The sequence below is a fragment of the Pungitius pungitius genome, chromosome 20, assembly GCF_949316345.1.
Source record: "Pungitius pungitius chromosome 20, fPunPun2.1, whole genome shotgun sequence".
In the NCBI taxonomy this organism is placed as follows: Eukaryota; Metazoa; Chordata; class Actinopteri; order Perciformes; family Gasterosteidae; genus Pungitius; species Pungitius pungitius.
The window spans coordinates 4,996,015-5,239,807 of record NC_084919.1 but is presented as its reverse complement, the minus strand read 5'-3'; the positions used below and the strand labels follow the sequence as shown (position 1 = coordinate 5,239,807).

Genomic DNA, 243,793 nt, shown 5'->3' with positions numbered 1-243,793 from the left:
GTATAACCAGATTATAAAGCACTTTACCATAAATTTACATACATTTTTTGATATTCTCTGTCTTTTTTTAAAGCTCAAGTGGATGTTCAATAAGGAAGACAATCTTCAAATTCCTTTTCATTCATAATTTAAATTGTTGAAGACAATCTTCAAATTCCTTTTCATTCAAAATTTAAATTGTTGAATTCTAATGAAGCTTCTCATTCAATTTATTATTATATACTTTTTTTTTTTTTACATATCAAACTATTTGCTTTTGTGAGTTGGTCAACTTTTAAAAAACCCTTGTGATCCATCACATATTTTTGACATGTTTATTTTTTGTTGTCATTTTCAACAAACTACCTGACATTTTTTCAACAGTATACAACAAACTTTGGTATTTATTTAATTCTATAACTTGGCTTGTGTCGACATATTATACTATGATGATTGTTGTTGGTGTTTATTTTGACATTACATATTTTTCAATACTATGCTTTGACTTTTTAAAAACCATTTGTCATATTAAACTGTGGGTTGTTTCCAAGGTTTTTTTTACATACCCTATTATGAATGTTTATTTCTTCTTTTACAGAAAGCGTTTGCAAAAGAGAAGTAAGGCATGAAGAGCCTGGTAAACTGTTTAAAATGACATGTTATGTTTATTGTCAGGATCCTTCATGGCCGAACAGATGGACGCAACGAGGAAACAACCTCGAAAATATTACTGATGTTTGATTACAAGTCAGTCCACATTACAAAACACATAAGTGGATAATAAACATTCTAACGCACATTTCACATGACCCTTACCCTACGGGACACGGATATGAGCTCAAGTCAAACAGTGTACTGATGGAGTCAGGTGAGATCCTCTCCAAGGCACATTTTTGGAGTTCCTTCCCATGTCAATTCATGACCACATCGGGGTGCTACGGTCAGGTCATGTGGTGAGGAGGGCTTCTGGTAAAACGCAATCCAACAACTGTCCTGCGTCAGCTCCACACACCTGTATCTATGTTCATATCGAAGATGAATGATTTCATTACCTTTTTTTTTTTTTTTTTAAACACAGACTACAACATCCACACAAACATGATTTCAGGTTTAAAGTACAACGGGGGGACAGAGGTATTTACTGACTCGTCACTGAGGTTCCTCGTTACATTCCAAATGAAACGGAGGATTCCCCTGATGAAGACAAAACAGCGAAAGCTGCTATCAAACTCTTCTAACTTCTACAGTAAAGATAGGAAAATAAAGGCACATGTACAGCGGCAAATCCCTCTTTCTTCTTTTGAGTCCGTTTTTTCTTTGTGTGTTGAGTTGTGGCTGGGGGGGGTCATCGCTCTACTGGTCGGCTGCTGTGACCAGTTCAAACCACTGCCTGAGGGCGTCGCTCAGGGTCTCCGGCAAGGCATTGACGTCTCGCAGGATGACGTAGAAGGGGAAGGGGAACTCCTCCATGTAGGAGCGGATCTCGGGCAGCTCTCCAGGCCCTTTGAATATGGGCACCTTGATGTCCAGGATGGAGTCCTGCAGCGCAGCACCAAGCTTAAGGTTACACTCTGTCCATTTCAAAAATAACATTTGAAAAAAAAAAAAAAAGAGGTCAAATTGTTCTTCACTTACCCGAGAGTTTGGGTTGTCGAGCGCCACAAACATGATGAACACGTTGGCGCTGCGTGCGGCGCGCACGGCCGCCATCACCCGCTCCTTCCCTTCCAGGAACAAACCCCGGCCGTCGGATACGATGACGAGCAGCTGGGCGGTCTCTGTGGAGGGGGGGGGGGGGGGGGGGGGCACAGGGTTAGGGTTGGGTCTGGTTTTGCTTTTATCGAGTGCCGTTTCCATTGTTCAACGGAAACACCTGTACGTCATCGGGAACAATGAGGGTGGGAATCCAAGTTCTGTTTTAAAACCTGTCAAACTACTCGTTTAACTGCTGAAGTTAACCGCAAGTTCTTTGTTACAATGAATATTTCAGTAACCACGTGACATTTACACATCAAACAGAGCAACATCTGCATTTATCTGAATTTGTGTTTGATCCACCGGATTAAATTAAGTCCAATGTTTTGGTTCTGGTTTTTGGCCGATGAGAAAAGGAAGCTCTTTGACCCCTAAATGTTCTTCTTCCCCAGCTGGTTGCCAACTCTGTTGTCTTTAAAAGGGCTGGACAGGCAGCGCTTTGACCAGGTTGAGAGGTGAAAGAAACCAAAACAATTGGGAGGTCAGAAAAAGCCTCACTATATATTTTTATGTTAAACGTGGTCATTTCATCCACAAAAACACAACCGCTAACATAAAAAAGCTTTAAAACTGGACAAAAGATGGTTATTTGGAATCTCTCAAAGGCCTACATTTCTTTCTCATTTATACGTTTGAATCCCTTATTGAATCTCAGATTCCATCTAAAGTCATCTTCTCGTCTTGAATGGTGTGGTGTTTCTAGAAGTATGCGCCTTGTGTCTGGAGCAGCTGATCCAGAAATAATCAGGAGCTATTTGTCACAGCAGTGCAGACTCAGACAGCAGAGTTATCTTGTGCTGGCTGAGCTGCTCCAGCTCCATGGAAACGAGATGTTTTAGTCTAAAAGTACTACAAACTCCCTCAGTCCACCAGGTACTTGAGAGGGAACTTGTATTCTGTATGTCCACGCCACGTTTATGATCTCCAATACTTTTATAAATGCTGAATGCTTTGGTGTTTGAACTAAACCAACAACGTGACACGTCATGGTGCAGATGTCGTGTTGTACACGCACACAAACTAAAAAAAGAAACCTTATGAAACTTCTCTCTCAGCATTCATTATGCGCATGTAACACTGTCTCGTGAGGAATAACTGTTGGATGTTCAAATATGCAGGTGGACGCCTTACCGGAGTTTAGAGATCCTGGAATCTGCTGTCGTGCTGCTAGAAACATTTTGGTTGATGTGTCTAAAAACTGCAGAGGGGAGGCAGGAGGAGACACACGATCAGTGGCGTCATGTGTTGAAGGCGAGCGTCACAGCAAAAACAGCATCACATTCTGCATCCAAATGTTTCAAACTTCACGCTATATGTCTTAATGTTATTTTTATCTGGAGCTTTGACTGGACTGGATTCACTGCTTACAGCGTCATGCCACTCAAATTAAAAAGATGTGCTTCATGTGATCAGTTTGTATGTGAAGTACAGTGTGTTGTTGGTATGTTGAAGCTGATGTATAGACAAACTGCTTTGGTATTATCTGACAGACATCACACTGTTCTAAAGAACTCCTATTTGTAACTGGCAGGTGTCATCAAAGAAAGTTGACCTTACATCACAGTAGAGGACTTTCTAACTTTCCATTACACGAGAATTGGAGACATTATTATAATAATTATTATTAAAATTATTTTGTCCCTTACTCGCCTCAGTGCTTTGGTACTACTTTCATTAGTCACTGGAGCAGCAGTACAAAGGAGGCACCCACCTGCGCTACTCGGGTCTTCTTCTGCTGGAACTGACAGAGCCTCAGAATTCGAGCCCCAGAGTCGTCGTTGAACTGCTGCTGGAAGGGATGGAGCAGCTGCACCTGCTCGCCAAAACTGATGCCACCAGCAGCCGTTAGAAGGTTACGTCACATTCGATACGCACACTATAACAGCACCACATCATGTTGTATCCGCACAATTATATATATATATATATATATATGCATCCCACTATACAAGCAGAACCTTACCTGCACACAGACACCTGTCCCACCTCCAGCAGAGTGAGAGCGTTGACGATCACAGAGAGGGATTCAAATGCAAGCTGCCACACAAACACAAACACGTTGAGTTCAGTAATATTTACAGGCAAAGCTTGTTTGGTTTGAATCCAGCGGTTGCCTCTCTGACGGTGCACGAGTCATCAGCAGCACTGCGGGGGCTCGCTCACCTGCTTGGAGTGGTTGTCCACCATGCTGGAGGAGTCGTCCACGGCCAGACAGATCTGGTACTCTCTCTTGCTGGGCTTGGTCCTCCTCAGCCAGATCTTGTCCTTGCGGAACTGACTGGCGATGTAAGGGATGACCTTCCTCATGTTCAGACGCTTCCCTGTGCGGTAATCCCCCCTTTTGGTGCGGCGGAACATCGTTTAGTTAATGCATTTTCCAGCGCGCGCACCTTTTGGAACGCGGCACTGGGAGGTGGCAAACAGCGCGCTTCAACACACGAAGGAGGGCTTCTCACTTGAGTTTGGCGGCCTGCGTGGGCTCCAGGATGAGGCGGAGCTGCTCACACAGCTGCTGGGACAGAGCCGAGGTCAGGTTCTGGTACTGGTGCCACATGGAAGCCGCTGCGCTCTCCTGAGCACGGACGAGAAGAATTTGGGGACGAGTTACAACCCAAACGTCATGCGATCACAGCTCCGCAGTTCGTGGACAGGTTTCATTGTGAAAGCACTCATTTGACATATTTTAAGGCCGTCAATCTTTTATCGTCACGGTGACGCCTCAAGTTCAATGTTCGCCACGGCGGACAATCTCGTTTCAAAAAGCCATTTCACGCATCAACCGCTTTTCAATAAGGGCAAAAAACCGCCTGCAGCGAGCAGGACAAGTTCAATCCAACTGCTGTTCCCCTTCAGTCTTTTCCGATTTCCAAATGCGCCTAAAGAAACGTGAGAGTGACGAGATGCCCCCCCGGATCAATGCTTGATGAGACAAGTAAAATTAAAAAGATATATATTGCTTTGTACTATTTTACAAGCAGCAAAAAAGACATTTTGAAAAAAGCTCCTGGGTCAGCCTCACCTCCTCCTGAGTTCCTGGAGCCAGTTTGTGCCAGGCCTCCAGCTGCAGCTCCATCTGCCTCCTGATCTCTTCTGGGTCGCTCTCTTCCTTCTGTAGACGCACACAACCACACACATGCAGTGTAAGCATTTTCTGATTTGATTATTTTACTTTTACCCATCCGTGGGGTCACCAGCAGCGAATGTTTTTGTAAAAAAAGAATGAAAAAGTAGTTTTGTACCTGCATGGTGTCCATCAGCAGCTCTGGAATCGTGTGAATTGTGGATTCGGTGCGTCGCTCTGCCAGCTCTTCTTCTACGGCCTTCTGCCGGTCCCTCAACCTCTCCTCTTTGTCCTCTTCTCCCTGCTTCTGTACCTCCATCTCCCCACTGTCCATACCTGCACAAGAGGAAGAGGCGGTGGGCCTCGATGTCAGAGGATGTTTTACCCCAGACCAACTGTGTATTCTGAGTGAGATACATTTTTCTTTTAAACAAAACAAAAACAACCTTCTAAAAAGTAAGTCCTATAAAATCTATAAATCCTATCCTATAAAAAAATCAACAGGGCAAAACAGGAAGTGAAGCGTCACCTTTCTGGGAGGCCTTGGTGGAGTCCAGCTGCTCAGGCTTGAGCTCCTGGACCTCAGCTGCCTGAAGGTCCTCCTGCTGCTTCTCTGTTTCCATGGCAACATCCTCATCATTCTGATCCTCCTGGTCCTGGTGAGGTCCCGCTGCTTTCTGCTGGTCAGCACTGGCCACATCTGTATACAAGAGAGATCGGCAAACATGACGTCCATTTGTCCACTTTAAAAGCTTGACCCCGATGGCTACCAAGAACGTTGATCGCCCACCGTATGTCTGAGCGTCGTAGGCCGACTCTCCCTGCTCGATGTGCTCGTACAGGTCAGACTCCTGCTGCGCATCGCTCTGCTTGCGGTCCTCAGCGCGCTCCGTGCTTCTCTCCATCGTGCGCAGGCGCTTGTTGACGCGTTCGTTGTAGTCGCCCGTCGACCGCTCGTTGTCGGCCTGACCCGGTTTCCTCTTGAAGCTCTGGAACGGCACGGGGAATAAACGGTGAGGTCAGCGCGCTGAGCGGGTGGAATGGGAAAGGAAGGGACAGCGGACCAGGCGGGCGCAGCCCGTCGTACCTGAGTCTTGCTCTTCGCCTGCGCCTGAGCGGCCATCCTGGCGGTGAGATTTGTCTGGTGGCCCTCCGATTGGCTGGCGTCAGCGGCTCCGCTCCCGTGCTCCTAACAAACCAGAAGAAATGCCAGATGACCTCTGCAGGGAGGGCTCATGGGCCTATGGGGGATCATGTCTGTGTGACATGAGCCCCCATAGGCTGCTGTGTGAGCAGCCAAAATATTTCACAGAGAATATTTAAATATATTGATAGCCATGAATTTGATTCAGATTTTTCTTTTTTATATCTCTATAAAACATTACTGCCGAGACATTTTAGGTTATTTATTTGACCTTGCTAAATAATTGGAATATTAAATTTTATCAAGCAGAATATTGTCATTAATTAAATTAAATATGTTGGTAGATGATCTATCCTCTGTGTTTGTTTTTTAAAGTTAACGCGTGAATTGATCAGATTAATGTGGCCGAGATTAACGCAACAAAAGATTTTTAACGCAGTTAACGCAACTTTGTTTTACTTCACTTTTGTGGTCATGGTGCAGGATGCCGTCACACCTCTCTGTACCAAAAGGAGAAACCGCGTAGGTCGTCTTTTATGATTCTCCAGGTGAAATCCACACAAATCCTAACTTTTACCTCTTTAGCTTGGTCTCTCTCTGAAGCCTCCCCTGCCAGCTCCACGGCTGTGTCACTCTGAACGTTCTGCTCTCCAGTCTGGCCGTCCGTGTTGTGCTCCTTCCTCTCCGCTGACTTGGGCTGCTCCTCATCAACGACTGCTCCTTCCTCCTCCTCCTCCTCCTGTAAGAATTAGACATTCAAACAGTGACAAACGGATTCATGGGTGTGTTCATCAAAAGGGTGCAGCGGTTGTTCTGGACGCACACACAAACCTTTGGTTTGGGTCCTTTGTCATTTGGAATAGTCAGATCTTCGTCCTTTCCTGCCTCCTGTCCTCTCTCCTCTTCCTCTTTCTCGGCACACTGCTCCTCTCCCTCTGCTTTCTCTCCCCCTTCCTCTTTCTCCTCCCCCTCCTCCTTCGCTTCCTCTTCAGTCTTGGGCTCCTGGTCTGTGTCTTCTCCCTGCTGGTCTGTCTGGTCCTCCTCCATCTTCTCTTCCCCCTCCTCCGCCTCTTCGTCTCCATCTTTCTGTCCGTCCCCCTTCTCATCCTGGGCCATGGCTTTCTCGTCCATGTCAAATGGATCCTCCTCTGAAGGGGGGGGGGGGGGGGGGTACATTAACATAACAATTCAAAGATCTGAATTAACAACCAAAAATACTGTCTCAAGCTTTCATTTTGATAGGGAACCTATTCAGTTTAGGGAGTCCATGTAGTAACACGAATGTGCCGGGTTTATGTACCTACAATGGAGTGTTCCCTAGCATTAAATAGCAGGGGTGGGTGGGGGTGCCTGGTTTCTGTCTGTTTGCGTTTTTGGACTAATTTAAGACCATACGGGGGTAGAAAACATAATGAAATGATCCATTTAACTGTTCATGCCTTTGAAGTCTGCAATTCAAAGGCATGAAGTAAAATGATGTTCAGTAATCACATAATCAAGAACATGTGTGTGGAGGCCAGTTCCAGAATCCCCATCCACTTGTAAACTAATTAAAGTCATGTTCAGACATAAATGCTCATTTGATCACTGAAACCCTCTGAGATTGCAGTCCTCGCTACTGCGTACGCTCTGGGAAACTGTTCTTGGTAGCACCAGGAAAGAACTTCTGTTGCTTGGTACAATCTATGTTCATTGACCACGACAGAGCAGGGGTGGTGTTTCTGTTTGGAGGCCTTGTAGGGCGATTTTACCGTCGCCCTCGCCCTCATCTCCAGCCTCGTCCTCCTGGTCCAGGTTCAGATCCTCAGGTAGATCCAGGGCCTCCGGCTCCGGCCTTTTGTCCTGTTGACCGTGGTAGGGGTCCACTTCATTCTCATCGAACTCCCGCTGAGCATGGATCAGAACATCAAACAAAACATCAACGCCGTGAAAATAAGAGGTGTGCTAAGCAGTTTTAAGGTTGGGGGATTTGTGAATGTCTTTACCTTTCAATAAAAACATTACCTCATCTCCTTGTTCATTGATTTTCTCTTTCTCCTCCGTGTCCATCTGTTCGTCTTTGTCCTGCCGTTTCTGGTCTTTGTTGGGGTCTGCCGCATCCAAGTTGTCGTCTTTCGCAACCAGCTCCGATTCCCCCTAACAACCCAGTGTTGACGGGAAATTAGGGCATATTGACAAAAGAAAAAAATCCATCTAGCCTAAATAAAGATTCACTTCAAAACAGCAAATGGAAATATCTGAAAGGCAGGTTTTTCATCTTTAAACTGCTGCACATGTTTCCTTCCCAAGCCTTTTGGTGATTACGTGTTCAGTACCTCGTCCATGCCCTGGCCGGACTCTTCTTCCTTGTCACTTCCTTCATCCCCGTCATCATCATCCTCATCATCATCCCCCCACATTCTCTCATCCAGAGTGTCCGTCTGTCCTTCACCCAAGTCACCCATCTTCTTATCCAGCTCCTCGTCCTCCTCTTTAGCCGAATCATCATCCTCTTCCCCTGCACACGGTTCAAAGAAAAATACACTCAGCTGGGATTCTTAACTTGCACATTATTTTGTAAGTTTTCACAATCTTGAATGTCCAAACACAGCCAGCGGTATCAACCGAGAGACACAACTGGAAGTGGAACAAACCCAAGAATGAGTGGGCCCCGCGAGGTGAATGGACAGTTACCTGCTTCATTCTCATCCTGGTCCTGCATTTTGCCATCAAAGTCCTCTGACATCTCGATAGCATTGTCCTCCGCCTTGATCTTTCCCTTATCCTCCTCTTCTTCCTTTTCCTGACCTTCTTGTAGAGTGTCCTCCACCTGAAAGATTGATATGATTCTTATTCCTTCAACTTAAGTTCTCAATAATAACTTGAGGAACTATATTTATTGTGGCTAGTCCCTACATGGCTTAGGTAGACATGCCATACATTGTTCTTTTAAATCCCAATGTCATGTCAGTTGTATTTGCATAATATACATAATACATAATTTTTATTTAAAACCACAACCAGTGCTTAAAACAAAGTCTCACAGCCTTCAGCAGCTTCCTTCATCACCTGCATTACAAACTCAGCTAACAAAGAGCAGAAGATGTTGTGGAAATCCTAAAACAAGCAAGCGAGTAGATCTCGAGTTGATCGGAATCAGTGAAATTACCTGATCTTCATTCTCAATCTTGTCACTGACGTCTTTGTTGCCCTCGCCCTCTCCTATGCCTCCGCCCTCATAGTCGTGAAACTCGGTGGCACCTTCTCCGTCTCCACCGGCCATCAGATCCTGAGGCAGGCAGAAACCCTGCGGAGGGGGCCACAACAAACATTAATCTACTGCTTTTAACCCTTAAGGAATAATGCCTCTACGGAACGGAAAGCTATTGGTGATGCATTTTGTCGGATTTAAATTGTTCTTCTTCTTTAGTTTTGCTAAGATTTGTCTTTTTAAATTCCATGAAAAAAAAGTAATCTATAGCAACCTCATAATCCGAAACTCATTAAAGGTTAAGATACTGCATTCAAAAGAGGCCTGGAGAGCGCTGTCCTCACACCTTGGGAGGGAGAAGGACATCATCTTTCTTGCAGATTACATAACCACCACTTTGTAGCAGAGAGTTCATGTTCCACATTGTATCCGTTCAATTGTCTAATAATTGGGATGTTTGTGGATTCACTGCACCAGGAGAAACGTCACCACTCTTACGGTATGTACCTATTTATTTATGTGTGAAATACTCTCCGAGATGAGAATGCGCGGCGTTTGTCATGTCCGTACCTTCTGGGCGAGCTCAGTGAAGATGCTGGCCAGCACAGACAGCAGTTTGCCGGTGCTCCTGTGCGCTCCCAGGGACACGGCCACGTAGTAACGCACCATGTCAGCGTAAATCCCCAGCAGAGGCTCCAGATGCACCAGCATCCTGCACGCTCTGTTCACCTCCTGAGCACACACACACACACACACGCACGCACACGCACACGCACACGCACACGCACACGCACACGCACACACACGCGCACACACGCGCGCGCGTTAATGGTAAAATACAACTAAGCTAAAATGCTGAGAGGATTTAAAGGAGTTTAATTGCCAAATGTCATCAGTTAAATGATATTGCTACACTTGGACTAATTGATTTACATCTAGATTAAAATCCTTTGGCTGTTATTAATTAAACTAATGGGACCAGTGGTCATTCAACATTTTGAAGTGATGTGAAAATGTACCCTTATTCTATACATATTTAGTCAAATTTGTTCTTATAAATTATAGGTAATTTATCTAATATAGTTAATTGAAATAAAGAAATTACTCAACAAAATATAATTTGTGGTTTTGGAACTGCACAGATTATATTTCAAAATAAGGGCACACTGTTATTCAAGGAGGAATACATTTTCAAACAACATAATACGAACTGGATGTCACAATAAGAATCAATTTAAATACAGGGATCTCTGAGTCGAACAACAGTTGCAATGCGGCTGGAAAAGAAAGTATTCTAATATTCTAAATGTCCCGTGAGCAGCTTCTCCTGGTACCTGGAGCTGAGGCGGCGGACAAGAGTCTCTGTGCATCTTCAGGCGGCTCAGTAGCTTCTCCAGCCCGCCACTAACATCTCCCACACACAGAGCCTCCACCTCGGCTGCCAGATCATCCTCCAGGAGCCGACTCAGATGGCCCGGCTTCAGCAGGTCCTCCATGGGCTCTTCTTCCTGCCCCTCCGCCTTCTCCGATCCCTCTGAAACATCACATGGCGTCAGAAACACGTTGCCATTCTCCACCTCTTTGGACTGTGTAGTCTATAGTAATGACAATATTCTGCCAACCTCATTCCAAGCTATTGTTATAAAATTGCAGATAAATTTGTTCAAGCCCAAAATAAATGATATAATAATTGAATTAATAATATCAGGCATCGGTCCAAGAAACACACTGCATTAAAGCTGTTCCTTCATAATGTTGTACAAGAAAAAGTTTGTGCAGCTAAACTGGAAGATGTAATGTGGGGAACCCTCACAGATGAATGTAGCAGCTCATGATGAATGTGTGCCGACTGCGTCGTTCTCACCTGTCTCACCACGCTGCTCTGTTTGTCTTTGTTGTTCTCTCTCCCTCCTCTTCACCAGCGTCTGGACAGCACACAGCACCGTGTTGATGTTTGTCTCCAGCTCAGCAGAGAATTCGCCGCAGAAGGCGGGCTGCTGATCTGTTAGGAGAGGTAGACGGGCAGAGTGAGCCGTGGAATCATTGAACTAAGAGCTATGTCTTCTGTCTGGGCAGGATGTTATTATTACTTGAAGGCGTATTAGTAGTAGGACCGTTGCATTCACCTGAGTGCTGCGTTCCAATGGAGAGCAGCTGGGTCTTCCAGGTTGTGAACTCGGTGATGCTAGCCTCCACCTGTCCTCTGACATACTGCAGGCTCTGGGCGATCGCCGGCCGGCTGCCCGGGCCGCCGACGCACAGGGCCGGGGTGAACAGCTGCTCCATGCTGGGCATCTGAGCCGCTACCTCTGCCAGCTGGTCGAAGGCCGAACAGCATGTGACAAAATGGTTCCTGTGTGAAAAAGTAACAATGTAGTTACTCCTACGCCAGATTTCATACATGAACCCCTCGAGTGATTGAGTTGTACCATGTGTGGAGGGCCGCCTCTGAGCTCTGCTGCGCCACATTGTCCAGCTCCGCCTTCAGGCCCAAAGTCTGCTTCAACGTCACATTCATGCTCTGGTTTAGGTGGCACCAAGTGGTGTCTCCCCTCCGGATCAGGCAGCCGGGGGGTTGGCGCGGGGCTGCCAGCGGGGACGGACACCTCAAGGTGTGCTGCCGGCCGCTGCTGGTCTCCTCCTTCTGCTGGAGGTCCTCCGGGCAGCACTGCAGCAGCCAGGCCAGCTGCTGCAGGAGGGTGGCACACTGGGCAGCCAGCACCTGGCCTTTGGTGACCCAACCTTGGAGAGAGGCCTGAGGCGGGAGGGCGCAGCCTGCGTCCTCACCGTGGCTTTGGAGGTGGGCCTGGATGCCCTGGACGCTGTTAGTTAGCCGTCTGAAGGTGGCAAGATAACAGGTCAGGGTACAGCATTGAGCAGAAGATGATACAATATAAAACTACCAGAAGCATTTATATTTTATTCTATGCTAAAGGTGTCATTTCCTCCAGAGATCAGGATTAAGACCATGAAGGAGACAGCTCTTTTTTATTGTAAAAATGGAAATCCTACAACCACATCCTTGTTAAATAGTTTCTGATAAACGATCGAGGTGAATCCTCGATGACCAACAAATGTTGGTCACGGAGTCCCACAAGGTTCTGTGCTTGGAACGATTTTATTTACCCTGTATATGCTTCCAATGTTATCAGAAAACACTGCATTAACTACCATAGTTATGCAGACAATACTCAATTGTATCTGTCGGTTGAGCCAGATGAGACCGACTAGCTAGCTATTAGACTTCTAGAATGTCTTGGAGACATCAAAACTGGGATGACTAGCAACTTTCTGAAAAACATAGCTGTGTGCTCGCAGCAGTCTGACCTGAGATGGACCCACTGCCCAGTGAGCTTGGCCAGTCGTTGCCTCTGTTTGAGGAGGAGCTTGAAAAGGTGAGAGGAGAAACCTCTACAGCGCTCAATGTTCCCCAGACCCAGCTCCTACAGCAAACACACACACACACACACAGTTCAAACTACAGGGCGACATGCTAAGACGTATAAACGTAGAGTGAGGAACTGCAGCAGAGGTTGAAAATCTTTCTAGTTGTTAACACAAGAGATAAACAATCTATACGCAAGGTGTCAACTTTTAGACAGAGAGCTGTAGGAGTAGTAAATGCAAAACTGTGTCACGTTGTGGACTATCAGACAAATGGGCATCTGTGTCTGACCTTGGCAGCTTGCTGGAGAGCCGTCAGTAGGGTTGTTCTTCTGGCCCACGAGCGGTAAAAGTACTTCTGACATCCGTCCCATGCCGTCAACAGCTCCGTGAACAACCTGCAGCAAAAGAAGACGGTGTCATCGACTTTTGTTTGCCAACTTTAACTTAAACCAAAAATAACATGACCTCCAAAGCTATATGAACAGCTTGTATTTACATGCTCTCGGCCTGCTCCTGGTTCCTCACAGCAGAGAGAGCGGTGCTCATCTCTAGCGGCTGCATACAGAGGGTTTGCTCTGGGTCAACTGTCCTGTTCCACGTTAGGCCTTTACGGTACGACAGACCTAAATGGGACCATGACACAAGGTTTGACTTAATAGTTCCCTCAATCCTTTATCACTAGGAGACGCTATTGATGATCTGTGAGAAACACTCACCTATTTCTCGGAGCATCTTGAACAGATCTGAGAGGGCTCTCTGCTTCTGCTGCAGGATGTGCTTGACCTCTGCTTTTTGCTTCTCCTTCTCTGCTGACATGTCAATGGTGAGGTTCTGCAGGTCACGTAGGTTGCTGATGACCTCGCCTGGTAAAGAAAGAGGAGAGACGAATACTGCATTAACACTGAAGCCAATGTAGTAGTGCAACAAATAAAGCAATGTGTGATGTAATGACAAATTCCTGATGAGCTAGGCCCAGGGTTTTAAGTAACTCAAACTTGCATCCTCTCTTATGGCCATTCGGAGCGACTCCTCTTGTTGTAAAATGCAGTCAGATGGTGGAGAAATCTATGAAAAAATACCCCTACTTCTTGCTTGAGTTATTACCTCAGTGACATTGTATACAGTCTCAATCTCAACCTTCTAGTCTTTTTGAGCACGGCATGATTTTCTTAAAAATAGCTTTGGCTACGCTGTTATTAGAAAGGTTGTAACCAGAGCTGTAAATGGCTTCTCTGCCAAGACATTATTCCTCCATAGTCAACATATGGTCACCAAGAGGGTGACATAACGTACCGCGACTAGAGTCCAAAAAACCCCACTTTACATACCATAGGGGGAGGTGACGATGACTTCTTGTATGCAATCTTGAGTATCTACAGAGACCCCGCCCTCGTATTGTATGTATTATTTACAACAGGGATTTTTACCAGTGAAGCAGTCCAGATCTTCAGCCAGCTCCGGCACTGGGTGTTTCTTCAGCAGCTGGACGCAAAGTTTCTTCATCTTCCTGGTCAGAACAGGCAGACGTCCCAGTAGAGATGAAGCATCAACTCCTTCTTTTGGTGCCTCCTGCTGAAATTCCCAGTTCAGCTTAGCGGATTCACTCATTGTTCATGAACGTAGAAAACATGGCTTGATAAAATGTGATCATAGCTAACAAAAAGGCAACACACTAATGGATGTAAACACTGGTACCTGCAGATCTCTGCCCTTCCCAGGCAGGCTACTCTTCAGCTCCTTATGAACCCTACGGATGGGCGTGTCCTCTGGGTTGGTGTCCACGCAGTCCAAACTGGCGCTGCTTCCCTGTTCCACCAGAGAAGGGACACTCGGACTATTCAGAGCCCCCTCGAACTTCTTGACAAACTTGAAGAGAGTCCTGAGAGAAAAGAACACAGGCAGAACAATGTCAGTGGCAGGGAGAGCATCTGTCCTTCCAAAGCAGGTTCTAGAAAACAAGCCACATCCCCCAAATTGTTTGTGGTCATCATTTACCGATGCGTCTTGTCCACCGACTGTTTGATGGACCAGAAACTGACATCGTTCCACTTGGAGATCTTGACAAAGTCCTGAGGGAAAAAGGATGTGCATGCACTGTGTTACTCAGATATGTGTGGACAAGGTTTCAGAGTATTGGTATGTGAACATAAAAAGGACATCAATATAAACCTTGAGCTCCTTCTCGATGGGCTGCCTGAGCTGCACGATCCTGGTCTGGATGCAGTCAGAAAACTGACTGTAGTATTTGTGAAGATTCCACAACAGGCTGGACAATGATTCTATGTAAGAAGGACAGAGTTATCAGGTCATCCATCGACAACAGTGCAGCTACAGCCAAAAAGCTACAAATACTAGATGTGAGCCTGTTTTGACCTGTACAGGATACACGGGTCATACACCTTCACCCTTTCACAGGCAGAATGGAGAAGGACCACTCTCATTCAGACTTGTTGGGTTAAGATACACATGTATGGAGAGGGGAAGGCTGACCTCCTTGTTGTGGCTGGTTGGGGATCAGCAGGAGGTGGCAGTGGAAGCTCAGCAGCATGCTTAGGCGAGTGTGGAACTCTCCCAGGGTGGAGCCCTCCATGAAGGCCTGGAGGGTGGAGGTCACTGAGGAGAGGGAGAGGCGCTCCACCTCCTCATCTGGAGAGAACATTAACAGGAAGACAAAAAAGCCTGAGCAGTCATAGCATTTCATATATTTTTTCCACTTAGAGATGTGTAAGGATTGATAAGCAAGTTAAAGATGGGCTTCTTTTTGGCTTAAAATACATATAATTAAAGATGTATCACACCTATAAATATACTTTAAAAGGAAAAAGTTTTCAATGTCAGTTGATTGATTAAAATGACAGTTGTTTTCACAAATAAATAAACATCTGTATCAGCATCGTTGTGAACCAACACCCACTCAGAGCCATTGTGTACGTACCCGTGTTAGCATCAGCCCTGTGTTGCTCCACATATCTCTCCACTAGCTGGTAGATGGAGAACCAGTGTTTGGTGGATTTCTCAGTGTGCCGCTTCACCGCATTGTCCAGACTGCTTGACCAGCAACTACCACACAAGAGACAGAAGAGGACACATTGACATATTTGTCATGGGCTTGTATAACAGCTGCAAAAAAACCCACAGTATAAGTACAAAACTGCAGTTCCACGTTTAATCTCTGTGGTATCTAAAAACATGAAATCACAACAGAGGGTGGTGGCTGGATTCAAGGTGCATGTGTCTTACTTGAGCTCCTGTTTGCGCCACTGGATAATGAGTTGGGTAACGGGTTCCAGCTCTTTCCGCAGAGAGACCGACCGGCTGGCGTTATTCTCCCAGTCCTGAGAGGACCAGCAAAGAACAGATGAGCAAAAACACTAGACTTTAGACACTCACTATCAAAATACTACATGGCACATAAAGAAATCTTGCTGAGAGTGCTCACCTGTGCTTTACAGAGAAGGATCTCTAGCCCATTGAGGAACTTGGCCAGTGGACTGGCGAGGGTGAAAGCCATGATCCTCTCCACAACCGCAGTCAGCTGGAAAACCAATGTCTCATAAGAGTCCGCTTCTACAGCAGGACATTACCTAGGTGGTCCACAGACCACACGGGTCACTTGGAATGATATGCATCTGTCGTAACACCTTTATGGCTAGAATTGGAGAGTGATGTCAATGCAATGGCTAAAATGAATGAGACTCTACTATGAACACGATTTGTTGTGGGGCGTGAGGCACAAGATTATATAATTATAGTATTAGACACCAATCAAAAGTCAGTTGAATGAAGGCATGTCTGAAGTTCCCTTCTGACTCCATCAAAGTGACTACAATCAGTCCTTGTTAAACCCTGTGTCAAAAATGTTGGTGTGATATTTGATCCTACTCTCCATTTTGACAGGAGGATAATGTCATAGATTTGATCCTGGGAAAAACCAAAACATCACCATAAAGAAACCTTGCTTCCTGTTATATTTGGTTTAAGACAATAAATCCCAATATTCTAATGTACCGCAGGCTTTGATGTAGTTATCTGACCTGCATGAGAGCTGGGTGCTCTGGCCAGTCATCTAGTCTTTGCTTCACTGCCACACTCAGCTGCTCCAGGACAGGAAGACAAAGGCGGGCCTCGCTCATGTTGGGCTGCTGGTAGAAGTCATACGATCCTTCTGAGGCGACAGACAGACCATCGGGACCGCCCGACCCCTGCACAGTGTTCTGCAGCAGGGCGGAGAGCAGCAGTTCACTGCCTGTGAGCTGCTGATCCAGTTCGGCATCTGGGGGGCAAGCGCAGAAGTCAAGACACACTTTAATTCAGTTGACAAAAGTACGTTTCTACTTTAAACCCGTAAAACTGACAGAAGACACTAACCAATGAGATGATAGAAGCGCGACATCACAGGGGAAACAATCTGATAAGAAGAGACCAGGGCTCTGATGTGTTCTCTGCTGTGATTGGCTGGTATCGTGCTCTGGTACCACAGTGACTGGGCGTATCCCAGGCAGAGGCGCTGATGGACCTGGACCATTGTGTTCATAGCAGCCGGAGACAGGAAGCTGCCCTCGATGGACTCCTCCTGAAGCCTGACTTCCTCCTCTGTAAGACCAGAGTCTGCTGTTCCCTCTAGACTCGACTGGGTCACGATGTCTGCAAAGTCCTAATGAAGAACGAACAGAGATCACCAAAGAGTCCAACATTGACCGTTGTATCCTCTACTTGCCATGTCTAAATTTAGTCAAAAGTAAAGACTTCTTGCTCTGTCCCAAACCTCTTAAAACTCACAAGAGCAATCGTAATTTATAGTGATGATATTTGATCATAATAGCTATAAAAGGTTTTCAGACGCAGTTCTAAACTGTGAAAGGAAAAAAAAACAGCATGATACTGATTACTGAAACATGAGAAATACAACTATAACCCAAAAATCAGTTGAACTAATTTCAAAAGCAAGACTTTATATGGAAACAGTAGATCGCAACGCCTCTCAACATCTATTGATAGAAATTCATTCATCCTAAAAATCATACAGGCAGTTTCTGAGATTTGCCATTTAACAATCAATTTAGGGACTACAAATGGGCCAGTGTGTTGAAGCTTCAGCAAGATCTGACCAGAGGTGAGGATACCTGGTTAAACTGAGGGAACTGGCGTCTGAAGTCCCTCTCCTCCTGCTCTTCCTCAGTCAGTCCCGAGCCGTGCAGTCGACTGCGGTTGCGGTACAGACTGGCCTCCATCTGCTCTCGCTCTCTCTTCAACCTCTCTTGTTCATCCCACTCGTTCACTAGAGCCTGAGGAGTCAGCAACAGTAACCATTTGGATTTGGAAAGCTGGACAAAAATCCTTCAAACGCTAAACCAGTTATCAATCTCTCTGACCTGACAGATGTGTCGGAAGAGGCTGCGTGACTCTGGGCTGAACTCCCCCGTGGACAGGGTGTGACACTGCAGATACAGCAGAGAGTTCAAGTGCAGCGTGGAGGATTGGGGCACCACATGCTCGGGGTCCTGATGCTGTGGCAGGAGCTTTGCCAGGCAGCGCAGAATGTCCAGGCAGGCTCTGGAGCAAAGGAAGTCTGCCCGGGCCAGGTAGGACGGCAGGCTGGGGGACAGCGAGGGGAAGGCCAGCAGACAGGACACCAACTTGGGCAGACCAGGCACAGGCGTGAGCGAGGCGGCCACCTGGGAGGCCACCAGCCGCATCCCGTGCCTGAGCTGGAGGATGCCGGTGCGCACCGGCCCGACCACATCGGGGTACATGGGGTAGTCTTCCAGCAGCCTCTGGCAGAAGCGCTTGTGAGAGTTCTGCCACACAGCCTCCTCCTTCAGCAGGCCCTGAACGGCTGACCGGGACTTGGACTTGGAGGAGCCCTGCAAAGCCTTCAGCAGGTGCGACAACAGGGTTTCCACAGCAGTTGCTTGGCCAATGCTGCACAGGTAGTGCTGCAGCTCCTGGAAGAGGCGCCCATACTGGGGTTCATGTGGGCGAGAGGCCTGCTTCCTGGAGAGCTCAGCTATCTGATCCTTCACCTGCTGCATACGGATCCACAGGTACCTGCACCAACAAGTCAGAAACATATAACAAGCAGGTCTGGAAACCGTGGGTGACTGTAACCATTCCTCCTCCCCATATTGGCTCTAAGGCAATATATTCCTTATACAGAAGGACAAGTGTGCATTGTGCTCAACATCTCAGCTAACTCAGCTAAATTCATGAAATGCGGGATGTGAGGATCCCAGGACAGAGGATGTCGTATGCGTAGACATTGTAAAGCACTCTGAGGCACATTCATGGCGATGCAAAATAAAATAAAATTGAATTGAAAAATGAAATCAATGGGAAATCTGACCTCTCGGGTCACATCGAGACTTGGATTAATTGTTGAGTTTTTTGTTGTATCATCACATCAAATTTTGCTGCTTCTCACCTGATTCTAGGATGTTGGAAGCCATCAGTGGTGCTGCTCTCCCCCAGCTCTGCTCCGGTCAGCAACTGAGATGACAGGCTGCGTCCTCTCCACTCCTCCTGCAGCAAAGCCAGCTGTGACAGACAAAAGGGACATGCCCGTCTCATCATCAGGCAAAAGTATTTTAAACCACCTTCCAATGACCACCAACAAGGTATCCCAAAAAATCCCATTGAAATAATTAATAAAATATTTAACGCTGCAGTTCAGTTTCTGAAGACACAATTGGAAGTTGCTTTTTACCTTCAACAGTTAGTTTCTTATAATTCCATGACAGAACAGTACAATGAAATTTTTGTTTAAAATGAATATATATATATATTCATTTGACAAAATGAGTTGAAAAAGACTAGAAGTAACTGACCTCTTGTTGTAAGTAGTTGAGTTTGTAGGCCCTCTTCACAGCTGGATCAAAGATAGTTTGAGGAGTCCACACTTTGATCTGCAGCAGGCCCATGTTGACCCAGAACACTCCAGACCGGGCCAGTTGGTTCGAGCCTTGGACTTTGCTTTGGACGTACTGCTGCAGACAGGTGATGCAGGCCTCAACCAGGCCGTTAGGGAGCAGGTTAGACGGCATGAAGTCTCTGAAGATCGTCTGGATCTCCTGCGCAGCTATCAGAGGGTCAGGGTCCTCCACCAGGCTCTCGCAGCTCTCCATGTAGCCCTCCTGCAGACTGGGAGGCAGCAGGTCAGCCATGCTCTGAAGCTGGCGACGCAGGACCGCGCCTTGGAGCCTAAAGTCTGTGCCCCTAAGGGAGGTATGACGGTGATTAGTAAGCCCCAAAAATGATAGATGCTCGTAGAAGGGAAAATGCATTTTTCCATGTTTTCAATTTACTTGAACTCAGCCAGTGCAGGGAGAGCCATATTATCCCACAACACAGCAGACACATCCTGCAGCTGCTGGATCCTCTCCTTCCACTCCCCCAGGGTGACGTGGGAGAGGGAAAGGAGGGCCGCCCCTGATGGTTCCCATCGACCTCTGGTCTCACTGCTGCAGAGCACTCCCAGCATGCAACACGACCACACTGCTTTACTGAGCAAGGCCGGCCCCTAAAAACAACATGGACGTGTATTGAATCGGCAAAAAAAAAAAATCGGTCGTAAATACAGTGACATTAACAAGAGACGTTAAAGGTCGGTACCACGCTGTCTGCTCCGCGGGGCAGCTTAGCAGATAGCTGGGTCTTGGGACTTAGTGGGTCCCATTTCAGCCAGAGGTCGGGATCTGAGGTCACACTGCTGGTCCACAGGGCGGACAGAGCCTCAGATAGCAGCTCACACCACACAAACTGCAGCTCCTCAGCCGGCTGAAAAAGAGTGATAGTCAATAATGAGCAATACTCTTCATGTTTGAAGCATTTTATGTGATAATACAGTAGGAGAGCAGACAAAAACAAATATGATAGCCTGGGAGGCATCCAAGGCCCCTGGGCCACTCCTCAACAATCTGTTTGAATGCATTTTTTGGCTTATATACAGCGGGTGAAATAAGTAGTGAACACGTCACCATTTTCTGTGCCATTTCACATTATTACACATAACTTTATTTCTGAACTGCTCTGTTTTGGTTTCTTTGTATCTATGTATTGCTTGGATACCAACATCTGGTGAAAATGTCATGTCAATAGCTCCTTTGGAAATATATTTACTGAGAAAAATTGTGTCGTGTTCAACACTTATTTCATTCGCTGTATATGGGTCAAACTGGCACTGTATGTTTTGATCACCTATTTAATACAATAGGGGCAGTAAATAGGGCTGGACCCAAATATGACTGTCCTAAATTGGAGTTGGATTTTTGGGCTATACAGGATTCAGTATTGTAGCGTGTGCTTCTAGTCTGTGTTAGTGCACATGAACTGCGATTGTGCCCCACTGGCTCGGATATATTATATAACTGAAACCATAGTTCACTGACCCTGTCACTGCTGAGCAGGAACCACAGCGGTTGGAGCTGACTGACGTTCATCGGAGTGGACTGGAGGCAGTAGCGCAAGTGTCTGGAGAGTTCTCGGCGCAAGCTGTCCTCAGCCTCCGGGTCGCTGCAAGTCAACGGGAAGGATTCACTACGGAGCCCATCACATGTCTCAACATCAGTCCGCACATGCACTAATGCTATGTCAAGGAAGAGGTAGAGCTTTACCCTGGAGAGAGGGCCAGGTGCAGCAGGTCGGTGCTGAGTCGCAGCTGGTTGAGTACAGCCAGTTCCTCCATCAGGGGCCACAGCTGCGCCCTGCGGCTGAGCTGCTGCAGCTCCTCTCTGGACAGCTGGACTCCTTCCTCTGGCTCCTCGCCCTCAGGCAGGGAGCACATCTCCAGCAGCCCTCTGGAGGTCATCTGTTGCTGCTGCTGCTCCACGCTCAACACCAACCTCTCCAACACTCCTGACAGTGTGAAATTTAAATGGAGACCGTTTAATTTCACGCTGTTTTTGTTTTTTTGAGTTTCTATGGAAGACCAAACGTCCCCTTCCCCGTTAAGTGTCCCATGCCATGCACACTGCAATGTCTATTTCGCCCCACAATATAAGCATGATGGACAAGGCTAATTATTAAATGATACATATTGTTCAAATCTGAACATTAGATGTGAAGATGTGAAATCGTTTATCCTAATGGGAGTATGTGCCGATTGAATTACAGATTACTGATTGAAGTCCACCCTTGCCCTCATGCAGAAACCACTAGTACAGAGGAAATATAAAGAATGGTACACAGTTGGACAGATGTGCCAAACAACGAACTGACGGGCACCCTCACTCGGCCCCACAGCCACTAGAGCGATGCAGCCACAGCTCACCGGACTTCTGTGGATCCAGTTGGTTGTTGGCCAGCAGAACGAGGCCCCAGGCCTCCAGGAGACTCTCTTTGATGTCTAGCCCGAGCCCGGCGCCCTGGAGCCGAACCAGCTCCTGCTTCCACGGACCTGTGGTGCCATCCAGCCTTAGATCGCTGACATCCAGGGCTTTGCTCAGGAGCCGGAGGCGAGACGCACACTCAGCCACTGACTCCAGCTGGAGAAGACGATGGAAATGGTTCAGTTTGTGAGGTAACGCAGAAGCAGAGATTACACTTAACAAGCTTTAAAAGATTTATTTTGGGGTTTTCAGAACTATATTAAACAAGACAGAATTAGATAGCAAAGAAGGTAAACATTAAACCACTGATGATGAATAGATATCTGCTGATGAAGGACCTCCTGACCTTGAACGGCAGAGCTTTCCCAAGGGTTTTCTGGATCCCCTTCAGAGCGGTGGCCACAGACACCGGGGTGGACAGAACTGTTTGGATGGCTGTTGAGACCGCCTGCAGCTCCTGGTGACCTCTGGAGCACAGCACATTCACAAGTGTAAGTCAGTCAAATAAATGAACCACAGACATTCTGCATAAAAATTAAAAAAACATGCCGTAGTGCAATTGTAGCATATTAGTAATATATCAAATACAAATGTATGCCAGATAAACAGCCCTATTGCAATCTCTGTACTTTTAGAGCAAAGCTAAATAAATAAAAGCAATTAAACATAGAGCTACATCATTGTGGAGTTATAATAAGTAGTGTAGAAAGTGCTCACTCAAATGTGGTGTCAGTATCTCCCAGCAGCAGCTGGGGCAGGTGGAGGATGAGGTGCTTCTGCACCCACTGCCAGTGCAGAGACAGCACAGAGATGCCCTGCGAGTCGGCCGGCAGGGTGCTGCAGACATCCCAGAAACGATCAAGCCACTGCAGCAGCTGCAGGATCTAAACATGTGTCGACAGGTAGAGCACCGTGAGCGAGGTCAACCAAAGGCATTTTAATTCCATCATTTTTATGATACATTTAATAGTGATTCACCTGTGCAACTTATTTAATTACCCAGCAAAGAGTCATGTAGACATGCTTTTAATTACTGTTGCAGTAGAAGTAAAGGAGGTAGAACAGGTAGCAATTGAAGAAGCATGAGAAGAGTTTTAGTGGTGATAGTTGCAATAGCAGTGGCGCTAATATTAATGGGAGCAGTGATGATGTAATGGAAAGCCTTCAAATAAACAAGCAAACCACGTTCTATAAGGTAGTGGCGGACCGTCCACAGCCCCGCAGCAGGTTCAGAAACCAGGGGCCAAGCAATCGATAGCGATAAAAGGAGCAGTTGCAGTAGCAGAAGATATAGGTGTACACACAACAAGGTGTTTACTGGACAAAGTGAAAATGGACATTTTGGGTTCTGACCTCAAACATAATGTGGTCAGAGATGTAGGGCTGTCCGCTTTGGACGGCCTGCAGAGTGAACAAATCCCACAAGTCAAAGAAGGCCCGCAGGTGCATCAGCACTGGGTGGGGCAGGTGACCAATATCCACAGTCCCTGTGTGAAGAGGAAGACGCAGATTGCACAAACTGAGTTAGGAACTACAAGTAGGTCTCAGGTGTTGAGAACTTTGCTACGCATGAGTTACACTTCTATCAGTTCATATAACCCAAAGTGTGCTAAATGCTGAGCATACCTTTGCTGAAGGCCGTGGCTATTCTCAGGGCACAGTCCTGAGCGGACAGGTTGATAGCACAGGTGCAGATGACAGACCGCTCCTCTCGGTCCATCATCAGAACAATCCTAACACACACATGCACGCACGCACAAAGGTTAGGCTTATTTTATACATTGACACACAGGACCTAACTCACACTTGTATAGCATGTATACATGCATATTTATCTAGTTTAGCAATCTTTAAAGATATTTTCCATCAGCAATGTATGAGCAGAGGGCCTCAGGCAAAATTCAAGCAGGATTAAGTTAACAGGAAACCTGCAGCGTACCGGTTTGCAACGGCGTTCAGTGCCTCCAGGAACTCCATGTATCTTTCCTCGTCCTCAAAGTTGCACTTGTTAGCCAAGATATCCAGGTACTGTTTGTTCCATCGCATGTCGACCAGAATCCTGTATTCATCTGGTAAAGTAACAGAATTCTTTTTGCTTTCACGTTCAGGCCATTAACTCCATAATGTAATATAAATCATAATACTAGAGCTCAGAGCTAATTCACACAACCCCATTGCCTCCTCACCTTGATGAGAATTCTAAATAGGGTGCTTTTCTTTTTTTAAACAGAAGAACAGACCAAAGGTTTACCTTTGCTGTGAGGTTGCAGCAACTCTGTTAGTGATTTGCCCTTGGCAGCAAGTTTGCTACCAAACACAGCCTTCAGAGCCCTGTTTCCTGCCTCCACCTGGACCAGCGCCGGATCTGAAAGAGTCAAGAACCACATAGTGTCAGGATCCACGGTACTGGATTGTTCTGGACAAATGCGTTCACTTTAATTTTAGCAAGTAAGTGGAATCTCAAACTTAAAATATCTTAAATAAGAGCTAAAAAAGGGTTCTTCCTGTTGGGCTGAGGTTGTACCCGGAGCCACTTGCTTCTGAGGAAACTGCTTTTGTACATAATAAGTTAGGTTAGACGTTTTATACCCTATGGAAACAAGCCAACAAAACCTACATGTTCTAGTTAGCATAACCTTGGAGGTATATTAAATTCATGGAAATCTATCATTAGAAGTGAATACCTTATCTTTGAAGAGAAGTCTGAGATGTTGTGTTTGTGTGTGCGGAGACACCAACCTGGAGCGTTTTTGTAGCTCTTCCCCAGGTGTGAGAGCCAGCTGCTGCGGAGGATCCAGTCTCCGTGAGAGGCCCTCTCAGTGAGCAGCCTGACTGCAGTGGGGATCAGCCTCAGCATGTCTCCTTCCGCCAGATCCACTACTCCTCCAGAGAACATCAGACCTTCGTGGACTCCGCTGCTCTGCAGCGCTCTCTGCAGGTCGCTGAGGCTTAGAGGTCTATTGCTGTGGAAGACGGAACAAGAACGCATCAGACGTGCGGTTACACTTCATCTGGCATTACAAGAAAAGTTATCCCCGGTACTACAACTCCTTTTAGGGGATGAATGTTCCGCTTTTTCATGTGAACTGATAATTCATCAACATCCCTGAGTACCTTTCAATTAAGCTCTTTTAAGACATTTTGCTTCAACTGGAACTTTTGGTGCTTTTAACTGCTTTTAACACATCTTTATTTTATTACCTCCCTCTACATTGTTTGGGTCCTTCCAGCACACATTCACATAGGTAGGTCCTTACCGCTTGCCCTGCAGGCTGAGGGTGTTCAGACAAAAGGAGAGGACCTGTCCGTCTCTGAGGACAGCGGAGAAGCAAGAGTCCTCCGTGGAGAGAAGGGCTGACGGGAACCCGTCGGGCCAAACGCCGGCACACAGCAGCCCGCTTCCCCAGTCCTCCGTGTCCAGGATGGCCAAGTGCTGCTCTATCACCTGTTGGGCTTGCTGGATGGGAAATAGAACACTGTTTATTCATCCCCAGAGGAGCATGATTCTGCTCACTGGATGTCTTTAAGCTAGAGGAAATGGAGAAAAGCCTTTGGATTTATAATTCAACGATCAAGCGCAAGTTGTTTATTAGGGTTCAAGGGGCTGAGTATTGCAAATATTACAATTGGGGAAGCATTGATACCTTTTGGCTAGCAGTGGTGCGTTGACAGAGTGAGTAGGCCTCTCCGCAGGCTTGCTGCAGGGCGCCGGGTAAATCCACACCTCGCTGCAGCTGGCAGGACAGCAGGGTTGCGGCATGGAGCAGGGAGGCCACTGATGAGGCCGGGGAATCTAAATGATACAGGATAGTCGTTATTTTGGTTCTGCAGGTTGACTGTGAACACACGCATTCGTTAGCATTATTCAGCGCTCACCCCAAATGGCCGATTTAATGCTTTTGTGTATTTCGATCAGAAGATCACACACACAGTCCCCGGTCACCCCTGCAGTGTGAAGCAGGGTCTTCAGGTCCAGGGTGTCCCAGCAGGACCCCTCATGTTCCCCTGGGATGTACACCTCCACCCCTCTGTTCCTCATGGCCCGGGAGAGCTCCCCATGTGCTGGGTCCATGGTCAGGAACAACCTGCCACACACACACACACACACACACACAACGCTGAGCATGCACTTCTTCGATGACTTCAGCAAGACGGGAACAGGCTCAAGTATTGCTACCTGAAGTTGGGATGAGGGGTGATTTTGGGGGTCTTCCCGTCTATGACGCCGCGTTCGTTGATGGTGAGGGATCCACCGGGCTCCAGCAGAGCATTGAGGCGATCCAGGACGGACGCGCTAAGAGAACAATATTCAAACAATCCAATTTGCTAAATAATTTGACCTACAAATAAAAATTCAATCTCAAACTTGGGAAAAGTGATTCCTCAAATTTCCAATTCTATAGCGGTTCTGTTTCCACTCACCTGCAGAAGTTGACGTTGTCCATGAGCAGCCAGTCCCCGGCCTGCAGGGCCTGGACCAGCATACCATCCAGCCACTCGAAGCCTCCGTTTGTCCAGCCGTCCTCCAGCTGCGCCAGACGCTCCTTCAGCAGGGTGAAGTCCATCTGCAGCTTGGACATGTCTGGAAGACAAAAAAAAACAAGGGAGTTATACCACTGGAAACCAATTGTTATACTCACAAGAAAACCAAGCTAATATTGGGACTCTACTTGGCCATTACCGGTGAAGACTTTGAGCTTGGTGTTGAGTTTCTGCAGGAGAAGGATGATGACCTCCAGCTTGTTTAGGGCCTCCGAGTTGATGGTCCCCCCGGTTCTCTGCAGTCCGTTCTCCTTCAGCCAGTGGCAGAACAGACCCCATGTCTGCAGCAGGAACTCTGTGTCTTGGATGCCGACATCCAGCGACATCAGGCCCCGCCTTATTACCATGGTGACAATGTAGTCCACACTCTCCAGCACTTGCTGCCACGGCCGCATGATGTCAACCTGAAGTAAGAAAAGGGTGGCGAGCCGTGTGTTTAGGTTGCTTCAAGAAAGTCAAAGAGCTCAAGCGAGGTGGACAAACAAGTTCCCGATTACCTGTTCAAAGCCTCCCAGCAGCTCTGTGGTGTCCATGGCGCTGTTCATGGCCATGACCCGGAGGCGGTGTCCCGTCAGCAGAGCCAATAGTCTCGCCAGGCTGGTTTTCCCGCTGGCCGTGGGGCCGACCAGTATGGTCATCCAGCCCATCTCCACACACTTCATCAGGGACTCCAGGGGCCGCAGCGCCTGGTGTGTGATGGACAGCGGAGGGTCGAGGGCCACGGGAGCCCCGCCGCTGCGCGGCAGGACGGAGAACCCCACCTATAGGGGTGAATCAAGAGGAAATAAATCCTTTGTGTGTACAGTTTAAAACATTTGCGTGTGAAAAATCCTTTTTGTTGTTTCGACAAACCTGCAGGTTGAGGGGAGTGATGTGGAACTGTCTGGAGCCGCTGGAAGGCTCTGAGTCCTCGCCGAACACCTTCCGAAACACGGACAGAACCTGCGTGCAGGGGGGAGGATCTTCACAAACTGAACCGTGCCAAACAACTGTCCCATACTTCAGTACCTACATCACTGATGGTGTCCACTGAGTGCAGAAAGGTGAGGGAATTTAATATGCAAAAAATAAAGTCACTTAATGGCATGTAGGCCACAGCATTAGCTTATTATTTTGAGCTGTTAATTCTAAAGAGTCTATTTGACTCCAAGTGGACCATAATTTACAAAACGAAGATCATAATGTATTGAAGAAAGCCTTGAAACTACAAATTGAGAGCATGAACGGATGTTTACTGAGGGAATATAGATTTTGGATTAGAAATAATATTTAAGGAATTTCCTCATTAGCCTTACTACAGGACACCACATGTTGCTGATTGGCCTCTATCCTTCAATATGATTACCACCCAAGCTCTTAAAATCTTACAGAATCCTTGACGTGGGGGACCTGTCGTTTTATTTTGAAGTGGTTTACCGCAAACAGATTGAGTGGTTAGAATAATCCAACACAAAAAGCCTCTATAACCAAAAACTTGGCTCTCTTGTCCACTTTCACAAGCATCTACAATGCCATGATCGTGCCAGCTCTCCCTACAAAGAAACCAGTTCAAAAAGAAAACCCCTCAGTAAATATATTTATCTTGTGGTCATATATAATCTTTAGTATGTTCTCAATGTTACGCAAAGCCAAAATGCCTTATGTGAAATAATTTAGACAATAAAAATGAGACAAATTTAAGGAAAAAACATAATCTGTTAAGAATAGGGATTCTTGAAAAAACTCAAAACTTTAATCCAGTGACACACTGATACAATCTTCTCGTGATCTCTCGAGTACCATCAAGGAATATTGTACCTGAGCCTTGTCAGCCTCCGCTCTCATCCTGTCTGCAAACACCAAGGCTACATGCTGGCCCGGGTTGAAGAATCCCGGGGACTGGTCAGCTTGCATCAGCTGACACCAGCGGAACATGTCCCGCAGGTTGAACTCCCAGGGACTTCCCTTATGACCCCACCGCCGCTCCACACACACCTCCTGGACAAGCTGTTGGAGACACATACAAACACAAAAATAAGCTTTTAAGGGTCCCAATAATGTGAAACTGTCTGATGTTAGACTCCAGGTTTGTATCTCGTATCTCAGTTTGCACAGCAGTAAGAGTAAATTAAGAAAAGCTCACCTTGTTACTGAACTCAACCATTTTAGCAATGATTTCCTTGTCAATGCTGGCGAAAATAGCATCTCCTATGAATTCCATGTCTTTACTCGTGAGTTGGTCCACGAACACCTGAGAACACGGGGGAGGGGAGAGGGGAGAGGGGAGGAGGAGGGGGGCAGATTCCTGAAAATGATTGCTTTGCTCACTGATGAGATTCTGGCTTATTGTCTTTAGTTTTGGAGTCTGGATGGGCCATGGCACATGAGACAAACCATTGAATCACAGTCTGTAGTCTCCATTGAGGTTTTAATCTTGTGAAAATATAGTATAAGAAATACTAATTAATCCTTGTTTAAAAATATATTTTATAGAATAACATGATTGACAATATCATTTGAATTTCCACATCTGACCGCTGCGTAGCATTTTTATTCATTTAAATTAATAACTGTTAAACGTTTGTACAATCTTACCTGAGTGAATCTGTTGAGGAAGGACTTGGGGAGTCCTTTACGACCCCCACCTTGAGTGAAGGGGTTCTGGCAGCCGAAGATCTTGGTCTTTTCCTGCTGAACCTGGAAGCTCATCCCCAGCTCAGGAATGTAGATCTCTGCCCGGTGATCAAAGCAGGCGTTCAGACCCTCCAACACTGACTGAGAGGCCAGGTTAAGCTGTAAAAGGATGGGTGGGGGGGGGGTTTAAGCCAGCATTTCATTTCAGGTTATATCAATATCAGGTGATTGCAATTTGTCTGCCCCCGGCTCCAAGCCACAATAATGGTGTACAAAATAATAAAACTGCATGAACTGCAGCCCTTACCTCATCCAGGACCACCCAGTGGCCCGCCTTCAAAGCGGCCAGAAGGGGGCCGTCACGCCACGCAAACTCTCCTCCCTTTCCTCCCTCCACAGGGAGATCAGTTCCAAACAAGTCAGTGACATCCTGCCAGAGAACACACCTCATCAGGGCCAGCTCATCCAGGAGCAGAATGGGGGGAGGGAGGTAGCAGCGACCTTTTGAGGCATTATTCATGATAAATGTTTTACCGTTTGCTCAGACAGGTTGATTCTGACCAGATGGTTCCCAGAAGCTTTTGCCAGGGCAGCCACCAGACTGGTTTTCCCCACGCCGGGTGAGCCCTCCAGCAGCACGGGCCTCTGCAGCTTCAGCGCCCGCAGGAGCCTCTGTGCGTTCACCGCGGTGGTTCCCGCTGAGATGGCGTAGTCCGGCAGGTTACGGCTCTCAGTCTGAGACCCTGGGGGAACAACGGGAAGAGAAACTCATCCGTGTGTAATCATTACTAGTTTAACTCCTTTATTATTTTAATAAAAAAGTGTGCAAATCAGGCTAAAGGTGCAATAACTTTAGGGGGACGGCAATGCCAACGTTGCTCAATAGGATTTGAACATATCAACATCCAATGAGTATCTTGTCAGAATTGCACAACATTTTGGAAGAACAATCCAAAGCTGTGCAGGGATATTTGAACAAAGTAATCCTGAGTTAATAGAATACATCTGGACCATGGGTCAAATTAAGGTAATTGAAAGCACTGAAATACAAGTCTGTAACTCTTTCAGGTCGCAAAGAATAATTTTTGAAAAGTATAGACTGATGTGGACGAGATGTACACAGACTTACCTAAAGCAATGTAGAAGGGATCAATGCCGAAGAAGTCTTCGCCCCACTGGGGTTCCCGCGGCAGGCCGCTGTCATACACCCTCAGGGCGTCCAGCATCTCCTGATCCAGTTTCGTCATTTTGCTCAGCCGCTCTTGCAGGTAGCCCAAGCAAAGCCGGCGTGCAAGCAAAGCGTTGTCGGCACAGGATGCCGTGGTCCCTGCAGGACAACGGAGTCTTTGTTCACGGCTCTTAAACCAGATTATTTAGAGGAAAGATTGGAGGGCAGAACACAAAAAAAAAGAAAGAAAACAAGCCGCCAGCTCACCAGAGCCAATGCCATCGATGTAGACCAGACAAGCGGCGTGGATGAAGGCGGTGACAGTGTCCAGTCTGAGGTCCCACTCGGCCTCCTCGTCGTCCTCCGGGGCCCCCATGGTCATGAAGCCATCCTCGTCCCGTTCACACACAACGTTAAGGAAGTAGACCCAGGACAGGATGTCCCTGACGCTCAGGATGCAGCGGCGGCCGAAGTCCTGCCTGGTCAGCCACTCGATGAAGTCCAGCATCAGCTCTGCGAGGTCGCCACCTGTGTTTGAGACCAAAAGGGATCGTGTGAGCTACAGCCGAACCCTCTCACCCCAGAGTCAACTGTAAATTAAAAAAATTGAACATGCCATTTTCTTGCACCGTTATCTTATCTGTGTTATGCACCAACCGCCATGTTAAATAAAATAAAAAAATCCTGATTCTTGATACAGTTTCTTGGTTGGAATTTAGTTTTTTACGGTTATTTGGGGGGGTTTTCACATTAGATCATTTTCATTAGTGCAATGTTGCCTCTGATTTGTTAACAACATAACTTCTACATATTCCAATTAACATTCAATGCCTATTGCAAGGAACTGGATATAATTACTGTTCAGTCTTTACATTATTGATACATGAATTCATTCAGACGCCGCAAAATCCATCATCACGTTGTCACAATTATGTAATAACGTTCATCTATAAGTTTGTAGACATTTAAAGTTGTAATCAGGGCATGCAATGGAATGACGGGAACTAATTCTCCAAGCTAGCTCACCATCGAGTGAGAGGCCCGAGCGCAGGTTGTGTTGGATGATCTGAACCAGGTCGCTGCGGCTGTTGGTCTGCGGACACCAGATCTCTGTGAACCGGTTCCTCAGTGCGGGGGAGAGCTGTCGGAAAGTGGTCGAAGGAAAAGAGTCAGGCTTCACACAGTTCCGGTTGGTTAACTAAAAGCTCACGCATGTTAATAAGCATTTCATTCCATTATGTGCATTTCTGCAGCTGTGGTTTCTTTGATTTCTTTTTTTGTGCATCTACCTCCTTCTTGCCAAAGTCCCCTCCAGGATTCATGGTGGCAAGCAGACGGAAACCCATGGCGGCTCCGATCAGCTCCACGTCGTTGTTGTCGCCGCTGCCCTTCTCCGCCAACACGAGGGACTTCTCTGTCTCCAAAACGCTGAAAGGGAAACACAAGCCTCCGTCTGTTAATCACTTGTGTGTGTGTGGCTGGTGTTGTTGGGTTGTATTTGTGCACACATGTGTTGTGTGAATGTATGCCTGTCTACCTGTTGAGTCTCTCAAGCACTGAGTCGTCTGCCAAGGAGATCTCATCCATGAGAAATACTCCTCCCTCCTTCATTGCTAGCACCAAGGGGCCGTCATGCCACTGAAAAAGCCTGCCGTCTTCACCATCCGTCTACACACACACACACACACACAGTCAATTTGATAGATTTGTTTGTTAGACCGTAAGTTTCAGGAAAGTCATGTATGATCTTGCTTAATTAAAGCCATCCACATTAGCATTTCCACCCACTGCTGACGGGTCCGTACCTGATGTGTGTGCCTGACGGGTCGCAGGCCCCCCAGAAAGTCAGACGTCTCCATGTGGAGGTGACAGTTGACCGCAAAAAACTTCTGCCCAGCCAAAGCAGCAAACAGCTGGCAGATTGTAGTTTTACCACATCTGGTGAAGGAACATTGAATAAAACATTAGCACGATTGAAATACCAGCACCTTCAGCTGGTGGCGCTAGAGCGGAAAGTATATAAACTTAAAATGTTGAATCCATGTACGTTTCACTGTTAATTTTACTCTAATCCTCCCAAAGGCAGATCGTATTGGGCCTATTTGAATCTTACCCTGTGTCTCCCACGAGCAGGACGGACTCTCCGAATCGAAGCGCCCGTCCTACTAGCACAGCCAGTCTTCTCATGCTGTGCGTCCACACAACGTGGCGAAACTCCTCGGGCACTCCGGCGATGCTGTCGACGAAGGGACCTGCCAATCAGAGCGACGGGCCAATATGACTCTGTGTTCATCGGACAAGCTCGATGGCCAAGTAGATTTCCCAGTTGTGTACGGTGGTTCTACAGTCAAAAGTCTTCCCCCGAAATATACTTTTGGGACAGAACCCCTTACGACAGCAGCAGAACAAATAGAGAAAACTCAGACAATTGGTGATCTGACTCAGTAACAAAAAAACTAGTTTTCCAACATTAGCAACAGCAAACTACATTAAATAGATACTGATCAGTAGTCTGTATAAGCCCATACACAAAGCCCCAGAGAAGAGTTCTATGTTGCACTTACTGAACTGGCTGGTGACCTGTTTTTGAGAGAACAAAGTTTCAGGGTTCACCGTCCTCTTGAAGTGCTTCTCCAGGATGGACAGGATGATGGCCTCTTCTTCTGGCTTCCTCACGCGTCCTGCCAGCAGCATGTACCCTGATGAAAACAACAACTTTATCTAAGGTTTTCCCGATAGAACACGGGTGTCAGTTGGCAGCTTTGGACACACGTCGGTCAAGCCTTACCATCATCAGCCAAATGCTGCAGCCAGTCCTGAGAGGCGTCCGTCTGCTCCTCCAGCCTGTAGCGGTCGGCCCAGCGGAACAGATCCCTGAGAGTAATGAAGCCGTGTTTCCCCGCGAACACTGAAGATCCCCTGCGTAAGAACTGGAGGGGGGGAAACACCATTTTATACAGGAAGTTAGGACCGCAAGGTACAGAAACTAGTATATAATAGAAATCGAGAGGGCGGCGTTACCTGAAGGTCTTGCATGACCTTGACCAGCTTGGTGCAGTAGGATGGAGGCAGGCTGCACCTCTGGTGGAGAATGGTCTCCAGCTCCCCACTGGGCAGCTCATCAAAGTGCAGCTCCACGAAGCGGTTCCTGAAGGCCCTGGAGAGCACCTGGACATCAAACAGTAAATGATTACTCAATAAAAGTTGAGTTTATTAGATATAATGCAAATCCAAACAACATTGCCATAACCTTTCATGGAAGCTCATCAATTTCATATGTAGCTTTCCCACCAAAGATGGATTTAAGTCCCCCCCAAAAAAGAGACTTTGAAAGCTTGCCCATCCGTGATGAAAAGAACAAACACCAATTTCATGCATTGTTTATTTGTCTTGTTGTCCAATGTTATGCAGCACCCGCCATGTCAAATTCCTAGTATCAAGAATCAAGAGGACATTAGAGACATGTCCCATTAATCTTCTGGCGACCAGAAATATGTCTTTCTATTAATCTTGCCTGTCGTTATCAAGCTCTTTCGATCTCAACCTGTGTGTTCGACCAAAGGGAACCCTCAAAGTCATCCTGTGACCATGCCATCGGACAAATCCCTCTCAGTTGGAACCCATGTATACCTTTCTGCCGCCATACAGCCCAGGTGGGTTCTGGGTAGCAAACAGCAGGAATCTGGGATGAGCCTTGATGACTTCCTGTGTCTCGGCCACAAAGAGCTCCCTGTTGTCGTCGAGCAGCCTGTTGAGAGCTTCCAGGACGTCAGTGGGGGCGAGGTTCAGCTCATCCAGGATGATCCAGTAGCCTTTCCTCATGGCGTCTATCAGAACACCTGGAGCAGACACACAAGCAGTTGACATAAGTCTGTGCAGATTGCCGAGGAAGACCAATGTAGGGTCAAATTAAAATGGCATTTGTGGTCCAGATATTCCTAGAAAAAGTAACTCTGTCCTCAATGACAGCTTTGATGCGTTGCAGTGTATCGATGTGCTTTATTCACATGTGATAGATAATGCTTCCACATATAATAGGATAAATTCATTATGATACCACATTGGGTTTTGTTGACAAAGCAAATGTTATGAACATTGCAAACTCATTCTTTTGTTAAATTTTTCTATAAATATCCGATTTCTGTATGAGTGCATTTCCTTCTTAAATCAAAACATTCTCGTTGTAGAGCCTCAGATTCTGCAGAACGCCGGAATAACTAGGAAGCGTGTAAGCACACATGTTCGTACCCTCTTTGAACACCAGCTTGCCCTTGTCGTCTGAGGAGTAGCAGCCTATGTACTCCTGGATGTCGGTGTGCTCGTGGTTGTTGATTCTCACGCACTGGTTCCCTGTGGCTGCAGCCAGCCAGCGGATCAGGCTGGTCTTCCCCACCGATGTCTCTCCCTGGATCAGCACCGGGTGAGTCCTGCGAAAAGAACATAACAAGAGAGGAAGTGATACATCCCGCACACTCCCGCTCTGCATCTGCCAAGCGGCTTGTTCCTCCCTCACTGAGAGAAAAGCACTCGGCGAGATCGCGACTCTTTGCTGTCCTGGCTCCCAGATGGTGGAATGAGCTCTCTGATGACATCAGGACCGCAGAGAGCCTCTACATCTTCCGCCCAAAACTCAAGACACACCTTTTTAGACTCTACCTTGACTAAAACACTAACTGTAGCACTAACAAATTGTAGAGCTGAAATTGTACTTATAATGGCACTTTTCTATAACATGTTTTGAAACTGCTTATTTGATGAAAATTGTACTTTCTTGTTACTTGTTCTTTTGAGTTTGTATCTCTATGTGGAAATGCACTTATTGTAAGTCACTTTGGATAAAAGTGTCAGCTAAATGACATATAATGTAATGTACATTACATTACTGGAAGCTGCACTATCAACATTGCTATCTTAAGACCTCATATTGAACAAAATTAAGTAATACAGCTTTGACCAAAATAGTTATTATGACAACGACAACCAACTTTTGGTAAAAATGTTAATACTGCATTATAAAATGGACTGAAATCAGAAACTTATATACTATCCTTTAGGATTTCATGTCACCTTATATGAAAAAGTATGTACTCTCAACAGACAGAGAACATTTGTTTTGCATGATTTGGGCCCATCACCTTGATTAAAAGCAAAACCTAGTACTACACCATGAAATGATATCTTGTACAAAGCCGGCTGCATAAAGTAATGGTTCTCTCTGACATCAAACCCACGTAAATTTTGAATGTCACTGCATCAAAAAAAGCATTGTCATCATCTGAAAGACTGAAAAAAAATTTAAAACAGCAGTGACCAGGACGATCACTGTCCACAGGGGGAATTGAGGCCGACCACATGTTTTGATGCATCCTTTCCTAGTAGACAGGATTAGCTCGGACAAAATAAAGATCTGGATATCTTTAGATCAACGATTAGAGGGAATTCGTGTGCAACGGTGTTCCTACCCTGCAGACACCACTCTGGCGAGGTCGCGCAGGTTGAGTTTGACTGAGGCAGTGAGGATGTAACTGGGGTCCAGAGCTGGCTCCATCTCGCCCTGGGACACCCAGTATCCCTCCACGTCCACGCAGGGCCGGCCTGATGGTGCCGGGATGGGCTGCAGGAAACAAGACAAAATGTATTTATGGAGCACAAATATCCTTGTTTACATAAAAGGTGACATTTAAAAACAACCGTTTAGTGGTACTGACTTGCAGCCAATCCGTTAATTCTATTTTTTAAGATTGAAGGTCAACAGTAATAGAGCTTTAATACAATATTGAAAAATAAAATAAATAATATACAGCTCCTAGAACTTACATGTTTGAGACACTTGGTGTTCCCCATCAGGATGTGCTTACACACCAGCTTCTGCACCACAGGGTGGGAACTTCTGTCCAGCTGAGTTAGGAAGCTCAGGCAGAAACCCTGCCAACATGAATCCAGGAGATTGTCAACTTGGAATGCATGCAGGAATTGAAATGACCGTAACTTGCTTTAGCGCCAACATATACCAACAATACAATAATCTACCGCCATGTCTCACTCGCAGTAAATAAGGGAATGTTCATCTAGCCTCCTACCTCGTAGAGAGAGCGCTGCACACTGTGGCAGGGGTTCGTTGCCACAAACTTCAGTGCCCTACACAGAGTGCGCAGGCTGTAGTGGGGCCTGTGGCCCGTCCCGTCCACCAGATGTGAATTGGCCTCCTTTCGTACAGACAGGTAAAAACTGCACAAAAAACACAACTGAGGAGTTAATTGGCAAAAAACTATTGGGGCCACGGTGGCCTTCAGCAGCGCCTTTAACAGCGTGATTCTACCTGCTGTGACATTACGTAAAGGCTAACCTTATGATGCCACCGATGACACTCCTCTGTGGATTTAAGCACTTTAGGTAGTCTGAAACCAGAATCCGCAGGTCTCCCTCGTTCTCCAGCTCCTCCACGTACAGCTCAGTAAACCTGAGAGAAAAACACACACACACACAATCAAATCACAGAAAGAGAAATAGCCGATTTGGCCAACTAGGCCTGGATAACCCTGCTTAGTCTGCCTGCCCCGGACCGGATTTTTCCAAACTAAAAGAAATAATTCTTCGGTTTAGCTCGCTCACCTGTTCCTGAGGCCCAGAGGCAGGTTTCTCTTCCCCACATCAGTCGCTGGGTTCATGCAGGCAAAGAGCCGGAAGTCTGGGTGGCGGACCAAAGGCTCTGTGATAACAAAAAGAAAGTACTATATATTTGCAATAGAAAAATACAATGTATATTAAATATATTGTTAAATATAATATGAATCTATTTGTGTGATAATTTGCATATCCCATCAAGTCAAAAAATAACAATTAAGAAATCTTGCGATAAATAAATATTTATAATGGTTATGATAATAATAATACATTTTATTTGCAGTGCCCTTTGCATCGGCAGATTTACATCGGCTACAGTTTAAAGGAAGAAAAAAGAAGTAGGCTGTTCTGTATAAAGATAAAAATAATTTGGCAGACATATACGAGGGGGGACTATACGTTTTGCTAAGAAGAAATGTCTGTGGTGCACTTAGGGTGTCAGGGAGGACATTTTAGAGACCATTGTGTAAATGAGAGATTTGGATATGGCTTTGATGAAAAGATTTGATACTGCACTCCGACACGACGGCAGTCCTCACCAGTGTCTCCGCGGTCCAGCAGCACCAGAGACCCGGCGCTGCCCTCCAGCAGCCCACTCAAACACTCCAGGGTCTCGGCTGCTGCCAGGTTGATCTCATCCAGCAGGATCCAGTTGCCCTTCTTCACTGCCAGAGCTAATGTTCCCTACGGAGGAAGACAAAGAGGTCAAAGCTTTGGGTGAGAGCGTTACGGCTACAATGGAGCCTCAATGTCTGCAGTCCCCTGTTGGCTAAAGTCAGAACCCTAACCCTGATAACGATTACTATTATGTGCTTAGAATACCTTTTGGTGCCGTTCCGGGCCACAGTGCTGGTACTCCTGTTTGCTTCTCCGACAATGGGAGCCCACCGACTGTCAACTACTCTGACGCTGACTATGGCTAAGTACCTAACATAAAGCCCACTTAAAAAAAGCCTGAATAAAGACCATGTAACACCCTTACTACCCCTTTAAGGTTTTTACCTCCACAAAGGCGAAGATCATGGCCGCCTCACAGGCTCGGATCTGCTGCTGCGTCTGGTTCAGCTTGGTAGCCAAGGCCTCCCACTGCTCCTGCAGGTAGGCAGCTGCAAAAACACCCAGGGAGCATTTGTCTTTTAACGTGCTACAGAAAGTCAGTGTACGCACTGTAAGAAATGTGTATTCTTTCCACGACGCTACCATTTGATTTCTCCTGCAGCTCCTTGGTGAGAGCAGACTTGCAGACGTGGTCCATGAGTTTGAGCAGATCCTGCCAGCGCTTCTCCCTGAAGCAGGTCTGCACATGACCCAGGAAGGTCAGGTTTTGCTTCCTCGAGTAGGTCTGGGAGAACAGGTCCTCGAAGGCCTCCCGCAGAGGGAGCAATATCTGCTTGTGGTCTACGGGCTTGTACCTGCATTGGACAGAAATATAACATAACATTGTCGCAACCCAGGAGTTTTGCTCCGACCCAAAACTCCTGCCATCCACCAGCAACGACCAAATATCTACTAGTCTTTGAGGAGGAGGCTCCCACTGAGTTGTTAGATGGAGACTCATCCATCCATCGATTTACCAGGAACACCACACATTAATCAGGATTTGAGATTCCACCTTTATGTAGATCTGTAATAACTTGGCTCGAGAGTTCATTTGTATCTGTAGTCCTTGAGTAGATAATTATAAATGTGTGTCTTTATATTATGAATACAATTACATTGATGTACGATAATATAGAGACTGATCGGGGGGGTCTGCGTTGCACCTCTTTCACTAACTGTTTGGTTCTCACTAACTTTACTCATTTCTCTTCAACTGTTTGTTTAAGCAGGATGCCTTTTTGTTAGACGCTGTGTAGAATCGATGTGCCACTCACCCGCCAAGCAAGTCGGCGGTGTCACTCTGCTGGTTCATGTTCACAACCCGCAACCTGTGTCCTGCATTGAACACACGGAAGGTTTGAGTCATTTATGGGCTGCTGCTTTACAAATACAAAAGACGTTTATTCATCCCCCAAGGACATACGGACCTGTGACTCGGGCCAGGTGTTGTACAGTGGAAGTCTTGCCAGTTCCGGTCTCTCCCACCAGCAGAACGGGCTCTGCTTTGGCCACACACACAGCCAGCTGCTCCAGCAGCACAGCGGAGGGACGTGTGGCAGCAAAGGTCTGGTTGTCCCTGTTCACAGCAATAAAATGACACATTGAATGGTTACACATTCAGAGGTGTGCTTTGTATGTAGATTTTTGTATCACAATCTAGCACCCATGAAATCTCAACTACTAAAAGGTAGACGTGACAGACGGATATCAAAGAGTTTGCTTTGTTTTAGTAGAAATAATCGGGTAGTGGTAAATGCTTCTATCCTGGCACAAGTAGAGTATTCACAGTATTCACAAAAGAATAGCTGAAAACTGATTAAACACATAAAGTGTTGAAAATATTAAACAGTAAGTGGCAAAATAATTCACCCCATTGCATTTTCTTCTGCAGTAAAACCTGCATTTAAAAAGAGATTTACAAATAGTCCTTGTTCAGCCATTCTAGGAAGTAAAACGCAGTGTTTGCATTTGTATTCGCTGCTTTTATGAAGTAAGATCTGGTGCTGCCAATGACAAGTCCGTAATTAGTTGGATAAAGTCCAAGTATAAGTGTTACATGTTCTAATAGGGCACTAACAAATCCATTATTACAAAATGGAAGGAATAAGGTACCACAATAAAAACTGTCCAGACAGGACCAATACCCACGGTTGAGGCAGGAAGGGCATCCAACGGAAAGGCAACATAGACACCAAAGAAAAAAAACGATATATCTGGAAAGCTTGACAGCAGACATTGATTGGTCCACAGGACGGCTTTTAAGCCGTACCCTCTACAACAAAACATGCCATTGCAGTGTGCACCCTCTATAGGTTCCATTTACTACAACAGAAAACCAACGGGTACACATTTGCAATGTTTGCGTTTACATGTGTGAAATGTTCCCATCGCTTTAGGGGGAAATCTGTGTGAATATTTGGGCACGTCCGGGTGGCCGAGCTATTAGAATGATGTATTTACCATAATCGATTCAATGTTTATTCAATTTGCCAGCAGGGGCCCGTTTGGTTCCATCGGAGGGCGAAGGCTGGCAGTGACCAGCTGATGCGCTGAAATAAAAAGGTCAAAGGGGGTGTCGGGCAGGGTGTCCCACTTACAAACTCAGCTGCACTGCTTCAGTCTGCTTTCGACCCAGAGTCACTCGGCCCACTGTGGCTTCCAGCTCGGTCACAGAGATGCCGGGTTGATACATCTGGCAGAAGTGCAGGGCCTGGAATTACAATGTTGATTGTTTAAAAAAAAAATAAACGGGATAGGTTTGGAAAACGCCTCTCCGTCCAAAAAAACGTTTTTTTGCCAAAGTGGGCCGGTCACCTTCTCTTTGGAAATGTTGAGCTTGCTTCCGATGACCTCGGCCATCCGCAGTCGACTTTCAGGACGAGACAGCATGGCTGTGAAGCAGTCCAGAGCCTGGCGGAAAGACACAGACCGAAAAGGCATACGTCAGCAAACACGACACATCCTAAATCCCTCTGAATCAAATACAAGTACGTGCTGTTTTCTAACAACTGTTTCATTCAGCTCTTTATTTGCCCACTTGGTCAAGAGGTCGAACCCACTAACCTCTTGGAAGACATGTTGTGCCGTGGCCGATGAGGCACCGTCGAAGTTGACGCTGATTCGCTCACACCATTTCAAAAGGTCCCTGTGGAATTACAGAACAAAATAGGCCACATTTCAAGCCTCACCCGGTAATAAACCCGACAACATCGGCCTACTTCAATTGCATCGTGGGGCCCGAGCTATGCAGTTAATTACATTGATCCATGAAAACCATCTGCTATTGAAGCACAGAGCATGGAAACTGCAGACACATTTCCCGGGGGACCAGGGCAGATCTGTAACGTCTCAAATTCCCTCAAGGCAGCGCCACATCAAACTGGGGTTCCACCATCATCTGCGCGACAGAAACGTGTGCCCTATAGTCAGTTCCCTCAATGAGAAACCCCCCAAAAAGGCATGGGTTTTAATTACTTTATTTTAATATCTAGGGGAAGTGAATTATGTCGCCAGCAAGGGCAGCGTGGCTACTTAAAAACCCAGGGTTTTGCTCAGGCTGTGGCAGACGTTTTCAAAAACCGCTCCCAGCTGAAAAGGCCTCGGTTTGACCCATAGAATCTGTGATCCCCGTTGTACAGAGGACAGTCGGGTCGATGATCCATCAAGCACAGCAGCAGCAGCAGCTAGTGGAAAGCTCATTAAAGAGTTCGGCGAACGGGGCCTCACCTCAGCGACAGGGCTCTCCCCTCCAGCGGTGTGCCTTTGTCCTCAGACTTGTGCTGCTGGCCGTCGTCAGACGATTGGAGGCCACCCGTTTCCAAGTCAGAGTGTCTTTCCCCAGTCAGCTGGCAGTAGATATCCAGCAGACGGTCCGACACCACCGTCAGCCTCTGATACCTGCTTATGAGCACCTACACAGGGGGGTGAGGTTAGGTCGCCTCCTCGTTGCCCAATCACAAATTTAAATTCCCGTGACGTATAAAAGAAGAGCGACACACAGCCGGAACGATCTCAAAATCACGGCAGGACTTGACAGGTGGAAATATTCCTTCTATTTCATGGTGGTGGTTATTAAGGTGATCAACCTAATTGCCCTTCACTGTTTGTTTTGTTAAAGGCCCGTTGTTGCCTCGAGTCCTTCAGTCTCTGCCTCCTTCCCTCTATCATGCCGTTCGGTCCGCGTCAAATCCCTCTCACCGTAATGTTGTTGTTCAAAGCACTGTGCCGAAGAAAAACTGCCCCTCTGGGACAACCCCAGTGCTTGCATGCGCCTCACCTTCTTCAGCTCCTCCCGCGTCATGTTGCCCATTTGCAGCTTGGTCCAGTACTTGTCCAGCAGCGCTGCATGAGCGTTCTGAGGTTTGTGCCAACTGCCGCCACTGTAGTACATCCTTCAAGACACAAGCAGATCACGATCATTACACCCGCTTCACGCGGAGATCAAGCACTTGGATCAGTAGTGGAGGTGTCAAAGTCGGCTCAGCCAAACTCGCTCCCTCCCTCTCATCCCTTGGCTACTTCACTGTTTGCGTGTACAGCCGCGGGCCTTGGTTCTTAAAGGCACTTATTGGGCCGCATACAGGATGTCGCACGCATGTTGGATTACTGCAAATGGTTTCAGATTGGTTGTGAGCGGCTGCACGTTTGTCAGATAAAAATCATTCGCCTCATCCCCTCTCAACAACAGATAGTCTACCTGTGCTGCTACAATGGTTAGGAGGCTTCCTAAGCATTACTGAGGAACACAAAGAGGAAGAGTGACCCTGCAAAGCACCAAAACCGATGTGAACGGGAACAGCAGCGTTAATCATAGGCACCTGAGAAATCACTACACTATGTTTAAGTATAAACGGAATCCGTTGTTGCACGGCATAAATTGTTTGAAGGATACTGAGACGTTAACAATGCGGAAAGATCAGAGAGGCTGTAGGATATGCCAGAGATAGTCCAAAAAGTGAAAAATAACACAAGATTACCAGATAAAAACCATATCTTTACAAGCTGCTGTTATTTCTTACCTCCTTGTCGCAAAGAACTGAAATCCTGGAGCAACATCGATGCAATCCTCCCTCCCCGGAATCATCAGCTTTTTATTCTCCATCAAAGGCAGGAGCACCGATATCTAAAACAAGAAGATTTCCGTCCAGTTTGATGTTGATATGATATGAGCACAACCTATTAGCCTAACAAAAATGTGTGTGTTAAGAATCTCCTCAGAGGATGAACAGGTTTTAACTCACCACGTCCAGAGGTGCGTGGTCGATGTCTTCCAGGAGGATCCACTGGCCTTTGGATACGGCCTGCGTCAATGTGCCCGGTTGCCACACAAACTTCCCTGGGATATCAGTACAACGGTACATCCCCAGCAGCATCTGCAAACCAAACCAAGCACATTCACTAGAGGTTTCCTGCGCTCCATCCAATTTCCCTTGGATGTTAAAGCGGCACGCCAGAGATTTAGTCGGACATACTTAAAAAGAAGAAGAGAAAAAAGGATGTATGGGCCAACATTTCAAAAACACTGGATGCTACAATTCCCATAATGCCACTCCATAGTAGGGTTGGGTATTGTTTGACATGACCAGTGTTTCCCCTAACATCATATGTGGGTGTGCGGGGGGGAGTTCAGCCTTATTTCACATTCCTGCTCACCTTGCTGTCAGTTTGATCTCCCAGCTGGACCTTCAGGATCTCTGTAGCTTTTGTATGCCCTGTGACAGCCGCCATGAACTCAACCAGGGCGGTTTTGCCACATCCAATAGGACCCTCAAGCAGCACTGGCTTCTGGGAAGCCACAGCCAATGCCAGTCTCCGAAGATTACGGCAGGTTGATTCCACCAGCACCAGATCTTTTGGGTTCCTCTGCACAATAAAATCAACATGAGGACCAAAAATCTCCCCAATAGTCCGCTTTATTTGATGAGTGATGAGTAGATACCTGTTCAGTCTGTCTAGGAACTATCCTGGGTAGCACAACCCCACAGACTGCCACAACATTCTGGGACAGGTCCTCTGATACCACCTGGCCCCGGGTGAACTTATTAGCCTTTTCCTGACGCCACATCACAGAACCCTGATTGGTTAGCACCAGAGCTTTTTCCACCTCCAGCTGCTGAGTTTCTTCTAAAGCTCTGATGAAAGATTTAGAACAAAGTGACAATACTGACACAATGCCTCTGTTCTTTAATCCAATTAAATGTTGTGTTTAGTACTTTTAATTAAGTATTATTTTGCTTTTTCTAAGTAATCAGAAAAACTCTTCCACTGCTGAAAAAGTTTCATAATACTCTGCAGGACATATGCCAAGCGATAATAACAAGAAAAGTGAAGAAAAAAACATACTTCATTTTCATGTGCAGGATCTCATCGTTTGACAGCACCTTTCTCAGAAAGATGGTTTTCTGATTATCAGTCATGTGAGAGACCAGCGCTAAACAATGGGCAGTGTACCTGTTGGAGACAATGGGAATAACATGTTTAGACTTAAACCTGCATTCTTTCCAATTGCCATCAGGGAAAGCTCTTCTGGTCGCTTAAAAAATCTGATTGTATGGAAATCTCAAGGGCTCTACTTCTCACTTGATTAGTTCCCTTAGTAAACCTTGCAAATATGAGTTCATAGGCTCTTCCACTGGACACATTTTCATTTAGTAAATTAGCTTTCCAGGTCCATTTGAAATAGAACTAAAAATAGGATATATTCCAGGTCATTCTGTGACAAGTCGCTACCATGGCGATGGCCGTTCTGCTGATGTTTTTTGTCTAACAACTTCCACAGTAGATATATGGTTTAAATTATTGTAAGATTTTAGTCGTGTGAAATGTTTTTACGGTTTTAAGTTGCACTCCACCCTCTCGTGCATCTTCCAATTCCAAAGAACTAAAATGTCGGCAAAAACCAGCTGCTTGTTTACAAGTGCAACCATTTAAAATAAGCACATCTTTGACATTCAAAATAAATAAATGCAGAGCTCTAAATTTGCTATCGGAATTAGCAAATATATTTGGGGTAACAGACATTTATATGTGGCAATAATGATATCATTGCAGTCATTTTGCCTAACTGTGTTCAGACCCATTTTTTACAATTTTTAAGGGCACAGGAAATTTTTGGTTGTAAACGTAATTTAAAAGCTAGCAAACACATTGAGTCAAAATTTTCAAGTTATGAATCGGTATTAAACATTGTGATTTATTTAGCTGCCTATTCAAAAGTTAAAAGTTTATAAACACTTGATAGCGGTAGATAATGACCCTTGCCATGCTCAATTGTGTCTAAGTGGATTCAATTAATTACACAGATCTAGTACAAAATATATACCACTTCTTTTGACCCAAAATGCATTTTTTTTTTCAAGCTGGATTTTAACCTATGAAGCCTGTCAGGGTTGATTCATTGTTACATTGCCCTGCCCAGGTGATTCTCTAAAGGTCGAAAGAGACGGTGGGTACATACCCTCGAACCATGACATCGCTGGTGAGCAGCTGGGATACGCAGGGACTCCAATCCCAGAGCATTCGAAACTTGGCACAGTCACTGTGGAGGAATCGCAAGGTGGCCCCCATCAGGTCACGCAGCTTCATCCTCCTGGGGCCGTACTGAACGGCCGACGACTCTTCACTGGTGAAGAAGAGCCGCTGAAACACTGGGGGGGCATCGTTGAAATACCTTGCAGCAAACCTTGTTGGGGGAAGGATGAGAATTGGTCACGGTGGATACAGCCCGCAGAAATCCTAAATAAAGTTTGTGTGGAGTGCCAAGCTTCCACTTACGTCTGCGCATCTGGACTGATGCCGAGGAGTTTGCTGAGGGCCACACACAGGCGCTCGTGGAGGTCATGGTTGATCTTGCCACCAGCTTTGACCCTCTCTGCGTTGCGCTCCAACAGGTCCAAAACCAGCGGCCGCAGGTGCCGAGCAATCAGCAAAGTATAATCCTTCTCCAACAGCAGCTGGGCCACACACTCCAGAATACACTGCCTGTCCTGCTGGCTCCATATCTGAGGAGTAATCACACGAGATAGGTCCCAATAGGAATATTGATTGTGACACAAAACACACACACACACACACACACATAGAGAATTTATAATATTTCTTGAAATGTTGACATGCTAGGTATTAAAAAGGCAGCAGAATACACTCCAAGTAGGTCGCGTGGAGTGTCTGCGGGCACGTTTTGTGTTAGGGTGGGTAAAAAACACTTAATGCATTATGTTATTCCCAACAAGCCAGGAATGAAAATGTCTTACCTGCTTTGACAGATATTGGGTCAGTTCGTTGTGACTTTTGGCAACATGTCTGGATATGGTGCCCAGTGATGACAGGCTCAATTCTAAATTTTCCATCGTATCATTTGTCGCCTATAGAGAGGCTATCTAGAGCGAAAACAAGCTCGCGCGCTATATGAACAGCTATTATGCTTCCTTGATATTAAACCAAACTACTAGGTTCATCACGCGTTCGTCTGTCTAAGGTTGTATCAAAACACACATGCATGTTCCCGTCGCTAGTGTTAAAATCCTGTCCACATGTGAGCACTGCGCAATTCCTTCCGGGTCGCATCGGGGTTGGATTTCCCCCGCTGAGTCGCGTAGTGATGACGTACCGGACAGCGACGCGAGCACAGTGCAACTCCGCGAGCGGAACAACTTTCCCTCGAGCGAGCTGTCGTATCTGCTGCTTTTTTAATCATTTCGCGTATGTCAGCTGGCTTTGGGGAACCGTCAGCCCCAGAGAGGACATTGAGACGCAAGACACCTGGTCTCCTTTAGGGTTTCAATCCTGTTTTAGCAAAAGGGAGCAGCGAGAACACTCCCACGGTAGTGACAGACCGCGGGAAATGTCGGTACTTCCTGTGCAATGAAGTCTTGGCGCGACATTACAGTGGTAAACAACGGGAGGAAACATAACAATACGCCAACGAGTAAGTCAACCTATTCGTCTTTAGCTAACTGTACTATGCTTTGTATTAGTATCTGGCCAGCTTTATATGTATCACATAAGCATCCTAAATGTACCCTAGGAGCACTTTCTCATGTTGTACCTTGCAGTTTTCCCCTGGCCCATTGGCAGCAAAATAACTGAAGAAATCAAAGGGGTCTAACAGACCAAAGTCTGGTTATTCATATATAAAACACCAATGTAACAAAATGCTCCCCCAATATGTGTTTTTATCCTCGTATTCAGTTGTCGATTCCAGGAGAACTACAAACTCGTGTTGCGTTGCAGAGTTTCGAGCAGGACGATAGTTACGCCGTAGCGATGTTCATCTTAGCTTCTGCCCGGGGTTCAGAGGCTCATGTATCGGATTGAGGCCCGGGGGCATTGAGTTCAAATGGGAAGCAATATACAAAAGCAAGATAAAACTCCGCAGCAACCTCCCCATTGGTTTCTCTTTGGCTTGTTCTGTTGTGATGAGGCTTTGGTCGTCTTGGATCGTGGTAACGTTGGAAGTGAACAAAAGAGGTGTCCGGCGTTAGCTTACACAGTGACCGGTCTTTGTTTGCCTCCTGCAGAGTAGTGTACTGAAGAGTATGTGTAGCTCATCGCACATGCTGTGGGTAAATCAGTTGGCAGATTGCTTCGCGATAGACATACCAGCTAAATCAAGGCACTAGTTGATGTATTAGAAGCCAAATACAATCGCCATGAAGTAGTCCTGGTTGTTGGTTTGATACAGTTAGCTAATGCAGCTAGAAGTAATAAAGAGATTACTAACGGGGTATAACACAAAGTACAATTCAATATTGTGTGTGTGTCAGTTAGTGTAGCTTGTTATATTTCCCAGCCCTAGATTTCTGAATGGTGATTTCGTTTTACACTTCGTGACAGTGGTCCAAGTTCTATCCTAATATTATGCAATCAGTAGAATTTTTGACTTGTCCTGCTAAAATGTTCCAAGTCCATAGATTATACAGATTACATCATCTCGGTCATTTTCAAAGCTCCTCCAGAGCTGCACTGCAAGCAAACTGACAATAATAAGTAACATTTGTGGAGTGCCCTTTTTATTGCTATATTAATGCCAGAATCAATTCTGTATTCGTTAAATGTATTCTTGTCTTCTATACTTTATTTGTTCACTGCTAGTAACTATTTTAATGAAAGTTAGTATAATGACGGTTTTCCTTTTTGCATTGCCATCAGGAACTCCTATAGGATCTGAGCCACAGCGATATGGACGAAATCGACACCAACGATACCCCTCGTCGTAAGTTTAACAAAACATTCACATTTGGTTTTATTTAGTGGTGTTCTGGATTATATTTTGATTTAAAATAAGGATATTGTAAAGGGGAAAGGGAAGATGCTTCTACCAGCAGCTCCAGACATGGTTTCACTCAAAGTCATGCAATATTTCTATATATGAAATTGAAATAATAAACATTTTCAAGGTGCTTTCCCAAAATATACTATGTACATTTTACTTTAAATCAATCAAGGTTTTCAATATATGTAATGGAAAAGTTTTCTTTTCAAAGTAAATGCAAGTAAGTAAGTATTTTGTTTTTAATCCAGCTGTATTTTATGGTCTTCTAATTGTAAATGTATTTCTCTATTGAGCAGCTTTCAAAACAGGGAATAGAAGTTTTTGCATTGGGAAATTAACGTTGGAATTCCGTACATTGATACCCTTAATTTGGGGTCAAGTCTTTCATGGAGGTGAAAGGGTTGATTGTAGCCATACATAAGTGATGACGTGCATTAATAAAACATGTTACATTCCAGTCTTTTCACCTGAAGACAATGAGGATTCTGTGGATATCTATGACGGCCTGGATAGCCCTTTCACCAGCAATGGAGGTAAAAGTCCTACCTGAAAGTTTCACTTTGCTCTCCTATAGCACAAATACCATTGTAACACCGGGCAGAAATTCCAGCTCAGATTCATCCGTCCAATTAAGCGGATTTATAATTTCAGTTCATTATATTTGTGGTTTTTTTGTGCATCACAGAGCGATCATCCCCAAAGGCGTCACAGCTGAAGGAATCAATGGACCTCTATGAAGAAATTGTCACAGAAGAACAGCAGAGCAGAGAGACGTCATACGTTGAGGTGATTTGCCGTGTACTCCATGCTTGCATTCTCTCTGTTGACCTGTTACAGTGTCATGATTCTTCAATACTGAAGGGGAAACTTGAGACACCAAGTTGTATGAATTCAGTTGTGTTGCAAAGTCTCAGAATTGTTTCATTTACAAGTGATGTGTGAGGACAAAAAGCAGCAACAATGGTTTTCTCTCTAGCCAACAGTCTGGTGTGAGTTGTCAAGTACGGTGTGAAACTTTTGTTAATTATTTAATTATTACTGTTACTTTTGTTAATCATACAAAACAAATGTATGTTAAAGTAGGCCCATTAATGCTTTGATGGAGGCTTAGCAGAAGTCTTCCTGCCGGCCAACTATCCCACAATCCTTTCCTTTTTGTTTGTGTGCAGTTGAAGTCCAGATTCCAGGCAGCTCAAAACCAAATAATTGAGTTGCGCAGGAGAGTGGAGCAGATGCAGCTGCAGGTTTGTTTTATTTTCTTTATCCTTCAGTCGCTTATAGAAAAGTTTTGCATCACTGTCGAAATGTGTTTTCATATTAACTTTCAAAGCAAATGATAATATATTATTAAAAAAAATATATTTTTGGACTCATTTCATCAGTTATCTGCTAATCGGCTGATTTCCCATGTATTTTTTTGGAGAATAATAAACCTCAGCCACTGAGATCTTGGTTGTCAAATATGTGGACCACCACAATCCTCCAAAAAAGTATTCTCAGGTCAAAACATAGTTCTAAAATAATCTGATGTGACCTATGAAATACATGTCGTGCCGCCACACTCTTTTATCTTTTATTCGTTTTGTGCCAGTCCATCTCGTCCTTTTGATCGAAGAGCTCCCCGATTTTTGCGTCTCCCCAATTCACTGCCACTCGTAGTTGCTGTAAGCCTATGGGGCAAAGGTCAAATCAGATGCTATCATAATAGCCATTTTAATTGGTACTGTTGAATTGTAATCTTCTAAAGTAAGAAAAGGGTTATAGAGAGCTTCAACAGCATTAACATGTTTTGTTGTTTTTCTCCCTCTCCTTTGAAACAGAACACAGGGTTGAACAGCGAGAATATTCTTCTCAAAAGAAACATTTCTGCACTTTTACAAACCGCAAGACAGGAGGTGGCACGAAAAGATGCTGAGATTCAGAGGTTGAACCAACAGTAAGCGTCCATAATAAGATTCTTTTGGCAGATAAATAAGTACAAAACTAGATTTCTTTATGAGCTATGCCCACTGATAAGTGATTAATCCACATGACAACTTTGTCTTTCTTAGGTCTGTCAAACGCTACCATCACCACCAATCCTCCAGTCAACACTCCACGTTTAGGCCGCCTCCTCCGCTCCTCTCCCGTCTTTCTCCACCCTCCTGTCCTCCACCATCCTCCTTTCCTCTGCCACCGCTGCCTCCTCCAGCTCCATCCGCTCCTCTGCCACCGCCGCCACCGCCTCCTCCTGCTCCATCCTGTCCTCTTCCACCTCTACCATCTTCACCTCCCAAGGACGCTCATCCTCCAAGCAATCCTCTTCAATCGCCAAGAAAAAAAGGAGATTCGCCCGGCGCCTCCAGCAGGAAATCCAGTAGCAGTTCATCGACCCGACACAGTGAATCAGACAGACGCAAGTCTAAGCACAGAGAGGAAAAATGTCAAAAACCATCTGAGTCGACGGACAGGAGATATAGGAGTGGTTCAGATCCCACCAAGGACAAGTACAGGTCTCACAAAGACACAGGACGACATCATGACTCCAGGTTGTCTAAAAGCAGGAACCGATCGGAGCATTCTAAAAGCCCTCCACCAGAGAGTGCAGTTCTCTCTGATGACAAGAAAGGGAAGAGAAGTCGAGAACACAGGACAGACTCTGAACATAGTGCAGCTCGCGGCTCTGAAGAGGGCCACAGCCGACTGCATAGGAAAATCAAGCTCAGTGACGGACATGTTAGAAGTTCAGACTGGAAGGACCGGAGAAAGTCCTCTTCAAATCAGTTCTCCAAAGAGAGGGGAGGGGACAAACTGCCAAAGGATTACGTAAGGAAGGACCGGCAGCCTGAAGATAAAGAAAGCAGAAAGTACAAGAGGAGCACAAGCAGGGAACGCGAGAAAACGAGATCGAAAGAATCCAACCTGGTAAAAGTGGACGACGGAAGGAAGGAGAGACGAGAAAAGACACACACTGCCGTAAAAGGATCTGCCGAAGAACCAAAAAACCTCCCAGAGAAAAGCCTTTTGGTGGAAAATAGTCCAAACAGGAAGTTGTGGTTCATGGAAACGTTGAACCTAACCCTATCGCCAATTAAGAAGCCCGGGCTGACCTGTGACGGCACACCAGCGGAACAGGTCGTCGCAGAGCGGCCAGACGATGAGGGCTCACAGCCCGACATCGAAGACATGTGTGTCACTGATGAAGTGAACAGCAGTGAATTAGAAGCAGGGTTGGACAATTTGCCACAACATTCTGCCCGTATTCCAGAAGCGTCCAATAAGAGCGACGATGTGAACGCTTTCCAGAAGAACGACAAAAGCCAGAGTGACGCTCTCGCTGCCTACCAGCAACTCGATGGCAATCCAGCCCAAACTACCTCAGCTCCAAGCCAAAACCCAGATGCGCAGCTCACACCGACGCCACTGCAGGTTAGTTCTCTGAAAGCAACGGGTACCTCAAGAATCCACGAGAACCGGCTGGCCTCAGACAGCCGGCTGGATGACGGCAGACCTCTGGAAGCTGGACGCAAGGATGCATCTGTAAGCCGCTATGAAGAACAGGCGGGCAACTCTTCGCTAAAGTCAAATCCTGCAGATGCCGCTGCTCAGACTGTTACAGTTCCTGCTGTGCTGGATCCAAGTGTAGAACTGATGTGCAGCACTCCTGAAACCGCAGGACGGAAAAGTGTGGCTTCTCCCGAAGAAGGGTCGTTGAGGGAAAATCCCCCCGCTGAAGATGTTGTTGAAGAGGCTGACCGTGCAAGTAAGCGAGTGTCCCCCCCCACTCTACCTCAGGACTGCCCTCTCGCTTCAGTTTCCCTTCACAAGAGGGACGCCTGCCGCGTGCAGGATGGTCCCAAAGAAGCCGATGCTGTATCCAGCACGATCAGCCTCGACACCCTTCCACAAGAAGGGCTGAGTCTGCCAGAGGCCATTTACGTTCTGACGCAGACAAACGAGGACAGCAGCAGCAGCAGCAGCGACGGCGGCGGCGGCGGCAGCAGCAGCATCGGCGCGGGCTGCATCGGCGTGTCCAAAGTCAGCAGCACGACGGGGGAGACGGCGCCGGAGAGGCACGGCGGCCTCCCTTTTACGCCCAAAAAGAGCTTCGCCCCGCAAAAGGGTCACGAGAGCAAGGTGGAGCCTTCCAGCTCCGTGCCGCTATTTCACGACGAGGACTCCATGATGAACACGCTGAGCAATCTGAAGAGAATCCCCGACGCCATCAGCCCTCTGAGGAGCCCGATACGGATCACCAAGAGGAGTCATCTCCATCTTCTCGGCAAGCCGGGTCACGTCAAGAGCCTTCAAAAAGGTAAAATTAGCCTTTTGGATTGGATTGCACACACACATGCATCCAGAAGATTGGATTTAGGCCTGTTACCTTGTGGGTGCAACTTTGCTGTCTCTTAATCTGTACTTTAGTAGTGTTGGACATGAAAGAAGAATGCAATGAATATACCAAATTCCATGAGTTTGGAATCCACACTGTTAGTCCATTTGTATTGTGCTCTTTATTCCTGCCACATTTATTCCTGGTGACTTGTGGTTAGACTGGGTAGTACCAACAATTTGTACTACCCACAAGACAAGACAACACGTTTGAATTATGATCAAATGAAGACATTGTTAAAATGTAGGGAGCCACATTCATTGCATTCATTACAGAAACTCCTAATATTGAGAGGTTTTCATTAGATTAAGCTAGTATTCCAACTTGTTGATTACAATAGCTTCTATTTTTGGTTTGTTTAAAAAAAAAATTCACCTAGACCAGGATTAATTGATTAATAAATACATCTAAACTAAATACATTCTCAAATGTCACAGGCGATCATGTGCACATTATAAACACGTGATCCAGATCTTGACATATTTTTGTCCTGCTGCCGCCATAAACTTCTTTGTCTTCTCTCTCAGATTTCTCCCTCGCTCCTGTCGATGCCAACTCGAAGAAGTTGGACGTAAACAAAGAAAACAAGTATCCAGGCTCTCCTGCAAACCACGACGCTCAGAGCCCGCTGGAGAGTCTCTCTGAAGGCGAACTGGAGGACGGAGAAATTCTGAGCGAGAACGACGAGGCGGTCGCCGCCGTTCCCGCGACCAAGAGGGCCAAGTTAGCGCAACCCGCCCCGAACCAACCGAGTCCTGCCACTTTGTCAAGAAGGAAATCGGAAGGGAAGTGTGCAACACAGAGCCCAAAGAGACGCTTCAAGACGGTTTGTCCCGCTGCAAGCAAAGCCTCTTTTTCCAGCACCGAGGAAGTCATGGAGACGTTCAAGGCCGTTCGCGCCGAGATCCGAAAGAAGTACATGAAGCTCCACAAGACGTTTCCCAGAAAGAGCTTCTACGGCGTCATGGAGAACTTCCAGGAGTCTTTTTTAGAGTTCGTCGACGGCGCTCAATTCGGTCAAATCTGCGACCAGGCGGCGGAGCTGAAGTCCGACCTGAAGAAGCTGATCGCGTCCGTGTTCGGCAAAGTGTCAAACAACGGCATCGTGAAGCGCATCTTTGAGCAGCAAGCGGTCGACCTGAAGCAGCGGCTGTGGGACTTTGTGGACGTCCAGGTCGACTACTTGTTCATGGACATTCACGCCGCCCTGAAGGTCGCCTGCAAACCGGTCGGGGCCAAGGCCGAGGGCAGCGGGCCGAGCGCCAAAGAGAGGGAGCAGAGGAAGCCTCCGGCAAAAAGGCCGCAGTGCCAGCAGACGGAGGGGCGCTCGCCGCCGAGCAGCGCGCCTCGGACCAGGCCGGGCGCCGCCGTGCCGTACAAAACGGGCCTCGGGAGCAGAGGGAAGGACATCCGGATCACGCACGGGGAAAAAGACAGAAATACCGAGCTCCACCGCACAAATAACCCAAATACACAAACTGTGGCCGTCTTCCTCCCGACAAGAAACGCCCCCTCCACTCCAGACAAGAAGAGTAATGTGTCGTCGCTGGTTGTCTCTCAAAGCGGCGCTTCGCTCGACAAAACCGACTTTGAGCTTCTCACGGAGCAGCAGGCCTCCAGCCTGACGTTCAACCTGGTGCGGGACACTCAAATGGGAGAAATCTTCAAGTGCCTCCTGCAGGGATCCGACCTGCTGGAAACCGGCGGCGTGGCCGGAGACGCCGCGTCCTGGCCCCTTGGTACGCCGAGAAAGGACTGCGAGAGGCTCATCGGCATCGCCACGCCCACGAAATTCGACTCCCCGTCCAAACTGCTGTCCCCGATCAAGTTCGACACGCCCTCCAAGCTCATCGCCACGTGGTCCAGCATCTCCCCCCGCAGGGCGTCCCCGCGGCCCAGAGGTCGGCTTCACCTGAATCCGGCCGTATTCGACGAAAACTGCCTCCTGGAGGTGCCGTCGGGGAGCCGGGTGGCGGCGCAGGCCGGCTCGGCCGGTCAGCTGACGTACTCCATTCTGGCCGAGGACCTGGCGGTGTCCCTCACCATCCCGTCGCCGCTCAAGTCCGACAGCCACCTGAGCTTCCTGCAGCCGTCGACCATGCACCTCATGTCCACCCCGGACAGCGTCATCAGCGCTCACATCAGCGAGGACGCCCTGCTGGACGAGGAGGACGCGTCGGAGCAGGACATCCACCTGGCCCTCGACACGGACAACTCCAGCTGCTGCTCCAACAGCGGCAGCGGCGAGGCGCTCGCCACTCCGTTTGTGTTCAAGCCCGACCTGCCCATGCAGGCGCTGGTGATGGAGAGGTCCAACGACCACTTTGTTGTGAAGATCTGCCCGGCGGCCGCCGCCGGGGACACCACGCTCACCGCCGAGGACAGCTTGAGTCGGACACTGACGGAGGAAGCCGAGGCGGAGGCGGAAGGCGGTCGAGCCAAAGCGGTTCCGTGGGACGGCACTCAGGCAACTGCTGCTCTGTCCGATAACGGTCCGGCTGCCGTCGATGGAAGCTCGACTGTAATACATGATTCTTCACCTCAACAGAACACTTCTACAGACGTTGGTCTTTCCGGGGATTCACAGGAAACGAACAAGCCGCCCAAAACCGCTTCAGACAACAATTTGTGCAACAGCGTTCTCGTCACAGTCTCTGGCGAGAAGAACGCGAGTCACAATGACAAAGCGCTGAGTCAAGAAAGTCCATCCAAAGCTGGCTCCTCAGGGCGTCGTGACGAGACCAGCTCCCCCAAAACGGCAACCGATACCGGCCGACCCGCTGAAAGCGCCTCCGGCTCGCAGCCTGAGTCCTGTGCGGCAGCGGCACCGCTCTGGGAGAAAGAAGGAAAGGACAGAGGCAGGAAGCGGCGGAAGCGCCAAGAGAACTCCAAAGCTAAGCGGTCAAGGAGGAGGGAGGAGGAGGAGGATGAGGAGGAGGAGAGCGCCGGGGAGGTCACAGGGGAGGTCGCCTCCAACTGCAGGAGAGACGAAGGCGAATCCAAGTCCTCCCCGGCACCTCTGTCCCCCAACAGCCTCCATGCCAAGAACGTCATCAGGAAGAAGGGCGAGGTGGTGATGGCGTGGACCAGGTCAGTTATCCCTCCCCGTCCTTCAGGAATCAGGAATCAGGAAATGTTTATTGCCATTATATGTGGAAATTGACATGGCGGTTGGTGCATGATGAAAGACAGTACAATAATGACAACGTAGTGCAGCAATAAGATAAAAATAAAATAAAAGTATAATAATAATTGGTCATTTTAACACATCCTTGCTACATTTCAGAACTAATTAGTGAAATTTGATGTTTAGAAATGATACAAAACGACATACTCGTACTGTGTTTTAAATGTACACATGCATTGCCTTCATTCATTTCTACTTTCACTCCACTACATTTATTTGAGTGCTAATAACTCAATACTAAATAATGGAAACAATGACTGGGGGCATTTAGCGAGGGGAGTACACTTCCATTGGATTTAAAGTGCATTTTGAGGACTGTTTTTGTGCAATTGTACTTTCAGTTAATATGCTCCCATGTAAACACATGCCGATAGTAGTATTGTGTTCGTGCCTAATGGACAATGTTGGTAAGAGTCGATCTTTTGTGAGTCCCTGAAAGAGAATTGCTCATGACAATCGCTTGTATTCTCTCCCCAGAGATGAAGACCGAGCCATTCTCATGGGCCTGAGGACTAAAGGTGCCTCACGGGAGACTTTCTCTGGCTTGTCAGAGAAACTCAATAAGCCGTCGGAGCAGGTAAGTTTCACCCGCTGCGCTTTTGTCTTCGCCGCGCGATGGAGGATCATTCAATGACTCCTTTCTGTTGTTTCTCTCCTTCACCAGATCGCCCACAGATTCAACCAGCTCATGAAGCTTTTCAAGAAGCAAGAGAAGATGGACCCATAAGTCCTTGTTTCAAAGAGTTCCCACGTGCACACACTCTGCACGTTGTGTTGCTGTTCCGCTGGAAGAAAGGAGCTTGGCTCTAAGTCTTAATCTCTGAGCAGAAGCAATGTGTTCTGGACAGCAACCTGGACCGGATGGAAAAGAATCCAATTCCACAAGAAGAATTGTTGCCCAGCACAATGATAGATGTTATCGGTCATCAGTATTACTTTTTTTTTTCTTTTTTTATCCACACCACTTTCACCACAAACGGTTCAGATCTGAAGTCACTTTGTCCTCCCTGAGTGTCTGAGGGCTGCGGAAGCCTCAATAAGTCGTACACTCGTGTTCTTCTCAAGAAGAACGGCCTTCAGACGCGGTACTTCCAGGTTCAAGAACGCCCGGATCTTCTTTGCGTCACACCGCTGGTAGAGCTGAGGTGTCGGACTGATAGATGGATGGGAGGATGGACAATACTCTGCCTTGGATCTTATATTACTGGATGTATTGGTATACTGGCTGCAGGGGAAGTGCCCGAAATATGCCCGGAGGTTGTTAAAATGTTTATGTGTCAAATTCATGTACAGGACATTACATTTATCTGTTAATTCAAATGAAACGTTTTAGTGGCTTTTTGTTTGATTCACCCGATTGCTTGTGAACAGAATGGAATGCTATATTGTGTGTGGGGTTCTTTACTGAAAATAAAGTTTTATTTATTCATGCCGCAGAGTTCTTTTGTTCTTTTTAGTATGTTTATCCACTAGAAATTAAATTAACCACACCTTATTTGAAATGAGTGGTTTTAAATCAGTGGAATCAAGTAACCAGTGAGCAGCATGGACTGTCGACATGACACAAATATTCCTGAAGTGGGCCACAAAGGTTGGAAAATCAAGGCCAGTGCTCCGGGGCTTATGTCTCCAGCAGAGCAGCGAGGCAAATGGATTCGAGGACAGAAGCGCACAGTGATGCCTGCTGGAACTCATTGTGCCAGATTTCGGGCAGATGTCTGCCATTTACCCTCAACACTGAATATACATGTTAGTCTCAAAGCCACAATCACACAAAGCTGTCGCTGTCATCGATTACACGGATCAAATCCAAGCCACACATATATCAAAATCTGAGCTTTTTCAAGCTCTTCACGCCCAAATAGGAAAACCCTTTCTTTGTGGCACCGTCCGAAACGGGACAAAACCTGCCGACGCGACACGGGTCAAAAGCCCGTTGTTGTGCCTTCCAAAGGAGGAACACAGGACACACCACACATGATGTGTATTGACATCTCTGTTGGCGCTATTTCCAGTGTTCTGTCCTGTTAAAAGTGTCAGGGTGAAACTGACCTCAGGGCGTTTGCGGCCCATGTGCACGATCGATGGGTTTAACCGGGGTTGCAGTTGGCGAAATAGTGTCTCTCTCGCTGAGCCGCCATGTCTCCACTCATGAGTCTGCGGCTCCGCGCTGACGCACGTGGGGCGAGAGGACCTTTGCAAACATGTAAGTAAACCTATTTTCCCCTTAATCTCTTTGAAGAAACCCCCCCCCCCCCCCTACAAACGACCGTCTATCTACCCGGACACGTAATGAGCCGAACCATGTGAATGAAGATGGGGGACTGGAACTTGTTAGGGAGCATCTTAGAAGAGGTCCACATTCACTCCACCATCGTGGGAAAGATCTGGCTCACCATCCTCTTCATCTTCCGCATGCTGGTGCTCGGCGTGGCCGCCGAGGACGTGTGGGACGACGAGCAGAGCGAGTTCGTCTGCAACACGGAGCAGCCCGGCTGCAAGACCGTCTGCTACGACCAGGCTTTCCCCATCTCCCTCATCCGCTACTGGGTGCTGCAGGTCATCTTCGTGTCCTCCCCGTCCCTGGTCTACATGGGCCACGCGCTCTACCGCCTCAGGACCCTGGAGAAGGAGAGGCACAGGAAGAAGGTCTCCCTGAAAGCCGAGCTGGAGGGGACGGACCCCGTCCAGGAGGACCACAGGAGGATCGAGCGGGAGCTCCGGAAGCTGGATGAGCAGAAGAAGGTGAGGAAGGCGCCCCTCAGGGGCTCGCTGCTGCGCACCTACGTTTTCCACATCCTGACCAGGTCCGTGGTGGAGGTGGGCTTCATCATAGGCCAGTGCGCTCTGTACGGCATCGGACTGTCTCCCCTCTACAAATGCCAGCGGTTGCCTTGCCCCAACAGCGTGGATTGTTTCGTGTCGCGGCCGACGGAGAAGAACATCTTCATGGTCTTCATGCTGGTCATCGCCGGGGTCTCCCTGTTCCTCAACCTCCTGGAGATCTTCCACCTGGGGGTGAAGAAGATCAAGCAGAGCCTGTACGGATACAAGTACGGCGACGACGACAGCGTGTACAGGTCGAAGAAGAACTCCATGGCGCAGCAGGCGTGCGTGCTCAACAGCTCCTCGCCGCAGAGGCTGATGCAGCTCACGCAGACGCCCTGCCCCCGGGCGTCGGACGCTCACAGGAAGCCTTCGGATCCCCAGGGCAGGGAGGCGCAGGCCCAGCGGGCGCCCTCGTGCAGCAGCGACGAGTCCAACGGGGCGCGCGGGCCGGGGCGCCCGCAGTACGCGGGGCCCCGGCCCACGCTGACGGGCGGCCACATGGAGATCCCGGCCGCCCTGAGGAACCCGCAGAGGAAGCACAGCAAGGTGAGCGCCTGCAAGGAGCTCAGCGACATGAGCGACTCGCCCGAGAGCGACTACCACCCGGCGGGCAGGAAGTGCAGCTTCATGTCCCGCGGCATGTCGGAGAGCAAGCTGGCCTCCTCGTCCGACAGCGGCGACTCCCGCAGCGGGGGGGACGTCGAGGCCCAGCACTTCAACCAGGGGGAGAGTCCGCCGGTGACCCCGCCGCCTCCGTCCAGCGGGAGGAGGATGTCCATGGTGAGGGCAAAAAGGTCATGTTTTGTCTGGTGGTCCCTAAAGCAAGGATACTTCACTGTAGGGGGGGGGGGCTTTTGAATGTTTTTGTATTAAAAAAAAAAATGAATAAACATTCAAAAGGCGTGTAACTCATCTTCAACCTATGTATTACTTACTGTTCCATGGCACTTTTTCCCATAAATGTTGAATGCGAAGCAACCAGGGGGAGTAGTTTTATTGCAGTGATTTTGATATTTTCCATTTATTAACTTCTATCACAGTAAAGGAGAGAAAAGAAATCCCAAATACACATAACAATATAAAAAGCCAAATGGTCTTCATGTAAGTAATCAACTGGGAAGAAGTCATGGTGATATCAATTAAAGTAAATGGCTTTAAAAGCCTCTATTGGCAAAATGTTTTCTCAGTCTCTGAGCCAGATCTCCACTTCAGTAGCACACAGACAACTGAATACTCCCTAATACTTCCAAAGGGGTTTGTCAAATAAATAATATTTAATTGCAATTCATCAGCAAAATTAACGACAATTTTGAACGTGGCTTAATCCGACGTTCAGATTTCTCTTCACAATGGCTAATTTGCAAATTCTTTCAAAAATCTTTTAATGAAAAGAAAAAGAATTGCCTGTCTGGTAGTAGCCAACATTTGAAGTGTATGTGTGATATATATTAGTTGAATATCTACGTATGAAAGAAATTTCATTGTGTAAAAAGTTAGACAATGTTGAGTGGGCCACCTGTCCCCCACGTGGACCCTGTGTCTCCTCTTGCCCGGGACAACTGTCTGATAGTGAGGTACACAGTGTAATATTGAATGAAGTAGCAAAGTCACCAGTAAAAGATTTGAACTTTGAGACATTGTTGAAATGCAAAAATCACTTATGGAAGATTGAAAAGGACTAAATCCAAACAAATCAAACAAAGGAGGTAGAATACGACCGCCATCGGCTCACTTCATGTGATTTCCCTCGTCTAAACTAAGGCTGGTGCTTTGGATTTAGTGTTGGCAGGTCTTTGTTTCCCTCTGCTGGATGCCACCGATTAGTGACGTCATGCCACACTGAAGACAGCATTCAGGTATTAAAGACACAGGCCCTTGTAACAGATCTTTAAAAATCATAACAAGCAGAGAAGCCTACTCCTTGAATTTGTTTGACAGCCCTACTGATATGAAGTTAAATTCTCCTTATTCTTTGATGGGTATGTTCTTGCAACAACCCACTGGTGTGGTCAGAAGTGTGCCCTGATGCACCTGTAACCACCCCCACCAGTGACGTCATGAGATCCTGAATGGAGTAAACCGCCACATCACCATGAATCCACTGGTGGTCCAGGAGAAAACCAGATGCCGCTAAAAGAGAGCTAAGACAGAAGTGTGTTTTATGTCTGCGATTTGAATACTAACCACACATCGCTTATATGTATTTCTTTCTTTCAGAGCATGATATTGGAGCTGTCTTCTATCATGAAGAAATAAATTGAAAATGAGGAAAACAAGAGTCCCAGTGGAGCGACGGCTCCTGGTCGCAAAGGGAGCCTCATCCAACTGAAGTTGGGAGCGTCTGTTCGTGCATACAGTTCATGGAGTTGATATCGATTGTGCAGAAGAGAAGCTGGTTAACACGGACATTCAGTGGAAAAAAGAAAAAAATGCTTTATTTTTTCATGTTGTAATATCTCCAGCGCCCAAGTAGTTTTGAATTAACAGTTTGCGGCCACCTTGCTAAATGACTGAAATGACTGAGAAATCTGCTGCAAAGTTTGACTTGAAGATTGTAAATAAAGATTGTGGAATTGGCAACCAACAGAACCAATGGAGTGGGCTGCCGGGGGAAGCCCGGTGTTTCTCTATGAATGAATCTCACAAATTTAAGCTTTTATTGGGGGAATGTTTTTTCTATTAAAGATTTTTTTCTCTAAGCGGGGCCAAAACGTTTTGTCTCAGTGTGAGAATGACCTTTTGGTGAAATACGCGGTGTGTTTTTTAACCAGCCAATCCCGCCGCCTGGACACAGTCTGGTCAACTAGTTGGTCACCCTCTGCAAAAAAAAATTGTCCAAAATATATCCCTCAATTTTGCATGATGGGAAAAAATGAAAACAGACCAAGCACATGAGGAAATTTGCAATTCAATCAAGACAATCATTGAAGAAAGAAAATAACCTGGCCTTCCTCCATTTTTTCGTGGACAGTGGGGAAAACAGACCGACTAGTTTGCTGGTCGCCGTGACCTCTAATGACCTGTAGTCACCTGCTGTCTGCGCCCAATGAGGAAGATCTCTGGAACCAGCTGCCATCAATCTCCCTCATTTGCAGCCAAACTACTGTTTACTCTAAAGTGAGTTAGCTTGTGATGTCAATGAACAAAGTAAACAAAGTCAACGTGCTCCTTGCAGCTTCATTTAGCGCATTGTTTCAAGTTAGTGTGTGCAACGTTACTTTTACGTTTAACCGCTCTCTGCAGCAGGAAATGGTTTTCAGGGAAAGAACGACTAGCGACTCAAGAACTCAAGGACTTAGAGCCTCTGTGAGAGTTTAGGGGTGTCCCACTGTCACACCGTTAGGAGGAGGGAACATGTGTGTTCAGTCTGTCATATTACAATACACACAAATATAGGAGACAGGGATCAGAGATCGAACAAAAAAAAAGAAAGAAAAAAGACATTTAAAGAGATAAATGTACTAGTTTAATCATCAAATATTTAAGATTAATACCCGTAATTGCAGATCCTATTTATTTGAGTTGTCATGGTGATGGCATATGTTGCTGTCCCATTTGTATCTACGTCATTGCAAGCCCTTACGGAGTCTCACGCAGTCCGTAGGTCCCTGAGGGTTCAGGGCTTGGCGGTGGTTTTGGGCCACAGATATCCTTCTCAACACTCTGTCATGCCTTTGCAAAAACAGTCTCAAGACACAGAAGGTGATATGCATTGTTTCTTTATTTCATAAAGAGAAATGGTGTCTAGACAAAAAAGTCATTTATATAACACTAGCAATTGAAATTCATGAAAATGGGGTTTGCACAATACCGTATTTACAATGGTTGTTAAGTCATTTAATTAATTAGGGTCATGTAGCATTTAAAATGATAAAGGTAAGAACTCTTAGTAGAGAATAAGCAAATAACAGCTATTTCAAATTGACAATATTAACACAAAACAGTCAGCTAGAAAAATGAAAGAAAAAAAAAACAACCACTTGAACTACGAGCTTTTAAGAGCTATTACATTAAAAAAAGAAGCACCAAAAACTACTAATACAATAATCCATATAATCTGTGTAAAAAGCATGTAGAAAAAACACCTGATGCAGTTTGCTGATACAGTCATTGACCAGTTATGAGAGGTATGAAGGATTTCACAGGTAGATAAGTGTGAGAAAGTCCGCACTGGTGACTTGGGGATGGGGGCCCAGGCCCCTGCATACACTCACTTCACTTGAATGTGAACTATGGCCTCTGCAAGTTCTAAGGCAAATATCGGAGGTGCACTTGTATCCAAATAATGCTGGCCCAATCCCGAGAGCTTGTCTGTCTCTAAACACAACAACCAAGAACCAGTTCAATTTAACCGAGCAATTTTTAAATGGAACAAAAATGTATTTAACATGAAATGACACCTATTTGTAAACATTTTCCTGTTTTTTTTAAAGTTTACTCGATGATCTCAGGCTCCGCATTTAACCAAGATGGCGGATCTTCTTCTTTTTGATACAGTTGAGCAATCTGTGAAAGAAGGCATGTTTTTGTTCATATTATATAATAGAACAACCTTTGGAGTTGAAAAGCCAGTGTTTTTGTTTCAGAGAAGCAGCAGCAACAAAAGTTTAACAGACAAATACACTGCAAAAAGGTACGTGCATTCTATTACAGCAACTGCAATCTGCTGTAATGGCTATAACCAAAAAAGGAACCTGGAGGACGACATTTCAGGTGTTAGTACTGTTGCATCATTTCAAAGCTGCACTAATCAATATTTGTATTGAAAGAAACAGGTTGCCCACAGCAACCAACTGCTCATTTCTGCAGAGCTGTTCGGCCTCTTCCGTTGTTTTCTACCGGCATCAATATTTTTCTCAGGAGTTGGTGGAGACCAAAACAAAGCTAAAGGAAGAGCAGATCTTGTTCAAAGTGCTCCTCTCCGTCCCCTCGAAAAAATCAATTAATGCAGCTTTAAGTAATGCTAACAAGTTATTTTTTAAGGGCAGTTTTGCTCAACTTAAACAGTCCCAAAAGTCTCCGAAGGATCGGTTCACCCTAAATGATAATGAAAAAACACCATATCATCTCAACTTTTATTGCTATCTAGCCATGCATATGGGGTTGGTTCTATTAACGAAAGTTTTCAAATTGCCTGACAAAAAAAATAGTCCGTTCACAGCAATGTGATCCAAAGTATCAGGACTCCACTTTTGTATATTTTGTAAAAAATAGAGAATTTCTTCTTCTGAGATGTGAGCTTTTCAAAGGAAATCCCTTCGCTCTGTTATGGGCAATACACCTGTACCAAATAAAAGCCAAACTCCCCGCATGACTAGACGGCACAAGACGTAGGTGAGAGCTTTTATTTCTTCACCCTGAACTGACCCTTTTTTAACAACATGTCGTAAAGGGAGGCCTCTTCAGGGCACTCTGACCTAGTCGGTGTTGAAGCATGCAACGCAGGACTCGGAGAGCTTAGAGCTCTAGACGAAAAGCTCTTCTGAGTGCACAGAGCGATTAAAGAGCCCTCCCGAGTATCCCACCTTCATTGCTCTGCAGGTATGCAAAGGGTTTGTTATGGTAAATTAACAACATTCCATAGCTTTAGGAGAAATGATGATATATGCAACAATAAGAACATGGTCGTCGTGGTATTGTCAGGAAATCTTGGGAGACACCCAGGGGCAAGAGCTTTGCTACAACACACATTCGTCTTCCTCGATTCACCATCAAGAGTATGAAAATGTACGCAAATAGAAAAAATAGTTGCATAACGTGTGCAGAAAAAACGCTTCCGTGGTGTAGATCGATCCACTTTAGTTTTTTGGCAAGAACTTGGATCTTCACACAGAAAAAACCCCACCGGTCAATGTAGAACAGCTACTGCTCTGCGCTGTGTACTGTGTGTGAGTGGGTTGTATGAATACCTCTGTGTGTGTGTGTGTGTGCTGTATGGGTCTTTTTACCTGTCGTTTAAGAATTTAAAAATATACTTAGTCCTTTCGGCTGCATAACAGAATCAGTCTCACACGAGACGTCAAAATTGAAACCACATCTTTAAAGTTAAACATTAATTAAAGTCAAGGGGAAAACAATTCCAAACCTTTCATTCAGACTATATATAGCCCCAATTCCTGAATTATTTGGCCGACAATTTGGCTGGTATCTTTTGTGCCATGTATTCGTCATGCCCCCGTGTACAGTAAAGTAAACTTCAAAATCACATCTCTCTATTTTTTCAGAAAGAGAGTAAAGAAAACATGACAATGAGATGACCCAGATGTACAGATGCTAGCAAAGCAGCCATATTAGCTTCTGTTCTCAAACGGAAGCCCGCAAGGCTTAATTGATTCCGCTTGTCTTGCCTGTTTATACATAGAAATTCATCAAAAGAAGAAAAGAAAAGTCCGGAAGGAGCTTACGTGGCATGAACCAGAGCAACTAACTAGGCCTACGGCTACAGGCATCATGCATGCACGTCACACTGGCCGATGCTCAAACAAATGCACAGTTAGGGCAAAAAAAAAAATCGTAATATGATTGTTACTCAATCATTCGGACAACACATACACTGCTTCCACGTCAAATTACATCCGAGTTAGCTTATTCAATTCCTAAAGAAAGACAAGTATAAGATGTGAACACTCTTACACTGAAACATTAGCTTCTTTTGACGTTTAGGGTTTCAGAACACGGTCACTACATAAGAGACATTTTTATGTAATATCCACGAGACGTTTCTTCCTCGAATTGCCAATGTAAGTGCTCCAGTCTGAGACTTTTTAAGGGGTCCGACACAAGGACGAAGACGCCCTGTTGAAGTGCTAAATGGCTCTGAGCGCTCGGGGGGCCCCCGGAAAAACAAAGTGCCTCATTTAATAAATCAATATTTTATGCTCATTTTTTTTTTCGGGACGTAATTGTGAAAGCACCCCTCACTTATAGGTTGGCTGCGCTTTTCTTCCAAGAGTGTAAACACAAATAGCGTATTGAAATACTGACAAAATGACAATTTTGTCCAAACAACACAAGGCAGAACTCTGTTTTTTTTCACATTTAAAGAAGAGTCTTGAATGTCACACTCTTAAACATGCAGGGGGCTCCAGAATGTACACGTGTTGACGGGTGTGTCTGTGTGTGCTGCACGTGTGTGTTTTGTATGAGTGTGTGGTCGGTTTCCTGAGTATTAGAACGCCCGCCTTGATGGGTGGGGCCGTTCGTTAGGCAGGACAGGAAACAGCAAAGAAGCAACAATTCTCGCCCCCCCCCCCCCCCCCCCCAAAAAAAAGAAAAAGGTGCTCGATAAAACCCCGTGGAACAAAAACAAAAAAAAATCAAAGAAACATCTGAGCTTCTATCTGTACAAAACCACTGTTACAGTCATCATGCTCCATACTATGTACATTTCTGCCCATTAAGCACTTGAAAGTCACCGGTACAACATCCAAATACAATGGTATTGCTGATGAGTGGCTAGTAAAAAAATTGCCATTAAACCGTCTGCAAAAAAAACAAACAAAAAGAAAGCCTTTTTCCTTTCAATTCAGTGCTGAGGAAGGCAAAGGAGGAATGTTTTCGGTTTCAGCCTGTACAAAGTTCTCCCCGCGCCAAAATACAAATGCCAGACACGTGGAGAGCTTTTTGTGTATTTGTTTTCTGTTTTGTTTTTTGCATATGAATATTATACCGTCTGGCTGCATCTGGATCTGTGTGTGTGTGTGTGTGTGTGTGTGTGCAGAAGCTGAGTTCTCATGTTACATGAATTAGGTTGAACATTCAAAGGATTCCATTCATTTTTGTTTTTTCGTCGTCGTTGTTGTTGTTGCTGCTTTTTCCTGAGTTTGAATTGCTGTGACGAAAAGGGCCACTGAGATATAGCGAAAGTAGAAACCAAGAGAGAGAGAGAGAGATAGAATCGAGACAGGGAGAGGTAGAGAAGATCGAGTGGGAGGGAGAGGGGAGGGGAGGGGGAGGACAGGGGGGGGGATGTTAGAGGTGAAAGAGAGAAGGCAGGAGCAGAGATACTGTCGGTACACAATAGAAACACAAAGAGAGCTGCTGTTTAGGTCCGATGAGGTTTGACTTTGAGTTGTGACTCGCGCAGAGCGAGGTCCCCCCGCTGCGCAGGGGGCGAGAATAGCACCATTGTACGTGTTTTGGTGAGAAGTTCCCACTCCGTCATGGTAAGAGGAGAATACCTGGAGAACAGTATTGCTGCTGTTAAGACAACTTTAGTGTCGACCGTTGTGTGAAAAAAAAGAAAAAAAAAAAAAAAAAGACAGCACAAAAAGACATAAATAAAAAACAAAGCTTGTTTTTTTTTTTTCAGTGAACACTGGCAGAGGCTGTTTCAGCAACCCCCGAGAAAGAGAGAGGGGGGGGGTTTGTCAGAGTAAACTTAAATAATAATATAAAATATATATATATATATAGACGTACAACGACACGGAGAACCGCCGCTACTTAGTCCGTCCTTGGCTGCTCGTCAGTTGTGCATTTGTCAGTCATTTCCTGGCAAAAATCCACCGTCACCGCCTGGTTGGATTTTCCCACGGACAGCCCCGACTTTGTGAACAGGCCGGCGTCGTCCCCGTCGACCGCCCCGTTCCTGGCGCTCGGGTCGGGCTCGCCCTCCGGGGGGCCGCCGGGCGACCCGTGCAGGCCGGGCTCCGGCGTGGCCGAGGCCGAGCGGCCGGTGAGGTCGATGCTCGCGGCGTTGTTGTTGGCGGCGGCGGCGGGGGAGTTGTTGGTGGCGGCGTTGGCGGGCTTGGCCTCGTGGCCGGGCCGCAGCACGGGGCAGTAGTGGTGCAGGGACTGGACCTGCTCGGGGCTCAGCTGGACGTCCCGGCACACCTCCTGCGACAGGCAGGAGAAGTTCTCCCACAGCTCACCCATGCACGCCTTCAGCTGGTTCCTCTCGGTCAGCAGCTTCTCCTTCTCGCACACCTGGACACACACACACACACACACAGAGAAGAAGACGGCTTCGATTTTAGTCCAGGTGAAGTAGACATTATAGAGTCTTAGCTTCTGTAACGGTTACATTGGAGAGAGAAACAGTGAGGGGTGTAAACGCTTCATCTCTACCTTCTGCCCGTTGTCCTCCTCTCGCTGTAACAGGTGAGGAATGTGTGTGTGTGTGTGTGTCTGCGTGTGTGTTTGTAGCAAACGGACCTACGTAGCGGCATTTGGCATATGTAACCGCTCTGGGTAATTCCTAGCCATCACTGGTGCGTCTACTAGAAGCTGACAACATTGTGTAAAGGAGGCTACATAGAAACAAATCTGTTACTGTATCATGTGCATCATTTTGTTGCCGCAAAACAACCGTGGAAGTGAGGCAGAGAGTCGGAGAGAAAAGCGCCGGTTTGGAGTTTGGGCGGGAACGGGTTTCAAAAGATTTCCTATGTCATGGGTGGATATTTAGATGATCACGTGGATGTGGCGTGGGAGACTTCTCTTTGAGTCACACATGAAAGCAGTGAATAAAACACATGGCGTGATGCTCCCTGGGCCAGGCCCTTCCAGGCTTTCCATCCGCTCATGGTGGTGGATGAGAAGTGTCCCGGCTTCCAATGGGGGGCCTCGATGGAGATCGGAGGGCAGCGGGCGACTCACCAGTTTCCTGATCTCGCACTCCAGGTTCATGATGCAGTCGAGCTTCCTCTTGCGGCAGCGCTGCGCCGCGATGCGGTTCTTGCTCCGTCGGCGCACGTCGTGGATGAACTCCAGCTGCTCCGAGGTCAGTTTGTGCATTTTTACCAACATCTGGAAGTCGTTCCGTGGAAGATTCGTGATTTGATCGACGGGAAAAGGGAGCTTCACCTGCGACAAAGGGAGAGAAAAGACCAGACATTATGTCTCCCTAATGTAAGTTTATTTTGTTATCAAGTATTAATTAAGGTTGCGTAAAATAAGCGGCCGTGTGCAACTCAGTGCATTCAGGCCCGTAGACGTGGTCAAGGCAGCTTGCTGAAGTTCATACGGAGCATCAGAATGTGGAAGAAGGGGATTTAAGTTTCTTTGAACGTGGCAGGGTTGTTGGTGCTGGACGGGCTGGTCAGAAACTGCTGATCTACTGGGATTCTGACACACAAAGATCTCAAGAGTTTACGGAGAAAGGCCTAAAAAGAATCCCTTGCATCGCGATACCCTTTCACAGCGAGGCAGCCCCTAAGCTCCACCACCAGATGGCAAAAGAGCGCTGCTCAGTGAGCCTCCGCCTTGCGTCTCCCACGCAGCACATCCCCAAGCAGCGGGGGAAAGGTGATCCCAGAAAGAAGTCCCTTTCCATCAGTCCCTAAGCAGCAGGATAGATGCCAGTATGACAGATTGAGGGGGTTGGGGGCCAGTGACTCGTCGACGTGATCCAAGTCGGTGTCAGATCATTCGGCGAGTGGGGGGGGGGGGGGCATGAATATCCACGCCTGAAACTATCGGCGTCCTCTGTGGGCCCGGGGAACAAAGGAATTAGCGGTAAAACACGCGGCAGCAATTTGGACCAAAAATTTTCAGGAATGAAAAGAAAAGCCGCGTGGTTTCTCTCCCTGACACGACACCACATCGAGTGTTTATTCACACATTCGGAGAGCAACAATGAGACGGGCCCCCCCCCCCCCCCGCCCTCAGGTGATGGCAAACCTTGTGATAAGCACATCACGGCCAGATCCACCACCGGCGGTATCAGCGTGCACCAGGGATCCGCGGCTTTAGGCGGCGAGCGACGCTGCAGAGGCACAACAAAGGGCCAGAGGAAAAACAGCCGGGGGAGAACTTGGCAGGGATGACAGGAGCAGCGACCCCCCCCCCCCCCCCCCCCCCCCCCCCCCCACCCCCCTCGCTCTGAGGAGTGCAGGAAGTCAAACAAAAGAGAACGAGGAGCACGACTCCCTGCTCCGCTTGTACCTGGCTTGGGTACAGGAGGCCGGGGAGAGAGAGGGGGGGTGAGGGGGCAGATGCTCCCCCGGAGACCCTGAACTCGCTCGGGCCGAGCTGGCAGGCAGCTTTCTTTTTTTTTTTCCCCGCCAGGCGGAACGCGGCCCTGTGGCGGCCCTGTGGCGTCACCTGGTCTAAGCGGCGCTCTCCGGGGGATGAAGCAAGGTGCCTACTCATGACAGAATTCAAATTACTACTCAGCGAGGAGCAAATCTAGGTGTCAATCTCTCCCCGAGTGGAGCAAGCGGCTCGAGTTTCCTCATTAGGGAGCGCGGCCCCCCGCTTCTCATCTCAGCCTGACATCTGCATGCAGACACATGAATAAAGTAACGACCCCAGCTTCCAAGGCAACCCTCGGCTTCGCGCTGCTCTGCCAGGGCGTGACAGGCGGAGGAAGGGGGGGGGGGGGCGGAGGCTGTAAAACATCAGCGCGGGCTGCCAGCTCTAAGTAAAAGCAGCAGATGGGGGGTGGGGGAGGTTGGGGGGGGAATGATGACTCTATTTGATATCAGGTAGCCTAGATTGGTTTGGATGGGATCTGAAGGCAAAACCCCGGGGCTTGGAAACACAAAAGGGGGAAGGAGACGCCGCGACCTTGCGATGGTTTCTCCCTCCCTCTCCCCTCCTCCCCCTCATCATCCACCAGCCGCCGGTACGCAAGGGACGGCTATATTTAAACCGATCCACCGCGAAGACCCAGTTAGGCAGCGAGGCTGGGGGACGACAGAGTGCACTTCCACGCCGGTAGGTGAATTCACGGCCAAGTGTTGGGGATTTGCATTTCTCTCCGGTCCTCCTCCATCCCCCTCGTGTACGCGCCACTCTCTCTCTCTTTTGCTTTTTTTGGCGGTAAAGTAGGGCTCAACTGACTGATCAGGACCCGACACTGCGCCAGTAGTAAAGTTGGGCTTTAAACTTTTGAAATTTCACCCATTCGGCAATGAGGTTATAAAGGGGGGGGGGGGGGGGGGGGGGGCAGGTAGTCTGTCCACTGGTGCTCTCTGTCTGCAGGTGCTGAGCGCCGTATTTTTTCCACACTTTCTTAAGGAGGACGGGGGCCCCGCTGATATAAAGGTAGGGGACAGGTATAACGAAAGTAATATTGCACGTTGATCTTCTCATTCTCGGTCACACAAACTCATGCCAATAAAGCCATTTCTCAATTTTTCACATGAAACTACTAAAATAATTGCAGCACTTTAGTAAAATGATCCAATCCAATCCTGTCAGATCTGGTCAATTTAAGCTTATTGTAACTTAGGCTATTTCCTGAAATAAATGTCCCACCTCTACCAGTCTGCGTTGATAAGACGCCTTTATTCTTGAAGCAACTCTCAGCAACAAAGCCTCTGATGCTCCTTACTTTACTGCAGGAGCAGCTGCAGTTCGCACCAAAGCACCGGCTGCCAAGCTGCAGCAACGTGGCCAAAATCAACACCAGACTGATGCACATTACCACTGTGAACCCGAGTTGTACGTCTGCCCCAGCCGGCCCTTAGGGCCCGCGTATCGTACTGTACGTCAGCAGCCCAGGGATCTACACTCCATCTCGATCACAAACTACTCACACACACACACACACCACCCTCGCCTTCTGCACACACTACCAAAAATATTTCCTCCGTTTGGTTTCTATATTTGTCTCGCTCCAGAGCAGCACAGCGTACCCTCCGGGTCGATTTGGGGGGTAATGAAGAGGCACTGTGTCTCATGTCTTTGATACTACAGTATTTTCTTTTTGTAAAGGCATCAAGCTGGATAAATATAGATTTCAAAGTAAAACACTTGAGCACACCTCTTTCTCATATGAATAAGCCTCCCTCTGCGTACACCGTAGGCTAAAAAGTAAGGCCTCCTGTACCACAAGAAAGCCTCTTTGTGGATGAAATGGATGCATTTATTAAATTACCATAGTGTTCAAAAATGAAAGCGGAAAATCACTGGAAAGCAGCTATTTTATGCTTATCATTATTATTGAATAGGAATAAAATCGGTGAGCAGCTCCACAGCTAACATATGTATGGCAAATTGGAGCAAAGCTACATCGTATCTAGAGTAACAGCAAAGGTTTTCTGGCAATGTGCAAAAGTAGCAGAACTGATATTAAGGCTTGGGCACTTCCTGTCACTCGGTCATTCCATTTCATGGTTGGCCTGATCCAAAAAAAGACAATGTGCTGATGTACCAGGACTACTTCCTCATTCCTTCCTCCCACTCGCTCTGAGATCAATATTTTCACTGCTGTGGTCGAACGATACGCGAGAATGACCTCAACGCCTACGCTGCAACTGGGGAGCTGGAGCTCTGAGAGAGAGAGAGAGAGAGAGACAGAGAGATAGAAGAGAAGTAGAGAGAGAAGGGTGGAGACGGTGTTGTGTAGAGATGCAGGATTTATTCTCAGCCGACATGGCGGTGGCCGCAGTGGCCACTCGAAAAGTGTGAAAGCGACAGTAGGAGAGTAATTAACGCAGTGGTGTCGGTTACACAACAATATCCAGCCTATGTTTGCTGAAATGATGTAGAAAGGAGCCCTGCGCGCTGCTTATAAAGGATGCTGACTGGAGAACTTTTCTTATTGCTATTTAGTGCTGCAGGGACAAACGTACTTGTGTGGGTCAAGCACAAAGTCCGGATGTCCCCGGTGTCCCTGGTTGCAGAAAATAAGATCTGTGTTGTGAGGCGAGAAATGAAAACCCTTTCCGTGATTTTTGCAGCATGCAACCGCACAAAGCAAAAAGCACAAGGCTATAATTGGATTCCAGATTTAATTTGGCAATGGGGATGAGAGCAAATGTCAAAACAAAGTATAATAGAATTACAGCAGCTTCTTAAAGCTATTGAACTGACTTGGTAATGTCACACAGTGTTGACTGCCTTCGTAACACAAGCTAACTTGCAAAAAACATGTTTTATTGCTAATGAACTAACATTTGAGGATCAACAATGCGATGATGTAAACAAAGAGATGAAGTGTAATATCAGCACAAGGTTGGCAGATATTAGCTGGCCATCATAAGCTCCTCGTCATATTTGCCTCGCAACATCTGTCTCTGAGTAATCGTGATCTCAACCAGTCAAGAGTCACACTGTCCCCGCACGGATTCCCCGACATCATTATGTCAACTTTTATTTCTGTTTTTTAGTAATCCTACCCTGGTAGGAGCTTCAAAATTTTCCAAAAAATGTCTGTTTACAAGACTTCCTCATTGCTGTTGCACGGTAGGTAGCAGGATACATAACGGCTGTCAGAACAGGTGAGACCGTGCCGAGTCACATCTAAAGCACCAGTGAGACCACACATCCAAACCCCGGGAGGTGCATAATCTGGGTCCAATTTGTCATTTGTTACAGAGACACATTGTAATCGTCTTTCGATAGCTCCGGCTTCGCAACCCGACCGCCACCAACACTTTCACCGACTCGGGCCCCCGATCGGGATCCACTGTGCTCGCCCTGCGGTCCCGGGGGCCTGCAGCTTTGCTTGGGAAGTACCGCTCTGCGACCTCTGCTGCAAAAGGCTGCTCTCACAAACGCTGGGGAAACACTCATTCATGAAGGAGCTCATCAACGGCCCTCGATAGCGACTGGGAAGCTGGCAGATAACCCTGTGTGAGTCAATGGAGATTTGACAAGAGGATATGGTGTGGAGCAGTTGGTGCGCCATCAATGGGTGACATACACAAACAGTCCTACGCATACGCACGCAAAGCCAATGACAAAGAGGACTGAAATATTTCACTGTCATTTTTGGGCTGCTCTCCCGGGCTTGATAGCTTAGCGCTGTGAATCAATCCCACAAAATTTACTGCAGCACATTCGGCGAGCCACGAACCCATGAATCTAACGGCGGAGAGCATTTTGTGCCACGGGGGTCATAATTACACGTTACCGCTGAGCCTCTTTATCTCACAGCTCTGAGCGGCAGAACTGAATTCATTCCCCGGAAAAGCGAAACCCTGTCATGTAGCTCCAACCCTTGCAACACACCGACTAGTTCTTTGAATCTGATCACCATGGCAACACACCATTCTCTCTATCTCCCTCGCGCCCTTTTTTTCTGCTTCCCTCCGAAGACTCAAAGGCAATGCGCCGCGTGTGGTGTCACAGGAGTTGAGATCGCCTTGCGGTGAGTTGCAGCCAAAAGGTTATGAGTTCACGCTCCGCAACAGCCAACGTGTGATATCACAGTCGAGAGAGAGAGAGACAAACAGCAACGACATCAGTAAACTGAGTGTGGCATTGTATCATTTATTTCAAAAGCCTTTCAAATTCCATTTTGGAGAGTTTTTATCCTTCACTAACAACACGCGGCAGGGAAAGAACTGAGCAATTAATTGTCAATTGATATAAATCCCTTCCACTTTCACCCCATGTGGGAATTCTGCCCAGTTTGATATTATTACAACAGTGCTGCGCTCCACCTCTGTAATTTGGGGGGGGGATCTTACCCAACAACAACAGTCTGCGGGGGATTGGAAAGAAGCTGATCAAAGCATCGGCTATTCATCCTACGCTACAGTCCTGCCGCTTTGCCCACTTACTGCAATGGCCAAAGTCCATCGGCGCTGTAACGGAATAGCCTCGATCGCTCTTTGACGCACTGCGCGCCTTCACTGCGCCCGGGTGTCGCCGCTAATTGCCGACGTGGATCAGAAATGTCAGCAGTTGGGCTAGGCTTCACTGAGACGGGGCATTTATGCATATTTATAAGGGCGGATTATAGATGTCGGCGGTTGGCACCGGCAGGGAGGAGCCGGAGCGAATCACTTCAACGCCCTGCAGCGCCCCCTTCACACACGCACGCGGCTTCCACCTACCTACGGCGATTAACCTATCAGCGTCTCGGGAGACGCCGCCGCGGCCTCCTGCGTTTAAGGCTGTCCTGGTGCATTTGCGCTCACGTATTTAAACTCATTACACAGATCTCCAGCAGTGCATAAAGCAGATTAATAATATCAAAGCGCATCTGTGCCCTTTGGTGATGCTGTGAATCTCGTTGTGAACAGACCCGCTTCAATTACACGATGATTTAATGACTGCTAATGCAGACCCGGAGAGCAGGGCACTGCAAAGTAATTAGCCACGGTGGGATTGAGTGGAACAGTGTGGCACACGCCGGAGACGGCGTTTTACACTCACCTCTGGTCCCCGGTCTTGCACGTTGCAGGACTCGCTGTCCCCCTCTGAGAAGGAGCCCGACTCGTCGCTGGAGTTGGTGCCGTAGGACTGCTCACATTTGATCTTGGGCCGCACCTGGTTGTAAAGGCCGTCCCCGGCCACGCTCTGCTCCTGCTGGTCCACGTTGAGGCAGCGCGCCACGTTGGAGCACGGCGAGGAGGAGAACTCGAACTGGGGCAGGCTGCAGGGGGATCCCCCGCTGCCGTCCTCCGCGTAGGAGTACGAAGAGCAGGAGCTGGAAGTCCTGGTGCGCGTCTCACAGGGCGGCGAGCGCGGGCACACTTTGATTGGCACTGGGCAGCTGGTGTTGGGTCGTGGACGGCACAAGAGCGGGGGCTCGGTGGAGGCGGTGGTGGGAGGATAGGTCTGGGAGGTGGGGAGGGACTGGCTGGCCCCCGCCCACAGGCCCTTTGCCATGTGCTCAGAGAGCTCCATCTCCAAAGTGTTCCCACCGGGGTAGGAATGTGCTGGGGTTCCCAGTCGGTCGCAGGCCCCTGAGGAAAATATGACACTACGGCGATCAAGCTCAGCTTCCTGTTTGCACACCCCGTCGCAGGAGGCGGACTTGAGGGACAACCCTGCAGGGAAATCGTTCATGTCCTTTGGGGATGTCACGGACAGACACAGCTCCCCAGTGAAAGGCATGAAGTCTTTTTTGTGATCTTCCTGAGAGTTTCCATTGTCCTGGGGGCAGGCAAGTCTGTTGGCGAATAGCTGCTGTGATGCGTCGGGCAGACTGGGCAGGTCCGCCCCTTTCTTGAAGAAGGCTCGGAGGCAGGAAGGGGACTTGGTTCTCTTGTTTTTTTCCACAGATACGGGGCTGTCCATCTCCATGGCCGTCTCGCCGTCTTTATCCCTGACTTCCTGCCCATCCCCTGACAGGCACAATGAGACGGCCTCTCCCTCCGCCTGCGATTCCACTTTGATCTGTGCCAAAGGCAGCCTACCCTGACCCGGAGCTGACCCAGAGCTAACACTGCTCTCCTTTAATGTGCTTGGAAAACCTGAGGTACTGGTGTGTGAGGAGTTGTCATTATTGTGCTTGTTGCAGGCCCACTGGTATTTCCTGTACTTGGGGCATCGGGGCAGGTCTGACGCTCCGTGTCGATCAAAGTCCAGCCGGCCGTCCGTGAAGCTGCTGGGAATGGCGATGGCTAGCCGCTCGTCGTCGGGGTGCCCAAAGGAGGTGATGGCGTCGGCACAGCGCCTCGCCTTCGGGGAGGCGGGCCTCTCCGCCTCCGACTGCATGCTCTCGTCCTCAGAGTTGTTCGCCTCCGTCGCCACCTTGTGGCAGAGCAGCACGCTGTCCTCCTCGCTGCGCAGCTGAGCTTCCAGGAAGCGAAAGCAGGAGTCCTCCAGGTTGTGCATGCGCAGGAATTCGGCACAGCGGATGACCTCCTGGATGTTTTCTCTGCTGAGTAACAGCTTAGCGGTGTAGGCAAACTGCAACAATGGAGCGAATCCCCTGGCAGTGACCTGCAAAAAGAAAACAGGGAAATTGCCAGCATTACGATCAGCACAGCTATTGTTCAGAGCACCTGGAGTGTGGTGAGATGACCCGACAACCCCGACGACCATAAGCAAAGTGTGAAGTGGCGTTTCGTCTTTTCATCTGGTCAGCACTGAACTGTCTGTGTGGCTGTGAATAAGATCTGGTGTTTTGGGACGGTTGGCAGGTTGTGTGTCCACCCTCACGTTCAGCAACAACAACCTGTGGGACATTCCAGCAGTCTACCACTGTCTGCTCTGTGGTTATATTGTTAGTTTCGCCTACACCCACTCATGTCCCTGCTTTGAATTTCTGATCCCAAGTGCTGCTTTATATTCACACACGTGTTCACTGTTGAATCTATGATCTATGCACAATATGCAGTCCTAACCGGAGGACCAAGTGCTAGTTATTCTTGCAAAAGACTGAATTTGAGTATCAGCAGCAAGCGATTTGAGAGCCAAAGAATCATCAAACACCGGGATGAATCTCCACCACACATTGGATGCCAGCTTTTGGAACTTGAGAGTCCACTACTTTTGATGCCCAGACCCAATGATTTGGACCTCTAGTTAGCTCTGCTTTGATTACCCCTTGGAGGTGTGCCACTGAGTGTGTCCAGCAGCACACTAGTACTGTAGGTGTCCCGATGAGCAGCCTCGCGTCCTGCGTGAGCGCTCGCCGTCGTCTGGCTCATGTGCCGTAAAGCCTAATGGTTCGTGAGACCTCGGCTTATCCCCGTCGCGGCCAGGTGGCGTGGGATGACAGAGGGAAGCCTTCCATTAGGACTTAATGCCACATGATTGGGTAAACTCCTGAGCCTGCAGAAGTCCGGGCCGCCCTCTGGCCCGCTGTTGTCAGTGAGCTCACAGACCGGAGAAAGGAGCCAGAGGAGCCCGGCTTTTAACACCAGGCTTGTCCGCTGTTTGGAGATCAGCGGGTGGTTGCGTTCGCCACTTTACTCGGACTCTGGCAACCAATCCCCGCCGCTTTATCCCGGCTCACTCCCCTTGTGACAAACACATTAGCGTTAGGCGCTGTGGGATTTAATCATCCCGGCATGAAGGAGGAAAGAAAGGTGCACTCGCAAACACAAAACGAGGCCCGCTCGCTTTGGATCGGTTTGCGGCCATTGTTTTGCTCTACAAGGCACCTTTTCAAAGGCCGGGGGGGGGGGAGGGGGATGTGGAGTTTACCTTACAAGCCTTAACGAAGGGCTCGCAGATGTAGAGGATGCGTGGCACAATGTGGTTTTAATGAGCCCAGTGTTTACTGATTGTTTCGCAGTCCTTTGTTGTGGGGAGTGTGTGGTGGGGGGGGGGGGGGGGGGGGGGAGCGGAGGGAGATGTAACAAGAAGACGAATTACCCTAGGTGGAATGGTGTAAACTGTGTGAGCACCGCGGCGGCTTCCAGAGTTCCAGCGGTCTCTGCCAGACGCAGCAGTGAAAAAGGATTTTCCCTCTTTAGTAATAACACTTCAAAAACCACAGAATCCGTGCTGTGGATTTTTCCGCCTGGAAAAAACAACTAAGCAGTATGCACGAGGAAACACAAAAATGTCGGGGGAAAAATAGCTTGAGGTCATCGGAGGGAGTCTAAGAATGTGTTTAATGATGCGGCTTGCTGGAGTTTCAGGAAGATGAATAAGAATTTGCGAATTTGGTTTTTTGTCAGGGTTGAGAGGTCTGCACCATCTTTCATTGACTGATTTACTTGTTCAGCAGGTGTGAGATTGGAGATAATATTTCCAAGAGTCTCAGCTCTCCACAGCACAAGCGAGGATACGTGTGTGCCTATTTAAATGGAACATGACCTGTGATTAAAGACAGGGATTTTGCGATTAAAGTGCAGATATGAGAAATAGAGATTTAAATAGTAAAAAGACCAACTTTGATCTTTAGCTAAACTACATGATCTGCGAGGTAACCGCGTGGTCGCTGTGGTTTTATTGCCTTGGTCATAAATACTCTCAAAAATACCCCAATCAATCGGTAGACTGCCCCAGGTGGGTCCTGGTTACTAGAATCCCCAAATTCCAACACGCTTCGAGCTTAGCTTTGTTACGTAAATACTGTACTTTACCATTGAGGGTTATGTGATTAGATTGGTTATGTTAATCGATGAACATACTTCTTTGAGCCCAAATGATGAGCAATGGAGACCATAAACTCATGTTTACAATGTTCACTGAGGTAATAAATCAAACATGTGGTCGGGGCATTTTTTTTATAATCTGTATCTTCTATACAATCTTTACAACCATTAGAAAGAAACCCTCCCCCATTGGCTTCACTTTTCAGCGCAGGTTGCCGCCCGGGTCAGTGTAACTTCCACCTCGCTCTTTCTTTCATGAACCCCTGTTGATTATTAGAAGAGTGCCTCTTGAAAAGCTATAAATAAATGTGTTTGTTGCAGTCTGAAGTCAAGTGAGGTGCAGCTGTCGTATCTTTCATTACGTCTTCCAACTGGCTCGCGACAGCTCAACGTATTTCCCAGATGGGCTTGTGACCTTCTTGTCTACACTGCCAATACAGCGGCATTTATTCAAACGTGCTGCTTACGAGACATGGAAATTCCCACACATTTGAAAAAAATGTGATTAAGACATTTGTTTTAATTTCCGCACGTTCGCTGAATTGCTTTTTTTTCTGTGACATGGCGACTGACAGACAAATGTTTGCCACGTAAAGACATGGTAGCAGCACCAGCCTTAACAGATGGGTGATATGTTAAATACACATCTGTTTGCAAACAGTGTGCAATGTGTGACGGGGACCCACTGCGAATGTTTTAACATAAGAGCATTATTGGTTTCTGCATCCTCCTTGTGTTGAACCCACCAACAGTCTTTGTTAAGAATAAGCTGCTTACTCCATATCGATGAGCGGGGGGGGGGGTATACGTGCGTATGCGATGGTAAGTGGGTGGGTGGGGTTTTTGTCCGACTGTCGGGGATTGGGGGAGGTAGGGGGGGGGTAGAGGCTTTAAGTGAACTATCAACTGACTCATTCACAACACTGCTCAGGACACACGCACACACGTAGACTCACATTTCTGTACTCACCGCTAAAACTGACCCGACTGAACCTGAATAATGTGATCTGTCAACAATATTGTCTTAAACTGTAGTGAATTCCATATTTCCATTTCTGGATGAAAGAGGAAGCCCAGACTTAAGATATCAACATTTTGTATCAAGTTTACTTTTTCCAGTCTTTTTGAACGTTCGACATATTAAAATCATATTATAATTCCAACAGAAAACCCAACGGTTTAAGTCAGGTCAGTTCAATCAGCGACTGTGTTAAAAGTGACTTTCTGTGTGACATTCAGCCCGAATGCATCCGTGCAGAAAAACAATGACGAGTGTGTGTTCTAAATTGATTGACACCTACATATTCTGCCAGTGTTTCCCCAACAGTTGCCGTCACCCTTGGCAACAGCGACCACATTCTGCCGTGAGTCACCAGTCAACAGGATCACTCTTTATACCCAAACGCCTCTATTGCGGCGAGATAATAAAAACGCGTCGTATACCGCCGGACTGGCCAGACAGAGGCGCTCATCTTTAAAAACTGAGAGTCCATGACATGCACAGAAACAAAGCGCAAACCTGCTTGTGCCTGTGGCCTCTCTGCTCTCACACACACACACACACACACACACACACACACACACACACATCTACTGTAGACCTGGCAATGCCGACTGCGACGTTGAGGCCACGGCGGCTAAAATGAGGCCGGCCAGCTGCATCCATCCAGGGCTGCTGATAAACAGCAAAGCTTCAGGAGGAAAAGTGCTGAGCGTACCAGGGATCTATTTTCAGCCGGCATCAGCAGCTGCCGCCTGCGGGAGCGCATCTTTGCGTGCACCCTGCGCCATGCATGTGCGATTACTCCACAACGGTGCAGCCGGCACAGCGGCCCTAACGAAGGAGGGCGCACGGTGAGCGACACAGGATGGGAGGGACGCTGATACGCGCGTTGTTTCCAGGTCGCTAGCTGTACGCAACACTCGCGTACGTGTTAAGACAAAGGGACAAATTCATCAACATGACAGATTGGGGGCTGTTTTGTGTCTGGAGTGCACAGACGATACCATTGCAGGGCAGGAAATCACAGGCAGCAGCCAATCAAGGACCACGGACTATTTGCATGACATTTTCAGGAAGCCGGCCAAAAATCCTTTGATAAACACACTGAGCAATACCGCCCCACCCCCCCCCCCCCCCCCCCCGTTTCCTGTCTAAATCACTTCCCACCTTGCCCTCACCTAGCCCGTCCTCCTCTCCCAGACATTGCCCTTTTCGTCTCCGCGGAGGAGAGGGCTGATTTATGGAAATGCACCACCGCAAATTCCCTCATGTCATGCATGCTAATGTGGACATGGCATTGCATGGCAATGGAGCGCGGGGGGGGGGAATGACTCCATCGCCATTGGACGGAACGGCCCACGCTTCGGCGTCAGACGTGCTGAGTAACCTGACATGGACCTCTGTGTTCTCAGACAAAGCAATAACAAGTCCTGACTAACGGCACTGATGCAGACCAAACAGGCGCTGCACTGTACGCTGTCGGGACGCCGTCGTGGGTTAAGCCGTGTGTCGGGACAAAGGACAGAACCCGGCCCAGAGTCAGGTCCAAGTACCCATCGCTAACAGCTTGCATTACAGTACTAGGTACGGTGGTGACGCATGAGGTAGTGTGATGCGCTGGGAGCCACAAGGCTGGTGGTTCAAATCCCGGCTGCCCCATGTCCCGTGTCGAAGTGTCCCTGAGACAAGACATCCAACCACTAATTGCTCCTCAGGCAAAATGTAAAGATACATACAATTCATCATCATGCTTGGATATGGTTAAAGCTGCACAGCGACTGGTTAGGATCAGGCAAACAAAACTATACACCTATACCTATACCTATACATATTTTTGAAAAGTAAAATATCTTGCCCCTCATATGTGGTTTTTCAGTACAGCTAAACTATTAATTTCACTGCATTCAAAATTATAGCTAATTTAAAAAACAGACACAACCCATGTAACTTGTAACTCAACTTAATACTATAATACTGAATAGAAAAAAGGTCTATAGGTCTAAAAGTCTATAAACACTGTAATTAGTCCACGTTACAACATTAATGTACAGTTTTACATTTTCATATTGGCCTGCAGTTAAATAAGTGAGCCATCACTGTAAAAAGCACAATGAAAATGTTTTCACTGTGATGCTGAGAGATTTGGAACGTAAGGAAAGTGTCATCCTCACTGAGGGCACAAGCTCAGACGCTCCTGGTGCTGAGCTGCGGGTGGGTAAAACCTCCCCCTCACAGTGGATTAAACCAGATAGTGTACATCCTAATCCTCTCCCAATGCAGCTTACTGTACAGGCCAGACACTGGGGAGGTCATGACCCCACCTCTAGCCTATATAAGACACTAGTGTGTTTGGGCTGTTTGTCGCTATGTTTAACCAAGGAGAATAACACGCGCTGGGCTACTCCCATCCTCAGTGTCCAGCCACGCTTTGTGTGTGGCAGGTTTATTTCAGCCCAAGCTGCTGAAAGTCTGTGTGCAGGGGATTTTAACCCCTTTTAAATTTTTTTGTATTAAACCTCCAGATACCGGATTTGGAGGTTACACACGAAGACACACCCAGCGGCCTTTCACACTCAAACAAAGACACGGCATCTTCCCTGTCAGCTCACGACACGAGATGTGTCCTCTGCTTTGGCAGAGGAAAAGAGACCACCCGCTGGACCGAGGAGGTGGGGGGGGGGGGCGGGGGGTGTTGGGTATTAGTGCCAGTGCTGCCGATGCAGCTCATCGCTCTTCTCGCCACTGCCTCCTCCCCCTTCATCTTCCGCCGCCCAACCCCCCACGTTTTAAAGGAAGGCAGAGCTCTGTGCTCGGTCCCCGGCTCTCACCATCTGTCCGATAGGCTGTATTTCAGCGATAGTGTCGTAGCCAGGCACTCGCTGTGAGGCTCCATCAGATTAGCCGGTATTTTGCAAGAGTTGAGTACTAATCAACTGCTTGGCCTGAGACGGGGAAGACGGATGTCACTCATCAGCCCCACTAAACCACAACAAGAGCATTACATTCGTCCGTCTCTGGTCTGCATGTCAAGCAAATAGTTTTTAGTCACTTCACAAGGAGCCTGAAGTCCAATAAGTTCTCAAACCCAGACAACAAAATAGGTCCTTGGGCAAAGGCTTTCAAGACAATATATGTCTAATTTTTTTTTCTGAACTGACACCTTTATGGCTCAGGTTTAGTTATATATAGGTGGCAAGATCTGCTGGGCTCAGGTTATGACAAGATCACGCTGGTTTTTAAAAAGGAACTGGTGCTGTAAACTTGATCTCTGTTGTCAGTTGGCGCCAAACCAATGTTTCTCAACTAGCTGTTGCCTCCGCAATGAGACAATACCAGATCTACGGGTAGAACAGCATGGATTCTTCGAGCCATGTTGTGGTCTCCAGTGGATGGTTACGAGAGGACTTTTTCCTCCACTGACATCAATGTTATCTCCTTTCCAAAAGAGATATGTTGCAATCGAGGTGGCACCCTTCAGTTATCAGGTGCCTTAAAGCTGCTTTATTTTTAATGGCCAGCAGGAAGCAACTACTTTGGTTGCAAAATGAGAGCCATGAGAATATGACCCCCCTTCGTAGAATAGATACCTTACACTTTGCTACCACGACATTGCTCATCTTTTCATGGAAGTTAATTGTGAAATGTTGTTTACCTAAAAATACATTTGTACTTGACACCACCCTCGCGTTTCACTTCTGGTTAATAAAGACGACCACGGCGACTTGTCCACTTGTTATAAACAAGTATATTCACGCAGTCCAAAGGATACATTCATATCCCACCCTATACCTTATAGTTGTTTGCACTCTCTGTTGACCTAATCCATCTTTGTCTTGGAAATCTTAATCTTTGCACCAGTGTGTTCAGACCTCAAACAGCTCAGATCGAATGCATAACACCAGCCAGGTTTGCCAAAGACATCCCGCTGTCTTGTCTCTCCTCCCTCTCTCATCTTTCCCGTCCACTGACTTAGTGGTTGGCTTAATGGGGTTCCACATGTCATAATCCTGAGTGTTTTTTGGCTCTCAAGTGTGGAGAGCCAAAAAAGACCTCTTAACCCTTCACCGCTAATCCTCATCATGTGCCATAACCACCATCACCATTGCTTGACCTTTAAGCAATCTATTAACAAAACAAACTTTAGTATATTTAGACCTTTTAGAATTGTGTGGTGTAAAGAACACAAGCAGCACTTCAAATTTTTACTCTTGTTAAAATAAATCACACAACATTTGCAACACACTGCCGGTGGATACGCTGAACTCAGATCTGTGTGTGTGTGTGTGTGTGTGTGTGTGTTTGCTTTCTTTCAAGATGAAAACTGTGCAGTGTTCCCTGGCCCGTGACTAAGGAAAGAACTGAAAAACAGGAGGTGGTTTGAGGTCTGTGAACCAGCGCTCTGCTGAATAACAGTGCTGCTTTTTCACCCAGAATAAAAATGAAGAAATGGAAGCACTGATGATGCACAACATTCTGGAGCCCTCCACCATCCCTGCAAGGGTCTAAAATCAATCATTCGGCCAGACAGCAAACTAAATGTAAGGCGTGCAAAAAAGTGGCCCACTGTTGGAATGACGACGTCATCTGCTTATTTAACCACTGCAATAAATTAGGTTTCTGCTAGAGCTTAGGAGAGTATCATCAGGCTCTCTGCATCGGCCTCTTGTACAGGTGACAGCCATGAGTAACTCTACGGAGGTCTTTTGTGTCATAGTGATGACCGCTCCCCTCCAGTGGAGGGCTCTCTTTAAAAGAAAAAAGGAAAAATTCTTTGTGGCACACTGATTCTTATGAATCCCCCTTTGTTCTGACGCTCACAAAAACCATGATACAGGGAAACACTGTGTGTGTGTGTGTGTGTGTGTGTGCGCGCTGTGCTCTTCTGTTCCTTCCCCTCGGTCCGGACGACAGCATCGCTGAGATAAAGCTGGATTGTGTTGTTCTCATGATGTGATGGCCCAACAAAGCCCCATGATGAAACGCGCTGCCCCCTCCGCAAGCCCTCAACCACATTAGATATAGATGATGTCACTCACAGCGCCCGGCGGAGGGGGGGGCGGGGAGAAGGAGGGAGGAGCGAGGAAGGTTTGTGGGGGAGGTTGTCTTTGTTTCACATTTCCTCTGCAACAACCTCCCACTTTCTCCCCCAGTTGGGAGTCGAGGCCCATTTGAATTCTTACACATAGGTGCCGTGAGCAGAGATGCTGAAGGAAAACTCTGCGTAGATCGAGCCACGGCCTGGAGGCGGCTCCTCTGAGCCGACCCGCCCCCCCCCCCCCCCCCCCCCCCATCAGCCGAGGCAAGACGGCGTTCAGACACGTGCGTCATCCTGCTTTAGTCAGTGACCGTGAAAGCAAAGGGGGACAGACTCCTTAAAGCAACTTGTCAGGCCGCGTCAGCAAAACGACGTTCCTGCGTGATGCGACTGAGTTGTAGACAGTCAGATGCAGCATCTCCTGTGCCGTTACACACTAAGGAGATGAACACAGTAAATGAAGAGACGTGGGCAAGTTTCATTTTTTAAAGCCGTTTGTGCACAATGTGTTGCCATATTTGTAGTTATATTTTATACTACTATACTACTAGTTCACAGTATTTACTATATTTATTTCACTGCAAAGCTGCACTTATCTACATGATTAAGTATATCCAAAATATGAAGATATATAGAATAACAGTAATTAAAATGGGCTGCAGCTACAACATTTGCTTGGATATGATACATTAGTGATAATACACACATATACATTTAGCATATGCTGTTATATTAAAGGGAACATTTTGCATGAGTACTTTTGCTTTAGCATTTTTTGAGGTATTAGCATTAACAATTTTGAATGTGGGAGTTTCAATTATTATTCAATTGTGATATTAATACTTTACTAAGATCCATAAGAATTTAAAAAGAACAATAGATGAATCATTTTAGGTACTGTGCAATTACACGATTCACACGATTCATTTCCTGTCACAGTGATAATCAGGACAGTGCGTTGTTACAAATGTTAAAACTAAGACTAAGACTGACAGCACTTTTGCATTTGTTTGCGCTTTTAGATACTAGATGCTGGCCACTGGCCAACAAATCTCAGAGATCTTAGACAGCTGTTTGGGTTGTACCTGCTGCAGTAGTCGTCCAATCACAAACCACGCTGATCTAACCCTTGGGTGAAAAAAATCAAATAATGTATTTTCTTTTTAGATCTCCCCTCAAAGAGGATCAAATTGGAATCATTAAATCTGGAGAAGTTACAATACTACTGCCTGGCTAATTTTGTTCCGATGCCTTTTTGAATTCCGAGACACAGCCCAGTCGAAATAAAAATAAATGCATTTTGCATTGTGACAGAATAAAGTTTCAGTTTTGCCCCTTTAGATCAAATGATAACAATGTTTGTGGGAAATGTTGTCAAATGGAATGGATGGACATGGGAAAGAGCGCTTAGCTAAAACCATAAAAAAAGACCCCCTAGCGCCTCACACCTGAAACGCACAGCGGCTCATGCATTATTCATGAAGAAAAAGAGATGCTGCTTTGAGCATCCGGCAGCCGTTTCCCTGCAGTCCCTTCTTTGAGTTAAGGAGGAAGGGAAGAAAAAAGGAGAAGAAAAAAAAAAAAACCCCACAGATGCTCATTTCACACAAGACGACAATCTGACTCCGACTTCTCTTTCAGCCACAAAGTCGTTCGACAGGCGTTCCTTTATTGATGAGTGCCGGCCGCAGCGAGGAGCCACATCTCCACCGCACATGAGGGATTTGCCCCAGTTTTCACAGCAGCACACGTATGTGAGCCCGTGTGGGTCTGTGTGACATCAATACATCAGCGGAGTGCTTCATCGTGTGTTTCGGGGTGGGGGGGGGGGATCAGTTAAAAGCGTGAGCGCCGAGGTGAGCGGGAGTAAGGAGTCGCTAAAACCTGACGAGCGCCGAGCCCGAGGTGGCGTTATTCTCGCCGCGAAAATTGCTACCTCCTGTCGCCAACAACAGCGGCGGAGGAGGGGTGAGACAGGTGCTAATTGGTAATGGCAGCCTTATGGGCTCAATAACGCACTTTCTCACACCCTCCGCTGAATCTTTGCCCTCCAAAGAGCGGCGCGTCACATTAAAACACGGTCGTGCTGCCATCCTCTCTCACAGCAGACACTGCAGATAAAAAAAGACAAAAATGAGTGAACTCAACCAAATGTCCACCCTGAAGTGGAGAATTGGAAAGTAATAATACAAAAGTAACCTTCTCAACCACTTTCTGCTGTGCAATGGAAAAATGAGTCAAACCTTTAAATTCCAATTTGACAATGCTTCATCTGACTCACTGTACCAACGTTAGCGTGAGTGTGGGAATTATGGTCAATCAGGAAGGGCCAAGAAGTGAAAACAGGTAGAAACAAGTATTTCTAACCCAAACAACCAATGTACTCGGTGAATGGATTGCTTCTTTGTGTGATAAAAGGTTAACGTGCCATCCAAGAAACCAACTTTATGAAGGAAAACATGTTTAGGAGAGGATACCATAAGGCGACTTGATGTTTGCTTTCCACATAGGATATCCACATGGATAGGGCGCCTCGGGCCAGCGGTCCTACATGTATGCGACTAACCCCCCCCCTGAGAAAGGAGAAAATCTCTCAGGGGAACGGCGCGGCGGGTTTGATGGACGTACCTCTTCCGGAAGGCTGACGGCCAGCCCATTCTCCGCCTGGCCCACCAGCGCCTGGAGGAAGTACTCGCTGCAGGCGGCCAGCACGGACCGGTGCCCGCGGAACTCCTTGCCCTCCACCAGGACGGTCACATCGCACAGGATGTCCTGCTTCCGCTGGTCGTTGAGGCAGAGGAGGATATTGGCACAATGAACTGTCGACTCATACACATACATGGGGGCTTCAGGCTTCTCATCCACGGACATTCCGCTCACGCCCTGGAAATAGGAGCACAACAGAGGAGGGGGGAAAAGCGGGTGAGTTGCTGGAAGGGTCTGCAAGCCGGCCTCATGATTGGACACATGCAAGCCTGACTCTTTCCCGCTTCACAGAATGCTCAATGCCTCGTTCAAACAGACAGATTGAAACGGCGCTGCACCCCCCCGCTTGTGTGTGGACTCGCACAAGATATCCTTACACAAACCCGTCTGACTTTTGAGCGTCGTAAACACAGACATTCACATGGTTCCCCCAAAGCCCATTCAGATGGCATGCACAAAAAAACGGGTCATCTCGTCGACGAATGAAATCACAGAGAACACATCTCAGTTAAATGAAAGGTAACAGAGTCTAGCCTAAAAGTACCGGCTGTGTGCTGTGTGGCTGTAGAGATCCACATGTGTTTGTAATCTAAGGGGGGGGAGCTCACTGTAAAGGTATGCTGAGCAGCTTGGACACACTCAGCAAGATAACATCAGCTGGAGAGGAATGTGAATAAGTACAGGCAGCAGGTTAAGTTCGACCCAAAAACAATGGAAAAAAAAATCTACAGTTTAACCGGCCATGATATAAAAGAAATACTTTGTATTCATTTATAAAATACACGCTGACAGTCAGAAGTGGAGCCTCTCACACTCAAGGACCCTCAACAAAAGCAGAATAACGTGTGCCATTTCATAAAATCTATGCGTTTTTATTGTGTGACTTTGTCTTTTTGTCCTATTTGCAAATTAGATGTGTGTTCATGATTGAACGCAGAAGAATGTCCTCAATGATGAAAGACTTCCTTTGGGTTAGCTTAGATGACCAAGTTGAGCAAAGGCAGCTCCAGCTGACTCACACTGCGATGCATTGAAAGTGCTAATCCAGGGTTCCTGGAAAAGAGGAAGCAAAGCTACGTCCTTTAAACAGAAGACTAAAATCTCCAGTTGGTCAGCTGACAGTTTGATCCATTGTAGCATCAGTTTTTCTTCTGAAGGTAATTTATTCTGTGGAAAATTCTGGATTTCAGAAGAACAATTTCTGAGGAAAGATAACACAAGGGTCTACTATGTGTGTGTGCGAAGCATGTAGCTGGGATTGTCAAACTGATTCAGATGCTTGATTGAAAGAGGGTGATTGAAACAGAAGACGTTGTGATGAATATTCTGAGAAATTAAATAAACAGTAAACCCTAGAAGCATTTACTATGCGACCTATTAAGTGATACAATGGATTGTGTAAAGTGTCCTGTGTATATGTAGGGCATTGCCGGTGCAATTTGCAAATGCATCAAGGCCTACGTGACCTATTTCTGACCTCAGGTCTATGATGAAACTGATTTTGGGGGGAAGTTGAGATGACTTTTTAGAACATTATGCATGTGCCTAGAAGAAGGGGTTATGTTCGATGTCTCATCAACGTCGGAGAGTGCAACGTACGACAAAATAAACACCTGATGCGAGCATATGCATCGTGAGCCCACTCTGCAAAGGGGGAAGTGAGAATTGTGGGAGGTGTTTCATTTCGCCGCATTACCTGCAGGCCATTCGTAAATTCAGTTGTTTACGTGGAACACAGAGCCTGATGTGACTGGAGCAGTCCACCCCTACAGCGGATTCGTCTGGCGTGGGGGCTGTTTTGGAACAACTATGTCATTCAAGACTTTCCTGTGGTTCTGGCTGGTGCAACTGTTATATAGTTTGCTTCTTTCCACCAAACATTTTTCCGTTGTCTTCCAAGAATAACGTTTCCAGATGCGGTTGTGAGGTTCAGTGGTTCAGTGCAAGCCAAACATGCTATTTCTAACCTGGAATGCACGCTGTCTTCCCTTGGTCTGAAGGTGGGTTTGTTGCAGTGTGGGGGGGGGGGGAGGCAGGGATGACACAAACACAAGACACACACATACAGTACATACAGTGCAGGCATATTCACACTCACACATACAGACAGACAGACCCTTACACAGACAAACCTACCACAAAATAGCCAGTTGTGGAGGCATTAGAAGTGCTGAGGGATGCAAAATATTTTCTTTCCTTTTTCTTTTTTTGACTTTGTGGGCCAGTTGTTGACGGCAGCTCTTTCCGCCGCACTAATTTCGCCAACCCTTCTCGGCGAGTGGTTCACACTGCCGCGCAGATCAAACGCCCAGCGTGATGGCGAGGAGTGCGCTGCGGCAGCGGCCAGTGCAGACTTCAGGGCACACCTGCTGGCTGCTCCTGGAGCGCCTTCACGCTGATCTGAGGGTGGCTGATGAAGGCTAATGCGGCCAGAGACCCATTAGCTCCACAGCAATTATGTTTTGTAGAGGTACGGTGCACCGCACGTGCGCAAATAGTCCCACACATACTGTGAACACAATGTGCATCAGAGGGAGCTGAAGGGAGCACATGCAAAAAGAACAATGTCTCGGTAGCTGCTGAGGCGATTGATCGCGATTAGTGAATTTCAAAATGTGCGATAGCCGTAATGATAATGCGTGTATATTTGGGAAGCAGGAAGCACGCCACTGGATGAATGGGACTTGGCCTGTGCTGCGTGATTTGTGTCAGAGTTGTAAAACCGGGAGAGTAACTGATACGCTTTCAGGCATTTTGTGGGAAAAGAGATTTCGAGATTGCGTTGTCTCATTTGCTCTTGGAAACTTCCTAAAATATTGACCTATAAAAAACTGAATTAAACAACATCAGAGCCAACTGAGCAGAGCCAACGATGTGGTTTTCAAATTGCTAAATGTCCCACTGCAATCCATTCCAAAGATAGTTAATTCATAAATTGAATTGGAACAGCCAATAATCAGATTTTATAAGCCGGAACAAGTGAGTAATTCACATTTTTGCTTGATAAATCACTTCCACCAACTGAATCGTTGACAACGAACGGTTTGTTGATACCAATGCAAGGATGGTTTCATAATTTAAGCGATGTGTAATCTGCAGATCCCAGGTTGCATATAACAATGGAAACACAGCTGAGATACTATACTACTACTACTACTATAGTTTTGTCAGATAACCCCCCCACCCACATCCACTCTAAACTTATCACTAAGCTAAATTAATACTACAAGGGGAAACCCACATAAACAGCCAATCGGTGAGCTGAACAGGACAAGCAGCAGGATGCTTGAGTCAGCTTTGGCCTGACAGTGTCATCTCATGTGGTCTTGGTTTGGGGGCTTTAAGAGGGAGGGGTGGTAATGTCTGACAGTGTGTCATGATATGCCATGATGTCTCTCTTTCTCTCTCTCTCTCTCTCTCTCTCCCCCAGCAGAATAATGGTCAGGGTGTGCGGAAGGAAGAGGTCATGACGGCACAAAATATAAAAAGGACCAAAGGGAGGACAATGAGAGTACTTAGGAGGCTGAATTGAGCCCCACCCCCGACGGCAGAGTCATGGTTGTTCATATCATAAAGATATCGCTTTTGACCTTGCTACGTTGTCTTCCTCCGTTGTCGTGTAAAAGTATTCTAATCTTACCTGTCACCATCCACACTTTAACTGCACAAGCCCTGCAGCCAGTAAATCAGGGGAGGTTGGGTAGGAATACTTTTGTTAATGACATGAGCCTTTTGTCAGTCACCATGAGGTTGTACTCATCAATGTCATTGAAGCAATCCGAGAATGCAACACAAAAGAAAAGTAAGCAGGATGATGGATGTCAAAATACGCTTACTGTGGGCCTTTTTTGGTTTCAAAGTAATTCCTTCTTCCCTCTTTGGAATTTCTTGAAGCAATTTCCGCATGAGTACAACATCCGTGTTTCCAATCGAAGTGGCAGTCAAGTCAGAAATAAGAACAGTGTTGTAATACCAAGAGAATCATTTAAATAAAGTACAAGCTGCTCCATTTCTGAGAAATGCTGTTGCGTAAATGATGATTTCCAGGAGCTTTACTGTCTTTTTACTTTATATAATAAGATGTAAGGAGTGTTTTATATAATTTCCTGACGGATGAAGTGTCTCAGAGAGGGAAACAGTCCGCGCAGAGATAAATGAGGCCAACAGACACATGGACACAAACTGCAAGTGCAGTAAAATCCTTGACATGAGTTCTCATGCACTGTTCACTGTGGGACAAATACCTTTTACATCTCTTACAAACTATTGGGAGGATTTCGTCAAGTGGAAACACTCCCTGTGGCTGCTTGTAATAAACAACCTCAGTCTCAACTGCTGCTGCTGCAGTCTAATCACATTATCCAATGAGCCAGTACAGTTGGAGGCAGACTAACATCAACACACTGTCACTGTGCACCATTAGGTGGGAAGGACTCCTGCCAGGTGATTGTAATTACACAGAGGATGAACATGGTTTTAATTGGAATGATCAAATCAGGCCACCGTGACGATCGCCCTTGGAGCAGCGAAAGGTGGCAAATGCCAACACGGTTGGTGATGACGAGCTCAATGGCAGCCTTAATTTGAATTTTATTACCATCTAAAGTTCAATTGAAAATCATTTACAGGTATGCTTTATTAAATCTCTTTTCTGACACAAAATTCCTACGGTAATGTAAGTCCTTTGAATGTAACATGCAGATGATGATCTTCGCAGGGGTTTCATTTCCTCAAGTGAAACTATCTGCTTCCCCATGCCCTCAGATTAGTTTTTGAGGCAGCATTCGTCAGAGTGATAGAAAGTCCCCTTTTTAATACCTTGGTATACTTCCATACTTCTATGGAATCTGTGGTAAGCTCAAAAAATAGCAAGACACCAGAAAAAAAGGCTTGCACTGGCCTGGGAGGAAAAATATTAAGGTTTGATTGTTTCTATAGACTGGATAGAATGTAAAACACATATGCTAAATAGGCTGCTTTAGAACCAAACACTGCGCAATATAATACAGTGGCATGTAAACATCGTTGACAATAAATAATTGGAATAAATACACAGGATTTTCCACCTCAACACAGTTCTATTTCATCCTTGCTGCAGGTCGAGTCTTCATACCAACAAAGGCACCAGTGACCTCGGATGACTCCCCCCCGTCCTGCATAACTACCGGTGTCATCCTGAGATCAGACCTATTTCGGTTCAACGCGTGTCGCCTGCTGAAAACAGAGTGTTGTAGATAGCCAGAGCTGTTTCTTCACAGATACACATACCACCATTCACTTTGCCCCCCCCGCCCGCCCCAAGGTCCTCCTCAGCCCCCAGCTAACCCCAGTAACTGCCACGGGCGGCTCGCTATCCATGCAACTCTACCATATGTTCCCCCCAGGCAACCTGCAAACCTGGGGCCTGACAGTTGCCAAAAGCAACCAGAAGCAGGGTGGCTACGACATGAGGTCTCCAGGCCAGCCTTTGGTTATTGCTTCCAGCAGCAGATTGGCTACTGGGCAGTTCATCCATCGTTTCTACCCTATACCAAAGGTATAAGCGTCAATTTAGATGCCAGCCTCTTGCAGGGTTGTGATGACCAACATCAACGTTAAGTTAGGTTCTGGGTGAGGGAACTATTGAGGCTGGACCCCCTTGTCACAACCCGGGGGGGGGAACCTACTTCCTTGTAAGAAAGAGAGGCTCTGGACTGTCCAGTCACCGACCTGAAGTCTAAGTCCCGCAGTGTTGCCATTGCTCATGTAGAGCACAGCAGACGCCTTACGTTCTGTCTCCAAGGGAGAGTGGTTCACGTGTGTCAACCTATTCTCATGTTCCAGGGTGCATCACCACAGGCAGTATCACCATTTACTGCCCGGAGGGCTTCCATCCGGACCCTCTCCACGGTTGCTCACAGGGTGTGTTACTGCCGCCCTTTCTGTCCTGTAACTGCAGGGCGAAAAATACTGTTGCACTTGGACAATTGGCTGAGTGCGGCTAGCCTGGCAGCACAGGGCGCTGCTCACCTCCTCTCACGTGGGCCGGCGGTTGCGACTTGCCCACAGCCCTTTTTTCCGTCTAAAGTGGTAGACGGTTGCCCTTCATCCTCCTCCCCCTGTTGGGTGGACTGACAGCGGCTTCAGCTGTTGTTCCCTTGGGCTCGCAGCCGGCTGCACAACCTTCACTTGTATGCCAAGTCTCAGGGCAATAGTAGTATGAAAATACTGCTTACTCACTTTATCTCCGGGGAGCCCCCTGTGGTATTTGTCTGTCACAGCAGATGGTGGGCACAAGGTGGGTACTCGTCGTGACTGATACAAGTCATGCAGTGTGAACCACTGCCTTTGGTGGTCGGTAAGGATGAAACAGAACGATGCATCCATCTCTTCTTTATCTCAGCTTGCATGGTGTAAAGGCTAATGTCTTTGCACCAAGCAAGCAGTTTGTATTCCAGGATGTCTTTTAAGAATGTGTTGTCACCAGGCTAAAGTAGCACATGGATGAAATTATTTTAAATCAATACACGGTTGGAAGAACATTTCAGTTAATGTTTGTACATCATACATTTAATGTACCATAGAAGCTCTCCTCTAGTATTTATCGAGAGCTGAGGCGGTGCCGCTAATCATACCCACAATGGTGCTTTGCTGCGAGACAAACTGCAGAGATCATCACAAAATCGTGTTTGTGGTTCATTACAACATCAATAGGGATACGAGGCACGGGGATTGATTAAAGTGGGATTGGTTTATAGGGGCAATAATAGAGAGTGTTAATGAGAATGGAGCGCTTTACGGTTATAAAAATGTCTCCCTGGCCTCCCCCCCCCCTCCTGTGGCATTACTACACACTCATTCTGTAAGATTGTGGTGAAATGGTAAATCTCATTCTAATAAATTGAATCATCTAAGATGATCCCGCTTGAAGGGTTTATCACTGTTTACGTGGTTGTCCATGGGTTGAGGCGACTCTCCAAAACAAAACGCAATGAGGTTATTTCCCCGCAACTGTTGGTGTTGCAGACAAAAAGCATGCTGATCAGTCCCCATCGCCCCATTATTCAAAGGGTCATTCTAAGTAGGAAGAAGGAAGCTTGATTTAAATAGACAACTAATATGCCATGGGGGGTTTTTCCCGGTCTTCTAGGAAACTTTAGCCTTCGATAAGTTTACACACCATGAAGTACGAATGTAAAAGGAACGCGGTGTCGTGGTGTTTTGCGATAAATCGAGCAAAACAACAAGTGATATCCTCCGTTTTGAGATTGCGAGGCCAGATTGAAGACGAGCAGTTTTTCGGGGCTTTCCACTACGGCCACTGAAGGTTCACTAACAATTATGGCAGAAGCTCCTCATTCACCTCACTGCTGATAAGGTAAACAGCCCGTCAGGCCACTGGGTTGCTGATATTGATCGTGAGATAACATATGCAAGACAGACATGTCGGAGACACACTGCTGATGCTCAGCGGAATACACACGGAGGAATGTGTAAAGAGAGCTTTACAAATTATTTTACATATGCAATTTAAATCCAAACATAGGTCTGCTCGTGCAACCCTGTCTCCAGCAAACAAGTCACTCCCATCCAACTGAACTGCATTCTCAAACGTTATGACTTTTAGTTTTAAACATGTGGTTAATATTTCAAATTGAAACAAAACGAATTGTAAAATATCATTCCTTGTCCTATATTGCCATCTTACATAAATTAAATCTTAACGTAACTAAATTTAACACAACTTAAATGAGTAATTAAATGTGTTTCCATTGAACTTCAATTGACAATGCAGTTTGTTATGCATATGTGATTTTAAGGAGACCATGTGTCTTGTGAAAAACACACTGACAAAACTATTTTACTAGCAAAAGACCCCTCAAACGTGCTGTATGCAGAATGTGACAAGTCCCGGATTTACAATAGGTGGTGTTCAAGAAAGTTCAAGGTAAATTGAGGGCACAGTCATCTCAGGCTACGGCTGGATCTATAAATGGATCAGGTGCTTCTTGCTCAGGACAAAAATCAATACTGTCTCCCTGTGTTTCGATCCAAGGACTGAGTAAAGACACCAGCAGTATCAATTCCTGAACAAAGAAAGAAAGAACCGCCTGGTCGAGGTATTCAAGACGAAACTGGAGTTTAGAAATGTTGTGCATGATCGCATTTAAATCTCTAGTCCCTTCACGTCCTCAGCAGTCCTAGTGCAGTCAGATGAGTCGGGTAACCTAGGTCAGGCCGAGCCCCCCCCCCCCCCTGGGTACATGCCGAGCTGCCGACCCTCCTGCCGCTGACACTGATGAATACGCTCGGCTGTGAGAGGGAGCATCTGCAAAAGCCTGCATCCATCTGCAATCGGCCTAATTAACACAAGAGCCACTTCATCTCTCGGCGATAGAAAGGTGCAGCCAGTGACCTCGACCACGTGAATCAATACTCAAATCACCGCTGAGATTTACTTTTTTTAAAGAAACGTTCAGCGAGGAGCACAAGCGGCCGGGAAACCATCGAAGAGAGCCGGGTTACGCTGTAAGAAACTCATTACTAGCCCCTCAAAATGTGTCGAGGCGTATGTCTTTGACATCAGCGAAAAAAAGGCACGTGTTTGAGGATCACTATATGAAACACGTTTTCAAAACTTGGCGTCATCGTGTTTTCTGCATGTATCGCTCACACATCTAACACCCAAGAGGCTATTATTAGATGCACTCTGCTGACTAAGATTAAGACTAACAGCAAAGAGCCAAATCCATTCTCCTGAATGTCATCGAAGCATAATTTGCATGGCAGAAAGGCTGAATTCCATTTCACTGAGGCTACCTGTGGCATAAAACCTGACTTTAAGGTCTCAAGGATCATCTCCTCCATACAACGTCAAAGTCACAGAAGTAGAAAAAAAGCTGCAAGCATATGTTGGCATTACCTCAAAAAGGCCTCAGCACAGATCCAGTCATCCTGTTATTCCCGTCTGAGCTCTGACAACTTTCAAATGTCTCTCACCGTGTGTTACCGACAGCATCTGAGCCGGTCGGTGTCTGTGGGTGGGGAGTATGACTGAGCAAGTAAGGTATGTGCGAGTGTGTGATCGTGATAGTTGTGTGCGTGTATGTGTGATGGCATGCCAGAGTATTTTTGGGCCCTGCCTGCTCAAATGCAGCTTGCATGAATCATGACTTCCCACATAGTGGGTCAGTGAGCGGGGTGAGTCATATTGCCATCTTATATGGTAACACGCTGCACATGTGATAGAAACACTGGGGGTTATCTATAGACTGGGCTCGTTGTCCCAAACGACTTGAAGCAGAGCTGCAGCTTCTTCTTAGGCGTCATATAATGCCAGAACTCAGCGCAACACCTTTTCCAACGTGTTTCATTAAAATCTGTACTTTATAAAAGATTAAAAAAAGTAAGTCTTGGATAGAATCTTATAGAGAAAGAATGGCAGATGCTTGTCGCGTTTCCTGCGCTGTGCAAGAGATTCACACCGACAATGACATGGTACACCTGCACACAATGGTATGGCATAAACCTCTTCCTGTGCAATTGGCTGAATCAACAAGGAAACAAGCGGGGGGGGGGGGGGGGTGTTTGCAGACACCTCCGTCAGCAAATACGGAAAACAATCTCACAAAGGTAAGCGAAAACGGCCAGAAACCATCGCTACCAGCAGGGAAAGTGGCCTTTGAGGGATTTGGACCAGGACACGTGGTGGGTTTTCCAGCAGCGGGCAGGGAAGGAGCAGATATTGTGCTAATTAGGCCTGTGATTGGCAGGCCAAGAGGCTGCAAGCATAGTGTGCCCAAGACTGGATTATGTGCTGCATTATTTATGGGGCCCGGGTGGAAAAAAAAGCGGATGGAGCGCAGAGTGGGGGGGGGGGGGCAGGGTTTGAGGTGGAAGCCTTTTATTCCAAACAATAAAGTCAGCGCGCACGAGGAAGTTGAAAATCAGCCCGTCGACTGTGACACAGAAGCTTACGCTCAGAGGACTCATGGAAAAAAAAAAAAAAAAGGCAAGTGGAAAGTCTCCCCACAGGAAAGAGTCGACACGCAGGCATCGCCCACGTCAAAAAGCCTTCAAAAGCCATTTCTGTACGCATGTGTGTGTGTGTGTGTGTGGGGGTGTGTTTGTGCAAATTTAAGTGTGGTGTGCGTGCGTGCGTGTGTTTGCACGATGATCGGGGATCATGTGTGTTCGTGTGGGTGGGCTGCAGGGTACCGAGGTGTTGATAAGGCAAAAAAAAAAGCACGTTATTTTCTCACATTGCTTGTGCGAGCTTCCTAAAGATTGCAGAAACACGCAGAAATGTGCGAAAACCGGCGCAATGAAACAAAATATCCAGCTGAGATCAACAGGGTGGCATAGGCGAGGGGGGGGGGGGAAGACGACATCCAAAGATGCGAATGATTGTAATGGCCCGGTGACAAGCACAAAGAGACATGCCACGTCTGAGGTAAGCTAAGTTATGGCTGCAAGCTGGACGCCCTGCACCTTTTCACATCAGATTCCTTCTCGTGGGCTTTGCTGTAGTCTTGCTCAGTCCTTCCTTTAGCCGTCCCACACGAAAGACCGCACAGAAGACCGGGAGGCCCCGTTAGTGGTTCAAACGGGCTGGTCTTAAATGTGTTGTTTTCTTCCTTGACGAAGAAAAATAATGAAAAGGTCACAGTGAGAACGTGGTTACTATCGTGGATCCGAATACAACCACTTTGTTGAAGAGAGTTTGTGGTTTGGGTTCAATTTACTGTTTGTAGAGGGAAGCCGCCCCTATATAATGGAAGGAGAAACACTCACCATCATGTAGAAAAGACAAAATGGAAATTATTTTCTTGAGACTTGTGAGCACGACACAAAGACCGGAGACTCTGCCAGAGCCCCGTCAGGGTGACCCAGGCCAACACTTCTCCCTGGTCAGCAAAGGTCAGGACCTTTACCTGGCAGCCCTGTTTCTTATCGCCGTGTTATTATTATTCGTCGCTCTGGTGTGACACATTTCTGGGCCGTGACGGCAGAGGCGATCCCTCTTCCCCCCCCGGCTGGTTTGCCTGCTCCCGGGTAAACAGTCAGGCCTCAGGAACACCTTCATGTCACTGGGGCAGTGCGTGTCTAAGGGGTCTGCTGGGCAGCCGTCGCTGTCAGTGTGAGGGGCACTGGGGGGGGGGGGGGGGGGGGGGGCACAGTTTGAAGCACAGTCACATGTTCCAACGCCTGAAGTCGAGCTTCGTGCTCGCTCACAATAACCCGGCCAGGGAATGGCCATACCGGGTTAGATGACCTGCTGGCAGGAGCAGCCACATTTAGAAAGTGATCTGGGTGAAAATATATACACGTACACACACACACACACACACACACACACACACACACACACACACACACACAGGGGGTTGGCGACCGAACGGTTGGTGTACTACAGAGAAAACTGTACTTGCAACATCATGTCTTTGAGTAACAGGAGGCCTCTGTGTTGTGTGAGTGATGAGCTGCTCTGATATGAAAGGGTCCGAAGATAACCGTCATCATGCATGCATCATGTGAAGTGGTTGGATTTTAGGTTTAGAGGCACTAAGTGCTGGTTCAAGTTGGTGAGAAATGATCATTGAACCCTTTTTCCTACAAATGCTCATACTCATAATACATTTTAAATTCACTGTAATGCTGCACATATAAATATATTATTTAATCAACCAAAGAAACATAAATTCAGGGATGTTATAAATACGTTGGTTTGCATTGCATGATTAATGTACATGGTCAACTTTAGGCTACACTATTTATTATTTATTAGTGGCCTGAACAATGCACCAACCTCCACTCTCACCTCCCCACAAAGTGCTGTGTGCAGGAATGTCACACGCTTTGGATTGAAAAGTAATCCACGTTTTTCCTCATATTTACACGGAGATACAGTTGAACAACAACAAGTATCGAGTGGGTTGGGACTGAATGCTTGAGCAGATTATGGCTCCTGTTTTCTTAATCCCTGATCAAATGTTCCTCATATTTAGACAAAGTCTCTGTGCATTGGGATAAGGGATTATTTTGTTGACCGAAAAAAAGAAGTCACGTTTACGTTCTGCAAAGTGAGCGCGAAAAGATAATAACTTTGTATCGTGTCTGTGCCAAAAATGTAATCTCAACATTCACTCATCAATAATTAAATAAAATACATCGACTTAATGAATGATTAATGAAGGTGACAATAGACATTTTTTTTTTAGTTTGAACCATTAATCATTACAAAGTCAAATGCTGGATGCTCAACGTGACGGCGACAGAATAACGACCCGACACAGCTTGTCCCTCCAATAGGAAGGTAAACAACAAACAAAGCTATTGACAGTTATTCGATGCTTGCATTGGATTATTACAGCTCAGATTGTAACAATGGTTTGGTTTTGTCAGAGCATTTGATTTGATATGTGATATCGGAGTCAGTTGCAGCCGCTCCGACGCGTCTTCTGCGTAACTCGCAATCTCAGTGGTTTCTGTAACCGCTGTGCTCCTTTCACAGCCTCTGGTGTGAAGCACCACCGCCTCGATCGTGTGAGTCAGCAAATTCGACTGATTGCAAAAGACTCGGTGACCTGGCGGGAGCGATGTGACCCCAACAGCTCACGTGGACCTGAGGCGAGCCTCGCTCATCTCAAAAGCGGGTCGCCATTACGACGTGCCCTCGGACACGTGCGTCCTGCTGGCGGGGCGTGACTCGTGACTTGAGCGGGTCAGCGTCAGGGTGCGCGCGGCGGGTCCTTCCCCTCACTCACACGTCAGGTGCCGGGGGCACGGAATGATAGTCTCAACGTTTCAATCGGAACAGTAACCTGAGTGCGGTTTCGCGGCTTCGGTATTGATGACTCAACCCGAGAAGAGAAAGCGGTACTCGTGTATCAAACACCCCCCCCCACACACACACACACACACACACTCGCCATCCACCCGCCCAGGCGTCACAAGTCTCAGTGGAAATCTATTCACTGGGGAAGAGGAAGTGACATCACTACCACTGGTTTTAATCTGTGGGTTTAGAACAAATATATTTATATACATATATATAAATAAAAAGGGATTCCACAACCTGAAACATCAACGTTCCCGACGCCCGGATCCAGCCAGTGATTTATGCACACTGGGGAGGCCCGGCCCGCTAGAGCAATCTGTTCAACATGTTGTGTTGTTGCAATGTGACTTCTGCATCATGACAGCAGTCAGAGGGAGGGGGGGGCAGCCGCACACGCTAAAACAAAAGGGCTGCCCATCCGACTGCTCGGTCACAGTCTGGTCAGAGTCAGTCGATACTCAAGTCAATAAGCCAGGAGATAAATATTGATCTCTTTCTTCTTGATTAAAACACTGAATTTACAACAGGTCCAGGGCCAAAGAGCGACGGGGGGGGGGAAACGTTCACAACCAAGTGTTTTGTTGGTGTCCGGTCTATCGTGTTTCTGTGTTCCTGGACCACTTTTCGGAGCTCTAAAAAGCTCTCCATAAGCGCATTGCTGTGTGCGTCACCATAGAGGTCAGCAGACCGACGCAGGTTGGGGAAATTGGTCAGCCGGCGTGTGAAGAAATATCGAGAGCAGCCAGACGGACCGATAAACGTGGCGCTAAACAACACAAACACCTGTTCAAATCAAAGAACCTCCCCGGCACGTCAACGTCTCCATTCAGAGCAAACGCTAAAAGAGTGACTGAGGTAGAGGTTGATGCCCAGATTTATTCACTCATGTTACTCATATAGAAAATCTTTCTGTGGTTCAGATTTCCTTAACAGTCACAACAGTTCTTTTTTTTTTTTTTTAGGGGTGGAGGGGGTTAAAGCTGCACCAAACAAAATATGTCTCATTTTGTGGTGACTCAGTGACAAACCTATAGAACCATGTTTAGGTCATTGATCTGTAATCCTGTGAGCATCTGTGAATGAAAAGCTTCAATATAAACGCCAAATTACTGAACATTACAGTCAAATAAAGGGAAACACAAAGGGTAATAGGTCCAGTTGATTACTTATTACAATTATATTATTGTATTAAAAGTTATCTGGTAGTTTGTTTCAAATTAGGCAAATTAGGCATGTGTGCAAACTTCCTGAACAGAAATCTTAACATACAGATGAAGTCAGTTTCAAAATTGTTTGGTTTTTTTAAGTCAACATTTTAGAGTGAAACGGGATTTTGGACACGTCTTTGTATCACTCCAGGAATAAGAGATAAAAACAAATCTACCGTGGCCATGTTGAATCACAAAAACGAATGAAAGATCAACAAACCTCCCTCTACTCCCTAAAAAAAACCTTAAGAATCTGATAGGAAGGAAAGTGGTGCGCGACTGGAGAATATTCTGGCAGAAAATACGAAGAAAAACAAACAAAACGCAGACGCAAGCCGCCGCCGCTGCTATTTGCAGACAACAGACAGCGGCGGTGGAAATGACATGTTGGACGGTGGTCTGCGGGAGGGCACGCACGTTCTAGGAAGGCCTTTCTGGAAGGATCGCCGCTCGAGCGTCCCTTTTGCGCTCCGGGCTCGCCCTGCGGCTGCGGACTGGTGGGGACGCCGCGTCGGAGCTCCAAACTGGAATAAACGGGCCGCTGGTTCCCTGAACAGGGTCGACCTCTCTCTGCGCACCACACAAAGCGCTCCCCGAAACGCTGGCAGCAGCGGGAAAGGCGCCGCGGGCTAATCCTAATCCAATGGATTCATAATGGCCTTAGCTCGCCACATGTCAAAACTAAACATGAGAAACGTGTTCTAGGTTTATGTCTCATCTGTCAGTATTTTTCCATTATTTGTTTCCATTGTGAAAGAAAAAATCTCTGCATCATACGATGTTGTAGTTATTGTTTATAGTATATAAATACATATATGAGAGAAGGTGTATACATAGATATGAGAGAATATATATGCATAGATATGAGAGCATATCTGTGTATAATACACTAGGAGGAGTGTTATAAACGAGAGTTTATCCGATACAGAACTGCCTTACGCCTGACTAAGCATCAACCGTGCAGCTAATCTGAGGTGGGTGGGGACAAACACGACCACACACGGACTGGTTGAACCCCCCCCCCCCCCTTCTCATCGTTATCTTTTATTCCTTGGATGTGGTGCTCCAAGCCAACGTCTGTCTCTAAAATTGTGCACAAAAAAAAAAAAAAAAGTTACCTGTCTGTTCACTACGTCTGTCTTGGTGATGTCATCAGCAGTTGAGCAAAATGTTATAATAATTAAAGATTTAACTACACACACAAGTTGTCTACGCATTTAAGTAATCATAGAATTTATTTATAGTCAATTGTAATAAACTACAACCTACTGTATCTTTCTTTCTTTTCTCCTCTCATTGGTCTCAAGTGATCATTGTATTTTGTTACACATCCTACCAGGAAAGCTTACTTGCAAAAAGTGAAGATTGTCTTGTAAAAAAAAAAAAAAAGAGATTGCAGCACCAGCAATGGCTGCTGTGGCCCGGACCTCAATGGGACCTCTCCACGCTTCAATGAGATAAGATCACGCACCAAGGGATGATGTGATAGCAGGCGATTCATTTTCAAGGTGTTGATGAATGGGTGCTGTTCCACATGTCAGCTGCAGGTACTCAGCCCCGGCCAGCTGCTCTCCATCTCCCTCTCTCCCTCCCTCCCTCTCTCCCTCTCTCCCTCTTACCCTCTCGGCCTCTTCCCTCGGTGCACAGTGCTCAATATGTTGCAATGTATCTCATGGCGATGTGGATAGAGATTATGTGTAAGCATCTCGCATCTGAGCAGCGCTGATCACCACGACCATCAGGGAAAATGCATCAGTCACATGAAGCCAGTGAGCTGGACCGCGTTGTCGACTAAAACACAGCGACACCACTGTTTTCGGGTGGGAAATTTAAAGGGCCGGTGTGGAGCATTTCCGGGGGTCTGTGAGCAGATTTTGGAAAATAATATTCAGTGGTAATTCCAGAAAACCATCACTTTGCAGTCTCTCTAAAACTAGAGACAGACAAAACCTTAAACTCAAATCGCAATATCCCAAATCTGATCACATAGAGAAAAACGTCACAAACATCACACACAAGCCAACGTCACAGGTCCTGCGCGTATCGTATTGTTTGGTACATGGTGCACGTAGCATGCAACCCCACAACATGTTGAAATGTAACAGCCGCACAGGTGTCTTTGAACGCTGCGCTGCGTCAGTCCTCGTTCTGGGCTCTCGTGCATTGATCACGGAATAGTTTACATTCCTGTAGTGGATTTTGTGACAGTTATCTCAGGGATCTCCGTCCCTCCACACAGGCTCCAACATGAGAACAGTTTACTGCCGTTGGCTCAGCCGTGTCTGCCGGTCCTCGCCCGCTTCACTTGGTGAACTTATTCCACCTTTTAAGCTCTCAGAGCTTGTAAAAAAAAAAAAAAGAAAGAAGAAAGAGCATAAAAAACGGCCCTAGTTCAGACATTTCCTGTCAGGGCAACAGCTCGGAGTGAGTCACGGTTGGTTCTTCAGCCCTTCACTGACTCAAGGTTATTTGAGGGAAGAGCTGACGTCAACTAAACTGACTGCTGCTGTTTGGCTTCAAGAGTTTGTATTTTCTTAAAGAGACACACGGAGCGAGAGTTTTCCTTTTGACTTGAATCAGAAATGAGTTGATGCGAGACGCCACGAACTGACTTATTCTCCACTATTTCACATCCTGTGTGTCTGCCGTAGTCTTGTTTCGAAACAAGTTGCTCGTGCTCGTCACAACAAACTCTTCACCTAGAAGAAGGTGGGGGTGGGGGCGGTGGTGGGAGGGAGGGAGGGAGGGAGGTGCCGGGCTGCAGAGGAGACTCGTAAACAGCTCACAAAGCACCGGGGTTGCCGCAGGACATGCATCCCCTCCCATTCTTCTACACACACAGGAACACACACACACACACACACACACACAGACACTCACAAACCCCAGGTGGAGGCGTTGGGGGCATTTGGGACTCAACTTCACTTCCCCGTTCCCACAGACAGGAGAGCAAGACTGGGCCACACACAGGGGGGCGCCCAGGTGAGAAGGTCATACGGTGTTAGAAGGGGGGGGGGGGGGGGGTGACTTGGTATGAGGAAACAGGCGCGTTTGGCGTTAAGAGGCCCTGTCAGAACTGTTTGGACGGTTTACTTTCATAATATCCATCTAATCCAGTGAAGGATTTGTCCAGACATGTGCACTATACCATAGAACGCACAATCCGGAACCGCACAACGCCTCCTGGGAAACGTTGGGAAATGATTGGAAGTTTAGAATTTGTAGTTTGTGTTATAATAATGATGCAAAATAATGATGCAACAACGTAAGCTAAGAACATGAGGTAAGAACATACCGGTACACGTAACATTACAACGTAATGTAGCAATGCTAGATAGGAACAAAACGAAACAACCTAAAAATATATGACAACAAGGTGAGGCAGCGACATAACAACGTAACAACAAAAGGTCAAAAATTGTAGGGTAACGATATACCGTAACATAACAAAGTAACATCGGCTGGATGCAATAAATCAACTTTAAATGACATAACGCTTAATGTTCGGCAATAAGCTTAATAACACATAAACTTTGGGTTTCTCTCAGGAAGCGAACATCTGTCTCCTGAAATGCTGCACATCAGGCATAGATTCGTTTTGAGGAAAAACTCAACTCTCCAGAATTTGGTCCTGGGGTTCTTCACTATTGTTTTGAAGGAGTGATAAATATTTACTGAAACCCTAAACCAACGTTAAGGTGTTCATTTGAAAAAAGAATCGGGTGTGTTTTTTTTTGTTACCTTGTAAGGTAATCTTTCCTTTTTGTTTATTAATAGGGGAAATAGTTGGGTTGTAATGTTCAGGGATTTGCAAAATACTACTATAAAAAAATATTCATGATAAGATCATAAGATCATGATGCCTGAAAAAGATTGCTTCTTATTCATAGAATTGTCTGGGGAAAAAAAATATTTATTTTAATGTAGACTGCAGTAAAATGATAAAAAAGACAACTAAAATCCTCAAACGGCTTCCTGTTAAGACGTCTATGCCCATTGGGCAGTGGCTGGTAACAGATTGACGCTCATAAAAGGCACAACTGGTCATGAGTCAATAAACCCATTTATATTTCATACATTGAACTCCCAAATGTTCAAATGAATAATTCGCAAAGTAAACCATGTGTACAGCCACTTTCTGGGATCACCTACTTTTAGAGATCTACTGGAGCTCCATCGTTTTATGAATGTGATTTGGGCATCTTGCGTGAGCGCTCCGTCTCTCACCCCTGGGTACACACAGAAGAATGCTCTCAAGTCTGAAACTTTTTCTGCCCTGTGCCTCTGAGTCACAACGGGAAGGAGGAAGCCAGAAATTAGTCGTAAAGTGTTCCACAAGCCTAATAGTAAACGCCAGTGGGGGGGGGGGGGGGGGTCAATGACTCCCAGGGATTTGACTCTTCCACTGACCAAACTCTACCTGCTGCCTTCTGTCTCCAATAAAACATGGCGTGTGGATAAACACTCATCTTGCACTAGAAAGCAGAGGTTCCCCTGTCTGTGTGACCGCCTCGGATTCACTCCTATGAAAAACACTTTTAAATAGCACGCAAACCACGTGCACCATCCTCCGCGGAGGAATCCGAACCCCCCTCCCTCCCCATATCTAATGCCCTCTCTGCAGCCGCTCTTTGAAATTCTACTTCACATCCACAAATTAATTGCTTTTGCGGATGAAAGAGAACGTGCATTGTTGAGAAGTGCTAAGTGCCGAATCGAGAGGCTTAGTGGGGCAGCGTCACATCAAAAGATCCGCCAATTACGCCGGGCATCCCCCGATCCATTGGAGCGGTGCTCGCCGGGGAAAGGGGGGTGGGGATGGGGGGGGGGGGGGCAGAGCGAAGGTCCTGGGGAGTTATCAATTCAAGCGTCGGCTCGAGTCCGTCTGTCCCGCTCGCGCGCTCCGCCTCTCCATGAGAGGAAGCTCATTGTTTAGCAGCAACAGGATTTATGAGTCCTTTACAGACTCGCTGAGAGGTTTCATTCTTCATGTAAAGGCTATTTTTGGGCTCCACGCATTGAGGTCAATCCTGTGTCCAGATCGGCTCCATTTCAGAGAAACCAATTTACAGACAGACAAAACATTGTTTCTTTATAACGTGTAATAAAAATGATATAAGTGCGTGTAACCATGGTTACCGTACAGCGTGGTTACGGTTTAAGGCAAAATATAATCTTCCATGATCCAGTTTTTTTTCAGCCTGAATCCTATGTTCCTTTGCTGACTACGAGATGGTGGTTACGAGACAACTACAGTATGTCAGAATTGTCCTGGGATGCGGCGCCAAACTAGGGGACCCCGAACGAATTACATTACGACATTTTCATTGAACCATTTCACAACAAAGCGATAATGCAGTTGTGATCGGTCACTCTGGTGCATCAAGCAAAGTGCTTTGCACTCACCGGTACACTGAATTACCAACCAGAGGCCTTGATTTGGAGCATGCTGTGACCTTGCTGTTTCTCAGCTGTAGTTGTAGCGTCAGGCAAAAGCATTTTCACTACGCTGGTGATTAATATACCAACAAAAAATGGTTATTTATTTGCAGTAAGTCCAAATAGCTTCACGCAGAGACTGATTTGAATGGGAATGATTGGTATGATGGATGTATTCACCATGGAAACATGTAATAAAATTATTTATTTCCAAAGATGGAACCGTCATGCTGAGCGAAACAAAATGACTGTGCCTGTGATTTCAACCATTCACCTGAATCCGCAATCTAAAGTGACAGCTCTTGTGTTTACTGTCAAAACACTGGCCCGCGAGCAGGCGACGCCTGGTGAATTACCGCACCGCGGGCATCCAGACAAACAAAGAGCGTCCGGTGACAGGAATGAACAGTTTGCAAAAAAAAATGTGAACACACGTTACAAAACTAAAGTTCTTACAGAGACAAGAAGAGCCTTCATCAGCAGATCAGAAAATCCAGTGCTTTCATTCTTAAAATGATATCATGGCATCCCAGCAGATATCCATCAAGACCTGTCTGACAAACATTGTCAACCTCATTGTGGTTACTATGTACCAAGTTAGCTGTGGATTTGAAAAAATAGCAAACCACCTCCCTTGTTTCTTGTTAATTATGCATTGCCAGGTTTTTTCTTCATCAAATTGTGCACATGTCATTTTGTAACCACACGATTGCACACTCCCCCGAGTGGGAAAAATTCAAGTAAGTGCCCTCAATCACCCACATGGATCGCCTCGACGCAGACCTCTATGATTTATGTCGTTGATCCAATCGAAAGGCGCTGGCCGCGAGAGCGGTGGAGTGGAGTCGGGAGCAGGAGGGGAGGGTGCATCACTCTCACTAAGACATCGTCATATTCAAATCGACCTGATCGACCTACACCACCTGATGGGCAGCAGTAGTGCCCCACCCCCCCCCCCCCCCCCACCCGCCTATGCGATGAGGTTGCCGTGTACGGGAGGCCCAACAATGCACAGAGGCGAAGAGGCCTAAGGGAGCCATCAATGAGTTCCTTTCTCCTTGGGAAGCCTCTGTTGGCTCAGCACAGGGCGACAATGGCGTTGCCTGATATTGATGTCATACTACTCATCCCCACATCATCGCCGCTTATTGATTAAGTCTGATCTCAGCCCGGAGAGCCGGGAAAACAAAAACAAAAACACAGCTCGTTTTTTTTTCTTCTCATCCCACTGACTCCCACACAGTCCGGAAGAAACCGAGCCAGTTTTCTTTTCTTTTTTGTTTCATCCTCTCTGATCCCCTCTATTTTCCTTTCATGGTTTATCGATCAGAGCCGGGTTGATGCCGTCATTCCGAAGTCCCCAATCACACAAAATAAAAGGAGGCCTTTTGTAAAAAAAAAAAATGTTTTCCCTCACGGCTAATTTTTTTTTTTTTGTTATGTTACTATACGTAAGAGCCGCTGCATTGACTCAACCCGTGTCAGATGTGATGATGAGTCGTCGTACAGGAACACTTTGAAGATACTGTCTCACCGCGCTCAGTCGCAAACTGCTACCCCTCGGCTGCCGAGAGCTTCACACTAAGAGGAAAATGTGAATCACCCACTGTAACGCTTCAACCCAGCCCCCATCACCCCCAAAAGATCAGTGGAAAATTTGGCCGGGCCCACTACCCCTCATTGTTTCCACACAGGAAAATGTACAGCGGTTCAACACTCATAGAACCTGACTGTATTACATCCCCGACTGCGGGATATCTGCCTCCACCGAGGAAGTGGGGAGGACTATTTTGTTTGAATGCGTAGTGAGTACGAGCATGGCATTCAATTCAATGATTTAGACTCCAGGGTTATTTCTTGTTTTCTTGTTTTTTGTGAAACCACAGTCTGTTGTTTCACTCCTATCAGTTTTAGGATTTGCATAACAGCATTACAGCCATGTGTGATGGAGCGATCAGACAGCTTGTCAACGAGCCACCCGCTGATCCAGGGCTGTTTAACCCACGCTGCCTTGCTCACAGCTGTTAGTGGGCAGAACAGTACCGTAGACCCTGCTAGTAGTAAAGCTGAACTCTGAAATGATTAGCGCGTTTCAAGCAACAAACTACATACCAATGGCCGAAAACTCTGTATTCATGTAATGTCATCTGTATTCTTCTACTGCATGTGCTAACGGGGAAATGCTTTAGAAACACGGTTACAATAAAACAGTACGTTTAGTTTAGTCTATCTTTAGATATACATATGCATACAAATGCAAATTTTGTTTAAAGATAATGGTTAATTAATGATGAATTAAACAGCACCATGATCCTCATAATGAAAGTGTCAGCGAGTGGCCGGTGATGGTAAAGTCTAACAATACTTGAGTCATTATAATGTGGTTTAATTCTTGTTATAGAGCCTTATGGACACGATGTCGTGCAGAGACTTTACCAACAAACATGGTTCTTTTTTAATAAAACGTAATTCCTGGACTTGACACACGCCGTAGTGGCTTGTTAACAGTGAGTTTTTCTGCTATGTGTTTGAAGACATTACTGACCTGCACCCCCTTTCCCTGTGCCCCACAGCAACACTGTACCCCGACTCTCTTCCCCCCCCCCCACGACCGCTCCTTTGTGGCCTCGGGGATAGCCGCCATACTCCGGCACGGTTGGTCTAGGGTTTCACGCAAAGCTAGGTGCAACGTGAGGATCATTTGTCCTCTGACGGTATCTCCTGGGAGCCAAAAATACAACCCTGCGCGCGTACGCTTTCATACGTGCGTGAGAGGGAAGCCCACGGAGGCCCGTGGCCCTTGATAGCCAGTTTATTTTTAAAAAAGAAAGAAAAAAAAAAGCACCTTGTGGGGTGGAGGTAGCGGGCTGTCACGTTGATCGCTTTCGCAATTGGGCCGAAAAAAACGGAGATTTCTCCCGCGTGAAACGGCAGGATGACATCATTCGCCACCAAGCAGATGAACTGTGTGTTGTTCTGGGAACAGAGTCAACGCCAATGGCGTCCTCGCGTCTTTTTAATTTACTTGTTGGTTTCTAGCGAGGGAGGGCAGGAAGGGGGGGAGGGGGGGTGGTCACAGAGCAGTTCAACCGACAAACCTGGCTGATAAAGGTGAAGCGTGAGCGGTGGGGCGGGTGGGGGCTGGCTGCTGGAAACAGATGCCAAACAGGAACTAGTGTGTTTAACGTCTCCTCTGCAACGAGCTTCCTGCAGGGGGGGGGGGAGGCAATGTGCCCTCGCCCCGACAAACTGCTGCCTCATACTTGACGTCGTCAGCGTGTGACCTACTTTGCTGCTGGGCACGGGGAGAGAAAGTGGAAGAAGAAAAAAAAGGAAAATACAAAGGGGCGCACTGGCTTTTTGTTTGGTTTGGAAAGTAGGCTTCGTGGAATGGCTGAGGGCAGAGGGGCGGGAGGGGGGTGGGGGGGGGGTTGGTTCACAAACGCACAGCGCGAGCTCAAATGTCAACCGAGGGAAGGTCGGGCCTTAAGGCAGACGAGAAAGGAAGCATTTTTGAACACGACCACGGGGAGCAGTGGTCGCCTCTGCGATAAGGTGAAGCAAGAGGGTGAGACGCCACGGGGGAGTAGACGGTGGGGAGGGCCCACCTGCACAAACACAGACCGCACTACAATACGGGTCACACTCACTGACAGTTTGAAAAACAGCCACAGCCACTAAACCCAAACCATACATAGACGTACCTCCCTGGAGATGCCCTCTAGTCTCGCTGCGTACACAAGCGCAAAGCAGACTAGTGCCAGAGACTCATCTACTTCCAAAACACTAACGGCTCGACAAGAACAATGATGAATTCTAATGTGTGTCTAGTGCCGAGTCAGTTGACTTGTTTGAGTTATTCATTTAAAAAAATAAAAAAAACTACCAAGCATTTTGGAAAAAATGAAAAAATACACTCGTTCCTGAATGTTATTTAAAAAAAAAAAAAGGAAATATAAATTTTCAGAGACGAGGAGACGGGGCGCAATGCAAGCGCCATAGGAGCGGCCCGCTGTCATCAGATGAGGGGGCTGAAAGGAGCGGGAACGGCAGCCTGCAGAACACCTCCACGCAGAGGCTCCCCGACTGTCTTCTGCCTGTCCATTCACTATCCACGCAGACCGCACGCACACAGCTTTTCCCATCTTTACGAAACGGCCGGTTTCTATTTTTATTTGAAAATCGATTCCACCTTTCCATACTAGAATTAACGATGGCTGTGCAGAGCTCCGGTGTCTGCTGTGCTAAATTCAGATGAAGGCCATTGACATTGCCCACTGCTAGTTGTTGACATGCAGGGAGTATCGCTGACACGACAGTCCTCGATTCCCACTGAGTCATGGATTATTGTTCTCTCGACAGATCAGTGGCCAGAAAGAAAGAGCGAGATGGCTATTAATCACTGCACCTCCTCTGCTTCTCTCAGGCCGATCGACTTCCACCGGATCCTGTATCTGACAATATGTTCAGGCGTGGGATTGGTTTATAACGTCAGGATGAATTATGGAGAGAGCAACCTTGTATGAAGGATGTCTTTTAAACCCATTTAGGTGATCATCCCTGGTCATGCATTCATTTACGAGAATATGCAAAAACAAATATAGAGATCAAAACCCAATCATCTAGTAGTAACGTCAGCCGGTGTCTCAGATCTACAGGAGCTAAAGAGGCTCCAGGTTCAGAGTCACTGGGTAAATATGATGATTGATCTTAATTTAACATATGGTCTGCATTTACAAAATATATATGTAAAAAATTGTGCATTTTGAAAACATACAGAATGGCCTAATTGGACTTGGATTATACAGTGATAGTACCCAAGAGAAGTGAAAGACATCAAAGAGCTTCCCTCTGTTTCAGAATTGTTAAATATGTAAGGAATGACACTGAAGGCTCTTTGTACAGTGCTCAGCTTGACTCACATTTCCACTGACATTTGTTTTATTACTCATCATGAGCTTATGACCTCCACGCTTCAGCTAGAGTGCGAGCAACAGAGCGACGGGGGTTAGGTGGGGGCTGGATTAGGTCGCCCGGGGCATGGGCGAAGGCGCCGGCCAATGAACTGAGTGTTTGCCGATAAGGGGGGTGGAAGGGGAGGGCCGGCTCACGCGAGACGCATCGGGATAGGTCAGAGGAGAAAACAAGAGGGGAGAGTGGGAGGGAGAGGTGGGACAGTCTGGCCCGGGATGGAAGTGGCTGACTAAGGCCGGGTTCACCGAGTTCAGCTAGTAAATAAGTGACTGACTCCTTCGAGCGCATTCCAGGGCTCCGCCTCACCACCCGCCCCCCACCCCCCCCCCCCCGCCCAGCGTCTTCTCGGGGGGGATTCCTGGGGTTTTCTGGGGCCGCTCTCCGCTCTGCGTGTCAACATTTCCAGGCCCCGCTTGGCATCAGGGAGGGAAAGGGAGGGCACGCCGCTGCGTGGCAGAGTTCACGCTCAGCTGGTTTGCCAGCGGACGAGGAGGGGCGGGGTCTAAAGAAACAACCCTGCCCTCCTCCCCCTCCCCTAGGTCCCCTGACAAAAACATCCTGAGGGTCCCGGCTTAAATCGACTCGCCACGGAAAAATTAGCCGGGCAGCTGTCTGGGGGGGCAGAAACCCAGCACACCGCTGGAAGGAGCGCGGCTTTCACGCTCCCGGCCCGCTCAAATCGCACACCAGAGCAACATCGTTCACAGACGTGGCCCGTCGGTTGTGCGTTCTGATGAACGCACCCCCGAGGCAACGCAGAATCTGGCCGCGGCACCATCTGCCTCGGCTTTTGCTAATCACCTAAGCCAGATGGGTTAGCGGATCTTTAGGAGGCTTGTTTTCCTGCCTCGCACAGAAATGCGCCATATCAGGCCGTAGCATGGAACTGGGACGCAATGCCTTTGAGGGAGGGTTTCAGGTTTGAGAGCTGCTCATACCGCCAACCAAATACCGGAGGGAAATGTCTGTGAAGGGCAAAGAGGCAATAACACTGTGAAGGAGGGAGGGGGGAAAAAAAACCCAGAGCTGTTTGTTCAGTAGGTAGGGCTGAGTTAATGACAAACACATGCACATCTTGACAATTCGTCCACAGCACATTCTCTGTGAAATTTGAGCCTCAGCACATCTGCCCAATATGAAGTCCTCATCTTATTTTTTTTTTTTTTTTTGCCACATCAGGAAGAACGGCACGTTTCGTTTGCTCAGCGGTCCAAATCCTTTATTTTCCCGTGGTAAAAGACTAAATTGAGGTCCCTCACCGCCACGGTCCGCTTGAGTCGGTGAATCCATCATCCTTTTTTTCGTTTATTATTTTACGTGTGACAAAAGTCGTCGCAGCTTTACTTTACTTTTTCGGGTTTCGGCTCGTGTGTTTGAGATCTTGAACCTCGGGCCGAGGAGAGCGGGGTTGTTTTGATGTCCCAGCGTGGAGAAGGGGCTATAGGTCGAGCATTCCTGAGCCGAGGCCTGAAATCCCGAGAGCAGCGCCTGCAGTAGACTAGCTCCAAGACAATGGCGAGAGGTTGAAGGTGAGGAGAGTGGGGCCTTTGCAGCAACTAATATATTCCAAAGACATTTCCAAAGTGCTCGGCCCGCCAATTGCACCACATAATGGTTTCCGTGGAGATGGGTCCTCGGATCCGGGGCTGCGGTACAAAAATGAACAATGACCCCTAACTTCCCCAACGTTACAGAACATTTTTCAGCCGTCTCCAGTCTGCCCCCCCACACACCCCCCCCTGTTCTGTGTCAGAAGGTAAGTAAATGCTGATTTACAGAAAAGAAAATCAGCTTTTGTCCGTGTTCCGTTTCCATCTCTGCTGTTCCCATGGTCCAACTTCCTGAAGCCTTTTTTTGTGCCAGAGGCATCCTTTCAGCCTACGGTCTTGACAACACAGTAGGAATTTGCATGCATCAATAGTTTGGAAGAAAAAACACATCCTTAACAGAATCCAGAAGTCTGCATCTCTTTGGAAGCGTCATTTCCAATTGGTAATGACCCTTCCAAACACTGCCCCGGTTTGTTGGTAAATCTACATTATTGATCCGTAGCAACCCTCCATTCTATTGTCTCTCATGAGCTATTCATGAGGTCTCTTTAATCAATATTCATTTGGCAATTTAACACTTTTCAGTTAATTTCCACTGAATTCAACAATGCATAACGTAGTGCAACAGGAAGACAATACATAGAAGGGAAAAAAAGGAACAAAGGCTGCCTCACAAGTGTATGATGTCATACCAAAAGGGGGAAGCATGGGTGAACTCTGAGTGCCACTTTACCCCATACATTGGTTTGCCACCCACTCCACCCTGTAATACCTTCCTTTCGATGACGGCTGTGTGGACCGAGCCCACAGCTGGGCCTGACATCTCACCCATGGACCCGCTAGTCACAGGCAACAAAGGCTAGATGCCACACTAAATCAAATACTGATTCTAGTGAATGCTCAATGCACAGGTTTGCTCCTCCTCGCTAGTACAACTTAGCTAGGGTTGAACGGTTGGGCAATCACTTTCCTTGCTTAGGGAGGATGTAAGAGATGTCATCATCAGGGTTGTCTTAGCACAACAGTTGATATGTACACCAGAAGGTCCGCGTCACCAACTGTGGTCGGAGTCTGAGCCTCTCTAAGGCAGCGCTTTTCAAAAAAACAGCATCAAAGAGTAACAGCAAGTGTATAGGTGGTGCTGGGGGCTCGCAGAAGTAATGGCTACTTGCAGAGCTATTTCAGGAACTGCTCTAGATGGAGAGCTAACTTAACCACTAATGCGGTGTTCACACAAACGAATACCGACGCCTTCGGCATCTTGATCCCAACGCTGGTGGCACAGTTTAGCACTTTTGTAAGATAAATTGGGCGTGCATCCGACGTAAATATGAAACCTTTCTTTGACTAATTTGATCCTCAAAGTAACTGAAAGTATAAAGAGTTAGAAAGTATGCTCAGTGCCGGGCATATGGGAAGGGGGATGGGTCAAGCAAACACTTTTAATCCAGCGTAAAACCAAAGGTTTAGTGGTTTACATTATGTTGCAATTGGGTAAATAGAAGTTGAATGGAATTCAACTAACCCCTTCTAACCCTGAATAAGTGCTTTTCAGGGTGCTATTAAACAAATATATACATATACACGAGATGAACATACTGAATCTTTATGTATAATAATACATAATCTGATAAATTAGGATACTGTCATCAATACAAAATCCTTTCTTTAGAATCAAACCGATATCCGATGTATTGTTATGTACTGGTGCACCTCTCTCGTGATGCTGATGCGCTGTGGATTTGTCGCTGATCGGATATCAGGGTTAACACATTTTAGTCAGAGTATTCGTCCACTCCTTCGCGGAGCCGTTTGAGCCACGGCACAGCAGGGTTGAATAAAAGGGGATGATGCAAACAAAGCTAAAAAGCTTCAATAATCTCCTCTGTTTTGCCCTCCCTCACCACGTAAATCAGATGGCACAACGTGCACGTTTACAGTAAATACTGGCGCTCTAATGTGTAGCACTGAGACGCAAGACAACCCCCATTGACACACATAGCAGCATTGAAGCGTATCCAGAGACACAAAAGTCACTCGTGCACAGTTTGACGGTCATTAACTCTCCTCTTCTGTGACCTTCATCGCACAAGGTGGGATGAGTCGTGGTCACCACTGCAGTGTGCAGCCCTGTTTTTACAACGTGCTCACAAGATCGGACTTTGCTGATTTATGTCCTGTGAGACTGTTTTTATAGGCCATAAAAAGCATTAACCCACTGAATGTCCTCCAAACAGTTCAGAGTGGAAAATATTGTGTGAAAAGGGGATGATAGCACCTGTTCCTACAAAGCCTATGCTGCTGTCAAAGAAGAAATGGAATGCAAATCACAAATGAAAAATGTTCCCTTCTCTGAGTGGACTTTACACCTTAGCAGCACTCACTTGGCATCACGTCACTGGCTACCAGCCACGGAGGTAACACCGAACATGATAGTTGCATTATTAGCCACTCCAACTCCCTAATTAGCTCGGATTAAATTATTGATGCGGGATAGGAATGCTTTCTCTCCCCGGGTTCGGTTACACAACAGGAGTCTACAGCCACGCTAGTAATCTGTGATTAGACATAGTTGTGCTTCTGAGCACAGCTAAGTGTGTAATGTTTATAATATTTGCGGTCGGGTGGGATGGTCAGAGCAGCAGGTATTCAGTCAGTAGCATCACTTAAACAAAGTACTGCACAATTTGGAATAAATTACCCGATGACGGCACTACATGCTGCACAAAGCATTACTTTTTTTTATGAAGAAAGCATGAACAATTAGTTGATTAATCAATCAGTCAATACACTGAAAATAATAACTACTTCTGTTTTCCTGAGCTTTAAACTGTAAAAATGAGCGTTCATGTCCAAACTACAATCCACTAAACTATCCACTTACTACCAAAGTACTATCATGTAATGTAATTCGTTTATTTAAAAAATAAATGATAAAGCCATGCGTAAAGACAAAAGAAATCAAAGCATAATTGATGATTTATAAATCATTTTTAGCCAGCAGGTGTGAGGCCGGAGCAGACTATCACCTCTGTGCAGCATACTGAAAGTACCTTAAGGCAACCACTCATGCTGCCATATCATTGCAATGCTAAAAACAAGACTGACATGCCAAAACCAGACTCCCCTGCAGGGCAACTCACTCAGAACATGCATGTGTGAGAGGAGCTAGTTGACGGCACCGAGGCGGCATGGTGAGTAAAGGTCAACGCCATTCAGGATGACGGAAATAAAAACAACCTGGTCTCATCATGCAGATTCAAAAAAAGACTTGGACAGAAACTTGCCTCCTTTCTGTGTTTTTTTTTAAATTCGTCTGTTGCGGGTTTGTCTACTAAAAAGTCCCTTCTGCTCCGAAGTGTGACAGTGGTCTTGGGGCGATCTGGCACGCTCTACATCCCTCCCCCGCTGGCACGAGGGGCGGTGTATTAAAATAAATCTGTGCACACGTCCCACCCCAGCCAGCTCTCTAGACATTACCTTATACAAGGCCAGCCCCGGTGCGCCGTGTCCCATTGCTGGCCCCGGCCTTAACCCCACCCACCTCAGTCCCCCCCCACCCTCCCCCAGCCTTTGGGCCCCCACCTCTCCTGTGTTTCTGTGTACATGATCTCACATGACTCGGCAAAACCCCGGGGCACAGAGTAGGGCTGTCCGGCCCTTTTCAAAAGGGGGAGGAGAAGATTGACTTTGTGGAAAGGGGACCTGGAGTGCTTCCCTCGACTTGGCTCATTTTGCCCCACTTGTCAGGCCTGATGGATTTTGGCTAAAAATAAAAGCTAAAAAAAGGCAGGCGGATTAATGAACTCAGCGGCGCTCCTCCCGGGGGCTAAACCCAGCAGCGACATTTCTCAGAGTCCCCGGGTCCCGGGCCATGGCCGAGAAAGAACAGGGGTCGGCATGCACGGCCCGCACGGGAGAGAGCTTAAACAATACATCCCCTTTTTTAGCGTGCGCGGCCCGAGGAGCAGAGCAAATGCAAGATGAGCCAATCCAGTGAGGAATTCCTGCACCTCCCGCGCCAACCGACTCCTCTCCCCCCCCCCTCTCTCGCCCCGCCCAACTCAACATTCCCTCGCCACATTCATACAAGCAGAAAAAAAGGGAGAAAAAAAAAATATGGAGCAAAACAGAGCAGACGGGATAGAATGGTCAACAACTCAACTCCAGTACGTTGGGCTTTTCCCTCCAGGAGAATAATTACTGATTGTGTGGAATGCTGTTTAACTTTTAACACTCTCTCATCACGCTTCAACCTGTTGAACCTTTGACCGTTTTTCGGTGGTTTTCACCGACTTATAACTACACACACACACACTGTTATTTACCCGCACATGCTCTAAAACTCTTTTTAAAAAGGGTAAACAGGGTTGTTCAAGTAAATTTGGACCTGTCGTTTTCCGCTCTGTAGCCGTGGAAACAATAGAAAGACAATCAGGGCTTTACTGTAACTCGAGAACGTTTCTCTTTTTGCGATCGGATTGAGGGACATCACTAAGGCCATAGTGGAGGATTTGATGTCGCTCCGATTCGGCACGTCACGTCCTTCCCCTAAGACGGCTGGCTTTTCGCCTCACCTGCGCGCAAAGCTGCGGAGACCTTTGCCGTCTAATTCTGCACGTACTACAAAAGCTTTGGGCAGAGGTTGTTTACGGAGTGACCCCGTGTGAGAGGCTCCTTTAAACATTCCTGTTCCGCTGGCCATGTGGGAAGCTCATACGAGGTCTGCGAGGGTGTTCCAGACCGGCCATCTGGATGCGATCACAGACCGCAAACGCAGATGTAGTGAAAGCGCTCGGTGGCGGCCCGCCTAATGAATGGGGAGAGCACATTCTCAACCCCCTTTGCAACAGGTCAGTGGCAGGCGTGGGCCTCACCTCGCCTCGTGCCACACGCACACACCAAGCGGAGGGCGAGTCGGAGGACTGGCCTCACCTCGCCTCCCGCGCTACCCGAGGGTGTTCCGAAACGTTCCTGCTTCGCCGATACGTGAGACAGCAGGGTTAAAATTAGACTCACCAGCGATGGACGGGGCAAGGGCTTGGTGACTTCAGTGTAGCGCTCTTGGTTTACACTCGAAAATGGAGGCCAAGGAAGGCTCCTGCGACTCCTGCAACAAAGGCAGCCACTTCTTTTCTCGTGGGCACTTAAAGATTCTGACATGGGATCGGAAAGGATTTGATGCGGCTCGGAACTTGTGAACAGAGAGAACCCGACATTCACACGCACGTCAAAGCCAAGAGGGGGGAGGGGGGTGGGCTTCAAAGACCCTCATGGTATGTGAGGCATGAATGATCGGCCCAAAGAGACCACCTCTCTCTTTTCAGAGGGGGGTGGGGGGGGGGTATTTCTTTTGTTTTGATGCAACTGCACATGGCGCACCACGAAGAGGATCGTCATGACATTGTATCATGCAGGAAGAATCCGAGGAGAAGAGCTGCAAGCTTTTCCAAACCGTGGTTAGCTGTGCATCAATCAGGGCCCGTTGGGAGAAGAGGGGAACTGGGAGGAAGGGAAGTTCCTGAAAGCCCCTTGTTTTGGTGTTGCAACGCCGCTCGACTTAATCTGAGAATCAGACGTCCGAATCGGGCTCCAGAGGTGGTCTTTCGCTGCAGGTTAGAGCTAAAAATTGCATGTGGGGAGGGGACCATAAAATGTAGTAAACTGTCATTTTTTTCCACCGCCAAATTCCTTAAGATTCAATGTTTTCCCCTTTCTTGAAACATATTTATGGCAGAGGTACCGAAAACAGCAGCATTTCTTCATACAGAAATAATTGATTCAAGAGACATTCCGGGAGTATAAAAGGGAATCGTTTCTCCCACTCTGTGTCAGAAGTGCATGCAACATGCCTCAGGGTGACAGGAACAATGGCCTCTTTCACTGCCGTCGCCAGGCTGGAGATGGGGAGGTGCATCATGGGAAGCAGACAGGCAGGACAGGCTCAGGGAGGTCTTGCACAAACCCCGGCAACAAGCGGCTTCCCGATATGGGCCATGATGTGAGAGTCGGTGCGCGCTTTGTGAAATAACACGCTGCCGAACAAACAGGCGGATCACAAGACACAACGGGTCACCTGTTTCATTCCTGGTAATATTTCTCAGGTGCATAACGCATTTGAAATGCGTTAAAACGGTTTCTGTGCTAACATTGAAAAAAAGCGCACCTGCAGAAATTCAAGCCAATGGCTTCAGGAAATATCCTTAAATCACTTATTATTCTTAAGAACATTGCAAGAATGCGGGATCCCTTTAAGCCTGTATTGTATAAGAAAGAGAGAGTTTGTTTTACAGGCTGTTTCTTTCCATTGTTTTAGTAACAGGAAGCAGGAAGTCATTCAGGATTTGAGAATCCTTCTTGAGACATTTCTTAAACCCTAAGGTAGAAGATTTAAGAAATATGAAAATTGGAATTAAATTCACGTAACTGTTACATTGTGTAACAGTGCTTACATCAGTTGAAATGAGCCCTGACTGTCTGTGCCACTTGTTCAGAAAAAAAGATGGGGACTGCCAGAAACCAACATGGCAACGGCCCAACAAAAAAAAAGGTGGTGTGGCTGGAAGCCAAGATGGTGATGTCCAACAAGCCAAACTCAATGCATCAAAACCATATTCCACAAACCAATGGGTGGTGTCGCAACCTTCTATACAGACTATAAGCCAACTGAAAAACACTAGTATTGTGGGAGCTGTCCTGAAATGTCTTGCTTTCCGGAAAGTCAATGTCAGCCAAATAAGAATGAAAAAACAAACAAGGAGTTGGCATCAATACAAATATTACTGATTTCTCAGTGTAAGTGATTTATAATTTCCAATACACGCTTGTTCACAGTTGAAAGTACACGTTTTATTGGCCTGAGCAGCACGCCGTAGCTGAAAGTAAAAGTCTCCACGTCGAGCCAGTCTCAGGGCGCGCCGCACGCATGCCAGCGCTCCACGTGGTCCGCGATTAGTACTCTGCCAACTTGTACTCTTACTACAGCAGCTTTATCCACACCTCTACATGTTAAGCCCCAAACTCCTCGCCTATCAGCCTAACAGCTCCGGGACAAAGAATGCCTTTGTGCTTCAGGAGAAGACTCAAGAAAAGGCGGGATAAGAGTTTTGACTTCATATACACACGAGAGCTGCCATAAAGAGATCTGTGGGCAGCTTGTCACCTTAGAGTTATGGTTTCCCTTTTAACGAGCACATATTCAAGGGCATATCTTGCCAGGGATCTAGTATTGGGGGGTTAAAAATGTAGTTTTCCTTCGTTATTACGAGTTTTAATGGCGGCAGGGAGGCTCACTGAAAGATTTACGGGCACAGGAGTGAACAAAAAACACAGTCGAACCAATTATGGTTGGGTATTAAGTCTTCTACAGCTGCTATTCTAGCACCTGCAAAGGAAGTCAGAATAGGAAGCTTTGTTTCCTTTGCAACAGTTAGTTATAAATGGAAATGCACACAATCTATCAGTTTGGACCAGTGCGGTTGTCGCTTTCTGCAGTATTATCCGAACTTGAGGATTATCTGTTTGATTGGGAAAAATGGAATTTTTTTTTTGTTGCTATACTTCTAAACGGAAATGAAAGCAAAGCATTACTTTCCAACAACAAAAAAGGTAAAAAGAATTTGTTGCTTTGGAATTTGTGTCAGACAATTTAAGGAAATATGGATTGTGTAGCAATCAGCCTTCAGGGCTGCTTTGTGTGCGCGTGTCACAAATGTTTGCCTCGGCTTCACTCTGTGTAACCACAACCGGAAAAAATAAAAGAAACAAACTTCCTGCCCACAGAAAATAACGTATTAACGTAGAACAAACAGAAAGTTGAGAGCATGCAGTGTTACTCACAGACTTGTCCTTCATCCTCGGATGGCGATTAGTGATCATTTATCCTGGGTACACTGACACATTGACATCACTGTCAGTCAGTAAGACGCAGGTACATGACTGGTCCACGGGGGCGGTGAGGAGGGGTGGGGGCAGTCCTGCAGAGTGAAGGCAGAGCGTCCTATCATCCACAATTACCCATGCATATCTCACAAAAAACTGCAGGCTAAAGTAAAACGTTTTGAAAGTGAGCATTACGCCATGATTGATAATATAAATATATAATATGAATACTTGCATTTATATTTATGAAGCAAATATAAGTATAATATTTCAAGTTTCTTATCAAGGCCAGACAGTGGACAAAAAACTGATGTGAAGCATTGAAGAACAAGCTAAAACGAAGCATTTTTATTTCAAGGTCATTATAATAGTCATTTTATATTCTTGCATGAATATACAATTAAAGTAAAAAAAATAATTTGAATCCATGAACTTATCATTTATTTTTGTAAATAAAAATAGAAAATAACAAAAAACATTTAAGTTTTTTTAAACTTTCTTTAACTTAATTTACTTTTCATTTTATTTGCAAATTTAAGTTATTTTGTAAAATTATTAGAAACCTTAATGATAATATGAATATCATCTAATGGTCTTTTTTCATTATGATTATTATATTATTATCATGATAACTGAATAAAAGTTACTTTTTAAATGACCGCCAGTGTTCCCCTGAGAAAATGTAGGTGTTTCGGCTCATTTGGTGTTAGTTGAGATGCCTCACTGGGTCTCATTCCAACCGTAATTCATGAAACATTGACAGAAGTGGAATCAGTGTTGAAGACGAAACCTGCCAGAGTCTGCCGTGATGCCTTTGGGTCTCAACTGCATTAAGAGCTAACGTGTGGTTAAAAGTAAATCTTTCACTTTCAAAGCCGTTGCAACAGTAATATCTGGATGTGTGGAAAAAGCCGCAATGGATGAGCCTGTTTGTGGACTGGTAACTGGATGAGTTGGCCTAACATAAACTTGCCTCTCTTACATTCAGCCATCAGAATGAGACTGAGCAGCACTTGCTAGGGGAACCAATTTGCTTGCTCCCCCTCCAAATACGACCGCTGAGTGAGATGAAAAGGGAAGCCGCGCTACTGTAATCCGTCTAAATGGCCGACTCCTGCGTCCATTCATGCAGCCATGACTACTGATCCCTGCTCTCACTGCCTCTGTCCCCGTGACTGCCTTTGTTTTCTCCATCATTGCGACTCTTTCTTTTTGTGGAAACTTCAAAAAGACAAATACATTTTCTTAATAGCAATAGAAATATCAATAGTATTTCCGTTAGCATAGAAAGAGTCCCCTTTAGGAAGCTGGCCACCATGTTTCTACAGTAGCCCAGAAGGGACAAACCAAACTATGGTTCTCAATAAGGACAATTATGCTTTAACAGTTTTTAGATTGAAGTTTTCCTGCACATTTGTCACACGGGAAAAGATCAACAAACCTATCGCTAGAAGCCACCAATTCCCAAATACACTATCTTTAAAATATAAAGATTTTACTGGTACGTCTGTAGTACTGAGTTCAATTTCACGGGGAATTACTTTGTATCAAATTTAAATGAGCGGCGTGACAAAACATTTATATCTCCCCTTAGAGGCTGGCTGTTGTTTTATGAGGCGTTTGAGTTCATTTCCAGTTGAGTTTAGTAAGAGCTGAGCGCATATTGCAATGCCAACATCACAGTTGATCGTGGTAAACAGTACAATTATGATTTGACTGTTACCACCATTCAATGAATTGTTCGGCACCAACGCCTCTGACTGGTGTCAATAATAATGCAATGACTGACCACAATGTTTCTAGCAAGTTTTTGAGAAAACTGTTTACATGTGTCAAGTTCACAAAATAGAGAGCAAAATTGAATCTGGCAAACTTTAAAGCAAGTAGGGTAACAAACACAAACACACACACACACACAGTCTGATCTGATTTTCAACAATGAGGAAAAAATACATTCTAAAATTCACCATCAAAATGAAACAAGGGCGTGGAGGGGGGCGGCTCGTTTTGACATGCTTGGCTGATGTGGCTCAGTATCAACAGCGGACTGTCCACATATTCAACACGTTGACCTTTCAACCATCTGCCCTTAATGACAGGGTGGACGTCATGTGACCGCTGTAGGTACACAACAACAGTCTGCTGCTCCAGTGTTAAGCCCGTGCGGGTCATTCAGGTTCACACTGCAGACTCCCCACTGGACTCATACTGACTGTATTATACTATACTATTTTTTTTTAAGCCTGTCTTTATTACTTGAGGTGTTGCAAGAATCAGTAATTGATGGCTATCAGATGTCAACATCCGTCTTCTTACGCCTGTAAAACTGTGCTCTGGGGTCACTTCCTCCCGTTGCTCGGGATTACATTCTAACACCTCTTGTCGACAAGCAAGCGAGCAGATGGAGCGGGAAAATTCGTTTTTTGATATATGGCGAAGGGATGAGGCTTTTAATGATTTCTCCCTTTGCAAATTGTTACATATCCACTAACGCCATTTCCTTGAGTACAATCATTTCCTCAGTTACAATTTAAAAAAAAGGGAACTCCAAGGATGTCAGGACATCAGCATGGAAGGGCCGGATCGTGGCTCAAAAACAAAAATAGAGCCAGTGGGAGATTTTGTTCTAATAACGATCAATCAAAGTATGATGGAACTGCCTCAAGCACGGGGGCCGAGGAGACTTATAATTGTTACGTTTATACGGACTCATTCCCTTGAGATCAAAAGGATGAAATCAGCATAAACCCACCCGGGCACACGTTGCTCCCTCACGAGAACGGCTCTGCGCGTGGACTCCACCCAACGCATGGACTTTCATGTTTTCCATTCCACATCTGTGAGTGCGCAACTAATGGAAAACCCATCGGGGTAAACGTCATGGGGTTTTTTTTTTTAATGCTTTTTTTAATGCTTTCATTTCACTGCTTTCTTATTCAGAAATAAATCTTCCCCTTTCTTGCCCCCTTGTCCTGTGCCATTATCAGAGCAACAAAACACCATAATTGGGAAAAGTACAAGGCACAGCGGAGCGGAGCGCTCAGACGGGATCTCAACCTATGACCGACCGCCTGCTCTGAAATGGCAGGAAGCCACCGCCGGCAAATCCTGCTGATCTGGATGTGAGCTTAGTGTTTTACAGTAGAGCACGGGGGGGGGGGGGGGCTCAGTACAGGAAGCGGGCACATTATTGCACGTCCACACCCACAACACCCCCCCCACACACACACACACACACACACAACGACGCAAAGCCCCCTCCCAACCACCTGTGCAGCTATCACAGGATGTCCCCCCCCCCAAGCCTCTTCTCTTCCCTCCCTCACACACACACACACTCCTCCACAGCTGCACTTCTTCACCAAACCGCACACTGCACACACTCTGTTGTTTCACACTCTGCTGCTTTGGCATCGCCAGGTAAGGAGATATGATTTGAATTGTCTCAAAAACTCACTAACAAGAAAACAGAAGAAAAGAAAAGTCAAAATTCACCTTTCACACCGTGCAGATTCTCAATAGTATGAACTTTGCATCTTGCTGTTATTGTTTTTTTGTTTAATCTTGTAAGTTCTAATCTAAATGATAATACTTATAATACTTAAGTATAAGTATTTTTAACCACTCAACACAACAAGACAGTTCTTTTGTAAAATAGGCCCAGTTTGGTTGGTTTGAGGAAACAAAAGCACTGGGTTACATTTACGTTGCAGAACGTACCTGGTTAGTTTGAGGCAAATGTTTAGATCAGGTTAAAATAAGTGCTTGTTTCGTAACTCAAGTTCCATACGCGCGTTAATGTGTACTTGGAAAAAGTTAACTATTTATGATTTGATACCAATACAGTCATAAACCGTTATACAGAAATCTCACAGACAGATATCTCCAAACCAGAAGAGATACAAAAACATAAACATGAAGTGAGCGTACGGCTCGTGTGGAGCAGAGTAGCATCTCATGTTTTTGTCCAGTTTGCAATTGTGCATGTGGGATGGGAGCGTTGGCATCTTTCCGCGGGGTGTGATGTGCTAACCAGGGAAGACAAATCCATCTCCGGAGGAATTCTGACGGAAAAAACAAACAACGGTCCTGCCGCTGTGATGGTCCAAGGCCCCTCCCCTCCATCCCTAAAGTTATGACCCCACACGCCGTGCCAGGAATCCGCTGATTGTTTGAAATACCTTCCTCTACTCCGAGACGGGATGGGAGGGGCGGTGGAGAGAGGGAGGGAGGGGGGTGGGGGGGGGGGATCTGTGATGTAACTCAGTGAGACTCATCGGAAAACACAGAGAATGACTTTTGGTAGTGAAGTGAGGAATGTTGGGGGAAAGATGTGCCAGATTTAGAGGCCCGAACTGATGGATGAGAAGAGTAAAAATCCCCCCAAAAATACGTTGTCTGATATTCAAAATTGTCAAAAATAAAATGCATCAAACTTGAGATTGGCCGTTTGTTCTTGACTTGTGTGAAAGCTTTATCCAACACCGTTGGGTTCAAATATGGAGGCGCACAGGTAGTGTGTTCAGAATCAAACTAGAGTTTCATGTTTTTTTAATCAATAAATTGATCATTTCATGAATTGCCCAACTGAAAACAGAATAAAACGTGTGGGTAATTCGGGCCACAGGCCTCCACTACATTCTGGGAGCTGGATCATTTTTCACAATCCATCTATAAAAAACAGCCCTTTTTGAAGTTAAACCTCTTCAGCGGGGTTTGATTAGTGCAACAGAATTGAGTTGAAGTAAAGTTAGAACCTTCCTTCATTTGAAGCAGGTTTTTCCTTGTTCAGAGCAGTAGAATTAGTTATGGTGGCAATAGTTGCATTAATCCAAACCACATTTACACTGTTTTCCTCTACCTTCACGGAACGCCACTTTACACAGAACCCATTCTTCTAAACTGCCTCCACAGCTACTAATCCTCCCTCCCTCCACCCGCTCTCCACCCTCTGCCAGTGCAAGCTATACGCACCAGATGTGCATCATTCCCTCAGCTAGGTGTGTTTTGCACGGTTGTAAAGTTGCGGACGAGCGCACAGCGGGCTGCTAAAGGGCATCGACTCAAGGGTTCAGAGGGCGAAGGCGGCGGTGGGACACGTCCGTGAGATCACAGGGGGAGGGGGGGGGGGGGAATTGCGTTTCTTGGTCATTTATTGCCGGCGACACACAAACACGCACGGACAAAAAAAGAGGAACCCCAAACAAAACAAGCCTTTGGTGTTTTGGATCGGAGAGTTTCTGGTCATGGTGGTGTTGCATGGACGCCTCACGCTGGCAGCCGGCCAGTCCAACATGCCTTTGTGCTGACGTGGGAGAGCTATGGGAACGTGTTTTTTTCGTCGGAATTGGGATGTTTGAGCTGAGCTGGTCTGGTGGGGGTTAGTCAAACATCGCCAGTGATTCAAACAGTCCATTTAATGATCACTTTTTTGTTTGTTTGTTTGTTTATTCCCCCGGAAAGAGGTTTCGCTTTTGTTTTGCACGACAACTCGTCGGCAGCGTTTAGTAAAGACCAGGGAAAACGATGCGGGGTTTTCGGGCACCTTAAGGGCTGCTGTGGCCTCGCAAAGTGATCATTCCATCCAATCCCACATCCAACTGCAATTTCATGAATCATTAGCTCATAAGTGCTCGGTTACTTTCTGAACACAAGCGGCTCTTTTCGCCATCGCTGTTTCAATTAGCTTGATAGGGGCGAGGGGGTGGGGGGGGGGGGGGGGGCGTATCACCATGGGCCTCCGTAGAAAGCTGTAGACCTGGACGCTAGAGTTCAGGGTGGAAAGCATGAGGCGGGAGGGGGTGTGTGTGTGGGGGGGGGGGGGTTGGCAGGGGTCACATAGAGGGGATCCTGTTGCCGTGTGGGATTTCAGCTGCGGCTGGGAACCCTGAGGGACTCATTATGTCAAGATCCCCAAAACAGCTTCACTCAGACTGGGACACGTTCCCAAGCCGAGCTCAACTCGTTATATAAGAACAACATCATGACTTGTCTTTTCTTTAAAGAAAAAAAACAAAGGACTTTAGCTGGGTCTTGCCTCATATATTTTCGGTTGACTTGCAGTTTTGACAGAATGTTGAAATGGGGGAAAAAGGAAGTTTTTTGTGCATAGTTTGTATTGTTATTATTGTGAATGCTGTTGGAGTTTTTAGGAACTTGGGGGAAGTTTTATTAGAATCTGCTCTGTTAGCTTCCCGTACTCCAGTATTTTAAGACTTATTTGGCTCATTTTAAGCCAACGAAATGAAAATAATAAATAGAACAATGATGTGATTTGTGTGTTTAAAAGCCTTTGAACTTTCGATAACACTTTCTATGTACATAATGAATAATACAACATTATAATCTTTTTTTGTTGATTATCATCACCATTAAAGACACCACAATGTGGGATTTCATGTTATGTCATGTCTGGCTTCAAGTAAAGCATAAAATATAATGTGTGGCCCTGATCTAAACCCACATAACTAATGTGACTTTGGAAAGGGCCGCGTCATGCCCATTTTAATATTTAAGTAGTAGAGTAATGTGGCCCAGATTAATATGATCAAATATTTGAACAAAGTTGACCCCAGAGACAGAACCGCCGCTGGCTGCAGTCAGTTGGATCGGAGAGAGAGAACAGAAGGCTAGCTAGCTGCTAGGCTACTTCAAGCTCAACATCGCCCAGTCTGAAGAGGACGGCCACCGTGTACCGAACATCCGGGCTCAATGTCGGGAGATTGTTGGATCTTGAAACACATCTGAGAGCACAGCAAAGTGCACGAGGACAGCAGGAAGAGGCGCTAGTTCAACACCTTCCACCAGGGGGAGTTCTGCTTTGGAGATGATCACGTGTGTAGCTTTGTTTTTAAAAAAAAGAATACAAGTATCGAAAGTACATGCATTCTGAAGTGATTACTTGTTAATTTATAAGATTTAGTCTTTAGAAGAAAAACTTGTAATCACGATTCATACATTTCAAAATGTGCTTCTCATTAGTTAGTTTTTCTTAATCGATTGACAGCCCTAGTTTTTTTCATTATGTTTTTATACATTTAGTGGTATATATGAATTATGCAAAAACGTTCACATTAGATATGGATTTAATCAAATGCCTTCACCTAAAGTAAGGATTTTGTTGTCCAAGTCTACTAAGAAGTAATGCTGAAATATCCTAAGAAAACCTACTTCTAGGTGGGCAGATAAAGAATGACTGGTCCACAATGGAGTATTCTCTATGCAGGTATCAGCAGAGCAACGTGTGATCAGTTCGGTCCAAATCAAATCAGTTTTCCGACAAAATTTTGTTTAAGCTAAATGTTAAATGTCTGCCACATGGGAACATAAAAGGATTGCACTAACTCACTGACACAATGAACCACCGGGCCATTGCAGGGACGAAAAGATACAAGAAAGTGATATAAGCCTACTGTATCGATCATCTACGGGCGGGAATTCAAAATGCCCTTTAAATTCCCGCCTTTACGGACGGACAAAGAAATCTGTGATTCATGATGCAGGGAAAATAAATACCACTGATTATTTCCAATGGCAAGCCATAAGAGGGACAAACAACAACATGAAGTGGCATTTTTAGCCCGACTGAGTCACTGTGGGCTCTACACACTCCTGGACCCCCCCCCGCCCTTACAATATGCGAGGGATTGCCACGCATGAGAAAATAAATAAATAAATAAAGGCATCGGTGCTACTGTACAGAACAAAAGACTCTCCCCCCCCCCCCCCCCCCCCCCCGCGTACAAACTGCGCATGAGTGCTGCCTGCTACACGCACGTGTTGCGAAAGCAGAACCGTGCCACGGAACAACCGATCATGTTGTCAACCCCCCCACACCCCCCCATTCTTATTTTTGTGACTACGACACCTCGTTAGAGGTTTCGCTAAAACCCGTGCGACATTATTGCGGAGTAATGGCAGCGGCGAAACGGTGATGCTGCGACCCCCCTCAGCACGGTGCCATCATCACCACCACCACCATCATCATCATCATCGCGTTGCATCAGCACAAACAGACAAAGAGGCTGCGATGCCCTGAATGTCGCTACCCCCCCCCCCCCCCCCCGCGCAAAACGCTGTATCACCGCATTAAATGGCAGCATCACTCTCCTCTCCCTTGTGATTTAGGGCACACGTGGCGGTCAAACAATACTATTAAAACAATTGCATTTGTGTGCAGACGGGCTGTCGTTTGTAATTACCCGGGAGTAAACACAGCGGAGCAAAACTTTGTTAAAACAAACAAACACACGTTATTAATGGCCCGAGTGAGCCAAAAATGGACATTTGTCATTTAAACGGAAAAAAAAATGTACAATTGAATTGTAATAGCTTGACGCATCGCGGAATGATTCCAAATGCCACCAGCGGCTCCTGCACAGAATGACAGGGACTGACTAAGCGGCTCTGCTGCAGCACACCGTCCACATGACAATGCAGGACCGCGCGCAAAGGCGCAGCTGTTTGTACACAGTCACCACTTGGTTGATCACACAAAACCAAAACGTGCGGCGTGCTGATGGGAACGCGCTCGTTCCTGTATCGTTCCGTTTTCGCATTCCCAAAGGGTTAACGATAATGAAAATATGGGGGTCTTAAACGACACCGTCGTGGGGTTGAGACGATTCTATTGGCTGTGGACGCAAACAAGGCTCGTCCTTACACAGCAAATATTTGGACGATCCCCCCCCCTCCAAATTGTGGAATAGTAAGCATGTGATTACATCATGTCAGATTGGCAAAGAGCAGAAAAAGTGCAAAGCGTGTCTACAAAAAAATATATATATCAACATTGTATTCAGTCGCGAACTAATTCGGAGACTCCACGTGTACCGAACCAGTGAGGTGTTTAATGACAGTGACTTCTTTTTTTCTTACGAATATGTTGGGTTTTTTTTGTCGTAGTAGTGGCGGCGCGCGTGACCCTTCTCCCGGAGCACGGACGCGTCTCCTCGGCTCAAGACCCGGAGAAAAGGCAGCGCAGTGACTCAAAGCACAACAGGATGTGGCTCCCGAACCCCGCGTTCACACCCCGATACACGCTCCGTATTTCAACATTCGCACCGCCGCCAAAAGAGCTTTCAAGAGGCACGCACGCGGTCTTCACCCCCCCGTTATTTATTTGTACCCGTACATACCCCGTTGAGGGGGACTCCCCTGGCTGGAGCCCACCGCTGCGACACTTATGCAAGTTTGCAATTCGGCTACGAGCGCGTCAACGCGAGACCTGAGATTTGACAAACCGTTTATTCACTCACACACATACACGCGCACACGGACAAATATCGCTCAGAGAGAGAGAGGAGCGTGCACGGCAACTCACCTTTTTTACTTCCTATTCTGCTCGTATCCCAGCGCTTTTGTCCCTTTCCCACACAAGTTCTTTCACATGATGACCCGCTTTGTTGCTTCCTCAAAGCCTCCCGGGAAGCAGATTTAGGTGATTTCTTCTATGAAAAAACAACGTCTGTGTGACTCCACGATCTGTTGTTGCCTCTGCGTGTACGACGGCCCGCGCGTGCACGTTCGCGTGTGTCTGTGCGTGCGTGTGTGTGAAGCGTGCGTGGTGAGGCAGCGCGGCGTGCCGCTCCGTCTCCGCTGTTTGTTACACTCGACTGGAACGCCTACTCTCTGCCGCTACATTGTTGACATTCGGCCGGTGACGTCACTCCATCCCCTCATTCACAACATCGTGGCGGCTTTGCCGTTGGTGACCGCGCGGGGCGCGCGCGTACTCCCCGGATCGTGCGCAGCGGCGCTTGGTGAATCGCACTAGTGGCTGCTCGCTCGAGTCCCCGCCCCACCCACCCCCCCCCCCCCGTACGCGCTGGTTCGGCGGCTTAAAAGCCCCCCCCACCACAACCCCTCCTCCACCTCTTTCACCACCTCCACCACCGCCTCCTCTTTCTCTCGGTGCACAAACACACACAGCAGGAATATGATGGTGAAAGATGGCATACACGGCGTTTGTTCACAACCTGCAGATGTAAACGTGAAGAACATTTGTCCTATGTTTAGCTACATTTTTGTATACGTGTGTGTCCACATACATATATACACACAGTGCAGCCTGTGAAAAAGCCCGCTTTGTGGAGATTTAAAAAAAATTATATGACACTTTTCTGTCATGAGTGGACACATTTTTCCTAATACTGTCTCATCCATATTTGAGTAAGAGACACTGAACATGAGACCAATTTGCAATCAAAACGCTTTTAGGCGTGCTTATTGCATCATTATTAGCTTCACACACTTCAATTTTTTGCATTGTAACTAATGTATTTTACAGGTTTTTTTCCAGGAGCGGGGTGGGGGCGGGGAGGGGGGGGGGTTGTTAATGATTCAGCACGATCGCCATGAGCCATTTCTTTTCTATTTTCGCATAAATACGCATGGGACGTATCACACAGTGCTATTTAATGCTGCTGTAATTGGTCGGTGCCTGGATGACTCAGTAATCATGCAGAATGCAGCTCTGTGATGTGTTCCTGTTTACATATTTCACTTACTCTCTTGTGTTTACTCTCCTGATAAAAGAAAATGCTTGTGGTCATTTGATTTAAGGGGAACTACACGCCCATTTTCCAAAATTATACATGCTATTCCTTCGTTCTCAGACATATTCCGAACACATTTGTCACAATTAAGAACACTCTCTCAAATCCAAACATCGTGAGTCATCAAGCGTAGAGAGAGTAGACGATGCATTAAAAAATATGTTATGAAGGATGAGTATATAAGATACCGTTTGTTTTGAAGTGTGTACAGACCCAACTTTAGGAACGATGTTGTTCCTTTATTTCATTGTCTTGTGTTTTTTCTTCTTCTGCGGTTTACACTGTGATCTTTGTGGCTACAGCTTCAATCTTTATCCCTTTAGCCTGTTTTTAACTGCTGAATCCGTTTGTAATCCTAGATAAATCCATTCTTCAAATGCACATTATAAACCCTTCTGTCTGCTTTCCCTTGCAAAGCTTTTTTTTTTTTTTTTTTAATAGTCTTGGATGTTTGGAGGGGGCCGTAGAGGTCTGGGGCCCCTACTGGCAATGGGAAACAAGTCTATTGTGCACATGCAAAGGGTGTCCGGGAACAGATTCTAGGATAAAAGTTGTACAGGAAGGGGCTCATTTCTAAGTTTTCAGAAGTGAAAACAGACCAAAGCAAACAAACAGAAACGGAAATCCATGAAGCCAAATGAGCGGAGCGAGGCGGTGGGAGGGAGGTAAGCAAGAGAGCGCTGCGCGGCTTGAACATCAGCCATGTGAGGGAGGCAGGCTTTTCTTTTTTTTTTTTGTTCCGCACGGAGCTCACATCGTTTTTGGACGAGATGTTTTCGTTTCCAATGTAAAAACCACCCTGGGGAGTTTGCATGTAATTATGAATTATCACAGCGCAGCAGACGGCCTCTTCTTCACGGCAGCCGTCACTTCTCGCAGGATGTTCTATGAGTGATATTGGAAGAGCAGGTCCCTGTGCTGCAGCGTGCATTAAAGTGGTGATTTGAGATGGTGCTGCAGCTGCTGCTGACATCAAAACAACCAACAGGCGTTCGTCTTTTTGGCGTAGAGAAAGCATCGAAGTGAGGGAGATTCAGGGGTGAACAAAAAAGACCTGTGCACACTGTATGCAAAAGGAAGGTGATGACGAGCAAGGGAACTTATGAAATGAATAGACAAAAATGAAAAGTCTAAAAGGGACATTATTATTGAATTCCTATCTTTAACTCGCAGGAATTGTCGTCATTAAATCAGCAGTGATCAGTTTAAACCCGATGTGATGCAATTATTCTGAAACCATAAGGTTACACAAGGGAAGGGATCAGGGATGGTTGTTACATATTTTCCATTTCTCTCTGTATCTTGGAGCTCCTTTAAGTCTGCGTGTAAGAAATGATACAAACTAGTCTCATATGCCTTCTATCAAATGTTGTAGCGGATCTCAAATAGGCTTCTTTAGCCCACAGATGTCACTAAAAATCTGCCTTTGCTCAGTTGTAACATTTTCTGTGCCAACTAAACCAGATTCTTGTTGCAATGAACTTGCAATGAACTCAACTTACTGCTAACAGCAACAAGTGCAATAACAACTTGCATGAACGATTAAAAAAGAAATATCTTCTCGTTTAAAAAGTTCCTCAAACACTGTTGCCACTAAAAAAACGAATGCCTTTTAGATATTCTTTACTATCATAGTGGATAATAGCAAAAGCCACTGTCCTAATCACCATGCAAGAACTCCTAGCACACCTAGCATCGCTAACCTCGTTAGCAAAGTGTATGTGGGCCAAAAGGTTTAAGGAAAACACTGTTTACTATTTAGTGGTTCCCACAAATATAAATCTTTGGACAATTAGAATTGTAGTTGTTACATGCTGGTCCTACAGGCTCGCCAAACATTACGTTTTATAACAGATTGGACAGGATTGGATTTGTTTAATCCAAAGGGTACTTTTCATGCACAAAGTTAGCATCTCTGTAAGAACTCAGATGACAGACACATATTTCATTGCCGACGCCACAAAATGAATGCATTACTGATCATTTAAAAGTTAAATGTGAAAGAAGGTGCCCTGAAATGAGGAGCGTAATGCTAAATAAAAAAAACAGCTCTCAGAAGCAGAAATGTAATCTGTCAAGGGGATGATTTTTTTGGGGGGTCTACAGAAACCATTTTGACAATCCAGCCACTAATCCCCTAGATTAGTTAAAGGTATTCACATTCATATTCAGCCATGCGGAAACCTCTGAGACATCTGAGGTTATTTTTATCTGTAAAAAACCTGAATTGGAGCTGAGAAAAAGTTGTGCCGGGGGGCCCCAGCAGCTGGTTGTGGGCCCCGTGTCTAAAGGGGCTGGGGGACGGGTCTTGACTGCTTTTGTCTCTGAGCGGATGCATTCACAGTCAACATCTAGTTCATGCTCCCAATGCACCCACATGCATGAGGAGAATTTAATTACAGAGTGTGTCCCCAAATGCACACATGCACGAGCACACAGTAAGCAGTGGCATTCCTGCACTCGATGACCTCTCCTTCGAGGCCTTCTCAAAAAAGGCGGCCGACTGAAGTTGGGTGGCGCAAACGGGAAAGGGGGGGGGGGTGGGGGGTTGAGGTTGTCAAAGAGTCCACAGAGCGACGGTGTTGGCCTAGTCTTTCCCGCCCGGCGCTGCGGACAAACAGTCTCTTATGTCAGGAAGTCCAATTAGACTTAATAAAAGCAGCATGTGAAACGTCTGCCATTCCACAGAGACAAGAAAGAGGAAGCTCCAAAGCCCGAAACCCGGAGGCTTCGGGACGAGGCAACGCGGCCCATTGTGCAACGCGAGTGGAATGTTGAATAGCTGTCTGAAGAAAATGCGTCCCGTCATGCATGCGTTACTGAGAGGCCACCGATGAAAGACGCGCAGGTGCAGCCCTGTGTGCTGCAGTCCAACTTGGTTGAAGCTGTTAAAAATTAAATCTAGGTGACGCATTTGAATATCAATAACTAGAGGAATGTACTTCTATGTGGAAGTTGCATGACAAATAGATCAATACGGTCTTTCACACAAGACACAACAGGGGTCTGCTAGGTGAAAGTCCAGTGCCGTTACACCCAACTCAAACTCTAGGCGGGATTACGTGGGTTACATGCAGATTAGCGGCAGCGTATGAGTACACCCCTGCAGACCCATGATTCTTGGATGTAGCACTGCTGCCGACGCAGTTGAGTGACAACGTCAGATTTATCACGGACTGCTGTTTCGGATTGGATTAGATGAAGCTGGGATCTCATTTTGCACACAGACACACAATTACAATACTTGCAACCACATTCAGCTTTCTGTTTGCACAAACACGTCTTATTATTAAAAAGTCGGCCATGAGAGCCATTTGCGACACATTGTGGAACAACAAAGTACGGGAGATTTTTTAGTAGTTCTTTTGCTTCCAGTGACATTTTGGGAATATTTCAACAGCAACACCCTTTGTATCTAGTGCAATTGGTTAAATTTGCGAAGAGCAAAACAGGCACATGTATAATCTTGCTTCTTCTCAAAGCGATGACTCATAGGAAAAGCTTTCTGAGAAAAAAGAAAAAAAAAAAAGAAAGAATCCCTACTCAGAACAAGACGCGCGTCGGTCAAAGAGTCATTGCGTCGAGAGCGAGCATGACTCATTTCCAAGTGATTCATCAAGGTTTGCGGTCGTGCAGATATAATCCCGTCAACCGGTACACAAATCTGCTGGCTAAAGGGAGCGACGAGCCCAGGCAGAGGTAAATGCACCGCTGATGTCAGTGAGGCCAGCCTGCCACCCCGAGCCAAAATTTCATTGATCACGTCAATTACTGCAAGCCCGACGGTGCCTCGGGGGGGGGGGGGGGGGGGCAATCCAACCGCCATTCATAACAGCGGCTGCCACAGAACGAGCCATTGGACTCAGGTTACCTCCAGGGAAGCTCCTCGTGGAAAAAGATCTGCAGGCAAACAAACGCAATGCAACATACGCGAGAAAACACAGATACACGCATGCATGTGCATGCACAACAGACGCCTCTCGAGCTTGGACTTTGATGTTTTCTACAGTTGCACACAACGCTTGAGTATCTTGAGGCCTGTACTGTAACAAGTTAATATGCAAATGCACAACCCAGGAAGAATTGTTATTTCCATAGAAACAAGCGCTTACATGTTTCGTTAACTTACATACGTCTCCGGTTGGTGTCCTTTTCCAACATTCCCTGTGAAAAGCACATTTTCCCATAGCGTAGAACATTATTATGTCCCTGTTCAGACATGCCATTGAAACTTTGATACTTATGCTGAAAGTTTTATTTTGAAGTTCACCAGTTTTTACATTTAAGGGGTTTTCTCCAAACACGTGCATTTGTCACATCATTTGACATGTAATTATCTTACATGCAGGATCATGTATGCATCATAATGAAAATTGTTTACTTGTTTGTATTAGAGTAAGTGACCATTTCATTTTGAAATGCAAAGTAGATCCAAATTAACTTGATGCACTGGTAATGCTATTTGTAATAAACAGATGTCAACATTTTCCACACAATGTGAGCTTTTCAAAGTAAACATGACTCTTCGGAGTCCCTAATAATACTTCGTAAGATTTTGAAATGCTAGAGTGCTCCAAATACTGTACATTGTAATCACTGCTGGGTTTGACACAGTCAGAGGGGGCCGGCAGACAGAAACTATTGGAAAGCTGCCGATAAGCCCATCTCCGTGCGCGCGTGTGTGTGTGTGTGTGTGTGTGTGTGATCTCTGAGAAAATAGTGTTTGGCTAGCTGAGTGGAAAGCACCGTGGGGTGGATCCTTGCCTCGGGCTTCCATCCGACAGGCCGGGGCCGCTTTGCAGGGATGATAAAAAGGTAAAAGCCTGAACCTCCTCGGGTGACAGGCTGTCATCGCTGGGTTTGTGCGAGCGAGCGCGCGCACAACGACGCACGACGAAACGTGGGCACCAACGTTTTGGCGAGTTGCAGAGCTCACGTGGGTGCGGAGCGCCAGTTCCTTGGCGCACAAGGCACCACCGTAATAGTCTGGTGTTATAAAGAAAGAGGGTGGCGGGCGTCGCTTCCTCCTCGTGGGAGTCTCGGCCCTTAGTGGAGGGAATGTGAGCTTACCTAAACAAACAGGATAAAGATCGTCTCAAAAAAGGTGGAGACGAAAGTGTTTGCGAGAGGCCGACGTTGATCTGACTGTCAAACCGCCCGGTCGAATCCGGCTCATGAACATCCTGCAAAACAAATGAAAAAAAAGTGAGAGCGCAAAAGAAGAAGAAGAGAGCCACGCAGGACGAAATTTCACAGTAAGACCAGAACACTGCATTTAAATCCACTTAATGAACTTTCATTTGAGAGTTGATCCAAAGGCTGTTTTCACGTTGAGTTTACGTCAAGGTAGCAGGGGAACTTTCATTTTTCATCCATCTTCAAACCGCTTAACCTGTACTCAGGGGTACACCCTGGATCGGTCGCCAGCCAATCACAGGGCAACACAGAGACGTACAACCATTCACACTCGCATCCACACACCTACAGGCAATCTAGAGTTCCCAATCAACCTGATCCCCAGCGCATGTCTTTGGAGTGTGGGAGGACACCGGGAGAACATGCAGACTCCACACACAGGAGGCCACTGGGGGGGAGATGAACTCAGGACCTTCTTGCTGTGAGGCGACGGCGCCGACCCCCGCACCGCCGTGCCGCCCACCCAACTTTCATTTTTTTTAACTGACTAAATGTTTTACAGCGTAAGAGTCCATTTGGGTCTCCAAGAGGTAATCCCATCATGCTTTCCCAATTGTATATATATATTTTTTTAAACCCACCACATAAACCCCCCCCAAATGCAACAAGTAGAAAGACACGATGCCCATGGGGTCTAATCCTCATGCACTTTAGCACATCCGTGGTAAATTTAGACCTGCGTCCGACTCGCTCAGTCCGGTAAACAGAGGCTTACACGAGAAGTGGACCTGGCTCCAGCTAAGCCGCTTGTCCCGAATGTCTAAACAGGTGAAATCCTTTAAGTCGGCCCAATCAACGGGCGACAGTCCCCCCCCCCCCCCCCCCCCTCCCAGTCTGTCGCCGCTCCTCTCCGGCTCAGGTTGTGCAGTCGGGCCGAGTAAACAACAAACGAGTGAAATCGGGTTGCGAGGAGATGAGTCATCAGTTGCGTGCTCGGTGTGCCTCAGTCTGCTGAACATCCGCTCCTCCCCCCCCCCACCCCCCCCCGAAGGCTCCTCGTCACCACAGGCCTACTTCAGCGGCTACGTCCTCGCCCACAGTCACATGGGGCCCTAATAGCAGGCTGTCACTGTCCCGCTCATCTCGCTGTTTATTATATTCAACAGTTTCCCCCCCCCCCCCCCCATTCAAAAAAAATATCAAAACAGTTTATTTCTTCTCTTTTCCAAGCGAAGGTCCAATGGTCCGTAGAGATTTTTATCCCATTTTGTCGCTCACGACCATTTTTAGCTTTTTTTGCAGCAGACAAAGCCAGCGAGGGACGAGCTCGCGATGGAAGCGGAGCTTTTAGCAGCTGAAAGGGAGAGTAAATATTGGACCGATTGACGATGTGCACACAAACATGACGCCAAAATGAATGTTGATGCGGCGCCGGGGCAGTGAGATGTGTAAATGTTTGCACCCACATTTAGAGAGTGATACGTGTCAATGTAGTGGGCATAAAGAGGCTCGTCAGCCAGTTCTAAATATGAACAGGTAGTTAAAAAAAAAGAACATTGTATCCTAAAGAAAAAAATGTTTGCTCATTTTTCTAATTAAACTTCCTTCTTTGCAGGAATACAACAAGTTATATTTGCTAACATTCATGTTACCATGAGTTCTTTAATATTTGTATCCCAAATGACTGTGTGTGTGTAATACATGGAAGGCTCAATCTGGGTATTCCTACACATTGTAGTTAAGGGTCTGAATCTTCCAGGGCTGCACGTTAGTCTTTTCCTTCTTGGGGAAGTTTTTTTTAGTTTTAGTATTTGGGGTGTTTATTCCACTTCATCAATTTACATGAAATGGAAGAGATGAATGAAAAAACATCCCACCGAATGTTATTTTCAGCTCCTATCTTCGTTTATCACAATACATATAACCGCTATTTCACGGTGACATGCCGTAAGCACGTGAAATTCATTCATCCCCCTCCCTTTACTTTAACATCGCGTGTGCGATTTGGTGTGTGACACACAAAAAAACCCACCTGATCTGTGCCGTTGATCGGAATTGAGCTCTGATACAGCAAAGCTTGCTGTGTGAGCGACACGGAATGCACGTGTTATGCCTCCAGACCTCAAGCCCTCAGACATTTACCTGTGGAATCCCCCCCCCCCCCCCAAAGACAGCAGTGCGAGTCGATGCAGAGACACCGAAAAGAAGAAGAAAAACCTGGGTGTAATTGGTCTGAACTCCCACAGTCGGTTTCACCTGCTGCAGGAGAGGGATGTGAGATTTACAGCCTGCGGTAACAAGGCAATAAGAAGCCCCAGTGGAGAATGTCAGTCAACAAATCGGGTTCACACACACACACACACACACACACACACACACACACACACACACACACACACACACACACACACACACACACACACACACACACACACACACACACACTTACTTACTTACTTACTTGCTGATGCGGCGTACGATGGGTACGGTTTTTCCCTTCTCATTAGTTGCCACCGCTGTGTCCCGGATCCCCGGGGCGTCTGTGTGGAAGATGCTCATCCCGCGGCGACGGCTCACCTCTCGCTGCAGCACGAGGCGGCCGTAACAGCCGCTGAACGCAACCCCGTCACCGTGGAGGCAATCACACGGCTCGTACCCCTTCACAGGCCGAGACGCTCCATCGCCATGGAAAAAAAAAGGGATTGACAAGGCATTTCTATATTTTGACATCGGTTTTTTTTTTTGTGTCACTGAAGAGAATTATCTAGAATGATGCAACACACAGATGTTATCATGTTCAAATTATTAAACATGCCACAGTGATCGGTTGTCCTTTTATGGTAGTAAAGGTAATGTGATAGAAATCCTCTATCGTGACACATTGTTAATAATATGATACCTTTCATTGTAGTTCCATTTCACATCATATTTCATTCGTGTGATTTCTTTTCTCTTAAAACATGCCTGAACTAGAGGTTCAAGTGTCTTTTAGTGTTAGAGCTAAAGATGCCTTCTTAATACATTTTATTGTTAATATCATCTATGTAATGCTGTTGCATTGTAAACGGCCCAATGCAAACACGGCATTATGCAATACGTGCATGCAACCAGTATTGGTGCTGATAACACAACTAATTGAATGGCAACAAACTGAAAGAATTAATATACTGAGCTAATACTGGCCTGGTGATGGTAAAGTGTCTCCTGGGAGGAGGTGGGAGCACCAGACCTTCACCGTGGACACAGCAGTTTGTGTCTCCTGTGAAACCACGAGTCCACGCTCATTCCATTTGGTCTACGTGACTACCGCATTTGAGCAGCCGCCACTTCTGCAGTCATTTTAATCTCTTATTTTAACTTATTTTTATAGTTAGTCTTGAATTAAGTAAAGGCACCAAACTAGTTATTTTACCCTAAAGGTGGACTTCATACCCACGTTCTTTCCTAGACATAAACAATTTGTTCCCTATGAAGTACACACGACTAGCTGGACATCCGTAGGAGAAAACAAAAAAAACAAACATGCGATAACCACTGATGAGGGTTTCAAAGCAGCCCCACCCCCCACCCCACCCCACCCCACAGAGAACGGACATTTTCAGACATTTCGGCATTCGGCTGCAACAATATTCAAGTTGTTCCCCCAATGTCCATTTCAACTTGTGGTTGACTGTCTTGGTGAACTGGTGAAGGACCCCCTGCCCCCCTCCCCTCCCCCCTCCCCCACTGTGTGTGCGATGGCGTCCTCCAGCAGGCCTGCGCGGAGAGCCTGGACCGCTCTCTGCTCCCCCCGTCACCTCCTAAGACCGTTAACTCCTGCCCTCCTCGGCCTGCTGATGCGGCCACTTGTCGAAAAACAAGTTGAGCATCGGGAAAGGAGGATCTGCTCGAGCCCCCCCCCCCCCGTGCCCCTCCGTCCTCATTAGTGCGCCTCCGAATAGAGCGGCGGTAAAACGCCGAGTGAAGAATGATACAGTGCAGCGCCGTCACTTCACGATCCCAATTAGTATCCTGCCGCCATCAGTGTAGCTAAAACGCGTCATGGTGTGATTACATAATGCATGAAGTGGAGTACACAGAGAGCGCCGGGGTCTCTCTGCTCCCGCGGCGGCGTCGAGGCCCCGGCGCGTTCTCACACAGACGCCCGCGGACACTTCGGAGGGCGACCGGGGATTGGAGCAGATTAATAGAATCCTAACTGGCACACCGTGCAATTTATAGACCAACACGTTATGACCCAAATTCTGTCCATTATTTAAAAAAAACCTGCAACATCCCCCTCTCTCTCTCTCTTTGCCAGCACTAGCCTATTTATGTCACCCAGTTTCCATGGCTACCATGCTATAGATAAAATCTAAAGCACGCACACACACGCGCGTTCTCGAGTGCAGCATCAACTCCCCCCCCCCCCCCCCTCGTGTGCAAAAGTGCGAAGAGGAGCGATCGATGCAGTTGAACAAAGGCAAATGAAGAGATTAGATTAATCCCCTGTAGTGGTAGTGGAAGCCGTGCTGGAATGCGTTTGCCAAGTGGTTGTAAGTTTGTAAGCACCGCTGAAGTTGGTAGACGCACTTAATCAGAACCTTGAATCTCACAGAACCTTTTCAGTGCTGGCCAAAATATCTGTGAAGTGCCAAAAGTGTGATATGGGTCTCTAGTTTATGACCAAAGTACCAGATTCTAGTTCAATGTGTTGTGTTTCGCATTGAGTGTCTTTTTTGTTTGTACATATTTCTGGTGTGTTTATAAGTCAACATTCTGCAACTTTGGCTTATTTGGGGTATAGTTTTGGAAGTGGTGTAAGACGAATGCAGAAGGGATCTCCCAGCAGTGCTCCACGTGCATGGATTCAAAGAGGCGAGTCTTTAAAACGTGACGGTGGGATTTCGTCAGCCTCTGTTGGAAATAAAAAAAAAAAACCTGTGTACACGGTCAAGGGCGCCCCGCAAATAGAAAGCGGCCTTCCTTCCTCGGGGCCACACGCACTAAAGCCCCCCCTTCCTATAGGCAGCCCACAGAAGGACCAAGCGCTCACACGTCCTTCTGAGAACAAAGCTGGCAGCGACGTGCCGGACTCCTCGGTTCCTGCGGGAGGAGCACATGCACAATACCTGGCTGGAGAGGGAAGGTGACATCATTCCTCCACAACGGAATGACTCACTGCTCCCCCATTTAGAGATCGACTTCCAAAACCCGGACGGAGGCCTTTGTCATCAGAGCGCTGGAGATGATTTACTAGGCCCGGAATGTGAACCGGGAGCTTGTGGAACAGAATCTGTTACATCAGATCAAAATCAGCTCACTTCAAAAGCAGCAGCGGCGGCGGCTGCTGCCGCTCACGTGATCAATGAAGTAGGTTGCGAGTGACACTACAAAGGACTCCCTTAGATACGTTTGAAGGTGTGTGGTTCTTTTGTCTCACAGCGCCCCTAAATGACCAAACAACGAATGCTTAGCTCCACCTGCTGGCTTAGTGGAGACACTGTGGCTGGAATTGTACTGCACAGCCTCCAAATGTCTGCGTATAGGTTTTAGCCGTTGACTTATTGAAGAAAACAAGTGGGACGGTATGCTAAATATTCAGAAGTACCTGGCTATCCGAACATTTAGTCAACAATATGTGTCGCTTTGTCTGATCAAACAGGGCAAAAAAACCACTCATATTCAATTAGGGAGAGCAGCGGATCATGAGACCAATATTTGGTTTTGTTATAGCAGCATGTTTACACCATTTCAACTGCGTGAAAGGCAGCGATTAGGATGTAAAAGTTAGTATTTGTATGGATTAAAAAAAAAAAAGCTGACCATTAGAAGCGTTAACGATGCATTTTCTGATGCTTAGCGCTGGTTTTGGCAAATTAAACACGTCATAAACAATGCGGTCATGCTTGTCGCCAAAAGAACATTATAGTACAGGATTAGATTCAAACACAACACGGCTTTGTCATATTTAAACACAAAAAAACCAAACACAAACTATTGAGGCATCGCCGAGGGTCTGCATACACACACACACACACACACGAGACCTTTGTCCCACTGCTGGGGTCTACACGACCTCGTCCTAAACTTCTTGCCATCCTTGGTGTCGACTCCTGTCTCTCCGCATGTATTCAACATGGCCTGCTTAGCGTCTCCCTACATCGGTCCTGCTAGCTTCTCCGTTCAATTGTAACTCATCTACCTGGATGTATAAATATAGCTATATACTTAGTTTCCCTAGAAATGACTATAACCTGAGTAGATCTTAGACAATAAAACAATTTCCCTCAACACAAAATGAGCTACAGTTTAAGATAAAAAGCAGTAATCAATAGGATCATGACTTCTGTACATTAGTAGACCTTTAGACTAAAGCCAAATTCAATCAAACATCTCTGCAACAATCACCGCTTCATTCTTTTGATTCCAGTACTTCATTTGTTAGGATTCTATATCTTACACTTTGCACTTTTTTTTGCAGCTGAACACAATCAAATCATCACATTTAAGAACTTGGCCCTTCAGTAAATGTGCCACAAACACTCAAACGCGTGACCGAAGCGCATCTTTGTCACCATTCATTTTATTTCATAATGCCTTGCTCACTGTCATATAACTGTAGCTCTGTTCCCAATAAGGTAGGAAACACTTCATAAACAGTGTGGTGTGCGCATTAGTGAATTCGGGTGAGGATTCGCTCCTTTACGGTAACACATTTTAAAAGCAAGACTTATCTCTCCTAAGTCTTTCCCCTTTAAAATCAGAATTGCTTAAAATGCGAAATTTTATACATCCGACAAACCAAAAGTGATTGTGCAAAAGTACTTATGAAAACCGGAGAAAAACAAAGATCACATTCTTTAGAATACATGTTGTGTTTTGGATGTCAAGCTGATCTTAAACATTTACATTTTTTATTCACATAAATCCTTCTCGCTCACCGTCGGGGAGAAATTCATTCGCTATCCATTACATTGAAAATATATATATTTTATCTTTTATCCCCACTAAATGTCACATAAAAACAAGCACTTAAAATGCAGGCAACTTCTAAGGCATCATGTGAACTAAAAACAAACTAGATACTGTAAAAAGACGTACAGGCGCCTCTATTTTTGTTCGGAAGGGCATTCCCAGGCCAGATCAAACACGTCCTAACGCAGAAATGACAAGAGATATCATACAAAGGGAACTACTGAATAAAAAAAAGACAAGAAAAAACATACACGCAAAAAAGATCAAATCCAAAGTCCAAATAAAAAGAGCAATATGCAGCTCGCAGTTTGCTCTGGAAGCTTGGTGTGTGTGTGTGAGAGAGTGTGTCTTATTTAGGTTCCAGGTTTAACACTAACGCCCCCCCCCCTCCCCCCCTCCTCCCAGAGCTATTCCCTTTTGTCCAAAACAAAGTACCTCTCCAAAGGGTTGACATCTTGTGGAAGTGAACAGGTACGGAGCCCCATGCTCACCATGACAAAAAAAGAGGAGATAAATGGGTGGATTTAAGGGGTGTGCGGTTTGCATAACAGTAATTCCACACACACACACACACGCGCGCACACATGCACACGCACGCGCGCCAAAGAACAGCTTCAGAGATCCTCACCGATCTCCAAGAGGTTCTTGCATATGATTCACCACCCCCTTCACATTCTGGAGGATTGGGGTGGGCTGATGCGCAGACCGAGGCCCTGAGAGCCACGACGCGACCCGCACCAGTCGGCCCACTGCTGCACCCTCCGAGGATCGAGGATTTGTGGGGAGGGGATGGGGATGGGGGGGGGGGGGGGGGGTTCCAGGGTATTTCACGGGTTGCTGGAGGGAGAGGTCCACAGGACACAGGTCTTCTTACAACGCTGGACTGGGAACAGTGTGTGTGTGTGTGTGTGTGTGTGTGTGTGCACAGAGTAATGACTGGGTAGTGTTACAGTGTCGGGGTGAGGGAGGGGGACGTTGGGCTGGGGAGGGGGGACTGGGAGCAGTTCACAGAGGTCTCTGTCTCATCACGACGTGCCCTGTCTCTTCTGTTGCTGGACCCGGATCAGGTCCAGCTGCTTTTTGCACTTCTGGTAGTACGTGGACAGACTCTTGTTCTCCTCCAACAGCTTTTTGTGCTCCTGCACCAGCCGGGACGTGTTCTGCTGGTCCTTCTCGTCTTGGTCTAGCTCAGCGATGAGCTCTTTCCTGCGCAGACGAGACAGGAGGCCATATTATCTTTTGAGCAAAGGTAGGTTTTTGGAATTTGGTAAAACTTGAATGACGGACGTTTAACTAAAGTGTGAGATTTATTTGTTCAAAGGAATGTAAAGGATTACATCTCCCTTCGTAGCTGGAGCCTTCGCTGACTCACTCGGGAGACAAAAACCGTTACTGCTCATTTTTACCATCTGCAGGGTAGGACCCAACGCGCCTTCACACAGACTCTGCAATGTTTTGGTCTTCAAGATAATTGGATTTTCATTTGAATTAATTTGTACACCTTCCAGAGTAAAGACCAAAACCGCAGTTAGATGGATCATTATTGCAAATGAATAGAATGTCTAAACGATTAGTAGGAAAGTTTAAAAGATTAAAAACAGGACAACTTCACCTTCTTCACCTTCACCTTATGATCACAATACGACAATTTAGTGCATGTATTTAAAAAATAAAATGCAGTAGGTGACTCTTCCTCCATATTCTATGAGGGTGATGACGTCAAGATGTCTATAGTCAAACACAGCAGGTCTAATGTGCTTGTCCTCTACAACTACACAATAAATTGGCGGCGCTCTTTGGCTCACTCACATCTCCACACATCTCAGTAAATGAAAACTGGAAGCTGGGGGCAAATAAACATACTGTCTCTGAATCAGCAGGGCGATCTCAGTTTGCACTTTCAGGTATTCCTGGGCCATCTTGCAGTGCTGCTCAAACACGGCCATGGACTCTTTGGAGTTGGGGCAGGGAGCAAGAGGCTGGAAAAGAAATAAGCATATTGTCGTTAGTTGTTGAAGGAAGAAAGTTACTAATGTCTAAGCGGTTAATAATACAGCAACAGTCTCGCAGGTGATGCCAACTTGCACATCCCTTCCAGATTCACGCATCATGTTTTCATGGCTAAACACTTCATATCGAAGTCAATCAAAATACCCTTCAATTCCTCTCTGGGAGGAAAGAGCGGTGAGCTACAACCTCACAGAAAAGGTTAAAGTAACATCCCATCTGATGTGGCTGCTATCTGACAACATCTAGATGAAACAACATGTACCTGCAGCTGGTGATCCAGGGTGAGATAAGCCATGGGAATGGAGTTGTCCGAGCCGTTGCTGTCTGAGAATAAAAAAATTAATTGAAATAAATTGTTTAAAAAATAAAAAAAAAGGGAACGCAAGGGTGGTTTCAGAAATCACTGACCCAACTCTACAACATCTACAGGAAAGGGCCAGACAGATGTAAAAACATCTGGGAACAATGACACCAATGCTGGTACAACTGCTGTGTTAACACAAACATCATGCCAGTAAGGCAGGGTGGGGCGGGGCGGTGTTCACACCTAGTTAAGTGATCCTTGTTAAGATCAATAGACTACACACTCATGTAAACCCTTCACTCTGCTGGAGCAGTAGAAGCGTTGCCACGGCTACCTGTGGGGTCGTCGGGGGAGAAGTAACCTCCGCTGCTTGTCTTATTGGGCATCATCCTCACGCTCGGACTGGAGGACCGGCTGCTGTTTCTACTGCCCTGTAAGGGGACACGAGGGACATTCAAAGGCAAAATTCAGCTGAAGAAAATGACTGACGCTGGCTGTCCTCTCGCAATAAGTTGGTTGACAGCGCCGTGTTCAGTGTTCAGGTGCCATGTTAAATAATATTAAACAATGATGTTTAATGTGTTTTGTAAATTGATTATCGTCCAAATGAGTACTTTAATGGATAATTAATGATTATGTATCAACATTGAATGACACGAGTTGACCCTCTCCCCCTCCCTCCTTCCCTCTCTCTCTCGCGGGTGTGTACGGCGCTGTCCCGGGTGCTGAAACGCAGCTGAGAGGAGCCACGGTCTCAAAAAAAGCCAATATAAATTAACCTTGCAGAGGGCCAAGCACCTACTTCATCTCAAAGAGCAAATTGATTTAGATTAGACTTCAAAGAATAACACCAGCTAATCAGACCAAGATTACGCTTGCTATCCAGCTGTCTTACCTGGCTGGACTCTGTGCCAATGCCCGGCAGATCCTGCACGGACCGACGTCTCTGAGGATCACATGAGGCTGTGGACAGGACGGACAGAGGAGAGAGAGTGAGGCCGTGTGGAGTTTGCACACAGCTTATGTGGGACGGGGTACAGCTGCACTGAACCCTCTGTGTCCTGGCTTATCACATACAACATATACGCATCACCGTAGACCAAACCTAACCACTCTACAGCATATGACATGGCATTCTTAGGTTTCCCGTAACAATACGCGACATGATTTGTCATGTCTATTGGGATTGCTACGGCGTTGTTTTTTTTCATCATATTTGTCTGCATTTGCCAAACTACATGGGAGACATTAAGTCGATTGCACCTACTCACAAGAAAGCTAAAACAGACGACTGGGTTGGGCTGAATAGAAGCTCAGTCTACGACACACTGAAGGCAAACCACACACACACAAACTGTTCTGATTGGTTGAGAGCGAGTCACGAGGGGTGCATTATTCAGCGATAATGTACAGTTGCTGTTCACATCGACCCGAGTAACAGGTTAGATTTTGCGCGACCGTTAGTTGACATTTTAGCTTTTAGCTCGGTGGCGATCAGCAAAAAAAAAAACGGAAACCCCACAAATGATCGTTTTGAGGCAATGCGAATTTTCGCAACCGAAAAATTGAGGACGTCATGAGCAACGTGAATGAATGAGATGGTGCGGGACCCAATGCTGTTTACATGCATGTACGGGAACTATTTTCTCTCTAGACTACTGAAATGCGAAACAACGTGGCTACAACTATTTTGTGCGGAAAGGCAGCCATTTGCTTACTATAATTTCACTGGTAAGCGTATTATAAAAGCAATAAGGTACTTGAGGCAGTAGTATAAAGTTATCCTGCTGCAAAAACATAAGTAGGCCTAACGCATTGGGCCAATCCTCCACTTGTAGAAAAGCCCGAGATGAAAGTGACTTACTGCTCCCCATCACGACATACTTGGAGCGCAGGTGAAGCGTTTATGAACTGGCAGGACGTACCTTACTCTGTAGTTCAGTGCACATTGAGCAGACTATAAAAGGCAGTAGATGTCCATGTTATTCATAGAACTCTTATCCTCCTATTCTCCACATAAGAGTGACAAGGAACTAGCATCTCTCCACAACTCGGTAACAGGTTTGTTTGGCAAAACCTACTTTTTTGGAGAAATCAAATCAAAAGGATTTGAGCTCAGTGACTTTATAGCTTGTCCAATCAAAATTAATTACACACCTGTTGCAGTTGCCTAATTTTATTCCACTTTTAAGAAAATGCAAATATAGTAGGGCTGTCAACAAACGCATTCATTTATGCGATTAATGTACTCAAGATTAGTGCAATAAAATAGTTTAACATAGTTTGTTAACTTCTGCGAAGTAAACCGGAAGTTGTCAGTTACATCAAGATGGAGAGAGCTTTTTGCATTCGAAGTAAAACAAATAGAGGCACAACATCCAGCGAGGAACCGTGCAGAGGAATTACTCCATGTGTCAAACAGAAGGAGGGGGAGTGGCAGACTGAGCTCACTGCTAGGCTAAGCTAGCTGCTAGGCTACTTCCATCTCAACATCTAACGTTACCCTGCGCGCCACAAGGTCTGCAGAGGACCGTGTCCTTAAAAGGCCGTGGTTTGAAAACGTCCTGGCTAAATGTGGGGAGACTGTTGGCACTTCAAACGCAGCCGTCAAATAGAGTTGAGGGCAAAGTGCTCAGGGACGGCAGAAGAGTCGCTAGTTCCACCCGGTGGAATTCTGCCTCCAAGATGATCAAATGTGTGTACGTTCTTTAACAATTAAACAAGTGTCTAAAATACACGCTTTCTAAAGGGATTACTCCTTTTATGATTTTGACTTTAAAATAAAACCAAGCTCATTAAAAACATTGTAACAGCACGAACAACATTAATTACAACCATTAAAGAATTACAAAATGTGCGATTAATTAGTTACTTTTTTATCTATTGACAGCCCTAAAATATAGATACCGCTAGTCCAAAGAAAACACCAAGAAGCTTACTCATGTTAGAGATTATGATACATAATACATTGGGAAAAGTAAAAGACCAGTGAGCCACCATTAAATGTTTACATTTCTTTAACTAAATAACAGAAGAATACTATTTTGTGGGTTTCTGTTTTCCCTGCTGCACAGGTTTTGTGCCTGTGATCCCTTCCCTTCTTAACATTCATACCGATGTATTCTGCAGACGGTTTCATTCCTTCTTAATGGCTACAAAAGGAGTCATGATGTGATGTCCAGGTGTGCACATGATAACATGCATCAGCTGACTCCCTTAGACACAAGGTTCCAAAATGAAATCAAGTGCCCCCTCATTCAATCATTCCTCTGCTTGTAATAATAACATTGACTCTCAATGTGAAAAAACATTAAAATGTCATTAACCATTTAAAAAAAAGAATACAGTTAATTGATGAGAGCAAAGGTAGGAGAGAGAGAAAAACAGCAGCAGTCTTCAATGCATAAAAGGCAAGGACAAGCTGAAATACAGATTCACTCCACAGAGAGAGGACAGTGACATGAGTTAGAACGGTACTCTCATCTGAGTCACTTATTTACTGATGGGATTTCCTCAACTCAGGCTCAGCCCAAAAGATGTGGGCATTAAGACAGGTGACCGACAAATAATTAGTTTGAACTCGATTTTGGGTGTGAAAATATACATAATGTGACACCAGATGAGAATATGAACTCATGTCCTGTTTCTGCCAACTAAACATCAAAGAAGACAGAGACAGAAGCCCAGCCCGATGTGTGTCCTTCCAGGACCCGCTCAATTGACCCTTCGCCAAGTCCCAGCGCTCAAAAGCAGAGTGGCCAATCGCAGTCTAGCATCCGCCCGCTTTTTGGGATTTTCTGTGGCTTTGGAGCCGGTCCTTGTTAAGCATTGCTCAACAGTGACACTCTGTAACTGGAGAGGCTGGAGGAGATACGGGATTCTATGTAAATAACTTGTTGAGGCGACGTCAGCAGAATGTCATCAATCATCAACTAGCATTAGCTCTTCTATGCTACTTCTGCTGCTTTTACTTCAAATGATTGTAACAGTAAGATCTACCCACTGCTGTTCCTTAACTTAATTCTTCCTTTTCCTAGATTCACTAGCTGATGTAGTGGTTCACTTTTACACTGTGATCTGAAGCGTTAGTTTCTATCTTTACCTTTTTAATGAATTGAAACTTTGACAACCTGGATAAATCCTTCTGATACATCATCTAGACCGTTATGTCTGCTTCTTCCCAAGTTGCTTTTAATTGAGCTATATTGAGCTATAATCTATAACATCGCTGTCAGTGCAGTGTGGGCTCGATGATAGCTGTGGCAGGTGGTCAGTGTAGCAGCCAGGGGTGGGGCTTAGCGAAAGGTCAACATTTTCTTAAATGATCGTATGGGCATCGTATGGAGTGACACACAGGAGAAAGGCATGTCACAGCAACCCACACCAGCCAAAACAAGCCAAGCTCCACCCGGTCACCAGGAAGCCCAGTGGTCCCAGAGATACCTGTGACGACGATCTTGGGGACATCCAGAATCGTGCCGAACGATGCCGTTTTACGGTGGCCTCGTTTATACTGGGGATGTGCTGCGAAAACACACACACACACACACATACAGCTGCGAACACGACAAGCATGCAGACTAAGACAGGCTGGGGCGGGGCCCACAGGCAGGACTGTGTGGCATGGTGGGCCACACACACATGCAGAGCGGACATTGCACGTGCAAGGGAGGCATGCTCGTCCGTTCCAGATGTCGGCGAGTGTCGAGCTCGGATGACGCCAGGATTAAAAGTTCAATCGGGGCGATCTGAGGACACGGGCCGCCGATGCTCCAATTACTGGCGCTCAGTTTATTAATGCTGCATCAAAGTGTGAAAACAAAAAGCCTTGATCAAATCTAAGCTAATCATCGGCCCAGGTGAGTCCGTCTTTCAGACAGTGTCTTTAAGCCGGGGAGGGACTGGCCTTAGTGATCTGAGGGGGAAGGGGGGGGGGGGGGGGTGGAAGGGGAAGTTACTTCTGTGTTTAACTGACAGGAGAGTCAAGAGAGGGTTTTTTTGGTGGAGTTGGGAGAGGCCCCGAGAGGCCTGCAAGGCTTGGTATTAACACCGCAGGCCGTCTCCTGTTAAATGGCCCATGCTGTCATGTAACAGCATGCCAGGTTTTGCCTCAATGAGCCCCTCTCGCTGCTTTCACGTGTGGTTCGGTCGCCGGTGTCATGTCGGCTGTTACCTGCAGGCATGAATGGCATCTTGGGCTCCAGCTCCGACAGGTCAGCGCTCATCCTCTTGTTGTCGGACAACGTGGGGCATTGCGTCCGTGCGGGCAGGCTCTCGACGCTGCCCCCCCTGGACAGAGGCAGAGTCCTCATTGGGTCCGCCTGAGAGGACCAGAGACAAACTCTCAAACTCTCAAAACCCCGCTATGACGAGACACGCTGACGCCTGGAACTTAATCTATCACCAATGACAATGACGGGACGCTTCACCTTCGGCTTGAAGTAAGGGGCGAACTGAGGCGTGATCTTGATAGTATCGTTGCTCCCTTGGGAGTCACTGTGCTCCATGTTGGCGTCGCTTTTGCTGCTTGTGCTGGTGTACTCCACATACGAACCTGATGTTACCCAACAAGCAGGACAGGAGAGAGGTTGTTTAGTTGTTAGAATTGCTCAAAAGTTGTTTCTATAATGTAACAAACCAACGCAACTTAATCTAGAAACTACTGTATAACACGACCCGAATATGAAGGGATGCTCCAAGATTTTTGGCTCGGTTCTGCTATGCAAGGGGTTTTAAACCAGGTGAAAACAAATTCAAAACGTAAAGGCTGAGGCACTCAAATGATTTATTGGTTTGTAACTCATCAGTATAAACTGATGCTGTCTATGATTGTGAACTCCTTGAACTTGGTACGTGGACATTTGCACAGGTTGTAAATGGGGACATTAATGCTAACTTCGGGGCATACATTTAGTTCATACATTTTAGACATGATCAAAATTATTGGGTGCTAAAGAGATTAAATGCAGAAAAAAATAGATTTGAAATAAGCAAAGGTAGAGGAAACTATACATAAATAAGTAAACCATCCCATATTCTACTGTGTTGATAACAATGAGAGCCATGTACCTGTGCTAGTGGCAGAGTTGCTCTGTCCATCATCTGAATACTGGTATGGATATTGCAGGGGTTCATCGGATCCTGGGAAGTACTGCCAAAAGAAGAAAAGACACATTACACAAGAGACCAACATGACAAATTCTCTGCTTAAACTGAGATGTGTTTCACTGTGTGGTGATTCGGAGAACTTAGTTAATCGTGTTCAATTCTACAGAGTGCTGCACGAATGTGTCATTAAACCTAGAAATGAAAAGATTACTTTGTCCAACACCATTTTAAATCAATGAGGGTCAATGTTAGGAAAATTCTGACTCGAAAACCAGTGTAAAAATAATCAAAAACAGGGTATTTAATGTTTGCAAACAGGAGACAGAGTTGACACACATACAAGTCATGCGCCAAGCCCACTCAAAGGTTTTCTTTTTTTCAGCACTAACATAAATACTGAGATAAACAGGGAGGTTCTGCGCACGCACAATGATCTCATTGTACAAGGAGCGTCATCTTCTTTATCTTGAGACACACATCTGATCATCATGAGACACCGAGTGGGCTTCTGGACACCGGACATACGAGTCACACAGATCCCTCAGCTGACATGCCATACACACACTTATTGTACAAACGATACTGACGTGGTCATGAGTTTTTTACAGCAAAAATGAAACAACAATGAAAATTGCCACAGTCTTTCCCTAATCCCACGACACTGATTGAATGCTACGGGCAGGTTTCTAGATTGATCTACTCAGAGTTTTGTGAAAGCCTGGGAGGAAAGGTAAGCAGATTACCTTCATTAGATGAGTCATGATCTTCACGATCTCCTCCATAGAGGGCCGCTGAGAGGGGTCTTTAGACCAGCAGCGAGTCATTAGGCTCTCAATGGGTTTGGGCAAATTGTGGATTAAAGGAGGTCTTGTGCCTGAAAGTGTGAGAAAAGGAAGAAAAATGAAGACAATTCAGACAAAGAAATAAAATGCGCCAGACAAGCATAAATATTGCACATCATATTAATGACAAATCCCCCATCTCTCCCGTAATGACTCAGGCAGGCAGCTGAAAATTGTGCCCAGGTATTATTAGTGCCCCATTAGTATTCTTCCCCCATCCGTCTCTGCACTGGCAAACATGGCATTCAGCTGTACCGGCTCCTTACTTTCAGTCTGCAGCAGGCCTCGCGGGGCGTCTGACGGCTCACAGCAGCTGACAGCTGGACGTGGTCTTTCCATCCTACAGCCCCCCCCGCCCTCTCCCTCCCTCCCTCCATAGACGCAGACACGCGACTCACCGTTGTGCACAGCCCACATGATGCGAAAAGCCGGTCCTCCGATTTCATCGAAGGGCTTCCTGCGAGTGATCACCTCCCAGAGAATGATCCCCCAGCTGAACACGTCGCACTTCTCGCTGTAATTGCTACCTGCAAGCACATCAGAAGGCACGGCAACACTTAGGGCCGAAGGGGCGACATTTCACACCGCTGGCTGACTGGATGAAGGCAATCCTCCGTGACACATTTTGAGATGAGAGCAAGGCTGTACCTGAGGAAGCATGGGCAGCTTTTATCGCATCTCCGGGGGTTCGGGAATAAGGGGAGGATTTTTTTTTTTTTTACCGTGGAACAGCTCCTGCGCGGCTTAATTACTGGGCCGATTATTGCAGAGATTAAGTGCACATCACACACCTATTTCAAAGTTGCTGCTTGGCTCAAGCCGATCATAACCCGGGACTTAATTCATTTTTCCTCCTCCCGGCTGAATGAGAACACACATTGTACACCGGCTCCCAGGGGACAAAAGAGGCACCAGCGCCGCACCATTCATCTTCTCACCGTGCTTGGGAGACTGCCATCAATAAAGCAGCAGTCGGACTGCAGATGATGGATCAAGGACTAGTGCCACCGCGCTAAAAGCGCTGAGCTGGCATTCAGGTGAAAGGTGAACAACTACAGGTGGGTGCAAGACAAAGAACATACAAATATGAGCTTTCATCTATAAATCGGTTCCCCTTAGCGATCACATTCTTTATGGATTGCTGATGAAGTGGTAAGGAAAAAAAGAACGTGGGGGCAAGGCTCCAAACCAGTTTTTTTGCCACTGTCCAGAACTTTAAGTGTCTTCAACGTCAGTGTAATCAGTGTAAAGAAAAACTTTCCCATTGTCATCTATAGTGGTTGTTTTCATTAAAATGTCATGTTTAAATATTTGCTCTAGTGAAATTAAATCCTCAGGGAAGAAACACATTTTACAGAGACCACGCCCTGATAGCGTTATACGATATTTTGCCTCATTGTAACTGGGTACAAATGTATACTATTTAGTTAAAACCAACTAGCAACATGGTGGGTATCTGAAGCTCTTCAACTACTTGAAATGCCACTCATACTTGCCTTCAAATACCTCTGGGGCCATCCATGCTGCACTTCCTTTGTTGTTGGTCATGTGTGTCTGAATGTCACACGCTGTCCCAAAGTCACATATTTTCAGCACCGTGCCACCTGCCACTAGAAGCAGACTGGAACAAGAAAAGTGAGAAATATATGCTCCATTAGACTCCATTGCTTAAAACTTTAATAAAAAATAAAATAAAATATTTTTTAAAAGACAGCTTTCAGAGCTGTTAAAGTAAAAACTAAAATTTAATATCATTTTTCAAATATGTAAAAATATGAACACAGTGTTTCCCCTAGGTTTATAACTTGGAGGGGGGGGGATACGGGGGGTGGGGGCGCCCCGCTGTTATAATGGTCGGGGAAACACTGGAATATACTAAGACCAAATTCCTAATATTACATTTTCATCAAACAAATTCAGTTATAGATGTCGCCTTTAAATGAACAAAACAAATTCAATTTAAATCAAAGCCCACCAAAATCCCCCGAGAGCTTTCTTCAAAATCACATTCACGAGCCCATTTCAGATTTTAAAAAATAAATGGCCCATAGTTGTATATTAATTTCCCTTTAGGATATCAACAGACCACATTGAGGCTTCACTCATAGATTAAAGCCCTTCAAAATTTCCTACTTAAGAATTTTTTTACAAATGTGATGTTAATAGAAATGGTCCATTATTGTTCAGGTTTTTTTGATTGTTTTTATGGGAAGCCATGAACGAGCGAGCATCTGAGGCTATGCAGTAAGCCTCAGAATCTCATGACCTCTAGACACATGACAACACCTGTACAGACAGAATAACCTAATATGTAAAGCCATAAAGATCCTGCATATGAACACAGGACATTTCTGAGTGGCTTTTAACAGTGTTGAATAACCTGTAAACTACTGGTACACAATAACAAGATCAATCTCCAAATGTTAAAATATTTGTAAGCCATAAATTAAATCAAGCACATTTAAAAAGGGAAACCACCGGGTACTCTGCTGGCCCTTTGAGCCAAACAGGAGACGAGAGAGTGAGGCGAGGAGGAGCATACTTGGGTGGCTTGAGGTCCCTGTGAATGAGAGCCTTTGGTTTCATGCCATGGAGGTAGGCGACGCCCTGGGAACACTGAAAACACCAGCTCATGGCATGGGAAGCAGTGTAATAGGGGAGGGGTTCAGCACCATGCAGCACTGTGGACAAGAGAGCACAGTCACAACCACCATCACCACAGACATTAAACCTACGAGAGGAAGGGAGAGCAGTGCTTCACAACACTGTCCTACACAAACGGACAAAAAACAAACAAACCAAGTGTACACAAACATACCCCCTATCACACAAACACTCAGTGTTTCCACCAGTAAGTTCCTGGTTATTTTATTGCATGAATTACTTTTCAAGGAACTTATAGGTTGCTTTCACCCCATCTTTGTCAGTGTTTCAATAGCGATCGAAAGACCGGCAGAGATTAGTTTAATTCTTCTGCCATATGTAATGGTACACGGGCGGGGGTTCGCACACTCTGCAGCTGGGTGTGTTTAAAACAAAAAAAGAGAAAAAACACAAAACCTAGATTTTGTTGGATTGCAAAGACACTTTTTGCCGTTTCAGAAACAGTCAAAATAAACTCACAAATTCAAAGCAGGCTCTTCTACCTCTCTCTCTCTCGCTACGCAAAATATCTTTTATTGATTTCTCTTTTTTTTTCAAAGTTTGGATGATAACTGCAGTGACAAACAAGGTTGTGCTGCAGTTCACTGAGCAGAGACTAGTTTATCAAGGAATTGGGACAAAGGACTGAACGTGCAAACAGTGGGAGGGTCAATTGGACAGAGCTGCTTCTCATGTCTGTGCAAGGCTGTGTGTGTTTCACCACTAGCAAGGCCAAACGAAATAAGGACCTCTGCAGAAGAGTCTGTAGCGTCCATGGAGACTCACCATTGTACAAAGACCCGCCCTCAGCGTATTCCATCACAAGGCAGACCTGAGAGGGAAGAGGCAATCATCAGACGCCTGACGATACAGATACATTATAACGAGGGTTGGGACATGCCAACCCTGGAGAGATGAATCATCAACGTGGCTGCGTGACGTGTGATGCAATGACGGCTAACTTACTGGATTATTGCACGAGCCGTACAGCTTGACAATGTTGGGGTGATTCACTCGTGAAAGCTGCCGGAGCTGGAGACAAAGAGCATGCATTGAATACTTAAGTACACAAATATGTATCATCCAGGATGTCATTACTCTCGAGGTCGTGTCAACTGATCTTGTTGGCCGAAAGGTGATGACAATCACAACAGTACCTCGACAATGAAGGCTTTCCTCTCTGATTCACTCTCAATGGTCTTGATGGCGACATCGTTGCCTTTCCATTTGGCTTTGCAAACAACCCCGAAAGCTCCTCTCCCCACCACCTGAAAAGTGGACAGTTCATCAGCACCGCCCTGTCTTCTGGACATCCATGAAATTAGCATCAGCGTTAAGGCTCGAGTCGGTGTCAAAACCTACCTCCTCGACTTCAATATCCTCATAGTTGATTTCTTCAAACGGATACCCAGGAGGTGTTTCGTGTATATCGGCAGACGGTAACGTTAGAGACATTACTAGCTAACGCCAGCTAGCAGCTTACTGAATAGAGAGCAAATAGCAGACAAGAACACACTCGTTATGGTCTACTCACAATAATATTGGGCAAGGGGATGCCAATAACGGCCAAGACAATTCGCTTGCAATGGCTAACGTGAAGTAATAACTTAAGCGACGTTACAGCTAGCTGCGTGTACTTAAAAAAAAAAAAACCTGTCATGACAACGTTTAAATGGCTTAATGATACTGTCAGCTAAGTTGGTAGGATGCAGCCAACCAACAGGCTAGCCGCCTAGCTTGACTAGCACAGCGAGCTGTAGCCAGCTGCCCTCCCCCCAAAAACACTCAATGCAATTTGAAAGTGCTCAGAGTTAGCTTTTGGCATAAGCAATACGGGCCTGTAACATGTATACAGTCCCGTGCTGACGTTATTTTAAGAGTACCATACAACAGTTGCTAGTAAAAACAAGATAGCTAAGGCCTACAATATATTGGCTAGCAGGTTTGCGTTAGCTGGCTAGCCCTGGTTGCTAACACTAGCTACCGGGACTGAGCGTAATTAGCTTAAACAATCCAACCCTTCGCAGTTGTCTTGTCGCCAGTGCCGGTGGCTCTCTGGGCATGGGGATATTTTCTGCTATTAATGTACAGGAAACCGAGGAATAACGTCCATTTTAAAGAGTAGTCTTTCTCTATCCACTTCACAGCCAGACATAACTTTTTCTCAACTCGTCTAGCCGGCTTGCTAGGAGTGTATTTTTATTCTTCGCAGGAGCAGCTCCATCAGGAAGTGTGTGCGCATTGCAATTGTGTCCCTTGCACACTGACCAGGAGTCCTCATTCCAACCATTAAAGAAAGGGAATTATCCCTTTGATAGTGGATTTTTTTCAGATGGAGCTAGTGTATATACCACTTTAAAAAATTAAGCTTTTTTCAAGGTGACCATTTGTTTTGTATGAAAACCGAAATTCAAAGTGTAATTTTAACTGTACTACAATGTAGTGGAGAAACAATTACTAATTATTTATTATAGACCTACTGCTCGCTAAAATGTAACATTACATGGGTTTAGTTATACTCCACCACTGTAATCCTTCTACAATGTAAAAGTTAATTTCTTTCATAAAACATGCATACGTTTTCTAGTTATTATGCATATTTAAACTACATCGGCTTGCACATGCTCCTGTAAAAACTAATTGTTTTCGTCAAACTGCTTTTTCCAAGGACACAAATTAACTTTCACTCCAGCTAATCTAATTAATGCATTCAAGTAAATACATATTTCAACATCCAGGCTACCTGTGACATTTTTCAGCCAAGTTAAGAAAATGTTAGAAGATAAGAACAGAAGACAAAAGAAGTGATCAAATCAGATTTATTCAAATAAAATTTACATGATAATAACGGTTGGTTTGCAGCTTGGTTGAGATCCCCTGGAGAACAGACAGATGGCGTTAAATCTGCATTGGCTTCTACACAATAAAACATCGCCTACAAAGAATATTTCCTTTAAAGGCTGCTTACATGTTAATGCATACATTTTGAATGCAATAATGCATTCTACCCTACAACAGGGGCTTAACTGTGGCCTAGGACTACTTTTACTGTTGATAATGTCACCACTGAAATATATAAATACTGCTTTTCTACTTGTTTGATTGTATTCAAGTTGTTGTAAATTGTGTTTCTGTTGATTGGTACAAATATCTGTCCATTTGGGACCTCTTTCCTTTTCAATTCCTCACACCAAGACATTTCTCATTCTGTTTTGCTTGTATTCCAAGATTTATTTCATTCTATCGTACTGTAGATATCCTAGGCTGGCTAATCTATAATCATTGTGTGTCTCAGTGGACCGGTAAATATTCAATAAAATCGAATAAACTTGACTTTCCCATATGACACTACCTCGTTGGTTCACAGCATCTCTGCCATTCCTTCTTCATGGACTTTGAAATCAAGAGGAAGCTCTGTTGACCATTGATGTAACAATTTTGCCTAGCGAGATCCTCCATGATCAGGCAAATAACACTTATGTAACAGCAAAATTACATTTTACGAGGAGGGACTTGTATCAACACAGCACTTGACGAATGCTAATCACATGCCCCTCTCACTGGGAGTAATAAGGCACGTTCCCGATGGAGGCTTTCCAAACCACTAGGCAAGCACAACTCATACTAATGAGCGCAAACTAATTTGTTGTGATATTGAACAGAGGGCTGTTAATTGCAAGAACCATCCCTCTTGCCTGAAATTATTATTCTAATCACTCATTTCAAAGGTGATTAAAACCCTCTCACCTGACATTCTTTCCAGGGACTATGCCGGCATATGGTCCAGGACCTTCGGTCAACAGGAAGTCAACTCAGGGCTTGGAGGAGCCAGACCTGATGGAGCACTCTCCTTTTGGACAGGTGAATCTTTCCTCCCGGCAACATGAATGAATCCCACAGTAACAAAGTGACATTCACTAGATGGAGTTGGACTTTCATGAGTCGTTACATGGGCGGCACAATGCATTCAGGCAGACAGTTTCCAAACTGCCGTGTTACAGTGGAAGTCTTGGGAAAGAATAGAGCAGAATGTGAATGTCTGCTTTCTGCTGGTGGAGATCCATTGGAATTGCTTTTCTCAGGTTCTCTGATGACGTAGAACAGGATGATCCTTGATGCGGCTGGATCGGCTACTAAGGAAATCATCGCCTCTAAGGAAGCTATGACCTCTCACCTTAACATATGTGAATGAAAGTGGGTTCAAGGGGTAAATCAAAAAATGTCCAAAGTGTAACTGAAGCTGTGCATGTTTTTTTAACAATCTTACTCAGTGGCGCGATGTTTTAATGTGGCATTCTGGAGGGATTTTTTTTTACATTTCTATGAATCTCAATCAAAATAGCAGTTAACATCACATCGAATGTTATTAACAAATAAACTGCTATCCCCTCCCGTCACGCCTATAGAAGGAAAACCAAAGGGGCTACATGGGTCTCTGAAATTTAAAACACTGCTCAACATCTATATTTTCAGACACGCGAGAGCTTGAAATGTATTTCTTTCATTATATCAACATTTCTCACAACCCTCTGATCTCTCATGCAGGAGGACAGAGCGCGTTATGCGTTATGTGCCACAGGGTGCCGCTATTGCACTTTCAAATATGTGTATCTGATAGTGATCGATCACGGCTCCTTCTTTTTCTCCACTTATATAAGAGCAGTATTTGTGTCCCCCATTAAAGACGGGGATTTCTCACAATTAGAATGCATTCATTCATATTGTTATGTCGGCATCAGCACTCTCCTGCACTGGAAATAATCAGTTTCTTCCGCTATTAGTCGTATGATTGATTACGGCTCACTCGTGCAGTTGATGAACATTTGTCTTGTGTTTATGGCTTTTAAGTGCTCCGTGTTGGTGTTATGGATACCCCTGTCCCCCAATAAGACTTACATTGTTTAATTATACTGTGTGTGTGTGTGTGTGGTGAAGGGGGGCTGTTTGCACCCAAATCACTTTCCATAAGTGGAGCAACTCCCACCGCTGCACCACGGCGACAAGTAAACACCGTAGACACTGGGGACAGCCACAGAAAGTCATTTTCCAAAATCATCTTAACTTCATCTAAATGCTGTTGTTCACTCGCTGCCGGATTTATTTGACGGATGAAGTGCAGCACCTGAAAAATAATCCTGGAGGCTAATTAGCATTAGTCTGAGGAACTGTTTCTGCACTGCGCGCCCCGGCATGAATACCCAATAGAGTCACACTATGAATCAAAGAGCTACACCTGAAAGAGTGGCTCAAACACCATAGAAGGCCCTGAAAAGGCTGCAGCGATGGGACTATTACAGCAGAGGCATGTTCAAAGGCGAGAGCGGAGATGAATGCATTATTTGCCTCTCTGTTCTCACTTGAAGGAGCTGATTTGAATCGGATGGCCACTCCGACCTCCAGTCCCCCCCCTCCCCCGATCACCGAATGACAAAGCGGCTCCAGTCAATCACAGTCGGGGGGTGACTGCATCGCTGCAGCGCTGCAAAAGGCCGACTGCTCGGCAGGGACGGGGCGAAGTTGGGTACCGGCTGAAAATGACCTTTTCCCTAGTGTACGATGCATCAGACTCAATAAGTGGCCCCCGAGAGAGGAGAGCGCGAGAGAGCCCCCGCACTGCCACAGCCTTCTGGTGTGGGGTCATTTCTCGGCCCAGGTGGTTCGGAGGGGGAGCTCCTGAAGAACTAGTTGTTGTGTTAATGGTAGCACAAATTACTGTAGGTAGAGTCCGAATGAATCTGCCTGAGAGATTAATTTAATTGATGTAGCACTTTTTTTTTACATTCTTAGAGGTGGTCTTTAAAAAACACTTACAAACGTCAATGAGGACACAATAATGTCCATCAGTAATCCAGCATTTGGACTCTATATGATAATTAAATTAAAAGAATCATTGTTGTTTTTGTTACTTTCGCATGATATGGTCATATATATATATATATATATGTTTATATCTGCACAGGCAGCAGGTCGTCTCCACTGAGTTGATAAAGAGCTTTTCCTGTGCTTATTCAAGTCATGTGTACAGTTTAACAGGTTACTCAATTGAATTCTTATTTTGCTATGCCCTCCTTCCTCATAGCTACATATGTAAAAATAAAAATTAAAAAAACAGAGTTGCTGGCACAAGAGAGGATGTATGACACGCATCGTTAGCTGATAGCTGACCATACCGTCACCACTAACTACCGGTTTACACAGCACACTAATACTGGTCTCCAGTTTGAAAGTCTGGCGTTTGTTTGACTAGTCCAACCACCTAAAAAAAAAACATTCTTGGTCAGACTTCTTGCATTTTATACTGTTATTATACAAATGACCTTCTCATCGAATGTTGATTAATGTACTGCATCCGTTTGTTGTATTGTGTTTGTGGGTTAGCAGAATGGTCCAATATCAGCGTTTTTTGTCCGGCATTTCTGGAAAATCTATCGTTTTAATATTTTTTAAATAGATTTAGTTGCTCTGCTCTCATCAATTACATCAGCCAAAGACTTAGTAGCTCATAGCAGTCATTCACTTTCCCCAGGGCCTTTCATGCAATACTCCATCCGGACTTCTATCTAACAAGATAACTAACAGAAGGATCATGGAATGTCTGAGGCTGAAGTGACCACATCGAGCCTTATCAGCCGTATCAGTCAATTCTTCCTTGTCGTTATTTTTCTTTTGCATTTAGCTCACTGCACCAGTAGGCTACGTATGTATATTTGCCGATGCTATCAATCATATTTGAACGAATTGGTAAAACAGTTGGATAGCATCAAGAGCTGTAGATTAGTTCTCCAAAGAGCCCCCATGGGACTCATCTTGATAAACACTGCATTTCACCCGGAGCCACCGGCTCGACAGGCCTGCCTCCGGATTAGTCTGTGGCTTTGTGAGTGTGTGATTATGGAAGCAAATCACTGGTACACTGCGGTGGTTTTAACACTCATTTAGAAGCTTGTCGGTGTTATTCTTGTTTTGGCCGGGACCACCGGAGGTTATCACAGGGCGTGTGATGTCTTCTCAAAGAACCTCGGCTAGCCGAGTCCCGAAACAGAGCTGCCACGGAGCTCCTGGTAAAGACTCATTTATCAAACCTTTTTTCACATCCATTCGGGCTCGTTGACAGGTACAATTTCCCTCAAAGTACTCCTCTTTGCCTTCTGTGCAGTTTGTAGATATTACACACTATTAGAGAAGTTTATCAAAATCAGCCGTTCCTGGTAACTGGACTTCTGGTAGTCACCGATTAAACAGTCGGCGGCTCGGATAAGGGACATCCTCTGAGTGAGCAGCCATCGGTGCACCCGGAGGAAGGGAATAAGGAAACGTGCGTACCCTTGAGCAGGCAGACAGTTTCGGGGGGCCGAGAACACACAGAAGGGGGCAGAGTGTGGCTGTCTCCAGAGGGGGGGAGGGGGGTCAGACAGGGATCAAGGGCGTTCTTGTTATTTGTGATTGCTCCTCCTGGTATCTGCAGGACTGCTTTTGAAGGTGATAAGAAACAGCGTGGAAAAGTGGACGGCGTTTCGGAGACACTCCTTCTCAACTCAGGAGCTCCGTGAGAAATCGTTCCAGCGCGAGGAGCTCTTTTTTTTTTGTGTGTGAGGCATACAACCTTTTTGGGGATTTAGGGGGATTATAGCCACCCTTTAGCACAGTCCCTTCGCTTGACCACAGACTTTCACTCCCGCCCCCCCCCCCCCCCCCCGTGCAACTCCTGTGAGCGATCACGTGACAGGTACACAGGGTGAAGTTCCCTTTCTGCAGTGACAATGTCAGGCAACGTGGTTGTTGGAGCACTTTCAGGACTTGGATGGACATTTTATGACATTCTTTTAAAATCAATTCAAAAGGACAGTTTGCAGGAGTCCACTCATTTGGCAAGATGTTTTAGAACTGGTTAGTAAGTTGTTGTAAATGTCCGTAGTAGCCAAAATCATGAAAATAGCGGAGATGCAATTGCAGAAAAGGTGAAGAACTGAGGATTTATCAAAGGGACAAGACTACACAAGAACTCCACTGTACCGCTTTCAATAATAATAATAAAAAATCCAATCAGCGAGATTGAAATTGTGTCTCTTAACAACAAATATGTACCTTAAACTCAGCTAAAACTACAGTTTTTAAATCTTAGTGTTGTGTTCTTTTTTTTGGTGCAAAAGAAGCGTTCATGAGCACCAGAGGGCCTCTAAAAAAAAGCTCTCGTCGGCAGCACAGTTCTGCCGTCCCTCCCTCCCGTATATATACGGCCCGGGCTTCCTGCAGTGAGCTGTCGGCGCTGGCACGACACCGGCGAGGCAAAGCTCTGCTCCTGGACCAGAGGTGGAGCAGCTTCTGCCAGCTGCAGAGCTCTCCACCCCCCCCCCCCCCAGCGCCCTCTGACGGCAGGCTAAATGGCGGCAGCAAAGCCGGATCTGGGTCTGTCTGCGGTGTGCTGGTTTGCTGCCAGAGCTCCCCGCTGCAGTCTGAGCTGAAGGACTCTGCGGGGGGGGGAACCTGCGTGATCTCGTAGGATTTTGTGGGAATCAGACTTGGTCGCGTCTGCTTTATTGCTGCACACCCATCACTATTCAAATTGAAGTTTCTTGTCGTAACTTCAGAAATGACCAAACGAAAGCAGGCCGTGGACATATCAATAAACTCTGCTCGTCTCCCTAAACAACAATGGCCGTTTAATCCTGCTGTAGTGCAGGGTTTTAAAATGCACAAGACTTCAGAATGACTGGCCCAGCATGTATCTCCTCAAGGCCCCCTTGCAGCAGGGGAGGCTTGTGGCAGCTGCTTATTTTTGCTCCTACCTTGGCATGGCTGATGAACTGTGACAGCTGATGCCTGAGCAACCAGTCAAAGAAACTGCCTGTAATGAGGAGTCTGCTGCTTGAGAGACAGATGCCATCACATTTCAGATGAAGTTATTCCCTTGCTCTGCCGGTGCCGCACTGGCTCTGGCAGGCTCAGCGCGCCGGTGGCGGGTCACGTGGTGTCGGAGGGTTATTCTGAGATCAGCAGAGGGGGCGAAGGGGACATTTTGGCCCTGCCGACACTTCACAGAAAGCGTAGAGTCTGGCCTGCACTCAAAGCGAGACGCAATGGCAGATTGTAAGCTTCATTTCCCACCGATTCAGAGGCTTAGCAGACCTAACGTTTAAATTAGTACATCATTAATACATCCAAATGTATACATCTCAAATGCTCCTTGGTCAGAGACGCTCTCTGTGCTCATGCCAAATTTGTTTTTTTTTTGTGCGTTAAATTGTGGGCATAATCCCAAGTAACAGTCAGCTGAACATATCACAAGTTTTGCGATGACAGATTCAAAAAACAAACTTCTGAAAACTCCACAGCAGACTTTTCACATCACTGCTGATTGGATCTGGAGACGGATAAACAATATTTATTTTCCCCCGGGAATGAATAAAGACTGTAACCTTTCCCACTAAAGTCTAAAGCCAGATGTTGGTTTTTTTTGGGAAGACCAACTGCCAGGATTCTGTTGACCAAGATGCATTTTCTGGCAGTGTGGGTCTATTGTTGTGAAGCCTAAGCTGTTGCAAGCTATTTCATTGAGTTTAGGGAAATGCTTGGAAGAAAATTTTGAGATCCCTCTGGTAAACGTTATGCATGTCTAGAGCTTTTATTCTCTGAAAAAAGGGGATTTGGGATTTGAAATTAGGTTTGCCATAGTGGTTTCTGACTACAGAGCCTCCGTGTTGTTGCATACAAGGAGTACATCTTTATTATGTCTGTGACTGTTTGATGCTTTTTAATAATGTGCCGAAACTCAGTAATCTGTATTGTTCACAAAAATAAAAAAATTAATTGTAATAGTAATAATCGGGAGTAATGGTGTAATTTTCAGGCTACTCATGACATATACAAGCATTTGTAAAAGTATATTGACGTCAGAAAAAATAATAAAGACCCCCCCCCCCCCACTCCTGCTTTACAGAGTCAAAGGTAACATTCAAAGTCCTCTGTAAAATGTTATGTTTTGGAATGTGACGGGTGTCACCTCCTCTTGTGTGGTAGTGGGCTGAAACGTTGGGTCAGGTCCACTTACACGCAAATTTATAGTGACGTTTGAAATTAATAAAGGAAATTGAGATTCATTTATACATGTCGGCCTCAGCAGGCGCATCAGCAAAACTGTCAAGCAGAGGTCACATAATTCCATGCTTCCTCCTCCTCCTCCTCCTCCTCCTCCTCTTCCTCCTCCTCCGGAGGCCTGATGCCAAGTAGAAAATTGCTTATTTTACAGCTTACAGTTAACAGGATGTAGTCTTCTCTGTGGCCTGCAGCAGACATCTAGTCCTATGTAAAAGCAATAGATCAGGGCTCTCAACAGGGCGAGCTTCTGTGGAGCCAAACATGAAAACATCACAGGGCATCAATCAAACATCACTCTGCTATGCTAACTAAAATATGTGCCTGTTCTTCTTCCCAAAATACAGCGCCAAATAGCGGCGTTGTATCATTACGCTTTGTGTTTGATACCAAACCCATCGGGTTCATCCGGGGGGGGGGGGGGGGTCCAGCAGTACAGTATACAGTATAGTTTAGCAGAGTATCTATAGTATAGTATCTATCTATGGGTAGATCCCTTCCATGTTGATGTTCGTTTATTGATTCTACCAGTGGTTACCTTTGATCCAGTCTATTTCCTGATTGTCCATCACCGGTGTTTAGGGCCCATGCGTCTTGCGGCACTAAATGAAAGCTATTGAACAAATACAGTAAGAGCCCTTCCCCTCCCTTTTCTTAGGACTTTATGCACTTGAATTAGCTGTTTAAAGCAGTGTTACTTTGAAAAACTGTACTGCATTGACAGAAGTAGGACTGTATTTTAATTTATTTCCTGTTAGTCATTTAGAAAATTACAGATTATGAAGTAAACACCAACATTCGATTCTTTCCTCCCTGATGAGCTGAAAGAGGCTTAATAGACTGACTCCCTCTCGGGTAATTGGACACAACTATCATTGCTTTTCTTATCCACATCCCCGTTTTGGTGTCGCAGTCTCCATGTATATTATATATTCTACGGAAGGACCATAACTGAGTTACAGCCTTCCCCAGTATTTTCCCTCCAATGTTCGAGCGTCAGCGTTTTCCATTTCCTTTTTCATTTCCTGCATATGTTGCTACAGTATGAAAAAAGAAATGATGAGAACTTTCGCCTTACTTTACCCAAATTCTGCACGGCTTTAATCAAATTTCCATTCAATCACACAACTTGAGCTGGTGGGCAACTTTAAAGTGATCTGGAGACCACCACCTACCGCATGTATGAAAAACATTCTTCCTTGTTTTCATAAGTTGAATATGTTGCAAACAAAAAAGGAGTTTTACGGTGTTATTAAAAAATCTTCTCTGCAACAACAGGATTTGCAGAGCAATGTACAAAAAATAGCTGGGTTTGTAATGCATATGGAGTATTGTTGATTTTTGTATTGCTTTTCAAATCACTTGATAGAATCATCAGTACATTATCTACTTAGAAGGCACTCGGATCACAGACATTTGTAATTTGCTGTCACAATTTACCTGACTTCCCCTTTATTTCATTCAAGGAATGACACTCGTTTACCAAAACGTTGGCATTCGATTCCCCGGGAGTGAAATCAGGCCGCAGATGAGCATCAATTTGGCTCTTGGAAAAAAGACAAATAAAACCAAAACCGAGTGCTGAAGTATTCTTTGAATATATTTGCAAAGCCTCTGGTTAGTGGGACAACCGACATTTAGTGATTTCCTGCATTGTGTGGCAGATGGCAGACACTTTACCAGCACTGCAGAACCCACCACTCCACTGTGGCTTTTCAACACAGCGCTGGGTACCACAGCTCCGGGAGCCTGGCACCGTGTGTATAGAATACATTCCAGGGCCCGAGGCACATGGCGTATCTATCAATCTGCAGCGGCTAGAAATTCAACCATTTGCACATTGTTGGCCGAAGCCCAAGTCACAGCTCCAGCACATTTCTGCCCTCCTGCACGTGCGCTCGAAGGGTGCAACACCCTGTCGTGCCGCTTGTGTTTTCAAAGAGCTGGAAAAGCGGGTGTGCATAGGAGATATTTCCTTTAATTATTCCACGAAAGTACATAAATCAGTGCTCAATGCCACTCGCAGTGTGAGTAAGCCGTCGTGCTGTGGCCTCGCCGGCTATGTTTCTTAGAATTAGCCTAGGCCGACCATGGGGACCGCCAGGTGCATTTGGCTGATATCAGGGTTATGTTACCTGCATAGGTATGACCAACCCTTGCTTATCTCAATGTCATACATGCAATACCCCCAGCCAGTCGTATGTCTGCTGTGTAGCACTATAAACACCCCATATCACTGAAAAATAATTATGATCCCTTCCCTGATAATAGCAGAGATCTCCCACCGGTGCTTTTGCACGGCGGGAGCAGAGATTTTTAACCTCGCTTCATTTGTGTCGCCGCCTCACACTGCAAACGTATTTTCGGTGCAGGTTGAACTCAATCAAGTGCCGCACGCAAATCCCTTCGTTTTCAAATTGCGTTTAACTGCGTGGTCCCATTTGGATGCACGCACGGAGCGTGTGACAAACACCGGCCGAGGGAGCTGATTGTCATTGTCGGTGTCATTGAAGACACTCGTTCCCAGTATATACGCCAGCATTCCCGTCGATGTTTATCCTGGCGCCTACAAAATGACACACACACAGTTATTAGGATTTAGACCACTTCTGACGTTCTATCAAAAGCTAACAACCCTGAACTGCTTCTGAACAGGAAGAAAAAAAAGCATTAGATAGAGCCGAAATGAGCCAGGAGTCAAGATCAAATCGGTGCCTCCTCCTGCTTGTGTGAAAAGAATTGCTTTCTCGTGGCCGAGTGGGAAACTCAAACGAAGGATTTGATAAAATAACCGAGAGCACTGCTGTTTAAATTGTTGTAGCAAAAAGAAAAGAGGAAGGTAATCCAGTCTTTTTATCGCCCTTCAGCCAGCAGAAACAGTACAGAGAAAGGAGACGTTTCAAATTTCAGCGTGAAGAGACATTTACATGACGCAACTACAAAGGCAGCAGAAAGGAGAGTGTGTTCCGTCCACTCCTCTGGTATCACAACATGAAAGGAACACAAACATGACCTCGCGCTCGCTTGGAACGGGCCTGTGATGCGACCTGCATGCAATGTCACGCTCAAAATCCATTTTCGTTTTAATGAGAAACATCAGTGAGTGACAGCCGAGCCTGCTGTTTGGAGGTTGTTCCTCGCGTGTCATCTTACCAAGCATTTCGTCCGCATCAACCCAAATGATGGATGCGTACGCATGGTTACGGAGAGACCTGCTCTCGGGCTTGATACGAGCTGTGCCATTGTAATCCTAAAATTAAACAAATACTTGTTTTAAAAAAAAACTATTTGAATATGATGTTTGGTTGTTCTGCTAATGTATCTCAAATCCAGTAACTGCACAAGTCTTGTGGTCCTTAATCTTAAATTCTATTCACTCGTTTTAATTTGCAGGCCTACTCTTGACTGCCTTGGACCGAGATGACAGTACACTGCACCCATTCTTGTAAAAAATGTGATAATTAATATATCTAACTTCTGTTTGTATTAATTAATGCGAAGAGAAAATTTCCATTCGAGACTTTAACCATCGCCTTCAGCACATTTGATAGTGCCTCGAATCACAAACGATATCCACTGTGTGTAGAATGCCGCAGTGCTACACAGACATGGCTCAATAGCGTAACATATTTTAGAGTAAGTATTTGCTTCCAACAGAAGTTTCAAGCTGGCAGGAGGAGTCTTATATAAGGCTTTGAATGGATAGAATCGGTTCTGGAGGGGTGGCTACGGCTATCACGGAGGGTTGGGGGGGGTGCCTAGTAGTGGGGCCCAGTGTGATGCATTGTCATGGGGTCAAACATCCCTGGCCCTGTCTGTGCTGACAGCTCAGGGTAAAAGCTCATTGTATTTAAGGGCAATGTTGTGGCTGTATTTCACAGGGCAATCGAAAGCAAAAGTGTCTTTTTATTCATTAAAGTGGAGTGGAAATGAAATCTCAGGGTAGAGATAATAATGATATCATAGTCAGTCCTTATCAGTTCCCGCTGTCAGTGATATTATGTTCCGTAAAGATGGATTATGTTTTCTAAACATGCCAGGCAGATTCTTATCAATAACTTTCTCTTACAATCTTCGAGACTAATTGCAAATGAGAAACTTTCATCCATGAAATATGCAGGGCATTAATGTAGCAGCAGGCCACTCTTTCTAATAAAGTGGAAGAATGACCAACTGAGCACAGAACTCAAATCACTAGTCCGATCTACTCTGTGCTGTGTCTGTTAGTGCATGTGAGCTACCTCATGGCCCCGCACTGTTAGAGCCGTAAGCACCGCTAGCTGTTAGCCACCAGCTCACCCCTCACCGCGTTGTTGAGACATATCTCCATTCATGTATCTTTCACCCAGCAACAAATACCTTGTGTTGTTGTTTCTGCCCTTTTTGTTCTGTTTAGTTTGAGTGTAGTTCTCAGGTTCTCTTGTGCATCAATAAAATATTCTTGTACGGCCAAGAAGTTATTTTTCATGTGTAGTCCCTGGAGAGATGTTACAAAGCCACTCAGAAGTCAAGTTTTAAATTACAAAGCAATGCATATTGAGCTCTTTTAAAGCATGCAGAAACCATAAAAGAAGAGAGAACATTAATATCAACTGAAAACATCAGTCAAGAACACCCACATTGAAAAATAGCACTAAGGCAAAAAACAAATACTGTACAAAGCAAATAAATGATAGATAACACATCAAATAGAAAGATCTACAAGATAAGATTATGCTGTATTGTAATATACTAAAACAATGTCTGTCACGCAAATCATAAAAGCATCAAACTTAAACAATAATAAAAGACATCCATGCAGGTAGCTGAGTGTCATCTCTCCTCTGGGGACGGATGCAGATGGAGCCGGCGAGTCCTCGCTTTCCTGGCGCAGCGTAGCGCGGCGCTAATGATGATGGCATATACAGAACGCAGGCTTGTAATTAGGGACAGTGCATGGGCCGCGGCAGATTGCGAGCAGGGCACCGAGCTGAGCGTCGTTAGCAGCTCGCTCATCCACCCGCTCAGACCGAACCGAGGCCCGAGAGTATCGGGCATATGTGGTGATTAGCCAATTTTATAACACGTATTAGGAATTAATTGCCATTTGATATGTAAGGGTGGAGTGTTAAGGGGAGGGTACGTCCCCTGCGATGCCCCCCCAGCTTATTGGCATTGATTAGCACAGCGATTTAGCTGATGGAGATGGCTCAACCTCTGTCTCCACATGTGTTTCCATGGAGTGCGTTTTCGAGGCTCGATAATAGTGATGCTTCCCCCCCCCCCCCCCCGGCTCGGTGCGGATGACATTTTAAATGAACTCCGGTGGAAATACAAACGGACACGCGGCACGTTGGACGAGTTCCTGGGAAGAACTGTCCCCGTGGCCCTTTTCTGTGTTTGTTTTGGTTTGGTTTGTCATCCAGACTGCTGCATTCCAGCAAACACTTGATGCACTCATTTGTTAATCTTCCCTCTATGCTCACAGAAGACGGTGTGATTCATCTCACACCTTTTTCTGTTTTTTTTTGTTTTTTTGTAATACTCTTTTCCCACCACAGACAAGAGCGTAGCCGGGATGATTGCGGTAAAACAACATCAGAGCAGAAAGTGCACTGCTTTATTGCCGCTGCATTCTCAAAGTAGGCAGATTTCTTTTTCCTTTTTCCCATTGGCGGTCAGTCAGGAGAGGCCCCGAATCGCTCAAAATCAAGCCCATCCTGCTCTGAAGAACTCATCTGGGGCCCCCGCTGTGTTCAAGTGTTCCCACTGAGCCCTTTGACAAAGCCATCTAGCTGAGAACTGGTGTACTTGCACTTCTTGAGCTGTAAAGACCGCTGCCTCACCCGTCACAGCGGCAGAAAGAGGAGCTTGTGTTGAGGGGATGAGGCGCAGACGAGAGAAGACATATTTAGTCTCAGCTTGCCAGTTCGCCCAATGCGGATCAAGCAAAGGCAATTTCTGGAGTAAATAATACCGTTTCCACCCCACAGGCAATCAAAACACTATCTCTGTGAAAAATAACATGCGCACACACCAGATGATTGCCCCCTTTTTGTTTTTTTGCAGTTGGAAATCTACTCACACAACTTGGGTGTTAGTGGCGGACTCACAAAGTGTGTCTCCAACATCCGTTATCCAGCAAACTACTGGGAACTTGGGGATTTTAGACGCTTCAAAGGGAACAACACCAGAGCACACTAGAAAATGCATTACTTTTTTATGAGTTTAATATGTAATCTTTTTTTAATTAATTAGTTATTTTAATTAGTTATGTAGACAAAGCATAAAGCACATGGGGTCGAGTCCAAGCTGCAAAGTTTTGACTATTTTACAAATAAGATATATTAGAAAATGAACAATAAACAACGAGTGTTACTTTCAGTTTATTACACTCATGAAAAAGTGTTCCACCAAAACGCTTCACTTTTGCCATTTTGCTTGTCAGCTAGTGGCTCGCAAGTGTTAATTAAAGGGTAAAAAATGACTAAGTCATGACAGCAGAACCACTTTGATTTTGACAAAGGTCCTCCTTTGGGTTAAAAAGTTTAAAAAAAGAGTAGTGAATGAAAATATAAAAGTTAAGTTATAGACAACTTAATGTTGGTTTCTTGTTTCACAACAACAAGCAACTGTTGAGCAGATGTTCTGTGGTTTGACGCATCCACCTCCTCTTTCACTTCCTCTTTTGCAGTCCTACAACAACAATGTTTTGGATACTTATTTTTTCATAGCTATGAATGCTGGATGGGAGCAGTGTGAGCGGGTTTAACAGAGTGGAGCAAAAGAGATGACCGACACGGCTAACTAAGAGCGAACATTGGACTTGCATGCATCGGATGGGCGGAGGCATGACTTGAAATACTAATGTCGCTCTCCAGTGTGCGCTGGATGTAGAGGGAGCAGCAGCAGGGGTTTGAAAAATACGTAGATAGGAATTTAAGGCATTCTTGTACAGTACATTGAGCTTCCACCACTGCAAAGAGGAACATGCAGATGATGTTTGCATGCATGCAACCATGTCTGTGTTGAATCAGACAAAGAGGAAAAAAAGGCAAAATAAGGTACTAGGTATCATTTCAAATTTAGGACCAAAAAGGCCTTTATCCTGCTACTGCTTTCTGAGGTTCAGTCTTGTGTTCGTTAAGCTTCATTAAAGGATTATTTGTGCTGGTAATTCATGGGTTTTACAAGCCATTAGCAGAGCAGCTGGGACTTGAAAGACAGAAAGAAAACCGGGCCTCTTTCACCCAAAACTGGAACTTTCCACGTAATTACATAGTGTTTTGACAGGAGCGAGAGGAAAAGAGGGCACAGACAGCGTTCGTCATTCCGCCCCGAAGAGCCGGGAGCGGCGCTGCAGAGAGAGCGCCGTGCTTCACGCAGCTGGAGCAGATGCCGCTGTTGTGAATGGAACAGGATCCACGGGTGATCCTGCGAGACTGATTAGACTTCCTCCATCTCCCCCCGAAATGAATTCACGGTGATTGAGTGCGAGGACGACAGCACTCCTCTCCTCATCGCCGTCGCATCATTTTTGCCCCATCTCATTTTAGGGGAGCGGGTGAAGGAGAGAGGGAGGGAGAGGGAGAGAGAGGGAGGGAGGGAGAAAGCCTTTTTACAATGTTTACTGAGGTTTTTTGTCATGGACTAACATGCAATCGGACATGGCTTCACTTTTTTTAAACTGGAGGTGGCCTGCAGAGTGAGATGTAAAAATGTCTGAACACTTTAGTGGGTTTAATCAAAGAAAATAAGAGCGGTTGAATGAACGAGAAGTTAGGAACACTTGGTTATTTTTATACAAAAAGGTGCTCGTTAGAAAAGGACGTTTTTAAATGCTTGCAAGTCATGCGTCAAGGCGGCTTAAAGCTGTCCTTCTACACAGTTTGGAGGAGTAGAGTCTGAGGTGACAAGCATCTGTGCCCCCTCCTCAGTGGAATGAGAGAGGGATAGCATCGCCATTCATTAATGAAGGAGATGGAAGAGACCCCTAGTCTGCATTCATAGATTCTCAGAGGCCGAAGGGAAAACCTTTATCAATTTGTCATCTTATTGTCAGGTTAAATGTGACTGCAAATAATTTCCCCATGACATACATTTTTTTTATTCAGATACCTTTGCCTTGATGTCAGAAGAAGTTATATCCCTGGGGAACTTGTGTCCGACATGTTTGCAAACCACTGCTTCTGTTCATGAATTTAAGTAAATATTCCGTCTCTCTTGAAAAAGCGCCGTCCATCTCTTCAGCCAAATGTCTTCACCTGCGCCGCTCTGCTGTTTGGTGCCAGGCAGGAAGTGCACAACAGGTTTTTAACACTTTAAGATGTTTTGCCTAAAAAAAGAAAGAAAACTGATGCAATAAGTGGGTGCCGGAAAACTAAAGAACCAGAATAAAAGAGTCTGAAATAACTGAGGGGAAAACGGCACAGCTGGTGATCATTTCTGTGTGTTTATATTTAAGAGCCGCCCCCAATTCCCATTACACATGGTAATTGGATCCATTGTTAATAAGGAATAATGTAGCCTCAAGTAATTTGTGAGAGCAAGTGATCTTGATCTTGTGCTACACTCTTTTAGGGGTGGACCAGCCAAATGTAGTTAAAAACTAAAAATACTTTTTGAGTTTTTTCAATCATGTGAGCATCAGTATTCAAATTAGTGTACCGTTGTGAATAAACAACACGCTGGGGTCAGTGCCCCAACGCTTCAGGACCTCATTGTCAGGGACGGCTACTCATTGTATAGTCTCTAAATGCATAGTGTCGCTCTTCAAAATAAACTTCCGTCTTTATAATAACTGAGGTCTACGCAACAAAACACTTGGGCTTGAGCTTCACTCAATAAGGATTTCCTTCTAACTATCAAACTATCAATCGTACACAACACAACTTAACGGTACTGAGACTGAAGAAAGCACAGGATACAAATACGGAACACGCTTTTTTTTCACTATTTAGTCTGACATGGGATACCTGAAATATGTGAACAGTTTTTGGGGGTCTTCCAGCTCCTCTTCTGTTCATTTGACGCAGACTCCAGGCTCAGGGTTCACCTTTCGTGTTTTAGAGAGAGATATTGAAAAGGCGGAGGCTTTAGGCACTCACAGCGAATAGCTGCTAGCAGCTCTTCATTTGGAACTACTTTATTCAGAGGGAGGTGAGTGGACTGCCGAAGAGAACAGGGGAAGACATCAGATGCGCAGACAATAGCGGACGGCCAACCTATAGCGAGGCTCAAATGAATCACTGGGGGGAATCAGCAATTGAGGACAGGCTGGATTCAATTGATGGTAATAGTTTGTACAAGACGGAGCCAGTGGGTTGATTAAATCCACTGAGCCCTGCAGTTTTATTAAGTCTCATAGTACAGATGATAACAGTGATAATGATATAAAATTATTGAACCTCTTTCTACTTTCACAATTTTCCACGTTCCATGGAGCAGAATCATTGATATTAACATGACTGAATTGGGACAGTATGGGGGTCGAAACTAGGACAGTTAACACATACATATATGCTACTTACATACATAAACTAATGTGGAAGCACATTGAGATATATCAATCGGGAGAGCCCCGTTCCGAATTGACGATACATTTATGACACCTGGATAGCATTGAAATGGTGCGGAATATTTGAGGATCGGAGGGAGTTGCTGAAAACCGAGGATGACTGCTCAGTGGGTCAGCTGGATGGTGGTCCCCGGGGTGGAGGAGAGTCGCATAGAGACACATTCTCATAGAGACCCATTGCTCCATCTGGTCGGTTGCTGGTTTTAAACGTGGACGCCGGCAAAATCAGGTAATAGCGTAATGCTGGGAGACCGACCGGGGTATGTACAAAATACCCGTGGTGTAAAGGAAGTCTTCCTTTATGAACTACCGTTTAAGCAAGAGACAGGGATGAATAAAATGTCATGGATAACATACTAAACAAAGATTATCAAGTTATATATGGATGTAAATCAGCTACCATGGTAATAATTGTTCTTGTCCACTAGTGGGATATGAGCGACCTGTTGGAACAAACTCGTTTTTCATAGTGCTCATTTAAGGAGTCACTGTCTTGTCCCGGTAGAGGAGTGCAAGGTCAGAGGGCAAAGCAGATGGTGCCAACCAGGCAGACACAGGTCTGATAAGGATGAGAGTTAGAGACACACCAAGCACCATACAACACTCGCGCTTTGTTCCTTATGTTTACATTAATGTTGGGATACCACACATTGGATGTGATGGGATCTTGACAAGTCATCTGACACATAAATCTACCAGAACGAGAGAAGTCGTTTGGCTGAATTCTTCCAGACGTCCCCATCCGGGCTTCACATTTTTGATCACGTTCGCTCGATTCATTTGATCCTTCTTTCAAAACGCACAACAGGACTGATTTGTCCACTTCCAATCATTCTGGCTTCTTAGTCGTTCATGATATGCTGTGGCTCGGGTTGCTTTGTTTGAAGTTAACTAACATTGGCTGAGCGGAATGTGCCAAAAACAATCAAATTGCCCAAATAGCTTGTAGTAGCTGGCTGGGGACAATTTACCACAAAGCCACAAAGATCTTTCTCATTTGCACAACACAGATAATTATGTATCCTACTGCATTCACTTTTTCACAAAATAACAGATAACAGTAATGAAATAAACAAGGTGACGATGTTTGTCATTAAGTGCATTGACCATATGAATTTGCCCCCCCCTACTTTCTTTTTGGATTTATAATCATTTCCATTCATTTCATTTGTTGTTCTCGCATCCATGCCTCACTCTATAAAGGTGTTCCCTCTAAGGAATACATAAAGTTGCTTTTTAACACCCACAAAAGTTGATTTTAACACCCACAAATGCTCCTCACATGTAACAATATGAACCACAATCCCACAAGTGTCCACCTTTCACCCATTTCTGTTAATATCACACTTATGGCAGTTATACTTAGCAATGTAATCATGTCCCATATCACGATAAATCGAGCGTTGCTCAGATAAATGAGCCATGTACTGCATATATAGATTAAAGAAATTTAACTAATTAATTGCACATTTAGTTAATTTTGAAAGCCCTTATATTTGTGTATATATATATGTATATATATATCCTTTCTTGTGGTTTCATTGTTATTGTCATAAAGCTGTGGCGTACGCTTCTGATATGAACTTTATTTACATACTGCCTGCTTATCAGTGGGATGCAGACACTTCATGCAGTGCTTCATTCTATATTAATCTACTTACTTATCTTGACTGTAGGATAAAAATATCTTAAAGTATGCCCCGCAGGCGTGTCGCAGTCTGAAAGTCAAAGCCTTTCATTGGCTAATTTTAGTCAGTAATACTTGGGATAAAGCGGGTAATGTGTTTTCATATTAAAACAATGCTGCCAACAGATGAAAAAAAGGTGCACCCACTGTTTATTTCACAAGGTGAGCATCGCAATTCTCCCAGGCAAAGATCCCCTTTTCCTTCAGGTCCGAGCGTCCGGCCTCCTTGCTGTGTTCACCGCACTAAAGCTGCTTCTGGTCTGTTCTAGTCACACTTACATCTATAGCTTCCTGTTTTGAATATCATTATATTAGAATAGCTGGCTTAAAGACCAAACAGTCATGCTCTGCCCAAGATCCTTATGTGTAAATACAAGATAAGGGTCCTTTCGCAGGCATCCTTACGCAGCCCTCACTAAAGCAACACATTCAAAGATGCTCCTGTAACTGCAACGTGTGCTCACTTCAGAGTCTCTCATGGCAAATTCCCAGGGGTTTGTGGGTATAATTGGCAAATATGTCCTCCATATACAGGGGCTAGAAAAACTCCAGGTGTTTCTGCAAAGAGCAGCATCAAAGCTACTCTTCCGGCAGCAAGCATATAAAGTGAAACAAATTCCTGAGGTTTCTTTTTCTTTTCTTTTTAGACCAAATGGGGAGGTTAAAAACAGTGACGGAATGCAGTGGAAGAATGGAAAAAAATAAAGCTTTTCACCTACAAAAAGCCATTTAAATGCTAACAAGTTAGACGGCCCCCCAAAAAAAAAACAGACTTTAAAGACTGAACCTCCAAATAATTCTTGCGATTTAACAGGAGAGAGGACATTCTTGAATCACACTAAATAAGGAGACACACAAACACAAAACATTCAAGGGACTATGCAGTGGATGTCTTTTTCCATATCCCATATGGCAAATAAATGAATAAATTCTTAAATAACGGTTAAAAAAAACAATTGTAACATAGCAGCACAACAATGTCACGATGCAATGACATGATGCAACATTCCAACGTAACATTACAATGTCAAGTCACAATGTGATTTGGTGTCTTATTCTAGAATTAACAATACTGATGCATTTTCCATTGAACATGACATGAAATGTGTTAATCTACAACTTCTGCATAACACATATGATGTTTCAGAGCAAACTGCTGCTTTTGGGGTTCTTTGAGTATTTGCTTAGACAGCTGATTCTCAATAATTGATTTGTGCTGATTAATTGGCAAGGCTGAATAAAAGGTGTTGCAGGGAATTGTGTTCTAAGGTGAACAAAGGTGTAAAGCAAGAGCCATTTAATTAAATATTGAACAATCTCAGATGGATGTCCATTTTGGTGACGCAAACTGCAAGCAATGCTAATTAAAATGTCTCTTCGGTCAGGGGACCCACTGCAGATTCTCCGCCAGGAGGCTCGCCTGCAAAAAAAAGCATTCATTATAGCAGATCAACACGAAAGGCTGCTTTTTAGAGCATATTTAGAAGAACAGAGCTTTGTACACTTTGTGCTGACGATGACAGCGTTTTTTCACATGACAGGAGGAATCAGGGATCAGGAAACATTTATTACCATAATATGTCAGACATACATGGAATTTGACTTGGTGGTTGGTGCATGACAGCAATAGAAAATAATGCTGTGGGTTAGTAATCTAAAGCTATGGGTTAGTTAAGTTAAAGTTGATGAGCCCGACTGCCGACGGGAAGAACGTGCTAGTGTGGTGGGAGGTCTTAGTCCTGATGGACCTCAGCCTCCTGCTGAATGGAAGGGGCACAAACAGTTTATGTCCGGGGTGAGAGGGTAATACTGGGTAAGGCTGCCACATCTGAAACAGAAACAGACCAATGACCCAATGATGGTAGAGTAGAGACAACGTGGTAATAGGAACAGAAAAAGATTAGCTGTACTCAGAGACGTGGTGTCACCTTTTAATTGTTGTGTGTGTGGTGGATGCCGTTTTCTAGAAACAAAAAGTTAAGTTTACTAAGTTGTTTTTTTTTACCTACACCACTAAAGCGCCGGGTGGTTTCCGTTGAAGGTATGTTTGTTATGTAAAATAAGTAAGTTTGTGACGTATGCATGCAGTGTTGAATGTTAACATCGACATCCACAGAGGTCTCCTGGATGAAAGTCTTAGATGTGATCAACTAGAGGAACGACACACTCACCACTCCAATGCTGGGATTGGCTTTGGTTGTCATTAATGAAACTCAAGAAATGTTTAAATTGAAAATCTACTAACATTAATAACAGAAGCTGCTATCCTGTATTGGCTTAACTTGATTTTGCAAACCCAGACCGAATTTTTGTAATATAGAAGAAGATTCTGTTCAATAACCCGTAATTAGGGAGAAGAAGAAAGAGTAAATGTAGTGTTGTTGGAGATGCTTGAGCCAACCAACCACTAGCTGCGTACTCACTGCCTCAAAGGGGCTTCGTGATCCTACATTTGTAGTTGCTAAAAGATTTTGTAGGTATATTTGAGGATTGTTTTTTTTTCGTAAAGAAAGGCCCCGCAATGAGAAATTACATTGTTGGCCTTGGGGTCATAGTTTACCTATGACATATGATAATAAGAATATATAAAAAAACGTATTTAAATATTATTTGGGGCCCATGTTGCAGCTCTCTCTGTCCTCCCAATCCACACCAAAGAACAACAATGTCTTTCCACTGTCAAATAGCGGGAACAGCGTGCGGCGCCGCCTCCACCGGGAAAGGTAATAAAGATGTCTACTGAGAGCTCAAACTCTGAGAGTCTGGAGGAGGGAGCCTGGAATTTTTATTCTTCACTCTGCCGAGCCGAAAGTGACATCCTCTGTCGAGCTGAAAAAAAAAATAACGAGGCAGGAACGGTCGCTCATCACTCCGGGAGTTGCCGTCTCTTATGTGATAAGACAGGAGCGGAGTCCGGCCCGTACGCGCCCCAAAGGGCTCTGGTTTCCTCGGGAACTCGGCGAAGATGCCCAATCGCTCCCCCTATCCCCCCCCACCCCGGGGGGGGAGAGGAGGCAGGCTGAATGCCGACGTGATGCAGACTGATGAGACGCGGCCGCAGCCGTGGTGGGGACGCCGGCGGGCCGTGACCCCCGGCGTAATAACTTCACTTGTGGCCTGTGTGTAAACGGGAAAAGGAAAACGAATGTGCAAGAATAGGGCAATTATCAAGCAGGTTTCAATTGTGAGGGGTCTCTATTTGAATGGATGAGCAAACAGCCCTATGAACTGAATCAAATAAGATTTATCCTTCTTTCTTTTTGCCGCTAGCCAAAATACTTCTGTTAGAATTGGAGGTGAATGCAACGGGGCCTGTGTTTAATCCTCTTTCGGCAGGACTGCAGAGGAGTGAACCCGCCCCGGCGGAAGGATAATTAAGATGCCAGCAGCGTCAGTGTGATGAAGTGGGAGTGCGGGCTGGTCTCATGAGCTCAGATGTTAGACTATTTTTGAAAGAGACGGACAAGGAAGATGACCTCAATCACCAGCGCGATTTCCTCATCAAACAGCAACAAACCCCATTGGCTCTTTCATTGAGTCCACATCAGATTTTTTTCAATTTTCATCCCGCTGTGTGACCCACGGCGGCCTTTTCCCTCCCACAGTGTTTGTGTTCCACTTAACACTGGCCACAGAAAGTAGTGTCACTTTGCAGATCGCACATCTACAGATCCAGATCCAGGTCTGATGTTTCACTGGTCTGTTTATTTGGCCCTATTTGACATCAGCAGAAACGTTTTGTGGAGTTAAGGGAGGGAAGGATCAATGTTTTGGATGAGATAAAATGTCCACAGCTGGCCTTTTCACAGTATCTCAATGCAGGTGTTTTGTGCCTGATTAACATTTTAACAAGTGATCAAAGATTGTTTAGGATTTCTTTACTTTCCCAACCATCCACCCCACCCCCCTCCCAACTAGAGTAGACTTTATCTTGCTCACGTGGGGTGGTATGCAAGCGCTTACAATACTTCACACTGGCTGTGAGGCGCATGCATCATGTTATGTGCAAGCTATGTTGCTTTTTAAAATGGAAATGTGTTGTCCAAAATGAGAAAGAATGATTGAAATCACAGCCCAGTTCCACAGCTTGGGTAGTAAAGCAACTGATGGCCTATTTGTGACCCGTGAAATATAATCAGTGACAAAGGGCCTAACTATCCATAAAACATTTAGGAAATCTCCTAACAGTAAACAGCAGAAGATGAATAATTCATCTCCAAGTGTAAATTTGGACACCTGAAAAGAGACTAAATTAATGGCATACACATATATTACACGCCTATTCAAACCCCGAATAGTGCATGTTTTATGTGTCACAGACGCTGATTGTTGAATCAATAATTAATCAAAGCCATTGTTCGGATTTGCCTGTATTATAATACTTTTGTGTAGCAACAATAGCATGCCAGCTGGCTGCTAAACAGTCACATTTTAAAACAAGTAGCTGTCAAATTTAAATTCTGCTTCCCACCACTCCTATGTTGGCTTATTATGTCTTCATTGTTAGATGAAAAAATGACAAAACATCCAATATCTGTTTTTTTGCATTGAACAAGTTCACATTTTGAATGCATTAACCCAAAATAATAATAATCAATCTACAATGCTGTGTTTAAGTGCCAGGTTGACCTCGACAGGGAAAGGAAATGAATGGAATGCATTCAGTAAGCAATCTGCAGCAACACTTTACAAAAATCACTGTTATTAAAGCAGCTGCAATTACTTTTTTTTTTTAACAACGTATCAAATGACAGTGTGAAAACAATCTGTCCCCATGAAAGTGGTCTCTCCGAGCTATGAATCCACAGAAAAAGGTTATCTGACTTGCCCACAACTTTACTAGTGCACCAAAAGCTCAAAGTCACTGGCCTCACTGCGAAGTTTACATCAGACAGAGAAAAAGTCACACTGCAGACAACCTGAGAAAACAGCACATACATTGATGATAAGGTGCTTTTTTTTGTATCTTACAATAAAGGTTGAATTTTCTTTGTATTTACTTTTTAAACCTGCCGTTTGTGTACAAGTGAAAAACACAGAATACAAGTGTTCATTTATGAATTTAGAGAAAACGGCATGTATTTTTTAACTGGACCAACGTCAGTTTCTGGTTTCCCCTGCTTCCTTTCTTATTTAGAAAAATAAGATATTTTTTCATCACCTCTTCTAAAAATATATATATATATATATATATTGTTGTGTACAGCTCTAATTTGAATGCCTTCTGATTGTCAGGGAACATAAAAAATGATCTCCTATTATGATAAAGGCTAAAAATGTGTTTTGCTCATTATTCAGATTCATCATCCCACGATGAAACCCCCACTGGGACCTGCAGCTGAACTCTTACCAAAGTTTTATCCAACCAAACTTATATTCTACCTTTTGCCAATTCTGTCTTACTGTCTTTATTTTTACGGCAATAATAAGTTGAGTATCAGCGTTGGACTAAAATACCCAGTGACCCAGATTCCGCTGTGCTTTTAGATAACAGATAAAGAAGCACTTCCTTTCTTGCTGTGAAATGTGATGTAAATTCACATCCCATCCCCGTATTTGTTGCTGGTCTTTTTTGACCATGTGCCGTATGTGCTTTTATTGCTAATCGTTGCTCTTCTATGGTTTTTCATTGCTCTGACCACACCCATTGGGCCACACCCATAGATGCTGCAGGGTTGGTCTTGCCTGTATACTTAGTAATTCAATGGAGGTTTAATACAAGTCAGGGTGTTCTCGTAAAAGACGGGCTGCCATTCAAAAGTCACCTCCAATAAAAGAAGGTTCACTTACACAGAATGAGCGATCATCTGCCGCAGTGCATCTCGCCCGAAGGGCAGGTTTCTGTTTTTTCAACCATTGTTACGTCTTTAAATCAGATTACAAAACTAATTCCCAGTAGGAAAACTCATTTGGTTTCAAACAACTCATACAGACAACAAAAGACACAGTCCACAGAGCACCACAGACAAGAAACACATTACATGCAACAAAAAATACCAGAACATACTTTATAAAAAAGAGAGATGCTAAACAAAAGTGTTCCTCAAAAAAAATCAAACAGCTGGTGGAATAAAAGGCCTTCTGAGTCATTCAGTAGAACACGTAGAACACTTCAAAGCATCTTTGAGCACTATAAAAAGTGCTTTATGAATAAAATGTATTCATATTTTTATGCAATACGCTGCAATACTGCAAATCTGCAGAAGACGCGTGAGAGATCACGGCCTTTGCACTTTCTTGCTGTATTGGGCGACGCTGGAAATGCAACGTGGCAGTCTCTGCGTGGTCCTTCTCGCCTGCCGCCGTCCTCCTCCAATACAACGTGTTCATTCATGAATTTAGAGAAAATGGCATGTATTTTTGAACTGGACCAATGTCAGTATCTGGTTTCCCCTGCTTCCTTTCTTATTAAGATAAAAGCTCTAATTGTAATGCCTTCTGATTGTCAGGGAACATTAAAAAGTATCACTTATTTAGATAAAGGCTAAAAATGTGTTTTGCTCATTATTCAGATTGATCATCCCACGATGAAACCCCCACTGGGACCTGCAGCTGAACTCTTACCAAAGTTTTATCCAACCAAACTTATATTCTACCTTGTGCCAATTATGTCTTACTGTCTTTTTTTATATCAATAATTGTTGAGTATCAGCATTGGACTAAAATAAGTGTGCTTTTAGATAACAGATAATGAAGCTCGTTCCCAGTCCTCACCTGCCGCCGTCCTCCTCGCTGTTAAATGTGGTCCGATTTTGCACCTTTTTAATTAAGCAAAATTGCATCATTTTGACCCTTATTCAGAAACTCAACAAGTGAAATATGTTTAACTTAAAACATAAATTTCATGTAAAATGGATATGGCCAAATTTATTTAGGCAGCAGGTTCAATTCTACAGCAACATCCCAACACTGGATACCAAATGGAGGTTGGGCCTTCAATGCACCACCATCAACATGAGGCACATCAGGACCCAGTACAGGTGTAAATTAATTCAATCATTTTGCCATTGCCAAGCATAGTGTAACTAACAGAGAGGCCTGTACATCTTTTTAGTCTGGATATCATGGGCTAAAATGTTGTGATCAAACTGACTGTTTTGTAGGAATGTTGAGCATAAGAACTTAAACATCACTATAAGTTGAACAGACCCTGTAACCTGTAACCTGCCTTTTAATGGCAGGTCCACATGGAGGTTGGAGTCGACTGGACTGGACCGTGTGGTCATCGTCAGCCTGGCGTTCTGGTCCCTGAAGTTCAGCTGCAACGCTGAAGGCCCCCTGTCCAATGTGTTGGATGTCTTTGTACAAACTGAATGCTTAAAATCAGACATGTTGCAGTAAATGCCTGTGTCACCAGCTGCATGACGCAGGGGGAAGTTAAATAAATGCTTTTATTAAGAATAGACCTGAAATCAATGTTGATTTGCATTCTTATTTCCCAAACTCTGACGCAACGCAGGTATAAATACATCAATCTTCACGGCGATAGTTATTTAGTCTCTGCAGACCCCCCCCCACCCACTGGGTGCCAGGTGTGACGTCATGTGGCCGCGGAGGTGAAATTGGTTGGTTTGCGGTTCTCGAACGCAACATGGCTATCTTACACCTTGAACGACAGCATTTAGGAAACGTGAGCTGAACAACTGCTGTTGTCACGCTGCCTTCACGTTAAACAGGAACTCACAGTTCCCAAGCTGCTCAGACACATCTCGCCCAGTAGGAGCCATGAGCTGCTAACAGCTTCTAGACGCTCTACAGGAGGGAAGTGCTGGGATCGATTGCTTCTGTCTCGCTCCTCTATTTGACCAATCCTGCTCAAGAATGAGGTTCGGCCCGCCTGAGCTCATTTACATACGGACACAGAAATACAGGCATAAATAAATGTAGAAATACAGAAATGTAGAAATACAGAAATGTAGAAATCAATTAATTTATTTATGTTCTATTCTGGTGTAAAGTTATATCAATACATTAATGTATTTATTCTTTATTTATTTATACATGTATTTACGCATTTATTTATACATTTATTTATACTTATGTCATTTTTTGTCCTCCAGGGTGCTCGCTATCACCTGACTGAGTAGAGGATCGGAATGTTTTCTTCGTGACGAGCAATTGACTAACGGCAGTCACCCCACAGCGCCATGCCGTAAGTGTGTGTACACTCCAGTGCAAAGTGAAAACGCTTTCCTTGTGTCCACAGCTGCAGCACTCGGTGGGTGTATTCTCAGCGCGGGATTCCCCACCTGCTGGGAGACACACAGCCGCACCATATGCTGCCGAGTACCTGTTGAGCTGTGTCAGCCATCAAGCAGCAAATAGGAAACATGTTGATGTGGGGGACTGAAGATAAGGCTTGTGTTCCCACCACAGGCCGCCGTGCTCAGCTTCTGATGCTCACACTCAACTGGTGTCCTTTTTTTTCTTTCTTTTCTAGGGCTGTTAAAATGTCTTTTGAGAGGACACTGCGGTTGTCAGTGTGACTAACCTTCCACAACCATGTTTAAACATCAATACCAACATCAAGTACTTGTTTCTCACATGTGTTTTGGTTTCAGGGTCAGTTGACAGCAAAGCAAAATACCAAAAAAAGGGAGCCTGTGACTTCACCATCGCATTACTGAAATAAACTATAAATAAATCTATATTCTTTTAAAAACGGGTATGCAAATGTTGTGCAGGGGGCCTAAGAAATGGGCGAGTTTTGACCAGTTAACAACACAAACAAAAGGGGACCTTTTAGTTCGATGTACTGATTGCAAGAACCAATGAAACTCGTTATCTGGGGCGAGAACACATAGTTGCAACCACGTTCAAAGCTATACGTAAAAAAAATAATGCTCCGTAATACATAGATATCCCACAAAGTCACATCGTATGTTGTCCACGTCACTATGAACCAGGAGGTACGCAGGCTGTCACAGCAGATGGATTGGTCGAAAAAACATCTCTCAGCCAGGAGACGGCTTTTCATTCCCTGTTTAAAAGATATATTGACCAGGACCACTACCGCATGAATCTGTTCTTCATCACTCATTAACATGCTGAGCGTAACGTCTGCAAAGCGAGTGATTGATGACTTGGACGCACACGGGGCACCAACATCTTTGTGTGATCCATCCAACAACCCTGACCAATTCTGGCTCTTTATGCTATGCTGGCTGCTCCGGTCACTTAATAATGAGGCGGACAGGTTTAGATTGGTGTTAGTCGAAAGCCGAGTGCATTTCACTCACACGCTACAGGGTTCCCGTGTAAGCTGACTGAGCATCGTTATTTGACGCGTTGAGAGTAAGAACTGGTTGTTCGGTTCAGTGTTTCCCTTTAGCTTTACAGCTTGAGGTGTGGAGTGAGTGGGTGCAAGGGTCCGTAGAACGTTTACAGTTTGGTAAAGTCGGCAAGATTTTCCCAGATTCAGACTTCCCGGTTCAATAGCTCATCAAAGGAAACCTCTCTGTGACTATAGTGACGTCAACATCCACCTGCAAGGAGTCATTAAGTTGACTTTCTAACCCTTCTTTCAACTAGAATGTTATAACCAGCCCATTCATATAAGAATTTTCTTTTATGATTTGTGAATATTGTGGGCTAGTGTGACAGATGGGATAATGCCATATTCTTAATATTTACATTTTCCTCAGGGTTTACAGGTGAGTACATTTAGAACCAAGGTTATCGGCATAATCTTTTCTGTGCTGTATGTCTTTTCAGTGAATAATGTAATGCCTTTTTCTTATTGGCTCAGTTAAGTTCAGTGCAGTTTTGTGCAGATGTACACATTACTTTACTTCCGATCTGGCAGGGAGTTTTACATGTGCCTGTACATGTACCTGCAAGACACACACACACACACACACACACACAACCTCAGCAGGGCACCATACCTCTAAACAAGGGCAAGTGTTTTATAAAACTATAATAAAACAGAACAACTGACTGATTTCTTCAGAGAAAAAAGGATTGAAAGCATTTTAAATGGGAATTCATTTCCCTTGCTTGAGAAGCCACTTGCTCTTTAATCACTAATATACATATAATGTAATAATATAATTTAATACACGTTTTGACGTCAAAAGAATCTTAGAGTGGAAAGGATGTGGCCGGAGGTGAACAATTGTGTGAACTACCCATTAAAACCGGCCCTGGTACATTTGCTGGACCAAGAGGTCATAAACATGGAGGACAATTTAACTAAATTCTGCATCTCAAACGTGCCAATTAAGTCAAATTGGATTTGGGAGAGTGGCGCAATCATGAATATCCAAAGCACTTCAGAAGCAGTGGTTATTTTTTTTACAGTCCAGCAACACACAACCTAAACGGCTTTGCTTTGCTAGTTATTTGTTTGCAGAGAACTACCCTGACATCTCTTCTTTTCAGTCATGTGGTAAACAATGACTATACTCCTTGTTGTACGTCATGAATGTAACGCAAAGATATGTCTGAACAGAAATGCTGTGATGTTTTTTGCTCTGAAAGAAATCTATTGATTTAAAAGTATTTGTCGCTGCCACTGTTCTCCCAAAGCGTCAATTGAGTGATCTGCTAACTAAACTTTTTTATTTTTTATTTATTTATTGCTTTGAACTCAAACACATAGAAATGATCACACCAGTGATGTCAGAAAGGCTGAAATTTGAACATCAAACTTTAAATAAAAATGTAAATTAAACTTAACAAAAATATAAACATAAAGTGCAAATTTAAGCTTAACTTTCACAGTATTGAAATCTGGATAAAATTGTTTCATTTTAATCTCAACCATGCACTTCAAAGAGTAGGCTTGTTAATAGGAAACCAGAACAATTGCATTGCATTACAACTATGCATGTCTGCATTCCTTTACGAGGTCACTCCTGGAGTATGTTTCCCAGTGCAGCCAGTGCATCTGAGAGTCCAGTAAGTTTTTGCATGTACATTTTGGGTGGAATTTTTCTGCCTCTCCTCAATGAGAATGAGAATGTCTTGTTTAAGGGCTTCATTGACTTTACTCAGGATGCCCGTAACAGATGCTTCAAATTCAGAAAAACGCACTGTCAGCGTTTTGCTCATCTCCAACTTGCCATCCACAAGTTCAGCGATGAAGACGTTTCTGAAAATTGGTAAATTATGCAGATAGCCTTCTGACTTAATGTAGCTATGACATTGTAAGCATATTATTTTGCAGATGTATTTTTGATTTCAAAAAGGTCACATTCGTCACATGAAGGCACATTTTTGAACAACCGAAGTCTAACTTCTTGTAGTTATGGCTATATTGGCTATTACCTTGAAAACAAGGTTAATTGTAAAACATAACATTGGGTTGATCAGTCCATCCTGTGTGATACAAACACATGTGGTATTCAAGTAGTGAATGTTTTTACGGAGGCTCTTGGAGTTACAGAACCAGCACCTCCTAACTAGGAGGTCCAAAGGGCCAAAGTGGTCGTCAGTCCCTGGAAAATAGGGCCACATTGCTGTCATCAGTGACCTCCCTTAGTGGGGGAAGCGCATTATAAAATAAAAGTTATGTTACGCCTGTAATCAGATAAATACAACGAATTTATAGACAGAAATAGTTAACCTGGAAGATCCTGATGATTTTTTTCGGTTGTCGTATTCCTTGATAGCCTTTCGCATTCTGTTCCTTTAAACAATATTAAACTCTCCATGCTTGTTTGAGTAGACCGAGAAGAGCTAAATTAAGAGACATTAGTGGAATACACAAAGAAGCGATGTGGGTCACAAAACTTCCGGGTCACAAACTTTCAAAATAAATGTCGGCCAGTGGGCTGTTTTCGATTTGGTTGTCGTTTCTCAATTGAATAACGAAAAAAGAAATAGTTTTTTATTTTTGGTTTGTCAATTAAAAATGAAAGAATGAATAATAAACACATTATTCATATCTTTTTCCGGTTGGTATTGATCATTTTTCTCCTTTTCCTGTGTGCTCCTGACTTATTTGCTCTTTTGTATCACCATGTGTTACCAACATCTCATAAACGGTACATCTGTTCAGTGTTGTTCCTGCTGTTATCTATTCCCTTTATTCGTGTTTTAATCTTCAATTGTCAAACCGTGCCTTCCTCATGTGTCACGTTGTCAAAAAATAAGGAAAATAAGAAATACCTTTTCAAACTGTTTCTTAAACGAAGTAAAAGTCACCCTGAAGTTGCACTTTGCTGAGGTTTCATTTTAAAGTGGTACGACATTCCAGGGCTGGTGGCAGGAGGAAATGTGTTTTTTGTTGATTGTAAGTAGAGTTGCAACTAGCAATTATTTTGAGAACTCCAAATTCACATTGCTAAAGGACAGGTTGCCCCTTGAACATAATGATAAATAATATAATAATACAAAATAAAGTAAAAATACGAATCGGAAAATTTAACAGGATTGGTTTTAACGTCAGAACTTCTTTTCTATTCTACACACTCAGACACACTGCGAAACACACCCCCATGTTCACTTGGAAGCTTATTCATTAAATTAAATTACCATCATTCTAGTGCAAATTAAATAAATGTACACAGCACATCTAAATACAGCAAAAATCCAAGTACTATGAGATGAATTTCAAATGGCATTTGTAAATATATGCATTAGATGCTTCCTAGTTAGATTAGATGTCTTTAGCCAGAGAAATGGGGCGTGGCCCCACCTTGAGCGACGGGAAAAGTTGTATATTAAAAATACATTTTATAAATAGTCAATATTTGTTTATTTGAAACATGGATTATATACTCAGTAAATATATGAAACATAGTCTTAAAACACGTTTTAACCAAAACAATGTGTGAAGTTTTGTGGGGCTTTTGAGTTGGTCTCTCCTCAACCCACTGATTGAACAGTTCATATGTGCATGTCAATATATACATATCCATGTTCTAATAGATTTTGTATAAATATATTTATATTGTAATATATTTAACCTATATATAATATTATAATATAATATATTCATTATGTGATATGTATAATAGTTACAATACAGTTATATCATATTCACAATTCTAATATTGTTATATATACTGAATTGTTTGAATAAGATGTCCTCATTATTCTTCTGTTCTTTCTTTTAAGGAATGAATATTAAATATTTAATTGAAAAGTAATAATGCATGTTTGATACCCTTTTTGTTAATCATACTGGGATGTTTACTCAAACTTTCTGGACCAAAAAGAAATCCACCAGCCGCAATGGCGCCAGAGGGTCCAAATGGTAATCAATGAACAATACAAACTGGTGTTTGCACTGCCCCCTTGTCTGGGTGCTTCTTTCAATAGTACACTTGAGGAACACCAATCCATTTGTTTAAATTAATTAACTGTCCAAGCAATTCCCGAAGCCAACTCAAATCAGTAGTGTAGGGTGTTCTGAACATGTGTAAACATTTCTAAAAGGGACATATTACAGGTCGGTTCTGTATTTACTCAGAAGAAAATGTAGGCGTCGCTCTGCAGATTTTAAGATATGTAAGGATCACCACCACCAGATTCACGTTCATTTTTATACATCTTTGTCCGCTTGGAATTTTGCGTCGCTAAAATACTCTTTTTTGGAAACTCCCTGCCTTTTCTTAAACTTTGACCTTCATAAATGCCCAAACGCACCAGAGTACGCACTCACTCGATTTAATAAAGTGGATATGAGCATTAGTCAAAGACAAGATTTAATGAAAACTAAAGTGTAATAAACAACAGCAGCTTGACCAGTAAGTAAAATGCACAGGAGCTTCCTCTGGGTTTGAATGACAGTAAGAACATGTTCATAACACCTTAACAACCCTCCTTATAGCTGAGGTGCTGCCCATCAGGTAATTCTCCTGTAGGAAATGAGGGGAAACTAGGCTTTCTTTTCTCTCTCTCCATAGGCTCCCCTTGGTCAGGTAAATAATTCAGCCCTAATGCCTCCACACTCCACGCATAACTCAAAATACTTTGCTTTCTATTACCAACATCCTCTTCCTAAAAGAGCTTTGGGTGCCTCTTCTGAGTTGAAGGGAGAACTCGCACTCATTTTGGTGCAGACACACATACACAAACCCGGAAGAACCTCCACTCGGCTCTGTCTCGTCCCTCCACACTGCCTCCCAAGGATGTCGGGTGGGTCAATGTGCAAAGTATCTGTGTTGGTTGTGACATTCAGCAGAGATTATAATGGGACTGCACAAGTAAAGGACAAAACTATTATGTCCGGTCACACATATAACTGAAAAACGTATACATACTCATTTTAATAATTTATACAAACATATAACTCGATAAATCCTTGATGACCTCGCAACTCATCGTTCTTTTTGATTACCAGAATCAGGTGTGAATGTGTGAAGACTTTAATAACTGACTTTAAGTATTTAATGTTTTGGCCTTTGAGACCCCAATGTTATTTGTTTATCAAAGGGGAAAATGTTCAATAAAGAACAGAGCGGTTGATTCTCTCCTGTCTTGAACACAGCAAAGCTGTAACAAGAGCATGAACTTTAGGTTATGCTTTGCAGTTTCATTATATGCTCTGTGGCAATAAAGTGTTTGTGGTCTTTTGTTAATAAAAGGCACTGCAGACTGGAGCCAAAATGTGATCTCATCTGCAAGCACTGTTGTCCCCGTTAACTGCCTCTAAGAAATATCCCCCTGATCAGATCTAAGCAACAGCGGTGGCATTGCATGGTCATTTGAAAAGATGCAGGGGGGGGGGGGGGGAAATATTCAATTGGCTGTCTGCAGGCGACTGATGCTGCTGATTTCTGTAAACACAAATGGCAAGAGATTGAGTTGTTTCAATGAGAGATGATGGGAAGAACGCGAGGAAGTCGTTGTCGGGGGACAAATTAATAACAGACTGTGGTGTGACCTTGACAAGTGGCTCTCATTAGGAAGCCAGAATACTGGAGAGCCTGCTGTGGCTTTTCCACACAGTCCGGGCGATACAAAATCAGTTTCCCAAGACCGTAAATAATTTCTAGGAGAATCTTGACTGCATGGGGCACACTGGGCTGCCCAGAAAGTGAAATTCACAGAAGTCATTATTAGAGGAACAAAAACAAGGACCTGAATCCAAGAATCTTTGAGCTGCTGGGTTTGGCGGTTTCGATCCCAGGCCTGGTTAACCCACATGTCAGTGTGTCCTTGGGCAAGACACTTGACCCCAGCATGGCTCCTGTAGCTGCCACTACAGTGTGTGAGTGTTAGTTACTGATGGGCAGGTGCCACTGTGTCTGGTAGGTCCTGTCATCAGCGTGCGAATAGCTGAATGATGTCATGTCATTTGCATTTGTCTAGTCTTTTTGTCTTTTTGTTGTGAAAAGTTAGATGAAACAGCAGTAACGAGCAGAGATCATGAAGCGAATTTGAGGATACATGTTAACTCGGCTTTATTGTGTTGCCAAATTTCCAAGGCAACCTTCAAAGCAGTCCTCAGAGTTAGTCTATTAGTACGTTCACAAGTACTGTGTTCAGAAGTCACGTGATATCCTCTGCCTTTGTAATGTAAATTGGGCCTTCATTAGACATTATTCTATAAATTGACGTATAAAAAACATTTTTCTATTGCCAATTAGATTATAAAGATTTGGTAAATGTTTTAAGGATCTCTACACATGGACAACCTCTTTCGGAAGAACGCATTCAATTTTTTTTTCTTCTTTTTGGTAGGATGGAAATGAGAGTCTCATTTATCTCATCATTTATCAAAATATCTTTGCTCCTTTGCAGTTGTTTCCTTCCCCAAAAGTGATGAACTAAGTCTCTGAAAACCACCTACCTACCTAATTTAAGGATAAAATCTAAAATGATCAACAATTTCTTTACACAGGCCATTTGTCTGACTGACTTGTTCACAACTTTTGCCCTCTGGACCAAAGAGAAGATACAGATGTGTTAAATAGTTGTGATGATTATGAAGTCACTAAAAATGCTGCAGTCTGGACTACAACCTTTTTTTTACCAACCAACAGTAATAACATTGAGTCACATTCTCCATTAATCCTAAATTCATCCCTGAAAACACAAGACACCCGATCAATAACAAATAGGCGTTGTAGCCTGCATTCCCCTAAAATGTTCATTCATTTTTGGGGGTGGGGGAAGACTTAAACGATCAATTTGATAATTTGGTAATTAGGTTGTGATTTTGTGTTGAATGGTAAATGTTTTATTCAATAAAGTAACCTCTTAACCCCAAAAAGATTAAATAGAAGGAGGAAAAATAGAACCTAATGATATACATTTATGGCTTTGTAATGGATTGCACACTAAGGATTTCTAAATGTTTAAAATAAATGAATTGTATGTACGGGATTCTTAGAATACATTTGCAAATTCAAGCATTCACCTCAAATTTGGAGATGATTTAACGGTTTTTAATGGGTAATCTCAAAATATTAAAGGTTGTTTGATGTTCCAAATATCAGAAAAATATAAGAAAAAACACATTGCATGCTGGTAGTGGAGGAGCTACTGTAAGGCTGCAAAACAAAGCTGCCAGCGGAAAGGGCTCTTTTGGGGTTTCACCCACACCTGATGAAGTTGTAAATCTACTGCTGTGGGTGACTGACACGTCAGAATGAATGCAGCACCAATTACACCAGGGAGAGCTGGGGCGTTCTCTCAGGACATGTCTCGTTATTTCCACTGTGGTGGGAAAAAATAGGCAGATGAATAAATAAAAGAAATGTTCAGCTCCTTGCTGGGTAAGCACAAATCCTCTGCAGCTTCTTCGGGTACTGTGAGAACGGAGAGAGAGAGATGCACTTTTCTCTCCGCTTCGACGCGGGGACAAAAAATGTTTCCTTTTTCATTATATGGCCATCGTGTGCACCGCGTTCTATTGTGCCACTTTAATTCAGAGACGCGGCGAGGTGCCGCCTGCCTGCAGTATTCTAATCTGATCTAATCGCCGTTCCTCTTTAATGTTAATACATTCTAATAACCGGTCTCATCTGGTACCTCAAAGAGAGAGGAGAGGAGAGGAGGAAATGATCTGTAATTTGAAAACCTTTCACATACCAGAGTGCATTGAAATGAAACTCCTCTTTTTCTTAAATCTTTCTCTTTCCATGGGCGATGATTGTAGTTGCCGCACGTTGGCAAATGCAATGCTGCAGCTTCCCTATGGGGGGCACAATGTGAACAAGCAAGATAAGCACGGCCTCTGTTGATTTATACTTGGAGTCGAGAGGTGTGCGGTGGTGTCTGTAAATAGCAGGTGTCAGTCCTTAGACCAGCACCATGAAGCAGCCCATTACTCGATTAGTCACAGGAGGTAAGTGACAGCCCCCCCTCAATAGGATAGTTGTGCCTGTGGGGTCGGCGACTTTTTCGCTGTGAAGTGCCACCTAAAATGTTCTTGTTAATCAGTGTGCCACAATCAACATTAAGGTTAACATTATGATTGATTCATTCCTTAATCAGTATTTTTATTTTATCCGTAAAGTAAAACTGCACAGCAACATTACATGTGTATTCACCACAATCAGAACATGGCCATTTGAGAAGAGCCCTTCAAACATTCCATGAAATCACACGCTTAAAACAGTTGCATTATTAATTTAATATTAAGCTTTTTTTTCTTGAAAATAAATAAAGGAAATTTAATGATGAATTAAACTTAATTCATTTTATGGCTCATCCATATATATTATTTTGTTCACGAGTTAAACATTCAGTCTGTTACATCTGATACTTCTATTGTGTATTTCTTATTTACACTTGATCTTCAATACCATTTATTAGCATTTCATTTTGGCCCCATTTCCCAAACATTTACTCTAGTATTCAGATGTTATGATTAGATTCAGTATCACTGTCTCCTGCGTTACTAAAGCTCTGCATCTATACGTTTGTGTGTGCGTAGGTGTGTGTGTGTGTGTGTGTGTGTGTGTGTGTGTGTGCGTGTTATACGCTGCGAGTAACTTAAGGGGAGAGCTCAGCTGCTTGAGGTCGATTAAGGTGCGTCCGACCCGGGCTCATGCCCCGTTTTGCTTTGGAACCCGACGATATGAGTAAACCACCTCATGTCTGAATAGCTATGCGGGCTGTGTGGCTGTTGAAGAATGGTCTCCTCTCAGATTAATGACTGGAATGGTCTAATCTGAAGAGAGAGAAGAAGAAAAAGCGGTGCCCAGGGCAGGGAAATGACTGTCCATTTCCACAGGTAATTTGCTTAATGCGCCCTTATTAAGATCACCGTTGTGATGCTGCGGCGTGGCGGCCGGCCGACAGCTATATTGGGTTTGCTCATGACATACAGTCTCATCCGCTTTGCTCCAGGGCACAATTCCTAGTTATTATACACCCCCCCCACCTCCAGATCACTTGTAATTATCACAGATTTAAGTGTTGTCTCCACAATTACCCTGGGCCTGCATTAGACTAACCCCGTTGGTTCGTGCCCGCGGAGTCAACGCGTCTCCTCAAATTTGCTTTGTTTTCTAAAAAGGGTTTATGATCTCTGCTCTGCTCCCTGCGTTTCATTCGGAGCGCGGCGCCAATCAAGACCAACATCAAGGGTGCTGTGATCTGGCAGCCCAACAAGCTGGCTGTGGCGCACGTCCATAGGCACCGGCTGTCGCGCCGTCGCCGCTGGGAACGCACGTCCTCGGTGGAACCGGGAGGGGGATGGGGGGGGGGGGGGGGGTACGGGGGACGGGCTGCTAGCCAGGAGCATCGGGGGCCAGATGCCTGTCGCCGGTGGAGATTAGAGATGCATCACCTCTGGTGAAGGCCATCAAGCCCCAAGCATATCCGTCGGTATGAGTCAAGGCGGTGGTGAAAAATAAGGAGGGCGACGCAGTGGAAAAAACATTTGTACCAGGATTGTGTGGGACGGGTTCTAATGTGTTCATTTGAATGGGAGTCACTACCGCAGCCAGGAAAATAAACGAATCAGCACTATTACGTTTTAAGAAATAATATTATAGTGAGATGAAAATCGTTATTAGTCATGTTGTTTAGTTTTTATATGAATTAGTATGTTTTTAAATGCAGGCGCTAAAATCTCAACCAGAACAGTGTGTAATGATGCGAAAGCAACTTGATCGCCTCCTGGTGGCCAGTTGCAGTATAGGTCATAAACTCCGCCCACATGTCATTTTGGTTACTTCTTTTTACGTTAGTGTGTGTTCAAGTGTTCCCTTTGCTGGCAATATTTGATTTTATTTTGTTATTGGATACTGTTGTGAATTACCATAAATATTGTAATGTTCAGTCGTCATGTCAACATGAAGATTGTCGTGGGTTTTTTTTTTCATATGATAATGCTAAATGTACCAAAACGGCGTCCCATACTGTGTCTGGGTATTTTTTCAATTTAAGATTTGTACAGTGGGATCCTCTGAATAGAGCCCAAGTTTCTTTCTTTTTTTTTGAACATTGGGGTGGTAATGGATTTACTTTATAGGAGACGATTGACTGGGAGGAGGAATGTTGTGATGCAGCATATGGAGTAATCTCGGGGGCACAATGGATACGTCTATTTGCTGTGCTCGGTTGTGACCTCGCAGCAGCTGCTTACTCCGATTGATGCGGAATGAACCGAATACTCTGTAAAGAAATCGAACCATGCTGTTGCTCAGCACAAGCAACCTCAAATACGCTTACTGTGGAGTGATCACATTCACATGGAAAACATTTCTGAAGGTCTACTTTTACATCTCACACTGCCAAGACTGCACGGCGCAAATGTCATAACAGCGGACGGATCTACAAATTTTATTGAATTTACAACTTCAGAGTCCCCAGATGAAGCAGATAGCGAGGCTTGCACGCAGGCTGAACCGGGATGAAACAGACGAGGTGTAGCGATGTGTTTGTATTCGCAGGGCCCCGCTCAGGTGTTCGGAGAGTTAGAGCAAAGCCTGTCAGATCAGCTCTGGCACCGGAGAAAGGACAAATGTTTTGTCAGGATATAGAATTCCATTGGACCTCCTTCGGCACAGAAATCCATTTAAACCCCCAATTTCGACGCGCACAAACAAGGGCAGAAGGCATGTGGCACAGTGGATGAGATTTCAACGCAGCGATATTACAATATATAGAATTTTTGCTCAGAGTAATGAAGAGTAAATTTTGTCATCTGTATCTGCAGTACATTCAGGGCCAGCACAAACAAATAAAAGCGGTGGCTGCAAAAGACCGTCATAGAAAAACAACACAATCGAGATACAGTGACAGAATTTCTGGACAGAAATGAGATTATATCACAAAAAAAGGGAGAAAATGAATGGTGTAGAAACCTGTGAAACTATTCCTTTCGGCCCAAATGAAACCACTCAAGTTTTAGAAATTTCTTAAGGGTATTATCTGTGATGAGTGGTTTTCGGAGGAGGGCCAGAGGGACACGTAGTTAGCATCGCACCCTTGGTGACTTTCCCGCTAGAATGAGGCACATTTAGAGCCACGGCTGGTCGCACTCTCACCGGCGTGTCTCCGATGCTACCGAACCAAACTTCAGCCAACGCTGTCTGTTAAATGGCTTCAAACATTTAGGCTTCTAAAAACAAAACTTCTGTGTAGGAAAACATGTGAAATTTAAAGCGTTTTTAATTATGCATAAATCCTTGCTCCCGAACACTACAGTTCAATATAATTAAAAGAAAACAAGTTCACTTGTTAAATAAAAGTACTTAAGACTTGACCTGTAATTTTCAACCCACTCTGTCACTATCCCATGGCATCTTCTTTTTGAAGGCATCCTGGGCGGCCAGGCCGGCCTCATTTCGCTTTGACAGAGAGGGAGAGGCAGGGTCGTTCAATTACGCAGCTCGTGCCCACCAGGTGAGAAGTGGCAACACATCCGACACACACACACACACACACCCGCCTGCAGAGACGAAGCAGACACGGGAGGAAGAGGAAGCGAGACGGGAACAGAGAGCAGGGAGGGATGAGAAGGAAGCAACAGAGACAAAGCACGTCTACGATTTACAGTGTATAATGAGTGCTTAGTAGAATGGCCCCAGAGTGGAGATAATTATGGCATGGCAGCAGCAATGAATCTCAGCAGAATGAAAAGATTCGCTATTCCCCTCTCTATTTGTCAGTGGCCCCCATGTTGCCCACCTCGGTCTGAAGCCCGACCTGAAGATTATCACCACTGCCCCAAGCTAAGATGCAACTGCGGTTTTACCTAAAAGAGCAGGGGTTTTTTTTTATCCGACGGACTCGTTTCAATTCATGGTTCAAAAAGGTAGTTAGCAGACCAATCATAGCCTTGAGCTCGCGTAGCTTTTGACGCAAAATTGGTCGACACACTTGCAACCACGGAGGACCCGTCGGGTGCATGCTGGGTGTTACCCGCCAAAGATGTTGTATAATAGTAGAAATCCCGGAACCCGAACAAGCACAAAAGGGAAGTGGCCAACGCAGACTATCGCCATGCACCCTCCTTTCGACTGATCACAAACACACACTCACACACACACACACACACACACACACAAAGTGTTGGATATGGCTCTGACTTCCTGAAGGACTCAGCTCGCTTCCATTACGCCGCCAGAAATAAATAATCTGCTATTGATTTCTGCACACTCTCCTGCACCATCGTATTCATCACAGCTCGATTTCAGAATCTCTTTTTTTTCAACCATTTCTATAAAAGCCTCGCGCTTGATCCCTGAATCACGGCATACTCGTGTGTTTTACTCCTGTTTGTTTTCCAGGGGGCAGCTGGTTTTGTCCGTTGATCATTTCAAGGATCAACAGCCCGGTGCTGCTTGTAAATTCCTACGTAACTGTAACCTGTGAACTTTTTACTGACTTTGTGGACATGACTTTAATTTGATGTTAATTATAGAAAGAAAAAAAAGCATGTTTTGACAGAAATGCGTTTGAGGAAGCATTGTAAATATTGATTGTCCTTTGGCTGGCCTGCTTAGGGGGTGAAGAAGCCCCGTTAGAGAGATGTGCCATTTTAAGACTGCTGCACACAAATCAAAACGAGGATTTGCTTTAGCCATTCGTACTCTTATTACTGTTACACATGTTTAGTCCTTACTCGACAACGGTGTAAAATCACTGCAGACAACCCTGTGATTGTCTGCAGTGTCCATGATAGTTTCCACCTGTGTCCAATCACCTGCACCTTTTTACGACTAAGGTGGGACATTATTGCAGTTTTTCCAGCAATCAACAGCCTCTGCTGCATGTTGTGTCTGATATAGCCCTACCATAGCTGGTAGTGTTCTCAGGCCGAAGTGGGATTTTATTCTACATTACATTCACAGTAAAATCTGAAGTTGGAAGGTGATAATTATAATCTCTTAACGACACATTAGCCTTTACTTAAAAATGGTGAAACTGAGAAGAGAACTGTGAGACACTGTATTTAATGAAATGTATCGATCCACATTTTTGATTTATTCTCCATAATCATTTTAATTAAAGAGACTGTTCAAAATTGATCCTGCTGGATTCAACATTTTCCATAAGATTAGTCAATAATGCACAGAAAAGCCCCTCCTGGGCAACCAAACAATGTAATTAAAGAAGCTCGGCTAGCAGCACACACAGAGGAGCCACTTCATTCTCTACATAGGTCTCAATGACCTCACATGGAAAATAGTTGCTTAGTCTGAACGGTAAATACAACTGACCAAAATGTAACTAGTTAAAAGGAGCTCTATGTATTCACCCCCTTTCCTTTCACCTATCCAGATTTATATTTTGTATGTATTCCTGGCACTACCCAAAACCCCAGTTTGTAATCAAGGACGAAACATGTTTTTAATACTGCTGACGACACCACAATAACCCCTCGGGATAAATCTTTTAAAAACGCACTTGAGTTAAAACAATGAATAAAAAGCTTGAATTTTGATGATAAGCTGAAGCATCCAAAACTACTTGATGACCTTTTTCCTCCTGGGTTTGACGTCGCAGGTGACAAACAGTTTGCCCTTAATGTCATGTGACTTGTCATGTGTTTGGCTTTCATGCAGCCTGAGAAGAGGCCTGAGAAGAGGATGGCAGAGTTGTGTTGCCGGATTGTAATTTATGGGTTATACTGAACAGTGGTCTGATGCTGTGTCAATGTTCCAATGTTGACTTGACACCATTTAAACTGTATCTCAGACAGCGAAGAGTTGGGAAAACTTTCCAGGGATCGGTTCCATTGCATTTCCCCATCAACCAGGAGGGAGTTTCCCTCCAACATGTCTGGCATGTGACATTTATTACTGCTGAGGGCCAGTGGGAGTACGCTTACCCCAGTGGTAATCACACTGATAGACAGGTATATTACTGAGAAATATTCTGAGAAAGTAGGGCTTGGGAGCTGTCCTTGATACTTACCTTGTGTTCTCTTTTGTTTTTCTTTTTGCAGTGCATGCATTAACTGGGTGGCTCTATTAACAGAGACCTTTCCTTTCACATTTTAGAGGTGGTTCAACTGACTAATTGGGCCCATTTCTCCCCGACACTCGCGTGTTCCCGTTAATTCCCAGTGTGAAGGTAACCAGAGCATTGGAGGTGACTTGATGCAGCGTTGGGAGCGATTGGGAGGACCTACTGCAGGACCAACGTGGGTCCCATGGTGAGGATTAATGAGAAGCGTGCAGTTTCACCCATACCTTTATGTCATTACAATGACTGAAACCATCTGCATGTGTGGCGGTCTTGTATTCTACTTCAATCACCCTCCATGTGGCCAAAGCTTTCCATGCCGTGAGCCAAACAGCAGTCACACCTCAGCAAAGTGTTTTTTTCTCTTTCCCCCTCCCTCCGTCGAACACACGCTCTTCGCTTGTTGCCAAACCGTTGAAACTTGGACTCACCAGTCCACACCAATCTTCCTTCGTCCATTTCTTGTATTCCCTTTTTTCAAATTTCAGGCGTTTCACTCCATTCTTTTCTCTAAGTAATGGTTTCTTTGCTGCTATTTTGCCAACGAGTCCTTCTTCTTCCAGTTTCTGTGGCACAGTTCTTGAAGACACTGTTGCACCATCAGTCATTGTGGTGCTGATCTCATCACGCAGTTCTCGTGAGGTCTTTCTTCAGTCCTCAAGACTAAGAAATTTGAGATGCTTCACTTGTCAGTCTGAAATCTTCTTTTTTCTAGCTCTCCCCTTTCGGGTCTGGTGCGAATTAGCGGCATCACAGTGGTGTTTACAGTGCTTGGACTGCATCTCAAGTCCTTGGCTATGCGGCGGTAACTCCACCCAGCATCAAAAAGGGCCTTTATTCGAGTCTGTTGCTCACCCTTTAGCTCCTTCTTCACCTTAGCCATGTTCAAAGAGCAACGTGTGCTTCACGACTACTTCCAGAGGTTTGAATTTATACCAAATGGTGGTATGGCCTCAGTGACAGAACCCTGACGTTATCACTTAATAAGCAGGATAGGCCTTGTACATTCAAAAGAAATCACACAGCTCTCCAATGACTCTTGCATCACCAACAATTCAACCACGATCACACCTGACAATGATTACGCAACTAATTTGGCTTCTTCTGTGAAGGAACATGATTGTGTGACATTCACATTGAATAGCTTGTTTTTTGTAAGAAAAATAACCTAAATCTCCTTATGATATATATACTGTATATATATATATGATATGACCTCTCACCCTGATGTCTAATTGAACTAATATCATTTTGAAACATGAAAATATTAATTACACCTTATTAACAATAGGAATTGCACATTATACAAAGATAATAAACACACAAAAAATACAATAATTTCAGGATACAACCAAATTTCCCATAGGGCTACATGAGGATGAGATCAAATATACACAGCAGGTAAGGAGATCAAAGCAGCAGGTTGCTGCTCAGAGTCTTGTGTGCAGAACTTGACAGAAAGCTGCTGAACCCAACGGCATGCTGGTGAGTAAGTGGACATTTTCCATTTTACAAGTTGGGTAACCTATTGTTACTGCTTAAAAAAAACACATGGATCCATGATTTCTAACCAAGGTCCTTTTAGCTCAGGGTTGTTGCGTCATGCCATGTTGAAGGATCAAATAATTAGAACAATAATTGCATTACCACAAGCCATTAGACCAAAAGCCCAACAGTTGGAGAAATGAGCTCTCGATCCGATGAGACGTTTATTTAACAGCCAGTCTTCCTGAAAAAAGACTCCTGTTGTGCCTTTAGCCCACTGCTGCGGAAATGCAAACACAAAAGAATGCATTGCGCAAAATGCAATTGCAATATTTGTTCCACCTATAACAATAAAAACAGATGTATAAATATAGAACTTTTAAAAGCAGTGTTTACAAAATGCTTTAAGAGGCAAAGCAGTAAAAGCAAGAAAAACTACGGTCAGAATTCAACAATATGATTATTAAACAATAAAACCATAATGGAAAGAAGCTATGTCAAAGGGGTCTGCCCTAATCTGTCGTAGCAGGAGACTGTTACCCTAACCCTTACCCTCCCTGTTGCATAACAAGAAGCAGGTCAGGCTTTTGCTAATTATTATGCTGAATGTCCTTAGCACACCCACAGGATTTTTTTTTTTCCAACTGGTAGTGTTTCTCCGATTTCCTTCCGAGGAGAGAGAGAGAAAATGGGTCGTTGGACAGTAAAAAAAGGCGGAAACACAGTTCAAATATATAAATTCACCCACTCTAAAGAAAAGACAGCGTTTTGAAAATAATATTGTAGGCTAACAAAATCTACTTCCTATATCATCCATGAAGGGTTACTTGATGTGACAGTTACGACGGTGTCCAACTTGAGGGAACAATCGCTAAACGCCGGTCTAAATAACTCTTTAACAGCTGTGCTCATGGATGACCTCTCTACGAACTCTCACGGTTTGTCTCAGCTGCTTAGAGAGACTGGCATATCCGAAGGACTATTTATTCCCCTCCCCGTTTCATCTCCGACTGAAGCTTCCTGACATGCCAACGGGGATGTGTATCAATGTGAGATCAGTGGGAGAGCATTACTGTAATAACTTCATTCCAAAGACATGAAAGAGAATTCCATAATAAGCCGTCTGCCCCAAAGTATTTTAGAGTGCAAGAGCGTGTGAGAATCTTAATCACAGAGCTTTCTCCTCTTGCAGGCTCCCCGGCCAGCCGATGACATCTTTGGCGTGACAAATGGGAACTTCACGGCGTAGGTTTCGTTTCGGGAGTCAGACGATGCGTTTTTTGAAAGAGGAACAATGAATATTTAGCCACGACTCATTCGTGTCTCTCCATGTAACAGACAAAGTGTGAAAGAGTACAAATTCCTCCAGAGCATGAAGTTGGCAGACCGTAAGTGGGTTGTTTCGCATGCAGCTGTAGCCGGAGGAATTCCTCGGCTCGGTTATGTGCTCCTGTCAAGCGTGACAACTTGTTAAAAAGGCAAGTGTGAGGGCAGCACCAGGCAGCTTTCCGCTGGCATGTAGGATGCAGACAGCGTTGGTGCCAGTCGAATGGTCTTTGGGGGGAAAAATAGGAAGACAGCCTTCACTTGTAGTTGGAGTTGGTGTGTAGATATTGGGAAGACAAGAGTGTGTAATGATGGGCTCTCCTGCAACGGCACGATTCTCCCTGGCTAAAGTTTTTCTCCCTAAAATATATTCACCTAAAATGTCCAAATTGAATGCATTCAGACAAATCACCTTTCTGCAGGAAGAATCTAGCAGGTGGAAAAACAGGTGTCTGTATTTCTCTTCTCCCGATTATGGAAAGAATGATGCTCATGTGACATTTTAGACACCTTATCGCCATGTAATGTGTATTCAGTATATATATTTTAAAAAGCATGAAAAAGTAGAAAAATAAATGAATCACGGCTGTCAAGAAAAGTGGGGATCTATGTACATTTTAAGAGTATATTAATCTGAGTGGTTGGACTTCTTATCTCGCTGCATCAGTGTACAGGTGTACCTCAGGACAAGGTGACATCCCTTTTGAGTGGGCTTGCAAGTGCAATAAAAGCAATGGCATCCTGTAGCAACTGTCCTTATGTCCTACAGTGGTTCTACACTGGACTAGTCAGTCCAATGACGCCTCAGCGAGGCAGCAACATGACGAAGTAGACTTCCTGTCCAAAGGCTACAGAACAGAGGGTGAAATGACTGATCATGTGTGAAAAATGCTCATTAGACAGAGTTACAACTGCAAATATGTCAGTCAGTCGAGTACCTCACTGACTGAAAACCTTTTCCTTGTACATATTCATGTAACTTTATGAAAAAAAAACAAGGTGAGGGGTGATCACAGTATAAAAATACAATGGAAAAATCCAAAAGCCTTTGTGTCAGCTGGTACAATCCTAACTTCCGGGTTGGCATACAACAAGGCAAGGGGAAGAAGAGGAGAAAGACTAACAGATAATTGCTCCCCCTGGCCTCCATCTCAACGTTCACCGCCGGTGTTTGGTTGAAGGTAGAGTAGATATTCCCAGTGCATGCCTCTGTGGCGTCTTTCTGATGGGTTCTCTTGAAGGTTATCCAAAAAAACACCCTCTCACCGCAGGGGGTTCACTGCTGGCTTTAAGATGAAGTCCAAAGTTCAAATCCAAAACTTTGAGCCATGTCTGACTTGTACATTCTTGTACAACAAATATTGGTATCCATTCAGCTTCAAGGCAATTGTTATTTTAGGGCTTCAGAGGGAGGGTGTTTTAGTGTGATCTAGGTATTCATAACAATGTGGTCCGACAGAACGAATATCGGCTGGAATTCAAATATCTCATCTTATTGTGTGGTGTATCTGGCAGCATTTCCCCCCCAGAATCCCTGTGGCTGCTTCAAGGCTAAAATCTCCATCTAAATCTTTATTTAGTCTTTTATTTATTCTTTGAATCTTCTTCAAGGAGAGAAAGTACCAGTGCAGACCTCCACTTGAATTTAGTATATCTCAACTTGTTTAAAAGGGAAACTAATCTGACCTTTGACATTTTACACCTGAAGCCTAGTTTATGCTTCTGCCAAACGCAAGGACACGCAGAGGCAAGAGCCCCTCTCGTGCCCTTTCACCCCCCTCTTGTGTGCTCGCGTGTGTCGACCAATTTTTCTAGACTTGCGTCAAAAGCTAATATATATATTATTATATACGAGAGAATGAATAAGTTTGAAAAGAGCTTTTGACGGAGGAAATTCGTAAACATGACCTGTATGACACGTCATTGGCGGACTATAAGGACGGCCTCCAATTCATTCAACTTGATTAACTTGCCATGCAATGTCCATGATTCTTGATTCAGAAGAAGCTGTTGATGAAGGAAAGACTATCTTCTTAAGGAAAGCTGTAGTATAATGAGTGACCTTTTACAAAAAGGACAGCACTGATCTCAACTAAGAAACTACATATTTCTTTAATGTAACTTTAACGTTCACTTCTCTTTTAAATGGAACACTAGCTGCTAAATGTCCCACTATTTTTGTCAGCTAATGTTTGTTTGGGTCATTTTAACTAGAAAGTTGTCGGTTTGGTCCATAGGCCCTACTGTCTGTTTGCTGGATCCAAAAGATGCTCCTGAGTAGGAGCCGTCTGCTCCTATAAATAATAAGGATGGATTCAAATCAGAGGACAAATGTCATGTATGCACCTATATGTATATATATATATATATTAGCAGTGGCGCATAGCCAGACATTTCCACATAGAGTCGTTCCAGTTAAAAAAGTAAGTTCTGGTTCCAAACATTTCAATCGAGCCAGTTGCTAACTTTGATTATCAGCTGTTTGTCAAATAGTATAATTTAAGATGAGATAATCCTTTATATGTCCCGCTGCAAAGAAATTCAAGGCACGCTCCTGAGTGGCAGCCCGTGTTTATAGAGGGTTTATCTATTTTAATATGTGGGCTTTCAATTTAGTGTCCAAATAAAAAAAGGGCTCAGATAGCTGGATACAAGCTCAGCTCTTATTGTGATTTAATCCATCCATGTCTGGACACAAACCGAAACGATGTTCTGGTCATCTTAATAAACAAATATGTTAATCTCAGTTTAAGAAGCTACTTTACATGAAGTTGAGTCCTTTTTCCTGATGGGTAGATCTGGTAAGTACAACATTCACATAGGAATTCGGGTTTTACTCCACAAATATGATGATGTAATTTGATTAGAAGAACAAGCAGTAAAAGTCAGCAATAATATTACTTGGGTTAAATAATAAAGTTCATCCATCATTTCTATGACAGTAGCATTATGGTCTTTAGAGAAAGGACTCTAATCAAATATATTAAAGTGATGATGTGCAAAATTAAAATTCTATCATTCACCGGCACTATTGGCTTTGCTGAAACCCCAGGTGATCGGTATGTGCTTTTGTATTGCTTTGAGCCAGCGACCATAACAGATGCCATGCTTTTCCAACTGACAGGCCACCTTAAAAGCAACATTGATAAAGATAAATAACTTCCATTGAGTAAAATCTACCGCATCATTAAACATGGCAAACCAATTAGTTTTGAGTATCCCACAAGAGATCAGCTAAATCAGATCCACTGCTGTAATCATAAAGAGGAATGGCTGGGCCTTGCCAGCCCCACGGCATCAAAGAGAGTAAAGGAAACTTTCTTCTCTGTGCATGAATAAACAGGATAATGGTCCACTCAAAGTATAGATAACAGCAGCTCTCAAGTGCTGTCCTTCATGTTGACTTTCATTTTTTTGCCGTCGGTTCATTTAATGTGTGGGATTAAATATTGTTTGATTCCACGTTACCGTTCCACATTAAAATAACTCTACTTCAAAACGGGATTGGAAATGGGCAATCACAGGTAATTTCATCCGCTCATGTGATGCTAATTACTTTTGTGACTGAAGAGGCAGACATTCTGGCCCCTGAGCAAAAAAAAAAAAAAAGACCCATTTTTTACAAAAACTTAACAATTGGCAGAGGAAGGAAGAAGATTTTCCGCAGGCTACAACACTCTACTCTACTTTCCACTTTGAACAGAGCCTATCTATACACATTATCAGGAGTTATCTCCCTGAAGGTGAGAAGCCACCAAAGTCATGTGTGAACACTTTATGCTGGATCTTCTTTTTGCCTTTAAAGTGGACATTCGTTAGTCGCGATGTAAAGCTGTCTTCAAAGTTCTTCACGCTTAGCTACAGCTCACAAGTCCATACGTACATTTCTCCACCACTCATGCAGACATAACACAACAACTTTGTTATCACGTTTTTTTTGTTTTCGCTGTTTTGACTTTGGCTGATCTGTGATACAAAGACAGAAGGAGGCCCACTCAAATGCTCGCTTAAAGGAGGAGGAGAATCCCACCAAATGCAGGTTTCGTAAAGGCGACGTAATCTGAAGTATCACAGCGAGCGCGTCCTGCCTGGTGGCCGTGGCGCTGATAACGCTACGTTTGCAAAGGTGTGTGCACGAGGGCCTGTCTGTTCAGAGAACAGGGCTTCGGTTTCAAACGAGGTGAACTGCAGAGCTGGATGTGTAGCGGTAAAGCTTTTGCTGTGGGTGTAGGTTGACATTTTGCACTCCGGGTAAATGAGCAGGTCCCGGGGCCCTTTATGTCGCTGTAGTAACCCAAAAGCAAATTAAAGGCAGCCTTAGGCGACAATAGTGGAAACGGACAGAGCCCCTCATTTGGGCTGTTTGTTCATCCTCAGGACAAAGACTCACATAGTTTGTATGCTAAGTACAGGTAGAGTATCTCCCCAACACAGTACACATCCTTCACTTTACAGGAATCCAATTCTCTAATCTAAGACTAAACTAAACTTAAACCTTAATGTCGTGTTCATTTCAGTCACAAAGACTTTTTTTTCCCCAAATGGCAAGTGTGACTCCACAATTTCTGGAAATACATTTTCATGTCCCATAATGCAAGTAATCCCCCCCCCCCCTCTGCCACACACACGCCTTAGTTTCCATCCCTGTGGTTAACTGACAGCCGTTAATTTGGACCATCCTTGTGGTAAACGGGTGTTTTTGAGAAAGGCATTAGGAGAAGCTTATTAATCATCTGCTCACAGCTGGTGTGAGATTGACGTGATGGTGTACATCAAATCCACATGCCTTCACCGCGTTAGACAAGCGCGGGGGGAGTGTGCCTGTGGGAGTCGGATGCAGACGCTTTGTTTGAAATCTGATGGTGGACAATGTTCGAAATAACACAAATACATTTGAATAGAATAGGAGTAAAAGCCATGAAAAGAACATCCAAAAAAAATCATCTGAGAAGCTTCCAGGAACAGGCGGTGGTTGCTGATGAGTTACAGGGCAAGTTGGCCCGACTTCCGCTGCCAAACTGGAGAGCTGATCGCTAGGAGCAAGCCAGCAACTTGCTCATCAACAACAAAAGAGGGCTGCAGGCATGAATCCTGAAGCCTGACGTCATGGGGTACTTAAAATGTTTTTGTTGTTGTTGTGAGAAGCCTTAAATAAGTTGCTGTTAACACAAGCTCATAAAGATCAGTAAACGTTAGTTAGTTAGTATAGTAAGTATTGGCTGAAACGTAATATATAACATCAAAGCCGATTATCCATGCTGAAGATTTAGTGGGACAACCTCTGGCTTTGAATCAACATTTCAACATTAAGGTTGTTGTAACTTGGAAAGTAACAAAGAATCCTTCCAAAAGCATGCCAACTCCAAGGAGCACCTATCCTGTCATGTAGTAGGAACAAGGGACACGGCAGGAACATTTGAAAAGCAATGACTTGTGCATTCTGATGGACACAAAAATAACGTCTGTTTGGGCTAATACTGATATATCATTGAATATTAAATATCAAACGACTTCCGTCTTGAAAAATGAATGCATTTTATGAAATTGCAGACGCAAAGATTGTACATTGTACATTGTAGCAAGTACATTGCAGTACTTGCTGCAATGTGTATATTTGATCGCAACTAAACAGATCTGACTGACACAGAGAATTGACTGTCAATATTTACCTTTAAAGACCTGCTGCAGCTCATTGTACGTGAGGATTTAGCAAAACACCGCACAACTTTTTCAGGAGACCTGACATTAGGAAGGCGAGTGGAGTAGGGATAGCTTCGTTTAATGATGGACCGGTCGTGTGGCCACTGTGTCGGCACCTATCATGGCGTCCTTCACAGAAGGCCCTGTCTCACTTTCGACAGAATATAACCCGATGTGAGCCCAGAGGCAAGGACAGAGGCAACTGGGCTGATAAGAGAGTTGTCAGTGGTGAGCTGTGTGTTTTTCTGCCCAGTTTGTGTACACGGTTCAACTGCAGCTCAGTCCCACTAACAAGCAACTGTGTAGAAGAGCAACAGCAGTTATTAGGAACAGCCATCGGTGCCTCAGTGGTCCCAGCACCAAAATGGATGTGAACAGAAAATAGGGGGACTTGCTCAACGGGGTACTTTGAAAAAAGTTGTGGTTCCAGCCATTGAGGTTGAACTCCGATGAGATTATTTCCTTCTCCAGAGCCAGAAAGTTCTGCCTCTGTTGTGAAACCCCCAAAAACCAATCTGCTGAATGCACACACACGCTGGTTTGTGAAGACTGCGATGATGTATGAGATCTGTGAACCAACACATCAGAATAAACTGGTACTGACAAGGGCGTAGTGTGGCCAACGTTTTTTGAGAGGGCACAAATTGAAACGTCCAGAGTATAAATCACTGGAGAGTACTCACAACTCAAAGCATATACAGTATGAGGGGAGACTTCCCCACCACAGACACCTAAAACATCAGATAGGGGAGATTTATTTTCCTACGGTTTGATCATCAAAACGTTCCCATCTGTCAGATATCACTTATCTATAAGGCACAGCCCCCATCACTTTTAATATCCGTGGACTGAGAAGAAAACATACTGGGGAGCCAATGCAGCCAGACGCTGGTGTTTTGTCTCAAGAACCGGAGGTAGCCCGAGGTGCTAATGGAGCCGCGTCTCACGCTGACACACTGTGACGGCTGCTGTAGCGCTGTGCTTTCAAAGCGAGAGAGAGAGAGAGAGAGAGAGAGAGAGAGAGAGAGAGAGAGAGAGAGAGAGAGAGAGAGAGAGAGAGAGAGAGAGAGAGAGAGAGAGAATGAGAATACTTGTAGACTTCGACAGCGCCGTGGCCATCTTGACAGGCAGATCCTCTGTCCTTGCAAGGTCGCCGTGCATCCTCTTAGGTAAGTCGGACGGCTCTGGCTGGTGCAGTGTCTGGCCGGGTCTTTATTGTCTCACTTTATTAAATTAGCTGTCAATGAGTTGACGAGGCTGCCCGTCTGCTGCCGTGGCGTAGTGCCTAGGAACAAACTCGAGAGCCATTTCTCAAAAACCACTGATCCGTGCGCCAAAATGCCGTTCTCACATTGGGTGCTTTTTTGCGATACGCTCTATTTGGGTCCACTTATTACAACAAATTATTAAGTGTTATTTTTGAGGCTTTGACAACAGTGCTGTTAGGGTCAAGTATCTTTTTAATACCTGCATACGTACATCTTGTTGTGGGCCAATCCGCTCCACCCCTACCTGTTGAAATATGTTTTAATCAACTGCCCGACCTACTTAATGCATTTTAGGAGCACAACAGTCAGGACTGGGGTTGGGAGAGAGGAAGGTGGGCTATTACACGCAGTGTGTGTGTGTGTGTAATTAATTGTGAACTGATTTGGACATTGACTGTGTTTGCAGATCGAAAAGTTCACTGCAACGTTTTTGTTCTTGATTTTTAATGATGGACAGAAATGACTTAATTAGATTAGATGAAAGAACAACTTGTAAACACGGATGACAAATACCACAAAAACAAAAAAAATTGGTTATTGTTTCTTTGTCAACGAAACCATATATCAAAAGGTGATTGGTGCAATCCTGATATATCAGTATCTGGCCCTGTAATAACTGAATTAATATAAAGTCCTATCAAACTTCTGCAGATATATTGCAGTCATTTGGTGTTATGGAGCAATACAAGTCTTCCTTATTGCTCTAATTGCTCTTTTAAGTGTTGGAAGTCATGATTGGAGCCATTTTGAACAGTGACAGACTAAATTGTCCCTTGTATTGTTGGCTTAATAGATGGAGACAGAGGAAATGATCGTTTTTGTGCTGCCTGTGTTTGAAAATGTTTTTTTTTCCCGACTGCACGCTTGTATCATTTACATAAAGCCGGGCCGATTTACAATGCCAGGACCATCAGTGACAGATTCATACTTGTGGGAAGTCAGAGGACACAAGTGTCATAGACGAGAGAGAGGCACCCGCAGATGGGCTCTTAATATTATTCCCTGCGGGAATGAACGCTTTTATTAAAGTCGAGGTAGCATAAATCTATCTTGCTGAGAAAGCGACATATAAAAATATCTACCTCATACTGTTCTTCTTCAGCCTTTTTTTACAGGAAAAACCGCTATATTGACTACTGAATCACGGCCGGGTAACCAATGGCCTTGGGCAACGTCTTGGGCCCATTGACACGGGGTCCTGTCCATCAACAAGCAGCCCTGTACGTGCAGTTATTCGTCCATATTGGAGACTTTTGTCATCCTCAGAGCTCCCAAGTCCACCATATCCACCCAGGAAAGAAATAAGGTAATAACATGTGCTGTTCCGAAAGAGGGGAGAGTGACAACCAGTCGTAGCCACTGCCCTCCTCCCCCACTTACCTGCCGAACACACCAACCGTAGCTCACCCATGACATTTTACAGCAATATCTAATTGGAGATTTGGTAATTCCCCACATGTAATTTTTTTAAATAAAACAGCAACAAGCCTGTCGCCATATTACTTTTTGTTGTCGTCAGTGTTGATATGATGAAACAAATTAGATGCCACTAAGGGAGTAATGGAGAGTCTCCTCCCCAGATTAATTTTCTGTAATTCGTTAATTAATATTGCTCTACTAATGAACTTTTCTATTTGGCTGCCTTCCCGCAGCAAGGTTGACCACAATCAGTCACAGGAATGCATTACCACAGCACAGTTTGGCAGTCATTCATTAGTCACTCATCACCGTGAGTAATGCCATTGCTAAGGCCCTCCATTATGACAATATAAATCTCCCATAATAACATGACTGAGCAAAAGGGGCTTATTGCACGTCTGGAAGGGCAGCTCGGGGGGGGAACCTCCTAACCTCTGAGCGAACAATCAGATCTGAGAATTATTATTAAACGAAATATATTGGATGGAGGCAGCGGGCTGCAACTTACAGATTCAATAAATCTTCCCCGTGAGAACGGTGGAGTTTAACGCGAGGCGATTGTACCCACTATTTGAACCTAATGGTTAGGTGTCAGCGAAGGCGGTCAATGCTCTTTCATTAAAGAGTCATTTTTTTTGTACCCAGTTGGTCCATGTTTTTTAGGACCGCATAAACAACGGTGAGCCGGGACAGGTGACTTACCATCAGGGGCGAGGGTTACTTCAACATGTTACTTCTCCTACTTAAAATGAGTCATCCACATCTTCAGGGTCAAAATGATACTTGCTTGTGCTTGGTGTAGTGGTTGTAAGCTGCGGGTCACGAGAGTAGAGAAAGTTATTTTTTTTCATTGACTCAGTTAAGCTCGAGGGTTATCGACCCATCTCTTACCGAGTTTGTACTCGCAGGCCAGGTATAAGATGTGTCCTTTCCTCATGTTGTGTTGTTAGATCTTCTGGTGTTTTATCAGCACCTTTCATCCCCCACTTTAAATCCTTAGCGTCTGTTTTACAGTTTGAGATATCCTATAAGCATTAGACTTGAAGCAAAGATTTCAGATTTCTTTACAAATCCAGACAGCAACCCAGTTCAACCACATTTAGCCTTTTCATTTTTTTTATTAATTTCATCGTACAGCAAGTAGTAAGTGGTGTAAATACAAGCATTACTTAAAGCAGAGCCAAAAGAACCCACGTGCAATAACGTTTTCTGTTTAACACGTCTGCGCTGCACATTTATTCCCTTTCTACGCATGTTTGTGATGCATTAATTTCATGCATTTGTATTCATGTGGAAGGCTCTGATGATGCATATGTATCACATGAACGGGGCTGTGTGTGTGTGGGGGTGTGTGCGTGGCTCCATGTCTCTTTTCTATCTGCCAGATAAAGGCAATGACCTTGACCCTGACCTTGAGGCAGGCGACGGGATGCCTTGACAACACGGTCTCACTTCATGTCTCTGCGGCTACAGTAAAAAAAAGCCTCACTGCCGACGGTCAAGTGCATTCGTAAATAACGATGACAAAATACTGATCACTCTTTTGTATTCGGGGACACTGTGAGTAAAGACTGTGGGTTCAAAGTGGTTCCACTTAACGTTCCTGTTGTGATAGCTTTATCTTACCACTTCTTATCATTACTCCTCTCTGTTGGTATATGAGCCATGGTTGTTTGCTGCTGTAATCATGCTGGAGATGTGGTATGTTGTTTGAAGTTAAAGATGATATACATTTTGCTTCCACTCATCAACATGAATATTGAAATAATATATACATAGATATATATATATATACATACACACTGTAGATAAAACTAAATAAGAAAAGCCTGAGTGGAATGACACATTTAAGATTGGGTTTTTAGGATAATTAAACATCCTGAATATAAAATATAAAATTCAGCTTATGAACTTGATTTTGAATACATTTGAGATGTTGTGAATGTTCCTCGATTTGGGTCGCGGCTTGTCGTTAAGGGGTGATGGTGGGTCCCGGAGCCAGACCAGTTGAGAACCACTGATTTAAGCAATAAGGTACGGGAGGCTGTACTACAGTTCTTCGTCCATCCAACTGGATCAACGATTGAAATCCCTGCATCAGTAAAAGTAGGAATGATATAGACATCACAACAGATATACCCAAGTATATAAAAGTGAACTGACAAATGTACAAATTCAAAGTTAACGGGACACAGTTCCTCTCAGGTCCTGCCAGATGTGTTTTAGTAGGACAGATTCCAGTTCATGAGCAGGGACGAGGTATTAGCAGAGAGAGTCAAAACATAAAGTAGTGTTACTGGTGGAGGTTGTGTGGGACAGACATAACACGCTAATATACGCTCAAAATATACATCATTCATGAAGCCTGATACACAATGCAATGTTAAAAGAAGTTCTATATTGGTAAGGAAGCCTTCATGGTTCAACTCTACATTTGGGAAAGAGAGAAGGAAAGGAGGCAAACCCACAAGATCACAGGAGCAAAGTTAATCTTCAGTCCAATTAAATCACTTTCACACCTAGTCAGACGTTTGTGTGATTCATCCACAAAGATCTACCCGTTCTTTAAAGAGGAGGCTTCAGCAGCGGGTGGGAAGTGTCGTGGCGGGGGTGCATGCTAACCTTTGTAATAATATAATGTCCGTTCTGGTGATGGGGCGATGGTGCCGCATGGAGAAGCGTGGCGAGCTTTCAATCAATTCATAAAATATTTTTGAATTCTATAATTATTTGCTCAAAAAGGTGAAATTTCTAAAGAGCCAAACATTCAACCAATTTCTGCAGAGGCAACACACCCACCATTTTATTTGTGTGATGTGTGTATTCTAGTTATTCTATTTCTTTTCTGCGTGCCAGCACCAAATAGAGTTCACCTGTCAAATAAAGAACCCTTAAAAAAATACTGTGTGTTGAAAGCATAGTTGTGTATTCATTAGGTTTGGAGTTTAATTACCAAAACATGTTTTTGACTCACAGGCATTGTTAGCAGGTGCCAAAATGAATTTATTAGAGCTAACATAAAGAAAATCATTGCCCTGATTGTGACTAGCTAATTTATTACGTTTAAAAATGTACAACACCTAAATAACTTGAATGAAACATTCAGGTAATTGGCAATACACTCTATGTTTATGTTTGTCATAAAAGTGATGCAAGTGCCAACTTAATTATTTAAATTAATACTTATTAGGTAGGTAAACCTCGCAGTGAATCAGCCTTTGAGGAATAAAACACATACTAATTAGGAGCCCCATCAGGATCTAAAAGATTGCCTTTTATTAGGGCTTTACTTTACTTAAGCACAAAGATATAGGTTTCCTGCGAGTGTGTTAACGCTGCAGTACATTTTAAAGAAGGATTTCTGCCATGTTCCCCCAGAAGTTTCACTCTGCATCACATGTTTAGCTTTGGTTTAAGACTGGGGTCTAAGCAGGGACCCCATATTCTACAGAGTTTGGTCCGCCATCTTTTATTTTTGAGCTTCGCGCTCTTTAGACGTGAGCATAAAAGCGATCTGATTGGCTAGTGCCTGTGCTGTCGTATTTGCCCCATGTGATGGGGTTCACTCTCAGTCTTTGCTGGATCTCACAAAAATGATGGCGTAGTTGTAGGTATTGTAGATTGGTTCATTTTAATTCCTCTTCTTGGAAAGTGCAAACCAGTGAACACAACATTACAGCGCTAAGGAAACTCGGTCAAAATACAAACAAACTAAACAAAATAAGTCAAAGTCACCATCTCGCTCTCTCAATGGCCTTTTTGCCATGACCTGCCATGACCTGCCACGGCCACCCTTCAACACAACCCCCCCCCGATTCTCCTGCCATGAGGAAGTCCTCTTAAAACCCCTAAGCCCCTCCCATCAAGCTAATTGACAACCTCTGGCACATGATTGCAGGCAATCACTATACCTGCTTGCCGTGTTCTAAACTGTTTGGTGGTGTGTGTGTGTGTGTGTGTGTGTGTGTGTGTGTGTGTGTGTGTGTGTGTGTGTGTGTGTGTGTGTGTGTGCATATGCATATGCAGCCAGTGACGGCCGCTCCGTCACACCCCATGTTGAAGACATCTGGTTTAAGACAATATAACTCGCACCGGCCAGTGCATTATTTCGATTTTTTGTGATTTGCACAAAAGAAATGACAAAATCAATGCAAAACATAACTTATATGTGAGTTAACTTTGCATTGCAGGAAGAGGCAGAACACATAATGGGTTTATTCAAGCCTGCGTATAAATAATGCTACAATTTCACATGAGAACAAACAATAGATTAAAACAGTTCTACGTTATTGTCCAACTGAATATAAAGTACTGGGAAATAAGTGGAAACAAATGAGTTATTTGTGAATATGTTTAAACATATCTTGATTAAAAAAGGTCCCCAATGTTATGCATTGACCCCTGCAGTCGTAAGGATGGAAGAGATCATTCAAAAAGTTACACCGATGCATCAAATATTGTGTTGGTTTGGACATTGCAGTGACAAAATACGCTTAATGCATAGTGTCTTTACAGAAAAGTTAGGTTTAGGCAACGAAAAGACCTCCATAGGTCTGGAAAAATAAGCGTGGCTGATGTTGTGGAATATTTCAATAAGCTCGGTAGAAGAGAATGATTTGTCTAATAAAACGGAGTCTTGATGAATGATCAAAGTTGCAGAAAGTCCATTTATTGCTTGCAAGCAGGAGGTCAACCACACAGGCACGTATCACGGAGCTCTGTGGAGATGGCGTCTCCGAGCAGTGAAAACGCTGAGTTCTTATACACACACATGAAGGTCATTTCTGGTGGTATGCGGCCACGAGAGAAACTGAAACCTGAAACTCTAAACCACCTGTGAGATAACACAAATGAAAAGTTATAAATCAAGCAGGAAACAAATCAAGGCAAAGATGGGAGTAACAGGGTTCCTTTGTTCGAGCATTCGGGTGAAGGCCGGTTTGACTGTCCTCCTTCACACAGCTGCAAAAGACAACTTTTGGGTCTCCCTTTTCTTCTCACATTGCTTCAACACAGACAATAATCACTCTTTTAGCATAAGATTATGTTATAACATATTTTACCATTACACTGACAGGAACCCTGACTACGTACTGACGGAAAAAAAACAACTGTAATTTTTGCATGCATATTTGAACCATCCGCCTTCTCTCTGGTCTGAACGTGGGTGTGGACTTTTGTGCTGTCAATAATAATGCAGCTGGGGACATCGCATTCACATGCTTAATGTGCATGGGGATATACATAAATAAAGACCTGAAGAAGACTGTGAAAGGGAAAAGCAGTTCCTATGAAAACCATGATGACATCTAAAATAAAAAGGGCTACACGGTGAGTGTGAGAGACGTTCAAGCAAAAGAGCCAAACATAAAGCTAAGAAAAGAAATGAAGAACCACGCTTTTGTGGCCACGGACGCCTCTGATTCCACACCTTTACCAAACATCCTTTTGCCCAACTGCTGTTTACAAGGTCTTAGCGCATGAAACTCTCATTCCAGGTAAGTGTCTCATCATTCCACTTCAGCAAACACCTCTTGCTCACAGCGCCGGTCAATGTCACTGTCCAATCGGGGAAACTTTAGCCAAGCACTTTAGTATTGACAATCTCCCCTGTACCTCTAGTTCTGCACTTGGCCAAGGTTGCTTTGTGTCTGCGTGGCAAATGACAAACAGCCGAGGCCCCTCTCGGTTTCACCTCTCCGAGGGCAGAGCCGCCTCTCTGCCTTTGATAGATTATGATGATGTGGAATTCGGAGATGGAGAACACATTGGGTGTACGAGCCTCCTTTCGGACCAGACGTACTTCCACTGACTCTTTAGGTTACAATCACAAAGTACAATCACTGCTGCAACAAGCAGCGGACGATGAAAGATACATGCCTCTCTGTCTGTGGGGCCAACAGGCAAAAAGGCAGGCTTCACCCGAGTGTGTGAGCAAGTCAATTATGTAATATGCGATTGCGCAACGTGACCGAGCAAACAAATATCAGATGATCATTGCCGCTCCGAGGATGCCAGAGTCAACAAGACTCACTTCAGTTATTGCTGGCATGAGGTTCGCCGCAACGGAACGGAAATGATAGTTTGGCGTATCGTCAGGGGTAATTCACGCCGCCTCATAATTGCTAGTAGTATGAGCTCTAATGTCTAATGAACCGGGCTGTTTAAAAAAGAAATCATTAAACCACAAATAAATCACGAGGAGCGTAATTGAATCTCTCACTTTATGCCGTTATTGTCATTGGCGATGTGCGATAATCCACATCCTCAGTGGTTGTTACACTAAATTTAGACGGGGAAATTAAAGTAGAGGAAAGAGGAAAGTTCTGCATTTTCTGTCAGCGTGTTGAGAGACTTTTTTCTCCATCACACCTGGGGCTTGAGGCGAGTGTGTGTGGATCATAGCCCCCGTCAAACACCTTGACCCCCAAGTTGGGTTTAGTTTGTAGTTTTGTATCTAGATTGTCCATCTGTCTGTCCACCCAGTACATCTCATTCAACAGGAACCCCTGGAGAAAATTTAAGAAATGTCCATCTGAAGACAAATTACTTTGATTTTTGTGTTATCAGAAAGGTCAAAGGTCATGCATTGTCTTACCTTTGTAACACCTGAAAGGAAGTAGAGACATTTTGAATTGAGATGGATGAAACTTCCATCCGACTGGCTGGCAGAGGAAAATGACCCTATGAAGGATTTTACATCTCTCTGCATGGATACAGTATAGTTATAAGGCTAATGATGAATTGTTGTTTCCAAAAATGAAACTATGCTTTACACAATCCATTAACGTGGATGTATTCTTTAGACACTTTTGGCATTGTAGAGACAAGATACATTTTGACATTATTTCAGAAAATAAACCAAAAGCCTGACTAAAAAATGTCCAATTGTATATAACTATATTTAACTTTCTTTGCTAAAGTCAAGAGGAATTTCTCAGATTGAACAGGCTGGTAAAACAACAAGCTTAAATGAAATGAAAAGAAAAAATCTTTAGACAAAGACACAGTCACTTAATGAATGCGTGCCGTCCAATTGTTGGAGAACCCCCAGGGCGGTTGCAGATTCAGAACCCTGGACAGCGGCCTGGGCACTAAAAGACCTAAAGTGGACCATGACAGAGATACTCCTCTACATTCTCGAAACAAAACCTATTGTTGTAAATCCTAGAGTATCAGCCGCTGCTTCTGCTTGGCATCTTGCATGATTAATAACATTTCGCACCATGGGAGCAGCCCTACTAGCAGGGAACGTCTGCAAAATCAGCCTATGTTTTTTTTCTCCATAAATTACAACCAGCAGAGAGGCTAATGTTGACTTTTCTCAGTGATTGCTATCATCACTTTAGAAAAAGGAGGCTCATTTATTTCCAAATTTAAACGCTGCGTACTGCTCATGCTGACTCCCAGTCAATGCAAAGACAACAAAGGCTCCCTGGAAACGGAGAGATTTTGGCAGATGTTTGCAGGAAACACATTACGGCCGGAAAGGGATCCGCTTATCCTGAGACCATGAAACTTTGAGCAGCCGTAAACCTTCAGTGTTTGGTAGCCATTTCCGCTGAACCTTGACGTTTTCTTTTTTTTTTTCTGCTTGCTGGGACGCTGCAAAGCAGCTTGGCGCATCTTAAGAGTGCATGAATAGATGCCGGAGCAATTAAAAACTGCAAGATGAAATCATCCCCGCTCAAATGTTCTGCTCTATTCCCTTGTCAAGAAAACACGGCCTCTCTGCAGTAATCCAGCGTTAATAGGACGGGTTCAACCGGAGTGTCAAGAGCAGCCAAGAGCTGGGGATTTTCAGAGCTGTCTGACAACTAACCCACTTCCAAAAACCACTTCATACGCATTGGGATAATGAAGCTTATGCACCAGCCAGAAAATTGAGATTCTGTAGCACAGCGAGGGAAAGCAAATAAATACACTTCTCGCTATGTTATAATTAGCGCTCAGGGTTCATGGAAAGTGTTGTTTTTCATGTACACAAGTGTTGGATAAGGGAATACACTGATACACGCGGTGCTCGACAAGCTGTTTCTGCCTTAGCCTCAGAGCTTTTGGACTGTGTTTGTCAGCATGTTAACCCACTGACAAGACCAAAGACGTGCAGGCTTCGCCACATAGGCAACTAGAACATTGCTTTAACACGATGGAGTAGTAATCTATATTCTCTGATTTCTTTCAATTATCAAGGTCAAATAAGCATAGAGGTGTCAGTTTTATGTCAACACTGTTAACAGGTAACTGAATATTCATTTCATCATATTTTTATTTTATTATATTTATTATATTTTATTTGATTACTGCCACACTTATTTATTTATTGTGTGTTTAATTTATTTTTACTCGCCATCAGTTGTCCATGATTGGTAAACAAACGTCTGCCTACCGCTGACCTGAGCTATAAACCAGCGAGGGTCAGATATCAACTTGAACAATACTCTGTCAGAAAAGGGATAAATGAGTGGACTAACACTTAATGACTCCTTTGCGCCACCACTGCAACCCCATAGCACTTCATCTTAAGGATTTTGCAGAGCCATATACAAATCATCCAGTACGCTGGATAAGGAAAAAAATGTAATGTGTTGGAGTGTGTGTGAGTAAGCATGGGATTGTGTTTATTCAGGGGATATTGGTTCATAAACCTTTATTACCTCATCAGCAGTATTAATGCTACATGTCCTTTTGAGAGACACAAGTATGAATATTGTAAGAAATCTAAAACAGTAATACGAGAAACAAATAGCAATTAAATGTCTTTTTAAGCACCTTTTCATACCAAGTTCCTAGATATAACCTTGGCCAATATCTCCACAGACTTTTTCACTATTGAGTATGCGAAATGCTTGACACAATTTGAAATGAGGCTTTCTAACCACATTGCAGCTCTGCCTTCCCAAGCTTCTGTTGTTAAATATGTCATGTTATAACTGTGGACATTGTTTCACCAACAAGCGACCTCATTTCAAGTTCAAAGTAAAAGGACAGTCCGGGCTGTTCCAGACACAACAATTAAGGTTGGGAATTAATCAGTGTATGGGAAGCAGGGCTCTTTTAAGTTGTGTATGAGTGGGCACCGGTAGAATATTCACTAAAATAATTTAATTTAAATTTATTTGACCTCAATCTTCTTGACTTTTCTTGAGTTCATGAAATCTTTAATCACTTGAATTAATTGGTTTATATGTTCATAATGAGTAGGATGTAGAGGCTTAAAGGAGTTTCTAGCAGAGTTTGAGCTTTACATTGAGGTTTGGCGAGGGCTTGGGGGGGGGGGGGGGGGTCCCTACCAGTCCTTTGATTTCCTTCAATTACAGATAGTGCTCTTTTGATAAGCTCATGCAAATAATATTGCTACATTCCACGCACATTGAAACACGTTATTTTGAAACAACTTATTTTGACATCCCCATTTGACTCCCCATCCTGGCCACTGCCGGTGAGCAGCTGCCTGTCAACTTGTGACCAAACTTTGGCTTAATTTACCCCAAACAAATAGATGGAAAGGCACTTCATTTTACTATTTTTCATTGGGAAAAGATTGCTTAAAGTCCCCAAGAGGATTTAATGCGCACGGATATTGTGAATGACCTTCATTTATAAGAATAGAACCATTACAGCAACACTTCACAGCCAAAATAAAGCTATAGTGCCACTGCCACATTCTAGAAGCCTTGGTTTGTTAAATTAAAGAAGTTAAATAAGATAAGAATAATTGAGAAGAAGAAACTTCATGCTGGGATGTACAGGAAAAGCAGATTTGAAATGAGAAAAAAAACACCAACTGCTCACAGCTAGCAACTCTTTCTTCTTTACTTCCCAGCCTCACCTCACTGGAACATTCCACCTGCCAGATGTAAGCTAAGCAAAAAAACACACCATTAATAAAAGATCACCAAGTTGCTGGTGACATCTCAATCCACATATTGGCACCTATCCCAGCGAAGAGCACAAATATAAAAAAAACCCATCCTTCACCGCAGAACTATTCGGTCTATTCTGTCTATTCCGTCTCCCCACATCTTAACAGATCCCCTCCCTTCCAAGAGGACTTAATGAGGCAAAGCTGTCTACTCTCTCCTTGAGTGACACATCAATCTCCAAGCTGCAAGCTTGTACAATTTATAGACTTTTAATTATATTGTGTGAAATAAAGGGAAACATTAGACCGGAACTGATAATTAAACAGACGGAGAAACATTGTAATGTTGGGGAACATGATCCACTGGGAGAAGAGGCAATCTCTCAACGTATTATTTGGGTATCAACTTCCCACTTCCTGTCGAATTTGAATTTGCAGAGAAGAGACTTTGTTTTGATCACACGTCTCCACAGTGAACGCAGTTTGCTAACTTTTGAGGTAATAATCCCATTGATCCAGTCTACAAGGCTGGCTCATTTGTCTGGGTCTGCGTTTGAGTCTTGTGTCGACGGACTCGTTTCAATTCATGGTTCAAAAGGGCTTGCGCGTGTTGCAAAGCAAATTCACCGCCAGAACACTAGGTGGAAAAACGTTTTTTGTTGAACACGACCTAGAGAGCGACGTCTTTGTGCGTGGAAGTCGTTGGTTTTGTCACGGCTCGTGAGAGGGATCCAAAAGCAAACGCCGGAACCAGGTAAAGTATAAACACAAAATGCGTATTTATTGTCTCTCTTTCCAAACAACAACTGAAATACTCCGGCCTTTCGGCAATCTTCCGCACCGAACGTAGAACTGAATGTCTCTCAAGAACAACTCAAATACTCAGGCCTTCCGGCAGTGCACCGCCGTCGTCGGCGGCGTCCCGTGTCTCCCTCGCGACGTCGGAATGGTAGCCACTGAAGTCTCCGGACCCAGGAAAACGCGTGTCTGGAAGGCTGTACTCGGCAATCCCTCGGCGCCGAACCTCTGAGAGATGTCCCTCTTTAACTGCTCCCTGAAGACTTGCAGCAGCTGCCAGCGATGAGTGCACTCCTCCCAGCTGCCCTGCATCAATCTGATTAGACCACAGAAGAGAGAACAAGAGTCCCACCAGCTACCTCCTGAATTACTGTGGCTCCCCCTTGTGACCCTGTCCCGTAACCCCACAGTACCCCCCCCTCAACGGGCGCCTCCTGGCGGCCGCCCGGGCTTACCCGGATTGTCCCGATAGAACTCCCGGAATAATGTGGAGCCAAAAATCTGCCGGCGGGGCAGCCAAGCTCGTTCCTCCGGTCCATACCCCTCCCAGTCCACCAGATATTGAAACCCCCGCCCCCGACGCCGGACGTCCAGTATCCGGGAAACCCTGTGTGCTGGATGCCCCTCGATGACCAGGGGAGCCGGGGGAGCATTGGCCGGCGGGCTGAATTCGCTCTCCCCCACCGGTTTCAACAGCGAGACGTGAAACGTCGGATGTACCTTCAGGGCCGCCGGCAGGGTCAGACGAACCGCCGAAGGGTTGACGATCCGTTCGATAGGGTATGGTCCGACGTACCTTGGGTTCATCTTGCGGCCCTCCGTTGCCAGGGGGAGGTCCTTCGCGGACAACCACACCTGCTGTCCTACCCTGTACGCCGGTGCGGGGACGCGATGTCGGTCAGCCATCTTCTTGTTGATCTCCCCCGACCGGGTGATAGCTGCCCGCGCCGAGTCCCACACCTCCTGAATCCGCCGGAGATGGTCATCGACGGACGGGACTGCCACTGCTGCCTCCTGGATCTGAAACAACGGGGGCTGAAAACCGAAACAGACCATAAATGGCGACATCCCCGTAGCAGAACGTGACAGGGAATTGTGGGCATACTCCACCCACGGCAGGAACTTGCTCCATGACACCGGATGCCGCGCCGCGATGCACCGCAACGCCGACCCCAGGTCTTGATTTGCCCGCTCAGTCTGTCCGTTGGACTGTGGATGATACCCTGAAGATAAACTGGCCCTTGCCCCCACAGCCCTGCAAAACGCACCCCATACCTTAGACGCGAACTGCGGTCCTCTGTCGGATACAATGTCCATAGGGATCCCGTGAATCCGGAACACATGCAAGACCAACAGCTCGGCGGTCTCCAACGCAGACGGCAGTTTGGTGAGGGGAACATAATGAACCGCCTTGGAAAAACGGTCCACTATGGTCAGAATGGTTGTGTTCCCGTCGGATGGAGGCAAGCCCGTAACAAAGTCCACCCCGATGTGGGACCAAGGCCTGCCCGGGACAGGCAATGGTTGCAGCAGGCCCGCCGAGGCCTGATGCGAGGCCTTACCTCTGGCACATTCGGGGCACGCCGCCACAAACGCCCTCGTGTCTCGATCCAGTCCCGGCCACCAAAACCGCTGACGAATGAAGAGGGCCGTCCGTCTCGCCCCCGGATGACACGTCAGCTTCGATGAATGGCCCCACTGAAGTACCTGCGATCTGACCGTCCGTGGCACGAACAGGCGGTCCGCTGGTCCCCCCTCTGGCACCGACTCCCCCCGCTGCGCCTCCTGCACCACCGACTCGATCTCCCAAGTTGCCGCACCTACAATACACTCGGACGGAAGTATGGGCGTGGAATCCGGTGATGCCGGCGGCGGGAAGATCCTGGAAAGGGCGTCCGGCTTGCCGTTCTTGCTTCCCGGGCGATAGGACAACGTAAACTGGAAACGGCTGAGGAACAAGGCCCACCGTGCTTGTCGGGAATTCAGCCTCCGAGCTGCCTGGATGTACGCCAGATTCTTGTGATCCGTCCAAATCCAGAAGGGCTGCAGGCTACCCTCCAACCAATGCCGCCATTCCTGTAGCGCGAGGACCACTGCCAGCAGCTCCCGATTCCCGACGTCATAATTCTTCTCCGCCGGACTCAACCGTTTGGAGAAGAAAGCACATGGATGTAACTTCTGCGTTGACGGATCTCGCTGAGACAGAACGGCCCCGACCCCTGCTTCCGACGCATCCACTTCCACCACAAACTGCCGAGCGGAATCAGGGTGCCTAAGAATAGGGGCGCTGGTGAAGAGAGACCTCAATTTACTAAACGCCCCCTGTGCTTCTGGCGTCCAGCAGAAGGATGCCTTGGTGGATGTTAGCGCGGTGAGAGGTGCGGCCACTCTACTGAAGTCCCTCACAAACCGGCGATAAAAATTTGCGAACCCCAGGAACCGCTGCAAGTCCTTCCGCGTGCCCGGGGTCGGCCAGTCTGCTACCGCTCGAATCTTATCAGGATCCGGTTCCACCTGCCCCCGCGCAATCACGAACCCGAGGAAACGAACCGACGCCACGTGAAATTCGCACTTCTCGGGTTTAACGTATAGCCTGTTTTCCAAAAGTCGCCGCAGCACCAGTCGCACCTGTTGCTGGTGCTCGGTGAGGGACCGGGAGAAAATCAGGATATCGTCCAGATAAATGAAAGCGAAGCTACTGGTGATATCCCGAAACAGATTATTCATTAATGACTGGAAGACGGCCGGGGCATTTGTCAACCCAAACGGCATGACCAGATACTCGAATTGCCCCATGGGCGTGTTAAAGGCCGTCTTCCATTCATCACCTTCGCGGATACGAACCAAATGATAGGCGTTTCGGAGATCCAGCTTGGTAAAAAACTGCGCCTGAGAGAGAGGTTCGAATGACGGGTCGATTAACGGCAATGGAGTCTTATTCTTTATCGTGATTTGATTCAAGCCCCGATAGTCAATGCACGGACGCAGTGAGTGGTCCTTTTTCTCAACGAAAAAGAACCCCGCGCCTAACGGGGCGGACGAAGGACGGATGAGACCCGCGTCCAGGCACTCCCGAACGTATTTTTCCATTGCTAACCGTTCCGGGCGGGAGATGTTGAAAAGACGGCTAGTGGGCAGCGGAGCCCCCGGGAGCAAGTCTATCGCACAATCGAAAGGTCGGTGCGGTGGCAGAGTACAAGCCTTGTCCTTACTAAACACCTGCGCAAGGTCATGGTAGACTGATGGAACCGTGGATAAGTCTGGAGGAAGTGATGGTACCACTGGCGTCGCTGGTGTTCCCCCCGCAGCCCGCAGACACCGGGCATGACACCCCACGCTCCAGCCCGCGATGGCCATAGTTGTCCAATCCACCATGGGGTTATGAAGTTTTAACCACGGGAGACCCAGCACGATCGGACTCGCCGGAGACGGAATAATTAGCAACTGAATGGTTTCTGAATGGTTTCCCGATATACGGAGCGTGAGGGGGGCCTGTGCGATGCGTGACCCGGCTGATCAGTCGACCATCTAGCGCGTTAACTGCCCTGGCGCCCTCGAGCGTCTCTAACGGTACTCGCAACCGGGCGGCTAGTCCCTCGTCCATAAAATTAGCATCAGAACCGGAGTCCACGAGGGCGGTGGTCGAGTGATTATGGGAATGAAACAGTAGAATGGCCGGAATGGAAATACGGGATGGGATAGTAGAGGACGCCGCGTTACTCACCAGGAGGTCCTCTCCGCCTGGTGAGGAGCCCCTGTTTGGGGACTCCGGACAGTTCCTAGCATAATGTCCCGCGCGTCCGCAATACAAACACAGTCGACGACTAAACCGCCGTTCGCGTTCGGACGGAGTCAACCGAGCCCGCCCCAACTGCATCGGCTCGCCCGCGCCTCCCGAAAACTCCCCCCCCGACCCAACCGGGCTCGAAACCTCCCCCCCCGTGAACTGCGGACGCGACGGCCGCCTCCCCCGCTCGCGTTCACGTTCCTGAATGCGATTATCCATCGTAATCGCCAACGAAATAAGCTGCTCCAAAGTGGTGGTGGCGTCGCGAGAGAGCAGCTCGTCCTTCAGGGTCTCCGACAGGTTCCGCGCAAAAATGGTCCTTAGCGTGTGTTCGTTGGCACCGCTCTCGGCGGCAAGGATCCGGAACGAGATAGCAAAGTCCGCCACTGATCCAGACCCCTGCCGCAGCGACAGCAGCCTATTCAAAGCATCCTGCCCCCGCACCGGGTGGTCGAACACACGTCGCAGTTCCTCAGAAAAACCCGCGAAAGAGCTCAACGCCGAGGACTGACCCCCCCACAACGCGGTCGCCCACTGGGCCGCCCTTCCCCGAAACAAATTTATACAAAAGGCTATCTTGGCTCTGTCGGTGGTATAACTGCGGGGCTGTAGGTCGAACACGAGCTCGCAGTTCAGTAAGAAGCGGCCGCACCCCCCGGCTTCCCCTGCATACGGTTCTGGCAGTGGAACCCGCGGCTCCCGGTCATTGGCGGCGTTGGTCGGACCCTGGTCCTCCTCTCTCCCTGGAGGATCCGGACCTCCCGATGCCGCAGCCCCCGACGTCCCAGGCCGGTCCATCCGTCGATTCAGCCTCTCCAAGGACTCCATCATCAGCACCAGCATCTGCTCGTGCCTCCCCACCATCGCTCCCTGGGCGCTGAGAGCCTCCTGCACGGATGCCGGGTTTGCTGGATCCATGTTGTCTGGCCGAGGGATTCTGTCACGGCTCGTGAGAGGGATCCAAAAGCAAACGCCGGAACCAGGTAAAGTATAAACACAAAATGCGTATTTATTGTCTCTCTTTCCAAACAACAACTGAAATACTCCGGCCTTTCGGCAATCTTCCGCACCGAACGTAGAACTGAATGTCTCTCAAGAACAACTCAAATACTCAGGCCTTCCGGCAGTGCACCGCCGTCGTCGGCGGCGTCCCGTGTCTCCCTCGCGACGTCGGAATGGAAGCCACTGAAGTCTCCGGACCCAGGAAAACGCGTGTCTGGAAGGCTGTACTCGGCAATCCCTCGGCGCCGAACCTCTGAGAGATGTCCCTCTTTAACTGCTCCCTGAAGACTTGCAGCAGCTGCCAGCGATGAGTGCACTCCTCCCAGCTGCCCTGCATCAATCTGATTAGACCACAGAAGAGAGAACAAGAGTCCCACCAGCTACCTCCTGAATTACTGTGGCTCCCCCTTGTGACCCTGTCCCGTAACCCCACAGGTTTGTTTAGAGAGACTTTTCCGCCCAGTGCATCGCCACTGCTGGTTTTCATCGCATTTATTTTCGTGGACATATTTTTCCTGTATTTTCCTCCACAACTTTGTTCACCCCTCGACCGGCAAACCGACGCTCTTCAAATTGGAGGCAGAATTATGCTATGAAACCGGAAATGTGAGACTCAGGAAAGGATGCAGTTAGCAGACCAATCACAGCCTTGTGCTCGCGTAGCTTTTGACGCAAGACTAGAAAGCTGACTGCTCCCCAAACACCTGCATCCTCACTCAAACCGGACTATATGTTTTAAATGATGAAGCCTTTTTGCTGTCAAACAACTCACAAACAGACATTCCTTTGTGCACGATCAAATGTACAAAGTTGATATTTTCAAGACAACCACAAGGAATGCCAACAAATGGAGCCAAAGCAGTAGTTCAGGAAGGAAGACTCCTAAACGGCACACATAATTTATACAGGTACTGGATATGCCTCAGCTGGTCTCCCAGCATTATGCTATCAACTGAGATTGACTGCGTCCAGGTGTGTATAACCAACCAGAGGCGACCCTGTGTCTCTAAACCAATCATATTGTTGCTGTCAAACCTTTAAAGGAGTTCTCTCCGTTGTTGCTGTCAGGTGTCATTATAACACAAAACCGGGTGCGACCCTCCTCCACCCCAGGCACCTCCAGCCAGCAGCCATTCTTCAGTCATCCTCGGTTTTCATCAACTCCCTTCTTCACCATCAACACCAGTGTCTGGACTCCAGGGGGGATTCTGCCGATCTGAACTCAGCATCACGGCCCCTTGATTATCCCGGTTTAGGATGCAGTCCAATCACCAAGATGTGCATTATTTCAATGTTGTATGGTGCAGTAAATGTTTGTCAATTCGCACACTGATTCAAGTGTTCGAAGGTCTACTACACCCTGACTTCTGACTTTTTAAAATTATTTTCAAGACAATTAATGGTCTCTAGCAACCGCAGGCCATACTAACACTGATGTGCAAAATGTGGTCCCATTTCATTCAGCATTCCCGTCTCCTGATTACTGCTTCCCAAAAGAGTCGAGAAGAAAAAGCAATCATCATCCTCGGTATATCCACTGGCAAGCCGGCAAAGTTGGCGCTCCAGTGTGGTTTGCAGCAGGTTTGGCCTCAGACCTTTGACAGCTGCGCTGCTTTATTGATGAGGGGATGATCTGGGGTTTTGTGCTATCTGTAGTGCTGGCCGATTGATTTGCTTGGGTTCCCTCTAAGACAAAGATTGATGTCTGCCGTGCAAGGTTCAGAGATTGCACAGGTGTAATAGAGACAGTCATTTCAACTCCAAACTTGGAAATGATGTGGATCAGCTCCGCTTTCGTGTTTAAATCATGAAAGTGAGACGCCCTGTCCAGAAAATGATGATGTTGTAATGGCTCAGGAACTCATGAAAAGTAGAGGCTCTCTTAGCTGTTGGGCTGTGGGTTAAAAGGTCTTATTCCTGATGGAACTTTTTTCCTTCAATCGCATTGGCCGTACGCTTGTTGAAGTGACTTTGTTGCATTGGAATGGGATCTCAGTGAGGTGTGCATGTCAATTGGGGCCAATTTTGATAATTAATCAAGCCTTATGTCTCATTGCAAAGGAGTTCACATTTTGTTGGACAGCAAAGGGGAAGAGAGGAGGAGATTCTGGGGCTGAAAACATTTCCTGATTGTGCTCAGAATTAATAGGAAAATGTGTTCATCAGAAAGAGCTTTTTTAGCGACTACTCTTCTATAAAATAATTCTACTAATACTGCAGGGAAAAGCATAAATATTTTAGGGGACAAAAGCGCTTCTCTTATACGGCAAGGTAGGCAGCATGAATAAGAGCATGCTCTTATTGTGAGGAATTAATAGGAAATAGATGTGTGTGGTTAGCTCAGCTGCAGAGGGGGGGGAGGGAGCGAGTGGTTCAGGGAACGGTGCCGGTGGTTACGAGCGCAGCTGAGAAACTGACTGATTGTCCCCCCTCATAAACAGTGAGCAGGACTTGGAGCCAGAGAGGCTGGAGCAGAGGCTCAGGGGCGAGGCCGAGGAGCGGGCTGAACCCAACCAGGCAGCGAAGATAAAGTCTGCTGCTACAGTATCTCCACCAGTGTGTCCGTGTCTCCTTGAAGAGAGAACCCAGCGGAGAGGAGCTTCATCTCTGCTACAAAAAAGTTTTATGGCTGTTCTTCAATGAAACTCCACTAATACTGCCGATGATAATGAGGGACATTCATTTTCACAACGTAAGGGAAATACAATGTGTTTTTCAACAGCCACTCCTTTGATCAAGAAATATACCTGAACAATATCTGATCAGGCAGGTGGTTTTTAATTCCTAAATTTGGACACAACCATTCCTGCTCATTTTATCACAATAAAAAAAATGCATCTGAGCTACAGGAACCTCATGAGAGCCGTCACGGTGAAACTGCAGCAGGGCTTTTAGCGCTCACACCTTGACCCGACAGCGCTGAGCATTCTCGATGACGACACAATGGCACTGAGGATGACTCGCAGAATCCCGCTACGCCTAATGACCCTTTGATACCGTTTGAAAGATAATCCCCTTCCACAACGCCTGCCTAAGAGCTGACATTGCAACAGATCACTTTCCAATTAAAAGAGTAAAAATAGTAGCGGAGAGACATATTCTCCCGGGAGCATGTTACTCATTCAAATGTAAATCCTTTCCCCCTGGTGGCTTCTTCGACAGAGCCTTGGTTTGCCAAAGACAGTACACTGCAGATGCAGATGCAAAAAACAGTTTGGGATTAGCGGAGGAGAAAGACTCAGGTAAGGCTTGCAGTTTGGATTGTAAAATTCGGCAGAACTTTCCAGACATTGCTCATAGCAGTTTTTTTTTTTTACTCCTACAAGGCCCTATCCTTGTTTAAACACAGTTAAGAGAGCCTTGATGGCAGGGATCCCCATATGAGATGGCATGTCAGGGTGAGGAATAGGCTAACTAATGAAGACTCTTATAATCCTTTAGCTCGAGCCTAATGGGGCATTTAAAACGAAGACAATGCATCTTCTGACACATAACCCACTCTTCCTTACACTCTCGTTTGTTGGAAATCATGTTTCAAGGGGAGCATAATTAGCTCCAGCAGTGATATAAAGCCACAGTGCCTTTGACTAAAATAATATTGCACCACAGAGCATGCATTAATCAGTGGTGCTATTACATTATATTACTCAGAGGCATAATTCACCCATTTGATTCCATTATAAGCGATCAGCATGATGATGAAATGTGCCACATCTCTGGTCCGTAACTCCAGATTTTGTTTTTCAGAATATCAGATTATTTCTTTCACGAATGGCAGAATTGTCAGGAATTTTTGTCAACGTGAGAATAATAAATCCAGATGTTTTTTTTTTTTCCATCAACGCATCAGGGTCATATGTGGACTGTGGTATGATTGATATTAATGTTTCAAAAAAAGATTAAGCAGATCAAGATGACCACGGTTTTGCAAGGAAAAGACATTTGGAATACTTGTTTAAGTCCTTTAAAATGACACCTGGCATTTTGGAGGTTCCGTTGTTTAATACGTGTCCCACAAGCTGTTAATGCCCCAATACATTAGCAATAACCGCTGTATTCAGGCTTTATTGAAGTGGAAAGGGTGTGTTTCATGACAAAGGCATGTAACAGAAGCCAAGTAGTCCTCTGCAGTCTGCCATTAAGTGTAGCCAACATTACAGGTTATATATATGCCTCCTGCCTCCGGCTATCTTTCAGAATAATGAGAGTTGTATTTCACTTTACTAAAAAGGTCAAGCTAGATTCATTTAGACATTCCCCTTTAGAGTTCGAGTTAGTTGGGGAAAATGAATCCAACAGATACCAGACGTCTTTCCACCCACGCAAATCCCAGGTGCGTTATTGTAGCTGGACGTTACCCTGAGTGGGTGGTCGAGCATTTCTTTTTATTTTGGGAACCTTTTGGCAACCTTTTACTCTGAATGAGCTTGTTAACATGGCAAGAGCAACAGAAAGAGGTGAGGAGTTCGGCAACGCAGGCGGCTGAACTCGGTGAGGGTTGTTTTTTCCAGCAGGCTGGCCTTGGTTATACCTGTTGCTTGACCAGAATCTAGCATGACCTTTGCCTCCAGAGTCCATACGATATTCAGAGCACCGGTATAAGCAGCAAACAACCATGTGCAATGTGAGGATATTGTGAGGCGATGTATGCTCCTAAGCAGAGAATGGAGTCAGAAGGCTCGTGTTTAGCTCCTTGCACCACACTGTCCTAAGCTTAATGTTCCCTCTGGTTAGCTGTTAGCTCGGTTGAAGCTGTTAGCTTCTAGCGGCCGCCATGTTGAGAGCCGTCTGAGGCTGTGGATACGCTCGCAATTGCTTTGTAATATAAACAGCGGTTTTGATCTATTACACTTACATTTTTGCTGCCCTAGTGATCACTTTTAACCAACATCAAGTCAACTGCTGACACCTGGGAACATGGCGAAAAAAAGTTTGAAACACTTTAACTCAGGCGATTAGACAGAGTGCAGACAAGCCGAGAGTGAGACATCCCAACTCCATTACCTCAGCACGGCAATAAAAACACCATACCCTGCTGGGGCTGTGAGTAGCTCTGGAGATGTCAGCTAATGGAAGCTGTGGCCTATATCTTCAGAATGTGCACTTACAGAGTCGTTAGCCTGCGGAGACCTGAGGACCTGATAACTTCCGCAAGATTGTCCACATATAATTACAATAAGGTTTGATCAATAGGGGAACCATAAAGAACGTTGTAAGAAAATGGAACAATTGCTTGGGAAGAGTCTCCAAACTCCTAATATTCATTTTAGTAAAAGAAAGTTGTTTTTCCTTTGCTGTTTTGAGAAAGGCCCCAGCTGCAAGACACCCAGGGATAACTAGTGTCCCTGTCTGTATAACAGTATCGTTGTGATGAAAAAAAAAAAAGAGTCTTAAAACTTGCTTCCACCTTCACGCGGTGCCTCTGGAGGGGGTGATTAAGGCAGCCTCCCCAAGCTGGCTGTGTTTTGTGCGTCTGGAACATCGCCCAAACAGGCTTGATGAGAGAAGGGGCCAGGTCCATGGCCACGTAGATATTGTGTCTTCATTATAATCCACACAGGGCTCCGGGGGCAGCACTGTGTTGGGAAGGCATTTGTGTGTCTCCTCATGGCTAATCCGCAGAAGCACCAGCAGGAGCCGACCTTCCGGGCAGCACGTCTATGCATTGTCCTTGTAACACACCGTCCGTCGACAGTTAGATCGAGAAGAGGGACATCGAAATAGAACAATTAAAAGAAACCAATATCTGTCTCCTGGGACTGCAAATGTGAAACACAAAGGACGGGGATTGGGAAGTCCTCAACATTTCCCAGCTCAGCGTTTATAAGCCAGCCGCCAGATAATTTAAGATTTAATATAAGGGGCATCTTGGCAAAGAGTGTATTCGGTTTGTATATTTGCAAGAGTACACTGGAACTGGGCTTGTTAAAAAATGCATGAGGACTTGATTGATGCAGTATTCTGATGGAGTGATGACGGTGCGTATTTCCACTGAAACAAACTTTCAAAGTTGTTAGAAGTTCATAAAAAGGAGCTGTATTTTTTATTTTTTTTGTAAAGTATGTAACCGGAAGAGTCTCAATGAGGTGGAAGCAGAGCGAAAAGAAGACCCAAGGCCATCGTAACTTTTCAATGATGCAATTAGCCATCTCTTAACTCGTGTTTTTCTCATCACTTGAAAAGCCACGTGGGTCAATTACAGCCGCAGGCCAGCAAAAACTAGATAAGGGGAGGCTGTCCATCTTAGTCCCTCGGTTCATGTGCGACTGTTTAATTATGAGGATCGAATTGGAAAAATGAATGTTATGCTGCTATATTTGTCTCTTGCAGCTGGTGTTCAGAAGTCAATCAAATCAAACCCGAATCAAACCCAATGCTGAAGTGTCATGAATCTCTACTGGCCAGCGGGGGGCAACTTCTCTGGTTGCAAAAATAGTGTAAGATAAAACATTGTGAAACATGTTCTCAATCACTTATTTAAAGTCTTGTTGAATAAAGTATGATGTTCTTTTAGTAAACGATGCTCCCTTTAGAGTCAAATATACCGCAAAGCAGTTAGGGCGGTAACTGCTCATATATTGCAAACCAAGCAACATTCCAAAATGTGTATTCCAAAATGGAGATGTTGAAATCGTTGAACCAATGGGTGACGTCAAAATTGTTATTTCCATTTCTCATTAATGACTTGACAGCGAGGGTTAGAAAAGAAGAAAGGTTCTGCCTCTGTCGGTGGTCCAATGGTTCGAAGTTGGAGCGAGGGAAACCTGGCTTTATGAGTTTTATTCTAAAATGCACTGTGAACAGAGCAGGCTGGTGGATCTGAATATTTGCAGTTGTCTGCCTATAGACAAAGAAGCTGCTCACCGGGTTTTATGATATCACGCTGTCGGGTTGAGGAGGAGGATGATGATAGAGAAGCATTATGCGGTTCTCATATTTCTCTCCGACAACAATTTACACTGACTTTCCCTCTCCGTGGCATAAAGCAGTGCAATGCCTATATAAGCAGTAATAACCTTGAACATATCTTCTTTATTAATGCAGCTCAGTCAGGACTGAGATCATTTCAGGCTGAGCCGGCAACTGATTACCTTGTCGGGGGAACTTTGGCTCAGCAGCCGCAGCGTGGGGGAACTTTAACAGAAGACAAACAGAGCGGCATACGCCTTCCTTGTATTGGATCAAATTGCGATCACATTCTGAACCTTCACTGTTATTGATTGTGTGTTTAGGTTTGCTGTTGTTGGTCCTTTTGTCAATTGTTGGTTTGTGCCATATTTGAAACAACGAGAAAGATATCTTAGCAAATGCTTTGCAGATCTGTTTTTACCTTTTCACTTTCACTATCGCAACAACATCTGGCCAATTTCCTTCAAAGGAGAACTATCAATTTAATGTGCCGTGAAATTTAATGGCCACACTCAAGCTCCCTGGAGAGTGGATGCAGAAATGTTGGTGAATAAGGAAAAAAGCCACGGTGGTGAGACAGAGCCCCAAGGGGTCATTAACCTTAACCAAATGTCTTCCATTTCCATCAAGACTAAGGGCTCCCAGGCGTTGCAGTACATCACAGAGATCGGGGTTGATGACATCCAGAGCCGATAGATTGGTGTGAACTGGGCAAACTGGTATAAATGAATGTTGAAAGAGGGAAGGTTTGGTTTAATAAAAAGATATAATTCCAAGTAAACTCAACATCCGTGTCCTTAACAATAAAACTTGTTGACCCATCCAATCACCCTCGCTTCCTCATAATGAGCCTTTCGAACATCCTATTTTTTGGGGGGGGTTATTTGACATGCCAACCTTGCTTGAATGCAAACAACACTTTCGCAAAGAACTGAATGAAGAACAGCAATGCAATCATTCCAGTCATTTATTTTCATTCACGGCAGGCCTGCCACGGTTTGGAAGATGCAGCCTTGCGGCCTGAACAGCTCGGGCCCTCGAAGGAGCCGAGGAGCTGATCAGGTGTGTCACTCCGACAGCAGAGTGAGAGTGGCTGCCCTTTATTAGTAATAACTTGAAATAGAACAGCACTGAAATCATGTTGGTGCTGACCTTCACCTTGGCCAGAAATGCACACAGGATGTTATTAACTCCTTGTGGGAGAGGGATGGTGCTCTGTGGACTTGTTGTGGCACAGAGCTCATCACAGGTGCAGCATTTTCCATACCGAGCAAATGGGATGTAAATGTTTAGTTTCCTGCATGGAAGTCGAAACGGTGCCTTTCCTTTTTTTTTGTAATGGTGACAGCAATAATAAAATGGGCTAAGTGGAAGTGGAAGTGAAGCCATGAGCGGTAAATAAAGAAAGGAAATGAGGTTACGGAATATAAATGAGGTGTAAACATTCATTGACTGCGTCTGAAACCACATGCAGCTAAAATGACAAATTCTGCTTTGAATTGGCTGAATGGAGGGAGGGGATGTGGTGGTACGGGCCGAGGTTGCAGAGCTTAAACTCTATAAAAGAGCAATGGGGCTTCTGGAAAATCTTTCGTCGAGCCAGAGAATATTAACTTGCGAGAGTCCAGTCCCCATTATTGTTTCACTGGCAGAGGGTCACCATCTGGCAGAGATCTATTGCACAATTACCTGAGGCACTACAGCGACTGTCTGCGAAATAAAGGCCCTCAGATGGAATCATAGAGGAGCAGCTGAATTCTATACCCAAGAGCTGGTTTGAAAAAAAGATGTACACTGGTCCTTTTTGAAAGCACCAATTTCACTGCAAACTTGTAGCATCAAAGAAATTGCGTGCCTTGCTATTGTTTCATTGTTGTTTAAAATTGAATTACTCTTGATACACGTTGGGGTGTTTACTTTGTGGCAATGTCAGGCCAGGCTGCAAGGCAGTGTGCCGTCTTTAGTTTGGAACAATTTACAAAGCAGAGAAGCATTTCCTCAAGAAAGCCAAGTGAACATGAAAACTTAACGACTTAAATGTATTATCTGTGTTACATAAGCAATGATAGAAGTAATGTAACGTATAATGATCATAATCATTTTGTACACTTGATTTAATAAAATCTGTGGTGTTTGTATTGTATAAAGCAAATTTGACCTTATTAGAACAGATGCCTTGCGGGACCTATGGGGTCTAGCATGCACACACACACACACACACACACACACACACACACATCCCATTCCAAAGACTCATTTAGGAATAGACCTAGAAGATTTTGTAGATACAGGTCAATCTAGGCTGTTCACACATTGCCTTTGCACATCACTAAGGCTGTTATTATTATAGATGAGACCACTCGCATATCAACCATGCAGCAACTATAACCCGCCACAGAATCCACACTGCCAACTGGCCTCTCTCCTGCTAACCGGACACACAAGCACAAAGGGTTGAACCTGTCACACAGCCCTTGGCTCCGATTCTTCTTCTCCAAGAAGAGGTGCAACAATGTCCTGCTGCTTTAATCCAGGTTCTAAAGAATGGGAGGAAATCGGGTTGATGTGTAATCTTGGGGGAAATGTCCTCTATTCCGCTTACTAGTCATGTTTTTAGGTTTAATTATTTGCTAGTTAAATAATATAGAGATTGTTTAGAGATTTTTTTCTTTTGAATCTTAGTGTCAATCCCATATTTGGCACTCCGCCTACATACATGCACATTAAGGGTCACATTCACATATAATTATGAATTCGTCCAATTTTGGACTTACAGGAGAGAAGGTTATGCAAACCGATAAAGTATACCAATGCTTCCACTGCAGGTTTCAATTGCAGACTGTTTAAGAGATTAAAAGAATACATAAACAACAAGGTTTTAACAATGGCACACAGAGGCAGGGTTTTAAATTAAGCAAAAGTGGAGTCTGAGATTCTGTCAAAAAGGTCTGAAAGACAAAGTTTTCTCCAAAGTAAACCTCACCGAGGGAACACGACAGTTCTTTATGCCTCACTGGTAAGCCAGATTTGCAAAGTACGTCAAGCTGGAAATTTGTGGTCTGAAACCTTATCCTCTGCAATCTGTGTCAGTCAAATCCATTTGACAAGTGGCATTTGAGACAGAGGGCTTATTTCTTAGTTTTGCACAATCACAAAACATTTTTGTCTGGAAGGGAAATGTTTCTGGTGCGCAAGGTAGGAAAAGTCTTTATCTGGTGTCTGTCAAAATGGTTTGCAGCTGGAACACGTTTTCGGTGACAAGCTGTTGATTGCAAATATCAAGGAGATGAAGATTGGAAGAGGACAAAGTAGATTAGATTTGAGAAATATTTTTCATTGACTTTCCAACAGTTTTGAATTCAAACATGGAGCTTATCTGTATAATGGAGGATAATATGCAATGGATAGTATATGATATCTATGGAAAAGATACAATATTTTGCTCTAGGTGTGACCATAAATAACTAAAAAAACACCATGTTGTATTGATTGACAACAAACTAGCAAATAATAAGTAAATGCACCACTATTGTTGTTTAGCCTACAACTGCTACTGAATGCAGCAGCACAGCTTTTATTTGGATGCACACGTCAAGTGGATTTGTTAGGAAACTTATTTGAAGGATTAGCATCCCATTCAAAACATTAGTCTAGCTCAAGAGTGCCCACACTTTTCAGGCTCGCGAGCTAACTTTTAGCTAACCAAGTCATGGCGATCTACCGCCCTCGAGTCAGCCCGGGTTGCCTTGGAATAAAATTAAATGCGTCCCTTAGTAAGGAAGGATCGCTAATTAGCATTAGCATTTCGGTCATCTAATCGATGCCGCAGGATCGACTGGCGCTGCCTTCGAGATGGACGGGTCGATCGCAATGTACTTTGTGTTGCAGGCTAGCATGCTAAACTATGATGGTGAATATTATAAACATTGTGCCAGGAGAATTGGAAGAAAAAAACATTGGCGGTTAAAGTTTTATCTTTGGGGTCATTGGTCACACGTGCCCTTATTGGAGAAGGAGTGAAATTACAGTGAGTGGTAGCGTTAGGCCATGAGTAACACTTTCCATTCCTTCTTACAGGCTTTAAGACCATACTGTGAAACCTCTGCTGTAGTATAGAAAATAAACTGAGCTCAATGTCCTCTTCAGCCACTTCAAAGGTGATTAATGGAACATAATGGTATTAATGCCATACTTAAAACTGCTGCTAAATCCTTATCCATGGCATTTGTAAATTTACGATGCCGATAGTCCATGCATTTAATGGCTTTCATTCTATGTGAGCTTTATCTCCATGTTGGGTAAAACTAAAGGTGATTATTTCATCAGAAGTGGAGCGCTATACATGTCCTGAAATAACCATTTGAGAAATCAAATTCCATTTGGAGTTTAAATGTAACGGCAGCAATCCTTTCATCAGAGCAGACGACATTCATCAAGCGCTGGGTATCTCATTTTCAAATAATTTCATGGCTATTCTTCCAATTCGTTTTTTGTCTTCTTCATTTTAATTGCAGCTTCGGTTCTGAGAGCCATTGAGGTTTGTTTTTATTTCTAAAGCCTCTCCTACACTTTTACTTGTCCCTGTGATTGTTTTATTGAAGCATAAGTAATTAACACCTGAGGTCATCGTGGTTCAACAGCTGAGAGCTTTATTCAGAAGAGGTCCTGCTAAGCTGATATTTACCAGTTAATGTAGGACATTTATTCAAACTTTAAAAATTGAATCAGGAAAACAACAGATATTACACATGATGTCACTAAATATATGAGTTGTAGTAGTATGGTGGTTGTGGTAGAGGGAATAGATTTACAATGTGATTTATTTTTACACCACTGTCACTATAGGATGCTCTACCTCTGGTAACGGCAGGACAAAACAAAACACTTTTGTAAAAGACAAATTCCAATTACTCTAAGATAAAGGCAGGAAATCATACCACAAGTGTCAACGTGGGTTAATCCGTTTGCCACTTACCCAGAATGCATTGGCATGATTTTGGCCATTCCTTTGGGTTATTTAGCCAGCACGATGATCATTTCACATCTTTGTTAGGTTAATTATTATTATATGTCATTTAGCTGACGCTTTTATCCAAAGTGCCCTTTATTGCATTTCTACCTGGGGAGCAATTAGGGGTTTGGGTGACTTGCTCAGGGACACTTTGACATGGGACATGGAGAAGCCAGGGTTCGAACCGCCGACCTTGCGGATCCCAGCACACCCTCTCTCCTCCATGTGGATTCATTGGATACATTAATTCATCTTTCTTATAGGATGTATCAGACGTTTAGTCAGGATGATTCTAATAATATTGTGCAGGTAAAGCTTTGAATGAAGGAAGATTAAAAGCAATAAAAGACACGCGCCGTTAATTTTCACTTTGAAATCCATTGAGAGTATCATCAATTTGTAATGCAAGGAAAGTGTTTTGCATTTCAGCTTGCCACCAGCAAGGACAGGCAATATAACTGTTCCTATAGGATATTTTATTTGAATGTGTTTTAATAAAAGATTAGATTTGTAAATTGTGTAGTTAAACCAGCAAGTGCAATGATTAAATCAATACAGCTTATTAAAAATGATCCAGCGTTGAAATAATTCCCTCAATATAACAAACCCACGGCTAGGCCGTCAATCCAGGTTGTTTCGCCTTATTTTCCCTGAGGAAAGGTGTATATGGTACAGCATATGAAGTATGAAAAGCTTTTCCCCTGGCTACAGGCACGTAAGAATGTCAGAGAGGACGAGTGTGTTCTCTCTGGCCACATGGTGCCAAAAGAGAGGCATCTTCTTTGAGGGAGTCGGGTCAGCATGCAGAACAAACTCACAGCAAAGGCCGCCTGGGCATACCTGCAACAGGCCAGTCACAATGGGATCGGCCAGGTGTACCCTAAACTCCTACTAGTCCAAAGCTAAGACCCGGTGGGAACATCCACATCTAATTGAAGTCATGAGTAAACTTTTCCCAAAACGCTCTTGCACACTTTTCATAAGTGTGCCATTAGTTGACAAACTGTGTCAGGAACACACTTGCTAAAAAGAATGTTGATATTGGCAAATTCTACAAAATCACAATTCATATTAAATTACATTTTCTTAAGCCCCTCTAGATTTTGACATAAACTGTCCGAATTCGCCATCAAAAAATACACTGAAAGACATGAAAACACCTGTGTATATTTTAAGACCAAGTCTCATAAGGAATTGTATTCATACCATGTATTCATGACATACTTCTCTTCCATCACTGTCTAGAATTAATTTCAATTATTAGGTAAAAATTGTTAATGCAGAAATGTTGACTCGTCAAACACGGATCTAACCAATGACACCACCAAGTGCACCCAGGCCAATGACATGTTGCACAAGGTGGACAGGAAAACTGGTGAGAAAAGAGGTTTGTGACTCACTGCCCTGTTGGATGGCAGGGTTTCTAATCTCCTGTGAGTCTGATGTTACTGCTTGTACATGATGGTTTGGTTGAAAATGGGCCATGTGGACAAACCAAATACAAAAATAAAGTTAACTTTTCCATTACGGCTTGGAGTGTGTGATCACACCCCGGTGCCCAAGCTCTAAAAGTAAGAAACACGAGGGACTTAGCTGAAGAGAACAGGTTTCTCTCCCGATTGGCAGGCTACAAGGTCCTGAGTCATACCTATAATACATTTCAATTGGATTATCCCACAGTGTCCCCACAACTCTCCGCCTGAGTTGTTGTGTGAGGGAAGACTCAACATTATTGAACCATAAATGGTGCAAACACAGGCGCGTTAGAAAGACAGTTACTTATGGGTCCATCATCTTGATCATTTTGTTAGATTCTTCCATTTTCCTGTCAGTGTAGAAGCCCCACAGCTCAGTGGAGTTTGTTGTCGAAAAAGATAAGATGTCTGTTTGTTCCCCAGAAGGCATGTTCTTCACTGAAGCTGGCTATTCCCTATGTGGCTGGTATTGGTGGTTCATGAGGAAAGCCGCAGTACTCTACTACTTATTGACACATTGTTCGCATCTTCATATCAAAATGGGTTCAGACTATTTTACTCAATAGTGTTCTCAGTTAAATCAGGTGTATGAGACTACATTCAGATTGTTTTTTAAAATTGATCTTTATTCCTGCCAAAAGTTGTACACAGCTTATCCCATTGGTTCATGTTTTTCTTATTTTGCGAGGAGGCTTAATGCAAATTTCACTCTTGGTTCACGTACAAAATCTCCTCAGTTATGGGACAGTGGAGACCACAGGCTTTTGGGCTCAAACATCCCTTCATCCATGACCTGAGAACAATCCTCCCATCTCCACCTTCACCCAGCAGGGTATCGGGCTGACTCAACCACAGAGTTCTTACTCTCCTCGAGGGGTTCTAATGTGCTCCATTTCCCCCTCTACACTAGCTTACAAACACATTTGCAGCTTTTACCCTAAATTTCCCAATTAATCAATACTGTTGCAGTTACTTGCTTTTAAACATTTGCCACTTCATAGCAGAATTCAGTTTTTCCATTGAACCTACTTGAGCTCATTTTTTTAAAACTACAATAACCAGGGTACTAAGGAATGGGAAATCATTTGTAACAAAAAGTGAGCGGGTCACCCTTAAACCTGGTATGTTCTTTCTTGGAGCTCCATTCTTGTCCAAATTAATTAAAATACTTGTGTTTCCTTTCAATCATTAAAAGCTCTTTTAATCAAATTCAATGATTTGGAACAAATTACCACGGCGATGCAAAGCATTGTTTTATCAGATGTTATCGTTGTATTCTTCGCTTAATGCAGTGAGAAACAAATACCCAATAGAGCAAACAATTGGTCCCATTGGACATAGCTTGTTATTACAAAAAAATGTTTTTCTGAAAATGCACTTTTTTCCTCCAACATACAAAAGCACATGGCTTGTTATGCAGAATCATTGCAAATGTTTTCTTACTGTGGCAAATGAAACCGATGTACAATAGAAAATTGTAGCAAGGTCTTTAGGAATTTGTTTGAACTGGACCATCTTTAACTGTTCTTTTAGCTATCGGCCACATTTGATGCTCTCCTGAGACAACGACGAATGAATGGAATGATTGGCTAGCCTCAAAGTGCCATCTAGTATGCCATCTCTTCTCGGAAACACATGCAAATGGCTCCATATATTATAACGTAAGGCTGAGCATAGTAAAGTCACCACACTTGCCATTGCCCTCGGGTGGATGTCATGTTCATGATGAGTATCGACCACTAGCTCACAGTTTGAGTTCTGACGGCATCACAGACCTTCTGAAGAAGAAGTCACGTCAGCAGTGCCCTTCCGCCACCATGTCACCCCTAATAAGCCTCTCTGCCAGCCCCTCCCAGGGATGTGAGCAACCGCCAGTGTTGACAACTTGCAAAAAAACGGCAGGAAATTGTCAGGGTACGAATCCGATTCATGCATAAAGAGAGAAGGCGCCTCGGCTCGCCAACAGCTTTTGCAGCGCTGACACCGAACCGAGTAGGGAGAAGAGGACTAAAGTTCATGTGCTGCTGCTGCATAGCAACTGTCTCCCTCTAAGACATATTCCTATATATGTTAATATGTCATTGAGAGGCACTGCTGGGATGACACAGCTGGGGATGTCTACATCTTTAATGACCTCCCACTGGGTGATGAGTTGATGATCATAGTCAGGATTTGTTGACCATTAGGAGAAAATACATTTGAAACACACAGGTGATATTTAGTTTTCAACCTTTTTTGAAAAAAAAAGTTGTTTTTTTTCCTCAGCCCCAGGGCCATCACGGTGTCATGACTTGCAAATACGTTTGACATTTCCACCAGTGTAATAAAAGTGGAAGGATGAATAGGCCTACTGACATTTATGGTAATAAAAATAGTGATGGGCATTGCTCTGTATGTGTTTGACCTCATCTCAGGAGGAGAGTTGACTATGCATTGCCTTTTGAAGTGGCCAGGTAAATGAAAGGCGACCGGTAAAACAATAAGGGGGGAGGGATGATTGCGGACAGGGATATGCTGTGTTTGAGGTTTAGGGGCTGAAACAAAAAAAATGACATTCTGTAAAAAGAGAAAAAGATATTTGTATCTTCAACAGGATGAAAAAGTATATCAGGCAGCACGCATGACCTGGCTCACAAGGCGGAGGGGACGGCATGTCCTTCACATTTCGGCTCCAAACTTACCTTTGCACAAAGGAAACCCCGCATCCAGATACCGACACGGCGAACCGACTTTCAATAATCAAAACACTGGACAAGCTGACATATGGCACAGCAGCAACATGTTGCCGGAGGAAACATCAGAACTTGCAAAGGACAAAGTGTAGTTTTTGTAGTGCTATGTCAAGGAATGATTATGTATTATACAACGCATTAAGTTATTAATGCATCGATCCCAGATAGATTGGCGAGGTCGGGCGCAACAGTGTGGAAAAGATGACCAGAAACCGGAGGTCCAAATGCAGGTTGAAGTTGGCAGCGAAGCGTCTATTCATGGGTACAGAGTAAATCAAGTTGTCCGATGATGCGGCAAAAGGAAGCGTTCTTTTAAAAAATGCTATGCGAAAAGGGGTAGAAATGGCTGTGTTTTGTTGTACTTTGGCTGAGACTGAATTGATGCTTCAGCCTACGTCATAACAATCATGGATAATGGACAAAAGCAAAGCTCTTGAAGATCCAAAAATAACTCCTGTGTGCCTAGAAGGGCTGCTAATTTTCTGCATCTTCTGCTAAAAAACATCTACCCAGAATTGTGTAAGAGTAGCACACACTACTCAAGGGTCCTCAAGGAGGAATTGTTATTGCTGTACGCCCTATGGAATCATCTGATAGACTAGATAAAGAGTGATTTATCCCGTGGGCCATCCCCTTTCCTTTGACTCTGCAAGAACAATCGCAGTAATTCTTCTGGATGTCCAGACTGTCACTTCTATAATCAGGGCCTGCCACACTCAGTGAGGAGCCCACTCTTTTGGAACATTCCACATTCAAGGTCCATTAGCTCAGAGCAGCTGCGGTGCTTCACTCTGCTATGTCCTTGAAAGAAAGTGAATGGTGAACCGTGAAGAGTTGGTCACATATCAGGAGTTGGTGCATGTGTAGGTGTGTGTGTGTGTGGTGTGGTGGGGGTCGGGGGGGATTCTGGTCAAGCCCCTTCCTAGACGGAGGTAGATGTTATCACATTATGACTGATGCCATTAATGTCACCAAGCCCTGAAATGTGACACCAGGGCCTTCATGAACATCGAAGTGTAACATTAATTTGCTGTTTGAGCCGTAACTATAGGTTAAATGGGCCTGGTGGCATTAATGGAGCCATCACTGCAGCGTGAGGCATAACCTGCAGCTCTTATCCACAAACCATTGAAAATTAAATACGGTCTATGTAGAACATGGTTTATCTAAAAAATAATTATTAAAGTAAAAATTTGAGAACCAGGCTAATGCCATGAATTACTTTCCATCTAAAGAAACTGTTAAAATGATTAGGTTTCATCAATTTGTGATGTTCAGTGTGACGCTCTGTGTGATGAAGTGTCTTTTGACAATTCCCAGACAAAGTCACAGTAGTTACAGAATAAGTTGCAGTATATAGGCAGTGGTGGCTGGTGGAATTTTAATTTTTTGGTAGGGCCAGCCAATCAGTTTCAGTAAACATCCCAGTATGATTCAATGCAAAAAGGGGATCAAACA

General features: G+C 45.3%; 5 protein-coding genes across 8 annotated transcripts; 2 read left to right on the top strand and 3 right to left on the bottom strand.

The window, feature by feature from the left end:
* Positions 1-531: 531 nt before the first annotated feature.
* Positions 532-45,887, bottom strand: mdn1 (midasin AAA ATPase 1). Its single transcript, XM_037448661.2, has 102 exons — positions 45,639-45,887; positions 45,160-45,386; positions 44,843-45,067; positions 43,729-43,836; positions 43,325-43,517; positions 43,039-43,248; positions 42,627-42,758; positions 42,405-42,508; positions 41,663-41,777; positions 41,113-41,297; positions 40,450-40,531; positions 40,201-40,296; positions 39,984-40,096; positions 38,814-38,962; positions 38,661-38,721; positions 37,987-38,198; positions 37,789-37,892; positions 37,326-37,470; positions 36,775-36,871; positions 36,509-36,622; positions 36,243-36,390; positions 35,980-36,087; positions 35,625-35,776; positions 34,411-34,589; positions 33,793-34,001; positions 33,184-33,330; positions 32,951-33,092; positions 32,727-32,861; positions 32,276-32,414; positions 31,968-32,100; positions 31,700-31,830; positions 31,452-31,590; positions 31,189-31,303; positions 30,430-30,690; positions 30,124-30,321; positions 29,529-29,737; positions 29,302-29,424; positions 28,956-29,153; positions 28,504-28,611; positions 28,179-28,367; positions 27,234-27,323; positions 26,879-27,142; positions 26,521-26,785; positions 26,262-26,421; positions 26,017-26,133; positions 25,716-25,924; positions 25,484-25,632; positions 25,097-25,296; positions 24,579-24,802; positions 24,091-24,204; positions 23,779-23,908; positions 23,466-23,572; positions 23,193-23,326; positions 22,557-22,723; positions 22,186-22,306; positions 21,782-21,995; positions 21,126-21,366; positions 20,901-21,024; positions 20,125-20,289; positions 19,818-20,032; positions 19,341-19,728; positions 18,938-19,050; positions 17,889-18,564; positions 17,640-17,801; positions 16,885-17,170; positions 16,551-16,789; positions 15,956-16,051; positions 15,757-15,851; positions 15,452-15,576; positions 15,007-15,162; positions 14,686-14,795; positions 14,512-14,585; positions 14,212-14,395; positions 13,944-14,088; positions 13,233-13,379; positions 13,013-13,139; positions 12,806-12,911; positions 12,457-12,572; positions 11,559-11,966; positions 11,256-11,482; positions 10,994-11,131; positions 10,464-10,663; positions 9,700-9,861; positions 9,088-9,225; positions 8,613-8,748; positions 8,255-8,436; positions 7,944-8,075; positions 7,691-7,826; positions 6,771-7,087; positions 6,517-6,678; positions 5,883-5,984; positions 5,586-5,784; positions 5,325-5,495; positions 4,974-5,131; positions 4,754-4,843; positions 4,191-4,306; positions 3,898-4,072; positions 3,698-3,771; positions 3,446-3,560; positions 2,866-2,932; positions 1,615-1,757; positions 532-1,518 (listed from the first exon to the last, which is right to left on the bottom strand). Exons 1-102 carry the CDS (start codon positions 45,732-45,734, stop codon positions 1,333-1,335), a joined length of 16,620 nt encoding a protein of 5,539 aa, XP_037304558.2. The 5' UTR covers positions 45,735-45,887; the 3' UTR covers positions 532-1,332.
* Positions 45,888-46,020: 133 nt separating this feature from the next.
* Positions 46,021-56,650, top strand: casp8ap2 (caspase 8 associated protein 2). Its single transcript, XM_037448662.2, has 10 exons — positions 46,021-46,312; positions 47,536-47,599; positions 48,118-48,192; positions 48,345-48,445; positions 48,829-48,903; positions 49,480-49,595; positions 49,711-51,953; positions 52,559-55,121; positions 55,696-55,795; positions 55,883-56,650. Exons 2-10 carry the CDS (start codon positions 47,566-47,568, stop codon positions 55,943-55,945), a joined length of 5,370 nt encoding a protein of 1,789 aa, XP_037304559.2. The 5' UTR covers positions 46,021-46,312; positions 47,536-47,565; the 3' UTR covers positions 55,946-56,650.
* Positions 56,651-57,474: 824 nt separating this feature from the next.
* gja10b (gap junction protein alpha 10 b) lies at positions 57,475-60,318 on the top strand. Its single transcript, XM_037449530.2, has 2 exons — positions 57,475-58,827; positions 60,265-60,318. Exons 1-2 carry the CDS (start codon positions 57,529-57,531, stop codon positions 60,301-60,303), a joined length of 1,338 nt encoding a protein of 445 aa, XP_037305427.2. The 5' UTR covers positions 57,475-57,528; the 3' UTR covers positions 60,304-60,318.
* Positions 60,319-61,750: 1,432 nt separating this feature from the next.
* On the bottom strand, positions 61,751-130,046 carry bach2b (BTB and CNC homology 1, basic leucine zipper transcription factor 2b). 2 transcript variants are annotated; one of them, XM_037449285.2, is made up of 6 exons: positions 129,665-130,045; positions 120,301-120,437; positions 86,393-86,647; positions 74,104-75,618; positions 67,648-67,854; positions 61,751-66,975 (listed from the first exon to the last, which is right to left on the bottom strand). In XM_037449285.2, the coding sequence occupies exons 2-6, from the start codon at positions 120,337-120,339 to the stop codon at positions 66,493-66,495; spliced, it is 2,499 nt and encodes an 832-aa protein (XP_037305182.2). In that variant the 5' UTR covers positions 120,340-120,437; positions 129,665-130,045; the 3' UTR covers positions 61,751-66,492. The 2 variants fall into 2 exon arrangements, with proteins under 2 accessions (XP_037305182.2, XP_037305183.2); XM_037449286.2 differs by lacking the exon at positions 120,301-120,437 and having other exon boundaries at positions 129,665-130,046.
* A 12,918-nt stretch (positions 130,047-142,964) lies between these two features.
* On the bottom strand, positions 142,965-157,152 carry map3k7 (mitogen-activated protein kinase kinase kinase 7). 3 transcript variants are annotated; one of them, XM_062559507.1, is made up of 18 exons: positions 156,917-157,152; positions 156,261-156,380; positions 156,056-156,166; positions 155,865-155,930; positions 155,685-155,730; positions 154,798-154,936; positions 153,748-153,876; positions 152,654-152,778; positions 152,157-152,287; positions 151,375-151,456; positions 150,735-150,859; positions 150,479-150,626; positions 149,749-149,829; positions 146,201-146,268; positions 145,640-145,736; positions 145,264-145,325; positions 144,855-144,970; positions 142,965-144,197 (listed from the first exon to the last, which is right to left on the bottom strand). In XM_062559507.1, exons 2-18 carry the CDS (start codon positions 156,351-156,353, stop codon positions 144,017-144,019), a joined length of 1,800 nt encoding a protein of 599 aa, XP_062415491.1. In that variant the 5' UTR covers positions 156,354-156,380; positions 156,917-157,152; the 3' UTR covers positions 142,965-144,016. The 3 variants fall into 3 exon arrangements, with proteins under 3 accessions (XP_062415491.1, XP_062415492.1, XP_062415493.1); XM_062559508.1 differs by having other exon boundaries at positions 156,261-157,152; XM_062559509.1 differs by lacking the exon at positions 149,749-149,829.
* Between the last annotated feature and the right edge of the window lie 86,641 nt (positions 157,153-243,793).

Coding starts and splice junctions, on each gene's coding strand:
- gja10b (XM_037449530.2), top strand. CDS start 57,529: ATGAAGATGGGGGACTGGAACTTGTTAGGGAGCATCTTAGAAGAGGTC. Junction 58,828..60,264: donor GCGGGAGGAGGATGTCCATG/GTGAGGGCAAAA, acceptor TCTTTCTTTCAG/AGCATGATATTGGAGCTGTC.
- casp8ap2 (XM_037448662.2), top strand. CDS start 47,566: ATGGACGAAATCGACACCAACGATACCCCTCGTC. Junction 48,904..49,479: donor TGGAGCAGATGCAGCTGCAG/GTTTGTTTTATT, acceptor CCTTTGAAACAG/AACACAGGGTTGAACAGCGA. Junction 49,596..49,710: donor ATTCAGAGGTTGAACCAACA/GTAAGCGTCCAT, acceptor TGTCTTTCTTAG/GTCTGTCAAACGCTACCATC.
- bach2b (XM_037449285.2), bottom strand. CDS start 120,339: ATGATCACTAATCGCCATCCGAGGATGAAGGACAAGTCT. Junction 75,619..86,392: donor CCGTCAGCCTTCCGGAAGAG/GTACGTCCATCA, acceptor TTCTTTTTGCAG/GTCACTGCCAGGGGATTCGC. Junction 67,855..74,103: donor TGCAAGACCGGGGACCAGAG/GTGAGTGTAAAA, acceptor CCTTTGTCGCAG/GTGAAGCTCCCTTTTCCCGT.
- mdn1 (XM_037448661.2), bottom strand. CDS start 45,734: ATGGAAAATTTAGAATTGAGCCTGTCATCACTGGGCACCATATCCAGA. Junction 5,496..5,585: donor CTACGACGCTCAGACATACG/GTGGGCGATCAA, acceptor TCTTGTATACAG/ATGTGGCCAGTGCTGACCAG. Junction 3,772..3,897: donor TGGACAACCACTCCAAGCAG/GTGAGCGAGCCC, acceptor TTTGTGTGGCAG/CTTGCATTTGAATCCCTCTC.
- map3k7 (XM_062559508.1), bottom strand. CDS start 156,353: ATGTCTCTAACGTTACCGTCTGCCGATATACACGAAACACCTCCTGGG. Junction 145,737..146,200: donor TTGGCACAGAGTCCAGCCAG/GTAAGACAGCTG, acceptor GTCCCCTTACAG/GGCAGTAGAAACAGCAGCCG. Junction 144,971..145,263: donor CCCTGGATCACCAGCTGCAG/GTACATGTTGTT, acceptor TTTCTTTTCCAG/CCTCTTGCTCCCTGCCCCAA.